General features: G+C 41.2%; 10 protein-coding genes across 16 annotated transcripts in view; 3 read left to right on the top strand and 7 right to left on the bottom strand.

Annotated features, from left to right (window-relative positions):
• The window catches only part of si:dkey-215k6.1 (transmembrane protein 132D), a 346,463-nt gene extending 307,512 nt beyond the window's left edge, over positions 1-38,951 (bottom strand). The window contains exon 1 of the mRNA XM_033972623.2: positions 38,849-38,951. Coding sequence (XP_033828514.2) covers positions 38,849-38,951 — 103 coding nt within the window. The remainder of the gene's footprint in view (positions 1-38,848) is intronic.
• The window catches only part of aacs (acetoacetyl-CoA synthetase), a 302,245-nt gene extending 189,786 nt beyond the window's left edge, over positions 1-112,459 (bottom strand). Inside the window, exons 1-18 of one of the 2 annotated variants that reach the window (XM_055224337.1) lie at positions 112,151-112,404; positions 111,521-111,624; positions 110,951-111,071; positions 109,846-109,959; positions 105,574-105,671; positions 105,042-105,156; positions 104,839-104,920; positions 104,607-104,760; positions 103,030-103,110; positions 102,033-102,157; positions 94,301-94,365; positions 93,044-93,166; positions 88,391-88,504; positions 86,769-86,894; positions 86,623-86,692; positions 86,490-86,548; positions 84,958-85,160; positions 84,418-84,559 (exon numbers count right to left, since the gene is read on the bottom strand). In XM_055224337.1, coding sequence (XP_055080312.1) covers positions 84,422-84,559; positions 84,958-85,160; positions 86,490-86,548; positions 86,623-86,692; positions 86,769-86,894; positions 88,391-88,504; positions 93,044-93,166; positions 94,301-94,365; positions 102,033-102,157; positions 103,030-103,110; positions 104,607-104,760; positions 104,839-104,920; positions 105,042-105,156; positions 105,574-105,671; positions 109,846-109,959; positions 110,951-111,071; positions 111,521-111,624; positions 112,151-112,289 — 2,031 coding nt within the window. In that variant the 5' untranslated portion in view covers positions 112,290-112,404 and the 3' untranslated portion in view covers positions 84,418-84,421. Of the gene's footprint in view, positions 1-83,083; positions 84,560-84,957; positions 85,161-86,489; positions 86,549-86,622; positions 86,693-86,768; positions 86,895-88,390; positions 88,505-93,043; positions 93,167-94,300; positions 94,366-102,032; positions 102,158-103,029; positions 103,111-104,606; positions 104,761-104,838; positions 104,921-105,041; positions 105,157-105,573; positions 105,672-109,845; positions 109,960-110,950; positions 111,072-111,520; positions 111,625-112,150 lie in introns of those variants that run through there. The other variant, XM_033973052.2, reaches the window with a different exon arrangement.
• Positions 112,460-117,471: 5,012 nt separating this feature from the next.
• On the top strand, positions 117,472-134,084 carry LOC117376468 (docking protein 2-like). Its single transcript, XM_033972963.2, has 10 exons — positions 117,472-117,775; positions 118,350-118,472; positions 119,518-119,685; positions 120,054-120,186; positions 125,453-125,628; positions 127,283-127,534; positions 127,795-127,890; positions 128,576-128,818; positions 129,890-130,100; positions 132,123-134,084. Exons 1-10 carry the CDS (start codon positions 117,716-117,718, stop codon positions 132,482-132,484), a joined length of 1,824 nt encoding a protein of 607 aa, XP_033828854.1. The 5' UTR covers positions 117,472-117,715; the 3' UTR covers positions 132,485-134,084.
• A 12,948-nt stretch (positions 134,085-147,032) lies between these two features.
• LOC117376213 (nucleus accumbens-associated protein 2-like) lies at positions 147,033-158,750 on the bottom strand. Its single transcript, XM_033972620.2, has 8 exons — positions 158,442-158,750; positions 157,252-157,603; positions 155,414-155,644; positions 154,707-154,879; positions 153,685-153,872; positions 152,439-152,721; positions 149,950-150,047; positions 147,033-149,187 (listed from the first exon to the last, which is right to left on the bottom strand). Exons 2-8 carry the CDS (start codon positions 157,453-157,455, stop codon positions 148,715-148,717), a joined length of 1,650 nt encoding a protein of 549 aa, XP_033828511.1. The 5' UTR covers positions 157,456-157,603; positions 158,442-158,750; the 3' UTR covers positions 147,033-148,714.
• Positions 158,751-171,810: 13,060 nt separating this feature from the next.
• qsox2 (quiescin Q6 sulfhydryl oxidase 2) lies at positions 171,811-189,170 on the bottom strand. The gene is made up of 11 exons (XM_055224336.1): positions 188,794-189,170; positions 184,887-184,987; positions 184,674-184,722; positions 184,402-184,507; positions 180,865-180,955; positions 179,828-179,973; positions 177,177-177,326; positions 176,338-176,467; positions 175,929-176,051; positions 174,553-174,895; positions 171,811-173,153 (listed from the first exon to the last, which is right to left on the bottom strand). The coding sequence occupies exons 1-11, from the start codon at positions 189,047-189,049 to the stop codon at positions 172,483-172,485; spliced, it is 2,166 nt and encodes a 721-aa protein (XP_055080311.1). The 5' UTR covers positions 189,050-189,170; the 3' UTR covers positions 171,811-172,482.
• Positions 189,171-189,616: 446 nt separating this feature from the next.
• cfap77 (cilia and flagella associated protein 77) lies at positions 189,617-197,489 on the top strand. The gene is made up of 7 exons (XM_033972618.2): positions 189,617-189,659; positions 190,976-191,060; positions 191,317-191,416; positions 193,339-193,555; positions 195,817-195,925; positions 196,151-196,246; positions 197,044-197,489. The coding sequence occupies exons 2-7, from the start codon at positions 190,995-190,997 to the stop codon at positions 197,161-197,163; spliced, it is 708 nt and encodes a 235-aa protein (XP_033828509.1). The 5' UTR covers positions 189,617-189,659; positions 190,976-190,994; the 3' UTR covers positions 197,164-197,489.
• Positions 197,490-198,214: 725 nt separating this feature from the next.
• On the bottom strand, positions 198,215-217,790 carry ddx31 (DEAD (Asp-Glu-Ala-Asp) box polypeptide 31). Of its 3 annotated transcripts, none has more exons than XM_055224335.1 (20): positions 217,544-217,758; positions 215,872-215,985; positions 214,225-214,308; positions 213,165-213,469; positions 211,548-211,623; positions 211,412-211,455; positions 211,272-211,342; positions 210,980-211,089; positions 210,454-210,495; positions 209,080-209,144; positions 208,422-208,541; positions 208,245-208,351; positions 205,647-205,873; positions 205,388-205,531; positions 204,762-204,821; positions 203,216-203,266; positions 202,239-202,463; positions 201,235-201,346; positions 199,967-200,210; positions 198,215-198,441 (listed from the first exon to the last, which is right to left on the bottom strand). In XM_055224335.1, exons 2-20 carry the CDS (start codon positions 215,983-215,985, stop codon positions 198,327-198,329), a joined length of 2,316 nt encoding a protein of 771 aa, XP_055080310.1. In that variant the 5' UTR covers positions 217,544-217,758; the 3' UTR covers positions 198,215-198,326. The 3 variants fall into 3 exon arrangements, with proteins under 3 accessions (XP_055080310.1, XP_055080309.1, XP_033828508.2); XM_055224334.1 differs by having other exon boundaries at positions 198,224-198,441; positions 217,752-217,790; XM_033972617.2 differs by lacking the exon at positions 214,225-214,308 and having other exon boundaries at positions 198,224-198,441; positions 217,752-217,790.
• Positions 217,791-221,712: 3,922 nt separating this feature from the next.
• Positions 221,713-252,508, bottom strand: LOC117375956 (hamartin-like). 4 transcript variants are annotated; one of them, XM_055224330.1, is made up of 20 exons: positions 252,432-252,508; positions 249,807-249,918; positions 243,170-243,273; positions 240,597-240,749; positions 239,991-240,135; positions 238,221-238,375; positions 237,878-237,951; positions 236,038-236,230; positions 235,474-235,714; positions 235,301-235,380; positions 235,011-235,223; positions 233,595-233,719; positions 232,300-232,337; positions 232,020-232,210; positions 228,820-229,002; positions 227,800-227,910; positions 227,594-227,716; positions 224,801-224,988; positions 222,731-222,883; positions 221,713-222,652 (listed from the first exon to the last, which is right to left on the bottom strand). In XM_055224330.1, the coding sequence occupies exons 1-20, from the start codon at positions 252,462-252,464 to the stop codon at positions 222,091-222,093; spliced, it is 3,177 nt and encodes a 1,058-aa protein (XP_055080305.1). In that variant the 5' UTR covers positions 252,465-252,508; the 3' UTR covers positions 221,713-222,090. The 4 variants fall into 4 exon arrangements, with proteins under 4 accessions (XP_055080305.1, XP_055080307.1, XP_055080306.1 ...); XM_055224332.1 differs by having other exon boundaries at positions 224,801-224,970; positions 252,432-252,499; XM_055224331.1 differs by having other exon boundaries at positions 235,011-235,220; positions 252,432-252,499.
• Positions 252,509-254,359: 1,851 nt separating this feature from the next.
• Positions 254,360-272,456, top strand: LOC117376209 (bile salt-activated lipase-like). Its single transcript, XM_055224339.1, has 12 exons — positions 254,360-254,440; positions 257,156-257,303; positions 257,732-257,851; positions 259,176-259,373; positions 263,781-263,911; positions 264,603-264,710; positions 266,499-266,622; positions 267,086-267,272; positions 268,357-268,560; positions 269,698-269,895; positions 270,667-270,774; positions 272,053-272,456. Exons 1-12 carry the CDS (start codon positions 254,381-254,383, stop codon positions 272,132-272,134), a joined length of 1,668 nt encoding a protein of 555 aa, XP_055080314.1. The 5' UTR covers positions 254,360-254,380; the 3' UTR covers positions 272,135-272,456.
• A 2,070-nt stretch (positions 272,457-274,526) lies between these two features.
• Positions 274,527-284,961, bottom strand: fgf5 (fibroblast growth factor 5). Its single transcript, XM_055224251.1, has 3 exons — positions 284,658-284,961; positions 280,414-280,517; positions 274,527-274,910 (listed from the first exon to the last, which is right to left on the bottom strand). The coding sequence occupies exons 1-3, from the start codon at positions 284,839-284,841 to the stop codon at positions 274,527-274,529; spliced, it is 672 nt and encodes a 223-aa protein (XP_055080226.1). The 5' UTR covers positions 284,842-284,961.
• Between the last annotated feature and the right edge of the window lie 3,397 nt (positions 284,962-288,358).

The following is a 288,358-nucleotide window of genomic DNA, read 5'->3' as shown; positions in this document are numbered from 1 at the left end:
TTTTATGTTTTTACTGCGTTTTTGAACATAAAAATGATGTTACACACATGTTCACACACACACAGTCACACACACAGACACACACACCTTCTCACACATTCACACACACAGTCACACACACATTCACACAGACACACACTCGAGGAGAGGGGGGGGGGGCAAAACTACCAGATGTTTGTCAGATGTGACACAGAACGTGTAAAAAAAAAAATCAACAATATCAATAAACGCATAAAAAGAATTAAAGAAAAAAAAAAAAAAAAAACAGGACTAAACCAGGACTAAACCAGGACTAAATCAGGACTAAATCGGGACTAAACCGGGACTAAATTCAGGAGTAAATCGGGACTAAACCGGGACTAAACCGGGACTAAACCGGGACTAAACCGGGACTAAACCAGGACTAAATCAGGAGTAAATTCAGGACTAAATCGTGACTAAACCGGGACTAAACCAGGACTAAATTCAGGACTAAATTCAGGACTAAATCGGGACTAAATCGGGACTAAATCAGGACTAAACCAGGATTAGACCAGGACTAAAAAATAAAATATAAATATGATGATAATATTAACCACAACAGCAATAACTACCACCCCCACCCCCAGTATCACCGCCATAACAGGTAAAAAAAATAATAATAATAAAAATAAACATTCAGAATCACAGTCTAAATCTGCATTGATGCTGTATAACTCTGAGTGGGCTCGCCCTCCTCAGATCTGATCTGTAACTTGGCCTGGTAGTGTGTGGATCACTTCAGATGACGCAAAAACCTCTTTATGGAGAGAATCCGCCATCAGAAAAGTTACACAGTGCATCTTTAAGAAGGAGTTTAGATCAGAGACAGAGACAAAGCTCCAACAGTTTGAAACATGGAGACGAACATCAAACACAACAAAAGAATAATGAAGTCAGAACAGCCAAAAGAGACAGGCCTGTGCAGCACGTGGAGAGACAAGAACGCACAACACACACGACACACACACGACACACACACGGCACACACACGACACACACACAACACACACAACACACACAACAAACAGAATAAACACAGAATAGACTTTAAAGCCTCTGTCTGTGAACAAGACTCTACAAGAACCAGCACCAAAGAAGATCTGCAACACCGACTGAGACACAAGAACCAGGGACCAGAGACCGGACTCCTGCTGGTCCAGAGGCAGGACTAAAACAGGACTAAACCGGGACTAAACCGGGACTAAACCAGGACTAAAAATGGACTAATCCAGGACTAAACCAGGACCAGGTTTTATAGAGCACCTTCTTTAATCGGTCACTCTCTCTGCAGCTCAGGTGAGATCAGCAAATACAGTTTTATTATTATTATTATTATTGTTAAACATTATCAGTGTTAATCTTTATTCAGTCAAATCTCTTATTAACATAGAATTCTATATTAATGTCTCTGTGTTCACTGTAGAAAACAAAATAAATACAAAAAGCTAAAATATTTGGACAGCCTCCTCCAGAAAACAGACGACAGACGACACGGGCGACTTTTATAGTGTACAGTTTGTAGTTATTTATGTGTGTGTCATTTATCTGTGTTTTTAAAATGTCTGTTGTGTCCTGCACTCTGCTCAACTTTGTTTTTAAAGTGCAGTAGAAATAAAGTTGGATTGGGTCAGCACAAACCAACGAATAAACATTAAAACTTCTTTGTGTATCGTCATTTTTGCGTGTTCGCTTTAAGTTTAGTCCTGCGTAATGGACGAGCTACAGCACAGCATCTGATTATTTATGTTTCGATTTGTTGTGTTGTGATTTTAAAGTCTTTCTTATTCTGTAAAACACTTTGAATCACTTTATATAATTTGTTTTATATCAAATAAACTCGTGTTGCTTCATTTCGACCAAAAATAACAACAACCAACAACATCCCAGTATTCTATCTAAGGACTAAGGAGACTTGAACCAATGAACCAAGACATAAAGCTGCATTATGTAACTTTTCTGATAGGAGCTTGACTACACGGAGATTTAATTGCTTTGTCTGGAATGTTGCACAGTACAGCTTTAAACATATGGATCTTATTATTAAATTCCAGGTGTTATTGCTCAAACTATTCCTGCTAAAAAAAACAAAACATTTAACATTCTGTATTAGACCTGATCGTCTCCAAGGAGATACACAAGTTTAATGCCATACTGTGGAAATTTTGAGGTGCTGTTGATTAGAAAAACGCGGCACAGCGCACACGGTTAAAATGAAATGATACTATTCCTTGTAGTCCAATTAAAACAAGGAGAAAACGGCGTCCGGAATATAAATATGACACTTTGTTTTGAGAGAATCACTATTTTGTTGACGTATAATTAAGTTTGTGTGTTTACGGAGAGAACGGACCACGACTGACCCACTTTATCGCCACGGTACGGGAGAGAAAACAAACAAACGCAACAGGTTTTATCCCGGGACGGCGCGGCGAGGTCTCCGGCGAAGTGAAAAGTGTGCGTCCGTGTGTCTGAACGACGGGCGCGGCCGACTCCGAGCTGCCATCTTTTAACCGCAATTAGAAAGCTTTGTGACGCGCTGTCGGGCTGCGGGGCACGAACGCACAAGCGAACGGGCCCAGGGGCGAAGACGAGCAGACAGGAGGGTCACGCACGGGGTCCAAACAGCACACACACACGAACGCACACACACACACACACGAAGGAACGCACACACACACGACAGGATGGTGCAAGACATCACCAATAACAAAAGATGCAGCTGTGTTTGCGTCGCGGTGGAGGAGTTCACTTGTTCTGTCAGCGGTTAAAAGCAGGAAGTGCGCGGGGATGGTTAGCATGTGATCAAAACAGAACAAATAAAACACAACCGCGACACAGATTCTTCTCCTGGACGCACAAACGAGGGGATTTACTCCAGCTCCTGAAGAACAAACACTCTGCGGTTTATGCGAGTTGGAGAAAAGTGGAAAGTGAAGCTCATTTTGTGTCGTTTTGTCCATTTTATGATGAATTTACACATCGTTTATTTGATGAAACGTTCCTCCAGTGCGCCGAGATGTTCTGGCGTAACGACGACAACAAAATGAGACGTTTGTTTCAGTCTGATGTTTATAAGTCGACTTCATTTCTGCGTAAAACCTGGAAGAAGCGGCAGGAGTGTGTTTAAATGAGTCTGTTGTGTTTGTATCACACGTCTGACACTGGCCTGTTGTGTTTTATTGTGTTGTGTTAATAGTGTCTTATAAAACAGTTCATTAAAACGCTTTTTGTATGAAAGACACAATCATAAAACAGATCATTCATTCATATTTGTAATCGTGAAGAGATTTCAGACCAGAGCAGAGTGTGTGAGTGCGTGGGTGTGTGTGTGTGTGTGTGTATGTCCGAGTGAGTTTGTGTGTCCCAGTTGTGTGTGTTTCATTTCATTTATTTATTTAATAGGACAATGTGCAATTACGTTAAGCACAAGGGCAGAGACGCTTTTACCAGGTTCTATCTTAACAGCTCATTTCCATCTGTAGTCCTCAGGGGGAGGGGCCAACATTAAAATTTACATATACACACACACACACACACACACACACCCCTACACACACACACACATACAAAGGATCCATCCAGTTCTTATACCCCATGAAAGGTACTATCTATAGAAGACTGATCTTATAAGGACTTAAAGTATATTTACTGTCATGATGCGTTTTCCGTCTCCTGTGTGCTTTCCCCCTCCCTCACCTGCCTGAACCTGGAGCTGGGCGGAGTTCCTGGCTCCTCCCGCGTGCACCTGCATCCCATCAGCGCAATCAACACCGCCTGCCGTGGATAAGAGGAGCCAGGACCAGACACTCGGGGCCAGATCGTCCGCGTGTCAAACGTGATATTCCTGCTCTGTTGTTGTTGTTGTTCTCTCTTGTTGCCTTTTTGATGCTGATTGGATTTTTGCTGCCCTCAGATTCCCGCTCCCTGGACCGTCCCAGCTCCTCTGTCTCTGGCTCTGCTCCTGACCCCGTGTTCCTGCTCCGGTATCGTCTGTTTTTTGTCTCCACCATCTTGTCTCGTCCTGCACCCCGGCTTGCTCCCTGCCTCCGTTGTCCCCGGCTCCGTCCCCGTTCCTGTCTCCCGCTCCGGTTCTGGTTACTTCCTGCTCTCCGCGACGCATTCCCGGACTCTGGCTCGCACCCGGCTCCTCGCCCCTCGCCGGTCTAATCCGTACTGGCCTGTTATTTCACAAACTGTAAATAAACACTGTAAACTTGCTTCGAGTTTGGTCCCACCTGCACCAGCGTTACGACATTTACATAGTGTTTGTACGAGGTCAAATACTTCATGAACAGACGCGTACAGTCACTACAAACATGTATCACAACACCTCTTGATGAATACTTGTATCATTTTTACCAAAGTAGCAGGTCCCAGTGTCAGTGTCCAGTCTTAAAAAACACGAGTCACATTTTTACACAGAAACAAGTTCAGCTCAATGTTTAAGACACACAGAATTCACAGGGTTTAAGAGTAAAGTGATGAAACTAAAAAGTAACGCTTTCAATATGTGAGTATAAAGTGTTATTATCAAAAAATACCACATACAGTAGAAAGTACATTCACACAGTAACAGAGGAGCTGATGAAAACGCACAAGATATTTATGTACTTCCTATAGTCTGCAGTACTGTGATAATACACTGAATAATATATATAAATATCTGGGGTTTTGTCTTGAGGGAAACGTGTCCTTTAAAATACATATCTCGGAATTATGAAACAGTTTAAAATCACGATTATATATATATTTTTATAGAAACAAATCTTGTATCTCGTTGAATTACTGAAAATAAACTGTTCAAGTGTCTTTGTTTCTTTTCTAGATTAAGGAAGTATAATCTATTTGCAGCTTCTACTTTTAAACCTTTAGACTCTTTCATTCTGCTCTTCGTTTTGTAAAAGGAGATGAGTTTAAACCGTGTAAAAATGTGTTTATAAAGGAAATACTTCACAGACTCAACTGAACATTGATACGGGAACTTTTAATACAAGATTTCACGATGGTCTACGTCTAAAAAAAAAAACACCTTTCAGTTTCATACTTCCCAAAAATGAAATATATTTTAACTCTATAGCGTCGTTTGCTCTCGCGGTTGTGGACTTTCCATTTCCATAACGCCACAACAAACCAAAAATAAGGACGTTTAGAGGTGTAAAATGAGGTAATTGTGTGAAAAAGGGCAAAAGTACAGGCCGACACTTCCTTTAACGTGATTTTAATGACTAAAAAAAGAAAAGTTAAAAGTCTAGACGAGCTATAATGGTCTAAAACTGGACTCGACGGTGCTGCAAATGCAATTTAATAAACAGGTGGTAAACGTTTATAGTCACACCTGCTGCTGTTTTTAATGTTTTGAATGGACTTACTGTATGTACTCCATCGATATTTGATTTGTTTTTTGTTTGTGTTTTTCCATATTTGACCAGAGCGCTCATTAAACGGAGGGTGAGTGCTCTCATTGGGGTTTCCCTGTGTAAATAAATGAAAAAACAATATTCTAAAGCTATATCATCCTCGTTTTGTCCTTAAATCCTGCACTTTTCGCTAGTTTTGTTTGAGTTTAGACGTCCGTTGACCCTTCGGACGATGTTATAATTGACCTACTCGCCTCTACGTTACGGTTTAGTCCGCGTTTAAACCCTCGCCACTTCGCCAGCGCGCCGTGATGCATAGCAATCATTAGCTACAGTTCTCCTCTGACAGCTGTCCCCTCGGTGAAGTCCCCTATGTCTCAAACCCCCCCCTCCTCCGCAATCCGGCACTACATGTTAATCAGAGCAGAGGTCAAAAGTACAAACTCACCGTCACCAGCCGTACAGAAACGTCTCCGCACAGCCAAATGAAATCAAACGCACGGTGAGTCAAACGGTGCGGCGGAGGCTCTTAGAAAATAGTCCCTCGTCTGGGAGCAATCTTCCACTACTGCTGCAAACTGCTGTGTGACAAACTCGGCCAATCTCTCACCTTGTTGGACTGGAGTGGCTCCGAACACTTGACTTGGAAATGTTGGACCGGCTAAAGGCTGGAGAGGGGATACAGGGACAATTTACCTCCGTTAGACTTGGGAATATTTAATCAAAGGACGTTACGGGAGGAGGAAGTGAACAGTTTGACCCACGAAACCAGTTCTTCAGTTTCTAATAAGACTTTGGCTAAATATTTACAACTGGAGACACAAGAGCTGGTGATTTTCTTTCACGTTTGCAAGTGGCTTTATAAAAATCCCTCAAACTCTTCTCAAATTTTCCTGTTTCTAACTCATGAACTTGGAAAACTGGCTGTGCAAAGAATAGAATTTTAATCAAATAGAGATTTAATCATTTCAAACGGTCAGTGATCAGCTCGGGTCACTTTAAATGACACGTCCACAGTCAAACCTATGGCACTAAAATGGTTGTGTTTGAAGAGGAGCTCATTTTTCTGTTAAATGCACTGATTAAAAAGGCTTTTCCATGTTTCTAAAAGTGGCTGTGTGCACAACGGCAGCTGGTTAGTGCATCTTTGTGTGTCCGCGTTAAAGCTAATGCTAATTTCAGAGCGTAATAAAGCCAGTGACTGAAATAATCTACACAATAATCTAACAATAAATGGGTCATCTTTACAGCAATTTGTTACATTTAACCAGTGTTGGTCCTTCTCTGCTGGACTAAACATGCGCAGAAAAGTGGATTTATTTTATTTTGTTTTCATAAATATGTAAACTAAAATATTCTCTATTCTCTGTTCTCTTTATGTCATATTATTTCCACTTCGTTGAGTGACTTCCTGTGTTGTTTATTGTGGTAGAGTTTTTATCCAATCATATTTGAGCTGATTGTGTTGTCGGGCAGATTTCATTTTCCTGGGGAGTAAACAGAGCAGGTCCTGTCCACAGTAAGACAAAGACACACAGACTCTGCAAAAACCTCACAGACGTCACATTACGATGGAAAGGGCCGACCGCACGACTGAGCGAAACTGGCCAGCTACTGTTGTGAACGGAGCCAATTAAGCTTGAATTTTATATATTTTTGTTTTTTAATAAGAAGAAATAATGAAATTTAAAAAATGTGATAAATAAAATGAAAAAAAAAGTTTAATTTTTCGGACCCTGCTCGATATTTACTCATCGCTTACATCCCACCAGGATTTATTTATTTATGTATTTATTTAGGTATTTATTTATTTATTTAGATATTTATTTAGGTATTTATTTATGTATTTATTTATTTATTTATATATTTATTTAGGTATTTATTTAGGTATTTATTTATTTATTTAGGTATTTATTTATTTATATGCTTGAGTCCAAATGCAGAAGAGAAAACACATTAAAAAAAACAACAAAAAAAAACAGTAATTATAAACCTGACAGAGTGAGCCGTGTTGTCATCTGTCAGTCACATACATTGATTTGTGCCAAAACCCCCAGGCCGTTAATCACAGTCTGAGATCTTGTCAGTTTCGTCGCTCTGTAGACGACTTCTTTATATCCGAGCGACGGGACAATTGCTCTTGATGCTGAGCGCGCGGCCGCAGAGGGAGGATGTATTCAGGAGTTTATGAACTGTCCATTAATATGTGATTACAACAGTTATGTCCTAAAAGAAGTGCACATCTGAGGTACTTTAAGTCATCCAGATTTTAATAAGCTCCGAGATAAATTTATAAAAACATTTGTGAACATCTGTTATGCTAGTAATGTTCCGCTAGCGACCGTTTTCACAACTACTATCAGGCCATGACCCGGAGTGTTTTTCTTTCTTTCTTTCAGTGCATTCATTAATTTAAAGCTCACGTTTATTTTGCACATTAAGTCAAAGAGAGTGAAAAAGTGAGGTTGAGTACAAAGTGGTTCTGCCAAACTGGAACAATCCGAAAAGCCGAGCTGCCAAGGAAACGACAGAAGGCTCCAAAGAAAAACTACTTGTCCTCACGTTCACCCTGGCTAATATCACTGGCAAACTCCGCCGGCGATCTCCAGATATTTTACTCCTCCGTTTAATCTCATTCCCTGTTCTTTCTCTTTCCGTCACGTTGCTGTTTTGCCTCCTGCTCCTGATCCCGAGCGCTTCGTTCACCTCCATCTTGAAAACATTACAGTAACAATGGAGGTCTCAGGGTCTGTGCTCGACTGAAGGCCACTGTGGTTTTATTCAGAGTTACACAGTTTTATGGATGTAATGTTAACAGAAATAGAGAGTATTTTAAATGAGAATTATTGTGCTTCCACTAGTGTTTGGGAACTAGCTTTACTTTGAACAGTTTCTCCAATAAACACCACAAAGACTCTCACTGTTTGAGATTTACTGAAGAGTAGATTGAACATTTATGCAGATTACACTCATACTTTTATATTCCTTTGAACAAATATTATGCAGAGCTACATAAAACACCAGATAGTAGCTTATTAAAATATAATATATGCACAACATTAGCTTAAAAGTAGCTACAACAATTGAAAACATGTGTAAAACTGCTGATTAGCATCGTGCTAACATGAATGGAAAATCCCATAGACATGCTAGCTCCATTAGCGTCTTCTATTTACGCGCAAATATTTACTGTAAATCAACTTAAAGTGCCTCAAATGAGTTTATAGAGCGAGCGAACATGTTCTAACGTTACAATACTCACAGACAGGTATTTGCATGAGGCCAAATGACAGTTTAAAGGGCTTAAATGCAGTGGGAAAATGACAGAACTGATGAAAGTCTGCAACAATATGGCAGCTACGGAAGCTCTGAAGAGACAAAACACTGAATAATAATGCACTGAATGTGTATAGTGCTTTCCAAGACGTCCGAAGAGTTTCCCAGCACAGTAATAAGCTAAACTGGTGTAGCCACAGCTGCCCTGAGGTGGGTTTGTGGAAGTGAGGCTGGAAATCTGCGCCATCGTCCCCTTAAACACCACGGATCACTCAATCACTCAAACAGCCCATTCATATTTGGCCAAGTGAGTGAAGTATCTTGCCAAAAGACATAAAACAGTATGCAAAGAAGTCATTTTGTCCCACTGCAGCACCCGGTGTCCCAGTCCCGTCCCAGCACTAACCAGATCTGACTCCGCTTCACTTCCAAGATCAAATCCAAACTGCTATTTTCAAGCTAAACGTCTGTATTCTTGTGTTTACATTTACACTTCTTCTTTCCAGAGCTTGAAACTAGTACATTTATCCTCCCTGGTTTTCTTTTAAGGACATTTCAAGCATCGATTTAATTAAAACTAACATAAATTAAAGGCCTTGGGGTCTCTCCGGGGGACATGTCTGGGGTGAGGGAAGTCTGGGTAGTCCCTGCGTGGAAAATGGATGGATAAATTTAATTAAACACTGAATTTAAAAGTGAAATTTTGCTTGCCTTTCCACGTACATTTGAGTAGAAATAAAGTCGTTTTGCTATATTCTAAGGTCAAATTATCTCGTATTAAACTAAAATTTGAGCACAAAACCCAGCCCTCATTAGGCATTGCCCAGTTTTCGACTTCACAGTCTCTCTGCGGGGAGATGGCACCCCCGCGGTCTGACAGGGCTCAGTCTGCTGCGAGCCTGTGTTTGGTGGAGGTGTGACTTCTGACAGTGTGGAGCTGTCCGCGGTGCTGCGAGGGTGGAGGGAGCTGTCCAAGGTGCTGATTGGCCGGATCCCCCGCTGCTGCTGCTGCGAGGGTTCGGCGCGCTGGTGTGCGGCCCGGTGCAATCCTCCACTTCATTTGCCTCTCATTGTTTCCATCTGTCGGCGTGGCTGTTAAACTGGGCGCCGTGGACCGCTGGATCCTGACGGCCCTCATTAATTTACACCACAATCAAGTCTGCCCGGCGTCTGAGGTCTCAGCTCATTGGCTCAGACGGCGCTGTGGGTCATGTGACTGAGGCGGGGGTTCATTTTACACTGGCTTGTTCTGTGTCTGATCCCTGTTGTTGTATTTTAGGTCATAATTATGGATATTCTTTCACCCATTTCATTATAAAACCTGTTTATTTACCCATTTTTTTTGCTTTGGATGTTTGATTTTTAAAGCGCCACTGCCTGGTTATGTTGGCAATGCACAAAATCAGCACTGAAAATCAAACGTTATCTAGTTCTGTCAATATACACGATAAAAAAATTATATTTAAACGTAAAATTAATGAGTTTGTGTCATTTTAGTTCATAATTGAATCTCAAATTTTATCATATGGCAGAAAAATAACCAAAAATGTCCCAGTATTATAAAGAAAAAGCCCCCACGACGGTAAATACTGACCCCAAAAACTATTATTCCAGTCATAAAATATTAAAAGATAAGCTGATGTTGTATTATTGTGGTCTACCTAATGATATCGAATGTAAATAATCAAAAAACAATCATTTATTTTGTACTCAAACAACATTTTAAACACAAAATAACAGTAGTTTCTTGATGTAGCGACACTGAGCCTTCGTCACTGAACAGTCGCATAAGTTCCGACCTGAACTCAGAATATTAAACTTGATTTAGGAATTTTTTTGACAATTTGTGATTTATTTTTCGACACAAAGACACAACAACAGGATGCAGTGGTCAGAGGTGGAACTGAACCGTCGTCTTTTGGGTTTGTGGGTGAAAGCTCAACCGCCTGAGCTCGTCTAACGATCTGGGGTTAATAAATAAATAAATGAATCCACCGCGGTCAGATCTGCTCAAATCAAGATCATTTTTCCTGTGGTTTAATAAAACAGCAGCTGAAGCAGGAAACACACGGATGGTTTAATGTAGGTTTACAAAAAAGACAGTCAACGTCTCACTGCCCTCACCTCTGGACGGCAGGAAACGCCTTTAAAAGCAGCGGCGCGTCGCCTTTACCCACGTGACCCCGCCCCTTAGGCATTGCCATGGCAACCACATCACTGGCCTAAAGTGAATTATGCACAATTTTGCGAATACACTGGGGTCTAAGTGTAAATGTTTATTAATTAAACTGAAGAGGGCGGTCCCTAAATTTGTGTAAAGGGAGCGGAAGTGACCGAAACCTTCAACAAACACCATTCACACACACATTTACACACACATTTACACACACTAGACCTGACCTATGACCAATGATGTTTACGTCCAGAGCAGGATTTGAACCTCCAACCTTCAACATCAACAAACGCTCTGAGCTACTAATTTTAGCATAAATCAGTTTATAGCCATCAACTGTTTTAACAACTCTACTTTTCCCCAACAGAACACACACACACACTGCAGTTTTCAGCGGAGGTAAAGTTAAATCTACATCATTTTGGAGCTTGTATCTCACGCCAGAGCAGTTTTCAAGTTGCCCGTTTGTCCCGTACTCATCACTGTAAACATTTTATCGTCATAACTTGTGTAGCTTAGAAGTTTAAAGGACTAATATCACGCTATTTTCTGATCTACTGTGTGTTATAATGTCATTTCCTCATCAAAAACAGACCTGGAGTTGTGTTTTGTTCCATTCACACACGTTTAATACACAGATTCTGCATTTTTAGGGTGAGTTCTTCTCTCAAACGCTCTGCTCCACCTTGTGACGTCATCGTGTGGTGATACAGGAAGTGCTCCGCTGTGTTTTTAAACTCCACACGCCTTCACTTTCAGCCCTGGAAACTGCCAATTTCTACTGAACGAAAGGTAAACGGTGGCTGTTCATTTGAAAACGACTCCATCATCGCAAACAAAACACAACTCCAGGTCTGTTTTGGAGGAGAAAACACGATTCTAACGCGGTTTAAACCTCACACGAGTCAATTTTGTGTAATATATTCCTACAATTATCGAGTGAATAATGCAGTTCTCCTGTCGCCATCACACTGCGCTCACACCTGACAGACACATTGTCATTCAACTGTAATTAAAAGCAACACTTACACTCGAGTGGTAGAGTCTGAGCAGCCGGGACACCTCTTTACTCTGCCTTTTCCCGTACATTTTTCTCATCGTTCTGTAAATAATGTGAAACGACTTAATTAAAACTTAACTAGATGAACTATGGAAACAAAACAACAAAGCAAAGAACCAAGAAAACTATAATCTATAAGAGAATTACTCAAGTGAAGGAGTGATTGAGGCTGAGGCTATTTATCTAAGTGATTGAGGCTATTTATCTACATTATAGTATTCTACTTCGAAGTTTTCCCCCTCATTTATAAACATGGATTAAATACTCAAACAAGCATTGCATTTCTAGTTATGCTGCGCACCACGTCTGCATGCCAAAGTGATATCGATGCCTCACTACAGCGAGCAGACAAATCGCATTGGACGTTTCAAAGTTTTGCCAGGCTCAATAGTTGGATTCACTTCTTTAAAAAATTGTATAGTAAAAGCAGAGCGGCATCACGGCGGATCGTCCCCCGCCGCACTAAGACGTCTGAAAAGGATCTTGTAAAGTTGTGTACGTGGGCAAAATAAACATACTTCCTTTAATGTTTTAAAATGAGAATGTTTGTTTCTGGTGTAAGCCTCAAAGAGACTGAAGCATAAAGTCAGAAGGTTTAATGAGTTCCACAGGTAAAGTGAACAATGAAGCAACAGACTCTCAGGAAAGGACAGAAGAGAGTCCTGAGACAGATTTTATAGTGTCTCTCAATATTTGTGTGTGTGTGTGTGTGAGGCGGGTCCTCTTCTGGTTTGCATGACGTTACACATTAAGAAACTTTAGACAAAGTTCTTCAAAGGTCTTCATCAACAACTCCTAATTCTTTCTTTATTTTATTTTATTATTTTTTTCTTAATTTGTATTTATTTTTTTATATAATTTTTATTTTTTTTTATTATTTTTTTTCTTAATTTTTGTATATTTTTCTTAATTTTTTTATATAATTTTTATTTTATTTTATTATTTTTTTCTTAATTTTTGTATATTTTTATTTATTTTTTATATATTTTTTCATTTTATTTTATTTTATTTTTTTTATTTACTTACTTTTATTTTATTTACTTATTATTTAATTTACTTACTTTTTATTTTATTTTATTATTTTTTATTGATTTATTTACCCATTTAATTTTTTTCTCATCTATATTCTCTACACCCTCTTTCTCACTTACGACTTACTGATACTATCCCCCTCTTCTTCTGCCGTCTCCACCTTACCCACTCTAAAACCACAGAAATGCACACACACACACACACACACACACACACAACACAGACTGGTCACACACAACTGTTACGTCGACAAACGATGTTACGTCTTGTTTATCTCGTACGTCGCTATTGTATCTGTGTGGGTCATGGTTGATGTCGGTGCCTCGATGAACCAGTACAGATCGACAGATATGGGCTTTTTCATGAACACAAGGAAAAAAACGATAGCGATTGTTTAGATTTCAGAGAAACAAACGGCCGATAAACTCTGCCGATAATTTGAGGTCAGTACGTTGGACCGATTTAGGTAATTCCCCCCAAACTTTACAATTTACATCCAGTATAAACCACAGTCTGTATAAAGAAGTGACTGAGTGAGTGCGACGTCACCGCGGCGTTCATGCTAGCAGTTATAGCGGCTAATCTGTTCTGCGAAACAAAAAACCCCAGGATCACGTAGAGCGGGTTAATACGAACGTTTAAGACCAAAATGACGAGTCTGACAGCAGCAGTTACAGAGAAAGGGAACAGGTTTTTTAATGTAAAGTGATTCGGAGCCAGAGTCGATGGAGCCAGGGCCCGTGATCACTTCCTATTTGAAACGTAGCGGCGGCGGCGGCGAGCAGGTTCGCTATGTCCATTTATATAAACAGTCTATGGCGCAGACTCATCCACAGCCCTGTTAATTATTTTATTTTTATTTTTTTTTATTTTTTTTATTTATATTTTATTTTATATTTTATTTTATTTATTTATTATTTTATTTTATTCTATTATTTTATTTTTTAATTTTTTAATTTTAATTTTAATTTTATTTTTTATTATTTTATTTTATTTACTTACTTTTAATTTTATTTATTTATTATTTTATTTTATTTACTTACTTTTTTATTTTATTTTTATTTTATTTTTATTTTATTTTTTATTTTTTTCTCATCTATATTCTCTATACCCTCCTTTCTCACTTTTCTGATACAAAAGATTTAAATATCAGCTGATACTCGATACCAACCAGAGCGGAGCCTGAAAACGACATTTTATTGATTATTTTATTTATTTACTGATTTACTACAGAATGTATCAGAGACTCGAGCAATGTACAGGATTTCTCTTCGTAGTAAAGTGTTATGTTGGTTCTTTCTGCAGCTGATTTGGACAAATTAAAGATATCGGTCTGTGCTGGAGATTTAAACGCTAAAAAGTCCAAATATCTGATGTATGGTCTTTTGGCGTCCATATTGCGGCGTGTTCTTGGTCATATCTCTGTCTCTGTTGGACAAACACTGGGCAGAGTCTCGTGTATTATCCTGCAGTTGGAGCACATTCACATCTCGGCCAAAATAATCTTGGACATATTTGTATTTGTGTTTCTACATAATAAAAAATCCCCAAATCCATTTCGACCAATAGAAATAAACATGGTCTCTCCCTTTACAAATGTGTTCAGAGCCGAAATGAAACGTGCAGCCGAATAAAAGATACTGTGGTTCAGAAACTTTGGAAAAACCTGCTATAGTATCACAGAGAAACCAAGTTATTTGACTATTTACACTGTTGTATATGTGTGAATATGTGTAGTTTTAATAAAGACAGTTTTATTAATCATATTTTAAAAGTAATTCCCTAAAACTAATGACAAATAACTGAAAAAAAACCCTCTCAAAATATCTTAAAATGTATCGTCTCTGTGTTGATGTTTTTGAAAACTGTGGTTTATATTAAATAATCCCCCAAAAACTGATCCATATGAGGCTGGACACACAACACTACACAACACAACACAACACAACACCACACAACACGACACAACACAACACCACACAACACAACACAACACCACACACTCTCCACCTGCAGCTGTGACTCAGATGTCGTTTCACTTTGTGACATCACATTTTTATCTTCACTGAAAAAGTTTCAGTTCACACAGTTCACTTCTCCTCCTCTTCCTCCCATCTCCCCCTGTCACCCCTTCACCCCGTCGTCTTCTTCTTCTTCTTCATCTTCCTCTCCAGCTCTCCTTCCTCTCCCTCTCTCTTTCCCCTTCTTCTCCTTCCCTCCCCATCTCTCTCCCACTTCTCTCCTTCCTCTCTCTAGTACTCTCTCCCTGTCTCTCCCTCCCCCTCTCTTCCTTTTTCTCCATCCCACTTCTCTCTATCCTTCCTCTCTCTTTCTTTCTCTCTTTGATGGACGGAGAGGGGAGTACCGAGGATGTGGCTTCTCTCTCTCTCCTCTCCCTACTTCTCTCTTCCCTCTCTCCCTCTCTCTCTCTCTTTAATGGACGGAGAGGGGAATACCGGGGGTGTGGCTTCTCTCTCCTCTCCCTCTCTCTCTTCCTCTCTTTCCCTCTCTCTTTGATGGATGGATAGGGGAGTATTGAGGATGTGGCTTCTCTCTCCTTCCTCTCTCTCCTCTCCCTCTTCCTGTTCTTCCTCTCTCTTTCCCTCTTTCTTTGATGGATGGAGAGGGGAATACCGAGGGTGTGGCTTCTCTCTCCTCTCTCGCTCTCCTCTCCCTCCTCCTCCTATCTTCCCTCTCTCTTTGATGGATGGAGAGGGGAGTACCGAGGGTGTGGTTTCTCTCTCTCTCTCCTCTCCCTCCTTCTCTCTTCCCTCTCTTTGCTGGATGGAGAGGGGAGTACCGGGGGTGTGGCTTCTCTCTCCTCTCCCTCTCTCTCTCCCTCTCTCTCTCTTTGATGGATGGAGAGGGGAGTACCGGGGGTGTGGCTTCTCTCTCCTCTCCCTCTCTCTCTTCCTCTCTTTCTTTCTCTCTTTGATGGATGGAGAGGGGAGTACCGGGGGCGTGGCTTCGATACGAGCAGCGACAGAAAGACAAGCAAACAGACGGAGGAGTGGACGGGGCCAGAGAGAAGTGAAGACAGATCTGCAGATGAATCAAACGAGGGGACGGGCGCCGGGGGGAGACGCTTGTTTGTTCCCTGAGTGCGGCTCCAGCCAAAACTCCTCACACTTGAGTTATTACCGCCATCGCGGAGCAACGGCCACATTGTACTATTTTATGTCATTTGCAAATTAGTCGTATACTTTAGTTTTATTGCAATAATAAATCCAGCTATTTAAAACAAACAAAAGTCAAGCCGCGATTAATGGCGCCGTGTGACGATAAAGCAGAACAATATGACGACGTGGAGTGACGGCGAGGTCAGCGGGTCAAAGTACTACACGGTATCCGGAAAATACTGCAGTTTGAGGCAGGTGCAAGGCCGCGTCTGCAGGAGCGCTGAAAAGGGAAGCAGTTTGTGAAGCTAAAAAGAAAAACTGCTCAACCGATCAAGCTTTTTCATTTCTGATTATTTATTATTTATTTTATTTTATTTTATTATTTTTATTTTATTTATTTTATTTATATTTTATTTTTTATTCTATTTATTTATTATTTTATTTTATTTACTTACTTTTTTATTTTATTTTATTTATTATTTATTATTTAATTTTATTTATTTTTTATTTATTATTTTATTTTATTCTATTATTTTATTTTTATTTTTTATTTATATTTTATTTTTTATTTATTTTATTTTATTTACTTACTTTTTATTTTATTTTTTATGTATTTATTATTTATTATTTTATTTTATTTACTTACTTTTTTATTTTATTTTTATTTTATTGTTCTTTATTTATTTTTATTTTTTCTCATCTATATTCTCTATACCCTCCTTTCTCACTTTTCTGATATAAAAGATTTAAATATCAGCTGATACTCGATACCAACCAGAGCGGAGCCTGAAAACGACATTTTATTTCCGTTAAACTAAAAGAAAATAAGACAAAACTGACCCAAATTTGTCACGTAGAACAACTTTGCGCAAATAAAAGTTGAAACATGATGAGATTTCCTGGACCGACTACGGTAAAAAGTCATATTTTATCAGTTTATACGTCCACCCAAGATATCGGCGGAATTGATATGTGCAAGTCGATATCCGAACCAGCTCATTTTTTTGACTGAAATAAGTACGACAAACATGGAGGAACATAAAAAGGCAGGAGTTTTGTGTTTGTATTCACGTGGGGGAAGTGTTTTGAGCTTTGGAGAATGAAAAAGACGAACGCAAGAATTATGTAAAAGATGGTAAAACAGTTACACAAAGCTAATTTTTGGATAATACAGAAGCAATAAAGTCTATAAAGAAGTGAACTAAGGGATTGTGACGTCACCCGCGGCGTTCAGCTTCAGTCAAGAGTCAAAGTTCATTATCTCGTGTGAAACAAAAGTCACTCTGCTTTGAAATGTTTGTAGCTTTGTCGTTCCGGTGTAAATACTCAGATACTTCGATGCTCGGACGATGGAGTGGGGTTCTACTGTAACAAAGAACAAACCTTTTTCTGTATTTCAAAACTCACCGAGATTCACTAATGTTTTACTTTTCATCTAGAATTGTCTTTTTTTTCCACAACAGTGACAAAAATCTAATCTGGAGTAAAGCTGAAGGTGCTGACTGTCACTCTTTGGAGAAAATAAGATCATTTATAATAAAATCCTATCAGAAAGTTCAGAGGTGGAACATAACGAAGTAAAAGTAGTAAAGTACTGTACATTTTAAGGGGAGGGGGATCTCAAAATCCACGCAAAATATTTGTACTTTTTACTGTTTAAGTACATTTTTAAACAGGAACTTTAATACTTTTACTTAAGTTGCTTTTTTCATGTGATGTGTACTACTTGTACTACTACTTCTTGTTCTACTTGCACTACTACTACTACTTCTTGTACTCCTACTCTACTTGTACTACTCTTTCTACTACTTGTACTACTCTTACTCTTACTTGTACTAGTCTTTCTACTACTTGTACTAGTCTTACTAGTATTACTTGTACTACTCTTACCTGTACTGCTCTTTCTACTACTTGTACTACTCTTACTTTTACTTGTACTACTCTGTCTACTACTTGTACTACTCTTTCTACTACTTTTACTACTCTTACTTGTACTACTCTGTCTACTACTTGTACTACTCTTACTTGTACTACTCTTTCTACTACTTGTACTACTCTTTCTACTACTTGTACTACTCTTTCTACTACTTGTACTACTCTTACTTGTACTACTCTTTCTACTACTTTTACTACTCTTACCTGTACTACTCTTTCTACTACTTTTACTACTCTTACTTGTACTACTCTGTCTACTACTTGTACTACTCTTTCTACTACTTGTACTACTCTTTCTACTACTTTTACTACTCTTACTTGTACTACTCTGTCTACTACTTGTACTACTCTTACTTGTACTACTCTTTCTACTACTTGTACTACTCTTTCTACTACTTTTACTACTCTTACTTGTACTACTCTGTCTACTACTTGTACTACTCTTACTTGTACTACTCTGTCTACTACTTGTACTACTCTTACTTGTACTACTCTGTCTACTACTTGTACTACTCTTACTTGTACTACTCTGTCTACTACTTGTACTACTCTTTCTACTACTTTTACTACTCTTACCTGTACTACTCTTTCTACTACTTTTACTACTCTTACTTGTACTACTCTTTCTACTACTTTTACTACTCTTACCTGTACTACTCTGTCTACTACTTGTACTACTCTGTCTACTACTTGTACTACTCTACTACTTGTACTACTCCTACTTTTTCCACAACAGCAACCAAAATTCCACCTGGGAGCAAATCTGTTAAAGGAAACCCCCCGTCCCGCTTAGCAACGCTGTCAATCAAACCTGTTGCTAAGGCTACGGGGATCGACCTGGAGGAAAGACGGCAGCAGCGGATTTGTCCGTTTTTAATGTTCACACCTCAATTTACAGACACAAAATATCACCAGGATCATGTGGAGCGGGTCAATACGAACATTTAAGACCAAAACAGCGAGTCTGATGGTGGCAGTTAGGGAGAAACTCGATGAAGCTAACGTGGCAGCTAGCAGGTTAGCTATGTCCATTTATATAAACAGTCTAAGATAGAAACTTTAAGCCCAAACGTGACGCAAATGAACTGGTCAAACGTGAATATCTGAGCGAGATTTTTAAAAGGAACTACATTTTGATGGTTATAAATCCATCCTCAAACTGCAGCGCTTATGGAGTCGTCCGAATTTACAGCTACTATCCGACAAAAGTGGTTTATGTCAGAGGCTGCTCCAAAACGTACCAAACAATCGTCAGTCGACTCAACAGTTGAACAGTTTAAGGACTCGGGTTATAAAAGCAAAGATCTCTCTGGTGCGCACACACCTCCACATGTGAAGCGTGTGATCCAGGCTTTAATTACCTCTCTAAGGAACATCAGATGGCAAACAGCGCTTAAACAGCCAGCTGGGAAACACAAAGAGGAGCTGAGGAGGGGACCAGGAAGAGAGAGGACTGAGGAACAAGGAGGAGGAGGAGGAAAAAAAAGAGCAGAAAGATGTGCCATCAAACAGAGATACAAAGGTTTACTGTGCTGGTCTGAAAACGACTGAAGAAATGCAAACAATATGACGGTAAAAAAGAAAGTTACATCTGTCAAATGGACTAAAAGTTGTAGGAGTGAAGATGCTTAACATATTCATACTGGGTCGCTCGATTGTTCTCTTTGTTTCGTTTGTTTGCTTTGGGTCTGGTTGGATCAGACCTGGACGCCTGAGGGAGACAAACGATATGATGTGGAGACAAGGGAAGTTGGATTTTTCCTTTTTCATTTAATGGAAGACAGACATTGTGACCAGTCGCACACAGCGGTGACAAGTGGAGATAAGACGACCCAAGACAACACAAAATAACACAAGACAACACAAAATAACACAAGACAACACAAAATAACACAAGACGAGCCAAAACAACATAAGACGACCCAAAACAACACAAGACAACACAAGACAACACAAGAGAAACTCAAAACAACACAAAACAACACAAGACAACTCAACACAACACAAGACGACCCAAGAGAAACTCAAAACAACACAAGACGACCCAAAACAACACAAGACAACTCAAGACAACACAAGGCAACACAAAATAACACAAGACAACCCAAAACAACATAAGAACCTAAAATAACCCAAAACAACTCAAGACAACCCAAGAGAAACTCAAAACAAGCCAAGACAAATCAAGACAAGTCAAAACAACTCAAAACAACCCAAAAACAACGCAAGACAACCCAAAACAACCCAGAATAACCCAAAACAACTCAAGAAAACCCCCAAAACTCAAGAAAACCCAAAACAACACAAGACATACTAAGACATAACATGGTTTATAGATGAAACAGCTATTTACAATTGTGCGTGACAAGTCTGTGTTGTGTTGTGTGTGTGGTTGTGTGTTGTGTTGTGAGATTTTTGAGGGGGGTAAATTAGGATCAGTAGAGGACGATGCTACTACTAGTCATTTGTAAGTGAGAAAAGAAGATATAGCGAGTGTAAATGGAGGAAAAAAATAAATAAATAAAAATAAATAAATACATACATACATAAATAATAATAATAATAATAACAATAATAATGTAAAAATATTAAGCAGGTGTTGTGACTGGGAGAGCCTAATTGTTTTTTTGTTTTTTGTATTTTTAATATTTTATAGATAAGGGTGAAAAAGTTCAGCCCAACAGAACAAATAAATAAAACCATTTGTAACATGTGCTTGAGTAAACACTGATCCTCCTCAGACACAGCGATGGCGCTCGGTGTGGTGGCGCGTGGCGTCTTGAAAGCGGAGACATATGCAAAGTGAGCGATAAGGGAAGTTGTACAAAGAGCGAGATCAGAGGAGGGAGCCGCGGGGCCGTGCGTGGACCCCTGCCGTCCCGCTCGCTCCGTGTGAGGGCAGGTTTACACTTATAACTGTGTGGGCTGAAGGAGAGTCCTGCTTCAAAGTCCACGGCGCTCTCTCTGGATCCTGCTCTGATGTGGCTCCAGCTCATCTGACCCCACAGAGAACAGGCCCCTACAGGGATCGACACTTTGGGCCAGTCCTGAGGTTATTATTCATGTCATTTTAAAAACAGACGGTGAAGCTTTGAAAAAATGATAAAAACTTTGATCCAAAAGGTGTTTAGTCTTAACATAAAGCAGGATTTTGTTCTGCACTGCTCGTTCTTTGAGGTGTTTTGGAATGAAAATAAATCTTGGATCAAACCTGACACCTTCTTGCTCAGACACGAGAGACAAATTATTAAAAAATATCTGAAGAATGATGAATATAATCTTATAGTTTAGGTCAAAAGTGCATAATAAAGAAGAAAAAAACATATATTTGAGGTGTTTTGGAATGAAAATTAATCTTGGATCAAACCTGACACCTTCTTGCTCAGACACGAGAGACAAATTATCGTAAAATATCCGAAGAATGATGAATATAATCTTATATTTTAGGTCAAAAGTGACACATAATGGACCAAGGACATACTGTATTTTCCAGAGTATAAGTCGCACCAGCCAAAAATGCATAATAAAGAAAAAAAAAACACATATTTGCAACTTATAGTCCAGAAAATACAGTAGTCAGTTGTATTTATTATAGACGGACGCACTCACCGATCCAGCGTTTTCAGTTCCGATACCGATTTCGATACTAAATATTTGAATATCAACCGATACCAACCGATACCAGAGCAGAGATTGAAAACAGCATTTTACTGCATTACCCAGAAGAACTTTGTATAAATAAAAGTTCAAACATTATGAGGCTTTTACCCTTATCAAAAAAATTAAAACAAACTCACAAGAAACGTCCATGTATTTCATAAAATATTTTCATTTTAACATAATATTTTTTAATTGAATGAAGCGTTTTAAGTGTCTAAGTTTACGTTGCTAGACTGAGGCATGACGCTGTATGATAAAGACAGAGAGGAGGCTGTGGACAAACGAAGAGGAGCGACACAGAGCGACACAGAGCGACACAGAGCGACACAGAGCGAGGAGGTGAAGTCCTTATCTTAAAATAACAGACCTCTTTATCTGCTGCCCTCCACACACACACACACAAACACACACACAGATACACACACCTGTTACACAACCACACACTTACTACTACAGCTGAATGACAGACAGGTGCCATTCATACACACACACACGCCGCACCCGCCCACCGCCCGGCTGCTGAGGAGATGAATACTATTAGCATCCAATAAAATGTCAAGGGGGCGTGGCCTCTGTTACTCGCGGCGACGGGCACGCTCACTCACGCACCGGGCGCACGGACACACGCGTGGGCTGAAATGTCAGAGGCCCGAGCCCGGTAATGTATCTGATGGAGAGGGGAGGCAAATGTCAGCTGTGCCTCAAAATGGAGCCGGGGCAGATGGGAGCGACGCACACACGTACACACACACGTATACACACACACACGTACACCCCCCCACACACACGCACGCACACACACATACAGGACAGGACTAAATGTATTGACAACCAGATGACATCGTGCAATAAATCTCTAAATACAAACTGTTATTACTAATACTTACAATAAACTAGTAACGAATAACGACTGTGACTACTACTACTACTTCAACTAGTACTGCAACTTCTGCTAGTACTGCGACTTCTACTAGTACTTACTGCCACTCATTGCAGACAAGACAATAAATAATCATACTGCTAAAATTCAGAGGCGGAACATAAAGTAAAAGTAGTAAAGTACTGTACATTTTAGGGGGGGGTCTCAAAATCGGTGTAAAATACTTTTTGTTTTTACTGTTTAAGTACATTTTTAAACGGGTACCTTAATACTTTTACTTAAGTTGCTTTTTTCATGTGATGTGTGCTATTTCTTGCACTACATGTACTACTACTACTACTACTACTACTATTTGTACTACTCTTACTCCTACTTTATACTGTTCTTACTTCGACTTGTACTACTTACTACTACTCCTACTTTTACTACTTAGTCCTACTCCTATTACTTGTACTACTCTTACTTGTACTACTCTTACTCCTACTTGCACTACTCTAATGTGTACTACTACTCCTACTCCTTCTAAAATTCCTACTACTACTTCTGCTTGTACTACTCTTACTTGCACTACTCTTACTTCTCTTATTACTCCTACTACTTCTACTTGTGTTTGTACTACACCGTGTGCATGTTAGTACGTCTAATAAACCCAAACAGACACAGTGAGTATTGTTGTTGTATTTCTACTTATACTTGTATTTCTACTTGTATTTCCTCTTGTATTTCTACTTGTATTTCCTCTTGTACTTGTCCTTGTATTTCCTCTTGTACTTGTACACTGTGTTAGTACGTCTAATAAACCCAAACAGACACAGTGAGTATTGTTGTTGCATAACCTCACTGGAAATATTCCCCAGTTTGAGCGTGTTATTGTGGTGTTATATTATTTATAAGGCAACAGGGAAAGAAAAACAAGTGGTTTGTGGTTTTAGCGCACAATGTTTTGGCTTCATTTTAATGATGACTATAAATTACAATCTTTCTGCGCGACATCAAACGCCTCACCAGTAAAAAGTACGCTTCCATTATTCTTGTCGACAGAGCTATGGCGCAGCAGTTGTTCGGGCGCCATGTGCTACAAAACTGGAAGTCCGACAACAGTTTCTCTCGTTATCCGTCAACGTCACTTTTTCCCCCCAAACCGCATTTACGCACAATTTGAAAATAAATGATGTTATTGATGGAGCTCGAATCCAAAAGAGGAGCGTGATAATAAATGAACTCCAAGAAGCAAAAAGGGGAAAAAAAAACAAAAAACCTCCATAGCCATCTGTCAACAAAGAGAGGAAAAACTTTTCTCCCATTCATCAGACGGACGGAAGGGTAGATCGGGCGGGAGAGAGGTTGTGTGATCGCGGGCCAAGGCTGTCTTCTGACCCCCTGCGTCGAAATAACAGCAGCCGCTACTGGCGAAGCTCGACCAAGGTCACCCCCGACGATGGCGACGGCGACGACTACGGGCCAGAGGAGGGCGGTGTGGTTAGATCGTGCACTTTGAGATAAGGAAGTCTCACGGAACTGGAACTACGCACATCTGTGGAAAAGAAGGAAGCTGCTGACCGGCACGACTCAACGGGACGGACGACGCCATAGTAAATAACCTCAGAGCGGCCGCGCTAATGATCCACATAGCTACGCACGCACAAAATGTTTAGTAACAGGCGTCGGTGCTTCGTTTTACCCTGAAAACTCATCCCAGATTTAGCCAAAGCTCGAAAACGGAATAATGTTTTGCGTGAGGTGAGTTATAGATGGACACCTGTAGCATTTTGCAGCAGGAACTCAAATCTTCACAGCGATTATGGTCACGGTTTTGCCTGTTGCTTCATGTTTATCCCCCGTCCACCTCCTTTTTTTTACTTCTTCTGTTTTTCCTGCAGCTGCCACTCATGACGCAATTCAAACAGCTGGATTTGAAGGGCGTTTACGTCACTTCCGGCCTGCCCCACGTTCCCATCATATCCCATCGTGCACCTCGTTGTAAGGTATTTTCTAGCAGTGCAGCACAACATTAAGGTAAAAAAACAAGGGCCACCAGGGGGCGCAGACCTATGGAATGTGTGGGAACTCATGAAGATGTTGTGCGGACTAGCGTGGATCTTACAGGGACGCCGTGCGGATCAGAAAGAAGGACCGTCCTCATACGCACACGCGCGCACACACACTGGAGAAACTATAAAAACTGGCACATTTCAGGACTCTCTTCTGTCCTTTCCTGAGAGTCCGTTGCTTCGTTGTTCACTTTACCCGTGTGGAACTCACTAAACCTTCTGACTTTATGTTTCAGTCTCTTAGTCCTCTTTGACGCTTACACCAGAAACGAACATTCTTACAGCGGGACGCATGTTCTACGGGAGAAAATGGACTCCACGGTCGCTTCTTTTAAGTGTAAGTACTTGTTTACCGCACCTACGACAGCGCGACATGAAACTGTTCTGAATAAAAAGCAGCGTCACGATTGCTAGACGACGTAATATAAGTGCACAGACAAAGACAAAGGTTGGGGAACACCCTTCGCCGGACGGGCCCTTCGGAAAGCGCAGCCGTTGAATTAGGACACGCCCATTATGTCGTTTAAGAGACCTGTTTCTGAGTGGATTCGCAGCCTGCTTTCTGATTGGAGAGCCGCTGCATTGGAAGAGATTTTCATTCATATTAATAAACACGTGTATTCCTAAGTTGTTTGTTGCCTCGTTTGTCATATTAAGAGTCAGCTGTTTGAAGGACACTCTGTTGAACTTAACTACGACTTCCTGTGTTCTTTGTGCTGCATTTGAGTCCAGTTTACCTGCGTGATACAAACTATAAATGTAAAACTAAGAGATGGGTTCATAGAGACTGGAAACGTGACTTTAAACTTTATCTCAGCCTTATTCGGAGTGTACTTTAGCCCGGAAGGGGTTCGGAGATTTGTAATGGGTGTCAGCTTTCAGCCTGTTGAAGACTTGTAGGTAGAAAGGTAAAACTTTCTTTCACAGCAGCAGCACAACAGCGAAAGGAATTCAAGAGTTCAACAGCAAAACCAGACATCTCCATGTTGAAAAATTGAAGTTTTTTTCCCTTTTTGTTAGGATTTTCTACAGATATTATCAATGACAATGAATTTTATCAAGAAGCGATGGAATGTTCATAGCAGTAAAGGACATTTGGCTTTTGAAAATATCGTAAGAGTAAACGACAAGCATCCAACGACTTTTTCTGTATCTTTTTTGCAAATAAATATGAACTTTTGCACGTTACATAAATAAATATTGATGTTTTTGTCCGTCTAAAGTGTTCATTTTGGCACTTTTGGGCACAGTTAAGGCCCTCTTATCCTCATCTACTTCTGTAATAAACTGGGTAACATGCCAAAAAAACTGAATATCACGATTTTCTAAGAGCCAGATCATGATGGCGAGTTTGAACGTAGCATCTTTACGTTGCTAGTTTCTGCTTAAATCCATCCATCAGAGCCCAGAAACTGACCAAACAGAAGCGTGAGTTGGGAAAAGTTCATTTGTTTATGACCCAAATAGCAGATGGTCACGGGGATGAGCTCATTTTACATTTTTATCACCATATCGCCCAACAAAAGCATGTTTCCCCGATGTTTATCTGCATTCTCATATCGAACAACCAAAAGACAGCGCACAAAGAGCCCCTGTCTGCAGAGGACCGCTAGGAGTGAGTTGGCCCGGGCCAGCGATCCATCAGGAACCCTGCAGGCGCTCAGAGGTCAAAGCCATCGACCCCCACAGACCGCTGCCAGGACGGGACTGTCCAGCCAAGAACCAATCACAACGCTCGCTCATGCTTCACCACACTATAGGTCACCCCGGTACAGGACACAAGCCTCCGCCTCGACTCCAAACTCCACATCCCACGATCGTACTACTATTCTGTGTGAGCATAAGGCAGTTTTCCGAGTAGTGAATTTTATTTTTGGCTTTGGGAAATTAGATCATTTGAAAAAGCGCTTTTGTAATAAACATATTTCAAATCCTCCAGTGTTGCCATGTGGAGGAGCTGCGATTTTGGCTTGTAAAAGTATGTGAGAGTGCCGCTTTCTCTGGGGATTCTCGAGTAAGAGGCTGGCGAACCACACGGACTGGCAACGCTCCCAATCCAACTTCCACTGACTTTAAATTTGAGTGGGTTATTAAGAAATATCTCCACTTGTATCTTACACACATACGATTTTCTACAGTTACGATATGGAGTCTGTGGTGCGCTGCCAAGATAACGGACAGCTTTTAAAATATTTTATTGGCAAATGTAGACATGGGGTTGGGGAGCCACCTGTTTAGATTTTTGGGAGTAATTAGTTTTATTTCTTTGATTTTTAAGTGGATATAGATGTAAACAGATGATTAGAATGCAGTTACTCAAGTCTCATCAAACTTTCGAGGCTCGAGTCAATAATGAATGTACTTTTTCCCCTTGAAGAAGAGTAAACACAATCAGGGAACACTTTCGACAGCTGACAGTTATTAAATAAAAGCTAAAACCGAGTGGACTCCTGTAGAAACCATCGTGGAATAAAGAGCACGTTCTATATTTGCTGCTGGTTTTACTCGTGCCGCCGTCTCTCGGGGTCCAACCCTCTGTTTCTTCCTCATTGCCTTTGGGTAAACATTTGTCAGTGTAACGTGAGTGTCTCAGGTAAAGATATGCAGATTAACTGGAAGTCGTTTGCATAACGAGCACTTATTTGCCAGTCTAATTACGATGGCGTGCCGGGGCCGTCTCAGAGGTGCCCTCAAGGTTCATTAGTGGGCTTCGTTAAGAGGTTTGTTAACGGCCAGATAATCGCTTCCTCAGCCCTTTACAAATACTGAAGCAGAGGGAAAAGCCCTGAAAAGACTGGCACAAAGATGCAGTCCTGCTTAGTTTGAAACACTCCCCTGTACACAGTTTGTACTTATACACACTTAGTTACTCATTCAATACTCAGGAGACGTGCGACGTACTGAAGGCATTTCCTTTACTGTTTGTTCCCACACACATACTAAGCAGTGGACCTACAGAAGACGGGCTTTGCTTAGCGCACAAGGTCACAATCTGTCGTACTCAATGACAGCCGAGAATATAGAGCCATTATAAATAACAAATCCATATATAAAATAAAGTGTATGCAGTTACTTACGCACAAAAGCAAGTCAACTATAAGCTGCAGTACATTCATAATACTCAAAAATCAATAGTGGAGCAGAATAAAGTAACAAAAGTAAAGTACAGACGCCTACAGTTTAATTTATACTCAAGTACAGTTTAAAATGAGTACGTTTTACTATTACTTCACTACATTTGAGAGCAGTATCTGTACTTTCTACTCCACTATATTTCTGAACACATCTAAAAAGCAAAGGTATTTTTATTACCTGCTGAAAACCTACTGAGCGTTTATTTTTAGAATAAAAAGATCGAGTCGATACTGAACAAAATTCAGCACAAACCTGTATCAGAATCACTACATTCGGAGCCTTGTAAGACGTCAAAACCTGCGTGAAACTACATTTTAAACAGGTACTTTAATACTTTTACCTAAGCGGATGTTTCAACGTGATGCTTTTACTCGCGTATTTCTTTTCTCCTGTATATTTACTTTGATTTACCTGCGTTTAACTTTGATAATGACAGTGACACGAACCCTCTAACAGTTTTGATTGGACCAGCAGACGTGTCAAACTGCTCAAACTGACAAAAAACCCCAGCGGTACGCCATTCTAAGGTACAAATGTTAATGCGTAAATAATTAAAAATGGTCCGATTAGGTAATAGAAAAGTATGAATTTTAATATGAGCCCTTCGTGACAGGCAGAGTGCTTTGTTTTGCACTTTCCGTTCACTCCTCACACTTGTTGGTGGTAAAAATGTAACCACATCTACCTCGGCCAATAGAGACACGCACGAGCCAATCCAACCCTCACTCACTACGTCCGTCCAAAGTGAAGTGGGTGACTCGCCCGAGGACATAACAAAAGCTGCACTGCAAGCTGTGAAGTTTTGAGGTGATTTTTTTTACTTCAGATCCTCCAGTTTCCATCAGTGACTTAAGAAATCCAAAGTGGAAAAATGGATTAGACTAATACAGTTTCAAAGAAGATTTCACTACTAAGAAAAAAGCGCAAAACTGGAAACTGTTTTTGATACGACAAAGATAATAAAAGACACTATTTTTAGACTGGAGAGTGAAGATGTTTGGCTGTTCGTGCATCTGGTCAATAGTGAAAGAAAAACACGAAATTTAAATCTGTCACTGGACAAATCGTTGCAGGAGTGAAGACGTTTTCGGACGTTTCTGGTCAGTTTACTGCTGGACACTGGCTTATATCTGTCTGAAGGGAAGAGCTAACTACGCTAACTGAAACTGTAAACAGCTTTTGTCTCCAGTTTCAGCCTTAACGACCCTATTCAACCTATAACTGTTCTCTTTGCTTTGCGTCTGAGGATAGAGTTGTACATCAGTATGTCTCAGGTCCACATTCCTGACAAAAATATCTTCTTTAACTCCTCCTCTCAAACCGTTTCTTTTCTCTGGCTCAGATCTGAACTTCACTCTCTTAGTTAGTGTCTTTGAGATGGACGCACAGCAGACTGGGGTCCTGAGCTGCTCTCACGCCAGGAACATCGGAACATTCTCTTCCATCTAAACAAAGAAAACAAGGGCTAGCCAGGATGCTAATAGGTGTGAAATCACTCATTAGGGGCTTGAAGGACTATGCTAAGTATGTCTCAGGCACAGTGCACACTTAGTATAGCTCAATAGACCTAGCAAACAAACTGTAAATAGCTCGGTGTGCTAGTTTCAGTGTCGTTAGCTCGTCGTTTCAGACAGATATAAGGCAGTGTCCAGCGGGAATCTGACCAAAAATGCAGAAGCAGCGAAACGTCTTCACTCTAAACCTTTTGTCCAGGGACAGACCTGAATTTTTCTTTTGCGTTGGATCACAGCTGAAGGACAGACACGTTACACAGCCTATTTTTCGAACAGATAATGTATTTTTCCACTCAAATATAAGCATCATTTCATTATTACCACAAAACCTGATTTTCCAGATAGCGCAAATTACTTGAAATGACTCTGATCTAGTTTAATATCACGTCGAATCTGGGTAATATTGGGTTTTTTTTACAACTCTACAGTGATTTACAGATACAGATTTGAGTAAGGATCCCCGAGCGCTACACGAAACACGAAAGTCTTCCACTGTCACAATAAAGGATGGATAGAACGTTGTTTTTTTATGCCGTTAAGCCATAATAACGACACTAAAAACAGATAAAACATGTGTAGTTTAAGCCATATGTGTTTAAACATGGGTCAGGACACGCGCTTTAATGAAAGGACAGAGGAAGGTTAAGCTTTTACTGATATGGGAGCTCAATTACCAGGGGGCCGTGTCTTATTTAGACTGTTTCTTCAGGATAGGCGCAGATTAGGCTCATTTTCTTGTATGGGCTCAATCAATTTGTGGAAATGAGCAAAGATACTAAACAATTCCTTCTGTTTCCCTGCGTGAAGTGTGTGCACTGATACACCCATTACATCCCTGCCGGGCCCCTGTGTTCTTTTAAACCACCCTGACTGTGCGATAATCCTGCCATCCCTGCTCTCCGGGCCCTCCCCCTTCCTTCCTGCCCCTCCCCTCTCGCCCCCTTTCTCCCCCTTTGGCCTTGGGGACCCGTGCCCAGATCGTACACAAGCGTCTCCTTTTGATGGGCAGAGCTGCAGCTGAGTTCAGCATGTTAAACACTATGGAGATGGAGACCGGAGCCGACGGCAGCTTTGTAAATAGTGAAAATCTCCACTGTAATGCTCGGCCCTACAGGCTAACAGCATCGCTCAATGAAATGTTAAATCTCTCGCTGTGCCTAATGCTAGCTTTACGGCTTTTTCCCTCCTACATCAGTAAATACTCATCCCTCCATTTCCTTTAGTTTCATGCGTTGGTTCTCTTTGCCTTTCTGTTTTTGCGCTCCTCCCTGCAGGTATTACAGGTCCAAAAAAATTCACACAACTTCCCTTCCATAAACCCAATTCTGTTTTCATCCCTCCATCTCGTTTCCCCCTCTCTTTTGTCCAGATCTCGCCCCGGTTTGGCCCTTTAATGTTTCCCCCTCGCTCCTCAGTCTTCTTAACTGTTTCCACTCTCTGGAGCTGGCTGCCTCTCTCAGACCGTGAATAATGCCATCAAATGTTTTGCCGCAGCCCCTCAGCACAGCGTTCAAAGCTCCGGCCTCTCCGAGCGCACAAACAACAGCTCCGTGGTGCGCAGTCAAATATCTGGAGACAGGCAGGTGTTTAAGAAAAGGATACAGAGGAAACCAAAGTGCGACCGTGCAAAAACACAACAAAGTCAACTGGAGAAGGATTCCAGATAACAGACATCAGCCAAGGCACTGATCCATTAACGCAAGTCTGGACTGAACTCGTAGACTGTTTATATAAATGGACACGGCTAACGCGCTAGCTGGTGCGTTCCAAATAGGAAGACTCTGGCTCCAATTCGTCATTTTGGTCTTAAATGTTCGTATTAACCCGCGCTACGTGATCCTGGGGTTTTTATTCTCGCTAGTTTGTCCGTAAATCGAGATATGAGCATTAAAAACAAACAAATCAGGAGCCTTAGCAACATGTTTGGGGTTACCGTCAACAGCCTCGCTCCTGATTGGCTCTTTGGTTGCTATGATACTCACGATCAGAATTCCAAATATGGGATTCGGCTCCAAATTGGTTACTATAACTGCTAGCGTCGATGAGCTTTGTTTGACTGAAGCTGAACCCCGCGAATTTCGATAAAGTTGTCCATCATAACATCTTAAAATTCAATCTCGGAGCATGGTTATTTCTGGGATAAATGCTGGGAACGTGCCGTAGTAGGTCGGAATCGGCTCGCTGATCGGTGCGCTCGTGCAAATCCTGCTCAGACCAGTGTTTCCTGTCGCTGCGTCCTCGGGCAAGACAACTTTATAAACAAGATTAATGAAAAAAAGAATGAGTGAAGCTAAATGTAACACCCAGGTTTTTATTTTTTTAAATGAAAGAACGTGGTCAATTCTGCACGATATCTCCTCCTTCGTCTGCAAATCATCATAAGATATTGAGAAACGGTGCGCAGGAAAAACCTTTATATAACAAAATTCTTTACAACTCACTAAAACTTTTCCACTCGTGTTCCTAAATCACATTGTGAACGTTACGCGATATCCACAGAGGCAGATTTACAGCCCTGTCCGTACACACAGACAAACCCAACGTGCAGATCCTCGCTATTGAAACTACACTCTCAATAATTCATAGTGATCCACAGAAGAGCGTGTTGTTTTGGTGCGACGACGGGAACAGCACGCACCCCTGGGCGACGAGACAGCGCCCAGGGAGCCTTTCACAAAACACATTTTTTACACTCAACAACACTTTTGCTTCACTCTCCATTTGGGGCTTTTTCTTCCGCCAAAGGATATTTCTTTGATTCGGGAAGTCCAGCGGGGTGACTTTGATCTCGGCGGGTACAAGCAGACAGAATAGGCCAAGAGTCAGTTACATACAGGACAATTGTTGCTGACAACTTCACAGAAATAAGGATTTGCTTTATTTTACTCTTTGTGTCTTATAAAACGAACTTCAGGTCTGATTTAAAAATGCGTCGTGAGAGGACAGAGAGTAATTGTAAGTGTAGTGTTGTATTTTAAATATTTTAAACACAAGAGAGTCCAGGTTCTTTCATTGGATTCAACTGAATAAATAAAGATAAACAAAAAGGTCCATCACAATCAGATAATATACTGCAAGTTAAAAGAATCTGCTGATGTTTAGAAAGTTATTTTAAGAGATTCTGCATTTAGACTGAACCATGACAAAAGATTGAATACTTATGTACTTATTTGACATGTTATTTATCCTTCAACCAAAAATCCTGATCTAAATCTTGAGTTTCACTATTTTGTTTACTCATATTTGTACCACAGACTGGATAAAGAAGTGATTTAAGTGAGTGTGACGTCACCCACGGCGTTCAGCTTCAGTCAAATCAGGAAGCTCATCGAGGCTAGAGCGGTTATCGTGGCTAATGTGGAGCTGCGAGTATCATAGCAACCAAAGAGCCAATCCGGAGAGAGATGCTGTTGAGGGTAACGCCCCTTTCTGCCCACAACGCTGGTTTAGCAGGGAGAGGATGCTTAGCAATGCTGTCAATCAAACCTGTTCCTAAAGCTAGCAGGAGCGACCTCGAGGAAAGATTCTGTGCCTGATTTGTCATGTCATGTTCATATCTTGAATCATGGACAAAATAGCAAAACAAAAACACTAGGATCATGTTTTAAGACCAAAATGAGACGTCTGACAGCAGCAGGTACAGAGAAGTTTGACAGTTTTCCAATGTAAAGTTAATTGTAGCTAGAGTCGATGGAGCAGGAAGTGCGTCCATGCTCACTTCCTGTTTGGAACGCAGCAGCTAGCAGGTTAGCTATGTCCATTTATTTATACAGTCTACAATTAGTTACACTTTTCCTTCGTATTTTTGTAAAAACAGTGATTCTTAACTAGAAACCACGCGTCCGTAACAGCGCCACGTTACAATTTCATACAATACAACTCATAAATGGACCCTCAAGTCTCTCCGCACTCACAAAATGACGCAAAGTTCCAAAGATTCCACGACTCTGCCCCAAAATTCAGCAAAGACGCCGTGTCCCCTGCCATTCCTTTCAATAATATCGTCCCATTAAATTTCTGGGAGAGATTTTATATTTCAAATCCATATGCAAGAGCTTAAAAGAGCAGATATTCTATCACTGTCAGACGTGCCCACGCTGTCATGCCCACATGGTTCAAGAAATGGCCCCCTGCTTCTCCGGCTCCCAAGGACAAGAGGAGGCGACGGCCTAATTGATTCCTGAGTGCGTGTAAAGGGAATGTCGCGCTCCACTAGCACGCCGCTCCTGCATGCTTACCAACGTTTCAGCTTTTTTTTTTGCGCTCGGTTCAGGTTAGAAATCAATTTGGCTTAGATGAAAGTTTTCAATTTCATTAGCTTGATCAAATGGAGCGCTGTTAACAAGGCGTCGGTAATAGAAAATCATTTAGGGGCCGGGCGGCTCACACGCTCTCCGAGGACTGGTTAAGAGGAGCTTAGAAAGGAGAGACACAGACGTGGACCGGAGAGGAGGGGAGGAGGCGTGGAGGAGGGAGTATAGAAGTGTGTGCACATGAAAAAAATGCAGGGATAGAGTGAGGAAGATGCGCACAAATGCATCGGAATTACATAAGCACGGCTGGTTTTTAATAACACTACCACAACCCCAAAACGATCAGGGCCGATGCACAGCACTTGTGTCAGCTCTTAACTCTAATGAAACGCCAAATTACCAGGCATCTGACGCTAAACTATGTGCGATATCTCAGAAATAAAGTGTATTTTAACCTTAAACCTGCAAAAAATGAGAGCAAAAACGAGACTATGGCTGCGTCCACGTCAAAACCAGGACTAAGCGGATCAAACTACGTCAACATTATTCAACTTTATGATTATACTGGACACAAAACAAGACCAAACCAAGCTCTGAATTAAAAAAAAGAAAAATATTCACTCTAAGATCCTTTTATTGTTAATATCACCCACTATTTCATTCACAAATTCCCTTCTGGCTCGTGCAGCGATGACTTACACCCAGAAACAAAGGAAAACCATTAGCTATGCCCACTTTTAAAATCATTCCACATTGACAATACCTAACAGTCAATCAAGATCGCAGTGAAAATTAGCATGTGCGCTGTTCTCCCATGATTCATCGCTGCGTCGCACACACTCAGACACACACAAAGGCTAATCAGCCAAGTGTAGCTAATGTGGGCGCAAATGTGTTGTGATTAGCTCAACCTTAGAGCCCCAGCCATGACTCCCAGACCTGAGTTTACACACATGCACACACACGACACACACAGACACACACAGGCACATACAAGACAGAAACACGCAAAACGAGAGGGGCTATTCACGCTAATCTGAGGAAAAACAACACGCTCATTAGCCAGGCTCTTAAACTTGTTGACAGGCCTTGAAGCCACGTGGTCCATGCTCCAAAAATTCAACAAGTTCAGAGGATAATTTTAGGATCTGTGACGAGAACGATGCCATTTCTTCATTATTAGCGGTGTCATTAGCCGTGGTGGTGCTGAATATTTGTACTAATGATGATCAGTGTATCGAGTTATCGTTGAATATGTGAAAACTGGACGTATCATTTTTGCAGCTCAATATTTATCGTGGACGTTTTCTTTGCAAAATTGCGTCGATTTTTGACATTTTTCTGCAAGACTATCAGATTTGAGTTGTAGAACGTAGAATAAATAACTTAAATTGCTGCTTATTAGTTTAATTTGATAGTTATTTGTTGCAGTTCAGGCCTTTTAATGATGCAGTATGTTTAAAAATCTGTTTATTGAGGTTATTCTGCTTTAAAAGTCGTTTCAATATCATCGTTTATCGCAGTACTTGAAATGTATTATCGTGGCAGTTACGTCGCTAAAAATGTAGAAAATTACACGTACTGCTGCCAAATTTATACTTAAGTAGAAGTATAAAGTACAATGACAAATACTGCTCAAGTGCTAGTTATTTTTTGTGCAATTTGAATAACATTTGGATCAGTTAAACTTGAGTTCAACTATTTAAAGATGGACTGAGGTGTTTTAAACTGCAGTTCACGTTAGAGATCGACCGATATATCGACTTAAATCTCCCGCACGGGTCGATATTTAGTTTTGGTCGATTTTTGGCCTAAAAAAAACGCACACAACACTTTATATTAAAGCTTTAACACGAAGAAGAAACTGTATAAAACGTGACTACGCAGCTCTCTTAGAAGTTTATGATAAAAAAAGGGGCTTGGGGGGAGTTTGTAGTGAATTTTAATTACATCATTTTAATCAACATATCAGCCCAAAAACGTCAGCAGAGTTTATCAGGCATTGGTTGCTCTGTATTTTAAATAATCTATAAAAAATAAAACACATCGGTGGATCTGTAGTCCGCGTTGTGGCCAATCAGAGCGCAGTATTCCTTGTTGTTATGTGCTTTTGTGACACACTGTACGCCTGACATTTTGGGAGAGTTTGTGGAGCGATGGCTGCATAAAGACGACTCAAACATGCAGGAACCACTCAAAACACAACGTCCAAAGTGGATAAAAATCAAACTTGTACCATATTCTTGCGTAAATAGAGCAGAGACTGAATGACCAACAGGTAAAACAGCAAATATTTCACAATTGTGGGTTTGATTCTGGACCAACGGGAAATATACGCTTCAGTAAACTCGACTTTTCCCATAAAAACTGTACATGTGCCGTCCGTAGTGTAGAAAGAATGTGTTCTCGTCCTGTGTCTTTGACCTTTCCTCAAGAATGCCACGCTTTGTGTTTCCCACCGTCGTCATGACAAAGCGACCGTGGCTCCGAGACGTGTGGAGCATGTCCCGCTTTCTGCATCATTTTCTCCTGTCAGACGGGAATTTCTGTCGCTTTATTTTTGTGTTTATTTGGAAAACGGTGTATAGTGAACGCAAAAAAACCAAAATTATGTTGTAGTACAGAACAGAGGCAGTGCAACGAGTGCGGATCGGTGAATAAAGATGAGCTTTGGAGGTAAACGACACACAAATATATCTACTGGAATGCGGTAATACAGCTTTAAATTCAACATATTACTTTGTTTTCTGCAGACGCACAAACGCAGGGGGGTTCTGGACCGCACATGCGCCACAAAGAGACCCCGATGCCTCCGCTAAAACACAAACACCGCTGCTCACTCTCCACCGTGAACCTGTCGACAACCTGAGTGACGAAACTTCACCCTGATGTAATTACTGTGAAACGGGATGCAGCAAAAAGTGCATTTAGAACCATTGAGTAAGCAAAGTGGAGGCATATTTCTCGCGCTCTGACACGTCGTCCTGGCTCGTCTGGTGTCGTTGCACAGCGTCTATAACACTGTATGTGCGGAGTACAGTGACACCGAGACCCAGTGCCATAAATAAGGCAGAGTAAATGCTAATGCCACGGGAAGCTGTCGGCTCAGAGACACTGATCCAGGAGAAGCTTGTTGACTTGTTTTTAACAGCCTGAGGTGGTCATTACCGCATAAGAGTCGAGGCTCCCTGATGTCCAATAAAACTAACACAGCCAAGTTCAATAGGACGCCATAGACGAGGAGGGGGCGGAGAGAGAGCCACGAGAGCCGCTTAGAGACGAGGAGGAGCAGAGAGTGAGACATGAGAGCCGCTTAGAGATGAGGAGAGACAGAGAGAGAGACATGAGAGCCGCTTAGAGATGAGGAGAGACAGAGAGAGAGACATGAGAGCCGCTTAGAGATGAGGAGGAGCGGAGAGAGAGCCACAGGAGCCGCTTAGAGATGAGGAGGGGGCGGAGAGAGAGACATGAGAGCCGCTTAGAGACGAGGAGGAGCGGAGAGAGAGCCACAGGAGCCGCTTAGAGATGAGGAGGGGGCGGAGAGAGAGCCACGAGAGCCGCTTAGAGATGAGGAGGAGCGGAGAGAGAGCCACGAGAGCCGCTTAGAGGCGAGGAGAGACAGAGAGAGACATGAGAGCCGCTTAGACACGAGGAGGAGCAGAGAGAGAGACATGAGAGCCGCTTAGAGATGAGGAGAGACAGAGAGAGAGACAAGAGAGCTGCTTAGACATGAGGAGGAGCAGAGAGAGAGACACGAGAGCCACTTAGAGATGAGGAGAGACAGAGAGAGAGCCAACAGAGCCGCTTAGAGATGAGGAGGGGGCGGAGAGAGCCACAGGAGAGCCGCTTAAAGATGAGGAGAGACAGAGAGAGAGACATGAGAGCCGCTTAGAGACGAGGAGGAGCGGAGAGAGAGCCATGAGAGCCGCTTAGAGACGAGGAGGAGCGGAGAGAGAGCCACAAGAGCCACTTAGAGATGAGGAGAGACAGAGAGAGAGACATGAGAGCCGTTTAGAGACGAGGAGGAGCAGAGAGAGAGCCACGAGAGCCGCTTAGAGACGAGGAGGAGCAGAGAGAGAGCCACGAGAGCCGCTTAGAGACGAGGAGAGACAGAGAGAGAGACATGAGAGCTGCTTAGAGATGAGGAGGAGCAGAGGGAGAGCCACGAGAGCCACTTAGAGACGAGGAGGAGCAGAGAGAGAGAGATGAGAGCTGCTTAGAGATGAGGAGGAGCAGAGAGAGAGCCACAAGAGCCGCTCACAGATGAAGAGGAGCAGAGAGAGGACCAAGAGAGCCGCTTACAGATGCTCTTTAGAGAGAGGAGGGACAGAGAGAGCCATGAGAGCCGCTCACAGACCCTGACCCGGCACAGGGCGGCTCTGCACAGTGACGCGGCTCAGGCTCAAACACACAGAGGTGAAGTTCTGGGCAAATGGAGTTTTGTCTGGTCTCTTTTGGCCACAGAAGCTTTGTGCTGGACACAGATGTGCCCCAGCACCTGCCCCTTCCTCCTGCCCCTTCCTCTCCCTCCTTCCTCTTCCTCCTGCCCCTTCCTCTCCCTCCTGCTCCTTCCTCCTGCCCCTTCCTCCTGCCCCATGTGCGCTCTGTCCGCTGTGAGGCGCATCCACGGCGCACAGAGCCGCGCGCGCTGCTCACTGAGCCGCGAGAGCGCGTGGACCAGAGCATTTGTGTGGAACAGTCAGTGACGCACACAGGGGCCACAAGTCTCCTGGGATGTTTCACTTCACTTTATTTGGAATTTTCTGAATCTGCTTGACCTGGATTCTCAAAGCGTTTCAAAAGTGACATTCAAAATGAAAAAAGGAACTGTTGAGTTTGGTTAAAAAGAAGCTTTGTGCTTTTGGAGGAGAGGAGTCAAGAGCCACAGAGCAGGAAGCAGCAGTGACGAGGGAAGAGTTTAGACAAAACACTCTTATATTTTACATGTCACATTCTGCAGATGGAGACACGGCTCCTCCTCTGCAAACTCAGGCTCTTAACAACATACTAACAGATGAAGGAGAGATGGAGAGATGGAGAGATGGAGAGATGCTGGAGCCAATCGGGCAGTGGGTTACTTCGCTCTTATGATTATACAAAAATAAAACAGCAACAATAACAAAGAAATCAAGAATCAGCGTGCGTAAAAGTTCAAACTAAATCCAGTATTTTCCTCCAGTAGAAAAAACAAACCTCTTTATCTGCTGAGGTCAAGTCCAGACACAGTGATAAATGAGTCCATATTATAAACTTTAGATTCTCACAGAAAGGACTAACTCACATCCACAGACTCCTCAAGCACGAAAATGATCCAAAGATATCACAAAGTTGAGTCAAAACCGCCGCTTTAAACTGGCAACAAGTTTATTCTTTGGGTCCTACCTTGAAGCAGCGCGAGTCCGAGCAGCAGCAGCGGCGCGCCCCGGGTCCAGAGGAGCGACCCCCGCGGCGCACGGTGCTGTCCCCGGGCCGGCTCCATGGCCATTCCCCCGCAGAGAGCTCTACTCCTCCTGAACTGTTCTGTGGACACACGGGCTTCTGGTGTTTGTCACAGCTCCAGCGCAGACACTATCGCCTCGGTGCCATCAGTAATCTCATTTTTATCTGCGTTTTACCTTCAAAATTTTAAAAAATAAAGGTGATTTCAGATCCCTGCTACAGTCAGACAGACCAGAGAAGTGTCCACGTTTCCCACACCGCGCGCTGCTGCGTCCTTCTCCCCGCTGTATTTATCCAAATGGGACGCTCTGGTCTCTGCTGGACTTTTGAACCCGACAAACTTGATGTAAAAGTGAAGCTGAAGAAACACAAGTCACAAACGCGCGTCAGGCGAAAGTCTCTGAATAAAATCCCAAATAGGTGGAGTAGTGTCTCCTTCTCCTCCGCGCGTCCTGGAGCCTGTGAGCCCAGAGTGAGTCCAGTGCGCGCGTTTGCCTTCCACTGGACAGAACTGTGCTTTTCTCTCCGCGGGATGGAGGGACAGAGCAGAGGAGAGAAAACACAGGAGGAAACAGGAGGTCTGACGCTTCCAGCAGCCGCCACCGAGGACGATGAAGAGGAGGAGGAGGAAGAGGAGGAGGAGAGGGGATGCACTGGGGCTGAGAGAGTCGGAATATAGGCGGGACTTAGGGATTTGGAATGACAATTAAGTAGCCAATAGGCGCACAGAGTTTGCGCCGCTTTTACCCTGAAGATGATTTTTATTTAAATGATTTTTATTCAAATTTCTGTGAACTTCTGGAGCCAGTTTGAGCAGTGAGACCCTGACATAAAAAGAGACACTAAATAGAAGCCACCAGAGTCTGTTTGTTCACATTTTTGGCATTTTTGGCACAGTTTTTTACGCGCGTTTGGAGAAGTGCGCGCGCGTCTCTGCTTCATTCTCCACAGAGACACGCGTGACACCTGTCCTGCTCTAATCCACACAAGTTCCTCACACAAACCCCTCATGCACTTTGCAGGAGGTGAGTGCGTTCTGGAGGAAGTGACTGTCCACAAACTGCGAGTCTGTGTCTGTGTTTTACTTTGTCAGACACATTTGTGAAAAGCTAAAAGACGTGACAATGTGACTTATTGACTTGCAAATAAGGCAGATTTCCGGAGAGGAGGACACGGAGACCCACTGAGCCTCTGCTGGTTGTCAGAGCGCGTGGCTCCGCTCCACACAAGGAGTTAGAGCACCCCCTGCTGGCGCCTGTGCGTAAAGGAGAAGAGGAGATACTGGAGCCTGCACCAAACAACCAGCACTTCACTGTTTTCTGCATCTGTGTTTTATTTCTACATCCCCTGATATGTATGAAAGTAATTACAGCCACATGTTTATCTCTGCTTATGATTTCACCACAAATATTTTACGTTTCATTCCCGTCCGAAGCCCAGTTGTCCATTTACTGTGTTTACTGTCTCCAAATCCATTTCTCTGCTCTGCTCTCATCTGTGCTGTGGAGCAGAACCACATCAGCGGGCGACAGTCTCATGTCTCTAGAGTCAGTGCTCACTACAACTCGCACTTGGGATATATATGTTTTTTTCTTTTCTTTATTTGAACCTCATTCCTCTGTAGCACTCATTCATCAAGCATCCACCGAAGTAATATCTGTGCAGGTAGATCCACAATAACAACGAAAGCGTGCAGGCTGGAGAGCGGTGGAAGAAAAGGACTGCAAATAATCTTAGTTTGGAAAGAGAAAGTCATAAGGAAAAGCTGTGCGTGTGACTCAAGTTTTAGTTTTATTCATATGTCCTACGCAAATAGTATGTAGCTGCTTTGAACCACTACAGCTGTGGCTAATGAAGGATTTACTGCTCAAAAATACAAAGTTTACAGATTCAGAGAAGGTCTTTCAGCAAAAGTGTTACGTCACAATCCCCTAAATGTCCTGAAAGTAGAGCTATACTGAACACACAAATGCTTTTTTAACATGATGCAGTATCTTTAACCTCTGTAATATTGACGTCCCACACACACACACACACACACCTGCAGCCACAGTGTGTGTCCTGTGATACATGTGACAGAGGAAACCACACACTGCAGTATAAGAGCAGCCCCATGTCAACGGCTCTGACGCTTTTGAGTCTTATGAGAGGAAAAGCAGGAGTCATAGCAAACATTTTCAAGCTCACATTGATTTTGACGCTCAGTTCTCAATATTTAGCAGTTGCACTAAAATGTGTTGATTATATTTGTAGCTAAGTGTCGTCTTCAGTGTGAGTGCGTCCTGCAGGTGAATGAGCCTCATGTGCGTCACTACAGGTGTGTCAGAGCGAGCCCGTGTGCTGTGGTCACTCTGCTGCTCGTCATCATTCTGCTGTCTCATGTTTTTGTTCAGACTGCTGTGACTCGTGACCTTTGACCTTCTCCTGTCTCTCCTACACTGGCCTCTCTTTGTTCAGAGCATCACTGTCCTGAACATCACCAGTGTCTGTGCAGACTGTGTGTGAATATTAAATGTGTTACATCTGCCCTGACACAAACAGGTTGAATCTGGAGTGATCCTTTTCACAGTAATGGAGTTTCAACTAATATTTGAAGTATTATCAGTTTATCCACAAGGGCAGAGAGAGCTGCACAGAGCACAGGACACTTGACCAGAGACAAGGAACTAGAGCTAATCTAATGTAACACATTAACAGGCTGATGTAGGTCCACAGTGTGAAAGGTTCAGCAGTGAATTACACCAGTTTGATTTCACACTTATTTGCACAAAGGGCACATTTGAGTGTGATTTTACCCTTGGGTTAAACTCCATCTTTGGAACAAATTGTGGCACTGACTTGTTAAAACAATACGACTATATTTGTAACTCAAAGTGATTCATTTGACTGGGGCAGTTCACCTTCATGTTATGATGAATCGAGCTGGGACAGAAGCAGCACAGAGTTATTCATGTTTGATGCTTATTAATAAATAAGTCACAGTCTCTGTGTGTTTCAGGTGTGGATCTGGAGGGAGATATAGTTATAAGAGATATAGTTATCTGGAATGAGACAGTACGGATGATGGAGCAGCTGAAGACGAGCTGCTTGTACCAATCTGTCAAAAGAACATTTAGTTGATACACGCAGGAGCACAGAGCCATATGTTAATAAACAGCGACTGACATGAGACACGTGGGTGTTCTGCGTTTGTTTAGGCGTCTGTATTACTGCTCTGCTGGATGAAGGGCTGTTAAATGAGATACAGGATTTAGAGATAACTTGCTCTACACTTTGCTCAGTGACTGGAGGAAGAGGACTAGACTTTTTAAAGTGCATTTCCACTGGACTCTTCCTCACTCGTCTTCTGTCTGCTGCGGCTCCAGGAGGAACGCTCTGCTCACTGAAGCAAATGGAATACATTAGATTCCAATTAAGGTTGTGGAGAACTGCTCAGGCGAGGAGTGTGTAGGTTTGAGCGCGAGTCTGATCTTGTAATTTCAGATAACTGACTGTCCACACTGTAAAGGACCACACATGTTATGACTGTATAAAAAATAAAGACACCTGACATGTATTTAGTGGGACTGCACTTACAAAAGTGTTTATTTTACATTTTACAAACCATCAGATTGTAATTCAAAATGTGAAAGCACCGTGTTTACCACAAATAGGGCTGTTTGAACACGTTTAGTCAAAGAAGCGTTTTACGTGCAAATTGAAATATGAAACCCAAATCAGTGTAAATATGTTGTTCTCTGTTCTTAAAGTGTTTATCTTCTTTGAAATTGCCTCCAAAAAAAACACAAAACACAGATCTCTAAACTCTATTTCTGCTTCAAACACAAACCTCACACATCTTAATATTCATCTTTGCTTTCGCCTCATTTGAACTGCTGCACAATGACCAGCTCCTACTCCTCTCTGCCTTCAGTTTGTGTCATAAAGCCGGATTTCAGACGGTGAATGAACTTTAAAAAACGTGCATTGTGTAATTTTTCTTGGGGAGAGTCCACTACCTGCCAGTCCAATGTTGCCTTCCTTGGACTGTTCCACTCTACGGCAATAAACCATCATCGTCCGTGGAGACAAACAGATGACCCTCTTCCATTTCGTGCTCGCCGTCGCCCTCTGGCTCAAGCTAAACTGTATAAAAGGCCATCGCGACAGTACGGCGCTTACGTGACCGCCGTCTGTCCGGTGTCACGCAAACGCACACGAGGAGATGCCCTGAGATCAATTACCGTCATGGGCGCTACACTCCTCCTCTCGCTACACATGCAATTTACCCACGCTCCGTAAATCAATGGAGACAAGTGGGGCCAATTTAGACCATTTGATGTCAATTTGGCCTTGACCCTCTCTCGCAATCCCTCTCCCCCCCCCCCTTTACCCGCACACACTCAGCTTAATGACTAGCACTAGACGTTATTACAGCCGGGCCCAGGAGCACCAGAAGCACCTTGAGTCCCGCTTATAAACACACACGTTTGGAAATTACAGAGGGAAAACACACTGACACGGAGCGACGCACATGTACGCACACAGTATGAAGTGGGCCATAACTCGCCGCGGCCCCACGCAACAACATTTCCATATTCGTTCTGTCAGAGGCCATTTTGTTTACAGGACACTTTGGATGAAATAGCAGCACGGGGGACTATCAGTTATGAAGCGGGTGAGCGGGAGAGAGAGAAAAAACAACCAGGAGACACGAGGAAACGCTGCGCAGATGGAGAACTGTGAACGTAAGGGTTGTACGGCAGAATTAGAGGAGCTTATAGAAGTCAAATATTTAATACTCGTCAGAATTTGTCTGCGTTTGAGCGCTGGAGCTGGGCGGAGATTCTGCACCTGTGAGGACAAAACGACAGACGCTCGGACACTCGGGGTTAGAATGTCTCGTCTTCTTCCAGTATTTCTACTAGTTGTTCCAGTTTATTCGTGCGTGTTTGTGCACCTCCGTCTCCGACCCAGCTCTCTACGACCGGTACGAACACCTCAGCCTCCGACCCTGTGACGTACGACGTACACGAGACGACACCGCTCCCAACCGTCTGCTCGGTCTAACTTCTTTCACATTCAAGTATCCGCAAATCAACTTTGTTCTGAGTCTGAATCTTTGGTCCTATTTTAAGTTTTCATGACAATACTGTGCCTAATGCCAGTTTTTAGGAGACTTCAAATCCAAAAATATGAGCTTTTAAATGTCATAAAGGTGTTCTCTCATCAGTTTGTCTTGGACCATGTTTTGTTTCATTTTCCATGTTGTAGTTTGCCTTTTTTCTCTAGTTAATGTGTTTTAATTTGACGTGTGTCCTGTGCACTTGTGTTTTTGAGTTGCACTTCCTGTCTGTTGCCCCGCCCTCCCGTGTTTCACCTGTGTCTCATTTCCTGGTGTGTTTTACCTTCATGTTTCCTCTTGTCCTGTGTCGGTGCATTGTCATTTGCCGTGTCTCAATTCGACGGTCGCACACTTCGTCGGGTGCAGTTCGAGGGCACTTACGTCACTTCCACTGCGTTTCCGTGGAGATCGGCCACGAACGAAGCGTGCATTCGAGCAGACTTCACGCGCTTCTGTATCCCATCATGCACTGTGCGTCACTTCTTCTACGAGAGAAACAAAGTACATTTTATTAAAGTTATGTAATAATCGCTACAATTGAGAAAAAATATCACCAATAACGTTAAAACTGTCTATTGATGTTCGAAGGGAAAGACTAATTCAGAACAGAAATAAACAGCTGCAACAACGACACCTCGATTCTTCTTCTATGAAATAATAAAGAATTAAAAGTAAAACTGTAATTATTTTGGAGTTCATTTTACACATTGTAAGTCAGCGGCCGTCACAGTTGCTAGGTGACGTAATGTAAGCGCACAGACAGCAGTTGACGTACGCTCCGTGGCGCTGACCCATCCCATTTTGTCCTGCTGTTCGTTCATTTTCTGTGATTTGGATTAATTTGTAGTTTGTTTGTTTGTTTTATTTTGTTTTTTTGTCAATGAAATGATTTTTTTATTTAGCAGTTTAGCGTTTTGTGTCTTATTTTGAACTTTCTTGTGACAGAGATATGACAGAGTAATACCTGGTTGAGTTTCATTCACGTGCTCAGAAAACATCTATTTTCACCTACCCCCTATCCCCACCCACATCCACACTTTTTTGAAATATATAAACTCCATATCTCCACATAAAAATTCGCTGCAGTGAAATGCCAGAGGGTGGGACCTTTTTCCGCAGTTATGAACAGGTCAGTTTAAAGTTTAATCAGTTAAATACATTTTCCAATGAACAAAATGAACAAAAAATGATTCATGCATGTTAGAAGTGAGCACAAAAACAGGAAAAAGCATTTGCCTTCTTTAACTTTCTGTTTATCATCTGATCTTTGACTTGCTCGTTGGCCGGTCGGGGGGGGGGGACAGCAGTGAGGTCGCTCGGTTTAAGTGAAACAAAATGCCATTAAACATGTGCCATTTGAACACTCTGTGCACTATGTCGATATGTGAGCCGCAGACACAACTACTGACCTTTTCCTCAGCCCCGTGTCACCGAGCGCCGCACACTTCACACTTCACACTGTACGCTGCCACAATCAGACCAACGTACAGCTTTTCCACTCCGCCGAGCCTCCCAGACTCATCGCATCATTTTAGACGTTTCCGCAGATTCAAGAGCTCCAGAGCGTCGTGGATGTAGAACCTCGAAAAGATGGGATTGTTTTGAGTCTGTCATCTGGTCTGAGCCTCTGACAAGATATAAAAAAAATCTACTGAAACGTTCAATAGTGAGACGGCACATACAGATATAAACGTGTGTTGTGTTTTCCATCCAGTCGTGTTGGTTTTAATCATTTCATCAGCCTAAAGTAAATGTTTTTCAGTTTCATTTCTACTCATCCTGCTCATTAATCTTGTTCGTTCTTAAGCAACAAAAACCCTGGATACACAGACCTGATCTAAAGCTGCACTATGGAACGTGGTGCTGCTTTGTCTGGAATGTTCCACAGCATTGCTTTAACTTAATTAACGTCATGGAGACAGTAGTCAGATCTGCGGTGAGGCGAGCCCGTTCACTGTAAGAATCCATCTACACTCATCCTATTTTCTGCTGGACCCTCTCCTCCTCCACGCCTGACCCTCCTCCACCCGCCTGGCCCTCCTCCTCTGAATTAAAGCATAATCTAAAAACATAATCTCTGCTCTTTAAAATAAAACCTGTGCCAGATAGTTTAAGTTTAAACCGACGTGCTCCATGACTGAACCTGTATTCACTTCACCTTCCAGACGTTGCCGTAGGCGCCTCATCATTGGCGTTGTGGGACCGCTGCAGAAGTGGGCGGGGGCAGAATAAGGTGAAAAGGCCACAGGTCCTGACGTATCCTCCTCTCTGTGCTCCGCTGAACAGAGTCTGAGCAGAGCGTCCCAGTGCGACACACGTCTGGACATTTGCGTCGTCGTAAAGTCCGTCTCCGTCGTCTCTACAGCAGATTAAACGCCGTCAGAGGATCATTACACAGTTTATTTATTGTCGTAACGCTGGTGCAGGTGGGACCAAAAAGTGCAGAACTCGGGGCAAGTTTAGCCAGAGTCCGGGAATGCGTTGCGGAGAGCCGGGACAGGAACAGGGAGTAACCAGAACCGGAGCGGGAGACAGGAACAGGGACGGAGCCGGGGGCAACGGAGGCAACGGAGGCAGGGAGCGGCAACCAGAGCGGGAAGGTCCAGGACAAGACAAGATGGTGGAGACAAGACGGACGATACCGGAGCAGGAACACGGGGTCAGGAGCAGAGCCAGAGGAGCTGGGACGGTCCAGGGAGCGGGAATCTGAGGGCAGCAAAAATCCAATCAGAATCAGCATCAAAAACGCAACAAGAAAGTACAACAACAACAGAGCAGGAATATCATGTTTGACACGAGGACGATCTGGCCCCGAGTGTCTGGTCCTGGCTCCTCTTATCCACAGCAGGTGAGGGGAGGGGGAAAGCACACAGGAGGCAGAAAACGCATGCATCATGACATTTATACAGCACAGAGTCATTCAAAGCGATTTAAAGAATAAGAAAGACGTTAAAATCACAACACAAACATGTCAAAACTACGTCCGTCTCTACAGCAGAACACGATCGCGTCGTCGTAAAGTCCATCTGTGCAGCAGTTTTACTACAACATGGAAATCTGAATCTGAGTATTAATAACAGGACTAAATTATAAAGCTGCAGTTCTCACTTTTCTCCTTCAGTTCATGTCGAGTCCACAGTTGGCGAGTCTTTTTTTGAGACTTAACTACATTTTTTTTCTGCTTAAACACTTCCAAGTCTTTTCGCTCAGCCGTTTGCATGAAAGAAATAACACGTTTGTGAAATTAAAAAGCCGTAAGGAACGTAATGTCATTAGTGGATAGAATTCAGCTGGTATGGTATGGTATGGTATGGTATGGTATGGTATGGTATGGTATGGTATGGTATGGTATGGTATGGTATGGTATGGTATGGTATGGTATGGTATGGTATGGTATGGTATGGTATGGTATGGTATGGTATGGTATGGTATGGTATGGTATGGTATGGTATGGTATGGTATGGTATGGTATGGTATGGTATGGTATGGTATGGTATGGTATGGTATGGTATGGTATAAAATAAAATAAAATAAAATAAAATAAAATAAAATAAAATAAAATAAAATAAAATAATAATAAATAATAAAAATAATAATAATAATAATAATAATAAATAAATAAATAAATAAATAAATAAATTTAGGTATATATAAATAACACGTTTGTGAAATTAAAAAGCCATAAGTGGATAGAATTCAGTCGTTTAGGTAACAGTTTGACGTTGGTCGCTAAGATAAGATGAGCTACGATAATTAGCATTAGCCAAACCTGACACACGTGACCTCATTATTCATTATTTTACATCGTTCAGTTAAAATCTTTGAGCAGAGACAGAAACATTAAAGCTGCACTGTCCTGGTGCAGCTTGTGTTTAATCCGTTTACTGAGAAAAGCTGTAACACTGAACATTTGCCCCATGATGCATCTGGATCCATGTTTTCTCTGAGCTGTGGAACATTTAGAGCAGGTTTGAGAACTTCAGAAGCTTCAAAGATCTGAATCGTACTATTTAACCCGTTTCTCAGTGTGAAGCCGCGCAGACGACCGAGGCGCTGAGATTTTAGGTCAAACACGTGAAGTTCCAGACGGACACGGACACGAGAAGAACTTTACTGTATTTTTACACTGGTTATGTCTGAGCTGGAGAATGAACAGAAAGTGGGACATGGGGAATCTGCGGGAAGATGTTTTCTCTCTTATAAACCGTTCAGAAAAAAGACGAGACACAAGGAAAGAACCAAAAAAGAAACCAAACCAAAAGAACCAAACAAAAAAACAGCTCAGTAAATATGAGTCTCCACAACCCAGAGCAGAGGCAAAAGTCTGGACTGATGTGCCAGTTTAGTCCCGGTTTAGTCCCGGTTTAGTCCCGGTTTAGTCCCGGTTCATATTCACTGAAGACTTAACAGAACCACATTTATCTTCACCCTAATGGCTCCATCTCTTTTTCATCTAAATAGATGACGTTTTTTACGTTTACCTCTGAGCTCCGCCCACAACGATGTGACAGACAGGACACAACATGAGAGAAAGAAAAAGAGGAGACACGAGGAAAACGAGGAGAGAGGGAGACAGGAGGAGAGGGGGAGACAGACAGACAGGACACAAAAAAAAAATAATCACAACATAAGAGAAAGAAAAAGAGGAGACATGAGGAAAACCAGGAGAGAGGGAGACAGGAGGAGAGAAGGGGAGACAGGAGGAGAGAGGGAGAGACGGGAGGAGAGAGGGAGAGACAGACAGACAGGACACAAAATAACAAATAATCACGACATGAGAGAAAGAAAAAGAGGAGACACGAGGAAAACAAGGAGAGAGAGGGAGACAGGAGGAGAGAGGGAGAGACAGGAGGAGAGAGGGAGAGACAGGAGGAGAGAGGGAGAGACAGGAGGAGAGAGGTGTGCTCCGATGCCACACGCACCACTGATGCCTTCACTTGTGTCTGTCTGTCTGTGTGTGTGTGTGTGTGTGTGTGTGTGTGCACGCACGCGTAATCAAAAATTTGCATCTAACAAACGACAGTGAGACCAAACAAGTGACAATGAAATAAATCATTACAACAAATAAATATGAATAACAAAGACTCAATGAGGTTTCCTGGATGAAGAGAAACTGAACCAAAGATTCGACACAAATCAGTGACAATGATCAGATATTATCTCCTGATAATGAGACTGGGTGAAATGAGAGCAGATGATTAACACAAACCTTTGGCTCAAAGTGTGACAGGTGCCACATTTAGGTACAAATGTTACACCTCTGATCCAACGAGCTTTTTTAATTTGCCTTATATCTTCTCCTTCAGTTTAGTGTAATTATTAACAATAAAACCTGAATTCTATTCAGAAAAAGCAGATAGAGAACACCACAGCCGCAGATGGCGCTCTAAAGAGAGTAAACAGAGAGGGTGAGAGCTGAGGTACGCTCATAGGACTAGGAGACAGTAAACATGGCTGTGTGCAGCACTGGATCTGTGCAGGGCACAGTGTTTGGACAGATGGTCGTCTGTGTGCTAATTACAGCCACAGAGCTCGACATTGTCAACACAGTCACAGAGAAACGCACTATTTGTTCAGCTTCAGCCACACTATAGGTGCACAGGACCATCACATCACCACACACGCAAAACGATGACCAAAAGCACGCCGCCATGACCGCAGGCAAACACGCCTCTGTGTGCTCCAAAATGCACCACTCTGCCACAAATAATGGACCACAATCAAACAGCAAACTGCTCTCATGATGGAAACCACAAATCCTCACACAGCACGTCCACAGATAAACTGGGGCTACACTGGGGCTAAACTGGGGCTAAACTGGGGCTAAACTGGGGCTAAACTGGGGCTAAACTGGGGCTAAACTGGGGCTAAACTGGGGCTAAACTGGGGCTACACTGGGGCTAAACTGGGGCTAAACTGGGGCTCAACTGGGGCTAAACTGGGATTAAACTGGGGCTAAACTGGGGCTAAACTGGGGCTAAACTGGGGCTAAACTGGGGCTAAACTGGGATTAAACTGGGATTAAACTGGGACTAGACCTGGACTGGACCAGAATCAGACCAGGGTCAAACAAAGTCTACATCAGGATAAACTGAACACACCTGGCGCTGCCTCTGAACAGAATATTTACTTTGTGCAGAGTGAATCCCACTGGTTAGAACTTTTACTCATCAACGCTGGAGGTCAGTGGTTCAATCCCAGGTCAGAGTACATGCTGCTGTTGTGTCCTTGGGCAAAACACTTCAGCCACATGACCTCAGACAGTGGGGTGTGGGTGAGCGGTGGTGACCATCTGTCCGCCCCAGGGCAGCCGTGACCAGCTGTGGAATGACTGAATAATAAAGTGCAGGACTTTGAGAGTTTGATTTTGCTGTGAACAAAACAAATCTCACGTTTGGACGACGCGCCGCTGCAGCCTGGATCAGACCAAACAGTCACTTTCATTTAACGATCATTAGTTTAATTTGTGTAATACTGAAAGCTTGAAGGAAATGAATAACCAGATTTAATCTCTTCATAACACTCCCACAGGTTTTGCACAACCACAGACTCTCACGCCGCCAAAAATGACATGAGCCATTTGCTTTGGCTGTGCCAGCGAGAGGAGCCAGAACGTTTGCATAAACAATACAAGGACCTGGCACTCGCACGGGAATTATTAATATAAACCTGTGAGCTGCATTTCTGACCAAACACACACAGATGGAGCTCTCAAAAGTCCTCAGCGCTTTTCTACATTTGTGAGGTTTTAAATGTGGCCTAAACACGTACCTGAAACATGCACCTGGAGCTCCTGAGACGAGAGTGAAGCCCCGCCCCCAAACACACACAGGTGTTTGCACTCAGGCTGACGAGGGGGCGGGGCCAGACTGCATATGTAAATGAGATGACAGTAATGGAGGAGGAAAGACACAGGTGCAGCTGTTTAGACTCGATTTATTCAGACATTTTAAACACAAAAAATAAAACAATATAGCATTTCTGATACTGGGAGTCACCATTTTTATTCATTTATCATTTCTTTATAACGAGGCCACATTACCCAACCGTACACCTGCACGAGTTAGCCGCACCGCTAACGTAAACACGCGTCCCTGTTTTCCTCTTATTAATATTTCCGCGTGTCCTTTTGTGAGCGATACCTGGACGCGCACAGCTCCACATTCCCACAGTGCTCCGCGGCTCAGTCACCTTGTAGCGCGCTCATTAGCAGAAAACATAACGCAGAGGCCTAACGAGCTTAACGAGGGCCTAACGACGTGTCGGTGTCTGTCGGCGAGTGGCGTGTGTCAGCTCCAGATGTTAGCCTGCCCCCTCCCCGGTTATAGACGCCGCCGCGGACTCGCTCGTTTGTGGAGGCGGAGGCGAAACGAAACGCGGGCGATTATGCAAAATATTTTTCACCATTTAAATTTTCACACAAACCGCCGACGCTCCTATGTTCGTTTATCGTACCTGGAAGGACATCAGGTGTAAAAATCAATACGTAAACACGGGATGACAGGTGGGATTATTGTAGAACATGAATTTACACACGTTAGCGAATAAAAAAAACTGTGAACTCTGATAATGAGATGGCTCCATACGTGGCGGTCCATATGTACGTGACTCATGCAGACGCACAGACGGACGCGTTTCATGATTGTTTCCAGAGGATTTTTTAGCTCGTGATTCGCCTCATTCAGCTTCACATCAATACTGAACCACAGACTGAAGTGTATCTGTTATTCATGTGATTATTTATGTGATTATACGTGTGATTTTAACTTTTCTACAGAGATATATTTGCAGGTACAGGCTAAATATGAAGCGGGTGGGTGTAGAATGTAATTGTCCTGAATGAATGGGTCAAACCGACTGAAATAATGGGGCAGTGCAATGTGTGGACAGGAATGTGCAATTTTTATTTTGACCGTTTTGTGACCCTAGAGGCTTTGGGGACAACGGATGGAAATGATTCTTTAGCGGTAACTCGGTGTGTTTACGTTCAGGCCGCGTCATGTTGTCGTCAAAGATACGTACTCAGAAAGAGGTAAAAGTTTGACAGAGTTTATTACAAACGGTGAAATGTAAATGTTGGATGATGGAGCAGGGTGTGGAGAGCTGGGTCAGAGGCGGAGGAGCAGGGTGTGGAGAGCTGGGTCGGAGGCGGAGGAGCAGGGTGTGGAGAGCTGGGTCAGAGGCGGAGGAGCAGGGTGTAGAGAGCTGGGTCAGAGGCGGAGGAGCAGGGTGTGGGTCCAAGAAACGGGATGTGATGATGTTTGGAGGATCCTCTGTTTTACTCCAGAGGTGGAGGTTTGATCACTCAGGGGCTGCAGGTGTGGAGTGGGCGGGGCCAGAGACTCCGCCCAGTCTCAGGTAAAGAAGAAGAGAGGAGGAAAGACAGAACAGGAACAGAGTGGGATCTTGAAGGATCTTTCTTTCTCTCTTTAAGAAAAAGAGATAATGAAAGAAAGAAAGAAAGAACGAGGAAGAAAGAAAACAAGAAAGAAAGAAGATAAGAAAACGAGAAAGAAAGAAAACGAAAAAGATTTTCTTTAGTTCTTTCTCTTTAAGAAAGAAAAAGAAAGAAAACGAGAAAGAGAGAAGGAAAGAAAGAAAGAAAATGAGAAAGAAAAAAAAAAGTCTTTAAGAAACAAAGAGAAAATTAAATCAGGGTGAAGGCCCAGCCGCTAAAGTGCTACAGCTGCCTGCTCCACCTCCTCCCTCTCTCCACCTCCTCTCTCCACCTCCTCCCTCTCTCCACCTCCACTTCCTCCCTCCACCCTCTCTCTCCACCTCCTCCCTCTCTCCTCCTCCACACACATGGAAACGGTTTGTGGAGACATTGACTTTCCTCAGTCTTTATTACTTTTTACCAAACCCCAAAACTGACCAAAATGAACCCATAATAAAGCCGCACTGTGTGACTTTTCTGGTCAGGGTCTTGCCTATCGCTTGGACTGGAATATCCCGCAGTACGGCTTTAAACTTGCCCATCTTGAACTCACTCAGTCACATGTTTTTATTGCTTATTAACACCTCGAAAACGCTTTTTTATATGAATGAGTTTGTCCGTTATTTGGACCATTACAGACGGAGACATTACAGACATCTCCATGGCGATTAGAAGAGTAAATCCACCACCAGAAAAGTTACATAATGCACGTTTAACTCACGCAGACCTGATTTTTGATCCAAATTCACAGCCAAACGCACAAACGGTGAGATTCTCACTGTACAACTGAAAGAAAAGACGTTTTTCATTTACATTCTATAAAATAATGTAATCTAAGCCCCCGTCCTGGATGAAAACCAGAAGAGCAACAGCTTGTCATGAATATTCAGCAGTGTGTGTGTGTGTGTGTGTGTGTGAGTGCTTCATATGTAAAGACAGCCTTACACAGCCTTATGTAATCCAACAAGAAACAGTCGACCTCAATGACGACACGCATCAGACAAAGTGTAATTATAACATACATTTGTCCTGCCACTGTACGCTCAATTCTAGAATAAAAAACACATTTGAACATGGAAATTAAACTGAAAAAGTGACCAAAACTGTCAGTAATACTTGTGTTGGCATGTGTGATTTTACTCTACTACACCAAATGTTCAGGCTGGATCAATGTTACTGCGTGGTACAAACATGAATAGTAGTAGTAGTCTGTTCTTTACAATCGCTCAGGAATAGTTTATAGAAAATGGTTTATTATAGATTTAATTCATGAACTGATTAATTTAGCGTAAACTTTGTGTTTGGTTCAACATCACGTGTACCAAAAATCATTCCATCTCAGCTTAAAAGTCAATAAATAGGTTAAAATGTCAACTATATTTTAAAAAAAGTGCAGAAGTAAGAGCTGAAAATGCGCAAAATTCATAATAAATTGCCGTTTTGACTGGGAAACGGTTAAACTGACATGGACACAAAGCAAATATCGTCGTTTTATTGTCATTTTGTAGCTTAAGAAAAACCAAAAAAACTTTGACTGGCAGAAATTAAACAATCAAATCTTTAAATCTAACTGAACGTAACTGTCGTTTTGAATAAAATAATTGTCATAGCAACCAAAGAGCCAATCAGGAGCGACGTTGTTGAAGTTAACGCCCCTTCCCGCCCACATCACTGTTTTTATCGTGAAATAAAAACCCCATGATCGTGTAGAGCGAGTTAATACGAACATTTAAGACCAAAACAATGTCCATGAAACGTTCTGCACCGACAAAGGCGCCAACGAAGGTTTGAACTTTGTGTTTAAACAAGAGAGAAATGTGAGAAAATGTTAATGCTTGTGTGAGAAAAGTGTATAAAGTGTGTGGTGAGGTTTTACAGCAAAAAACGGTGGAGTCTGGTGGAGTTTAGTAGAATCGGGTGGAGTCTATTGGAGTCTGGTGGAGTCTGGTGCGTAGAATGAATTGTTGCGTGTTTATTTTATTTTCAATTCCGGTTGGATTTTCACAGATTTTCTGCGTGGAGACCGTGTCAGCAGGGCGCAGCTTAGAGGGAACAGTGCTTACATGTATAAAACAGAAGTTTGTGACTGGAGCTTGGAGGAGGAGCTCATCAGTCTCTGTTTGGAGGCTTCAGGTAACATTTGTGTCACTAATTACACACGAGCAGGTTCAGAGCAGGCTGCTGACTCCGAACAAATTGTTTGATTAACGCGCTGATGGGACATGATTAGCTAAAGCGAGGTGCGATTATCATATGATTCACAGAGTTAGGGAACGGTCGAGTCGGTCAGTGATTCATTCAGACAACACTTAGTCCACTACACGAGCTCCTGGACGCGTCACGTTCATTGATCCTGTCAGTCTCTGCGTGCAGTTCCTCTCGACACAGACAGGGGGCGCCTCCAGCAGGCAGGAGCAGCACAGTTGAACAGGTTTACATGGCCAAAGATGCAGTGTTTTCGATACCAGGAGAACACAATGACGTCTAAGATGCATTTACCATGAAGTATTTGATAGACTTTCAGATTTAAAAAAAAGGTGAAAATGAAAAGTATTTCAATATAAAATCCCATTTGTGCCAAGTTTTACATCCTTAAGAGAGATTATTCTGGACATCGGTGTAATTAAAAAGCATTGATAACTTACATCTATATTAGACTCTCATTACTCCATTTTTGTGTGTGCAGTACTGCCTCTTGTGGCATGGAGGACTCTCTGCAGTATTTCTTTTTTTTAAATTCACAAGTCTATTCATGTTTTCGACCTCTTTAAGGTGTGAGTTTATTCTCATTTTAGATCATGTTCAGCCCTAAATTAGCCCTGAGATAGTGTCAGGTTCTGTTCTGCTGCATGAACAACAGACGCAGAGGCTCAGGGATCGTTCTGTAGATTTTAATTTTTGGTTACAGCAAAACAGTCCGGTTAAAGGCAGCGTCCAGCAACATTCAAACAGAGTCAAGTAGAGTCTTAAACGATGTCTGGAGCAGAGTCTGGTGGAGTGTGGTAGAGTTTGATGGAGTCTAGCGGAGTCTGGTACAGTCTGGTAGAGTCTGGTAGAGGCTCAGAGTTTTGAGTGATGTCCACAGAGTCTGACGGTGTGAGATTGTACCAGGGTTTTTATTCTACTAGAAGAATGTGGGTCAAACAAAGCAAAGTCAAACAAGGTGAGTGTTTCATAACACTCCCAGAGACGGTTTACACATCAACAGACGAGAGGGGCTACAGTTAATGAAACAGACCAAAATGACCAGACCAGAGCTTATCTTCCCTTAGTGTGATATATATGGTCCTGCTGCATGATGGGAAACAACATTTTGCATTTTTGTGTAACCCACTTCAGGGTATGTCCACATCTGGACCTCTAGGTTCGTAGGAGCTGAGATGTAGCAACAACAACAGACTCAGTAAATGTAATTAAATGTGAACTTTTAGTTATAAAAAACATTAAAGTGCACAATACAATTTCAAATACATTTACACATTTGGCCCAAAAACTATTTCCGAAATGTTTCTTTGCAACGTAGATCAATGTTCAAGTCAATAAGTCAGAGGACAGTCAGTCATGGAATGGGTCCGGAGTCAGGGAACGTGCCCGGAGTCAGGGAATGTGTCCGGAGTCAGGGAATGTGTCCGGAGTCAGGGAATGTGTCCGGAGTAGGCTCGTTGGTATTGGTCAGTGGGACTGACACAAATCCTACCACAGGATCCGTTGTTTGGGATGATAGGGCTCATGATTCGATTGGGAGGCTCGCCATCAAACGGATTTCACCAACGTCGGTATACACCGAGGTTGGAACATCACTTTTCCAGTGAAGTACAAAAACCTGACCTGTATTATTAAACAGGTTTTACAATCCAATTCTCAATGTGTCCAATTGCAAATAGGTTCATATCAAATTCACATAAAATATAAACATATAGTGTGGTACAACATAAATTCATCCTGTCAAATGGAAAAATAACTTAATATAGTTAACATGTAGGTAACAATTACTTTCCACTTAACTGTCTCATATTCAAATAAATGTCTCATATAGTTAAAATAAATCATTTTAACCAGAATAATTTCAATGGAATTTCACAATATAATCACATTTTACCAATGTGTTCACTTATTTATGGAAAACACATTAACTTGTACAGTATAATGCATATTTATATTTTCTATGTATCAACTCTTTTTAACACAAGGTTTTAGATAAATTAAATGAAATATAACAAAAAAATCACAGCTTTGCTGGTTATACGTATTTTAGATAACTTAATTAACTTAAAATGACAATTTTTATCTTCAATTCCTTTTAACAATATATTTTTTTTATAAAATGAACTTAAAATGTACAAAATACTCAATATAATGAGCTAGCGTGTTCATGGAGCTTCTTAATACAGACAAAGTGAACATGTGGTGCTAGCTTACCACGACAAACTCGAATGATTCACCGAATTTAAAGTAACTCAGCGATGGTTCTGCCACGTCCAACAGGAGCTTTAATCACATTAAAACAAACACTTTAACATTTGTCACTTTCAAAACACAAAACTTCGGGTTTCATACCTTTTCTCTATTTTTTCCAGGGAGAGGGAGAAGCGCGTGCTCTGCGCGTAAGGAGCACAGTCAAGCTCCCTGCGTGCGCTCATACCACTTCCGGTTTCGTCAAAATAAAACTTCCGACTTTCAAAATAAAACCACTTATATTGAAACGCAAAATAAAAGTAAAAATACTAATTTTAAAACTATTTAAATATAATTTGGCTCTAACCAGGCGGGTTACATTTGTAAGAAAGTAAGCGATGTAAGTGTAATGTAAGTAAGTGTGAAAAGTTTGAGAAGTAAACAAGCATCTACATCCTATCTGGATTTGGAAAGTCATGAAGTACTGTAGTAGTTTAGCAGAATGCAGTAACTTGTGGGGGTAAAGTAGTAATACTAGTAGCATATCAAAAGTAACGACAGTGATCATAGCAGAACCAACAGTTGTTTATTCAAGCTCCATATTGCAATGAATGAAATAATCAGGTCACAATATATATAACGTAACAACTAAAAAGTAATAATCAGGAGAATTTTAGAAGCGAAAATAGTTCATTTCTATTCAATCTGTAAAAGTAAACCATGTGTAAAGTGCATTTATCAGGATATTTATGTCATGATTTTAGCTATATCATGTAGAAAGTTGTTGTTTGTCCATGTTATCGTCATGAATAATGGTAAAATCACGGTGTTTTTTCTTATAATAACACAAAAATGAGATAGACAAACATTATAAAGGAACTAAAATTGGAGCAGAACTTGGAGCCAGAGCTGCTGCTGTCGTCCAAGTGACTGTTACCCACAAAAACAGCCCAAATTGCTGGCACTGGACTGAGACTGATCCGATCTTCTCCGGGCACACGAGATTCCTGTTCTGTCTAAAACCTGGCTTCCCGCTGCTTTAGCCCTCCTCCTCAGCGCGCTCACCCCAGGATCCTGCCTACTCCCCTCGGCTATTTCCAGGCCAATTAAAGCTGTTGCTCTGACCGCGTTTTGGACAGACCGGCAGAGTGGTTGGCCTTTAGGATAATCCAGGCTATAAGGATCAGTTCACAGCAGGTCAGGCAGGAGACGTGTGAGGTATACCACACACAAGACTGTACTCTCACCTTTTATTACAACGAATCTGCAATCGGCGCTCGTACGGGGATGGAAAAGTGAAATATATCATTATACGAGTGTGTTAAACGTTTTATTCAGTCTAAATTTGAACTCTACGTACGTTTGATGGATGCGTTTTCGAGTTTTTTTCTATTAATGTCGCTCTTGGCTCAGTATTTTAAAGCATTCACAAATAGAGGTGAAACCAGTCAGCTTTCAAATGATTATTTTAGATTTTTAGAATATGTTTTTAACCAAGTAAAGTAGAGGCGTTAAACTCATTTTCACTGAGGGCCAGATCCGCAAAATGGCCGCCATCGAGGGCCAGATGTGACTGTGCGGCAGCGTAAATGTCACTAAATGTAAACAAACGTCATGCAAAATAAATGTAACTCCTTTTTAGCTTTTTCTGTATTTATTATTTATTGAAGTTGTAGATATTACGTCTGTGTATCTGCGTATTCTCTGATAAACTGACATTTTTAAAAGTGTGTATCTGTCCGGGGCTCACAGCTCACAGACCTTCAAAAACAGACTTTTACAGACGTTTAATTATTGGACAGTTTGTTGTTTTCCTTGTATTTTAACTTTTTCATACTTAGCTCCGTGTTTGGAGTCAAAATGCCGACGTAGATTGTACCGACCCCGCCTCATAACGCAAAAAAACACACAGGCTTTTCTCCTTGAAGCACAAACTTGTATTTACCTTCACCTTTCCTGAAACATTTTGGAATCATTATTTGCAAATATTTCTCAGTTACTTGTCGGGAAAATCTCGTTAGTTTATTGTCAGTGCAGACATTAAAGCAGCAGAGACTTTAAAATGACAGTCATGCCTTTTGATTTACCTTCTCGCGGGCCACATAAAAAGACGTGGCGGGCCGCATTTGGTCCTCGGGCCTTGAGTTTGACACATGTGAAGTAAAGACTAAAACCGTAGACTGTATAAAAAAAGTGGACTAAGTGCGTTCAGCTTCAGTCAAATTAAGTTATAGCGGCGGATTTGGAGCCGAGATCTATATTTGGAATTCCGACTGCGAGTATCATAGCAACCAAAGAGCCAATCAGGAGCAGAGGTGTTGTACATAACGCCCCTTCGCTCTTCTTAGCAACGCTGTCAATCAAACGTGTCGCTAGGGCTAGTGTGGAGCGACCTTGGGGGGAAAGAACACGCCGGATTTGTCTGTTATTAATGTTCATACGTTAACAGCGAAATAAAAACCCCAGGATCACGTAGAGCGGGTTAATACGAACATTTAAGACCAAAATAACGAGCTTTACGGAGAGAGGGGCGATAGTTTTCTAATGTGACGTGAATCGGAGCGAAGATGGAGAGTCGACGGAGCCGGAAGCACGTCGGTAATTTGGAACGCGGAGGCTAGCAGGTTAGCGACATCTATGGTATGTTTTTTTTTGGACATTTTATTCAATATTGCGACGAGATAATTACAATTGTCGCCCTAAAATCCCTATAGTCGGCGCATACTTCCTGTTGTTTTATTGAGCAAAACGGTTAAATAAATAAATAAATCAGACGTGCGAGTACGTTATTTGATGGTGTCTGGAGTCTACGTTTTTTTTAGGCGTATTTTTATCTACTCGTGCTGCATTTTGGACGTGCGTATCTGAACCGAACTGTCATTTGGACCCCGCTCAAAACAACCATCGCCTTCGTCGCTGCTTATCTTCCGAAGCGAGTCCTGGCGCTTGTGTCGGAGGATTAGTCATAACAGCGGTGCCATCTCACACCGGCAAATCCATAATCGATACCAGGGCGGCCATTTGCGACACCTTTAATTAGTTTGTGTCAGCAGCGCAGTTATTAGCCCGCGCCAAAACATCCAGGGTCCATCTCGTTCTACTTTGTACGGAGGAGCTGATTAAGACAGGAAACGGTCTCGTGTGGGTGCGCTTTAGCCCTTTTTAATATCAGAGATGGAGACGCGATCGATACTTGAGCCCATCTGGAGAGCGAGGTGAGGAGTTTCCCACAGTGTCTTACGTAAAGGCAGGATAATTCAGACTTCTCCTAATCATTTTTACACCGGAATTATAAACTTAAGGACTGCGTTGTTCCAAAATCTATCACTGAATCCATTTATCTGTGTGTGAATGAAACAAACTCTGTACAATCTATGGGACGAACACAGTTTTTATTATTTTATTTTCACTGTGGCCTCGTTTTATCGTGGATCAGATGAGTTTATAAGTCGAAAAAATGCACTAGAACTGAAATGGAAATGGGGGGGAAAAGGCTTTTGGCTGTTTTTCTTCCTAAAAATAGAATATATTTCAGGGACTGGATGCACTGGTGCCACAAACGGACTTTAATGATGTGGTGATAAACATTTATACTCACACCTGCTCCTGTTTTGAATGTGTTAAATGAACCTGTGTAAGGCTGTGCAAAAATATCAAAATATCCACATATAGTATCGTTTTATTTAATGATACAGTATCGATATATCGCCAAGAGTGTTTTTTTTGTATATTTAACCAAATGGTTCTGTCTCAGCTCTACATTTGTGTGGTTTGTTTACAGGAAAGAGACTCGTTTATGCAGAATATTTGACATTTGATTTAGTTTTGATGATTAAAACAGGTTTATTTCACATTAACTTTGGTTTAACAAAGACTTTCAGTGTCACAGTTGTTTTAGTCGATATGTTTTGCTTCTTCAGAGCCGTTAAACTGCACGTGTCTCTGTGTAAATGTAAATGTGGAGCTCGTATAAACTGTGGAGGAATAAAACCGACACATGGAACAGTCTGATGTGCTTTTATATTTGGTAAAATGCACAAAATAAAATGCATGTTGTTAAGTTCATGCATCTTCAACAAATGGAAGCTGAAAAAAACAAACAAAAAAACCCATTAATATTTATTTTTTGTGAAATTGGGGTTGATTAAGCTTTTATTTTTCACTGAATTGATTTTAACTGTATCGTATTGTGTTGTATCGAACTGAGACACGCGTCATATCATGGCCGATGTATCGAGGTGAGTATCGTATCGAGGTGAGTATCGTATCGGCAACTTCTTAACGATGCCCAGCCCTAGACCCACGGAGCTCGATGTTTTGTTTGTATTTGTATTTGAACAGGAGAAAAAAAAAAAGGAGAGTCTGAGTGCTCTCCCTGGGCTCTCCTGTATAAATAAAAACAAAATAAATACATCAATAAATAAAAACAAAATAAATAAATAAATAAATAAATAAAAACAAAATAAATAAAAACAAAATAAATAAATAAAAACAAAATAAATAAATAAATAAAAACAAAATAAATAAATAAAAACAAAATAAATAAAAACAAAATAAATAAATAAATAAATAAAAACAAGATAAATAAATAAATAAATAAATAAAAACAAAATAAATAAATAAATAAAAACAAAATAAATAAATAAAAAAATATACATAGTTAATTATGGATAATACTTGGTGGTACAGTCCGTGTGGTATTGGTATAATTTCCTAATACATTTCAGGCCTATTTTTTCTGTAAGTTTTGTTTATAATAGAAATAAAAGAGCGATAAATGTAAAGATGTGGCTTTGTGTTTACACGATCATCACAAAAAGCACAACTAATTACATTATGTAGGAGAAAATACATTTTATTATCATTTAAAAGGGAAAATTAATTTAAGAACTTAACGGCGACTTTACTTTATTTGTGGACTTTGCCATGAATTTTAAAAAGGTAAATAACATCCGACTTCAACAGCGACAAATACTGAAAATCGTCTCTTTATATCAGTGTAGAGACAGTTCACAAAAACACGAACATTAACGTGAAGAGAAGTGCGACTGTGACAGAATTTGACAGAAGCCACAGTTTATTTTATTTTTTTTATTTTCTTTATTAAAACAGTAAAAACCCACATGGAAACTTACACCAGCCGATTTATGCAGAGTTTACTCATTTTTCTATGATATAATTCTGTTAAATTATCAAGATCTGGCATCAGTTTTACAACAACTTTAGATCTTAACAGCAGATCTGAAGTCAAAGTGTGTGTGCCGGACGTTTACATGTTTTTATTAAGAACGTACAAACCAAAACAGCCGCTTTAATTGCTTCTTTAAACGAGACGAGACGAGCCGCAGGTTAAAATGATGTGTACATTTTACTTTATTTATTTGAACGTGTTTTGCTCATCTCCGGCGTGTGCTTAACGTTCGCTGATTTTCCGTGGGTTTTTTCATCCGTGTTTGTTCAATGTAAACGAACAGTGTATGTCTGAATAAATAAGAGATTTGACGGTGAACACCAGGCAGGACTCTGCTGATAAGTATTCCACGCCTGACTTGGTAATATTTCTGCGATCTGTGTCATTTAGATGAAATCAGGCTGCTCACTGGTGGTCTCCACTTCAATTTCATGCAAATGTGCACATCCTGCTCTGCTCAGTGTGTGATCAGAGATAGATTCAGGCTGTCAGATGGAAAGGCAGGATGCACAGACAAAACTACACAAAGATTCACGCAGCTCGTGTCACATGTTGTGATCTCATCTTACATGACTAAATAACAGTTATATTGTTTCATTAAATCAACTCTGTATCCATAGATTTATATGGACTTCATCTCAGTGTTTTTCTTCTGTTTGGACATAAACACCAGTTAAATCGGCCTCTACATAAACCTAAACGTTCAGTCTTATATGTCACATTGTGATGGACTGAAGGGTTTGTTGATCTTAAGCCTGATTTATGTCAAATTAGAATTTTTATCAAAAATTTTGATTAGATAAGATTTTGTTTGTATCTGTCAACAGAATGAAGAAAGAAATGTAAATAAAATGATTTACTTTCATGTGAATGAGGCTGTTTGTGTGAATATCAGTTTAGTCTCTGCCTCAGAGTAAAGTCATGTTTATAAAATGTCTCAAGTATCTGGTTTAGGTCAGACTTTTTGTCTTAAATGTGTTCTTCTCCTGGAGTTCACCTGGACAGTGGTGCTTTTTACATTAGCGTCTGTGCACACACACACACACTGGAGGGCTCTGATCATCAGTGTGTAAAGTGAAACTGCACAGAGAGATTTAGACTAAAAGTATCAACAAAATGACACAAAGACCAGATGAGGTCCAGGTCCAGATGAGGTCCAGGTTTAAGTCCAGACTGTAAACGCTGCTAAGACTTTCACTAGAGCAGAAGGATCACAGGTCACTGATGTGTATGTGTGAGTGTTTGGGTGTGTGTGTGTGTATGTGTGTGTATGTAGGGGTGTGCGTGTGCGTGTATGTGTGCGTGTATGTGGGTGTGTGTGTGTGTGTGTGTGTGTATGTGTGTGCATGTGTGTATGTGTGCGTGTGTGTATGCACGTGCGTATGTGTGTATATGCGTGTGTCCGCGTGTGTGTCTGCAGGTGGAGGTGAGTTTCTTTTACAGAGTGAGATGATAAAAAGGTGAGAAACATCAGTTCATAGATCCTCCAACACACGGAGGAGTCCTCTACGGAGGAGGCTTCTCAGGAGGCTTCTTAGGAGCCTTCTTAGGAGGCTTCTTAGGAGGCTTCTTAGGAGCCTTCTTAGGAGGCTTCTTAGGAGCCTTCTTAGGAGCCTTCTTAGGAGCCTTCTTAGTAGGCTTCTGAGGAGGCTTCTCAGGAGGCTTCTTAGGAGTCTTCTTAGGAGTCTTCTTAGGAGTCTTCTTAGGAGGCTTCTTAGGAGGCTTCTCAGGAGGCTTGCGTGTTCTGGACGCCTCCTACTGGTCAATTTTCAAGACTTTTCCCAGTGGAAGCAAAACCCAGGACACAAGTTTTCCATGTGGCCTGGAAACATCGTTGGCTCCTTAGAAGTTCTTAATACCATCCTGTTCTGGGCTTGGTGGTGAAACGAGAAAACTGTGAAAAGAGTGTGTGACATCGTCTTATCTCACCTGTGGGTCCATCATAATCTGAGGGACATTTTTTTAACCTTATAATATTCAATTTTCAAGCTCACGTTCCTGTATTCTAGCAAAACAAATCACTATATATTCCCGTCTTTACTGTTGGCGAGATCAAATTAGTCAAAAATAGGGACATTTTTTGTATGAAACTGGGACAAATGGGAGCGTCTGGACACTTTACATCACGTACTCAAAATGTCAGTGTGATTTTAAGTGAGCACACAATTAGATAAATAAATAAAATAATAATCCACTTGAGTTATTCCTGTGTAATCCAGGAATTTTTGATAAAGCCTTTTCCACCAGTCTGCACTAATCCACCGGCCCTGATCCTGCAGCACAAGGTCTGTCAGACGTTTCCCTGTTTATTCTCTTTTTATTTTACACCGGCATCGCTCTATGAATCCCATCTCGTTCTCAAGGACACAGATCAATGCAGATGTGAGATAATTCAGTCAAAGCGTGGGAAAAGAGGTCTAATCGTTTCTGGCTGGAGAAGGTACCACACATGAGTAATTGTTATTGGGTTATTTATAACGGTGAGAAGTGAAGTGGATGTTAATTATGCAACGCGGCGTTCACATGCTCGTCTTAATTCAATAATGATTTACAGAAATGCACGACGAGAGCCAGTTTTTCTACGCAAACAACTCCCCGATAAAAGAGGATGAACAATAACAAGAAAGAGACAAGGAGACAATAAACCGCTACTGGAGTTCAATGATTTTTTTGTGTTTCCTCTTGAATGTTTTTCTGGTTTTCTCCCAGGCCGTCTCCAGCGGAAATCAGTCTGCGTCATCTGCCAATCACATTTATCTCAGTTTAGCCCCTTTCCATCTCGACCAGACTGGACTATTTTTAGATTACATCACTATAGAATGAGAAACAGGCAGCGCAGTTTCAGTTTTAGTCTTGAAATGTCACTAGTTTTTGTCTTAAACCGTCAACGTTTGGTGAGCGTAAGCATCTCGTAGACTGGTCTTTAGAGGCTGGATGTGGGACAGACGACAGCAGCACGGGCGTGGTCCACACTTTTTATTTCTTTTTCAATCATTTTCCAAAGTGCAAAGTCTCCTCCAGCAGCAGAACCCAGTGTGTCGCCTTTTAAACTGTCCCATAACTGGATAAAACTAGTGTTACTTTAAAAAAAAAGGGTGTTTAAAAATAACATTCGCTCTTTAAAACTCTTAAACCTCCATAAAACCAAATAAACCCATAAATAAAATCAACTTTATACATATTTATACACACATAAACCGTAAAAACAAACACCAAATACACGTAAAACCCATAAACTCATTAAAATGCAGCACATGCCTCACCTGCACACGCCTTGGTCCTGCCCTGGAACCTTTTTCAGGAGCTCGTTTCCCCGGGGACGTCTTTGTCACCTGGACACGAGGACACAGGAGGGACGTTAAACATTCTTAAAACACTAAAATCACTTAAAAACATCCTTAAACAAGCGTCGCACTATAATATCGCACAAATCCAATTTAATTATTCGCTGTTAACTTTAAATCTGTCGTCTTTTCGCTCCAGGACACAGCTTCAGTTAAAACGCCGCTGTGCCTCCAGATCTAAAACTGCGTAAAAGAACAGACGAGTTAAACGAACATTTTAAAACCCTTTGTGTGCAATTGTGTTATTTTTTAAAGTGTAAATAACGTCCAAAGTGCTGTGTGCTGTTAAAGTGTAAGTGCAGATTTAAGTGCTGTTACGTTTAGAATAAATTGCTCATTTGTTTCACTTTATTAGAACCAAAAGCTGTGGTGGTTCTAGTCTGGAGTTCCGTCACTTCTTCTCGTCTTCTTCTCGTCTTCTTCTTTCATAAACTCCATCCTTTCTGATATTATATTTAACATCTTCTCTTTGCCGTTGTGCTTTGGTCCTTGTTTGTAAAAATGCCTCGATTAAAATGGCTGATAAAAGTCCAGTAGGATTAAAGTTTTTTCATTACTCGTGGGAATCTCAGGAGTCGAGGTGCAACAGTTAATCGGAAAAAAAATATGATTAACTATTCAATTAATGGCACTGTTTTAATCGTTCTTTATGATCATCTGGTCACGTTTTAAAACAGAGACAGGGGCGTTAGGCAATAAGAAATAGACTTTTTTAAGAAGATTTCAGTCGACATGTTTTTACCTTTACTTAGAAAAAAAAATCTGTTTAAATACAAGAATAAACATTAGTTGCAGTTGTACTTTATTGTAAATTTTCATATCTGTTTGACCTTCACAGACAAATGTACCAGACAATGTAACAAAGTACAAGTAAAGTACAATTTTTAGGTATCTGTACTTTACTTCAGTACATTTTACAGTGGATACTTTTTACTTTTACATCACTACATTTGAGAGCAGTATTTGTACTTTCTACTCCAGTGCTTTTCATATGATTTGAGACAATATTTTGACCATGTTCCCGGTAAAATCCAGACTAAAGAACGAAAGGAAATACACAAAATCCATAAGAAAAAATCTGACATTGTTTTTTTCGTAATGACCGAAGATTCAGACTCGGGTAAAAGTTAGAACAAAGTTTATTTGCAGATACCTGAATGTGAACGAAGGTGGACAGAGCAGACAGTTGGAGCGGTGTCGAACGCAGTCGTCTTGGAGCAGGTCGTGAGTCGCAGGGTCGGAGGCTGAGGTGTTCGTGCCAGTTGAGGAGAGCTGGGTCGGAGACGGAGGCGCAGAGTCAGATCACGGCGGATACACGAAGAAATAAACCAGAGCGTGACACGAAGGACGACTAGCGGAAATACCGGAAGAAGACGAGACGATCTGGCCCCGTTTGCTGGATCCTCCCTTCAGTCCTCACAGGTGAAGGTGGAGCAGGTGTGCGAAGGTGGTGCCAGAGTCTCCGCCCAACTCCAGGCTCAAACTCAGAAGTGAGAGGGAAAAACAGGACAGACAAAAAAAACAAAAACAAATCCTGACAGGTTTGTGTTGCTACTGTCGACCAAAATATGTCTCATTTCTCCCAACGAGAGCACTCAGACTCTTCTTTTCATGGGCACTTTGTTCAAATACAGACAACAAACTAAACAACATCGCGTGAAATACTTCCTCTACCCCTGTATCTGTACTTTTACTTAAGTAACTAAACAGAGTACTTCATCCGCCGCTTCATTCTCTCCTCTTTCCTAACTCAGGAGCAGGTTATTCTTTATAAAGACCACTCCAAAATAGTCTTCCACTGAACACCAGCCGCTTTGAGGACAAATAAAAGAACTGCAAATGAACTGAACGATGTATTTTTCTAAGAAGTACTTCCACTCACAAAAAGAGCTCAGCGTGTGACGGGGAGCTGAGTGGCACACGTCTCCACAAAGCCGCCCGCCACCTACATCTGAAAAAAGTCAACAAAAAGAGCACGAGATTGGCAGATCAAATTGGAGCGATTCAAGCGGTCATAACACGTCGTCATTCAGTCTAATACGGGCTGCGTGGCTGTTTTTTCTGTGTCTTCTATACGCAGACTCGCTTCGCTTTACCTGTTTAAGAAATAAGACATTTTCTCTGCAATTTCAACATCCTTCTAGTTCTGAGCCGCCTCAATCTCTTGCTTTTGAGAGCGCGTGATAAAAGGAGAAGTGAGTTCATCAGACGGTCTTGTTTTTAAAAAAAGTCAAAGTAAAAGTTATCTGACTGTTGCTGCTTGACAGTCCCAACAGGTATTTAAAAAACTTCAGGTGAAATAGGAAACTCGGAGATTATCGCGGTCTGAAAAGCCGTGAAGTCGATTGGCGTCGGGCGACAAAAATAGCACAGAAAAATTAACCAATTCATTCAAGTTCAGTGTGAAGTTTGCGCAATACAATTCTCTCTCTTCACGTTGACTTCAAGTTTTTATTACTTTGTTAGAAACGCTCTCCAACAAGACGGTTAAATTTCTATCAAGACACTTCCAGCCTCTCAAACCTTCAGCCAGGAGTTAGACCCGTTGTGTCGTCAGGTTTTGTTCGTTCGCCCGCTCTTCATCCAGGGGCGGCGGCAGACATTTTAGTTTGGAGGCGTTAAGATGGTGCGCAGCTACCAAACAAGTGTAAAAGTAGTGATTTGTGAAACCAAACTTGGACTTCTCATGGTGGGGGAGCTGCCCGATGTCGCTGAAGCAGGAGGCAGACTCAGAAAAAGTCTCTGTTCTTGTCGTTTTTAGATCGAGGGACACACACAGTCTATCTGCTCTGAGTCTCTGAAACCTTTTACAAACAAGGAGCTCATGGTGGACTGAGTTTTTGCATTTGTGGACAATATATAAATGTAATATTGCTTAGTCTCTTATAATAATGTAAAACGTTCTGTTTTCCGTGCACTCTGGGTATTATAGACCACTGACTCAATCACATTGTTTGATTGTTCTTTAAATTTCTTATCTATAGAATGTTAACTCCCTCTGCTCAAGTAATAGAAAACATTGGTGCAAGCTCATCTTCTTCAGACTCTGAGAGATCGCGGGACTCGGCTAGACCCTGGTAAAACCCGACAGTAAAGGTTTACAGAACGATCCCTGTGCCTCTGCGTCTGTTCTTCATGCAACAGAACAAAAAAACGACAGATTCCACACTTTGCTTCTTCCAAACTGTCGCAAATCCATCCTGGTCCGGTCCTGCCTGCTCGGGACGCTCTGAGGGGCTATTCTGGCTAACTGTCCTAGCACTGACGCGGCCCACAGTCCGTGCTACTGCCTTGCTGTAGCGAGGAAATGAGTGGATCCTCGTTTCTAACCCTGTAACCCTGACCTCCAAAACCAGTACAGTGGTCCCTGGTTTATCGCGGGGGTCACGTTCTAAAAATAACCCGCAATAGGTTAAATCCGTAAGTATCAGCTTTATTTTTTACATTATTCTCTATGTTTTTGTCTGTTAAACCCCTCACCACACACTTTATACACTTTTCTCACACAGGGATTAACATTTTCTCACATTTCTCTCTCATTTAAACTCTCTCAAAGTTCAAACCTTCGTCGGCGTCTTTGTCGGTGCAGAACGTTTCATCGACATTGTGGGTTTTGTCGGGGAGAAAACAAATTGCAAACGTACAGCACTTCAGAGTCACACTGAGATCCAACGTTTATGTAAATTTGTCTGAACACATTCTGTACTGGACAGGAGACACGGCACGGAGGAGACTGATGGACAATGGTCTACAGTCCAACAGCCAATCAGGACGCACGACACAATGGTCTACAGTCCAACAGCCAATCAGGACGCACGACACAACGGTCTACAGTCCAACAGCCAATCAGGACGCACGACACAATGGTCTACAGTCCAACAGCCAATCACAACACAATGTACGTTCATACACTGTAAAAAAACGTAAAATTGCACTGGAAAAATCCGTGAAACAGCGAGGCCACGAAAGGTGAACTGTGATAGCGAGGAACAACTGCACATTACACTTTACTGTCCCTGTCGTCAGTAAAGGAGGCGGGGTTCTGACTCCACATATGACAACGTGAGCAGGACAGAGCGGAGGAATGTCCAGCCATGATTCTAGTCGGCAAGGCTAGTGAAAAGAGGCTTTTAGTCCACGAAATACTAAATGTTTGGGATCTGGACAGGGCTCTGGGGCTTTAAGTGAGGAACAAGATGCCAAATGTGAAGGAGTTAGAAAAGTATTTGATTAATTCGTGGATTAACAATAACAGAAGAGACAGATAGCAACAGGAAGCAAAACTTGCAAACAAGATACACTCACCGGGAAGTGACGTCCGCAGAAACAGAAGCTCCTCCCCCAGGTACACGTCATTTACTTCACACGTGCTGCAGGTGTAATTTTAGTGTTTAAGCCCAAAAGTGTTTAAAATAAAACTATAAACACTGAAACAAATCCACAAAGACACTGAAACAAAAAAAAAGGACTTAACCCAGTTCTCCGCTCCACATGGTCCGGCCCACAACCACACCCAAGGCTTTAAAAATGGCCGACTTAGGACACGCCCCCTCTGTGGACGTGTCAAACTGAATTGATTAAATCGAACTAAAATTTCGGACCAAAGAGACTCGAGGAAACAGAACAGTGTATTTGTAGAGATAAGATTGAATGAATGCAGTTGTCTTGGAGCAGGTCGTGGGTCGTGGGGTCAAAGGTCGCAGTGTAGAGTGTTCATATCGGACACGGAGAGCTGGGTCGGAGACGGAGATGCAGGGTAGTTCCAAGGAGTGGAATGGTGGGTGGAGGTGGTGCCAGAGTCTCCGCCCAGCTCCAGGCTCACAGAAGGGAGGGGGAAAAACAGCAACGAAAACACAAAAAAACAAAACAAATTCTGACATAAATATAATATCTTCAAAGTAACAGATGAACTAAAAGATGAAACAAAACAAACCCTGGGATATTTATGATTAGTTGAATATTGACAAACTATTGGAAATGAACAAATGTGTGAAAATAAAAACAAAATTATGGTGAAATTAAAGGGACAAAGCTGCATTTTGTGGCTCATTTTGAACATTTTTAGTCGAGATTGGATGCGTCGCTCTTGTCTGCGTCCCGTACAATAGACAAACATTGTGCAATTATGTTCTTAACACGTTTTCACTGTATATTTAGGCGGCAAACAGCAATATCGGAATATCAGCCACATTATATTTTTATTTAATTTACACATTCTCAACATTCTAAACCTGTAGAGCTGCCGTTGCCGTGGAGATGGTTTCTGTGGTGATGTCACATGGTGATGTCACTAAGCACCATTTGTGAAACTGGTTCAAAGTAGTTTGGTTTGACCAGTTTGGTCGGAGACGCAGCTCAGAACGAGACAGCGCTTCAGCAAACACTTTGAATCTCTCTCCTCCACTGAACTCACACAGCTTCAACATGGCCACGCCCACAACATGACACACCCAGACACACCCAGACACGCCCAGACACGCCCAGACACACCCAGAGACACACGCCCAGACACGCCCAGACACACCCAGACACACCCAGACACACATGCCCAGACACGCCCAGACACGCCCAGACACGCCCAGACACGCACAGACACGCACAGACACACCCAGACACACCCAGACATGCCCACCATCAGACAACTGCACAGACAGTCCATGGACTTCACAGAGTCCATGGGCGTCTTCACCGTCCGAGTTTTCAAGGTTTTTTCCGCAAATTTTCAAGGATTTTTCAGTAAAGTGTGGGAGAAGTGTCTTGCCAAAGGACACAACGACAGAACTCAGTCTGAGCCACTGTCCCCCCTTCACTGATTTTCCCAAAACTTTTCAACAATTTTTCCTGCAAATTTTCAGCAAATTTTCAGCAAATTTTCAGCAAATTTTCAGTAAAGTGTGGGCGAAGTGTCTTGCCAAAGGACACAACGACAGAACTCGGTCTGAGTCACTGTCCCCCCTTCACTGATTTTCCCAAAACTTTTCCCATGAATTTTCAACAATTTTTCCCACAAATTTTCAGCGATTTTTCAACGATTTTTGCCACGAATATTTCTGGCAAATTTTCAAGGATTTTTCAGTGAAGTGTGGGTGAAGTGTCTTGCCTAAGGACACAACGACAGAACTCGGTCTGAGTTGGACTCGATCCTCCGACCTTTGGGTTGGGGGTCCAAAGCTCTAAGCACTGAGTCACTGTCCCCCCTCACTGAATTTCCAACATTTTTCCACAAACTTTAAATCAATAAAGTTTAAAAAAAATAATAATCAGGGGCTAAATCTGATCTGATTTTGAAATAGACACTATAAATATATTTAGTGTGTTGATTTTTAAGAGGTAAAAAGTGCATGTTTTTATAAGATACTGCGAGTAGTGATGGAAAGAAAACTGAAAATATAAACCTGTATTAAAATGTATTTCGTAAAGTTTTCTAACACATAATCAGAGTACTGTGTTCTGAATACTTGGACACAGAGTATTAACCTCCTGAGACCCGAGCTCTTTCAGGACTTTATTTGCAAAAACTATGAAGAGTTTGAACACAGACATTTAGTGTAAAAAAAACAAAATGAGAAACAAGTAATTAAATTAAAAAAAAAATGAAAATAAATAAATAAATAAATAAAATAATAAATAATTTAAAAAAATTTGCCAACTTAGGACACGCCCCCTCTGTGGATGTGTCAAACTGAATTGATTAAATCTAACTAAAATGTCGGACCAAAGAGACTCGAGGAAACAGAACAGTGTATTTGTAGAGATAAGATTGAATGAATGCAGTCGTCTTGGAGCAGGTCGTGGGTCGTGGGGTCAAAGGTCGCAGTGTAGAGTGTTCATATCGGACACGGAGAGCTGGGTCGGAGACGGAGATGCAGGGTAGTTCCAAGGAGTGGAATGGTGGGTGGAGGTGGTGCCAGAGTCTCCGCCCAGCTCCAGGCTCACAGAAGGGAGGGGGAAAAACAGCAAAGAAAACACAAAAAAACAACAAATCCTGACATAAATATAATATCTTCAAAGTAACAGATGTGTGGTGTTTAAATTAAAGGCAGATGAACTAAAAGATGAAACAAAACAAACCCTGGGATATTTATGATTAGTTGAATATTGACAAACTATTGGAAATGAACAAATGTGTGAAGATAAAAACAAAATTATGGTGAAATTAAAGGGACAAAGCTGCATTTTGTGGCTCATTTTGAACATTTTTAGTCGAGATTGGATGCGTCGCTCTTGTCTGCGTCCCGTACAAAAGACAAACATTGTGCAATTATGTTCTTAACACATGTTTTCACTGTATATTTAGGCGGCAAACAGCAATATCGGAATATCAGCCACATTATATTTTTATTTAATTTACACATTCTCAACATTCTAAACCTGTAGAGCTGCCGTTGCCGTGGAGATGGTTTCTGTGGTGATGTCACATGGTGATGTCACTAAGCACCATTTGTGAAACTGGTTCAAAGCAGTTTGGTTTGACCAGTTTGGTCGGAGACGCAGCTCAGAACGAGACAGCGCTTCAGCAAACACTTTGAATCTCTCTCCTCCACTGAACTCACACAGCTTCAACATGGCCACGCCCACAACATGACACACCCAGACACACCCAGACACGCCCAGACACGCCCAGACACACCCAGAGACACACGCCCAGACACGCCCAGACACACCCAGACACACATGCCCAGACACGCCCAGACACACCCAGACACACACGCCCAGACACACCCAGACACACACGCCCAGACACGCCCAGACACACACGCCCAGACACACCCAGACACGCCCAGACACGCCCAGACACGCCCAGACACACACGCCCAGACACGCCCAGACACGCCCAGACACGCCCAGACATGCCCAGACACGCCCAGACACGCCCAGACACGCCCACCATCAGACAACTGCACAGACAGTCCATGGACGTCTTCACCGTCCGAGTTTTCAAGGTTTTTTCCTGCAAATTTTCAAGGATTTTTCAACGATTTTTGCCACGAATATTTCTGGCAAATTTTCAAGGATTTTTCAGTAAAGTGTGGGCGAAGTGTCTTGCCAAAGGACACAACGACAGAACTCAGTCTGAGCCACTGTCCCCCCTTCACTGATTTTCCCAAAACTTTTCCTGTGAATTTTCAACAATTTTTCCCGCAAATTTTCAGCAAATTTTCAGCGATTTTTCAACGATTTTTGCCACGAATATTTCTGGCAAATTTTCAAGGATTTTTCAGTAAAGTGTGGGCGAAGTGTCTTGCCAAAGGACACAACGACAGAACTCAGTCTGAGCCACTGTCCCCCCTTCACTGATTTTCCCAAAACTTTTCCTGTGAATTTTCAACAATTTTTCCCGCAAATTTTCAGCAAATTTTCAGCGATTTTTCAACGATTTTTGCCACGAATATTTCTGGCAAATTTTCAAGGATTTTTCAGTAAAGTGTGGGCGAAGTGTCTTGCCAAAGGACACAACGACAGAACTCGGTCTGAGTCACTGTCCCCCCTTCACTGATTTTCCCAAAACTTTTCCCGTGAAGTTTCAACAATTTTTCCCACAAATTTTCAGCGAATTTTCAGCTATTTTTCAACTATTTTTGCCACGAATATTTCTGGCAAATTTTCAAGGATTTTTCAGTAAAGTGTGGGCGAAGTGTCTTGCCAAAGGACACAACGACAGAACTCAGTCTGAGCCACTGTCCCCCCTTCACTGATTTTCCCAAAACTTTTCCTGTGAATTTTCAACAATTTTTCCCGCAAATTTTCAGCAAATTTTCAGCGATTTTTCAACGATTTTTGCCACGAATATTTCTGGCAAATTTTCAAGGATTTTTCAGTAAAGTGTGGGCGAAGTGTCTTGCCAAAGGACACAACGACAGAACTCAGTCTGAGCCACTGTCCCCCCTTCACTGATTTTCCCAAAACTTTTCCTGTGAATTTTCAACAATTTTTCCCGCAAATTTTCAGCAAATTTTCAGCGATTTTTCAACGATTTTTGCCACGAATATTTCTGGCAAATTTTCAAGGATTTTTCAGTAAAGTGTGGGCGAAGTGTCTTGCCAAAGGACACAACGACAGAACTCGGTCTGAGTCACTGTCCCCCCTTCACTGATTTTCCCAAAACTTTTCCCGTGAAGTTTCAACAATTTTTCCCACAAATTTTCAGCGAATTTTCAGCTATTTTTCAACTATTTTTGCCACGAATATTTCTGGCAAATTTTCAAGGATTTTTCAGTGAAGTGTGGGTGAAGTGTCTTGCCTAAGGACACAACGACAGAACTCGGTCTGAGTTGGACTCGATCCTCCGACCTTTGGGTTGGGGGTCCAAAGCTCTAAGCACTGAGTCACTGTCCCCCCTCACTGAATTTCCAACATTTTCCCACAAACTTTAAATCAATAAAGTTTAAAAAAAAAAATAATCAGGGGCTGAATCTGATCTGATTTTGAAATAGACACTATAAATATATTTAGTGTGTTGATTTTTAAGAAGTAAAAATGCATGTTTTTATAAGATACTGCGAGTAGTGATGGAAAGAAAACTGAAAATATAAACCTGTATTAAAATGTATTTCGTAAAGTTTTCTAATACATAATCAGAGTACTGTGTTCTGAATACTTGGACACAGAGTATTAACCTCCTGAGACCCGAGCTCTTTCAGGACTTTATTTGCAAAAACTATGAAGAGTTTGAACACAGACATTTAGTGTAAAAAAAACAAAATGAGAAACAAGTAATTAAATTTAAAAAAGAAAAAAATAAATAAATAAATAAAATAATAAATAAATAAAAAATTAATAAATAAAAATAATTAAAAAATAATACATAAATAAATAAATAAAATAATTAAAAAATGAAGAAAAAAATATTCTAAACTCTTAGAAATATTCAAAATTGAACATGTTCTTGTTGCTGTTCTTCTAAAAATTTGCACTGTGGCCTAAAAAACCCAAAATGTGTCGTCCACAGATGAGGACACCAGGTCTCAGGAGGATATGGTCTGAATACTTAAAATACTTCCAGGCAGAGTTTCATTTAAATTATAAAGATGCAGCAAGATTAAAAACAGCTTTATGTTTTTCAGTGTTTCATGTCACAAATTGGAGGGAAAATGACATGTGCTGTGTTTTATATTTTTCTCACTGATTTTGAGCAGTTTGAGCCTAAATGTTTGACCAAGTCCAGCCGTGTCATATTTAGAGTTTAGAAAAGTAACTGTAATCTGAAAAACTAAGAGTCTCTAGGCCTGTCACGGTCACCACAGACTGAACATTAATTATCATCTGTGCATTTTCTTTGCAATAACAGGGACATTTTTTTTTTTTTTCAGTCTTAATGTGACAAGGTTTGACCAGAATTTGAAGGTTGAATAAGTGATTTTTAGATCCAGTTATTGCTTCTTTCTGTTAAATCATTTGCGGTCTCTCGCTGGAGCAACTTTAATCATTTACGTGATATAATCATTAATCGCAATTATTTTATCCTTGATAATAGTGACACTGTTGAAGGTAACGCCCCGTCACGCCCGCTCCACTGGTTTAGCAGGGAGCGGCCGCTTAGCAACGCTGTCAATCAAACCTGTTGCTAAGGCTAGTGGGAGTGACCTCAGGGAAAGAAGGCGCCTGATTTGTCTGTTATTAATGTTCATATCTTGATTTACAGACACAATAGTGAAATAAAAACACCAGGATCATGTAGAGGGTTAATACGAACATTTAAGAGCAAAATGAGTCTGACAGCAGCAGAGACAGAGAGAGGACACAGTTTATAAAAAAAACAAAAAATAAACTCAAAATAAAAAATAATAATAATAATAATAAATCAAAATAAACTCAATATAACAAAAATAAATAAATAAAAAATCCTGAAAATAACAAAAAAATAAATAAAAAAGCAACTCAAAATAACCATAAAAAACTAAAAAACAAAAACTCAAAATAACTAAAAAAAAAAAAAAAAACTCAAAATAAAAAAAAAATAAAATAAATCAAAATAAACTCAATATAACAAAAAAAATCCTGAAAATAACAACAAAAAAACCCTCAAAATAACCTGAAAAAACTAACAAACAAAAACTCAAAATAACAAAAAAAAACCTCAAAATAAAAAATAAAATAAAATAAATCAAAATAAACTCAATATAACAAAAAAAATATCCTGAAAATAACAAAAAATAAATAAATAAATCAAAATAATCTTAAAAAAACAAACAAAAACTCAAAATAACTCAAAAAAATTAACTCAAAATAAAATAAATAAATAAATAAATAAATAAAAATATAACTTAAAAAAATACTCAAAATAACTCAAAAAAATGAACCCCAGGATCATGTAGAGGGTTAATACGAACATTTAAGACCAAAATGACGAGTCTGACAGCAGCAGAGACAGAGAGAGGACACAGTTTTTCAATAGAAAGTGAATTGGAGCCAGAGTCGATGGAGCAGGAAGTGCGCACATGATCACTTCCTGTTTGGAACGCAGCGGCTCGCAGGTTAGCTACGTCCAATTATATAAACAGCCTATGGTTCAAACAAAGCTTTAAGTCTTCACATTTTAATAATATTGAGATTCTGACTGTGAAAATCTCTATTTCGACATGTTTCTGTGAGCGTTTGCAGAGATAACTTGAGCACACCCACTGGGATTTATGCCTGGGAACACATTTGTGGAGATTTTACACAAGTTTGCAATGAACTTCGTGGGTAAACCAGCCTGTTAAATGTGTTTTCCCTGTAGACTGTTGTGGTTCTGGATCCAAAAAACCAAGAAAAAATCCCCAAAAGTGCCTGAATATGACCTCAACATGAAGATTTGTGTTTTTCATTTCATTTTGCATTCTCCAAAGTCGAGTGACTCCCACACTGGAGTTACACAAAGTCAGGAAGTACATTTTTCCATTAATCTCAGGCGAAGGCTCGGCTGGTGTCGTCGCGTCGCACACAGCCTCGCACTTGGAGATTGGTATTCAGCGTGTGCCCGTGTGTGCCATTTGAACTGCGGCTTATTGTCCTTTTTCCTCAGAATCTCACAAGAATCAATTACCCTTTAGGTTATCACAGTTATGTACCCTCCTCTGTTTTAATCAGCTGTACAAACTTTGGTTCCCGCCTCACACAGGAAGCTACAAATTTACCGCAATCACATTTAAATTCTTTCTATCTGTTACTCTGCGGCGTATTTGTTTGTCCATGTGCTAAAGCTAGTTACTACAGCGAAACCGTTACTGCAGATAATACTATAACAGCTCAAAAAATCGTATATACGCGACTTCAAACCGCTATGTACTACACAAAACTGCCTCTTCTAAGCTTCAAGTCATGTTAGAATTGTGTTATCTCCTCAAAAACAGAGCTGGAGTTGTGTTTTTGTTTCATTCACACATGTTTAAGTAAGTCCTTATTAGTCAAAAGTAGCTCAAAACGCTCTGTTCCACCTTGTGATGTCATGAAGTGGTATTTTTCCACGTTAAAACCTCCTTTTTACCTTTAGTTCAGTAGATATAAGTGGCAATTCCAGAAGCTGAAATGATCCAAATGATTCTAGAAATGAAGGTGTGTGGAGTTCAAAAACACAGCGGAGCACTTCCTGTATCGCCACACGATGACATCACAAGGTGGAACAGAGTGTTTTCAGTTTGAGAGAAGAACTCAGCCTAAATCTGTTTGTTTGTTTTTGTGTTAAACATGTGTGAATGAAACAAAAACACAACTCCAGGTCTGTGTGTGACGAGGAAACGACATAACGATCAGAAAATATCACAATATGTCGCCTTTTAACCACAATTATCACGATACTACTCAGAATTGTACAACGGTTTAAACGCTCTGACGCAGAATAACTAATATGTGGATGTCATTCTGTGTCAAATACCTTTTCACAGTAGGGATGGGACGATATTAAAATTTAGAATCACGATAATTATTAAACCAAGGCAGTATAATGTCCTCATATGTGACACCAGGTTCTAGGAAGTGATACGTTCAGATTAATTCATGGTTGTTGTAAAACCATGTGCCGCTATTAGCAACTGTGCAATCTGCTGTGCAAAATGCTGCTCAGCTAGTGCTAACCCTTTGCTATCGCTAGGTTAGCACTAGCTGAGCAGCATTTTGCACAGCAGATTGCACAGAAACAAACTACATTCAATAGTTTATTTCTCGTGGTGTGTTACTTATGGAGATTTTCGGCTCCAGTTTGTCAAACGATGCAGATGTTTGTGTCGTAAATGTTCGTGTAAGTTACTCGTGTTTTGCCGTCGGAGCCGTATCTTTTTTCCTCCAGACTCTGCAGATCGGTGGCTCATCTTGTTGGTCTTGTTTTTCAAATCCATAATAATTCCACACATCAGACTTCACCTTCTTGAGTGGAGGATATAAATGTGTGGCGTCATCCGGAGACAGATCCACTGTCCACGAGCCACGACGAGACTGAGGTGAAGAACCAGCCCCGATTCAGAATAAACACAGAAGCAACAAGTGTCACTGCTATAACAGAGCGCCCCCTTGTGGACAAACACCAGAACTAACATCTAAACATTATATTGAAACCAGAAACATGAGTCAGTCTGGTGCCGTAAAGGTGATTATAATCGTAAAAAATGCTACAAACAATTAATTGCAGACCTTTTTTATCACGACTAACAATATTATCGTATATCGTTCCATCTCTACTTCACAGTCCACACAACACTTTAGGTTAAAACGCATACGTCTGTGTACTGTAATAAAAGCTCCAGTGCGGCACCTTTAAACAAATCAGATACAATACAGACCTCTGAGTAAATATATTCACTCAAAACTACGCGGCTACCTCACAATTAGACGCTGTGACAGTTTCATAAAGTCACAATTGTCATTCCAGAGGACACAAACTGTTTACTCTCCAGTGGATCGGAAATGTGTGATACCAATTTGCACATCTGCTCAACACAATTTGGGCGGTTATACAAACACAAATCTCCACAGAGATCCTTTTTCCATTTAGCCGCTTCTCCTGTCGCACTCATCGCCACGACAACACCAAACAAACTCGAATTAAATTGCACCAAAGGCATATTAAGTTGTGTTACCTCGTGCTGTTGACTGAGCGAGGAGGAAAGGTGGGCAACAACGAGGGAGCGGATAAAACGGAAAGACAAAACTAAAATTACGCACGGTAATTAAATCACTGTAACATAAAACACTCTGCTTTTGTGTCCACGGCTTTCAGGTTGATTAAAATGGAGACTGTTGCCATAGCGAGTAACAATTTAAAGCTAAAATATTGCATCTGTTGAATGAGAAAAGTCCTAAAATTCAGTTCCACTTTTACATATTGGCGTTTTTACATTATTTGAATATATATACACTCACCTAAAGGATTATTAGGACCTGTTCAATTTCTTCTTAATACAATTATCTAATCAACCAATCACATGACAGTTGCTTCAGTGCATTTAGGGGTGTGGTCCTGGTCAAGACAATCTCCTAAACTCCAAACTGAATGTCAGAATGGGAAAGAAAGGTGATTTAAGCGATTTTGAGTGTCGACGGGCCGGTCTGAGTATTTCACAATCTGCTCAGTTACTGGGATTTTCACGCACAACCATTTCTAGGGTTTACAAAGAATGGTGTGAAAAGGGAAAAACATCCAGTATGCGGCAGTCCTGTGGGCGAGGAGGTCAGAGGAGAATGGGCCGAGTGATTCAAGCTGATAGAAGAGAAACATGCACAACCTTGAGGTGGATGGGCTACATCAGCAGAAGACCCCACCGGGTACCACTCATCTCCACTACAAATAGGAAAAAGAGGCTACAATTTGCACGAGCTCACCAAAATTGGACAGTTGAAGACTGGAAAAATGTCGCCTGGTCTGATGAGTCTGGATTTCTGTTGAGACATTCAAATGGTAGAGTCAGAATTTGGCGTAAACAGAATGAGAACATGGATCCATCATGCCTTGTTCTCACTGTGCAGGCTGGTGGTGGTGGTGTAATGGTGTGAAGGAGGAGGAAGGAGGAGGAAGAAAGAAGGAAGAAGAACTGAGGTGGCAGATGGTTCTACTGCTGCATTAATTTGTACAGATGGGAGTGCACACTTCTGATATGCTTGGTATTGCTTGTGGAGTTCCCCAGGGCTCCGTTTTGGGGCCAAAACTGTTTAATATATACATAAATGATATCTTTAATGTATCCCCGTCATTAAAACTTATCTTATTTGCAGATGATACTAACATATTTTACAGTAGTCCAAATTACAATGAACTCATTTGTACTGTAAACAAGGAACTTGATAAAATAAAAAAGTGGATGGATTGCAACAAATTATCGCTTAATTTAAAGAAGACAAAAGTTATGCTTTTTGGAAATTTAAAAATTAATACAGAGCTACCAATCCTGATTGATGATGTCCAAATTGAAAGTGTAAATGAGATAAAATTTTTGGGTGTTATAATAGACAATAAATTATCATGGAAAGCCCATATTAGACAAATAAAAAGCAAAATCTCAAAAAGCCTCGCAATAATAAATAAAGCAAAAAACTACCTTGATCAAAATGCCCTACGTACTTTATACTGTTCCTTAGTACTCCCATACCTCACTTATTGTGTTGAAGTGTGGGGGAATACTTACCAATCTACACTTAATCCACTAGTTGTATTACAGAAACGTGCTTTGCGAATCATCCATAAAGTCGGATACTTGGAGCACACACATGCTTTGTTCATATATTCAAAGCTCCTAAAAATTCCTGATCTTGTAAAATATGTTACATTAACTATACTATTTAAAGCTTCCATAAACGTGTTACCGAGTAAGCTGCAAGTTTTGTTTACAGCCAAAGAGAGAACATACAATCTTAGAGAATATGAGAAATTCAAATTGCCTAAAGTTAGAACTACTCGAAAAGGTTTCTGTGTATCGGTGTGTGGTGTTAAACTTTGGAACAGTCTGGATATACACATCAAGCAATGCCATAGTATCAGTACGTTCAAGCATCGATATAAAAATATGATCTGGTCGCAGTATCTAGAGGAAGAGTCTTAATATAATTTCAGTAATCTTGTAATGCTGGCTTGTATCTGCCATTTCTTTACCATTGTTGGTATTTGTTGTCCATTACCATTGTTGGTATTGTTGTCCATTACCATTGTTGGTATTGTTGTCCATTACCATTGTTGGTATTGTTGTCCATTACCATTGTTGTATTTTGCTGTCCATTACTATTGTCGTATTTATTGTCCATTACTATTGCTGTATTGCTGTTCATTACCATTGTTGGTATTTACAACTTTCCTTACCATTGTTGGCACCTTATCCAATATGATGTAACACTTAAGTTGCATGAGTTTAACTCATAGTCCCCAATGTAATCATGTAATACAATCATGAAAAGGAAGTAAAGTATGATAAAATTAAGAAATAATAGCAGAGGGGGTGGGATTAAATAAGTTTTCTTCTTCCCACTCCTTTTTGGGCAATCGGAGATACTCTTTTTTTTTTTTGGTGTGTGTTTTGCTGTCTGTTTTTGTTTATTTTTCCTTGTTTCTTGTATCATGTTGATTGACATCGATTGTGGCTGCCTAGGCTATGCAAGAGAAAAGATGTCTATTTGCCCAAGACAAATAATAAAAAAATAAAAAATAAAAAATAAAAAAAGTCATGTAGGTAGAAATCCCCACTTCCTGTTTACATTTGTGACAGTCGTGTAGCTCATTAAAACTTCCTTTTCGTCTCTTTCAAAGCCTTTTCTGTGTCTTCTTCATATTGTTGTTGTCAGATCACTGCTTTGTTTGGTTATTTCAGTTAAAAATAAAAGCAAATACAGCCACTTCTTCATCTTAATTGTTAACTAATCACTCTTTACTGACCCCGTGTGGTCGGAGTAGGTCCTACACCGACCAAAATCCAGCCCTAAACTTATCTGATGTGATTCTTTTTCGCCTAAATAAAAGCAGCACATGTTCTGCCTCCACACACAAGAGAATAACGAGTGTATCATCAGCGAGTGAAGATGAATTTACATTTTAAATTGATCACACAGGCAACAAATTACCACTAAACCCACAAACACAGAGCGCATCACAGTAAACACAGTCATTTAGTCAGCGCTAATGTGCTCGGTTTTATGCCTACTGGGTTAGATCTAGTTCTCCGTCTCCAGGGACCTCACTGTTTAGCATTCGTGTTCATCAAGCGCTGGTTATTTGAGTATAAAAGATATTTCAGCTTTTCTGCACTTCCATGATATTCACAGTCTGTGTTTTGACAAACTGGAAGCAAACCAGATCTCTATTTTTAAGTTGTTGTTTTGAAATTTGGCAGACGGACCGCACGCAGCATTTGCACGTCCAAAGGTTGCAGATTTATTTTAGAATTAGATGTCAGTCACAATGATTGGCTCTTGCTCACATATGCACAAGTTCAACACTGGAAAATGTTCTGAACAGCTTGGAGTTCAGTTATCAGGGCATAATAAAGCTAAGTATAAACTATAGACTGTATAAAAGAAATTATTTATGTACAGACTGTGGTATAAACGCAGAGTTCAGCTGTAAACACTTTAATTATAATAGTGATTAAACTGTTAAACTAAAGCCGAGCGATTTTTAACGAGAATTAATGACTTACTATTTGTATTCCACTAAACAATGATGCAAAAAGTAAATGACTAACCTCTGTTTATTATTCTAAATGTGGTGGACACTGGTCTGAACACAGATTATAACAGAAACTATCTCTCCACACAGAACTTTTAAATTATAAAATTATTTATTAGTAAAATCTGCAACTCAGATCTAATAGCGACAACAAAACACTGTACCATGTAACACATTAAAGTGCAAGTTCAATATTATGATCCCTTTCCAACTTATACCTCACGTCTTTGTCAGTTTAGAAGGGAATGTTTCGTATTACAGCATTTTCAAAAGAATCTGTGGAAAAAAAAATGTATTAAAAAAAAAAATTCTACCATTATGTCGTTTTCCTGTCAGGTATTTTAAGCTTTTCACTTCTTCTCAGTTTACTGTAAATAAAGTATTCAAATACTTTACAAAAACTACCTCGTGAAACGGTAAGTGAAGCTTTTACAAAAATAACTGTTAGTACATAACTTTTCAGTTAAAGATACAATTTTCAGTAAGTTACTGTGGTTAATTTAACCAAGCTGGAAGTTCCAACATCACAAAGCATCTGTGCATCGAGCGTTCACATACAGGCCACTATCTGCACTTGCATGTATAATATTAATGCCATTCACAGTTAAAAATATACAGAATATTTACTTTACACAGTGAAAAAGCAGCACATCACATAGAAAATGATATGGCAATATGAGACACGGATGAGAAGATCAGGATAGATATTCGCCCAGTTCTTGGTTTTCTGGAAGCTACAGTACGAGTGACACAGACCCAGAGAGGCCAGAGCAAAGCATGATGGGAAAGTCCTCTCTACTGTCCACAGCCCCTTTAACGAACTCGATCACAAGGAAAACTGAAGCAGCAACAGTCTTAATCCAGTTATTATAGTGTTTAGATTCACTCAAATCTGATTATTATCTGATTTTTGGACCTTCCACGTTATTTAAATTACATGAAAACTGCTAAATCTGATGTGAGAAATGTGAGGAACCACGATCACAGAGAAATCAGATTACTCACCGCAGATTTAGCCGTTTATGTCATTTAATAATCTTATCAAACATCTGATAATAATCACATTTTGAGCGCGCATGTCCCACTACCACCGACTTTAATTTGTTATAAATTACTGTCGTTGACCTGTACAAGAGGACGGTTATTTCGAGATGAGTCACAGCGATTCCCCTTATTTACATATCACACTTTTGGTTTTGCATCAAGATATATATATAGACATTTTTCTATATGATGAAATGATTGTTTTAATGGTTTTGGGACGATATATTCAACAGACTTATATTTTAAGAATGATGCAATTTTAACTCCCGACGAGCACGGCCCTGTCCAAACACTCTGGAGCCACGACAATTTTTTTTTTTTATCTGACGTAATCAATTTAAATATTTACTTAATCTAAAAACAGTGGACGATCTCTGAGCTTTAGAAGTTCTGCAGCTCAGGAATGTTCTTGTAAAGGTCCAGTGAATCCGGGTTGGAGAACGCTCCTCTTTGGGACACCTCTCGTCCCGCGATCACGTGTTTTACCGCTACCTCCACCTTCTTCCCGCTGATGGTGTACTGCAGAACACACAAGAGACAAGTAGTTGAAGTAGTTGAAGGATTCAGCACTTGAGTAATAACATCGAATGCGTAACGGTGGAGGATATTGAAAAAAATAGTCTCAATGTTAGTTTCAAACGTCCCTGGTTGCTCAAGTATCACCCAAAAAGTTGATAGACAGATATTACACGCAGCGAGTTTCTGTTCTTTTATATATTTTCATCAGGTTTTATTGCAGCTTTTGAAAGTTTTCCGGTATGTTTGATATTTACATTACTATTTTATCAAACTTTGCAGCACGTCATATGAGCTGCTGTTCTAATGATCCGGCGCATTCGGGTGGACGTATGGGCTTTGTGCGCTGGACCTGACCCGGCTCATTGTTATCGAGGCTTGTTCTCGTTCTCTTTACTTACAGGAATGTCTTTGGTCTCCAGCAGCAGGGCGGGGACGTGCCGCGCAGACAGAGCCTTCCTAATGGCTCCTCTGATCTTTGACACCAGGTCTGCGCTGAAGGGTTTCCCGGGTGCCATCTTTAAGAACAGAATCACTCTCTCCTCTCCGTCTGCGTTATACTGAGGCACGCACAGGCTGTCCGACACTTCCTCAAAGGCTTCCACTGCGCACAAAAAAAGGTGGATGTTAGAAATACTGGCGCTGACATGACGGGGAGATAAACAGGTGCACGTTTGTTCAAGTTATATAAAGATAAGATGAGCACAAAGCATGTTAGTGTCTAAGTTTGACCATATAAGACCAGAATCTACTAATAACATGGTCAGAGAATATTCCACACATCTATGGGGTTAGCGTGCGCTCAAGTTCAGTGGTCCCTCGTTTACTGCAGGGGTTACGTTCCAAAAAATAACCCGCAATAGGCAAAATCCGCAAAGTAGCTTTATTTTTTTTCAATTATTCTCTCTGTTTTTGTCTGTAAAACCCCTCACCACACACTTTATACACTTTTCTCACACAGGCGTTAACATTTTCTCACATTTCTCTCTTGTTTAAACTCTCTCAAAGTTCAAACCTTCGTAGATTTGACAAAATAAGCGCCGTATTATAGAATGAAACCAAATACTATACTGTTCTGTAAATAAAAATGAGCTTTTAGAAATACTGTAACAAATAATGATCAATCTACGAGGTTGGACACATAAGAAATTATTAATAATGACTTGTGTGTATTCCACAGTTCCTCTGACCCCGCCTCTTCGTCCTGGCGCTGCTGTAATGTCCCGTAATGTTCTTTTTCCTGCAGTCACTGATCCTCAAAGCTAAAGCCGACTCCATCCTTACCATGATCTTGTTGCGGACAGTTAAAACCCTTTTTTCATCCTTGTTCAAACTTATTGCTGCTGTCGTGCTTATGTTATTTTCCTTCTTTATGTGACAAACCGATGATTCATTTATTCCGTAATGGCGCCCCCTACAGCCTCGGAACTTCTACCTTCCCTCAGCGCGTCCAGAAGTCCGACTTTTTCTGCGATGGTTAGTATCTCCCTCGGTCTTTTGGGTGCGACCGCAGGCGCCTTTGTCGATGCAGAACGTTTCATCGACATTGTGGGTTTTGTCGAGGAGAAAACAAATCGCAAACGTACAGCACTTCAGAGTCACACTGAGATCCAACGTTTATGTAAATTTGTCTGAACACATTCTGTACTGGACAGGAGACACGGCACGGAGGAGACTGATGGACAATGGTCTACAGTCCAACAGCCAATCAGGACGCACGACACAATGGTCTACAGTCCAACAGCCAATCAGGACGCACGACACAATGGTCTACAGTCCAACAGCCAATCAGGACGCACGACACAATGGTCTACAGTAATAATACTAATACATGAGTTATTAAAGTTCATAAATGAGGCTTTTGTTGGTAGTACACACACACACACACACACACAGGACAAAGTAAAACACATCTATAATAATAAAATTTTACCAATATTGTAGATTTCTGAGCTGCCAAAACGGACGCCATTGGGGTTCAGTGTCCCATCGCTGAAAAGAGTAAGAGTAAGTACGTTTTTCATTGTAATAAATCACCAAAAAAAACACATCTATTTATAACTAACCTTCTTCCTAACATGACGACGCCTCCTGTCTTTGGGTTTATCTTACAGTAGTCGCCGTGGGCCCAAACTCCTGCGGGAAAGACCAATAAAATCAATCACTAATGTGTTTTTGTCTATGTAAAACAAAAGATATACGTCATGCTTACCTGTAAATGTAGAAAAATACGCTTTGTGGTATTTGCTCCCATTCTCATCATTCCAAAAGTGTGTTGGTTGACAAGGGACGGGCTTCAGACACACAAGCTCGCCGCTCTCTCCCCAGACGGGCTTACCTGTACACGCAATTCCACAGAACAACATGAGATATAACGTACAGATATATATTCTAATCGATAGAGACACACAGACTCCTACAGAGATGTATGGATGTTCAAATCATAGGCTAAAAAAACCAAAAACGCCCGGCCATCGAAGCTAATACGCCGGTTTCACACAGCGCGCTCCCCCATGTCCCCCCGGGAAAGCATTAAAGGCTTAGATAGGGACTAAAATAATCCAAACCTCTTTCTACAAAACTGTTTTTAAATTATTGCTCAATAGATTTGCTTTGAGGTGGTGGAGATCTGCCAATGCGGCCTGCAGCGGGGATCGGAGCGCGGGGAATATGGGACTACAATCAATGAGAAAAACATACAGCGCTTTGAAGGCTCCCAGCAAGAGGAGAAATGGCTCTTTTGTGTGGTTAATACAGAGTAAGTGCTGTTAGTTTGAGAGAGGAAAACTGATATCCCAAGTCTGTTAGTGAAAGAAAAAGCAGCGGAATTAGTCTTTTAATAAATAAATACTGTCGCAGACGAACTCCCAGCTTCAAACGGGTCAATCCGAGTGGGACAAAAACGACGGTTGATGCTGTTCAAGTGAGAATTAAAATCCAATCCAGATTTATTTATAAAGCACTTTAAAAACAACACAGTCGACCAAAGTGCTGCACACAGGTTAAAACACACACAAAAAAAAAACATGAGACACAATAAGATTAAAAACAGAACATGATAAATGTCAACTCTTTACACTTACGCTAAAAAAATGAGTTTTAAGAAGAGATTTAAAAACAGAAGTGAGTTGTCCAGTCTAACATTCAATAGAAGTGCCGTCCAGAGTCTTGGAGCAGCCAATGAAAAAGCCCGATCAGCCCCTAAGTTTCCTTTTTGGCTTAGGGGCCACGAGGAGAACCCGACCCGCAGACCTGAGAGAGCGGGACGGCGTGTGACGCACCGGCGAAACTGAACAGGTCGCCGATGGAGAGATTTGAGAATGGGAGTTATGTGATCAAATTTTCCGAGAACCAGTTAAAAAGTGCATTTTAAAGCTACCATCTGTACGTAGATTGGCTGACCTGACCCTGCTGTAATCCCACATAACACCACTAGAGGCTGTCGACGTTACTGCTGTCTGTTTACCAGTTTTGGTCTGACAGAAAAAAAACAAAGAGCACAGGTGAATCTGAACAAACGGCAGGTGACGGGAAGAACAGGTTTGACATCTGCCCCCTACTGGTATCAAAAAGTCTTATAAACTCAGAGGTGGCAGTTTTAAAATGACGGATAAAATGGTCGTTCATGTTATTAGTATCACTTCAACTGCAAATCCCAAACTTTTGGAGCTAATCTATTGCATAAAATTCACTTTGTAGTTAAAAAACCTGCGATACAAAGACTAAATTACACCTCTCACCTGTACTGTATTGTATGTACTCTCTATAATCATTGAAAAGTATTTAAAGTGACATCCCCAGACCCAAACGATCCTAGTTTTATGTGTATTTTACCATCGAAGCCCCAGGCCTCCACAGCCATGCCCAGGTTCCTGGTTTGGATCTCTCCGCGGTAAACGGGCACAGTCGGGTTCTGTCCCATGAAGCAGGACACGATGTCAGTCCCACCTGGAAACACACACACACACAAGGTTCATCAGCACAAGATCAGGCTTTGTTCATGCACCGTAATATTAAAAAGTGTATGTTTTTTTTCATTTTGGTTGTGTTTATTGCACTGAAAAACCTAGAAACAAATGCATCCTTCCTCTGAGCGCGTGTGCAGCTCCACAAACGTGATTCTTATTTTAAAAAGTTATAATCTATGACACCTGTGGATCATTGTGTTATAATTTGCACATTTTAAACTGCAATATTCATCTAAAATTACTTCATAAATGAAACAAACTCCCCGACTTCTGCGTTGGAAAACTATGGTGCCCAATGTGAGCTGACGTCGCTGTAAACGCTGTAATTTTTTTGTTTTTATTTGTACCAAAATGACTAGGCAACACTGCCAAATTGTGCGAATATCTACGAAGAAAATGTAAAAAAAAGTATGTCACAGTGGAAGCGAAAACGGGGATTGATCGGCGAAATGGCGTCTTGAAAATCACTCCAAATACAACTGTGGGCGAGTAAATGTTGAGGGAAAACAAGTAGAACATGGTCAAAAGCTCTGAAAAGTCCATTTTGCATAATAGATCTGCTTTAACCATCACACTTTTTTTGTAAATTGTAAATATAAAACAATAATAATCACAATAAGCATTCACCCCTTTACGCACATATCTTGTTGCGCACATCTCGTTTGTTCTTCGATATTATTTTAGTACTTTTGCTAAATCCCACAAAAGTACGCCAAAAGTGCGCAGACTCTGACGGCTCCACCTCCTCTGGCCTATATAGACTTCAGCTGCGACTCTTTTCTTAAACAGAACAATCCCTCTTTTCTTTTGCAGTGGCTTCCTTTTGTTTTTGCACCTTTCAATAAGGAACTATTTCTGACACACTCCCATTGTTGCCTTTTTACCTCCATGTTTTCCCTCCCTTTTATCAGACTTCACCCATCCATCTTCCTCTCTTCCCTCGCCACTGCTGCGTCCTTCCCTACACTTTCTTTTTAAGTCTCTCTCTCCGCTAGGTTCTTTGTTGAGCTTTAATTGGCTCCCAGGAGAAAGAGGAAAGTTTGTCTTGTGATTAAACACACAAAGTTATACGGCGAAGACAAGCAATTATACTATTATCACACTCTAATGACTGGGCACAAACTCTCACACACACATTTCGAGCGCCACTTCGACTCTCACGCCACGTCCTTCAACATCATCTTCAGTGTGTTTTGTGTAAACGTCTCTCCTGAAAGATCTGTTTGTCTTTGGCTATAAGGAGCAGAAATGACACTTTCACTTCAATGACTGCTGTGTGCATGAGCTCTGAATATAGAACAGACCCGAGACGGTGATAATGTGGATCCTGTGTGTCGTCACTGATGAAATAGAAAACTGAAGGTGTTTTATAAAACCAGCTCTGAAAAAGAAACACTGTGTAAAATGTGCCAAAAAAGCCTCTGTGCCAGGTCAGACTTACAAGAGATTTTTTTTTTCTGGATTTTCTGGTTAAATGGAGGATATAATAATGATCAGAATGAAATGTTTCAGAAGTGGGTTTGTATTTTCTCATTTCTCATTGTTGGGGGCACAGGGACAGGTGGGACATATGGGGAGTCAGATGGAGGTATATTAGGGTGGCTGAGGTCCAGCAGGGAAAGTGTTAAAATCCCAAAAGAGGAACAACGGGGGCCAACCTTCCCGCTGACGGCATCACACACACAGACTATGTCATTGTTTTGTTATCACTGTTCATATTCACTTCTGTGATAAACAAATGCACCAGAGCCACTTTAGTTATAAAAGAGGAGCTTCTGTGCTTTTCCACTGTAACAGCACATTTGGACAAGAGCACATCCTCACATATGTCAGTGGACCAGCAGCCCCTCACATATGCTGCACAGTGGGATGACCTCAGGGGTCAAGGTCAGGCCAGTCCGCAGCCCACCGGGACCTGCCCACTGTTGCCCTTGGCAACAAGATGGAGAATGACGGGCACAGATCTGCTGCTCTGAGGATCTCACACATGGACATGAAGGAGGCATTAGTGCATATGTTTTATCTGTTATAATCATTTTAATCTTCACTTAGTCATAAACCCTTGTTATGATAAGACAGAGCTACAAATTAAACTGCTGCTGCCTTGGGTGATATTTGAGGACACAGATCAGTAGAACCTGGTCTCTGTATCTACACTGAGCTCCACACACTGGTCTGGAACAGGAGCAGCATGTGTCCTCTTCACCTGTGAGCGGCTCACAGCCGCTGGGGAATCAAACTGTGTTCAAAAGGCACGTACACACGTCACATTCATGAAGTATGGGAGACTTCAACATACTGCATTAACATTACTGTTGCCATAACGACACAGGCAGGAGCACAGACACTGTTTGACCTACAATGTCAAATAATGAACAGAGTAAAACAGAGTCCGGACTGTGCACAGCTGCAGAATGTTCCACATGTGCAGTGGAGCCGTGACACACGACTGTGTCCTTCTCTTTAAAACACGGACCTGCTCATGACATGTGCGCCTCAAAGTGTGCTCCGTTCTACTGTGACATGAAGCCTGTCATTCATAGAGGGCTCTGTGTGTCTGTCTGAGCCCACTGTTTATGTGCATCTGTCTGTTACCCATCAGTCACTGCAGCGGCTAAATGCTAAACGCTTCAGTGCTCACAGAGAGGGACAAATAGATTTCTATTGGCCTGTCAACACAACAATAGCCTCAAAGGGCCAGTATGTGTCTGTAGGTGGTCATGTACTTTTCTATACACTTTGTATTTGTTTTCTGTGTGACTCAGTCGCTTCAAATGTTGCTGAAATTAACTGTCATTATTCATTATGTAACAGCAGTGATGTAACAGCGATCAATACAGGGCTGTGTCAAAAGTATCAAAGACTAATCAATAAAACTAGTATCAAAACTACATTTATTTAACAATATATTGATACAGGAAAAATGTAAAAAAATGGATCTTTTGTGAATTGTTTTAGGAAGATGTATAGTGGAACAAATCTAAAAGCACACAGTGAAAAAAATATTATTTTGTGTTGAAAATTGTACCAAAAATCTAAACTGAAAGTTTAAAATTTTAGTGTTGACTTTATTTTATATGAACCATCTCACACTCTGAGGACGTCAGGGACCGGCCTCCTGCTGGAGCCAGAGTCAGGACTAAAGCGGGACTGAACCAGGACTAAACCAGGACTAAACCAGGACTAAACCAGGACTAAACCAGGACTAAACCAGGACTAAACCAGGACCAAACCAGGACCGAACCAGGACTAAACCAGGACTGAACCAGGACTGAACCAGGACTAAAGCAGGACTAAACCAGGACTAAAGCGGGACTGAACCAGGACTAAAGCGGGACTGAACCAGGACTAAAGCGGGACTGAACCAGGACCAAACCAGGACTAAACCAGGACCAAACCAGGACCAAACCAGGACCAAAGCAGGACTAAAGCAGGACTAAAGCAGGACCAAACCAGGACTAAACCAGGACTAAACCAGGACTAAACCAGGACCAAACCAGGACTAAACCAGGACCAAACCAGGACTAAACCAGGACCAAACCAGGACTAAACCAGGACCAAAGCAGGACCAAAGCAGGACTAAAGCAGGACTAAACCAGGACTAAAGCAGGACTAAACCAGGACCAAACCAGGACCAAACCAGGACTAAAGCAGGACTAAAGCAGGACCAAACCAGGACTAAACCAGGACTAAACCAGGACTAAACCAGAACTAAACCAGGACTAAAGCAGGACTAAAGCAGGACTAAACTAGGACCAAACCAGGACTAAAGCAGGACTAAAGCAGGACTAAAGCAGGACTAAACTAGGACCAAACCAGGACTAAACCAGGACCAAACCAGGACCAAACCAGGACTAAACCAGGACCAAACCAGGACTAAACCAGGACTAAACCAGGACTAAACCAGGACTAAACCAGGACTAAAGCAGGACTAAACCAGGACTAAACCAGGACCAAACCAGGACTAAACCAGGACTAAACCAGGACTAAACCAGGACTAAAGCAGGACTAAACCAGGACCAAACCAGGACTAAACCAGGACTAAAGCAGGACTAAAGCAGGACTAAACCAGGACTAAACCAGGACTAAACCAGGACTAAACCAGGACTAAAGCAGGACCAAACCAGGACCAAACCAGGACTAAACCAGGACTAAACCAGGACTAAACCAGGACTAAACCAGGACTAAACCAGGACAATCAGTGTTTGAGTTTTGTTCAGTTTAAACCTGGATCATTCTTCCTGAAGATGTGACTCAGGCCTCGACTTTGACACAGTTTAAATCCAGACTCAAACTCTTCTGTTTATCTGTGGATGTGACTGAAAGAGTTTTATTCTGCACTTTTCTCCTTTAATGTCAATTTTATGTTGATTATTTATGTTTTGCTTTGTTGTTTTGTGATTTTAATGTCTTTCTTATTCTGTAAAACACTTTGAATTACCACGTGTACAAATTGTGCTGTACAAATAAACTCGCCTTGCCTTTCACTACATATAATACTTGTGAATTATTGAAATACCTGAGATCGAACCCAACAACACGTTGCGTTTGACACATTCAAACACGTAGTCGTAACTCTGGGGCTTGAGAGGAGAGCCGGTGGACAGGATGGTGTGGAGGGACTGGAGGCTGTGGGTCTCCACTGCGACAGAAACAGCGTGTAAAACATTCACATATTTATCAGTGTTTTGGGTTTGAGAGTCCAAAACATGACAGATAAATACAAAACAGTGACGTATCTTTGGACAAACTGTGATAATTCATGTCTTAAACGTGGGTTCTATCTAAGGCACGTTTGAAACCCCAATTTTAAAGATATAACGAATGTTTCTATGGATGTTACGGCGTCAGATTTTAGAGAGCGTCATTTGGAGCCTATTAACACTGATCCCATTAACAGTCGCTAACCCCCGAATGCCTCCAGGTGCCCAGTCCAAATGTCAGCCCAGGGAAAGGGCTCCTCCACTGGGACAGCCTGAGATGAAGCCCCCCTGCCCTCTTCTGCACACTGGGAGCGTACCACACACAGCGGCTTTAACAGGCATCCAAAAGGCCTGACAAATGCCAAATGTTTGGTTCAACAAAGGATATGAAGACATTACCACCAGGTTTACGAGCAAATTACAAAATTACCGTTGTGGAAATAATGACGAAAACTGTAGGACGTGTTTTTTGGGGTAAAACAGAAAAACAAATTTGGTAAAAAAAAAGTTTCCTGAGGCTTCTGGGTGTAATTGTTTGTAATAATCTTTTTTATGTTTAACGTCAAACAACTTGTAAAGGCTTTTTGCATTGGAAAAACACTTGAACGTTTTAGCGTATCCCTCCAAAAAGCTTTTCATCCGTTGTGTAATAAAAACAGAGAGTAACAGCACTCTCATAACACACATGAAGGTTGGCTGGAGGGCTAATAAGTGGCTACGCAGCTCTGATTATGCGCAGGGAGCAGGTCTTGTCTCCAGAGAGAGCTGACACTAAAAGCAATTAGCTGCTCCCATCCATGACTGGTGAGAATTATCCTTACGGCGCGTTTATCCAGACGACTCACTGTCAAACTCCACGGCACGGGCCAAACTGTTGAATCACGCTTTAAAAAAATGGTCTAAAAAGGACGAACGGAGTCAAACTTTTCATGCGTATTACAGTCATTACGGCGTCTATCATTTCATTCTCATTTTCTGTTCCATTTTGCGGCGAGAATCTGTGTTGTTATGCATGAGCTTGTTATCCGTGTGCGTTCATGCGTGTCTCTCCAAATGCACGTATGTGGACTTACTGGGTTTCAAGTCCCTCTCCTGCAGCACTGACAGCCACTTAGCCCCCGTCCCAAAAATAGTGATACTGGAAAGAAAAGGAAAAAAAGCAGAGAGAAAGATTTTAAGCATTATTTATATTTTAGACGTTCACCAGCAAGCGCCAACACATGTGGAGAAGATAAACTATAGCTGCGATGTTGTCAATTAAAAGGCATTTGTCGAGCTCCCTCCTACATCTTCAGTAATGACAAGACACAATTACCACAACTAAATTAGCAAACAATGTGAGTCATCCTCCGCGGTGGCTTTATTATCAGGCTGTGCATTACGGGGGCCTGTTTTTCAATTGTCAAGACATCTTTGCTCGAAGTGTCAGACAGATGGGTGGCTGGACCCGCGCGGTATTTCATCATTAAATCTAAAGATGAGTGGTGCAGAGAATAACCGCAGCTATGAGCGCTGGGTCTCACTGAATACTATTATGTAAAGTGGACCGTGGATAGTTCAGGGTTCATGTCGGGGAATATGTTAAACTAAGACGACGGGACTGGGACCGTTTTGCATGGCAGTTTGTGATAATTATCAGATCGGCGTTGGTTTTTAAGTCAACTAGCAAGAAAAATCGAGTTATATTGAGCGACGGTTGTAAATGTAAGTTTAGATTTTAGTTTTTTGGGTTTGGTTGAAGCGCGGTACTTTAAAAAAATCATCATTTGAGGTTTTGTTTTAGCTAATCTTACTCTTGTCATGTCTCGTTTTGGCTTAAACTGCACCAACTAGGAAAAAAGTTACGAGTTTGAGTACATTTTTGAGCGATATAGACTAAAAAGCAACCTCTGCGTGAGAGTTTTGCGGCGTTTAAATGTTATCAGTGCATTGCGATGAATACTGACAGCTAATAGCACGTTGCAGCCTCACAATCTCATCCATAAATGAAAAACAAAACTATTATTTACATTCTAATCATACACTTTCTTTAATAACACCCGCAGCGACGTGTTGAGATCAGATGAACCAGTCAGAGTATTTTATTTAACGTGCAACACAACACAATCTCCTCCCAAGGTCTCGTGAAGGATGTCAACAGCGCACTTATTACAGATAAAAGCTCCTGATACAAAAAAAAAAGTTGCTTTGGAAGCGACTGGCGAAACCCACACTGCATGTCGTCTTATTGTGGAACTTATCTGACAATAACAGAAGCCTCACAGAGCAATGTAATCTGGATATCTTTGAGAACGCTGCTCAGTGAAGTGATCTGCACCAGCAAACCGCCTCTGCATTAGAAGAATCAAAGTGGAGAGGGACGCAGACTTTGGAAATGGCCAGGGGATGCTGCCTCACGTACGGAGCTAGAGTTCACAGTGGTTCTTTTGTGGCCTTCTACCTATGCATGACGAGGCATAATTTCTACATTTTTATGCGCCGCCGAAAAACAGTCTTGTCCCAAATGTCTTCCACTGGGGCAGGCTGGTTTTTAGAAGAAACATAAGCAGAAACTTCCCCTAGAGGAGCAAAACTAGAGATATATCGAGCAGAGATTGGTATCGTTTTAGTATCGCTGTCGGCCTTAAGTCTCAAATATAGACCAATATGTTGTTTCGACTGGCCATCTGACGAAACTAAAGGAAACACATTTAGCTTGATTTCAACACAAAAAAGTGACTGCACAGCTCTCTTATGCGTTTAAGGGATAAAATGGGTTGTGGAGAAGTTTCTTTTGCAATTACAGACATGACATAACACGTAAAAATGTCATAAAGTTGCTCAAAACAAAAAATGGTACAGAATAATGACAAACGAGGGCGTTAACTTTACAACTCTTCACAATTCTGCAGTGCATGAACCTCAACCAGGACATTTAGAGACATGTTTTAGCACTGGGGATGGAACGATATACGATAATATTGTTAATCGTGATAAAAAAGGTCCGCAATTAATCATTTGTGTCATTTTTTAATCATCGTGATCATCGCACATGATTATAATCTGTTAAACACCTTTACAACACCAGACTGCCTCATGTTTCTGGTTTCAATACAATGTTTAGATGTTAGTTCTGGTGTTTGTCCACAAGGGGGCGCTCTGTTATAGCAGTGACACTTGTTGCTTCTGTGTTTATTCTGAATCGGGGCTGGTTCTTCACCTCAGTCTCGTCGTGGCTCGTGGGCAGTGGATCTGGCTCCGGATGACTCCACACATTTATATCCTCCACTCAAGAAGGTGAAGTCTGATGTGTGGAATTATTATGGATTTGTAAAACAAGACCAACAAGATGAGCCACCGATCTGCAGAGTCTGAAGGAAAAAAGATACGGCTCCGAGGACAAACACAAGCAACTTCCACGAGCGACTTACAGACGCACATTTACGAGACAAACATCTGCATCGTTTGACAAACTTGAGCCGAAAATCTCCATCGTAAGAAACACACCATGAGAAATAAACTATTGAATGTAGTTTGCCTTAGTTTAGATTTGTTTGTGTTAGTTTGTCGACTTTGCTATCGCTAGGTTAGCACTAGCTGAACAGCATTTTAGCACAGATGATTGCACAGTTTGCTGCAGCGGCGCATGGTTTTACAACAACCACGAATTAATTTGAACCTATAAACTCCGAGGACATTACACTGCCTTGGTTTAATACTTGATTAATTCGTGGTAATATTGTTTATCCTGATTATTTTGGTCACAATAATCGTGAGTCTACGTGTGAATATCGCCCCATCCCTGTTTAGCACATTTATAACTGCAAATTTAACCTGATTATTGTTATTTTGGAGAGTTATCACAAACATCCAGATATTCACTTTTGTCCATATCTCCCACTCGTTGTTGAAAATGTAAAGACTGTAAAGGTTCAGTCTTGTGGAAAACGACCAGCTAATAGACTTGTATCGATGAAGCTAATTGACTGAGCGCGCTTGGCGGAACGGTCCGGGCGGTTAAGTAACTTTGAGCTTTGATGCGCACCTTTCCTCCGCTGTACTCCTGGCCCTGACGTCTGACAACGCTCAACAAACACGCCACCGCTACACTTTTAAAATCTGAAAACAAAAGCTATTAAAAGCCTCGGTGAATGTGTCTGTCACTGTTTCTGCGTGTCCTTTTCTTACATCAATCAATCCCACAGCAGCACGTCGCTATAGTAACCGTGTCTATCAATCAAACGTGAAAGAGAAACTGTCTGGAGTGACACCGAACAACTGAACGGTCGACGTATAGATTAGCGAAGACAAAATAGATGTGAAGATGATGGGATTCCGCGGGGTCGTTAAGTACACAACGAACAAAACTCCAGCGGTGGATTTTGGACGGTTACACTTCAGGTCAGGCTCGGTTTTACAAAAGGTTTTGAATTCGTGTTTGGAAACGTATTTGAAAATGATACGCCATCATTTCAAGTGGAATCACAAGATACCACAACAAAAAGGGGCAGTTACCATGCGGCGGGCTCCCGTAAACATTATTTGCATTTAAGTTTCTTTGAGATAGCAATATCACAAAATGTCCAGGAAAGGAAATAGAAAAGTGTAATATATATTTGAGAGGGCTATTCAAAGAAATGAGAAAGTCAAAATATAAGTTTGGTTTTCAATCTTGTTTCGAGACATCAGAATTGTTAACAGTGTTTGTGGTTAATTCTTCAGTAAATCCATACACCGTACTGCTCAAGTCTTAACACAATTAATGATTAGTCCAGCCCCTTTTTCTTTGTAACCAATAACATGGCCCCAAAACAAAAGCTCAAAATGCATCATTCCACCACCTGATGCTTTTACACGGTGCCCTGGAGTTCATGAGTAAACATTGTCTTAAGCCTCATTATATCCACAATCATGCGCCCTCTGCTGGTAACAAGCTGAAATCTCGCTCAACCTCTCAACCCTCCCACCCACTTTCTGGGTTCCTGAATTAAAATTCCCATTCATTATTTTCATAGTCCAGGGGTCGGCGAGCTGTGGCTCCTGAGCCGCATGTGGCTCTTTCATCCTTACACTGCGGCTCTGCGTGGTTTGGGAAAATGAAGTATAAGTATTTAACTGAAGTGTATTTATTTGTGTTAGCTCTTTTTTAAAATTGTACTTTAAATTGGAAGGTTATTGTGATCTTGAAATATTAAAATACTATTATATTTTATTATTTTTCGTCACTCAAAATAAGAACCCGGTATATCCGCCAAAACGCTATGCATTTATCAAGAAATCTGCATTTGGAGTCCTGTCGATCTTCAGATATACATACGCATGTGAGCAGCTATTCTCCTCCATGAACTATGTTAAAAACAAACAGACGACAGACGAGTCCAGAGTAAAGATGAAAGTGACTTCATACAGTCCTGATGCAGACTCTGAGGAGCATCAGGAGCTCAAGTCTCTGTAGAACTTCATGGATTTCATAAGCAACACACTATAGCTGTTTATACAAAGCATAAAGTTTTTTTCCCATGGAAACCAGGTCCAAATGGCTCTTTGGGGGTTAAAGGTCACCGACCTCTGCCATAGACAGTAAAGGAAAAAAAATGTGTATGAAAACCCGCCAGGGCAACGTGGTAACGAATGAGCATATAACAAAAACATGATTTGAAATATATTTCTGAAACTTTACAAACAGCAAAGTTATAAAAACATATTTGAGAATGTCCAATCTATCAGATCTCGTGAGATCTCAGAGGTAAGACGGGGTCGGGCTGTGTTAGTCCTGAGATGGGAGAGTGCGGGGAATACGACGTGCCCTCGTGGGGAAACAGTGGCTCTAGTGCATTCTGTGTTTGTGCCCTCGCTTCAACACTCACCTCACTTTTGTCCGTCTACCCCAGGGCAGCTGTAACTAGAGTTGTACCTCACCTCCTTACATGACAAAGCAGTAAAACATGAAATACAATGCTGAGGTGTCCAGACAATTCTCCGAGTAGCGACTGGAGCTTAAATGAAACTGCATAAAATACTGTCTAAACAAAACGCAAGAAATAGTTAATTTATGTGCCGTCGTCCCAAAAGGGGCTCTCACAAACTCGAGGGCCGTCTGTGTCATCCTGAGGACCATTTATGAGCCCATCAATCATGTGCGACCCCCATCCAAGAACGGATTTGTTGGACGCTCGCTGCCATAGTAACGCTGGCTCTGTCCTGATTGGAGGCAGGTGGCCAGGTGTGGCGACTAATGGGCTGTTTAGGAGGCTGCCCGACACCGTGTGCCCGTGTCCGTGCCCGTACAGTACAAGTGTGGGACATGACCAAATAAGAGACACTCAAAGGCAATCGAACACAAGGACTGAGCAGTTATTGCATTAAACTCTGCTTTGTGCGCGTCGTGTTGCTGCAACTGAAAAGCCACTTGTTTACTAACCTCCCGCACTCCGATCTGCAATCAAAACAGACACTTTACCGGAGTGCAAAAGGAACAGAAAAACAGCGAAAACATATATTCAAAAGTAAAAATAAATACAGCCGCAAGTCTACACGTTTTCATTTAGACGTTCAAACTATACACATTACTTCTTAATATCTGCGTATTTTCAGTTTCACAGTAATCTGCTAAATATTCTACTTTTATTGTACAAGCACGTAACTTTTCTGACGTCGCAATATGCCGTTAATCTCCTCTATCTCTATGGAGACGAGTTACGCGTCAGATCTGTACATTCAGTAAAAGTGCATGTTTTTAACTGTATTTTGAGCCATAAAAACACCTAGAATTAAATAGAACTTAATGTCATACTGTGGAACATTCCAGGCAAAGGCGTGAAGACAAGCAGGTGACAAACCCTCCACCAGAAAAGTTACACAGTGCACCATTAAAGTTTATGAAACGTTTAAAACTAACTTTAATTCACACGAGTCCTGTCCTCTATAACTACTGAACCACGACAAAAACACAAGTGATCTTTTCCATCTCCGCTTTTTAATGCAACAATTACTACAATTAAACATTTCGAAAGTGTTTCAGTAAATTGCCATTCCATCAGTGAAAATGTCATCTTGTAATAATGTCTCTGACCTCCTAATCCTTTAAAAGTGTAAATGTCATCTGCTCCAGAAATGTAGAAATCGACAGCAAACTTAAACCCCACGAAATCCAACATTCAGCTCTCAACGTGAGTTTAAGTCTGGCAGAGGCCCTGACAGATTTAGCCCCAATTAAAATGTCCAGGCTCCGTTCACAAGACGAAGGAGGAGGAAGTTTCATGTCAGCCCTTCCCAGAGGGTTTTCCACAAAGCAATGGATTGTGGGAAATGTGTCTAAAGGGGCTACATCAGCACTTAATTGGTTCCAAAATGTACTCCCAGTTAAAGTCTCTTACTGCTACACTGGTATTTCTGAATCTGTTTCATGTGGCCACTTCATTTCCAGATACAGGTGTTTTAGTACAAAAAAAGTGTCCTATTTTAAGTGGAGATATAAAACACGGACTGACATCTACTTTACAAGATCAGTTACCAAGCAACCAATCATCATTTGTGGTCCTGCTCCTCGATGATGAATCTAAATTGGTTAGAAAAAAGCAGCTCATTAGTCGGGGTCTTTGCCGCAGTCAAACAGCCCGTCCTGGCACTTTAACGCTACATACACTTGACTTTCTATCTTATGTCACATTTTTCTAACCGTTTCCCATTTTACTTGGTGCCAGAGGGAATATGCCAGTGTTGAAGATGTGCCTGTGGTATCACTACCTTAAAGACCCTTCCTTCTGCTGACTGCCGTTTTCTCAAGTGTCAATTTTCAAGGTCCAAGTAAAGTGAGTGAACTTGGAAACTGGCGACACTTCGAGCGGCAGTGTTCCCACATTTAGGACTGCTTCAGTGATTTGATTAGATATATTTAACTATGATAGCGTCTTAAAACACAAATCAAATACTTAAGTTCCCTTTAAATAGCTGGAGGTCTGACCTTTTTTAAGTATACGGAGTTACCATCAATCGTAGTAACAATAAACCTGCAGAGAGCTGACCCAGCTCAGGGCAAAGCGCCTGTTCAGCGGAGTCCGGCATCGCTGCACTTTGTCACCGACGTCTAAGCTGGTCTTTTCTACTCGTCAATAACACAGAGAAGTTTCTTTACACACTTCAACAGATAAGGTCCTTTTGATCACAGATACGTGAAAATGAATCTTATATCTGCAAACACCGCAGAAAACAATCTGAAGTCTTCAATTCTAGTTTGTACAAAGTAAAAATCCATCAGAAAGTTTTGCGTTATGTTGCAGCATATGAAACAAAGGCCTGTTCCTCGGAGCATCGCCTCAATCTGCCCCTTTTTTGATTGCAACCTGCTCCTTCTGATTATTTAGTGATAGATATTTTATTATTGCTCATTTTCAGTCGTCTTCACCATATTCCACACAGAACAAACTCACTGAACACTCAAAAAGTGGAGGACAACACTGACAAAAACGAATATCTCTTTTTGTTTTTTTAGATTATTCCGATGACTATATTCAGATTATTTTATGACAATCCATCAGTTCAAAACGCCTGTAAACGCTGTGGCTGAGGTTCGAGTATCGCGCAGTCAAGAAACACCACTTTAAACGCTTTATATTTCAGATTCCACACCGTAAGTTTCATTTTAATTTTCATTACACCACAGTTTTTCCCGTCTTTAAAAACCCATTCTGATTATACTCCACATTCTAATCTACTCTGCTTCAAATTACATGCACATATGTTCGTTTTAAAAGTTTTTGTTTTTGTCTGGACCTTTTTCTCGTGTGTGTGTGCGTGTGTGTGTGTGTGTGTGTGTTGTGCGCTCACCCCAGCTGGTCAGTGAGGTCCCACAGAACATTGGGCGTGGGCATGAGAGGTGAACCGTCGTACAAAACCACCGAGGCTCCCACTGCCAGAGCCGACACCAGCCAGTTCCACATCATCCAACCCGTCTGGACACAACAAGCACAAGCGTCGCTTTATCTGCTCCCAGCACGCCGCACGAATGGCAGCAAAACGGGCGCCGCGCTGGTCTGTGAGTGTGAAAGCTGTTCGCGAAGTTGACACGGTTTTCGTTTAACTAATTCGACTGCACTGCGGAACGGCTGGGTCAAATGCAGAGGACAAACACGGATAATAAAGTTAAATTTACCGTAACACATTAGCGCAGGTCAACAGCCGACGGCGCGAAGTGAGAAATGTGCTCAGAACTTCTGATTTGGCGTCCGCCGTGTGTTTTTTTTGGAGGAACGTTCCGCAATATGTCAAGATATTACAGCGGTTTTTATTCATAATTAGTAATAACTTGCATTTTTAGTGTCAGCGGGCTCGCTTTTCCACAAATCTGACCTGTAAAACTTGATTAGGCGGAGTCAGCTGTTTGTCTCCACGCGCATAGACAGGTTTAATTTCATATTGTGGAACATTCCAAGTAAAAAAGGTAGAAATTACAGAAACAAAGTGTAAAAAAAAGTGAGCGAAATCTTAACCCACGCCACAAAAGTAACACTACGTCTTTAACCGTGTAATTAAAACAGTAACATTTTAATCAAGTAACTAACTTCCAAAATGATTTTCCTCAAAAGTGCTGTATTTTTTGGAACAATAATTAAAATATACACGGGCCTGACCTTCAGCGCACAATGCCGCTCATTAGACGAGCTGAGTGTGCCTATTGTGAGTGTGCGCGGACTTGTGATTAAAAGCCCCGCCGCGCCTCTCGTCTTCTCGTCTATTCCCGCTCCCCGCCGGTCAACGGGACCCCGCCCCCCGTCAAACGCTGGGACTCGGGGTGCGTCGGTGCGTTACAGAGTTTTGGACCCACCGTGGTGTAGTAGATGATGACGTCGCCGCTGGTCATGTTGCCATGGAGAACGTGCTCCTTCAAGTGCTGGATGAGAGTGCCCTGAAACGACAGAAACGTGAATGAAAGTCAGTTTATTATTCGTTTGTCATTTATTTAATCAGTTTTTTAAGCGTCAATTTAGCCAATGCCAACGCCATCTGCCCAAAGAAGAGGAGAATAAACACTCGTCAGGAGGAACGAGCGGATTTTAAACAGCACCTGATCTAAACTGCGCACGAGGAATCAGAGTCAGACTGGAGCGTTTATTAAAATCCTCCACTTTCTCATGTGTAAATCGTTTCAGATCAATCCTCTCTACTAAGGCTGTCTTGAAAAAAAGTCAAATGTGTGTAAAGTGAGTGTTTCTCCTCCAGTCTCCTGCTGTTTACAACTAGAAGTGTCATTATCACTGGCAACGGCCCCTGTTCAGTGTGTGGTGTGTTCAGTGTGTGTTCAGTGTGTGTGTGTGCAGGTGTGTGTGTGTGTGTGTGTAGTGTTGGCAGTGCGCGTTGCCACAGTCGCCCTTTGGTGCATGCCTCTTGGTGCTGACAGCGTGTTAACAGAGCCGTAACAAAGCAGAAAGCACAACAGCGCCGGGGCTAATTGGGAGAGCCAGAAAGACACCGACTGTCTCACTATGAAATGTTTTCTCAATACATTACTCTCCAATTATCGCCGGCTTCAAGGAGAGAGGACGGACCACAAAAGCACCGAGGACAACAGCACGGAGTAAAAACGTGTTTGGAAGGACATTGTGTGAGGAAAAAGGTGCTGCCAGAATAAACAGTATAGAATATAAATGTGAACAAGTGAAACAAAAAGAGCAAAAGGAATCAGAGGAGGCGGGTCAGTGCGGGCGCAACTCATCTGGGTGTTGAAACACATTTAGTCTAAAAACTTATTCAGGATGTTGAGTGTTTTAACCTTGGAAGAGTGGTATTTATCCACTTTTCCCATGTGACTTTGTCCGCGGTGGTGTAGATATGCTGCCATCTTGTGGTCAAAAACTCATCCTCGTGAATGAAGGTCTGTGAAATGGCTTATTTTAGGATTATTTATAAGGTTTTCACAATTTACTTGAGATGTTTTATGGCATCTTACAAATGTCCAGAGACACAATACCCAAATATACTTGTACAGATCTAAAACGGTACACGGTTTGCAACTTTTAAGCAAAATAATACAGAATATTTGTTTTCTCCTTTAATGTTAATTGTATGATGATTATTTATGTTTTGATTTTGTGTTTCTTATTCTGTAAAACACTTTGAATTACCTTGTGTATAAATTATGCTGTGCAAACTCTGCAAACTGCCTTGTCATTTGAGAGTAAATTACGGTAATTCAATACAATTTATGATTTGCGAATTGCATCCATTAAAACTGTGATCTCTGTTCTATTCAAATTAATCTCGCAGCTCAATTCTAGACTGTAATTTGTATCTGTATGTCAAACGTTAACTCAAATATAGTCATAAAAAAAACAACTAAATCACAAATGTCGTTATCAGATTGCACTTTTGTTGATATCGTGTGTTATTTCTGCCGTGTCTTACCCCGGCAGAGTGGACCATACATTTGGGAGCTCCCGTGGTGCCAGATGAATACATAATGAAGAGTGGGTGACTGAAGGGAAGTTGTTCAAACTCTAACTGTGGAAACTGGCCGGCTTCTCCGCGTCCAGTCGCCAAGAAGTCTTCTATAAATACACTGTAGAAAAGGAACAGCGTTTGTAGGAGAAAAGCTGCACCGCGTGTCATCTGATCTTTGAAAAGTTCAGTATTTTACCTGTTGGGAATTTTTGAGAGATCCGTTTCCTGCTTTGAGCGCGCGTAGGGGATAACCACAACTTTTTTCAAGTCAGGTAAACCTAAAAACACCAGAAGAGCACCAAATTTGACTTTACAAACTATATTCAAATCAAATATAAGCAACTCTAATATGTCAAACGTGTGAGCGTAACAACTGAGCCCACTGATCCACTCACTGACCTTTAACTACACTGGTCAGCTTTTCCATGTGGTCATGCGTTTTTCCGTTATAAACCACAGCCGCGACGGAAAAAATCAGCTTGGGTTGAATTTGTGAAAACCTATCGAGGACGCCCTGGAAAGAGAATCATCAATTTTAGCTCAATCATTTTGGAAGAAATTATTTGAAGCAATCACAGTTTTGAAATTATTGCAAAGTGAATTTACTCAGTGGGTTATTTTTGCACAATTCTAAGTATCTGACGCATTTTTTTAAGTAAATAGCAGGTGTATTTGTTAGTTCCAGTGTTGCTATGTCCTTGCTATGTCTGTTTCTAGCCACAAGAGGGCAGTAACAAATAAGAAACAGAGGCACTGGATCAGGACAAAGTGACTATTGAGGAGAAAACTGCCAAAAGGAAACTCACTACGACCACAAACACACATTTACACATTTACGTTATTCGACCCCTCCTCATTTTTCAAGACTTTTGGGGAGTAACTTCATCTCTAAATGTAAAAATGAGAGTAGCACAGAGTGAAACAAACATACATTGACCCCAAAGTCGACTGAGGTGGAGCTCCAAATGGCCCCGATGCTGGCGGCGGCTAACATGGCCTCGACCGCGTGCACGCCGTTGGGGAGGTAGCCTGAAAAGAGGAGCAGAGGAGTCAAAAATGAAACGTAATAGAACTAAAAATGGGCTATTATGACAAAAATGAGGACGATACGATAATAATTTCCAGATAGTTTTTTGACGATGCATGAAAAATGTGCTAAAAAGTGTCTGAATGTCACGTTTGAGGATCAAGTATTGTACAAAAAGTGAAGAAACCATAACCACAAAAGGGCAGAAACGTCACTTTATACTAGAGAGGCATCGATCCAGCTCTTTCTAACCCGATACCAATGTCAATACTTTGCTTTTGCTGCTGATACCAACCGATACCAGGACACAGACTGAAAATATCATGTATTTCCTTTAAACTCATGGTGTATGGTAAAAGAAAAATGTGTTTTGTAACTGTTATTCCTCATTTAAAGTAACTGTTGGCCCAAAACACCTTGTAATATTGTTCAAAGCTGTTCAACACTGTTCAGTCAATTGTTTTACACCAAAGTATAAATATAGATATCGACTGCACCGATCCATCAGCATTTTCAGTATCGGTACTTCACTACAATTTCAATACCACAGCGATGATAAAATACTCTTTTTGAGACAATAGAATGTGATTTACAACACACGAAAAGCCATTTATTCAATATTTTCAGGTGATCAGATAAGACAGGGTGGCCCAAAAAACTCATAACTATTTTGTTTCTAAATATTTTTCTTTTATTTTTCCAGAGCATTTAGACTCTTCTCACATTAATCTGAGCAAATCCAGCACCGAGGAACGAGCCTCATTGTCCAGTGGAACTTTGAGTCACATGGGTCAAATTTGACCCAATACCAGAGACGCCCCGAGTGTAAACGCCATTAAAGGAATAATAAGTGTTTTTCAAAGACAGGGGGCAGTATGTGATCTCCACAGACCTGACTAGTCTTGATTTCTTCCTGTGGGTCAATCTTAAAGAAAAGGTGTTTGTGAATAAACCTCAGACGACTTAATAAACGACTTAAAACGTGACATCGAGGATCAAATAAGAGACATAAGCCGGAAATGATTTAAATGTGACGTAAAGTGAGTTGGATCGGGCTGTTCAGGGAGAAAACTTTTTAAAAATAGGTCATTTTTACTTCCTCTAGTTTAAGTCGTGATAAGTTCAAGTGTAAATGAACAATTATAACCATTTATATTGACAAAAATCTCAGAAGGTTCAGTTTATCTACTGCTAAAATTTGGCGAGTTTAACTTAAGAATCATAGGAGCGACTGAAGATTTAAACGTGTCAGTGACTTTTGGGCCGCCCTGTACATCAAGATCATTCTAAAACTATTCAGGAATATCTAGTTTATTTAGTTTAACATTCGAGATCTGATTGACTCGTTGCATAAAACCTAAAACCGCACAGACGCTCCATCATCGACCACAAAATATTACAAAATAAAACCCGATATTATCCAACCGTGAATCCTATTTGCTCATATTTCTAACAAGCCTTTTCTAAACCTTTCAGGTCAATTTATTCAAACATCAATAACGGAAACGGAGCTCAAGGACACAGCCGGGCTCTTCACCGAGACGTGGACAGATACTGACATCAAGGAAAAAGGCAGCGGGAACTTGGCCAAGACTCACACAGAAGCTCCTGCGCTGTATTTAAACAAAAGGGCAGGTCTGTTGATAAAGTACATCTTATCTTGACTTAATAAAACCATAACTCAGACGGTTACTGCACGAATTCCATCCAAATGGTTCCGTCTGGTCAAAGGCGACGTCCAGGTGTAATGTCACTGCTGAGTAATCGTGACTAATCGTGACACGAGCTGTAACCAGGACGCAGAGAAGCACGTTTTTACACGACAGATCACTCCCCTGCTATGCTAGCTACTGTGCACTACATGAATAACCCTCCTCTTACATCAGCGCAGGAGCCACAGCGTCATGGATCCTGCTGTTACTACACTGCGCCGCCTGACTGCTCCCGTTATGAATCGCACAGACAGCAGCGTACGAGCCCGCGGGACGTGTACATTAAACAAACAGACAGGCAAAACCGTGCAGGGTGGGTTTGAAATAATAAATAATACACACGTCTTTGTAAACAGAGGCTAAGAGACGAGCCCGAGTTCATGAAAAGACAGAAAAAGAACATGGAAAGTGCAAAGTTTCATCAGGAATAATGGCAGATGGAAATAATAATGCTGTAATTTTGTTTTTTGACAGTAAATTAATGGGAGTGGGAAGAGATTTGAGAGATTAGAAGGAGTGGGTCAGATTATTTTTGTATAATAATAATACTAATAATAAAAAAATAAAACATAAAAATGAAATAACATAAAATAAAAAATAAATAAAAATAAAATACAAAACAAAACAAAATTAAATAAAACAAAATTAAATTAAATTAAAAATTAAAAAAAATAAAATAAAAATCAATTAAACAAAACAAAATACAATAAAAAATAAATATAATTAAATTAAAATTAAAATAATAATATATCCTTTAACTTGAACATTTTTATACCATTTGACCCCATGGAAATGTAACTGCTTTGCCAAAAATGCTCCACAGTATGGCATTTAATGTACCTGAAAGCCACCAGGCCAAGTGGCAGGTCAGATCTGTGAAGGGGCGACTCTGGTCATGGTGACAATCCTGGACCTCTTTTTTTAAGACATTTTTGAGTAATATAAACACCTGGAATTGAAGCAATGCAAGATGCCATACGGTGGAACATTCCAGGTAAAGTAATAACATCTCCATGGAGACAGGCAGGTGGTGTAGGCTCCACCAGAAAGTTACACAGTGCACTTTATGACCTAAATAAATAACGACACGCCTAATATTTCACTCTATGACAGTCTACTGTAATGAGACCCGGAAGCAGAAGGTAATAAAACCAAAAAGCAAAAGCAAAAGCAAATAAACAATAAAATAATACAAGAATTTTAACAATAAGGATGTAAAATCTTGTGGCATTTTAGTGACAAGACCATTTGGAAAGAGTAATTCATGTTTTAAACCCAATATATTTGAAAGTAGGAGCATGTTTTCAACTCACAACAAACTGAAACGACACGCCCATAAATTCAAGAAGCTTCCTATAAGGTAATAAATAATCATAATAAATTAAATTAAATGGTTCTACATCTCCAGTTCTAAATATAGAGCGGCAGATCAAAGTGGAGGGGGAGTTGGTGGCTCTTTGCTATAAAACCACGGCCGGCTTCATTAGCTAAGTGCTTATATATCGTGGAGATAGTGACAAGCCATTTCACTTTCAACAAGAGGACAAGGACATCACTGCCTGGAACGCTCCAACAAGATGACGCAGTGGTTCACGTAAAGAAAGCTAAAATACCAGGAGAGATGGAGTCCAATCTCTGCTTCTCTCTCTTCTTTCGCTCTCTATTCTACCCTGACCCTCCTGCATCTTTCTAATGAGATTCCCACAAAGCTTTAAGTCATTTAGCTAATGGATTTGACTGCCACAATATCCATCTTGGATCTGGCTAACACTCAAGTGTGTTTTCCAATGGTAATATTATGAAGAAAATAAAGTGTTTTACATTTTATGGTGCAGATTAAAATGGACAAACGTTGTATTTAGTGTCAAAAATGGGGCCAGGAACAAAGAGCTCCACCGATAATGAGCTGCTTTTAGTTTACTGTAGTTCTAACATATCTAAAGGTGTTTTCTTTGAATAGATGGAGCATTTTTAATTACGTTAAAAGCTCTAGAAGATCAATTATCATTATGTGAGAGTTTGTCAGTACTTATTTAAGACTGAGAAAGTATAAAATCTGGTATTTCTGTTGGATATTTGAGATTCTACTGTATAATATAAAGCAACATAATCTTCTCATAGTGAACAAAGAGCTGAACATTGTGCCGTTGGAAATGTGTCACTGAACACTACAAAGACTTTGCATTGTCTATGTGGCAACAAGACAAGGAGAAAACACACATTTTTGATTGCTGATTAGATGGATCAAACATAACTGCTAATCCTAAAATCCTACAAGTGTCGCCTCTCCGTGTTAAATCTGTGTGAGAAATGTACATCCAGCCCTTCCTCGCTGTTCAAATATGAGCTGGATTAAATGAAAAGCCACATTCAGCAGCTGAGCCTGGTGCCAAAACGTCTAACCCTGTGGTCGTTACACCCACAGAGTCAGAGCACAGACTCCTCACTGAACTATGAGACTCACCCACGACCCTGTCTCCAGTCTGGATGCCCATCTTCCTCATCGCTGCTGCAAACACGGCCACGTCACGTCTCAGCTCCCCAAATGTCACCTTCACTATTTCTTCATTTTTCTCAGCTGTGAAAACAAAGGACAAAATAGACTTCAGTAATATCCACAACATGTTTTAAATATTTCACACTTGGAGCTGTTGCGAAACATTCGCTCTTACAATTTGAAAAACATGAACAAAATGTAAATTAGAATTATAAGTTATATAACGTTATGACACTTTAAGCTGTTTTTTTTACTATTTAGGAGCCACAGGCCATTTCAGGATCTATGGACTTAAGGCATGAGACACAAAAGTGTTTTCATACTTTTCTCACACAAGAAAGAAAGAACAAAGTCACACAAGAAACTCACCTGGTAACTCAAAAATATTAAAGAATATTTTTAGAAACAGTAAATCAATTCATTAAACATTAATTGCATTTAGTGGCTTTGTGCAAGAGCAGTGAGTCAGGACAGAGGAAGCAGCTTCAGACACACGACAGTCTCTTATCTGACTGTGTGTGCGTGTGTGGGTGTGTGTGTGCGTGTGGGTGTGTGTGCGTGTGTGGGTGTGTATCATCCCTCAGTCGAACAAGTGGATCATATCTGACTAAGAAATAGGTTTACTGACATTGAGGAAGGCTGCAGCATATTGTGATCAATGGGCCTGCAGATAACAGCATTACAGTCCTAAACAGAAGTGTGTGTGCTCTCAAGCCCAGTCTCTCTGTCAACACACAGACACACACACAGACAGACACACACACACAGACACACACAGACAGACACACACACAGACACACACACACACACAGACACACACAGCAATAAACCATGGGCTTTTCATTACAGTGACAGTCTGGAGAGGTAGAGCAGGGGTCTAATATAATAAAAGTAACGTATCCCTGCAGTTTTGTTTTTACTCTGCTCCAGCCTCTCCTGCAATTTCATTACAATTTCTAGGGGAAATAGTTCAAATTATATATAACTCTCACATAAACAGTACCAAATACAGCCTTGAAAAATAACGTGTATTTGCATTTACAAAACCAATTTCACACATGCATTTCCTTACTCGTAGCGTAGAGAGCCACTTTATCTTGGTCTGCATGTTTGAGGAGATTTTCAGCGTAGTTTAGACGAGCTCCTCGGAACCATTCGGGAACATCTGAGATTTTCTTGGAGGTGTCCACCACCTGTGCACGACCAGAGAGGAGTAAACGTCAAAATGTCAAGTTAAAACGTTAGACTCATATTAGCAATTTTTCCAATATTGTGTGGAGAGACCAAAAATATTGTTAACGATTGACAGAACCTAGATGCAGCGTTACAGTTTCCATTAGCAACAAATAAATAAGGAACAATAAAATATCTTAGTTCTGTTTACAAAATGGTTACAAGAGGAAGATATATATTAGCATTTTAAATAGAGTTATACATGTTTCATAGAGCAGGTTTATGTGAAAGAAACACACAAGCTAATATTTGGAGTGAATAATGTAATTTCTTGTGTAAATGTGTATCCAACAATCTCTGCATGAACAGGTATAAGCGCGTTACAAAACATAAAGAATGTATATAGTCCTGTTTTACACACCACTCCCACACATGTGCTACGATGTGGAACAGAAGAGATTAATCTTACCTCATCATAGGGTTTGGAGCACACCACTCCACAGTAGCTCCACACTTGTGTCCAGAACTCGGGATAATTATCCACTGACCACTGATACAAATCATGATAGTTTCCTGCAGAGAGACCAGAGTGTCAAAGAGAGAAAACTATATTTAACATCACATTCATACCTGCATATCTGGACAGGACAGGAATAGTTAAACTTAGGATCTGATCAGATTTCACAATGTTTAACTTAAACAGAGGGTTGGAGTAATCTGGAAACTGGACAAGCTACAAGTTCTTGCCTCATCATCATCATCACCAGACTGAAAATGTGTGATTTGCAGCCTGTAATATCTGAAATTGTTACATAATCCATATAAACCATTCTCAAGATGAAGTATACCTGTTTTTTCTGCATTCTTATTAGGCTTTTTCAGTAGTTCATCATCCCAGTGTGACATATTTAAGCTAGCATGCTAACAGTGAGTATAGTCAGGCTGTTACACTTGTGTTGCAGAGGGAGGAGAGTCTATGTTGTTGTCACATGGCTTAACTAACTAGTTAATCAAGCTCCCTCCGGTTAAACCTCCTTGTCACAGCTCTGTCTAGCCTCGCTGCCTCCTCCACCTCCTCCAACTCCTCCTCCACACTCACCCAGATTAAGCCCGTAGCCCTTGTTGACCTGTATCCTGAATCTATCCATCTGTGTGTCCCTCTTCGCGTCCGGGTACCACAGCGCCTTACACTCCATATCCATGATCTTTTCGCTCTTTTGTTCCGTATCTTTCGACATTTTGCTGCACTTGACTTGTCCGCTAAACGTCCTCGAGCTAAAAAAAAATCACCCAGGACAAGTGTAAGGAGCTGCAGAGGAGCGGTGCGTGACAACTAGCAAAGCAGAGTGTCTCAAGGAAGCGTGGAGCAGCGAGGAAAACTGACAGGACACGCCCCGCCCTGCGTCACGACGTAGCGCGGGCAGTTTGCGTCAGGACGTAGCCGGGGATAGTTCGCGTGCCCTCGTAAATCTAAACTTTAGGCGAAATAAATCTAATTAAAGCTCAACATAAATTACATTCCTGGAATTTATGAACAGAAACCAGCTAAGAGAAACTAAATACTACTTTTTGCTGCCTGGAAAACAAATATATTTTAGATTTGAAGGATTAGACAAGTCCTAAACCTTGCAAAATATTGACTACGCGTTAAAAAACCCCCAAAATAAATCGTATTTTAAGTCATAAATGCGTATTTTTAGTGTGTAACGTGGCATGCTATTAGATTGAGGGACGTGTTTTCTTTATAGTATAAGTCAATGGTTGTCATTTTCATTTAGAACATAAAAAAGGGGTGGATAGAAAAGAAGATGTAAAAGATGCCCGTACCTATGAACGTCTCCCTGGCATGCACGCGCCACTCTTTACCACGGGTGTAGGGGCGCGTGCACGCCGGGACCTTGCCTGCCAAATGAAGAGCTCTGATTGGTTTGCACAGGACTGGTCTCACATCAGCAGACCCATGGCTCTATGCGAGGGGCGTGTGGGCTTCTCTAGACTGACATTTGGAGGAGACAATGAGCGTGGACTGAACCAATCACAGCAGAGGAGAGGAGGGATGTGTTAGAGGTGTGCCCAATCACAAAACAGGAAGAACTACCCACCTCAGGACATGCAAGTGGAGAGGGAAAATCATCCTACCCTTGATCCTTACATAAAATAGTTCATCTGGGACACAAACATACATTATACTCATAACCCACAGTAATGGTATTCTATGGCACGTTTATATGCCTGTGTTTGAGCCTCACATGGAAAAAGATATGTACAATGTGTTAAAATTAGGCCTACCTGAATACAGAATTTGAATCTTGATTGCATGGTGGCAGTGGCATTCTGTTTAGGTCCCAGGTTTACATTTTTAGACCTGATAGAGCACAAATTTAAGAACATATCTCTCCAGAGTCACTTCACACAATGACTGTATCCACTTCCACAAGTAGGCCACTATGCCATGTGACTGATCTGCATTGTGTATTTGTGCACAGTGCAGATCAGTCAGGTTCTTGCACATTACACCAGCTCAACCAGAATGTGTTCTATATAGAGCTGCTGTGCCTGTGTGAGCACCACTGACTGCATATAGAAAAGTGAGCGCTAGACTGTTCAAAAATATGAAAATGTGGGTTATGCATCCTTACAAAAAAGCAGCTGTTAATTTGCCAGTGCACCCCTGTTAAATATTATGTCATCATCATATGTAAGTAAGTATTTTATTCATTCAAAATCAGACATTTTTCAACTTGTATAAGGTTGTACATAACATTTCTATCATGACCGAAAGGGTTTAGGCTGAAGTAAGGCCTAACCCTAATTAATATTTAATAACACACAGGAATTCCAAGAAAAGCAGCATTAGTTACAACATATGACTCAATATGTAACAAAAGAAAAACTACAAACCACGACAGTTCACATGAATCATTCCTGAGTCCTGTAATTTTCAAAGGGTAATGTTTTATCCTCCTGAGACCTGGCGTCCTCATATGTGGACAACACATTTTGGGTTGTCTAGGCCACAATGCAAATTTTTAGAAGAAGAAAAACAGCAACAAGAACAGCAACAATGCAAATATATTATATATATTAATTTTTTTAACAGTTTAGAATGTTTAGAATATTTAATTTAATTTTTTTCCTGCTCCTGTCTGCAGCTCTTCACATGAGACACTTTGTTCCAAGAGGCACAATTGTTGTTTCTCATTTTGTTTTTACTCAGGACAAATGTTGCTGTTTTCAGGGTCTTAATAAATAGGTTTTGCAAATCATTATTCAAATGTTTTATCAAAATGAGTAAAATGTCCACATATGAGGACATTTGATTTACATAATTTTTTTCTCAGAATCTACATAATGTAAAAAGACAATTCTTTGTATTTAGACTCATCTGGTCCAATCGGCCCAAATAACAAAGAGAAATTAATAAAGTATCTCATGCAAGAGCTCGGGTCTCAGGAGGTTAAAATACTTATTAAATGCTTCTATTGTGTAGGAGGTTTTTTAATTTATCTTCAAGGTTGTTCCACACACTAACCCCTCGAACAGAAACACAATGATGTTTTTACTGGTTCTAGTCTTACTTTTTTTTACCTGTTCGTCTAAGATGATATTGACTCTCTCTGTTCAAATAACATCTGTAAACAAGGGGAGCTTATGATTAAATGCTTTATACATATATATATCATTACGGTTGTGCTCAAATCATTAAGATGTCAAGCATTAACAGATCCTTTTACGTGATGGAGATGTGGACCTGCTTTAAGACCTTCCTGGAGATGTCTGTAGGAGCAGACGGTTTGTTCTCAAAGTGGGATCCGGGAACCTGGAGGCCTCAGATGTAGAGGTCGTCCACGCAGCAAGAAAGAAATTTGGAGATTTAACTCAACGTTACATAAGATATTTGTTTATATTTCTTCATATCAGTATTAAGCCCACGGGGACGTATTGTTTTAACATATAAATCTAAGGGGAACACATTACACTTTCACATCAATAGAGGCTTCAATGGCCTAGACTTCACTTGCAGAAGCCTGACACTAGATGGCGTAACAGCTCTCTTAAAATACGCCATATCCAACAATGTATGGGTCACTTAGATAAAATAAAAAATGCGGGCGCTACGAGAAAAAAAGTCATAGTACTACGAGAATAAAGTCGTATTTTTATGAGAATAGTCTGCTGTGCGTGAATGAGTGACCAGTGCGTTGTGTGTTATGGAGAATTTGGAGCATTTTGTTCAGATAAACTTTCAACTGGGGTTTACCCAGGATGAAATACTGTGTCTTTTATCCCACCATCACCGCACTATCATCAGTATAAGTACTTTGAAGTGACACTGCAAGTATTTCAGTTTGTTTAGTCGGAGGAACCAAACAGATTTGGAGGAAATTGCTTTATCTGAACAAAATGCTCCAAATTCTTCATAACGCACTGGTCACTCATTCACGCACAGCAGACTATTCTCATAAAAATACGACTTTATTCTCGTAGTACTATGACTTTTTTCTCGTAGCGCCCGCATTTTTTTAATTTAAGTGACCCTTATGGGCTCGACACACGGGGAGCGACTAATGACAGTGTGCAGCGACACTCATCACAGAGGCTTTAAAATCGAACACGTGGGCCGTGTCCCAATTCGCCAAACTGGCCTTAGAATCACCATTCGAAGTGTGCATCGAAGGGCAGTTACGTAATTTCCGGTGCTACAAGGGCTGTCCCATTTCAACCCACCCTACTGAATGCGGCCGACAAACCCGCCCTTCCCTTTGCACCGTTTCCATGGAGATCGGACGTAACCGAAGCCTGCATCCGTGCACACTTCACGCACTTCTATATCCCATCATGCACCGCGGCTACGCAAAAAAGAGAAGAAAATGGAGTCCACTGCACAATATACGTTCAAATGTTCGTACTGGTTTACCTCATCAGTGCGACATGAAACTGTTAAATCTGAATAAAGATCTGTACAGTGTGTTTGATGATTAAAAAGGAGTTACATGGAATAAAGGAATGTGCAGTTATTGCTAGACAATAAGAAACATTATTATCATGAGAAATTATTACTGCAATAAGAATAATGTAAGAATGCTCGTTTCTATTGTGTCAAAGACCAAGAGACTGAAACGTAAAGTCAGAAGGTTTAATGATCCACACAGGTAATGTGAACAATGAAGCAACGGACTCTGAGGAAAGGACAGAACAGAGTCCTGAGACGTGCACAAAATCTTCATGAGTTCCGTACATTCCATAGGTCTGCGCCCCCTGGTGGCACGTGTCATTTACTTTCGTGTTAGTAAATCAAGATACTAGTTTGATGTAGCGCTGCACTGCTAGAAAATACCTTATAATAATCAGATGGAAAGAACTGGCACGGCACAGAAGGGAAACAGCGCCCTCTACTGTTATTAAAGTGGTGCAGCCACTGGACAAAATACCGAATGTTAAACTGCAATATCCCACTTTATGTACAACTAATCAGTGTCTCTGGTTTATTGACTATGAATGTAAAAATGATATTGTTTCCTCTGTCTCTGTTATTACGTTTTCACAAGGTTTATTTTGTTAAAGTTATGAAGTAGCTACAATTGAGTAAAAAAATCACCTTGAACGTTATATTTGCCTATTGATATTCAATCTAAACAGAAAGAAACGGCTGTGACGACGACATCTTGACTTTTTTTCTTTTAAATAAATAATAAAAAATAACGTACATATCGTACGCTCAAAGACAGCGGTGGAAGTGCGGTCCGTGGCCTGTCCCACTTCAGCAAGATGGCAGCTACACTGAGGCAAGATGGCGGAACCTTCAAACCACACTTTGAAGAGTACTTCGAAGGGACCCTTCAAAGGGTGCATTTGGCGAATTGGGACACGGCCACGGGCAGCGACAAACTGCAGCGACTAGCGGCAGCTTGTCACGTCTCGCTCTGTTCCAGAGCAGATCGAGCCTCCGACTCGTCTGATTGGCTGTTTATTTGGAGGGAATTTTGAGGTTAATAACGGTAGATGGGGAAAAGACGCTAAAATGAAATCTCGTAAAGTTTTGCTTCATTTGACTAAAATATTAAAATTGGTTCCACTCTACAAAACTAAAAAAAAGGCGATCCTGGGTCCACCCTATTCTGCAGCTAATTCTGTTTAATGTAAAAACCTTAAATAAATATATTTTTTTAATGTTGAATCAGTCTTTAATACATTTGGTTATTAGCCTCCATAAATTTATCTGAATTACCACTACTACTACTACTACTACTGCTATTACTTCTACTACTATTACTACTACTACTTTACTACTACTCTTTTCTCATTACCAACAGCATTGTCATAGTCATTTTTCTCATCGACATTTTGGTGACGTCAAAAACAGGAAACATGTTTAACAGCTCTGCGCCACAAACTCCGCACTTTTGCAACATCCTCAGAGAACAAGCTCAGACCAGGTCCAAGTATAGACCAAGTTTTAGGACTGCAAGAATCTGGACTAAACCATCTACAGAGAGAAAGAGGAGAGTATCATGGTGAATTTGAATTGGTTTAGATGAGTTTTGAACAGGACTATATGGATCTGAACTGGTTTTGAGGCGTCTAAACAGGGACCAGGCAGAACTCAACCAGGTTTCGACAGACCAAAGTTGAAATGTTGTGAGAAACAAGAAGAAAGTAGAAAATGGAGGACGACGTGAGTAAGAAAGGAGCTCTGTTTCTACAGCAACAGAGATTTGGAAAGGTACTACTGCTACTACTATTACATTTTACCACTACTACTACTACTACTACTACTACTACTACTACCACTGCTAAAAGTATTACTACTGCTGTTACTACTTATTATATGTTATTACTACTGGGCTCTTGTCCCAATCTCTTTAACTGACATGAGTTTTTTTTTTTTGTTAGCTATTTTCTTTTCAATTTGTACATTTTCATAAAAGTACTTTATATATACAAAGGTCTCAGTGCATCTTAGAGGCTCTGTACACAATTTGTCTGTGTATTTGAGCAAAATGTGTCTCTCCCAAGTACAGATGCCGCTGGCTGCATCTCATTATAAAGACTTTGATTGTCCACGTATCAGGAAGTGTGTGTTAGCATGCTAGTTGTTATCATTAGCATTACAAATTCCGCCTTGGTCTCTGAAAGTTATGAAAAGCCGTTATAAACTCATCAAGAGGCTCAGAACGAATAAGATAAGTTAGGAACGTATGCAAACCGTTTAAAATGAAAGTATTCTGTCACTTTAGATAATACAGTGTTTATTGAGTTTGATTTTGAATTGATTTTGTTGTTTATTTCTGTGGCAGAGATGGAGGAAAATGTGGTGTGTCCTGTTCAGAGAGAGTCACTGCTCCGTGTCCAGACTGGAGATCTACGACTGGAATGAACGCACCGACAAAAGTATACGCAGACACCAAGATAGCAAGAAGGTACTACTGCTACTATAACTACGATCAATACTACAATCAAAAGTATATGCAGGCACTAGGATAACAAAAAAGTACTGCTACTACTATTACTACTATTATTACCATGGACAAAAGCACATGCAGGTACCAAGATAATAAAAATGTACTACTGCTACCACTACTACTACTACTACTACTACTATCCAACACAGACAAATGTATACACAGGATAACAAAAAGGCACTACTACTACTACTACTACTACTTTTACAACCAACCACCACCAGTACTACTATTACTACTACTACCACTACTACTACTACTACCACCACTAGTACTACTACTACTACTACTACTACCATTACCACTCCGACTATAGTATTACTGCTACTGCTAATACTACTACTACCACTGTATTTGGTATATAAGTATACACAAAAGTGTGTGTGTTTATTAGGTAATCTGGCTGACCTGTGTGTGTATGGTTGCTCGGTGAAAACTTCCTGGTAATATACTGACCACTCTGTCCCTGAGCCACTGTACTTTGTGGTTGTGTGGTTACTAAGTGATCTGGCTGACCTGTGTGTGTGTGTGTGTGTGTGTGTGTTTGCTAGGTGATCCAACAGGGGTGTGTGTGTGTGGGGGTGGGGTGGGGGGGTGGGGGGGGGTGGGGGTGGTTGCTAGGTGACCCACCTGACCTGTGTGTGCGGTTGGTAGCTGACCTGGCCGACCTGCACCTGTGTGTGGTTGCTAGGTGACCCCTGTGTGTGGTTGTTAGGTGACCCCTGTGTGTGGTTGCTAGGTGACCCCTGTGTGTGGTTGCTAGGTGACCCCTGTGTGTGGTTGTTAGGTGACCCCTGTGTGTGGTTGTTAGGTGACCCCTGTGTGTGGTTGTTAGGTGACCCCTGTGTGTGGTTGTTAGGTGACCCCTGTGTGTGGTTGCTAGGTGACCCCTTTGTGTGGTTGTTAGGGGACCCCTGTGTGTGGTTGTTAGGTGACCCCTGTGTGTGGTTGCTAGGTGACCCCTGTGTGTGGTTGTTAGGTGACCCCTGTGTGTGGTTGCTAGGTGATCCGATTGTCCTCGTGTATCCGCGTGTCACCGGTGGACGTGGATAGCGCTCCCAAAGACACCAGTGCATTCCTGTTGGAGACCACAGAGAAGATCTTTGTGTTCGCTGCAGACAGACTGCAGGCGGATGAGTGGACCCAGAGACTGTGTGAGATCGCCTTCCCTGTGAGTACATTTAAAAACTCACAAGTGACGATATACTTTATAATAACTACAGTTTTATTGGCCTTAAAAATGTGTAAATACTTAATTCACAATGAACAAATATGTTATTAAGAATGGTTCAACTACTTAATTAATACCCTATAACCTCTTAATTAAGTAGAAGCTGCAAGAATAATTGAAATTGCAATTTGAATGAATTTACCGTTTCTTAATTTTGACAGCTGACTGGGTAATAATTTCTAGTTTTTAGTTAATTTCTTCTTATTATCATTATTAATCATTCAGTATAGCTGTATTTGTTAAACATGTCATGTGTTGACCAAACAAAACCCTTACAATGATCTCTGTCCTTGTGCTGTCGTGTTCAGATGAACTGGACCGGGCCAGGACTACAGAGGGGCAGCTCTCAGAGGAACACCAGGTCTGAACCAAACCTGAACCAGGTCCAAGGAGCCACGGCCGGCATGGAGGACAACTCTCTGTACAGCCAGAGGGAAACAGGTACTTTCAGTCGACAGACCACCATTATGCCCTTAGAAATGTCAACACAATATGCAAAAAACAGACCATGCACTGTTTATCTGGGGTTAGAACTTCTGGGGCAGGAATACAGGAGATCCAGGAGTGGTCAAAACAGGGGCTTTCTTAGTGACATAGACAGGAGCTCTGAGTAGAGCCACTGTTGAGGTTCTAAAAGTAAAATTCTCATGCATTTTTCATACTTGTGTATTTTTTTTTTTTTTTTTTTTTAAAATATCTGTAGGTTGTAGTGGGTGGGCTCTGTTGAACTCTGTTCTGCTTAATGGGAAGTTATGGGTCTGACTGTGACAGGCCTAAAAATGTGTTGTTTAAAAATACCACAGTCTGAGGTATGAATGATGGAAGGAAACAGTTATAACTGTGAAAATATAGCCTAAAGGGGATTAGTGTTAAAAGAGACAAGAAATACTTTTTAACACATTTTGAGAACATACTTTACACTAATAGTTTTAGCAACGTCCCCTTCCCCTGCCCTGGAAAGCCAGTGCCACCAATTCTACAGACTACAGTGTTCCTGTACTGTAGCTCTTATGGGGTTACAACAACAACAACGTTAAAAAATCCTCATGTTGACCATTCCTTGGACATCTCCAGGTCACTGAGGAAAACGACTCAGTGTCAGTGTGTCATCTCTCCTGAGCAGAAAGGTCTGAAATCAGAACATAGAGCATGAAAAACCTCCGTTGTAACTTGGGAAGGTCCAACTATGGCATTTATTTTCTATCACGTGTCTCTCAAATGTGGAAGATCTCTCAAAATATATATAACTTCTTTTACTTGAGATAAATAAGTTTGGTGCTTCGACTGGTGATTCTGCAGAAATCCACATTGTTTCTCAGTCCTCTGTGTTGTTTTTTCTTTTTTACTCTTACACCTCTATTTTTGAGTTTATTGCTGACGGAGCATGCATCTCTCTTTAGTAGCATTTGAATTAGCATGCTTATTTACAGGCTAACACAGCGTCTCTTCACTTTAATCATGAATCAATGCATTTATTTGTAATTATGTAGCATGGTGTTTTTTTAAACTAGGACCAAGCCAGGGCTATATTAGGACTTGAGCTTGAATGCAGAGGAACAGAATGAGTTCTGATGTGGTTAGCATTGCACACTTATTTTTAGAAACTACAGAAGAAGAAGTGAACGAACAGGAAGTGTGGTCTGTGTGACAGGAAGTTCACTGGCACATCCCAACTCTTCTCGTTTTAGATTGTTCCATCAAAACCTGCTCAAATTTAGCTAAACCACTTCTGTCTGCTCTTGTCTGATCCTGTCTTGTCCTAAATGGATTTTTTTTTAGATCTTTTAACCATGTTATAGTTGTTTCTCTTCTCATTTAGCCTCTGAAGTTGTGTTTAGAGTGATTTTTGCATGTTTGAACAATCTTTATACTCCTATTTTCAAAAAGCAATTGCTCCGATCTGCCCCCATTTACACACACTGCTCTGTACGCACTTTGTTCTCTGACTTTATTTTCTTAATTAGTCAAAATGTTGTCATGATACTAAAATTCCAATCTCGATTTCAATGTCAAGAAATAGACTCGGTACACACTACTGATAACGATACCACAATGATAATAAAAAAATACTCTTTATTTAGACTCTAGAATGTGATTTTCAATATTAAATCATAGTAATTCATTTTATATTATCCATAGACTATATATAAATGGACATGGCTAATACGCCTGCCGCCACATTCCAAATTGATTATATGTGGACTTCCAGCTCCATCGACTCTTCGCCTCGTGATTTTCGTCTTGGTATTAACCCGCTCTACTTGATCCTGGTATTTTTATTTGTGGTGTTTTATTTGTTTATGTCGCTATTGTGTCCGTAAATCAATCCCTAGGTCACTCCCTCTAGCGTTAGCAACAGGTTTAAGTGGAAGGGGCGTTACTTTCAACAACCTCGCTCTGGATTTGGTCTTTGGTTGCTATGATACTTGCAGATCGAATTCATAACATGGAACGTGGCTCCAAATTTGGCCCTATAACTGCTAGTCTCAATGAGCTTCATTTAACTAGAGCCGAACAGCGTGGGTGACCTCAGACTTACTTAATCCACCTCTTTATACAGTCTGTGTTATTCCCATGTGGCCTTATCTGTGTAATCCCTCAGTCCATGTAGGTTCCATAGTGGCCCATCAGCATATACCAGTCTATGTGGTCCCTTAGGCCTGTCCTGATAATTACTCTATCGACCTACTGTTTATCCATGCAGCTCATGTTATTGAATTATATTGTGCAAATATAATATTGTAGCATTCTGGTGTAAGGAAACTCGCCAAATTTGCTCTGGAATAGTATTTTCTGAACACAAAGGCTACTGTAGGCCATAACCCACACCAAAACTAGAGCAAAATAACAGCAGTCTCCAAAAACAGACCAGTAACTCACTAATATAACCTTTACATCAGCTTGTCGGCATAGCAACCAAATAACACATGCAGAAGCAGGAACATTCACAACAATACATCAACGGTTACAAGAACCAAAGGCATCAACTCTGAACTAAATACAAAATATCAATATATAAGTCAGTAGCAAAAATGTGTTTCAGTATTGTTGTTTATCCTCTGTTTAGTCCTTCAGCAAGTGTTGCATCACCATTTTGGTCGAAATACAAAAAAAACAAAAACAAACATACAAAGAAAACACTGCCCCTTGCTCGCTCCATTGGTGGGGAAGACGACATGGTCCGGCAGAGCGGCTTTTTGTTGTGATGAAGTTTATAGCAGTGTACTGTAAAGAAGCAGCTGGGAACCAACTCCTGATACCTCATTCTACCCCAGAAGTCAGCAAACCTGTTTTTTATTAAGTCATTTTAGATCAGTATTGCCATTGTACAATTAAGAGCATAATGATCCACAAGTGTCATAGATTATGACTATACAGCAGAGACAAGAACAGTATATCTTCTTTAAACATGCTTAAAACAACTGGAAGGATAATGCCCAGCAATTTTGTATTTGGAAACAAGACCCTGAACATGTGATCAAAGTTCTCCTTTTGTACTGAGATAGATATGACCAAAGATGAGACAGATACAGTGACTACTCAGTGGTCAAGTGGCCAGCCCTCACATGCAAAAGTTCCTAGTTTGATTCCCAGGTTTTTCTAGGTGGAGTTTACTTCTTATCCTTAAATGTGGGTGCAACTCCCTTCAATCAGTCTAAAACTTTTTAGATTTATCTGCGTCAGGGGCGTCAAACTCATTTTCACAAAGGGCCACATCAACAAAATGGTTGCTCTAAAAGGGCCAGATGTAACTAACTGTAACATAAATGTCACTAAATGTAACCGAATTTAATGTAAAATAAAGGCAACTACTTTTTAATCTTGTTAATTTCAATATTTATTACTTATTCTAATTACAAATATTGCAGATGGATTTGCATAGACATGAAAAAATGTCTGTTTAACTGTGTATCTAATGATAAACTGACATTTTAAGACAGTCATACCTTTTAATTTACTGTCGCGGGCCACATAAAATGACATAGCGGGCCGCATTTCGCCCACGGACCTTGAGTTTGACACATGTGATCTAAGTATTCCTGACCAGAAAGTAAACATGTGTACTCCCGCGGGCTATGGACTGAAATGAGTACAGAGTCACATCATAGATTCCTTATTGGGACACAAATTCAGCCCTCATTATTAGATCAGGAACCAGATCTAAAGTTAAGATACAGGTTCATTTAGGTTAAGGTTAAGGTTTAGGTTAAGATTAGGCAAATATTATGGTTAAAGCAACTGTATATAACAACTAGTACTGTTCATACCTGTACATAGAGAATGAGACTGAGAAAAACTGTAGCATCATAAACCATAAATGGCCAAGATTACTCAATTTTCTGATCTATTATATTATAATGTTGTTTCCTCATCACAAACGTACCTATAGTTGTGTTTAGTTTCATTCGCACATAACACTCAAACCCTGCATTTTTATTAGAATTCTTTTCTCAAACGGAAAACACTCACTGTCGCAATACAGGAAGTGCTCTACTGTGTAAACTCCATACACTTTGACTAAAATCATAATTGGATTCAGCCCTGTAATTGCCAGTTTGTGCTAAACAAAAGGGAAAGGGTAGCTGTTATTTTGAAACCACTTCATGTTGTCACAGTGTAGAACAGAGCGTTTTGAGCTTTGGAGATGTAGACAGACTAATAATAAAGGGTCAAACATGTGCAAATGAAACAAAACATAAGTCCAGTATGTTCTTGAGGAGGTAACAGAATTATAACCCGGTTTAAAGCTCATAACAGTCAATTTTGCATAATATAGGACCTTTAAAACTGTAAAAGAGCAGCCTACCTAGAGTCAGTCTGCAGGAAATGTATGGACAGTGTAAGTATGTCCTCACAAAGCATAGAAACCTAAAGTTGTGTACTAGTGTGTGCTACTATGTACTCGCTTTGTGTACTTTTGCACTTTGTAGTTTTACTGTTGGTGGAAACTTGTGGTTTAGTCCGCCAGGCCTCAGTCTTATCTTCACAGTAACTACTTCCTTCTACAACCAAACGATGTACTCTCTGAAATCAACTTATTTCTGTTACTTCAGGGCTTTCTGCAGCGCTGCACATTTATGTCGTTTAAAAATATATAAAGCAAGATTTATTTTTACCATTTCTACAAATATTTCGTTCAGTCCTGTTTCAGTCCTGATTTAGTCCTGCTTCCATAATTCAGTCCTTGTCCAGTTTTAGTTTAGTCCTGGTTTAATCCCGGTCTCAGTCCTGTTTCAGTCTCTGGTCTCTTGTCTCTTTGCAGCACCGGTTCAGTCCTGGGTCAACTATGGTTCAGTCCGGGTTCAGTCCGGGTTTAGTCCTATTTTAGTCCTGATTCATTCCTGGTTCAGTCCTGGTATAGTCCTGGTTTAGTCCTGGTTCAGTCCTGTTTCAGTCCTGATTCTGTCCTGGTTTAGTCTTTGTTCAGTCCTGATTCAGTCCCAGTTTAGTCCTGGTTCAGTCCTGATTCAGTCCTGGTTCAGCCCTGGTTTAGTCCTAGTTTAGTCCTGATTCAGTTCCGGTTCAGCCCTAGTTCAGTCCTGATCCAGCCCTGGTTCAGTCCTAGTTCAGCCCTGGTTCAGTCCTGGTTCAGTCCTGGTTTAGTCCTGGTTCAGTCCTGGTTCAGTCCTGGTTCAGTCCTGGTTCAGTCCTGGTTTAGTCCTGGTTCAGTCCTGGTTCAGTCCTGGTCTTTTGTGTCTTTTTGCAGTCCTGGTGCAGGACTTCCGTGTGCTGGTTCGTAGGACTGAAGCTTCTGAGCGGTGTAGGCTGAAGGGGGAGGCGGTGCTGAAGGCCGACGCTGACGCACTGATCCTGATCGACAGGTGTGGACAGGTGCTCTTCTCCTGGCCCTACAGGTACCTGCGACGCTTCGGCAGGGACAAGGTGAGGCACAGGGCTGTACTACTGTAACTACTACTACTACTACTACTACTACTACTACTACTATAACTGCTCTCACAACTATTACTACTACTACTACTACTACTACTACTATAACTGCTCTCACAACTATTACTACTACTACTACTACTACTACTACTACTATAACTGCTCTCACAACTATTACTACTGCTACTACTACTACTACTACTACTACTACTACTATAACTGCTCTCACAACTATTACTACTGCTACTACTACTACTACTACTACTATAACTGCTCTCACAACTATTACTACTACTACTACTACTACTACTACTATAACTGCTCTCACAACTATTACTACTGCTACTACTACTACTACTACTATAACTGCTCTCACAACTATTACTACTGCTACTACTACTACTACTACTACTACTGTAACTGCTCTCACAACTATTACTACTGCTACTACTACTACTACTACTACTACTACTACTATAACTGCTCTCACAACTATTACTACTACTACTACTACTACTACTACTATAACTGCTCTCACAACTATTACTACTACTACTACTACTACTACTACTACTACTATAACTGCTCTCACAACTATTACTACTGCTACTACTACTACTACTACTATAACTGCTCTCACAACTATTACTACTGCTACTACTACTACTACTACTACTACTACTACTACTATAACTGCTCTCACAACTATTACTACTGCTACTACTACTACTACTACTACTATAACTGCTCTCACAACTATTACTACTACTACTACTACTACTACTACTACTATAACTGCTCTCACAACTATTACTACTGCTACTACTACTACTACTACTATAACTGCTCTCACAACTATTACTACTGCTACTACTACTACTACTACTACTACTACTACTGTAACTGCTCTCACAACTATTACTACTGCTACTACTACTACTACTATAACTGCTCTCACAACTATTACTACTGCTACTACTACTATAACTACTATTACAACTATTACTACTGGTACTACTACTACGACTACTACTACTACTACCATAACTACTACTACACCTACTAATACATAGAAGACAATATAAAACCTCTTTGATAGACCCAGTGTGGCCCAAACATGTCCTGATATGTGATATTTGCTCTGTCCTTCATGACGTTAGCTGGTAAAAAACAAACAATTGTTATCAGTAAAATCTGTATTTGATTTGAACATCTTTACTTTATATCTGGGGATGTGATATTAATGAAATCTGACATAAAAAATCTTACACATCTCTTTCAAAAACCTGCCTTTGAATCTTTAACAAAATGCAATTTAACAAGACATCGATTTACAATGTTTTTATGTAGAACTAGTAATATATTATAAAAATACAAGCTACACTACCAGCCAAAAGTAAATTTAAAATATATATCTCCATGATTATTTGCATTGTAACGTCCCACTGAAGGCATCAAAATCATGAATGACACATATGGAGCATAGTAAAAAAACAGCATTTTCTTATGCAACATATATATACATATCTTGTGTCATATATTTGATGCCTTCTGTGTGTATATAAAGTGAATAAAGTAACAAACATAAATAAAAAAATACATTGGATGAGGTGTGTCTTTGACCGTACTGACTCACCCCTCTCCTCAGAGTTCCTTCTCATTTGAGGCCGGTCGGCGCTGTGACTCTGGGGAGGGCAGTTTTGAGTTCGACACCAAATTCGGAAATGCCCTGTTCGCCGCTGTTGAAACTGCCATCAACCGCCAGCGCATGTCCCTCCCCCATAGCCCGGCCTCAACGGGATTGGATGGTCCGCCACCCGTGTCCCGCCCACAGAGACAGACCTCCTTGGGATTGGACAGCCACCCGCCAATCTCCCGCTCTCTGCCGCCCCGCCCAGTGGTATGCATCCTCTGCTCCTTCTGACCCTCTCCTCAGCATCCTCTGCTCCTTCTGACCCTCTCCTCTTCATCCTCTGCTCCATCTCATAGTCCCCTTCCACTATTTTCATAAAACTTTTCTTTGGTCTTCCTCTGAGCCTCATGTTTCTGAATCTCAGCATCTTTCTTCCCATATATTTTCTCTCATTTGTACTATATTCACTCTATCTGTCCTAAACATCTCAATATTTACTATTCCTGTAAACCCCTTTCTCTCCACAGGATCCTGATCCCGTCTACAGTCTGGTGAATGATACAACTCTGCAGAGCACACACAAAGATAGAGAGAGCTCCTCCCCTTCACTGCGCCACCACCTGGTAGGAAGTAGATACATACACTCTATACAATAAAGGAACAAAAGTGAAATCCAGTAGCTTTGATATATATTCCTTGAAACACGAAAATATGAAAATTCACTTTTTTCGTTACAAAACTGTGTTTATGGTGTTTTAATAGCACTGTGTACTGTTCCTAGTCATTTTTGGCAAACTAGGTAAATGTGCAACTTGTTGGTGAAAAATGTTTAAGTTTGTGCTGCCTTCAGTGGCCTCTGCAATTTCAAGTTCTTGGTGACATCACCCAGGACTGCCCTGATCACAGCCAGGTGTTTCTGATTCAGCCAAAAACACCAGGCTACAGGGGCAGAAGTGTGGATAACTACTATTTAAATGCCATATATACAGTTTTGTAGCTAAAAATGTAGTGCTTAGTTCCCCTTAAGTACGAGCCTTTCCTTTTGTGTCTCATTTTAATACAATTTTGTTAACCAACCTTAGTTGCCTCTAGAACAACAATAAAACTATATCACTTTTAAATAATTCCACTACTGGTATAAATAAAAGATTAGGTCAACAAATTGTTTTATTTTGTGCAATTTGACTGTAAGATGTAAAATATATATATCCCTTTTGTCCATATGCTTAAGCGCAAACTGGATTTTTGATTAACTAACAATCATACATTTGAAGTTGAAAAGACAGTACATTTGCTTTTGTGCCTTAGTGCCGACTGGAGCCCCCGGTGGACAAAACGCTGACTGCAGTGAAGAGCCTGACTCTGGAGAACAGGGACCTGCCGGTGCACAGGAAGAACCAGGTCAAAATGATCAGCAGCTGCCCCCTGCCTGGAGACTCCACCCCCTCAGCACCAGGCCCCACCCTCGCTACTCCAGGCCCCGCCTCAACGTACTCTCAGGTCCCAGCGAAAGGCAAGAAGAGGAACAAGACGGAGGGCCCCAACGGATCAGTAAGTAATACTGAATAGGATTGAGACAGGCTATAAATGCAGACATATCGGAATACTGTTTTTGGTGATCACTATCGATATCATTCGTTGTTATATCAACATGAACATTTTTTGGTTTATTTCATAAGTAACATGGTTGTGTTCACGTGACATCACAACATTCTAGAAGCCCTATATTTTAACACTGAGCTGATGAACAGGTCAGAATTCTGTGGTGGATTTGTCAGACTGCAGATGTGTTGACCTGATATATGGTTAATATCTCTGTAATTACTGGGCTTATTTAACATGGCTCTCAGCAGATGGATATGTGTAGCTCTCTGAACAGAGTTCTACAAACCAATCTGGGATGGCTCTCGGTGAAAGTATCCAGAGCCAATGAGCAGAGTGTTCCAACAAATACATCATGCTGATTGGTTAAAGTGTCACAACAGAAAAATCAAACTTTAATTAAATCCTGTTGAGAAAAAAGCACATGCATCTAACCCGTCCACAAATGCACAAAGTGCCTCCCTCTGCATGTTTTTCACAAACTAAATAAAATAAAATAGCCTGAAGTATGTCTGTCTGCGTCGCCATGTTTGGTTTGGTTTGTCCTGTGCTTCTGCTCAAACCAGTGGTTCTCTGTGACTGGTCAGTCCACGCATCACTGGACCTATCACATGCAAACTATTCAGCCAGACCTGAACAAGATGGATTCTTTTTGTGAAGCCACAAAAATCCCAAGAATTCATATTGCTGACAAGGCAAGGGTCTATTTACATGAAACAAAAACTGGCACAAACTTCATCTTCTCTGTCAGGATAAATGAACATTCTATCTTCAACTAAAGATCTTCAGAAAGTGGTGCCATTGGTCAGTTGAAAGGACTATAAGCCATAAAATTAATATGACAAGTTTGTGGAGCCAACCCCCAAAAAAGTTAATATCCAATAGAGCTACATAGGCCCCGCCCTCCATCTGAACATTCACTTCTAGAACGTGAATGTAACCTTTTGGGTTGCTTATTTGGACAAAGATAACTTGTTAATGTGACAAACGTGACAATGAATTCATTTGATGTTTCTTCAGTTTGAAGCACGGCACAGTCTTGAGTCTGAGTACTCCCAGCCCTTTGACCTGGTGATCCCTGACCTCCGAGATCTGGGAGGGGCGGAGTCAGAGCGCCCTCTGGGGGCCGATCCTCTGTATGACAGCATCGATGAGTTTCAGATCAGGACCATCTTTCACAGCGACAGAACGGACCACATCTACGATGAACCGGAAGGCTGCCAGAGCAAGGGTACATCTGCACTCTACATGGAGTACTCTGTTTCAAACATCTTAGTCCTGGTATTTCACATTGTAACATAATGTATATACACTACCAGGCAAAAGGACACACTCACTTCTCATTCAGTATTTTCTTGATGTTTACTGTATTCTGCATTTCAGATACATAAAGAAAACATCAAATATGTGAAGCAAATATATGAAATTATGTAGTAAAGAAAAAAGGTTAAATAATTCACCTAAAAAAAAAAAAAATATATATATATAAAAATCCTCAAAGTATCCATGCTGATGCCATTTGCTTGGTCGACAGTGCCGCAAACCCTTGGTCTTCTTGCGATGAGCTTCATGATGAAGTCTCTTGAAGTGGTTTTTACTTCACAGCCGTGCTCTGTTAGGGTCAAAAAATGCCACATGTGCAAAGGTGATCAAAGCAAAAGGTGGTTATTTTTTCTAAAATTGCTACATTTTCATTCATAGTTTTGATGCCTTCAGCGAGAATCTACACTGTAAATAATCATGGAAATAAAGAAGAAATGCCAATGACAGAGTGTGCCAAACGTTTGACTGGTAATGTAGATATGACAAAAAAGTGTAATAATAAATCCTGATTTCTAAACTAATAAAAACACTTTCTTGTGCACTGAACAGCAACGTTCAAGTGATGCTAAAAAACAATATCTGCTATAGTCCTAAATGCAGAGGTAGTACTCAGTTACATTTATTCCGTTACATTCACTTGAGTATAACTTTTTAAAGAAATTGTACTTTTCAGAATACTTTTCTCGCAGAATACTTTAACTCCAACTTGAGTAATTTTTTTATTGAATTAACAGTACTCTTACTTGAGTAAAAGTTGTAGTTACTCTCCCCACTGTGATTCTACCTGAGCTTTATGTCGACAATATGAAATGATTTGTGTCTTGCACCGCTTCAGATATGATTTAGTTTGTCTCATTTTTGTGTCTATTCTTTGGAAATACCATATTTTATGCATTATTTAATATTTTGTCCTTTAACTTATATTAACTTTAAATGATAAATCAGATGTTACGTCCCAACAGATACTTTAGTTACTCTTATTTGAGTAGTAGTTTTCTCAAATACTTTTTAAACTCTTTCCTGGACCACTACATTGTACTTGAATAATATTATTTTGAAGTAACACTACTTGAGTACAATATTTGGCTACTCTACCACCTCTGCTTAAATAGCAAAGACAATGTCAGCACTGAAATGATCAGAATGATCACCAGGTCCAGTCCATCTTAAAGAGACAGTCTGTGTAGAGTGTTGTGTCCTTAGGCAAGACACTTCACCCACATTGTCCATGTATGAAAGTAGATTAGTGTAAGTAGTTAAAGGAAGGAAATAATAACACAGATTATCAGCCTCAGATGTGGCTACAATAGTATCCACTACTGCATAGGCCTATAGCATCAGTGAATAAAGCCGAGTAACGCTTCTGAGTATTTTGAAAAATGCTACATAAATTCTATGTATTATTATTAATATGATTATTATTATTATTACACATGTCAGGGGATGTTTTGAAGAGGAAATAACATATTATGGCTAAAACTAAAATAGTTTCATTACGGCCTCTTATCTTGTCCATATTCTGTTTTCTTATCTCTATTTTATTTCCTCTTCAAAAGTTGTGTTTTGTTTAATTTGCACATGTTTAATATGTGCATATTTCAACCCTGCAGTTACATAATTAGATTCAAACAAAGGGTAAAAGGAGCTGTTAACTTGAAAACTACCTCTTCATGACATCACCAGGTGAAACAGAGCATTTCATTTTTAGAGATATAGACTAACAATAAAGACATAAATAAAAATAAAACAATACACAAATCTAGGTATGTTTTTGTTTTTAGGACCTTTAACAAAACTATATGAGAAAAACAATATTACAATAAGTACAATATTAGTACGTTTTGTCATATCGCTCAAATTGAATAGATACATTATATATATTATTTGCTATTGTTTGGGTCATTCTAATAGGATTTTTTTGTGATTCCAGATCCGGCCAAAAAAGCATCCGTGGTGGCCGCAGCTTCTCTGTACGATGAGCCAGAGGAGATCCGAGTAGAAGCCTGGAGGATCATGGGAACTGAGCAAGACCCTAAAGGACACGAGTTTCCCTACAACCCCCGAGCTGACGACTATGCAGTACCCAAGCGGGTTCAGAGGGCGTTCCCTGATCTACAGGAGGGACTAGACCTGGATCCGGGGAAGAACCGGGGTTCAGCCCAGGATTCGGACCAGGAACAGGATCTAGACCAGAAGCAGGAGGAGAAGGGGCCCAAGGAGGAGCAGGGACCAGGGACAAATAAAAAATATTCTCCCTATAACAACCTTCCAGTGAAGACAGAAGAGCAGTAGTCAGTTTAAAGGACATTTTTCATGCTAAATTCACTTTTTTGAGTTTTTGACCATGATGTAACATTGTTCCCTCATCAAAAACACATCTGGAGTTGTATATTCCGCTTCATGCACACGGGTCTGTAATCCTCTGTAAAGAGTCCTTCGCCTCTGAGCCTCAGAAAATGTGCAGTTTGAAATTTCCCGGGATTGTTGTGTCACAGGTAGGGTTGTGATGAAAGAAAAATTGTGAACTTAATTTCGATACTAAGGAATCGACTCGATACTCATACGGTTTCCAATATAGTTCCATGGGCATGTACTAATCTATGTGGTCTTATACTTTGTGTGATACAGCTTAAGATCATTCTAAAGCTAATCAGGAAAGGTTCATTTCTGTCCTGTAAATGTGACTTTTAATATCAATACTTGCTCAAATGAGTCTCTAGTTGCTAGTTTTAGTATTGATTTGTACCTGATTTTTGATACTTTTGACAGCCCTTTGACAGTTTATAATCGCTATAGTAGGCTTTATTCAGATTACCTTCACACAAAAATACAATATTGTCAACTGTTATCGCAACGGTCATCATTTTTCATCATTCTGAAACCCATAGCTTATAAACAATCTAATAACATTGTCTCCTGTTCAAAATATGCCCGTTTTTTGCTCACACACATCTTTGTTGTCTAAAATGAGGTAACTGAAGGCATCTGATCCTTCAATCTGTCACTCACCTGAATTTGGCCAAAAGGAGAAGAGGTTGTCTGTGTTTGAGCAAAGAGCTGCATTAAAGTGCACGTGACAACTTTTATGTTTTTAAAATTATGACTCGGTTTGGTGGGACAGTATCTGTGCTAAATATTTATCATGGTATCATTTATCAGTGGCAGTGGCAGTTTGTGGAAAAAAAAAAAAGCTGAGAGGCAAAAAGTTGACAGTTGTGGAATTGCCTCCACCTGTGGCATATCTGCGGCCCACGTTGAATCAGTCAGTAAAATGATAAACTTCACTGAACGTCAACAACGATACTTTTTAACCTCATTTGAACTTGTTTCTCTCACTTTCCATGCACCTGTAGACGACTGTTCTGTGGATTAAATGTGTATGTATATGTATATATGTATCTTTCTAAATGTATGTATTTATCTATTAATCTATCTCTATCTATGTCTGTCTCTAGATTTTCCTCTATGACTATCAATCTCTCTCGATATATACCCCTCTCTATCTATGTATTTCACTATCGCTATCTCTCTTTCTCTCTATGTATGTATCTGTCTGTCTATCTATCTATCTCTCTCTGTCTTCCTCCCTCTCTCTTTCTCTCTCTATGAGTAAACAGAGGACTAAACAAGACTTAAAGGATTGATATTGTACTGTAAGTAATAGGAGTAGGAGAAAGACTTGAGAACAGCAAACTCTTTCCCTCATAAAGGCCAGAACATTTTAGCGACACAGTGCAACCTGCATTTTTCTTTATTCTTTCTGTTTATTTTGTCATGCATGAGGAGGCTGTATGGTATTTTTAAATATGACTAACTTAATGTAATAATAGCCTAGAGTCATCCTAAATTGCTATAAATAAAACAAATATTAAAAGGATGGAATTTTACTGTCCAAAGTGTGGATTTTTCTGTTTTGATTATTGTGAGAAGAAGCAACACGATTTAACAAATATACATGAATATTGACTTATAGCAAAACCTTTCATTTTCTTTAATTCTAATAGATTGCAACTCCTTTAGGTTGATGCCAACGTTATGAAATCAAACTTTCTTAAAGCAAAAGTAAGGTTCAAACCATCTTCATTATCCCTGTGGAGCAATTGTAAGGAGTAGCACTAACACAAAACAGGCATACACAACAAACAGTTACTACCATGTTATGTTTCCTCATCAAAAATATGCCTGAACTCATTTTATATGTCATCCCTGTCTGTTAATATAATATAACAATCTCTCCTGAGCCCTGTTCAGGTTAGCTGTAAGATTTGTCCAGTGCTCCGCCCAGAAGCCTACATGCTCCCACCCCACACACACAACAATTCTCCCTAAATATTTCACAAAGCTGTAGCAACTTCACTAATAAAGTGATGTGATGTGCAGTAGCTTCTTTACCGGAATACATGCTCTAAAACAGGAAAAACACACTCTTTGACACACACTGCTGCGTGTGGCCAGAGCGTTCACAGCTCAGCTCTTTAAAGTTATTGTGATATAAACAGACACATTCAAAAGCACTATACCTTTAGGCTTACTCATTACAGACTGAATTAAAAAATAATTTAATTTTGCCTCTAAAATGGTTGATTATTATTATGATTTAGTTCTCATGATTTCACTGTAATAATAATCACAATTATCAATTAAAGCCGCAAGCGGCGATGATGGCCCTCGCCCCCCGTGCAATCACCCCCCACTCGACCGCCCGGTGTCAGCCACCGCCCCCACACAGCATTCCCTCTGCCCGGGCCACCCCCTGGCCGCTATCCGTCTCCCTTCAGAAAAATTTCATAAAATTGGAATCGGAAAAATGTCCCATAACCCCTGACTCGATGGCGCCACCTAGAATTTGACCCTTATGGGAGAGGAGGCTGGTTAACTTTGGAATACACTCACAAAAATCAGAGCAGTGATGGAGCAGTGAGACGAGCATAAAAATGAACTGAAGTACTGCTCTGTGATGGACAGGAAGTCATATGTCCGACTTTCCTGTCCGTCATAGGGCAGTGCTTCAGTTCATTTTTATGCTTGTCCAACCATTCTCTATCACTGTTCCAATTTGTGTGCGTGTATTCAAAAATTTACCATTCTCCTCTCATAGGGGTGAAATTGTAGGTGGCGCCGTCAAGCCGCTGGGCATGGGACATTTTCACAAAGCCAAATTTATTACATTTTTCCCGGAGCCGGATGATCCTACACATTCAGGGGGTGAAAAATGCGATCGTTTGGGCGGAAAAAAACACAGGAGGAAAGGAAGAACAATGTTAACTTAAAGCCGAAAGCAGCGATGATGGCCCTCGCCCCCCACGCTTCTGTCCAGGGTCGGCCACCGCCCCCACGCAGCATTCCCCCCGCCTGGCCACCCCTCGGCCGCTATCCGCCCCCCTTCACAGATTATTTATCCTTTTTTTGGCCACACATATATAGAAACCGTGTGAAGATAAGACATACCTTTATTAGCCCCACAGTGGGGAAATTCAAGAAAGGTATTTGCTGCTCCATCCAGGAATCGAACCCCGGTCTCCCACATGACAGGCAGGGATACTCACTACTATACTAATGAAGAAAGACGGTCTGAAATGTGAAAAATGTATATTAATTATCCCTTCAAAAAAAAAAAAATTATTGAGTCTTAATTTCTGATAATTGTGTCTTTGAATAATATGACATGTCACTTAAACACTATGTATTCATAGTTGGGTGAACAAATAGAAATGCAGGTCATTGCTTCTTACTGTAAGTATTTATTTGGTATTTACAAAAAACACATCAAAAAGATAACTCGCATACAATATATATTAAAAAAATGTAAAAAACTAAAACCCTATTTAAAATGTTAATATGTCAAATATTTACAGTCCTCATTAAGTGGCATTTTTTTTCTTCATTTACGAAGGTCAGAGATGTTGGCAACTTCTGGCTGGGAGGAGGTGGGGGAAGGTGATGTCTCCGGCTAGCTTCTTCTGCTCTGGAAGTACAAATGTAAGCAGTCATTTCTGAACTTGTGTACATTTGTAATGTACATGTAGTATTTTATTACAGTACATAAACATAGTTATACATACCAGTTCCATCCCAGTCCCCTTCATAAAGGTCCAGTCTTTCTTGCTGCTCCTTTTCTTTTCTTTGGCCTCTTCCAATTCTTTATTTCTTGTAGACAATTGCTTGGACAAATACTGGATTTGCTGATGAGCAGCCTTTAGTTGCCGGGTGAGTGTCATTACTGCACTTGAATAACTACATTGGCAGCAAGTTCGTGCCGAGGATATTCTGGATCTTGTGCTTGGTACTGAAAAGACATGAAATGTAAATATTACTCACATTAATCATTTGAAGATTCATTTGCTACAACAATTTTGTTGTGGAAGAGTATTTCTTTTATGACTTTTGTGGTGTATTCTTCCTACTGAATGTAAATTCATTTACAGTCCAAGTGGCAGTGGAAAGAAGCATAACCTGACAAGGCCCAAACTACTTGTGTGTGGCTGAGACAATGAAGACAGTACAGGCAAAGTTTTAGTCACAAAGTAAAGGGTTTGATTACGTAAATGTGAAGACATTTGATGGATAGAAATGTGTAGTTTAGAACACATTTGAGTATTGAATTGGCCACTTTTAATCATTATTGCCTTGACATGTAAGAAAAAAATCTGATATATTCATTGTGAAATGAAAAGGTAATTGTACTATGCTGAATATGAGGTCTACAAAATATGTCAAATGTCTTAATTCCATTTGGCAACGTGACACTGACATCACCAAATAATGCTGAGAATTATCGGACTACAGTGGGTGGAAGTAATGGTTACTTGTGTTTAGCTATGTGGATGTTAGTAGTTGTATGTTTTCCTCACAACACAGGATTTACACTGTGTCATGTTATACACAGTACTTACAAAAGTTGAAGATGACTCCGGTGAAAACGTCCCTCCTCAGAGTCCACAGCAGGTAGTTTGGACGGGGAAGTCATCCTGTTGGCCATTCTATAAAAGGAACAAAATGTTACCATTGAATCGTGTTTCAATAGTGGAAAAACAAAACAAAACATTGATTATGTTAAATTACCTGTTAGGAATTTTCTGCATCAGATGTTGAGAACGTCACATTGAATACAGCAGAGTAATGAGCCAATTGGCCATTGGTTTTTCATACAACACTGTCAGAATCGAACGACGCTTGGCCAATACATCCATTATAATGTGATGGCCACACTGGCCACACAGGGAGGAGGTGTGAGGGGGTGGATAGAGGCTGGGCATTGCCCAAGTGGGGAGAATGTGATAAGGGGGTGGTTCTAAGCTCTCATCACAATTTTACAAGGCCATATCAGAGCAAAGTTGGCAACAACCAGCATGCAAACTGTACTTCTTGATCAGACAATAAAATGCTTTATAATTATATGCAGACCTTACACAGCTGACTTATTTTATTGTATACAAGAAATAAGTGAATTGTATACCTTTCACACATCAAAAGGTATACAATTTTTTATTTTAAACTGTCAATTGCTATGGCAATAATTTTTGACCAGTGACATAATGGCCCTTTAATACTGTATTTTCAATGGCTTGCAAAAGTATTCATCCCCCTGAAACTTTCCATCTTCCCATCAACTCTGACCAGCTTCTCTGTTCCAGCTGAAGAAAAGCACCCCCAGCATGATGCTGCCACCATGTCTGACTGTGGGGATGGTGTGTTCAGACTGATGTGCAGTGTTAGTTTTCCTCCACAGGCATTTTGCTTTTAGGCCAAATAAGTTTGATTTTGGTCTCATCAGACCAGAGCACCTTTTACCTGTTTGCTGTGTCGTCCAAATGACTTCTAGTGAACTGTAAACAAGACTTCTTATGGATCATTTTCAACAATGGCTTTCTTCTTGCCACTCTTCCATAAAGATCAGATTTGTGTAGTGCACGACTGATAGTTGTCCTCTGACAGATTCCTCCAGTTCTTCCAGAGTCACCATGGGCCTCCTGGCTGCATCTCTGGTGAGTGCTCTTCTTGTTCATTCTGTAAGTTTTTGGTGGACAGCCATGTCTAGGAAGGTTTGTAGTTGTTCCATACTCTTTCCATTTCTGTATGACTGAACAGTGATGAGATGTTCAACGCTTGGAAAATCTTTTTAGATCTGAGCCCCGCTTTAAACTTCACCACAACTTTTTCTCTGACCTGTTTGTTGTGCTCCTTTGACTTCTTTTTGTGGTTTGCTCCCCAACACTCTCTTAACAAACTTCTGTGGTCTTCACAGCACAGCTGCATTTATACTGAGACAAGATTACACACAGGTGAACTCTTTTCAGTCATTAGGTCGACATTCAATCTTTCCAAAATCATCAGGCAACTTCTAAAAGCAACTGGTTGCATTCAAGAAAAAGGGGGCTGACTACTTTAAGAATAGGTATTTAAATTAAGAATATGTATTTAAATTTATAAATTTATGGCTGTGATGTGACAATATGTGAAAAAGTGTCATGGCTTTGCGCATGCGCATACTGCGTGCGTTCCATGGGCACATTCTGTAGTATCTACTTTTGTCCAGCAGATGACGCCCTAGACCAGGTTCATTATATTATAATTTGAGAACAAAAACTCCAAATAACCTTGCTAACATGCTCACTGTTTTTGTAATCAAGAATAAATTACAATTGTCATTAGTAAAATTATATTTGCTTTGAAAACATCTACCTGTACGACGGAGTATAAGGGTCATAACATTATACAGGCGCTACGAGAATAAAGTCGTAGTATTTCGACATTAAACTCGTAATATTACGAGAAAAAAGTCGTATTTTTATGAGAATATAGTCTGCTGTGCGTGAATGAGTGACCAGTGCGTTATGAAGAATTTGGATCATTTTGTTCAGATAAAGCAATTTCCTCCAAATCTGTTTGGTTCCTCAGACTAAACAAACTGAAATACTTGCAGTGTCACTTCAAAGTACTTATACTGATGATAGTGTGGTGATGGTGATAAAAGACACAGTATTTCATCGCGTACACCCCAGTTGAAAGTTTATCTGAACAAAATGCTCCAAATTCTCCATAACACACAACGCACTGGTCACTCATTCACACACAGCAGACTATTCTCATAAAAATACGACTTTATTCTCCTAATATTACGACTTTTTTCTCGAAGCGCCCGCATATATATAATTTACTTTAAGTGACCCTTATACTCCATCGTATACCTGATATCTGGGATCTTGAGATTATGTTTTTGTTGTTGAATCCTTTTCATCTGCAAAATCATCTGGTGACAATTAATTTAAAAGACCCATATTACACTATTTTCTGATCGAAGTCATAATCCTGTTTCCTTATCACGAACATGCCTGGAGTTGTATTTTGTTTCATTCACATACAAACCCTGTTTAACACACAAACCCTGTATATTTAGGCTGAGTTCTTCTCACAAACAGAAAACGCTCTGTTCCACCTTGTGATGTCATCATGTGGTGATACAGGAAGTGCTCCACTGTGTTTTTAAACTCCATACACCTTCACTAAAATCATTTGGATAGTTTCAGGCTTGGCATTGCCCATCTCTACTGAACAAAATGTAAAAGGCAGCTATTAACTTGAAAACTACCTCTTCATGACATCACAAGGTGGAACAGAGCATTTTGAGCTTTGGAAATGTAGACAGAGTAATAATAGAGGGTCACGCAAACATATGTGAATGGAAAAAAAACAACTCCAAGTATGTTTTTTGATGAGGTAACTACATTATAACATGACTTGAGGCTCAAAAGAGTCAGTTTAGTGTAAGAAAAACCTTTGAACACAGCAGCATAAGTCAGATTTTACAGCTCAGTTAAAACCACAATTACAACCACCATTTTAAAAGTCATTCTAAAAAAACAACATCTTCTGGAAAAACTTTGATCATCTGCAGAAAGGAAATCTGATCTTCTACGAGAGTGACCTGAGCAAATGTAGGCTGGACGTTGTAGCGATTGCAGTCTACTCCGGAGTAGTGAGGAGTTTCTGGAAGCTCTTCATATCCATCAGACATTCTTTAGGACTGGACTGGACCTTCTGTGCTCACCAAACCCCTCTGAGAACTCTGAGCCTGAGGCAGACGTTTATTGGTTGCTGTGGAACAGGCCTTACAGAGTCCAAACAGACACCTGGACCTATTCCTGTGCTTCCTCCTGGGGCTGTCTCTGCCAACCAATCAGAGGCTGCTGTCTCAGACAGGAAGTAGACCACAGACCAGTCAAAAGACAGTGGAATACATCAAAGAGAAGCTCAATGGAGGTGTTTCTGCAGAGAGAAGCATCTGTTTTACTGCCTGTTTGAACTCAACGATCTCCATCTCCGCCTGTGACCTGACAGAGCAGAGCTGTGCTACTCTGGCCTCAGTCCTCAGCTCGTCCAGTCTCACAGACCTGGAGCTCAGTAACAACAATCTCCAGTGCTCCAGACTGAAAGTACAATGTTTGGTGCCCTTATTGTAGACTGGGTATGTGTGTGTTTAAGACTAAATGATATAATGTTAGTGTCACATCAATGTGTTTCTGCTCCATAGATTTGTGTGAAGAGTCTGTATCCAAACACAGCTCACAAGAGACTCCAGGTGTCTACAAAGACAGTGACACATGAGGAAGAGGAGGAGGTGAGGGAAGAGAAACAGTGTCCAGAACACGAGGACAGGTTCCTTTTCTGGCCGCAGGTCCTGAGCTTCTCTGGTCTGAGCGGGAGGTGTTACCGGGGAGGTGCAGTGAAGTGGCTGGGTGGAAGTAGTAGTGACTTACAGACCAAGACCTGACAGAGGGGAGAGGAGGTTTGGAGAGAGCCATCAGTCCTGGAGTCTGAGGATCAGACATGGGGAATACTGTGTTCATCACAACAAGAAACAAAGTGTACTGTCCCTTCCTTCATCCTGCTGCTTCAGCTGAGTGGGGGTGTACCTGGACTCTTAGGCTGGACCTTTGTCCTTCTTTCAGATCAGTGAGAAAACACTCATCCACCTCCTCACCTTCCACCACTCCTTCTCTGAGCCTCTGTTTCCTGGGTTTTTTATTGAATTTTTGCCTCACTCCTTTATAAGTCTGAGAATATAGTGACGTAACGGCAGGTGGATATGACCAAACAATGCACAACTCAGGGAAGGTTTACAGTGTTTATTTACAAGTAGTTAATGAGAGTTCAATAATGGGGGCAGATCTGGCGGGGAACAGGAGACGGGGTGCGGGCCAGGATCCAGGCGCAAAGGGGCTGACAGTGCGGGCAGCGGCGGGTAGAGGTAAGATCGGGCCTAAAAAATCCAGCCCGACCCGACCCAGGCCCGCGGGTATTAAAGCCCGACCCGGCCCGAGCCCGACCAATTAACTTGATTTGCCCGAGCCCGAAGCAAACCCGAAATTTCATATTTTATTTGTGAGGATAAATAAAAAAAATAAAGAACCAAACAAAGTTAAACATGCGTAAAAATAAGCCTACTAATAAAAAACCTTCGCCACTGAAAATGGTCTAAGGTCCTGACAGCAAAAGTCCACGTACTTGTCTGTGATGGCCTGCTCAGTGCGAAGAGGTGCGGTCTGTGGGACAAATGATAATATAGATGTTTGACGATCATCACTTTTGCCAGTACAGCTGTTTAAATGTCTGCTCAGCGTCGAGGTGCCAGTCTTTTTGCTCTCGTATGAAAGCAAAGCGCCACATTTACTACATTCAGCGAAGCCAACGCAAGTTTCTGTAGCATTTTCAACAATCAATTTGAAGCCACACCTCACTCTGGCCGGTGCGTGTTTGTCTTTTCAGTTCCCCTGTCTTTAGTTTATCCTTTACTTCTTGCTGCTCCATATCAGGGATACCAGGTCAAAATAGATGCGGACTTGTGGAGGGGAAGAGGGGGCGTTCACGTGTGCAGAGTATGCTCTGGCTCTGCGGCTCCTGTTTAGTAGTTAAATAGCAATTACCTTACAGCGCCTTCTCTGTTTTATCCAAATTATTTTTTTTATAACAAGTATTCCTAAGTTTAGTATCCACACATTGTTTTAGTATACATTTTTATAAACATATATTTATTTTTAAAAAGTCAGGTAGAGAGAAGCCCGAGCCCGACCCGACCCGAACGTAATGATTGACATTTTAGGCCCGACCCGGTCCGAAATTCGGGTCGGGTCGGGCTCAGGCTCGGGCTCGGGCTTAAGATCTTACCTCTAGCGCCGGGGTCCTGGAGCATGGGGCGCAGGGAAGGAGACAGGGCGACCAGAGCCAGGACAGGGAGCAGGGTGCGGAGCGGGGTCCAGAGACGTAGGGTGCGGGAAACAAGACGAGACGAAACTGTACCAGGACTGGGAAGCTGGGCTGGAGCGGAGCCGGGAGCGCAGGAGCCGGGAGCGCAGGAGCCGGGAGCGCAGGAGCCGGGAGCGCAGGAGCCGGGAGCGCAGGAGCCGGGAGCGCAGGAGCCGGGAGCCCAGGAGCCGGGATGGTCCAGAGAGCGGGATCTGAAGGGTGGCATAAAAATCCAATGAGCAGGATACAAACAGCAACATTGCAAAAAGGCAAAAACAAGCTAGAATATTCACGTGGACACGCAAACGATCTGGCACCGTGTGTCTGGTCCTGGCTCCTCTTATCTACGGCACGTTGTGGTGATTGCGCTGAGGGCTGCAGGTGCGCGTGGGAGGAGCCAGGAGCTCAGCCCAGCTCCGGCAGGTGAGGGAGGGAAGGAACAGGACAAGAGAGGAAACATGGAGCCGGAACAGTACGGATCGTGACATATAGAGCCTCCTCCTTACCTGTCTCTTATGTTAACCTGTCTCTTATGTATTGAAGGGTTATGAATAGTCCCTCAGAAGTTATTCTTTGACACTTATCACCAAACATGTATTACATAAAAGCAGCATGAAATGTATTTAAAAACTATGAGATGTACTCAGATTGGATGGACAGTTCAGTTTGGAGCATTTGTTCAAAAGGTGGACAGTTCTCAGTTACATTTATCCGAGTAACTTTCTTTTCTTTTCTAGCAGCATTCTTTTACTCTTACTTGAGTAATATTTGTATCAAAGTAAGAGTACTCTTACTTGAGTAAAAATTGTGGTTACTCTTCCTACTGTGAGTAACTCTGCAAATGACAAAACCTTTATGTTGACAATATGAAATGATTCTTTGTACATTTGTGTTTCTTGCAGCTCCGTCAGATATGATTTAGTTTGGCTCTTTTTGTGTCAGTCCTTTGAAAATACCAACTTTTTTGCATAATTTCACGTTCACTCCTTCAAACTACATGAACTTCAAATTATAAATCAGATGTCATGTCAGGAAAGTTACTCTTGTTTGAGTGTGAGTACTTTCCCCAAATACTTTTTAAAAACTTTACTTGAGTAATTTCTTGGACCACTGCTTTGTACTTCTACAAATATATAACTTTGAAGTAATGTTAATCTTACTTGAGTACAATTTGCACTCTTCATACATTTTATTGCACACAGTTGTCAAGGTTCTGAATATACATAATAAATAAACAGAGACAAGAGGCAGACTGATAAACATTTTATTGTTGAGGTCATAGCTGTTGACATGCAGCCTAGCCAATCACAGACAGGGGCGGGGTTTAGAGGTAGAAAGGGAGGATCTTATGCATATACGGGGGTGGGGCTAAGAGGTAGGAACAGAACGTGAGGTAGGGGCCTTCTCCACTATCATTAGAAAAAGTTTGTCCGGTCTGTTTGTAGATCTTGCATTATTTGAGAGGACATTCGAAAAAAGTTTGTGTGAACACCCTGTTTCAAACCAGTGCGTACTAATCTCGAAAAAAAACCTCATTTCAAGTCACAGATTTTTTGCATACTTAAAGGGCCCATATTATGCTATTGATCTATGTTATGATGTTGTTTCCTCATTACAACATACCTTGAATTGTGTTTGGTTTCATTCAAACATATTTAACACACAAACCCTGTAAATTGAGTTTTTCTCTCAGACAGAAAACTGAAAATTCTGTTCCACCTTGTGACGTCACGTGATCATACAGGAAGTGCTCCATACACCTTCGCTAAAAATCATTTGGATGATTTCAGCTGCGGAATTGCAATACTCTACTGATTTAAAGGTAAAAGGTTAACGCTTAATGACATCACAAGGTGGAATAGAGCATTTTTATCTTTGGAGTTGTAGAAAGATGAATAATAAAGTGCGACTCAAACATGTATGAATGAAACAAAACACAACTACAGGTTTGTTTTTGAGGCGGTAACAACAAGCTCACAAGAATCCATTCTGTGTAATATAGGACCTTTAAAATGGCTTCAGATCATCCAATGTTTGCAAAGATCTGATGCCATACATTTACAAATGCCCCTCACCTGGACATTAGGGAGCGCCGTGCTTTTCCCATTTTGATTCAAAGTTCAAATATATATTATGAGGTTCTGTAGTCTCAGCATGACTTTACATTCAAGACTATGGAAGAACAGACAGAAGGAGGCAAGGACGTCGCTGGAGAAACATCTGGGTAAGACACTGGCACAAAATGTAGAGTCTGTATACATTTATAATTAGTTCAGGCTTATTTGTAGAGTAAAAATGTTGCAAATGGATCAGTCAAAATAATAGGCAATGACTAAAAATAAAATTACAATTTGCTTATTAAAGGCCTGAACCTGATTTTAATGTGTTCTTGTCAAAATGAACACTCTTCACATCATGCATAGTATAAAAATAATTGAGACGTATATATTAAGTACAATTTTAGCCATGTTGTTACCTCATCAAAAACGTGAATGGAGTTGTGTTTGATGATTGAGTAAACCGTTATTAGTCCGTTTCACCTTGTGATGTCATGAAGCTGTAGTTTTCAAGGTAACAGCTACTTTTGACCTTTTTCTTCAGTAGAGATTAGCAATTCCAAGCCTGAAACCATCCACATGATTTAGTTAAGGTGTTTGGAGGTTTAAAAAAAACAAACAATGAAGCACTACCTGTATCACCACATGACATCACAAGGTGGAGTAGAGTGTTTTCTGTTTGAGAGAAGAACTCAGAATTCAGTACCTAAGTCTGCAGAGTTTGTGTGTTGTACATGTGTGAATGAATCAAAGTACAACTACAAGTATGTTTTTTGATGAGGACACGACATAGTTACATGGCATAATATGGCCCCTTTACTGTAGGTGGAGACTAGAAGCCACTGAATGACTCCACCTCAGACAGTTGTGTCTCTGTCGTGTATAATACCACAGTGGCACAAAGGTGAAAGAAAGTGGGCAGGGCTAATGGTTCAAACTGAAACATCTTGAACTTATGGTTCAAAATCAGGTACAGGCCTTTTAAAGAGGGGGTATTTTACTTGTATGGGGTATTAACTGCTTGCACATAACATATTTAGATCAGTATATTACCTTTTATTGTTTTGAAAATGCTATATTTGCCGAAAACATTGTATTAACATGTTTTATAAGTTTTGCTTTCATTTTTGACGTTCTGATGTGCATCACAATCATAAAACAATTAGTGTGCATCCCACTAATTAAACTAGTGCACAGCGCATCAGGTTTGTCAAGTTGTGTGTACAGTTTTGTGTCATGTTTTTGTAGTTGTTGTGTGCGAGCATGGGTGACATAGTCTTAAAGCTTAAACTGTAAGGAGGGCTTGAAGAGAGCCTGGGTGAGATCACTAGATCATTCAAACATGCAGGAACAATGTTACTTCATATATATATATATATATATATATATATATATATATATATATATATATATATATATTGCATAATACCCCCTCTTTAACCAAAATAAATAAATCATATTACAATAAAATTCTAAACATTCCATTGAACAGGCTACAAATAGACAGGCAGGTAGCTTGTGTTTTTTACAGGTAGCATTTTTAAGTACAGCGCCTTTTGTTGCCTTTACAATCTTTTGGTTAAAACAGTCTGTAATACATCAACCCCAAAGCCAGGGGGCGGTCTTACTACACTCACTCTCCATGGTGGTCCTTTTGAGAGAGACCTGATTCGAAGAGCAACCTCTCCCCAATGTATGCATCCTGTTTTTATTTACAAAAGTGGCATCTTACAACATGTTTATTCTTTAATATGTAACTCAGTAGTTCACTTTCTCCATAGCGGTGCACCCCCTACATTTCAATGTAAAGCAGAAATAAACCAATTTCCAGAGGTGAGGAGTACTCAGTTACATTTACTTGAGTAAATTTAAGAAATTATACTGTTCAGAGAACTTTTATAACAACATACTTTTACTCCTACTTGAGTAATTTCTTGTTTGAAGTAATAGTACTCTTACTTGAGTTAAAAGTAAAAGTCACAAAATGTTGACAGTATGATGTAATTTGAAGATTTGTGTTTCCTCCAGTGCTTCTTCAGATATGATTTAATTTGTCGCATTTTGTGTTGTATCTTTAGAAAATATTAGATTTGTGCCTTTGTGTGTTCAGATTATATTCACCTCCATTTATAAATCAGATGTTATTCTTTAAGTCAGTGGTTTTCCCAAATATTTTTTTTACTCTTTGTTGAGTCATTTCTAGGACCACTACTTTGTACTTTTACTTGAGTAATATTATGTTAAAGTAATGTTACTCTTACTTGTGTATGATTTTTTGATACTCTACCCACCTCTGGCTAATTTCTTGTTTCAGTGTGCCCCTTTCACATGTATCGTGTTTAGTCCCAGAGATGGCCCACAGGGGCAGAGGATGCTTATTCGTATCTTATACCAGCTTCAACATCACGCACATTTAAAAGTCCTATATTATGCTGATAATTTCATTCAAATGGCCTTCACTGTGTATCAAAACGATGCAAACAGTAGCCACCATTTTTTTCTCTCACCGGAAACTGGAAACATCACACTTAGGCAAAACTGATTTAGTACATACTGTGATTTAATCCACACACAAACCCCAAAAAATACTTTTGGGATTTGTAACTTGGATACTAGCCATGAGCTGCTGCTGCCAGATTTAATAATGGCTATTAAAAAGTATGCTTTCTTTGAGCAAAGTGTTGTTATATATGTTAAAGAGAGGGTATTACACTTCTATGGGGAACTAATGGACACTTAACATACTTAGATCACTATGTTACCTTTTATTGTTTTGAAAATTCACTAAAAACAACGTATTAATATGTTTTATAAGTTTCAGTTTCATTTTTGACGCTCTGAGTCTTCCGTCCCTTCACTGCCCCTTCAGAGCAAGAGTATAGGTGACAGGCATGTGGGCGGAGCCTTGTACTCGTCCTGCTAACCATATCTATAAGTATGTTTTTGATAAGAACAATATTGATAGATAACATGGTGGACAGCAAGAGTTGCATAATACCCCCTCTTAAATAATTATATATACACATAAAATAATCTATAAACTTACTATAAATGCCAATAAATGCTTTAAAATAGCTCTTTATCGTCAAATACACAGTTTAGCTAAAGTTACCTAGTGGATATCTGGTATGAAACCTGCAGTAGCTGTGTATTTTGCATACACAAAAATCATATGCATTCACTGGTTTTCCATATAGATACATCCTTTATATGAAAGACAAAAATGAATGCATCTACAAGTAGTAGTAATGAAAAATGCATAATATAGGACCTTTAAGTTTGATAAGCTCCTTTTCTGTAGTTTGACTTGTGTTTACAGCCTGGGGTTAGCATAGCAGATATTGGTTTTCAGAGAGGAGTGTTTAGAAGCACATTTACAGAGGGAAACTGTGAACAAAATGGAACCTGTGATGTCACTTCTTGTTCAGTAGTGCAGAGAAGTCTGGTACATTGCACTTAACATTTCACGAGTGACAAACACTAGTTCCATTTTTCACACAGCCCAGACATACACATTTGGAGAGAGTATCAATCGTCATTTGAGAGTTCACTAGTTCAGATATTGAGCCTAGACTATTTGACTAAATTTAAGTGGAACTAAACACTAAATTCACTATTTTTGCCACTAAACTGTGCATATGTTGTTCGAATAGCATTATGTACTATTCCTAGCATTTTTTGTGCAAACTAGTTAAATTTGTGTGCCTTCAGTGGCCACAGCAATTTCCAGTAGTTGGTAACATCACGTAGGCCTGTCTTGAATAAAGCCCAATGTTTCTGATTACAAATACGTGGGTGCAAAAGTGGAGATTGTAATGTGAATATCTGTTATACCAATTACACTGTTCCTTATAATTCCAGACCATGCACCTCCGACCCCCTCACTCTGCCCTCTCGACCTCCAGGTTCTGTCCGATTAGGAGGCTCTACTTGAAATGAGATTGGGGGCAGTTTAGGTTTTTAGTCCCACTTAAAGATTTTTCTGACTGATTTTCTGATTTCTAACTGAAATCAAAATGACACAGTTTAGTAGGTTAGTAATACATTCAAATCTAATCTAGTGAAAACGCAAGTTCAGATTCTGGTCATTGGAACTGATGTGGAATAGTCTTTCTTTGTATTGAGTTGTCACTTGTCGATGCACATAGTCTATGCCAGGTTCAGACTTGATTTGGACCTAAGTCCTAGGTTAGTCCGGTTTAAGACCTGGTTGAGTTGTGGTTTAGTCCTGGTCTGGGGGCTGGGGGGAGGGATGCGACGACGTGCACGATGCATCAGAGGACGACTCATGCTGTTCCAAAGATTGTCCGCCATCAGCGCCGGTAGCGCCTCCTATTACTCCCACCCCTTCCGCTGCATGCCCGGCCCCTGCTTCGGACCCGCCTGCTCGTGACGTAACGGTCGGCAGGTGTGACGCTAGCCCCGCCTCCTTCTCTTTCAGCAGATCTGGCAGAGGCAGGTAGGAGCGGAGATCCGCGTCGAAGGGGGAGGTCGTGGATTGGCTGAGGCTGGTCACACCCCCGGCACTAGCACCGCCCCTCCGCGTTTTGAGCCGGTTGGGGGGGGCAGTCGGGAGCAGGGACTGGATCTTGGGCAGCCATCGTTTGCGGACACGGCGAGCATTGGTGCACATGTCGGCCGCGATCACATTCATCTCGCTCTCCTTAAAGTTTGGAGCGAAGTTCTGACAGTACACTGTGAGTCAAGGACAATTAGACAGGGTTTAGTGCAGGTTTTAGGGTTGTCAAAAGTATTGAAAATCAGGTACTAATCAAAACCAAATCGAAACTAGATACTCATTTGAGTGTCACAAAATCACATTTACAGGACAGAAATGAAGCTTTCCTGAATAGCTTTGGAATGATCTTGAGCTGTATCAGAACTAGTATAAAACCATATAGACTAATATATGCCCATGGACCACTGTGATGGAAATTTAAGTACGCTCAGATGCTACACTGAGACAGACTGGGGGAGAGGCCAAAAGGCTGCCAGTCTGTGGCGAGGGCAAGCCTGGGCCCTGTCATGTCTGTAACAAAGAATAAACCTTTTTTCTGTATTTCAAAACTCACCAGGCTTCGCAAATGCATTACTTTTCATCTAGAATTGTAATTTTTTCCACAACACCACTATGGCGCCTACTGAGGTATTACACATATACACAAACTGCATAGTAATATAAAAGAAAGTACTACTATTCCTACTATTCAATGCTGAAAATTCTATTGTCTAAATAAAGTGTTTTTATTATCATTATGGTATCGGTATCAAGTAGCGAGTCTATTCCTTAATATCGAAATCGAGTTTGAACTTTGACTATCATGGCAACACAAGTAGGTTTAGTGCAAGTTTAGTCCAGCTTTAGTCCAGCTTTAGTCCAGCTTTAGTCCAGCTTTAGTCCAGCTTTAGTCCAGATTTAGTCCAGATTTAGTCCAGGTTAATCCTGTTTTGTCTTACATTTGACGGTGTTGAGGACCCTGTTGTCCAGAGGTTTTCTGGTGGGATCGTTGGTGGAGGAGCGGATCCCAGTCCCACAGCTGTTAGCTAGTGTGTTTCTGTGGACACAATTGATTTTTTGTTAGAAGTAGGCCAACAGCAAGATTCCTGCTTCGGTCCAGTTTTGGTTTCAACCTGTTCAGTCCTGCTTTCCACCTTCTGCGCATATTTCAGAGTAGTGATGTTTGGGTGCCTGATTGAATTTTTTTTTTTTTTTCAGTATTATCTGGGTTTATTTAAAGGGGACATATATTGTAAAATCAATATTTACCTACTAATGAAACTACTGCATATCGGATCAGGTTTGTGAAGTTGTAGTGTTTTGTATCTTGCTTTTGTATATTCATGAAACATTGCCGTGTGGAAGAATGAGTGACATGAGGCTTGTGGGCTGAGCTTTGGACAGAATTGTCCAGCTAACTGTAAGGAGGGTTTAAATAGTGAGAGATTATTCAAACATGCATGGATGACATCTAACACTTCTTCAGGCATGTTTTCGATGAGGGAACAACAATATTACATGGTAAAAAGCTCCATCCATTTTCTTCCAGGGCCAGGACCAGGTCGCGTGGGGGGCAGTAGTCCAAGCAGGGACTCCCAGACTTCCCTCACCCCGTACACATCCTCCAGCTCCTCCGGTGGGACCCCAAGGCGTTTCCAGGCCAGCTGAGAGACACAGTCCTTCCAGCATGTCCTGGGTCTTCCCTGGGGCCTCCTCCCTAGGGAGGTGTCCGGGAGGCATCCTGAGCAGATGCCCGAGCCACCTCAGCTGGTTCCTCTCGACGTGTAGAAACAGTGGCTCCTCCCGTGTGACCGAGCTCCTCACCCTGTCTCTAAGGGTGCGCCCAGCCACCCTATGGAGGAAACCCATTTCGGCCGCTTGTATCCGCAATCTTGTCCTTTCGGTCACTACCCAAAGCTCATGACTATAAGTGAGAGTAGGAACAAAGCTGTATTGACTGGTAAATCGCCTTTGCCTTCCGGCTCAGCTCCTTCTTCACAACGGACCGATACAGCGACCGCATCACTGCAGACGCTGCACCGATCCGCCTGTCAATCTCACGCTCCATCCTTCCCTCACTCGTGAACAAGACCCCGAGATACTTGAACTCCTCCACTTGGGGCAGAGACTCACCACCCACCCGGAGAGAGCAAACCACCTTTTTCCGGTCGAGAACCATGGCCTCGGATTTGGAGGAGCTGATTCTCATCCCAGCCGCTTCACACTCGGCTGCAAACCGCCCCAGTGCTGCAGGTCTTGGCTCAATGAAGCCATCAGGACAACATCATCTGCAAACAGCAGAGATGAAATCCTGTGGTTCCCAAACCAGGCCCCCTCCGGCCCCTGGCTGCGCCTAGAAATTCTGTCCATAAATATAATGAACAGAACCGGTGACAAAGGGCAGCCCTGGCAGAGTCCAACATGCACCGGGAACAGGTCTGACTTACTGCTGGCAATGCGAACACAGCTCCTGCTCCGGTCATACAGGGACCGGACAGCCCTTAGCAAAGAGCCCCGGACCCCATACTCCCAGAGCACCCCCCAAAGGACACCACGAGGGACACGGTCGAATGTCTTCTCCAGATCCACAAAACACATGTGGACTGGTTGGGCAAATTCCCATGAACCCTCGAGGACTCGATGGAGAGTTTAGCCAGCTCTATACTCTCCATCGGGTCCTCCATGTTTGGAGATTTGGTCATCGAGACCCCGCCTTTGAATGTCGCCCAGATCTCTTCGCACCGCTCCTCATGGCTCCTCCTGCAGGTGGTGGGTCCACGGGAGGACGGCCCCACATCGCTCCTTCGGGCTGTGGGGATAGGCCCTGCCACCAGGCAGTTGCTGCCGAGCACACACCCCAGGCCTGGCTCCAGAGTGGGGCACCGGTAATGCCAGTCCGGCTGACGTAACTGGCCTCGTTGTTAAGCTCATCATGGGGGGTTCTGAACCGATCTTGGTCTGACCCATCCCCCAGAACATGTTTGCCATGGGTGACCCTACCAGGAGCATGAAGCCCCCGACAACATAGCTCCCAGGATCATTCAGGTGCTCAAAACCCTCTACCACGTGAAGGTGGCGATTTGAGGAGGGGGTAGAAAACTCCAAAATATTGATTTAGAAAGCTCCAAAATGTCGATTTTGCACAATACCCCCTATTTAATACCAAATACCAGAAAGAAAGCACAATATGTCTTCTTTAACTTTGCCAGGTGATAAATAAGAGTTTAGTAAGTCTTTGTATAGCTTTAATCACCATAGCTTACTTGGTTCTGCTAATCCTAGTTTGTCGCTGTTTTAGTTGTTGTTTTGTCCTAGTTTTTCTGGTTTAGTCCTAGTTCTATTTTAATCCTTGTTTAGACCTAGTTCTTTCTGGTTTAGTCCTTGTTTAGTCCTAGTTCTATTTTAGACCTTGTTTAATCTACTACTCTACTATTTTTTTCTGGTTTACCTGTCGAAGAAGGTGGCCAAAAGCCTCCGGAGCAGGACCTTGTGTTTGACACCCGCACACAGGTGGCAGTTCATGAGCTGTCCTCGGGTCATGAGCACCCCGGACCCAGCCACCAGCTCCAGCTTCTCCCCGGGGTCCCCCTCCGCATACAGCGCCGGGTGGCACCGGTAGCCAATCTGGCTCACCAAACTCGCTGGAAGGGCCATGTTGTCTCGGCCAATCAGAACACACGCACGCCGCTCATTGGCCAATGGGAGGGGCAGCATGTCCAACTTCTCCGGGACTTCAAAGACAAAATCGTTCATGTGTTGAGATTAGCATCGAAAATTTGATATGAATCGATACTGAAGCTAGTATCAACACAAGACACTAATTTGAGCAAGTTTCAATACTAAAAAGTCACATTCACAGGACAGAAATTTACTAAAGTAATTCATTAATCATTTATTAGATTTATATAGCGCCTTTCATGACATCCAAAGCACTTTACAGGGCATTATGCATTCAGTCCATACTTGGTGGTGGTAAATTACTATTATAGCAACAGCTTCTCTGGGACAGACTGATGGAAGTGATGCTAACAATCGGCCCCTCCAACCATCACAAAAGCTCTCATGCACACACCACTTTCATACTAGGCAAAGTGTCTTGCCTAAGGACACAACTGCATTAGAATTTTTGAATGATCTTGAGCTGTATCAGAGCAAGTATAAGACCACATAAAGTACTACACCCCCATGGACCACTATGAAACCCACCTGGACGACTGAGGGATTACACAGATATAAATCACACGGGAATATTAAAGAAAGTACTAACGTTTAATGTGGAAAATAATGTCCTGTTGTCTAAATAGATTTTTTTTTTTTTAATTAAAATCATTAAGCAAAGTTTTTGTTAAGATTAACAACTTCTAGCATGCTAACGTCACACTTCCTGATTATCTGAGGATTAAACTAAATACAGAATACACATACACAGAATTTTGCTCAACTACACAGAAAAAATGGGAAAATATTTTATTATGTTAGGGATGTGTATTTTCAACACTCTTCAACACTCACTCTGCTGATTGGCTCTTTTGTTGCTATGATATTCTCAGAATTTCAAGTATAGAACTTGGCCCCAAATTAGCCCCTATAACTGCTTCATTTGGCTGGAGCTGAACACTACAGATGAAGTCCCTCAGTGGAGTTCTTTCTACAGTCTACGTGCTTTGTGGTATAAAGTGAGTGAGGTACAGTACCGTAGGGATAGAGGTGCTGGTACAGGCTGGTGCTGACCGCGCTGGTGTAAAAGTCATCGTCCAGTTCCTCCTCTGTGGCTTGAGGACTGGAGCCAGGACTACAGCGCCCTCCTGGTGGCATTAAAAATGACTGCATCTGAGCCACGCCTGCACTCAGGTAACAGAGAGCCCCGCCCCTCAGCTCGCCCCTGAGGACACAGAGAGAGAGGCCCATGTGATTCTAGACTGGATTAGATCCACCTTGTCTCTGATCCTTCTCAGAGGTGGGCAGTACTCAGTTACATTTACTGGGAAACCTTTCAAAGAAATTGTACTTTTCAGAGTACTTTTCTCGCAGCATACTTTTACTCCTACTATTTTTATTGTAGTAACAGTACTCTTACTTATTTTATTTTTCTAATAGTTGTGTCTGCTTTTTGAAAATACCAGATTTTGTGCATTATTTAATATTTTGTACTTCAAATTACATTAACTTCAAAATATAAATCAAATGTTACAGCCTTTAAGTCTTACTTGAGTAGTATTTTTCCCAAATACATTTACACTCGAGTAATTTCTTGGACTACTACTTTGTACTTCTACTTGATTGATTAATGTTACTCTTATGATATACTGCTGAAGAAAATATAGACAATAAATGATAATATTGAAACTAGTTTATGCCACTGACACAATAAAAATAATGCAGGATTATTCCCCAAAAAGCAACTCTAAATGTATAAAATGTATACTATGGTAAGAAATAGCGGAACGAAACACCAGTTATTTTTCCAACCTTTTCGCTCAAATATAATCTTAGAGTAAAAAATAAACAAAAACCTCCCCACTTGCACAAAGACAAAATACCCACGATAAATATTGACCCTCATCTAACATATATTGAACAAATGTAGGAAGTTGATATAGTAATTATCGTGACAGGCCTAACAAATACTCAGATGGCAGACCATGGACCACCAGAGGCAGCCCATACCACAGTTTGAGAAACACTGTTCTACACCTATTTGAGATGTGGGTCAGACCTAGGCTCTGGCTCCTCTTCAGTGGGTGGAGTATCGGCTCTCTCCTGTTTGATCCGGCTCACAGACAGCAGCAGTTCCTCCGAGCTCAGACAAGGTTGGTCTGGACTCTCCCTGTGGGGGGCGCTGTTCTGGGGCACAGGGGGCTCAAAACCTCCCAGCTCTTCTGCAGATGTCTGAAATAGAGTCAAAGTTCAAATGTCAGACTGATGATAGAAGCAACAGGCAACAGATGGAAGCAGGGCTGCCAATCTGTGTCATAGACCCTTTGACCCCCACCAACGCTCACACACACACCATATTCACACTAGGCAATGTGGGTAGAGTGCCTTGCCTAAGGACACAATGACAGCTTTTGCCACTGGCTCCCCACTGGGGCACCTAATGTTCCTAGCGGACTCCCATCCCAGTACTAACCAGGCCCAAAATCTGATGAGATCAGACTTTGTCTTTTTTATTTTACCAGTAAGCTGCAAATTTACCTCGTTTCCTCTAAAGTTATCAAAGAATTACTATTAAAACACCACATACACAGTTAAGAAGCAAAAAAGTGTTTCGTTCCACTTTGACTGTAATCATTGTTTACCTAGTCAACAAATTTAAAAATGCATCTGTGACTAATAAAGTACTGAATTAATGGTCATTTGCAGCTCTACTCCTCTAAACCTGTTCATTTCTCCTTTGAGCTTTTTGGCGTTCCAGACTGGTACCTGTGAGTCGCAGCAAAGCGGAGAGGAGGAAGAGGAGGCGCTCTTCATTAGCAGCTCCATCCCTCGCTCCACAATGTTCTGGATCTGCAGGTACCCCGCTGTGTACATGAGCACCAGCTGCTCCTGCGGCGCCACCACCAGGCGACCCGTGTAACAGAAGGACAGGATCTGCTCGAAACACGCTGGGGACACAGAGGAGGGCAGCTCCAGCACTGAGGGCGACTCTGAGGACTGACACCAAAGACAGGGTTAGACCAGGGTTTAGACCAGAGACCGGGTTTAGACCAGAGACCAGGGTTTAGACCAGAGACCAGGGTTTAGACCAGAGACCAGGGTTTAGACCAGAGACCGGGTTTAGACCAGAGACCGGGTTTAGATCCTGTCCTTTTAGACCAGAGACCGGGTTCAGATCAGAGACCGGTTTCAAACCAGAGACCGGGCTTAGACCAGAAACTGAGTTTAGACCAGAGACAGGGTTAGACCAGGGTTTAAACCAGGGGCGGGTTAAGACCAGAGACAGGGGCAGTGACCTGCAGTCAGGGGAGGCAGGTGAGGTCACCTGTCATCACAGAGAAAAAATAAATGAAATGGTTATATTTAACCAATGATTTGTACTATAAAGTGACCTTCTACACAATACGACTGGCAAGAAACTTCATTTCTGACTCTAACCATGTTTTGAACTGTGAATATGCAATGCTTCCATCTGGGCGACGGTTCAGTGTTCCACGATTTAATAAGGTTAGGCTGAAGCATTCTTTTGTTCATCAGTCAATCCTTAAAATAAACAAGGAGCTTAATCCATAGCTATCAAAGTGCTAGAAAGTGACTTGAATTAATGTTTGTTTAGTGTCTGTGTCGCATGTGTGATGTTAATGTGTAGCAACGGAGCCACTGTTTTTATGTGCAAGACAAATTTCAGATCTCTGATCTGACAATAAAGTATTATCTAATCTAATCTAATTCTATTTAACTTTGCAATTTAATTTAACTTTTTTATTACTCAAAATCCCTGAATTTTTATTTTTACAGTTCAATTACTAAGAAGAGACATGAGCAGAGGCACCAGCCGTTCATGCCTCACTATGGACTGACTGTGCTTTACGCTCAGCAGTGACAGCTACCACTTTGAGCGGCTGTGAAAAGGCACCATGTGATGCACGTAGTCACCTGGCCTCATGGTAGGGGGCGCTCGTGAGCCCAGGGATTCTTGCAACTCCTGGGACAGCAAAATAAGTGACAGGAAGCTACAAATTAGAGTGAACAAGTCAAGTTTAGCAATCCGTTCACTTTTTTCTTCTTGTCCGGCCCTACTTTTTAAAATGAGGAAGATTACATATTAAAGCTCAAGCAGTTTTCTAAACTGGACTTTCAGTCAAAGCAGGAGGTTATAATTAAAGACCCACACCAGAGACTAAAGGGTTTGCTCCAGACTACGGGACGAAAGACTCACACTTTTCAGAGTGGTACACACGAAAAGGCTGGATGTGTGGATGTGTTTATTTCATACTATTAAAGCTATTTCATACGGACTTTGGAACTTTTATTTTGAAATTATTTTTTATTCTGGCCCCAAATCACTTACTATGAGAGAAATTGGCCCAGGGTCAAATTTACTTGCCGACACCTGGTTTACATGTTTGTAAATCTGGTTCTGTGCTGGTCTAGTCTCGATCCAGTCTTGATCTTCATCACTTGGATGTAGTCCGGCTCAGAGCTGAACAGGTCTCTGAAGTACAGTCCTGGTGTAGTCCTGGTTCAGTTTTGGTTTAGTTCTGGTTCAGTCCTGGTTCATTCTTGGTCTGGTCCTAGTCTAGTTCTGGTCTAGTATCCCTCACCTGTATGTGGTCCGGCTCGGAGCTGAAAAGGTCTCTGAAGTATAGTGAGGAAGCTGCTAACACGGCTCGGTGGGCTTTGAAGATCTGCCCCTGCACCAGGATATGGACGTCACAGTACTGCCCTGAGGCCCGCTGCTCCTCCAGACTACCCAGCACTGAGCTGCCGAAATCGGGCACGTGCACCTGCAACAGCCCCTCCGCCATCCTGGAGACACGGGCGATCTGGGGGTGGACTCAAACTGGACTGGGTAGGATCGTGGATTAGGTGCTCAGACTTGGTTGGTCAGATGGTCTAGCTTTGGGATTTTTGTGTGAAGTTCTGCTGGAGGTCCATGTTTAATCCATTTATGATCTGAAAACCAGAGACAAAGCAGTTTTGTTAAAGTTTCTATCGGGTGTACTTTTACACCGGAATTATTGCGACATTGGATTGACATTTGAAACAATGAAAAACTTGTGATTTTATTTTAAAAAGTATAAAATAACCTGATTTACATAGATGTGACTCCTATGTCTAAATTGGCGCTAAATAGGTTTAAAAAAGGACTAAACTTGAACCTAACCCAAACTAAGTCAGGACTAATCAAGATATAAACCAAGTCTAAACTTGGACTAAGTCAAGACTACCCTGTGCTTAAACAAGTCTAAACTAGGACTAAATCACAATTAACCCATGTTTAAATCAGTATGAACACATGAATAAATCAGGACTAATGCATGTTTAAACCGGGACTAAATGAGGACTAACTTATGTTTAAACCAGTTCCAAAATAGTATTAAATTAGAACTAACCCATGTTTAAACCAGGATTAGTCCATCTCTAAACCAAGTATAAACTAGGACTAAATCAGAACTAATCCATGTTTAACCCAGTTATAAACTAGTACTAACTTAGGACCAACCCATGTTTAAACCAAGTCTAAATCAGTCCTAACTCTGAACTAACCCATGTTGAAACCAGTACTAAATTAAACCTAGTTTAGACTTGGTTTAAACTTGGGACTAACCCAAGTTTAAACCAAGTCTAAACTAGGTTTAAATCAGGACTAACCTATGTTTAAACCAAGTTTAAATTAGGTCTAAATCATGACTAGCGCGTGTTTAAACCAGTTTCAAACCAGGAATAAAGCAATTTTTCAGATCTAAATGCACGGAGAAAGATATAGAGTTAATGAAGCACCAGTCCTTACCTCAGAGTAGTCCTTCTAACCCATGTTTAAACCAGTTCTAAACCAGGACTAAATCAGAAATAACCCATTTTTAAACCAGTTCTAAACTAGGATTAAATTGAGGCTAATCCATGTTCAAACCAGTTCTAACCCAGGACTAACCCATATTATATTTAAACTAAGTCTAAACTTGGCCCATATCTAAACCAAGTCTAAACTAGGTTTGAAACACAACTAATACATGTTTAAACCAAGTTTAAACTAGGTCTAAACCTGTCAGGATTTGGGTTTTTTGTGTGTTCTGTGCTGTTTTCCCTCCTTCCCTTCTGTGTTTGAGCCTGAAGCTGGGCGGAGATTCTGGTTTCTCCCACTCACACCTGCAGCTCATTATCAATCAAACTGCACCTGTGATGATAAAAGGACTGAGGATCCGACACTCAGGGCCAGATCGTCTTGTCATCTTCTGTTTTTTCTTCATATCATGCTCTTGTTTATTTGCTCGTGTATCCACCGTGATCCCGCTCCCTGGAATCACTCTGCACTGACCCAGCTTTCCACGACCAGTACGACCACCCCAGCCTCTGACCCTGTGACCCATGTCCTGCTCCAAGACTACTTCATGACACCACTCCCAACCGTCTGCTCTACCTTGACCTTTACATTCATGTATCTGCCAATAAACAATAAACTGTTTCCCGAGTCTGTATCTTTGGTCCCTGTCAGTTTTTACGACAAAACCAGGACTAACCAGTGTTTAAAACGGTTCTAAACCAGGGATAAATCAGATCTTCACTATATGGTAATGGTACACCATGCTTATAATCAAGACTAAACCAGGACTAACTCATGTTTAAACCAGTTTTAAACTAGGACTAAAGAACAACTAACCCATGTTTAAAGCAAGTCTAAACTAAAACTAAATCAGGACTAATGCATGTTTAAACTAGTTCTTAACCAGGACTAAATTAGGGCTAACCCATGTTTAATCCAGTTGTAAACTAGGACTAAACCAGGACCCATGATTAAACAAAGTCAAAAGTTGGACTAACCCATGTTTAAACCAGTTCTATACCAGGATTAAATCAGGACCAACTCGTGTTTAAACCAGGACTAAACCAGGACTACTGAGGATTAGGTCCAAACCAGTCTTTACCTCAGAGTGGTCCTTCTGCTGTCCTGGTTATGGCCATAGGCCTTATGGTTGTAAATAAGGACTAAATCAGGACTAAACTGTTTAAACCAGGATTAAAGCCAATGTTCACTAGATGCATTGAGGAGGACATAGAGAGAGTTAATGGTGCACCATGTTTAGAATTAGGAATAAACCACTTCTTACTTCAGAGTAGTCCTCCTTTAGTTCTGATGCTGGTTTAACATCCAGGTCTTGAACCAAATCTTAATATGAACTAAATATGAACTAGATCTAAATTCAATCAGGACCAGGGCCGGACCAGCCTGTAAGTGGACTAAGCAGAGGGCCTTCAAGAGCCCATACATTTATATTTAAAATAATATAATATATCAAGTTTTATTGGAAACAGAGCTGGTGTGGGAGTTTGCCCAACCATTCCAGATGTGTTTTGTGGATCTGGAGAAGGCATTCAACCATGTCCCCTGTGGCGTCCTTTGGGGGAGAGGGTCCGGTTCGGAAACCACAGGATCTCATCTCTGCTGCAGATGATGTTGTCCTGATGGCTTCATTGAGCCAGGATCTGCAGCAGGCGCTGGGGTAGTTTGTAGCCGAGTGTGAAGCGGCTGGGATGAGAATCAGCTCCGAGGCCATGGTTCTCGACCGGAAAAAGGTGGTTTGCTCTCTCCGGGTGGGTGGTGAGTCTCTGCCCCAAGTGGAGGAGTTCAAGTATCTCAGGGTCTTGTTCACGAGTGAGGGAAGGATGAAACGTGAGATTGACAGGCGGATCGGTGCAGCGTCTGCAGTGATGCATTTGCTGTATCTGTTGTGGTAAAGAAGGAGCTGAGTCGAAAGGTGAAGCTCTCGATTTACCGTCAATCTACGTTCCTGCCCTCACCTATGGTCATGAGCTCTGGGTAATGACCGAAAGGACAAGATCGCGGATACAAGCGGCCAAAATGGGTTTCCTCCACAGAGTGGCTGGGCACTCCCTTAGGGATAGGGTGAGAGGCTTGATCAAACAGGAGGAGCTCATGGTAGAGCCGCTGCTCCTCCACATCGAGAAGAGCCAGTGAGTTGGCTCGGGTATCTGTTCCAGATGCCCCCTCCCTCAGGAAGTGTTCCAGACATGTCCCACCGGAAGGAGGCCGCGGGGAAGATCCAGGACACGATGGAGGGACTATGTCTCTTGGCTGGCCTGGGAACACAGGGTTCCACCGGAGGAGTGGGAGAACGTGTCTGGGGTGAGGGAAGTCTGGGAGTCCCTGCTTAGAATGCTGCCCCTGCGACCCGGTTCCAGATAAGTGGAAGAAGATGGATGGATGGATGGAGGGCTGGAGGGCTGGTGTGTTTACAGCAGCGGTCACATTTGTTTTATATCTATAGTAGCAAAATATCTGCTGTTTCTTACATTTGTTTTTGAGACGGGCAGAGGTGAGGGCAACTATGTGTTTACGGTGCAAGGACCCGACATAATATAAGTGTAAGCCGGCTGTCGCCAACTGGAACACATTAAAATCCACCAGAAACATTTAAAAAATATTGAACCCCTTCCATGTTTGTGTACTGTTCCTGTGGCTGTAGTAGTTGTGACACTTTAGATGTTTTCAGGCTGATGTTGGTCATTTAAACAAATAAACCTGGTCAAGGTGAGAGTTTAGTCACAATGTTGTCAAATGTGAATCACCAATAACTGAACCAGCAGAGACAGATTCAGCGAAGGGCCCCCTGAAAGTGAGGGCCAGCCCTGATCAGGATCAACCTGTTTAAACCAAGTCCGAACAAGGACTAAACCAGGACTAACCCATGTTTAAACCAGTTCTAAACTAGGACTAAACCAGGACTAACCCATGTTTAAACCAAGTCTAAACTAGGACTAAACCAGGACTAAACCATGTTTAAACCAAGTCTAAACTAGGACTAAACCAGGACTAACCCATGTTTAAACCAAGTCTAAACTAGGACTAAACCAGGACTAACCCATGTTTAAACCAAGTCTAAACTAGGACTAAACCAGGACTAATCCATGTTTAAACCAGTTCTAAACTAGGACTAAACCAGGACTAACCCATGTTTAAACCAGTTCTAAACTAGGACTAAACCAGGACTAATCCATGTTTAAACCAAGTCTAAACTAGGATTAAACCAGGACTAACCCATGTTTAAATCAAGTCTAAACTAGGACTAAACCATGTTTAAACCAGTTCTAAACTAGGACTAAACCAGGACTAACCCATGTTTAAACCAGTTCTAAATCAGGACTAAAGCAGCTGTTAATTATATGCACTGGGGTACTGTTCCGGTCTTGGTGTTGGCGAAACTAAACCAGGACTAAACTAGGACTAAACTAGGACTAAATCAGAACAAATCCATTTTTAAAGCAGTTCTAAATCAGGACTACCCCATGTTTAAACCTGGTCTTAATTGGAACAACCCCATGTTTAAACCAGTTTTAAACCAGGAGTAACCAATGTTTAAACCAGTTCTAAATGAGGACTAAACCAGGACTAACCCATGTTTAAACTAAGTCTAATCTAGGACTAAACCAGGACTAAAGCAGATGTTCATTAAATGCATTGAGGAAGATATAGAGTTAATGATGCACCATGCTTAGAATCAGGAATAAACCAGGACTAAACCAGGACTAAAACCAGGACTAAACTAGGACTAAGCCAGGTCCAAACCAGTCCTTACCTTAGAGTAGTCCTCCTCTAGTCCCGGTGCTGGCTGTAGTCCGGGTCTTGGTCCTGTTTTGGGTCCTGGCTGGGTTGGATATGATGGAGGAAGCAGACTGAGACAGGAGGAGACTGAGCGAGTTCATCTGAGGACAGGGCTAATGCGGCTAACTGTCTGCAGAGGACACAGCCAGCCAATCAGAGAACAGCGTGGAAGAGGCAGCCAATAGGAGGGCAGGAGCTACACCACAGCCAATCAGAGGCAAAGAAGGGAGGGAATAAGGAAGTAAAAACCTTGTTTGTTTATATTGAGGTTTAAAAGATGACCGAAGAGGACAAAACTAGGACTATAGCAGGATTAAACCAGGACTATGACAGGACTAAACAGGACTATAACAGGGCTAAACAGGACTATAACAGGGCTAAACAGGACTATAACAGGACTAAACAGGACTATAACAGGACTAAACAGGACTAAACAGGACTATAACAGGACTAAACAGGACTATAACAGGACTAAACAGGACTAAACAGGACTAAACAAGGACTATAACAGGGCTAAACCAGGACTATAACAGGGCTAAACCAGGACTAAACAGGACTATAACAGGACTAAACAGGACTATAACAGGACTAAACAGGACTATAACAGGACTAAACAGGACTATAACAGGACTAAACAGGACTATAACAGGACTAAACGGGACTATAACAGGGCTAAACAGGACTATAACAGGGCTAAACAGGACTAAACCAGGACTAAACCAGGACTATAACAGGGCTAAACCAGGACTATAACAGGACTAAACAGGACTATAACAGGACTAAACAGGACTATAACAGGACTAAACGGGACTATAACAGGACTAAACGGGACTATAACAGGGCTAAACAGGACTATAACAGGACTAAACAGGACTATAACAGGACTAAACGGGACTATAACAGGGCTAAACCAAGACTAAACCAGGACTATAACGGGGCTAAACTAGGACTATAACAGGAACTTAAAAAAGACTATAACAGGACTAAACAGGGCTATAATGGGGCTAAACCAGGACTATAGCAGGACTAAACCCGGACTATAACAGGACTAAAACAGGACTATACAGGACTATAACAGGACTAAACCAGGACTATAGCAGGACTAAACCCAGACTATAGCAGGACTAAACAGGACTATAATGGGGCTAAACCAGGACTATAACAGGACTAAACCAGGACTATAGCAGGACTAAACCCGGACTATAGCAGGACTAAACCCGGACTATAACAGGACTAAACCAGGACTATAACAGGACTAAACAGGACTAAACAGGACTAAACAGGACTAAACAGGACTAAACAAGACCCTTTTCTCTTCTTCCTCCTTCTCTTCTGCTGTCATCTCCTCTCCCCTCTCTTCTCCTCCTCTCTTCTGTTCCATCACTCCTCTGTTCCTCTCCTTCTTCTCCCCTCCCTCTGCTCCTGTCTCTCCTCTTCTGCCTCTCTTCTTCAAAGGAGACTCTTTTGCCTCTATCCTTTTTTCATTTCCTTCATCCCTTCTTCTTTCCTTCTCTCTTCTCTTCCCTTGCTCCTCCCCTCCTCTTTTCCTTTCCTCCATCCTTTCTTCTATCCTCTCTTCCTTTTCTCTTTCGTCTTCTACCCCTAGCTCTTCTCTCATGCTTTCCTCCCCACCTTCTCCTCTCATCCTCATCTCCTCCCCTCCATCCTATCCTTTCCTCCCTCTCTCCTCCCCTCCTCTCCTACCCCCATCCCTCTGTGTTGTATATGCAATAGTGAGAGGATTATCCTCCTCCTCCTCTCCTCCTCCTCCTCTCCTCCCTCCATCCTTCGGTGTTGTATATATGATAGTGAGAGGATTATCCTCCCCTCCTCCTCCCCTCCTCCTCCTCCTCTCTTCTCCTTCCTCCCTCTGTGTTGTATATGTGACAGTGAGTAGATTCTCCCCTCCTCCATCTCTCCTCCTCTCCTCTCCTCCTTCTCTCTGTGTTGTATATGTGACAGTGAGTGGATTCTCCCCTCCTCCATCTCTCCTCTCCTCCTCTCCTCTCCTCCTTCTCTCTGTGTTGTATATGTGACAGTGAGTGGATTCTCCCCTCCTCCATCTCTCCTCTCCTCCTCTCTTCTCCTCCTTCTCTCTGTGTTGTATATGTGACAGTGAGTGGATTGTAAAGCAGAGCTGCATTGCAGAGTCAGAGGGAGGCGTACATGCACACAGCTGCAGCAACCACACTCACTCATGTGGAGGAGAGGAAGGACTGAGAGAGAAACAAAGGAAGAAGGAAAGAAAGGAGGTGTGAGGAGAGAGAGGATAGGAGAGAGGACAGAGAGAGAAAGAAACAAAGAAAGAAGGAAAGAAAGGAGGTGTGAGGAGAGAGGACAGGAGAGAGGACTGAGAGAGAGAAAGAAACAAAGGAAGAAGGAAAGAAAGGAGGTGTGAGGAGAGAGAGGATAGGAGAGAGGACTGAGAGAGAGAAAGAAACAAAGGAAGAAGGAAAGAAAGGAGGTGTGAGGAGAGAGAGGATAGGAGAGAGGACTGAGAGAGAGAAAGAAACAAAGGAAGAAGGAAAGAAAGGAGGTGTGAGGGGAGAGAGGATAGGAGAGAGGGGTGATGGAGAGAGAAACAAAAGGAGAAAAAAAGAAAGAAAGAGATAAAAGAGAGAGATAAGAGAGAAAGAAGAGGGGTGTAAGGAAAGCTCAGAGGGGGAAAGAGAGGAGAGGAGACAGAGAGAGAGAAAGAAACAAAGGAAGAAGGAAAGAAAGGAGGTGTGAGGGGAGAGAGGATGGGAGAGAGGAGTGATGGAGAGAGAAACAAAAGAAGAAAAAAGAAAGAAAGAGATAAAAGAGAGAGATAAGAGAGATAAAAAAGAGAGAAAGAAGAGGGGTGTAAGGAAAGCCAAGGGAATTAGCGAGAGAGGGAGGGAGGGAGAGAGAGAGAGAGAAAGGACAGAGGTGTAAGAGAGCTAGAGGGGCAAGAGAGAAGAGAGATAGTTAAAGGAGAAGGGGAGAGAGAGAAAGGTATAATGTAGGGAAGAGAGTTAGAGGGGAAAGAGAAAGGGCAAAATAAGAGAAAGTTAAAGGAAAAAGGAGATAAAGAGACAAAGAAAGGGGAGAGAGAGAGCAGAAGAGAGATAGTTAAAGGGGAATAGAAGAAAGCGGAGAAGGGGAGAGAGTGATATAAAGAGAGGAGAAGTTAGGAGAGAGTTAGAGGGGAAAGAGAGAATAAGAGAGAAGAGAGGGTTAAAGGAGAAGGGGGGAGAGAGAGATAAAGAGAGAAAGAGAGAGAGTTAGAGGGGAAAGAGAGGAAAGAGAGTTAAAGGAGAATGGGGAGAGATAAAAAGAGAGAAGGAGAGAGTGAAAGAGTTGGGGGGTAAAGAGATGGGAGAAGAGAAGAAGAGAGATAGGTAAGGTAGAAGAGGAGTGAGAGAAAGCTATAATGTAGGACATAGAGAGAATTAGAGAGTTAGACGGGAAAGTTAAAGGGAGAGATGAGGAGAGAAGGGAGTTAAAGTAGAAGGGGAGAGAGATAGAAAATTAAAGCGTTAGAAGGTAAAGAGAGAGAGGGTCTGTGATAGAAACATTCACCCAGGGTCTTCTATGCTGGTCCGTACGGGGATCGAACCTTCAACCTGACTTTGTGAGCACCACACTATCCATCTGAGCTAACAGGCCAACCAGCCATAAAGATAGACGAGGGAAGGAGGAGAGAAGAGAGGGAGTTAAGGGAGAAGGGGAGAGAGGGGAAAGAGAGAGGAGGAGAGAAGAGAAACAGTTAAAGGAGAAGGGGAGTGAGAGAGTTAAAGGAGAAGGGGAGAGATGGGGAAGGAGGAGAGAAGAGAGACACTTAAAGGAGAAGGGGAGAGAGAGTTAAAGAAGTATGAACAGAGAATAAACGAAAGATACAGAGAGAAGGAGCTAAATAGAGAGGGGAGAGAGAGAAAAGCGCTGAGTCATGCAGGGTGAGTCCAGGACAGCAGACAGGAGGAGGCTGTAGCTCCACACTACACTCACACTTAGACACTAGACATCTGTATTATTCTCATCCCTCGCTCCTCTCTCTCTCTCTCCCCCTCCTCCTTCCTCCCCTTTTCTCTCCTCTATTGCATTTGTCCATCCCCTCTCCTTCCTCTCCTCCTTTCTCTCCCCCTTCTCCTTCCTCTCATTTTCTCTCCTCTATTGCTTTCCTCCATCCCCTCTCCTTCCTCTCCTCCTCTCTAGCCCCCTTCTCCTTCCTCTTCTTCTCTCTCCTCTATTTCTCCCACCTCTCTCCCTCCCTTCTCCTTTCCCTCTCCCCTCTTCCATCTCTCCTCTCCTTCTGTCATCCTTCTCTCTCTCTCTCTCTGTCCCTTCTAGTCCCCTCCTCTCTCCTTTTCCATCTCTCTTCCCCTCCTCTATTCTCTCTTCCTCTCATCCTTTTCTCCCTTTCTTCTCTTCTCCTCCCTCCCCCTTCTACTCTCTTCCTTCTATCTCTCTCTCCCTCCCTTCTCCCTTTCATGTCTCCTCTCCTCCTCTCACCTTTTCCTTTCTTCACCCCCCTCTTCTCATTCCTGTCCTCTCTCCTTTCCCTCTCCCCTCTTCCATCTCTCCTCTCCTTCTGTCATCCTTCTCTCTCTCTCTGTCCCTTCTAGTCCCCTCCTCTCTCCTTTTCCATCTCTTCCCCTCCTCTATTCTCTCTTCCTCTCATCCTTTTCTCCCTTTCTTCTTCTCTGCTCCTTTCCTCCCTCCCTTCTCCTTCTTCTACTCTCTTCCTTCTATCTCTCTCCCTCCCTTCTCCCTTTCATGTCTCCTCTCCTCTCCTCCTTTCCTCACTCTGCTCTTTTCTCTTTCTTCACCCCCCTCTTCTCATTCCTGTCCTCTCTTCTTTTCCTCCCTCCCTTCTCCTTCTTCTTCTACTCTTCCTTCTATCTCTCTCCCTCCCTTCTCCCTTTCATGTCTCCTCTCCTCCTCTCGCCCTTTCCTCGCTCTGCTCTTTTCTCTTTCTTCACCCCCCTCTTCTCATTCCTGTCCTCTCTTCTTTTCCTCCCTCCATTCTCCTTCTTCTTCTACTCTCTCTCTCCCTCCCTTCTCCCTTTCATGTCTCCTCTCCTCCTCTCACCCTTTCCTCGCTCTGCCCTTTTCTCTTTCTTCACCCCGCTCTTCTCATTCCTGTCCTCTCTTCTTTTCCTCCCTCCCTTCTCCTTCTTCTTCTACTCTCTTCCTTCTCTCTCTCCCTCCCTTCTCCCTTTCACGTCTCCTCTCCTCCTCTCGCCCTTTCCTCACTCTGCTCTTTTCTCTTTCTTCACCCCCCTCTTCTCATTCCTGTCCTCTCTTCTTTTCCTCCCTCCATTCCTCTTACTCTCTTCTCATATTTCTTATAGACTAGACATTTGAGTTTGGGGCAAAACTTTTATATAAACAAAAATGGACTTGTATGAGTGTAATCCATGTTAGAATTCTCTTCAAAAACAGACCTGGAGTTGTGTTTTGTTCGTTCACGCGTCTCCTTTTCTACATCCCCAAACCTCAAAATGCTCTGTTCCACCTTGTGATGTCATGTAATGGTAGTTTTTAAGTTCAGTTGACCTGCTTCACTCTTCTGTAACCTTAAAGACGGGGTTTCACACTTTTATGGAGTATTAACTGCGAGCACATAACATATTTAAACCAACATGTTACCTTTTTACCCCAGAGTGCTTTCACAACACAATAATTATGACTCAGGCACAGTGCACACTTTGTATAACTCATTAGACCCAGCTAACAAACTGTAAACAATAGGCGTGTTAGTTTCAGTGTAGTTAGCTGCTCCTTTCAAATAGATATAAGGCAGTGTCCACCAGTAATCTGACCAGAACTGAAGTGGCGTGAATGAGCAGCAAAACATCTTCACTACAAATTTTACATTTACTCTGGACCAGACCTGGATGACTGAGGGATTACACAGACAACCTGTTAAATGAAACTACTGCACATCACATGAGGTTTGTGAAGCTGCACTGTAGTGTTTTGTGTATTTATGGAGTATTGTCCTGTGAGCGCAGGGGGGACAGAGGCTTGTGGGCGGAGCATTAGACTAAATCTTACAGCTAACCATAAGGAGAGTTTCAGAAAGGGCCTGAGAGAGATGGATAAAGGAGAGGATCAGGACGAGACCAGGGAAGACCCAGCAGGAGTAATCCAGAGAGCGGGAGCCAGGGCCGGAGACGGGAAGCAAGCTGGAGACCAAGACGGGACAGGAGACAAGGCAGAAGGGTGGACTGTACCGGAGCTGGAGTGCAGAGGCAGGAACGAGCGAGAGCAGGAATCTGGAAGGTGGCAAAAGTCCAATGAGTAACAGGCAGACAGGCAACAAACTGCAACAACTAAGCTGGAGCATCACGTTGACACGCGGACGGTCTCGCCCCGAGTGTCTTCTGCCGAGCCCTCATATACTCGACAGCAGGTGGTGATGATTGCGCTGATGCTCTCCAGGTGCGCACGGGAGGAGCAGGACTCCGCCCAGCTCCGGATTCAGACAGGTAGGGGAGGGGCAGAGCACACAGGGAGACAGAAAATGCAGGAACATGACAGAACAATGTTATAACAGCACCACAAAGTCAGATTTATGTAATAACACCTCTTTAAGTTGCTTTTTAAAAATATTTTTGTTTGACCTTTTGTACAGTAGAGATTGTCAATTGAAAGTCTCCAATATCTGCTGAGGAGTGAAATGATCTAAATGATTCTCGTGAAGGTTTATGTAGTTGAAAAATGCAGTGGAGCACTTCCTGCATTAACACAGCCTAAATATACAGGGTTTTGTGTGTTAAACATGTGGGAATGAAAGAAAACAGAAGTCTAGGTATGTTTTTGATGTGGATACAACATTATAACATAGATCAGAAATAGTGCCCTTTAAACACAGGTGATTGGTGGTTCTAATCTCTCCATTTCTTTCACATCAGTGTTGCGGGATTGTTGGAGTCAAATATGACCATGTCTCTGTTTGGGCTAAAAAGATGCTCAGTATATCTCAAGGTTAAAGTGGCACTGAACATGTAAACTCCTCCCACAACCACATTTCAAATAGAGCTGCTAAACTGGGCAGTACCTGGAGGACTAGAGGAGAGTGGGGGTATAAAGAACAATGTAATCGGTCAAACTCTGCCCCTGCAGCCAGGTGTTTATCATCAGAAACACCTGGCTGTAATCTGGGCAGTCATGTGTGATGTCATGTAGTACTTGAAATTGCTGTGGCCACTGGAGACAGCACAGACTCTTTTTGGTTAGGGTTAGAAGTACCAAACCAGATATGAAGCTAGTGGAGCTGCACCCAGATTCTTCTCCAATTTTCAGTTAGACTAATGTTAAAACTGTTGATTTTAAGATGCTGCATATAAAATGTTGATTTGAATGTTTTTTGACACTATAGTGAGATATTTATTTATTTAGTAGCAGTGACCCAGCAGCTCATCAGGATGTCCCATGGCTCCTTTGTTCACTTTTTATATTGTTTTGTCTAATGACTCCGAATGAACATTTGGAACAAACATGGCTGGTTCTATAGTGTTTGTTTATGTTTGTTTATGACTTTCTATCGTTCTAGCCTTAGAGTCGTAGCACTTTTCTCTTGATAAGTGGCTCCACTAGTGGACATTGTCACAATTACAATTACAGAAATTATTCAAAAGTTTAAAACATAGTTTTTATTCAAAATCAACAGTGTCACTCATGTAAGGAGATGAGGAGATGAGGAGATGAGGAGATGAGGAGATGAGGAGATGAGGAGATGAGGAGATGAGGAGATGAGGAGATGAGGAGATGAGGAGATGAGGAGATGAGGAGATGAGGAGATGAGGAGATGAGGAGATGAGGAGATGAGGAGGACAGTTTCACAGCAGAACAGAGTCCAGTGAATCGACCAATTAGAACACATCTCAGCACTGTAGCCGGGCAGAACATTTGGCACAGTGACATGATCCACTCCACAATAAATAGTCTTCATTTAAAACACACAAAATGGCCGCCACAGAAATATTTACAGGTCCCCCGCACAATTATCCCTGAGATGACCCAGAGTCCAAGTATAGACAGTTCCATTCAGTCCCTCTCTAGAGGGAAAAATCCATCCAGGTTTGATAATACTATGATAAATATTTTAGCATCAAAACTGGCACCTGTTTTAGCACAAAAGAATGATAAATATACATACAGCTTATACTTCTGTTCAAAGAAATGGTCTCATTCAATTAAATTATTACTCAGTTGTATGATTCTAGATAAACTTTAACATGGCATAGGGATTAAAAGGTACTCTGTTATCAGTATGGTAAACCTACTATTGGAGAGTATGCCTTGCTTGGAATGTTCCACAGTATGGCATTACATTTAATCTATATTACATGTATTTGATTACAGTTACATACAAACATATGTTACTGTGGGGTCGCCTCTCCACAGATCTGACCTGTAACTTGGCCTGGTGGCATCAGCAGTTACTATACCGTGGCTAGGGCTGCCAAAAGTAATAAAAATCAGATATTACTCGATACTGAAACTAGTATGAAAACTAGACACTCATTTGAGCAGGTATCGAGTCAAACTCACAGGACAAAAATGAACGTTTCCTGAACAGATTTAGAATGACTTTGTATCAGAACAACTATAAGACCACACAGAGTATACGCCACATGGTAATATAAAAGAAAGTACTATGATTTTAAGACTTTTTTATCACTGTGGTATCGAAATCGGTATTGAGTATTAAGTCTATTCCTTAGCAGTCCTAGTAAAATCGAGTTTGAAATTTTTGTATTGTGTTGTTGAGAATTTGTATAGTCTAAATAACGAGTACAATCAATTTTACAGACCATTAGTCATGAATATTCAGCTAATCGTTGCAGCCCTATATAGAACATTCCAAAGCAAGGCATTTCCAAAGCATTTCCATGGAGCAGGTGGCATGACTGTTACATAGTGCATCTTTAAATCCTGGTATATTTGAATGGTACCAGTCCTCAGCCCTGGTTGGTGTTCTGGATTAGTCCTATGATACATGATTCCTTCAATATTCAATCCAACAGTAAACCCGGCTGTGATGCATTTGGCATTTGAACCAAATAAAAAACAGGCCAGAATCGGGACTGGATCTGTGTAAATGTGTGAAAGTGTAAACAGACAAAATTAAGGCTCTTAAAAACACTTTGGGACACCTTACTCTTGACCTTTCACATGATACAACTTCTTAAAACAAGGTATGGGAAAAAAGTCAAATCAACGTGCACTTTTCTTGTACTGATTTCAAGAATTTTAGGTGTGAATCCATAGCCCCATTTACATATGCAGCCTGACCTGGGAATTTACCTCCATTTTGTCAGAACAGGCTCATGTGCGAATGAAGCCAGACCTGGTAAAAGCCGCAGAAGTGTAATTACTGGGAGTTATTTTTTGGCTTTATCATAAGATTTAAGTCAAAGGTTGAATAAATCAATTTTATGACTCGATATAGATAAAAACTGAAAAACTGAAGTGTTTCATTCTACTGTTTATTTATTACAGCTTATATTTTTTAACACTAATGTATATTTAGAATAGTTTTTTTTGGTTTAAATCTGCTCTTGGGTTACTGTGTGAATAAATTACTTTAAATATAGTCGTCTATTTACTTCAGAAATATACCAAACTTCAAAATTTGTTATCGTGACAGGCAAATATGCGGCTGTTATGATTTCTATGATGTGAGAGAGAGCCAGGTAAACATGATACCAAAACTAAGGTGTAAAAGTGATTTAAAAGCCTGGACCTTTCATGTGAAAAGTTACGAAATTCCACGAAATTCCACGTTACAAGGGGCTGTACCTGATTTTTCCCATGTATTTGAGTAAAATGTCTCTCTCCCCAGTACAGATATATTGTATGAGCAGCTCTAAAGATCAAAATAAGTCGAGAGTGTATTGTCTGCATCCATTTATAAAACGTTTCCAAGAAGTGTGTTAGCATGCTAGATGTGATTAGCCTCAACACGGCATGACTGGTCTCTGAAACGTTGGAAAAAGTACTTATAAACTTTGCAGCGAATAATTTGGATGCTTGGAATGCATAAGGTAAGAGAGGAATAACTTTGGACCATTGCGAACTGTTTAAATTGAACAAGCTGTTTTTCACGCTTTGAAGACAGCAAAAATCAGGTACAGCACCTTTAAAATCCAAACTCATCCCTGAACCTGACGTCGGGCTCAGGGGGCAGTGGCATGGTTTAAATTTCCTTTTTTGTGTGTGTGTGTGTGTGTCTCGTAATTCACACGGCAAACTTCGGGGGGCGCGGCTTCCAACGTCTCGAACGCACCCTGAAGAAGAAGAAGAGCAGCATGAGGAAGACGCAGGAGCCGACGTACAGGAGCAGGCACAGGCTCATGTCCACACTGTTGAAGCCCAGGGCGAGGGTTCGATTCCCCTGCTCCCCGCTCGCACCCACCCTCTCCTCCGCGGATCTGGCGTGGTCCTCCTGCGCCCCAGCTTCATCTGCCTTACGATAACCGTCCAATTTGTCAGCTACATCCTTGCTAGCGTCCTTGTTTGCGCTATTGTTCTCGCCTACCTCCTTATCTCTTTTTTCTTTGTTTTCTTTCTCTTCCTCTCCTCCCTCTTCCTCTCCTTTCGTCTTGTCTTTTCTCTCCTCTCCTCCTCCCTCCTCCTCTCCTTTTTTCTTGTCTCCTCTCTCCTTTCCTCCTCCCTCCGCCTCCTCTTCTTTCTTCTTGTCACCTCTCTCCTTTTCATTCTCCATGGCTATGGCGGGCTCCAGGGCATACTTCCGGGACAGGTTGGTCTCTCCATAGTGGTGGAGCAGGAAGTTGAGTACCTCCTGGTGGTTGAAGCTGTGCAGGCCCCGGTTCTCCATGTGACAGGGCGCGCACAAAGACGGAGGAGGCCACGCCCCTTTAGGAAACAGGGGGTCGTCACTCAGGGAGCCTGTGGGAGAGAGACACGGGTCAATGAGGGCTTGGAAAGGGGAAATTATTAAGTTTACAGTCAAAAGAGCATAAGGGCACAGTATGTGACTTTCTGGAAGTAAAGAAAGATCCTCACATGAGCCTTATTTGGTTTCAATGGTAAAATCCAGTTGGTTTAAACCTAAAAGCACTCTCTGATCTGAATCGTCACAACCTAAACCTTAGCATGAGGCATGGCCGGTCCATATACTGAGAATGATAAAAACATGTATGTGACCCTGTATGCAGGTTAAGGTACGGGCAACCCAGGTTCAGTTGTGATTGTAATACCTTTTTTCACACTGTAAGAGTGCAGACTACATATAGCTCCTTTAAAACGTCTGAGGTGAGACATGTGGGTTAAACAATTTAAGCTAGTATACCATTAACTATCACATAAAGAGATCAAAGATTAAACCAAAACTCTAAATGTAAACCTCAACTATATAGTGTAAAATGTTTGCTTAACTGAGTACATCTGCCAGTCGTGCACCAAATACATGATGAGAGTGTGATGTTCCCATAGCGTTCAGCTTCATCCAAATGCAGCCCATTGAGATTAGCAGTTACATAATTTGGAGCAGAGTTCCACATTTGGATTTCTGAGCATGTGTTATAGCAACCAAAGAGCCAACCCAGAGCTAGGTGGTTGAAGCTACATGCCCTTCTTGCCCACAACGTGGTTTGGCAAAGGGTGGACACTTAGCAACGCTGTCAATCAAGCTTTTTACCAATGATAGCGAGAACAACTTCAGGAAAAGAGGGCACCTGATTGGTCTGTTATTAATGTCCATATGGAGGTTTACAGACAAAATAGTGAAATAAAAACAGGATCATGTAGAGCACATTAATATGAACATTTTAAGACCAAAATGATGAATCTCACAGTAGCAGTTACAGAGAGAGGGGTGATGGGTTTTCAATAGAAAGTGAATTTGAGCCAATAGAGCTGAATCACTCCCATGTGTGAATGAAAGAAAACAAATCCAGGCATGTTTTTGATGAAGAAACAACAGACCTGAATCAGGTCTAAAACTAGACTAACCTGGACTAACCCAGTTCCTGGTTCTATCATGTAGCTGCATTGACCGGTATTAAAGTCCGCGGTTATCATATTAGTTGTTCGCTTTACTGTGACAGCAAAACTCCGCTCTGGTCTCTGAAAGTTCTGAAAAGTTCCAATTACAATGTTCTGACTGTATAAAGTAAGTCAGAAATAACTAAATATAAATAACTTTGGTCCATGGCAAACAGTTTAAAATGAACTAGTTCTGTTCTTCATGTTATTAAGACCGTAAGAATCTGGTACAGTGCCATTATTGTTCTTCCCTGTAAATAAAGGTAAGGTCATATAAAACATTCTTGTAATAACACATTACCTGCCAGTCTGTAGTTCACCTCATTGTGTTGGTTCCAAAGCCACATCACCTCTTCCTCTGGGCTCTTAATCCCCACGGCACTGTCAGACGAGGCAGCTTTCTCAAAGTTCTTGCCGCACTCCTCGCAACCAAAAAAGGTCCTGATGTAACGGCGCATCACGTTCAGCACGGGTGCAGGTTCCGCCTCCAGGGCCGTGTGCCGCAGAGCCGACGGCGTGGCCTGTCTGCTTACGGACAACACGTGGAACAGGGTCCAGAGGGCACACGGGTAACCACGGAAACCCGGAGCACTGCCTTGACACCCCACCCAGCGCAGGTCAGCACCTAAGAACACACCTGAGATCTAAGAGAGAGATGAGAGTTATCAACAAGACAGGAGCAGAGAGGAGCAGAGTCATAGGAGTAGACAAGCGGAGCCAGAGGAGGGGAGCCAGAGGAGGAGAGCCAGAGGAGGGGAGCCAGAGGAGGGGAGCCAGAGGAGGGGAGCCAGAGGAGCGGAGCCAGAGGAGCGGAGTCATAGGAGCGGAGTCATAGGAGCGGAGTCATAGGAGTAGACAAGCAGAGCCAGAGGAGGGGAGCCAGAGGAGGGGAGCCAGAGGAGGGGAGCCAGAGGAGGGGAGCCAGAGGAGGGGAGCCAGAGGAGGGGAGCCAGAGGAGGGGAGCCAGAGGAGGGGAGCCAGAGGAGCGGAGCCAGAGGAGCGGAGTCATAGGAGCGGAGTCATAGGAGTAGACAAGCAGAGCCAGAGGAGGGGAGCCAGAGGAGGGGAGCCAGAGGAGCGGAGCCAGAGGAGCGGAGTCATAGGAGCGGAGTCATAGGAGTAGACAAGCAGAGCCAGAGGAGGGGAGCCAGAGGAGGGGAGCCAGAGGAGCGGAGCCAGAGGAGCGGAGCCAGAGGAGCGGAGCCAGAGGAGCGGAGCCAGAGGAGCGGAGCCAGAGGAGGGGAGCCAGAGGAGGGGAGCCAGAGGAGAGGAGCCAGAGGAGCGGAGTCATAGGAGTAGACAAGCAGAGCCAGAGGAGGGGAGCCAGAGGAGGGGAGCCAGAGGAGCGGAGCCAGAGGAGCGGAGCCAGAGGAGCGGAGCCAGAGGAGCGGAGCCAGAGGAGGGGAGCCAGAGGAGGGGAGCCAGAGGAGGGGAGCCAGAGGAGGGGAGCCAGAGGAGGGGAGCCAGAGGAGGGGAGCCAGAGGAGGGGAGCCAGAGGAGCGGAGCCAGAGGAGCGGAGCCAGAGGAGCGGAGCCAGAGGAGGGGAGCAAGAGGAGGGGAGCAAGAGGAGGGGAGCAAGAGGAGCAGCGTCAGAGGAGCAACCAGAGGAAACAAAGTAGAGTCAGAGGAGCAGACAGGCGCAGAGCCAAAGGGGCAGACACAGGCCATGTGTTTCACCTTCATCTTGTTGTCCACCAGGTCTAAAACGGCCTGATAGGGGATCTTCTGAAGAGGCAGACTCAGTAGCCAATCAGACAGTGTCTCCATGAGCTTCACCACTGCGCCCCCTCCTGGATAAAGCTGTACACACAAAACACAAAATAACACTGTAATATTAATGTTTACAGTGAGTCCTTAGCTCAGTGTAGTGTTGTCATGATACCAAAACTTTAAACTCGATTTTGATACTAAAGAAGAGACTTGATACTCAAAGCCAATACTGATACCGATACCACATTGATAATAAAAATGCTCTTTATTTAGACCATAAAAAGACCTTTCTTTTATATTACCAAATGAGTATCTAGTTTCGACACTAGTTTTAGTATCTGTATAAATGTAGTGTTTGAAGTTTGGGATCCATTACCTTGGCGAGCAGAGTGACCAGGTCTTTGAAGGTGTGTAGCTCCTCCCCCTCCAGAGAGTTGTGAGAGGCTAGCTCGACCCTGAACAGGTAGTGAAGAGCAGACTCCAGATCGGCCGCATACACCAGAGACCTGAGGACCACAACTGGGTCAGAATCAGGACTGAGACTGAATCGAAGCTTAAACCAAGACCGAACCAGAGTTATAGTGACAGGTCTGTCTGTACCGGTATGTCTGTATGCATGCATGTATTTATGTAAGTGTGTATCTCTGTATGTATGCCAAATGATTGTTAAAACTGACAAAAAGTGTGTTACAACCGCAAAAGATACATCTGAAATTGTTTCTGGAATTTTGAACAATGGCTCTCACGCATTTCACACAAAGTACCACCAAAGACAGCCAGGCCTATAACAGGACTATTCCAGGTCTGGGATTAAACAAATAGGGAACTCTGCTACAAATTCACCCCTATAAGTGCCCCCAATGAGCTTCATTTGGCAACACAGTTCACAAACTAGGAACTTATTTTGGTGATAAAGTGCAACATAAAACATAAAACACACGGAATAAATACAAATACAAATAAGGGCATGCACGAAGTTAAAAAAAGATATGCTTAAAAATCAAAACAAATACTTAAAAGGTAGAAAATATATACAACAGCAGCATCAGAACTAGCATCAGAAATATGTAGGATTTGTGTGTTAAACATGTGTGAATGAAATCAAACACAAACCCAGGCATGTTTGTGATGAGGAAATAACAGACCTGAGTCAGACTTAAAGCCAGACAAACCAGACTAACCCAGCACCTGGTTCTACTGTGTGGCTGCACTGACCGGTCAAAGTCCCTCCAGGGCTGGGTGTTCAGTGGTGGAGACAGCGCCCCCTTCAGTGGGTTCAGGACACTGCTGTTCGTATGGGTTTTCCTCTGGACTCCTGGTAAGGTTTTGAGGAGTGACGTGAAGAAGAACCGCAGTCTCTTTTCCCTGAGACAGTACAGGAAACATTTACTCCAGATGCTCTTCCTCAGGCTAAACACATACTGAAAAATCTAAACTGACTAGCACTCTTACTCAAAATATCCTATAATCTACCTATAATTTCTTGTCGAAAGTATTGAAAATCAAATACTAATCGATACTAAAACTAGTATTGGAACTAAATACTCATTTGAACAGGTATCAATACTAAAAAAAAGTCACATTCACAGAACAGAAATTAACTTTTTCTGAATAGATTTAGAATGATCTTGAGCTGTACCAGAATAAGTATAAGACCACACAGACTAGTATACACCCATGGACCACTATGGAACCCACCTGGATGACTGAAGTATTACACAGATATAAGGCCACATGGTAATATAAAAGAAAGTACTATGGTTTAATTTTGAAAACCGTATTGTCTAAATAAAGAGTGTTTTATTACCATCGTGGTATTGTAAGTGATATTGAGTAAGATCTGCTGGGCAACATCTGCTGGAGGTCCTCCGGTCCCGGTGCCTTAGAATGAGACTACACCCATAAACCATTATGGAACACAGACGCTAAGACACCTAGAGCTGACTCACTTTCCACCTGTAACTGACAAAACTGTCCAAGAGATCGTCACCAGTCTGAGTTCATCTCCATGCTGCCTCAATGTGTTACCCACTAATTTTCTAAAGTCTGTGCTCAACAGTTTGTTGTCACCACTCACTCACATAGTTAATATGCCACTTCAATCTGGAACATTCCCATGAGCTTTGAAAACTGTGGTTATCAAGCCTCTCCTAAAGAAGAGCAGTCTTGATGCCACAATATTGAACAATTATCAACCGATCTCAAATCTGCCGTTTTTAGGCAAAGTCCTCGAAAAAGTTGTTTACCAACAACTTATTAACTTCCTCCAAATTAACAACTACTTCGATGTTTTCCAGTCAGGTTTTAGACCCCACCACAGACTGAGACTGCTCTTATCAATGACCAATGACATCCCCCTGAACACTGATGCAGGCAAAGTCTCAGTCTTGATCCTGTTAGATCTGAGTGCTGCCTTTGACACTGTGGATCATGGGATTCTCTTACAGAGCTGGGGGACTGGGTGGGCATCTCTGGTATGGCACTAAATTGATTGAAGTCCTATCTCGAAAATAGGGAGTACTTTGTTGAAATTGGAAAATGTATATCAGATAAAATGTCCCTGACCTGTGGGGTGCCCGAGGGGTCAATCCTGGGACCCCTGCTGTTCAATCTCTACATGCTGCTGTTAGGCCAGTTAATACGCAGCAATAATGTGTCTTACCACAACTATGCAGATGACACTCAGAGCTATATCTCACTGGCAGCAGGTGAATATGGACCAGTGGATTCACTGTCACTGCATCAACAGATCAGTGTGTGGATGCAAAACAACTTTCTTCTGCTAAACTCAGACAAGACCAAAGTCATAGTCTTTGGGCCACAGAAACATAGAGAAAGTGTCAGCAGGCACCTCCAGTCTCTCTCTCTAAAACCTTCAAATCAGGCTAGAAATCTAGGGGTAATAATGGACTCAGATTTGAACTTTATCAGCCACATCAAATCAATAACATCTGCAGCTTTTTACCACCTAAAAACATTGCAAAAATCAAAGGTTTACTGTCAAAACCAGACTTAGGGAGACTTCTCCATGCATGTGTCTCCAGTAGGTTAGACTACTGCTGCTCACTGGCCTCTCCAAACGCACATAAGTCCTGTGCTCAGGTCTCTGCACTGGCTCCTGTAGCTCAAAGAATAGACTTTAAAGCAGCTCTGCTTGTGTATAAGTCTCTCCATGTCCTAGGTCCAAAGTAAATCTCCGACATGTTAGTGTCACATGAACCATCTCACACTCTGAGGACTTCAGGGACCGGCCTCCTGATGGTCCCAGAGTCAGGACTAAACATGGGGAATCAGCGTTTCAGTTTTTTGCAGCTAAAACGTTGAACAGTCTTCCTGAAGATGTGAGACAGGCCTCTACTCTGACAATGCTTAAAGCCAAGCTCTGTTCAGTTCTGTTAAGCTGTGCATACGACTGAAAGGTTTTTATTCTGCACTCTTCTGTTTTAATGGTAATTTTATGATGACTATTTGTGATTATCTATGTTTTGATTTGTGTGATTTTAATGTCTTTCTTATTCTGTAAAACACTTTGTATAGCACAATTTGTACACAAGGTATGCAAATAAACTTGCCTTGCCTTCAGGAAAAGTTAATTTCGGTCCTGTGAATGTGACTTTTTAGTATCAGTACCTGCTCAAATGAGTATCTAGTTTCGATATTAGTTTTAGTATTGATAACCATTTTATTTTCAATACTTTTGACAACCCTACTCTCTCCTACTTTAAAAAGGCAAGCTAAAACTGCCTCTCCTGTCCAGCTAACCACCTTCAGTGATCGTAGCTATAGGTAGCATCATTTAAACCGTCCCTCTCCACAGGGCGTTTTTGTACAGTTCTTGTATTGACTTTGTTGGCTTGATAACTCACGTGTGCAGACTGTAGTGGGTGCCATTAGGTTGCAGTAGATGGACTGCGGGCAGCTCGGTAATTCCCAGTGCGTCCACCAGAGGGCGGTCTGTGCTTAGGGCCCTGTGCACCAGGACCCCCGAGTACTGGAGAAGGTCCAGGATCACCTGAACAGCAACCAGGAACAAGTTCAGTCAGGTTAGGGAGACAGGGCAAAACCAGGCCCAATCTACAACTAAAGCAGGACTAAACCCAGAACTAAAGCAGGACTAAACCCAGAACTAAAGCAGGACTAAACCCAGAACTAAAGCAGGACTAAACCCAGAACTACAGCAGGACTAAACCCAGAACTACAGCAGGACTAAACCCAGAACTAAAGCAGGACTAAACCCAGAACTAAAGTAGGACTAAACCCAGAACTAAAGCAGGACTAAACCCAGAACTAAAGCAGGATTAACCCTGAACTAAGGCAGGACTGGACCAAGTCTAAAGCAGGTCTGAAACAGGACAAAAACACAACTGTAAACCAAAACAAAAGCAGTACTAAAACCAGAACTAAAGCAGGTATAGACAAGACCAAATCCAGAACTAAACTAGAAGTGGACCAGTTCTAAAGCAGGTCTAAAGCAGGACTAAACCCAGAACTAAAGCAGGTCTAGACCAAGACTAAACCCAGAACTAAAACAGGACTGTACCGGGTCTAAATCAGCAGTAACCCAGAAGTAAAGCAGGTCTAAAGCAGGACAAAAACGGGACTAAATCCAGAACTAAAGCAGGACTAAACCCAGAACTAGACCAGGACTAAACCCAGAACTAAAGGAGGACTAACCCAGAAATAAAGCAGAAGTGGACCAGGTTTAAAGCAGGAATAACCCAGAACGGAAGGACAAAATGTAGGCTAAACCTAGAACTAAATCTAGAACCAAGTAGGACTAAATCAGGACTAAACCCAGAACTAAAGCAGGACTAAATCACAGCTAGTAAGGACTAAAGCAGGACAAGACCAAGATGAAAGCAAGACAAGATCAATATTAGATCAAGACTAAAGTAGGACTCACTTCTCGGCCGGTGTAGGATTTGGGTTCTTCAATAATGAGGGCAATGTAGTGGTCGGACTTCTGTCCCAACAATGGCAGCAGCTCCACAGAACTAAAATAAAGGGGAGAATCAAAAAACATGTTATAATCCAAGAATGAAGTTCAGACTCTTCTAAACGTGCCTAGAGACTCCTCTTTACAATGAAGAAGATAAAAATCTATGAAATATTCTTATTAAAGGGCCCATATTACACTATTTTTTAACCTATGTTATTATATTTCCTCATCAAAAACATACCTGAAGTTGTGTTTTGTTTCATTCACACATGTTTAACACACAGGGGAGAAGTTCCTGTATTACCACATGACATATGATGAAAAGAGTGTTTGTGTTTTTAAACTCCATACAGCTTCAATAGAATTATTTGGATAATGTGAGCCCTGGAATTGCCAATAGATAAAAAGTAGTAGTTAACTTGAAAACTACAACTTCATGCCATCAGAAGGCATTTTGAGCTTTGCAGATGTAGACATGCTAATAGTAAAGGGTTACTCAAACGTGTGAATGAAACAAAAAACACAACTCTGGGTATTTTTTTGAGGAGGTACTAACAACATTATAACATGGCTAAAAGGCTTTTCCATTCTAGGAATCCTTGATTGATGACTAATGGCAACTTAATATGTGATACTGGTTTGCACACCTTTTGGTACTAAAGTTTAGACAGTTTAAACCCAGAAAAGACCCAGAAAAGACCCAGCACAGACCCAGTACAGACCCAGTACAGACCCAGTACAGACCCAGTACAGACCCAGTACAGACCCAGAACAGACCCAGAACAGACCCAGAACAGGCCCAGAACAGGCCCAGAACAGACCCAGAACAGACCCAGAACAGGCCCAGAACAGGCCCAGAACAGGCCCAGAACAGACCCAGAACAGACCCAGAACAGGCCCAGAACAGACCCAGAACAGGCCCAGCACTGACCCAGAACAGGCCCAGAACAGGCCCAGAACAGACCCAGAACAGGCCCAGAACAGACCCAGAACAGACCCAGAACAGGCCCAGAACAGGCCCAGAACAGGCCCAGAACAGGCCCAGAACAGGCCCAGAACAGACCCAGAACAGACCCAGAACAGACCCAGAACAGGCCCAGAACAGACCCAGAACAGGCCCAGAACAGGCCCAGAACAGGCCCAGAACAGACCCAGAACAGACCCAGGACAGGCCCAGAACAGGCCCAGAACAGACCCAGTACAGACCCAGAACAGGCCCAGTACAGACCCAGTACAGACCCAGTACAGACCCAGAACAGGCCCAGAACAGACCCAGTACAGGCCCAGTACAGACCCAGTACAGACCCAGTACAGACCCAGTACAGACCCAGTACACAGCTGAAATCAGATGTTTACATACACGATATAAAAAGACATATAAGCTTTTTTCCCCCCACTGTCTGACATAAAATCACACTAAACGTTTCCTGTTTTAGATCAATTAGGATTACCAAAGTTATTTCTATTTGCTAAATGCCAAAATAATGAGAGAAGGATTTTATTTTATTTTTTTCATTACTATGCATTTAAACTATTTGAGAAAACCCAGATGATGTTGTCATGTCTTTGGAAGCTTCTGATTTGTGGTTTATTAACATTTGAGTTAATTAGAGACACACCTGTGGGTGTGAAGGCACACCTGAAACACACTGTTCTTTGTGTAACATCATGGGAATGTCAAAGGAAATCAGCCAAGATATCAGGAAGAGAACTGTGGACTTGCACTTGTCTGGTTCATCCTTAGGTGGAATTTCCACATGCCTGATGGTGCCATGTTCACCTGTTCAAACTATAATATACAAGTATTAACACCATGGGAATGTTCAGCCATCATACCTCTCAACCCAAGAACAAAAGCAAAAGACCTTGTGAAGATGATGGTTGAAGCTGTGTCATTATCCACAGTGAAACGAGTACTGTACCGACATGGGTTGAAAGGCCACTCTGCAGGAAGAAGTCATTACTCCAAAGGAACTATAAATAAGCCAGACTACAGCTGCACACAGGGAGACATGTCCTTTGGTCTGACAAAACTAACATTGTGGCCATAATGAGCATAGATATGTGGGGTTGTTTTGCTGCAGGAGGGGCTGGTGCACTTCACAAAATAGATGGCATCATGAGGAAAGAACATTATGTGGAAATATTGAAGCAACATCTCAAGACATCAGCCAGGAAGTTAAATCTTGGGAGCAAATAGGCCTTCAAAATGGACAAGGACCCAAAGTATAATGCCAAACTGGTTACAAAGTGGCTTAAGGACAACAAAGTCAGTGTTTTGGAGTGACCATCACAAAGCTCTGATCTCAATCCTGTGGAAAATTTCTGGGCAGACCTGAAAAAGCATGTGTGAGCAAGGCGGCCTACAAACTAGGCCTACTATAAACCCAGTATAGGCCCTGTATAGACCCAGACTCCGGTCTAGAACCAGTAAAGACCCAGTTTAGAATAGGGATAGGACTATATTAAAATTTAGACTCACCTTATTTTGACCAAAATAACTGTGATTAATAATATTATCACGATAAAAATTAAACCAAGGTGTACAGTTTTTTTTTAAGTCACTAAAACATCAATTACCATACAATTTGCAGGTGTCTGAGCGATCACCTTTATTATTTTTTTGCTGCAAGTGAAATTAACAATGAATTGAGAACATCTCTGTAGACAAATGAGTCCAGACGGCATTGTTGTGTTTATAAATGTGTCAATGTATTATATAACTCTTGACTATAGAAAAAGGATACGATAAAGTATATGCTGGCATTGTAACCATCAGCTGTGCAAAATGCTATTTAGGTAGTCCTAACCTAAAGAGAGCAAAGCCAACACAAACACGTGCCATTATTCATACAACTCCAAACTAACACACACTACATTCAACAGCTCATTTCACATGTTATGTCACTTACGATGGATATTTTTGACTCAAGTTTGTCAAACAGTGCAGGATGGTTGTCTCGCAAATGTGCATGTAAGTTGCTCGTGTTTGCCCTCAGAGCCGTGACTTTTTTCAGCAGGCTCTGCAGATTGGTGGCTCATCGCTATATTGGTCTTGTGTTTCAAAGTCATAATAATTTCACACATCAGACTTCACCTTCTTGAATGGAGGATATAAATGTGTGGCGTCATTCAGATGCAGATCCAATGCCTGCCCATGGCTAGTGGGCAGGCTTTGAATAGGCACAGAAGCTAACAAGTTTCATTGCTATGATAGAGGGCCCCCTTGTGGACAAACACCATAACTAACATCTAAACACTGTAGTGAAACCGGAAACATGAGGCAGTCTGGTGCCATAATGGCGATTATAATCATGTGTGATGATCACAATTATTAAAAAATGCCACAAACGATGACCTTTTTGATCGCGATTAGTGATATTATTGTATATCGTCCCATCCCTGGTATAGAACTGGTATAGAACTGGTATAGAACCAGTATCGAACCAGTATCGAACCAGTTTAGACCCAGTATAGCCAGAGTTTTGACCTGACTGGTACCTGTAGGGCCGGAGCTCTGGGCACTGCTCCGGTCTCTCCTCTCTGGTGTGGTTCTGCAGGATGTTCACCATGAGCTGTCTCACTGACGGGATCTCTCTATCACCCCCTACGTGACGCACACAACAAAGACAGACTTCACCAATTAGGGGTGAATGATACATTTACTTTTGCAATCTAGCAGAGATACCTGTATTGAGTTGTATAATGCTCATCCTCTAAAAATTGCCAAACAAGCTTTTAGTGCCATCATTAGTCATATTCCCTTTTCTCACCTCTGTAGATGGTCCCTCGCTCTGCCTCTCCACTGTGGGCTTTGAAATACTGCAAATATAACAAAATAAGTCACTTATATGAAAGCAAAAATGTAATGGTGTTCCTGGACTACACTAGAACAATGTGTTGAGTTGTACAACAGCGACCTCGACAATAATTATAACATACATGTTTGCTAACCAATATTCCGTTGAGTTTTGGAGTACCTTTACCTTGAATGTGGGGTAGAACTTGATGCCATAGTCTCTGCAGAGGTCAAAATTTTCTTCCAGAGCACAGTCGAACACCGCTACACTGATGGCCCCCTGCCAGTCTGATAAAAACACACAGAAGGTAACACAATAGTTCTTTATTGTATTCAAACTCACTGCGTTTCTGCAAAAGGTTAAAAGGTCTTATATAACTCAAAATTGACTCTTGGGACAATATTACAATGCAATTACAATTTACAATATGTTGTAAAACTATACCTGCAGTTGTGTTTTATTTTATTCAGTCATGTTAGAGTAATTATGTATTATTAGGTTGCCTACATCTCCAAAGCTCAAAATGCTCTTTTCCACCTTGTGATGTCATGAAGAAGTCGTTTTCAAGTGAACAGCTACCTTTTACCTTTTATTCAATAGATACTGAGAATTCCATGTCTTAAATTAGCCAGATGATTCTAGTGTAGGTGCGAAAACACAATGGAGAACTTCCTGTATTACCACATGACATCACAAGGTGGAACAGACTCGTTATGAGATTTGTGTGTTAAAAATGTGTGAATGAAACAAAACCCATAGTATATTTTTGATGAGGAAACAACATTATAACAGATCAGAAAATAGTGTAATATGGACCCTTTAAAAATCATACATAAATTAACTTATTACATTATTATTATTATTATTATTATTATTATTATTATTATTATTATTATTACTACTACTATCTCTGTGACCCAGGCTCTAAAGGGCAACAACCAGTAAAAAAAAAGAATTGAAGAAATAAGAACATGAATAATTATTAGTTATATTGTTAGTCAAGAAGTTATTTCAGACTAAAATTAAAATTCTAAAGTAGTGCATGTAGTGCCATCACAGTAACAGGTGGAACGCTCTCATGAAATAGATGACAGGACAAACACTGATAAAACTAGACCAGATTTAGACTGTCTGACGAGGGCTGGCCTGAACACGTATAAATGTTCCACTGGACTATTTCCAATATACTCTCCTTTTTTAAAAGCATATGCTCTGGTTTAGTGCTGGCAGACAGCTTAGTTCTTGCTAATTTAGTTTACTTTAGATCTGGTTTGACGAGCTTTTAAAATTCTGGTTTAGCTCTAATTTTGCCTTTGGCTAGTGGCTACATGTTCCAGGTCAGTTATTTATGGGTATTCTCAGGTACTATCACCATAATACTAAAACTAGTATTGAAACTAGATGCATTTGAACTGGTATCGATACTAAAAAAGTAACATTCACAGGACAGAAATGAATCTTTCCTGAACAGACTAGTGTACGCACATGGACCACTATGGAACATACCTGGACGACTGAGGGATTACACAGATATAAGGTCACATGGTCATTTAAAATAAAGTACTACAATTTAATGTTAAAAATCACATTTTATTGTCTAAATAAAGATAGTTTTTTTAAATTATTATGGTGGTATCAGAATCGGTATTGAGTATAGACTCTATTCCTTAGTATTGAAATCAAGTTTGAAATTTTAATATTGTGACAACACTAATAGGTCAATAATATTTAATACTGTTAAAATTAAGCTTTTTGTGGTTGTAAATTGATATTTCATGGCAAGGTACAATGTAATCAATAGGAAAATAAATACTACAGGTTAATGCACAAGTGTTTAACCAAATCATTTATTTTAGTGACTAGAACCAAGAACTGCATTTTAACAATATTTATTTTCGCTGTGCCCATCTGTACTAAATAATATTGGCCTATAGCATGTTGTAGAGTTGTCAAAAGTATCGAAAATCAGACACTAATTGATACAATGACTAGTATCAAAACTAGATACTCATAAGTATCTATACTAAAAACACATTAGTTAAACATGACAGTCAGTCTTATACTATCTTTATCAAAACTAGAGCAAGACCAAATAGTAATTATTATTTTGTGTTGAAAATTATAGTCTATTGTCTAAAAAGGGCCTCATTAATATCACTGTGATATAGAATTGAGTATCGAGTCAATTCCTTAAAACAGAAATTGAGTTTGAAATTTTAGTATCGTGACAACACTAGAATGTTGTGATCTCATCTAAAACCCAGCAATAGTCGTGTTGTCCTTTTTTAGACCTTATTTAGTCCAAGTTTCATCCTAATCCTGATGAACCGTCTAGACTCTTTGTTGTTGCTCTTTTGTAGTTTTGCATTAATATTCATTTCAAGAGAATAGACCCAGGGACCATCTGCCAGAGGACTCTCTCCACCACCTGCTGCAGGGCACCCTCTATCCATCCATCCACCCCGACTCCCAAGAAGAGTGAACTAGTGACCTCAGCAGCTCCTCTGACCTGCCCTGGACTGAACCAGCAGCCATGAAGTACTCAATATTGTTACTCAAGTAAAAATACACATGGGTAACTTATGTAAAAGTATTACCTCGTATGTCTTTAATAAGGTACTTCAAGAGTAAAAAGAAACAGTATTTCACACAGATCTTCAGAACTGTTATTAAAGTATTAAACTCAGAACTTTACTCAGGATGTCAGAAAGAATGTGATAAAAATAATACCTCAAAAATTATATGAAAAGTACTTTTCAGTCCTGTTCAAAATTGTATTGATGTAGAAAGTACAGATACCTGCTCTCAAATGTAGTGAAAAAAAGTTAAAAAATTATCTTCTGTCAAGTTTGCTGGGGTAAATTAAAACTTACAGTACAGTACGTTTATTTTTGTACTTTATTACTTTCCAACACCTAAACTAAAAGAGACAAAACAGCTCCATGTTTTTTAATAATTCTTTTCCTGACAAAAATTAGACAAACTAAATACAAATTACTTTAAAACTAAAACTATATTTAAAAATGGGTAGCGTTAAATACATTTTAATTCGCTTAGTGCTCACGTGACTTTGGCTCTTGTTGCCTGGAGACAGTTAGCATTTAGCGCAAAGTGGCTAACAGATGCTAAGGCCTTTGTTTTGAAACTTTACTCACATTTTATGACCTTTTATAACATGACCTGCTGATGGACAATAAAGCCGATATGAGTAAAACCATGTTCTTGATCACATAAATTGTTCACAGCGACATACCATTGCAAAATCGACATAAACATTAACAGCTGTTAAGAAAGTAGGAAATATCAAACATTACTCTAATAAAACATTGTAACCTCTTTAACTTCTGGTTAAATAGAAAAAGACGAATTACAGAAGAATCCCACAGATTGCAAATGCACTTATCTCTATGTCGTTTTTATTTTTAGTTTGAATTTACCTTATAAAAAAAACGAAAATTCGCCAAATTGTCATTGAAATCCGCTACGCCCAGGAAAGAGCTTCTCGAAAATTGGTGATGCAGTTGGATTTACATGATGAGGTTAAAGTTTGATTTTTCTAAATTAAGTTCATATATTTTATCAAGTGCACAGTTGGCGGGATTCTGTCGTGCAGAATCATCTTACTAAGAAACCGAGATTATAGATTATGTTACAATGCTTCTGTAACTTTGTTTGGTGAACCTAGGGGCGTGCATTGTCATTTGGATCTAGAAAATGATTAGAATAACATTCGCATGGATATAAACTTTAATTTTATTGTTTTGTTTTTTGCCACAGAATAAAAATTGGTACTGGATGTATACGTAATGTTTGTGTATGCTTGTGTTTATACTAACAGCTGTTACCAGAAATGTATGCGAAAGAGACTAGGCTGTAATAAATCAACAGCTTCTGCTTACTCATTTAGAGCATTACAGTCACTTTTCCTGTTATAATATAGCACGAGAAACCAGTGTAGTCAAATAAAAGTCAAATTAATCAATGAATCAACACTACACTAGTTTTGGTACATGTTAGTACCATATGGGATGTTTGGTCTAATTTTGATCAGATTTTTTGCATTGCCAAGTGTGAGATAACGATATAGCCTTACCTCTCACGTCTCGGGCCAGTGCTTTCCATGTACTGGAGTACTGGATGCAGTGTCCGCACCAAGACGAGTAGAACTGGACCAACCAAGCGCTGGATGAGTCGGTCAGCGTGGCCCGGAGAGTGTCCCTGGTCAGGATCACCAGCGGGTCCTGCTCCGTGTACAGGCGGGCGGCAGCGCACTCACAGCATGGCAGGAGGATAAGCAGCACCGCTGAAAACAGCCACAACCACCGCGGCATCACTAGCACAGCTGCCATCCGCGGACAAGTAAACACGGCGGCTTTTGGGCAGTGAGCTCAGGAGCTCCGATACAGTCCGGTAGCAGCGACGTGGTTAGGCAGAGATCACAGTAAAGACAGAGCGCTCACTCCGTTGGAGACTGAAAGTGGCAATGTCGACATATTTATGTTTCAGGAGCTGTCAAGAACTCATAAAATATTACCAACTATAATTTACGATGATAAAAGTTGGATTTCCTTGAATAAAAGTAAATCTCTTTGGTTTCAGATTTGATGATTTCCACTAGGTCTATTCCTACCTCGATCTTCGAAACCTACGGAGATGACGTTCAAGATGACGTAATCATCTTCGTGTTTTCCCGCCGTTTTCCGACTCCGTCAGCAATCAAATCGCTTTAATAATGAAATAAATCAATCTTAATTTCAAAATATAGTGTGTTAACTGATGCAAATAGAATAGAGACAAATCAAATAAATAAAAAGTATAAAATAAATGAAAAATACAAATAAAAAAATACAGCGTTTGCACACGGTAACGACGTAGTGTGTACGTGAAGAAATGCGTCTGGTTTCCACAGCAACAGCGGAGCGAAAACAGCCGAGGAAAGTCTTCTGTTTTGGAGAAAAGGTGAATATAAAAACGTTAAATGTTTCTCTACAGTTATAAATACTGAAAACTCCACAATTTTTAGTATGACATTAGTAGTAGTAACGTAGTATCCGTATATTTTATTTATATATTATATTCATTTATTTTAAATGAAGCACTGTTTCGTTTTAATGGAAAAGTAGATCTGGGTGTTGGGCAATTAAAAATGGCAGCCACTAGCCCGGTGGGCCAGTACTTGAAAATGCTTAATGTCAAGCCCTGTGTTGTTTAAATCCATTTTGTATATTTTTTCTTCAATCTAAAAAACATTTTGACAGTGTTTACTAATGCGTGTATTGTGTGACTATGGTAACTGCTGAACATTCCTCCATACATGCAGCCCCTCCATGTATAGAGGAATGTTTGTCACCTCAAAGTATCAATTTAACATCATCCCTTGGACCAGCAGAATGAGTTAAGTCTTGGATATGGACATGGATGTAAGACACAACTCTATGGACCATGGATGAAAAGAAAAGTTTTTTTCTCCTCAATCTCACATCAGTTCTGTAAACCTTTAAACTCCTGCTTTGCAGTAATAACAAAATAAGTCTCCTAAACAGATACTCCATAATACATACATATTAGTGGGGAAATAATACTGCAGATTTGTACTCCAGCAAAAGTACAGTTACATGGGTAAAAATTAGATATGGATGAGGAAGGTTGGGAAAGTTTTAAATGTAAGTTTTAAATAACTAATAATTACAACTACATGGTTAGAATTATACTCAATTACAAGTATATGGTTTAATAATCTACTCAAAAACGTCTATTACCCAAAAAAATGTAATTACAGTAATGTGAATATTTGTGATGAGTAAGTTTCCACCCCGATAAATATACACACAAAGTGGCAATGTAGTTGTTGCATTCTTGCATCAACCTAAATCTATAAATGTATCTCTATCTCTCTCTTTCTCTCATATATATATATATATATATATATACATATATATATATATATATATATATATATATATATATATATATATATATATATATATATATATATATATATATATATATATATATATATATATATATATATATATATATATATATATATATATATATATATATATATATATATATATATATATATATATATATATATATAGTTGTGATATTGATTATTGTCTCAGTACAATATTGATATTTTTGCCATATATTGTGCCGCCCATTTGAGAAGAGTCAGCAGAGGTTGGGAGGATAATAAAGTGTAATGTAGGTAAATCTGTTGCAGTGGATTCATATGGTTGGCTAAGCAATAATGTCACCTGGTCTGCCTGCAGTTCCCATCAACCCATTGTCATGGCGTCATCTCCGCGGGTGGGCGTGTTTCGAGACTCCATGCTGATCCGTCCTAACATCATCAAGGTGAGACTCCACCCATAAAATCACAAACTACAGATAAGTAGAATCACAAACATGTAAATATATACTCTCCAACTTCTTTGACTTCTCATCTCCTTATGCCCCCTCCTTGCCTCTTTGTGTCCCTACTTGTATCCTTGCCTCCTTCTGTCCCCCCTCGTGTCCTTGCTTCCTTGTGCTCCTTCTTGTGTTCTCATTTGCTTGTGTTCTCTCCTCCTTGACTCCTTGTCTCCTTGTCTCCTTGTTACCTGGGTGACAGGCTCCTTTGGGAAAGCCCATATACCGAGGCTTCTCCATCCCAGGACCAGCCTTCACCTTTGGAGTGAGCAACAGCGAGGACCAGGAACGAGTGGCCCATGGTAAGACCTGGATCAGACCAGGACTAAATAATCACAAAGTCTAACCAGTCTAAAGCAAGACTAAACAGAATAAACCAGGACTGTATTTTAACCAGGTCTAAAACAGTTCTCAAGTAGAACTGAAACTGGTCAAAGCCAAGACTAAACAGTTCACTATCTGCTATCCGCTATCTTGGTTTTAACTTCATTGTTATATTTAAACCTGAATGTGCATATGACAGATGTTGATGCTTTTCTAATTAAGACTTGTTTTGGTGGGATAGAACCTGTGCTAAATATTTATTAGTTTATTTATTAGGACCCCAATTAGCTGTACTTGAAGCCCACTCTTCCTGGGGCTCTTTTTAAAAACACTTCACAATTTGAACTTCATAAAAGACATGTCTTCAAAACTATATAAATAGTACAAAAATTGAATTTATTTACATCATTAAAATGTAAAAATGTTGCAGTGCATATGCAGTGGACAATTCATCCTTCAATGTGATTACATAAAAAATATGTCATCATTTAATTTTCAATTCATCATTTCACCTCAAATCCAAGTAAAATTAATAGGCATTTCATATTTGTAATTAGATAAAGAAGAGAGCAAGAGATGAGAGCACAGAGAATTTCATTTGTACCTATTAAAATATCACATCTAAGCACTTATCGAATACACTTTACCCAGAAGCATTTTGGCTTGTTTCTTAAAAGCTCAACCTTGTTTGATCAGTTAAGTGACAGTTTGTGGAGTAAAGTTAAAAAGGAAAAGTACAAAAATACAGGAAGTTATAAAACAGAATACCTCTCAATCTAGGTCATCAAAATTCCACACAAAATGCAGGGACAATTTATGCAAATGGAACACATTTTTCTGACAGTTTAATTATTATTCAATTATTATCTAGTTATTATTTATTTATTATTTTATTCAAAACTTTCCTGTGGGCCAGATTTTTTTGAGGGCCATGAACTGCACAATGGCCCACTAATTTGAGCACAATTTTGGGTCACACAAAATATCCCCAACTCCCCAACAGGTTTGTTTCAGTAATAACAATATAACAACTTCTGTATTAGGTGTTTGTGAAAAAGAAATACAATCAAAACCCTAATATTGAATTTAGATTTGATTACAATAATAATTATATTCTGAATTGAATTGTAAAACAGAATAAAACAAGGACTAAACAATGACCAAACCAGGACTAAACTAATATTAACCCAGAGTAAAACCAGGTCTAAACCAGGACTAACTAAACAATTATTTCAATATTTTTGAAGGTGTGCTGTGGGCCAGTTTAGATGGTTTGGAGGGCTTAATATGGCCCATAGGCCGCAAGTTGAATAGGTCTGGTTTAAACCTTCATTTAACAAAATAAATGTTTTGTTGTTCATTTTTATTAGTCTAAGTATAATTATTGTGTAATTTAGACAAAAAGTTTTGCCCACTGTTCATAGTATGGTTGCTAGGTAACAGCAACCATACTATGAACCTTGGAATTACCGCTACGTTTGTCACATGTGCTGCCCGTGTCCAACCAGGAAGTAAAATTATAAACTTCATTAATATGGTTGTCAAAAGTATCAAAAATCAAATACTAATCGAAAACTAGTATTGAAACTAGGACAGAAATGAACCTTTCCTGAATAGATTTAGAATGATCTTAAACTGTAACAGAACCAGTATAAGACACATGGACTAGGCCCATGGACCACAATGGAACCCACCAGGACCACTGAGGGATTACACAGATATAAGGCCACATGGGAATATACAAGAAAGTACTTTGATTTAGTGCTGAAAAATCACATTCTATTGTCTAAAGAGAGAGTGTCTTTTATTATTGTGGTATTGGTATTGAGTATCGAGTCTGTTCCGAGAATTATTTAGTATCGTCACATATATGCTCGATTATAACCACCGTCTCCTTCAGTACACTCTGCTTCTTCGCTGCCCCCGGTGGATTTTGTCGCTCTAAACCGAAACGCAATCAAGTCTGGTCTCATCACGGCCAAAGAACTGAGGCAATACCGAGCCCTGAGACCGCCCCGGGTCCAACCTAACACAGGACAGCAGGACAGGAGGCAGCCAATCACAGGGCAGGGGAAACAGGGCTTGGTGCCAGACATCACTTATGGGATCATAAGCAGGTGAGGATTCAGAAAAGAGACACAAGATGATGAGAAACTAATACTGCAAACAAAACCCTAAACACAAAACCACAGTATGTAACTTTCTGGCCAAAAAAATTATGTGTGTGACAAGTACTGTGAACGGGCTTGTATTTTTTAAAGACAATTTTTCATTACTTTATATGGGATGAAAGGCCACTGCCAGGAAAGAAAAAAAAACATTGAGAAGACCTTAATTTTTGGTCTGACGAAACAAAAATTGAACTGTTTGGCCATTATGAGCATTTTTATGTTTGGAAGAAAAGGGAGAAAGCTTGGAAGCCTGAGAACACCATCCCAACTGGGAAATATGGGGGTGGCAGCATCATGTTGTGGACTTGTTTTGCTGCAAATGGATGACATCATAAGGAAAGAACATTATGTGGAAATACTGATATCAGCCAGGAAGTTAAAGCTTGGGCTCAAATGAACAATGACCTAAAGTATACTGTCAAACTTGGTACAAAGTGGCTTAAGGATAACAAAGTCAATGTTTTAGAGTGGCCATCACAAAGCCCTGAGCTCAACCCTATTGGAAATGTATGGGTAGACCTGAAAAGGCACGAGCAAGGCAGCCTAGAAACTTAGCTCAATTACACCAGTTCTGTCTGGAATAATGGGCCAAAATTCCTGCCAACTATTGTGAGAAGCTTGTGGAAGGAAATCCAAACCATTTGACACAAGTCATACAGTTTAAAGGCACTGATATCTGAACATCTGAGTTTGAAGAAAGTCATAAAAAATTGTCTAAAAAACCTTCTCTTATTATTCTGGCATTTTGCACATAAATACATCATTTTAGTAATCTTAATTGACCTGGTGCATGTGTCTTTTTATACAGTGTTTCAACTGTAAGACCCCATGCATTTTGTGTATATAAAAATGCCATTCTATTACTAAAAAGGGAGTGTGTTTTATCATCATTGTGGTATTGTAATCGGTATCGAGTATTGAGTGAATTTCTTAGTATCATGACAACATTAGTCCACATTGAATACTCTATTTTATCTGAGCTTCTTTGCATGCTCCATGGAGAATGTTTCAAAGTTTGATTTGAACTATTTCCATGGAAATATGACATGGCACAGAAAGTTACATACTGTATTTTTAAAGTCACGTTAAAATGATCAAACATTATATATATATATAATACATATATATATATATATATATATATATATAATACATATATATATATATATATATATATATATATAATACATATATATATATATATAAATATACATATATATATATATATATAATACATATATATATATATATATATATATAATACATATATATACATATATATATATAATACATATATATATAATACATATATATATATATATATAATACATATATATATAATACATACATATATACACATATATATATAATACATACATATATACACATATATATATAATACATACATATATACACATATATATATAATACATACATATATACATGTATGTATATATACATATATACATATAATTTAAAGTGGGGGTATTTTACTTCTCTGGGGTATTAACTATGTACTAACACATCACATATTTAGATTACTATGTGACCTTTTATTGTTTTGAAAATGGTATTATTTGCTCAAAACAATATAAAAATATGTTTTATAAGTTTCATTTGTGTTTTTGATGTTCTGAGTCTTACTTTTGTGTGTTCATGGAGAGTTGCTGTGTGGGAGCATGGGTGATATATATATATATATATATATATATATATATATATCTCTATATCCATGGCTTATGGACAGAGCATTGGACAAAATCTTACAGTTAAAAGTCAGGAGGGCTCGAACTGGGCCAGGGAGAAATCACTAAAATAATCAAACATGCATGTTTTTGATGAGGAAACAACATTATGACGTGGTAGAAAGCTCCCAAAAATAGATTTTGCAGAATAACCCTTATTTAAAGGAACTGCATGTTTAAAACTAAAAGGTACTGCAATCACAACTGAACCTGCGTTGCTAGTACTTAACCTGCAGATACAGGACACAAACAAGTTTTTCTTCATTGTCAGTTCATGGACAGGCCTCATGTGAAAGCTCAGAACCTCCAGAATTCATTCTCTGAGCTGCAGAGGCTGCACTAGCACTGAGTCATGATTGACTGCAGGTGCTGGGGTTTATGTAGTGACCATTCAGATCAGAGAGGGGCATTTTAGGTTTAAACCAACTGGATTTGATTTGCTGGTGGTTGTTTTGGTTTCAGACAGGACACCCCACTGAACCTGCTCCTGGCTCATGAGTACGGCCAGCGCTGGATCATAGAACAACTCGAGAGGAAGAAGACCGAGAACCGCAGACAGAGCACCACATTGGTCTGAACCAGGACTGAACTAGGACTGAACCAGCAATAATCCCAGGCTGAACCAGGACTGAACAAGAGATGAACTAGGACTAAACCAAAGCAGCAACACACAGGACGGAACTAGGACTGAACCAGGACAAAAACAAGCCTAAACCAGGACTGAACCAGGACTGAACCTTGACTAAACTAAGATTAAACCTGAACTAAACGAGGACTCCGATCCAATGTATTTCAGGTCATTGCTGATACCAGGAGCAGTCTGCTGCGGAAGACCCAGATCCTCCCTCAGAACCAGACCCAGACCTTACCCAAGACCAGCCGATACAGCCAGGTACTCCCCAAATGTACCGCCCACCCCTCACATGTACCGCCCACCCCTCACATGTACCGCCCACCCCTCACATGTACCGCCCACCCCTCACATGTACCGCCCACCCCTCACATGTACCGCCCACCCCTCACATGTACCGCCCACCCCTCACATGTACCGCCCACCCCTCACATGTACCGCCCACTCCTCACATGTACCGCCCACCCCTCACATGTACCGCCCACTCCTCACATGTACCGCCCCCACATGTACCATCCAGCGCCCACAAGTACCACCCACATCGCCTCTCATACGTTTAGTTTAATTTTGCCGTCGCTTTCCCACATTGATGACTACTGTTATGATACTAAAGTTTCAAATTCTATTTTGATATTAAGGAATAGACTAAAGATCATTCTAAAGCTATTCAAGAAAGGTTGATTTCTGTCCTGTAGCTTTTTTTAGAAGAAATACCTGCTCAAATGAGTATCTAGTTTCAATACTAGTTTTAGTATCAATTGGCATCTAATTTTTGATAACCAACTGATGACATAAGTATACGTATTCTGTTTTAGAACTCACCGCTACTTCCTGTATTTTTGTACTTCCACAAACTGCCTCTTAACTGAGGTAAAACTATGATGAATATTGCACACATTTGCTATCCCACCAAACCAATTTAGAATTAGAAAAACAGCTCAGCTTTGTGAGGAGCTTATAGCCGATTCTGACGCCTCGAGACAAAATCATGAGAAGTGCGTTGATGTGGACTAGCATGTGTCTAAACCAGATGTAACCCTGGGCTCACTCTTCTGCAGGTTGGTCCAGCCCTGGAGACTTTCAGACACCCCAAGTCTAGGACCCAAGCTATGAAGGCCCAGGAGAGAGAGGCCCCCTCCAGGAGAGCATGGGGTCAGGGGGTCTACAACCTGGACTGAATCTGGACTAAATAGGGATCAAGAATAAAGTGCTGTGCAGAGAACTGTGTGTGGACCAAATGTTTAGCTCTAAATTACTAGTGAAGGTGCATGGAGTTTGAAAACACTTTCTGTATTACCAATTGACATCACAAGGTGGAACAGTGCTTTTTTCTGTCTGAGAAAAGAACTCTATGCAGTCTAAATATACAGGATGTGTGAGTTAAACATGTGTGAATTAAGCTAAATTATAACATAGCTTAGAAAATACTGCAATATGGGCCCTTTAACCATCATCCAGTCCAAAAACATCTGAATTTGGGATCCACAGCAGCAAATTTTAACATAAGAAAAAGATAGCAAAATGACAATCTGGTCCTACTAAATGTGAAGAAATTGTTTTTAAATCAATCTGATGTGATTATGCAATGAATATATTAATTATTTATTTCAAAAATTTTGAAAAAGGTGTTAAGACAAAAGTGATTTTTTTTCCCACATATGGCATAAGAAAAAAATAACAGTAATGAGGATTCATAATCCAGCAAATATGACATATGAAGACGTATGTTACCTAGAAAAAATAAAGTTAACAAGCGCCAAAACTTGTCTACACAACAGTTATTAGACACCTCCAAATCGATGTTTAAACAGTCTGAAAAATGCCTTTGTTGTGTGTAAATTGTCTCTGTATTTTGGATGGAACTGATGACAATTGACATAGGTAGAGTTTTTTTTTTGTATTTGTAATTTTTAGTATTTTATTACTGGCCTTAAATACTACATTGTAAGGCTACTAGTAAGTTACTTGATGGTATTTTTTGTCTTACACATAACTGCTAATACAAATACGGTACATTAAAGTATTTTAAAGTAAAAAGTATTTTTTGTTTTCTACGATATTATAATGTAATTTCCTCATCAAAATCATGCTTGAAGAGGTTTTAGATGTTATCCCTGCATGTTTGAGATTATAAAACATGTACAGTGTTTTGTTTTTTTTAAACAAAAATAAAACTTAACATCCCTTCTGTAAGCTGGAATTTGTAAATAAACAACAAATACCAGAAGATCACACACAGACAATATTTATTTTAAAAATCAATTTACAATATTTTTCAGACTCTTCATCACAGCATTCACTAGTCCATAAAGTCCTGTACTAAAACAGAACTAGCCCAGGTCTAAACCAGGTCAGGACTGACCTGAGACTTGGGCCGGTTCTTCTTGGTCTTGGGCTGAAGTCCTGAGTCGAACTCTGAGCGGAGCAGGTCTGAGTACCTGAGAGAGCTACTCCACCTGAATACAACAAACAAACACAGTTAGAAGATCACATTTAATCTAGCTTTAGTTGGAATCATTTATTAGAATATTTCCAATTTTACTCAGAAATCAGTCAATAGCATGTGCAATTTGAGGACATGTTGCACGTAATTTACCAAACCACTAGGAATGCACACATTATCTCTGTTGCAAAACTGATCTGTAAATGAGAGCGTTCAGTACAAAAGTGTGTACCTCTGCTCCTGTGGGTTGTTGAACTGTTGAAGTTTTACTTACCACATTATCAGATAACATTTGGATTAAGGAGCATCTGAAGGAGTCGTGAAAACCAGCGTTATCCTTTTCACTTTGGACTTAAATACACGAAAGCACATGCCTGTGGCATCGGAGCAGTGCAGAGATAAGCATGCACATCGAGTCTCAATCCGAATTTCTGCAGAGTTCTGCAACTCCGCAGTTTCCCCTTTAGGACATGGAACAGTCTCTGTTTTAAAACATGTGAAAGCAGTTTGATGGATAAAAAAAGTTTGTTTTATTACTGCTGCTTTGAAAATATGTCATTAGGTTATCTATTCCTTGTTGGTTGTTTTTAATTTAAATCACTATAGGTGCACAAAATGCAGCAGCTATCCTTTGTAAAATGTTTCCACCAGTTTCTCCACCTCATTATATCATCACACAGCTTTATCTCTCATAGTTCATTTGCATTTTTGCCTCATATTTTGTGCACGTTGGTGAAAATACCCCGTTTTGCATATTCATTCCGTCATAGAAACAAAACCGAGAAATAGCGTCAGGTTTTTCTATAACTTTAGCGTGTTTAGCAGATGAGCAAATGCTTGATAAATGAGACCCTGGTCTTTTCTGTATGCTTTGCTTTTTTCAAACTATATGAGAAAACAATATAGCAATTGTTCGTCCACTTCTTGCACATGGGCCTATATGGGCCCCGTTCAAAGAGTAAAATCAAACCTGGGAGTTGGACCATCAAGAGCATCAAGATACACTGAATTGTATTAAGATATACTGTGTCACATTAAGATACAGGAGAGTTACATTCCTCATTACTTATGATAAATTATATTCTGCATTAATTACTAATTTGTATTTATTATAATTTATTAATTGGGGATGATTGATAACTGTTAGCAGCCAAAATGTTCATGTAGTAGATACAGCAAACAAGATAATATTGAAATAGTTGTTCTGAAGAGATGCAAATTAGAATTTTAAATGGAATTGTGTATATTCATGACACTGATGGAAAGAGTCGATTAGAATCAAGTGCATTTTTTAAACCTCGGACTCTGACTGCTCGGACTTGGACATGGTGCTCTGGATTCTTTCAGATGTGAGAGCATTCCGTTTGCACTTCAAACCCTACTTAACTGAATGTTGCCACTGTTCCTGAGTTTCACCCAACATAGTCGAGATGAACATGTCTCTGTCACCAAATGGCAGCCACATTTCATCATTCTGCCCCAGCACGTGTTGCCACAATACTAAAATAACAACTCCTACTCGTCGTCTCTGCACCCACCTCTTCTTTGTTCCTGCCGCCTCCTTATTCTTCTTCCATGGCTGTGGTTTTCCTGGCCTCTTGTCCTGCCACTTCTCTTGTCTCTTTCCAGCCTTGGCGCTCCTAGTTGCTTCTCCCAGCCCTCGTGGAGCATCCCTCAGGCCAAAGCTCTTGGCAGTGTGTCCCAGATGGAGATGGCGGATGTGGAAGATTTGTTTGAGGTGAGAGGGGTATGAGGTGTAGGCCCGGAGGAAAGACTGCAGAGCTGAGCAGGGACCAGAAATTTGGATAAATAAAAACACGTCCAAAGTAGGAAGTCAAATGGAAAATACGGGCCATAACACCATTATAACACCAACACTATTATAGCAACAAATGTTTACATCAAAATACTCTACACATTTCCATAGCCACGCTCTTATCCTGATTTTGAGCCAGGATCTTAATCACAATATTCTAATCCACAAGTTAGCAACTCCAGAATGTTTTAAGGTTGACAGAAAAAAAGGAGCACCTGTATTAAAAGGACCTATATTACACAACTGATTCATTTGAGCTTTTACTCATGTTCTTATATATATAAATAATGTTGTTAGGCAAGGCAAGGCAAGTTTATTTGTATAGCACAATTCGTACACAAGGTAATTCAAAGTGCACCTCATGTGTTACCTCATCAAAAACATATCCAGAGTTGTATTTTGTTTCATTCACACATTTGGATATAGAAACATGCCTAATAACACAGGAGCACTCAAAGCATTCTGTTCATTGTATTTATGGACTGCAGTTCTAGGTGCAGATGGGTGGAGAGTCCCTACGTCAAGTGGAGGGGTATCCCAGGTTCTTGTTCACGAGTGAGGAAAGGATGGAGCATGACATTAACAGGCAGATTTTCTTTACCACAACCGGACTGACTTCACTGTTGTGATAAAGAAGGAGCTGAGTTGAACGGCAACGCTCTCAATTTACCCATGTTACCTTCCTGCATCAGTTAGAGAGAGGAACTAGATATGCAGGATTTGTGTATTAAACATGTGTGAATGGAACAAAACACAACTCCAGGTATGTTTTTGATGAGGATACAATATTATGAAAGAGCCAAAATTAGCGCAATAAAGACCCTTTACCCAAACTAGCAATATTGGTTTGGAATCAACCTTAAACCAGTTTGCTGTGATGCTGGAATACTACCCACTGTACCCCAACAGTAGTAGTCATAGTATTGGTGGTGGTGGTAGTAGTAGTACTAGTAGTAGTGGTAGTAGTAGTAGTAGTAGTAGTAGTAGTACCTCTCTTGGCGGCACTGAGTCTCTCTGGGTCAGAGTGGACAAAGTTTTCAAACTCCGTCTGTAGAACAGTGGCTCTCTCCTTGATCTCCTGCTCACGAGCCTTGTCTGAACTCTGGGAGAGAAAAACACAGCTCAGAGCCAAGTACTGTAGTCATAGTAATGGTAGTAGTAATAGCAGCAGTCCTTCAATTAATATTGGCAGTGAGGTGTAGGGGTAATTAATAGTAAAAATAATAGTAGTAATGATAGCAATAATCGCTCTCACCTGGCTCTAGCCGTACTAGTACTCATGGTACTACTACTAGTACTAGCAGCTCTGTGAGTGGGAGCAGTTCTCAGTAGTACATGTAATAGTAGTAGTAGTAGTAGTAGTAGTAGTAGTAGTAGTACTAGCAGCTCTTTGAGTGGGAGCAGTTCTCCGTAGTACATGTAATAGTAGTAGTAGTAGTAGTAGTAGTAGCAGCACCTCGCTGTGGTAGTGGCCTCTGCCCTTTTCTGTCATCCTTCAGCAGCACTGACAGCAGCTCTGTGAGTGGGAGCAGTTCTCAGTAGTACATGTAGTAGTAGTAGTAGTAGTAGTAGTAGTACTAGCAGCTCTGTGAGTGGGAGCAGTTCTCAGTAGTACATGTAGTAGTAGTAGTAGTAGTACTAGCAGCTCTGTGAGTGGGAGCGGTTCTCAGTAGTACATGTAATAGTAGTAGTAGTAGTAGTAGTAGTAGTAGTAGTAGTAGCTCTGTGAGTGGGAGCGGTTCTCAGTAGTACATGTAGTAGTAGTAGTAGTAGTAATAGTAGTAGTAGTAGTAGTAGTAGTACTAGCAGCTCTGTGAGTGGGAGCGGTTCTCAGTAGTACATGTAGTAGTAGTAGTAGTAGTAATAGTAGTAGTAGTAGTAGTAGCAGCTCTGTGAGTGGGAGCGGTGAGCTGTGAGCAGTTTGGGGTCTAGGCGGTGCTGGTTGTTGTAGTGGTTCGGTGTAGTACATGTAATAGTTGTTGTAGTAGTAGTACCTGGCTATGGTAGTGTCCTCTCCCCCTGTATCTGTCATCCTTCAGCAGCACTGACAGCAGCTCTGTGAGTGGGAGCGGTTCGGGGTCTAGGCGATGCTGGTTGAGTACTGAGATAAAGCTGGACTCGTGAGGTCCCAGCAGCAGCAGACTGTGCCCACTGTGCCCCGCCCGCGCTGTCCGCCCAGCTCTGTGCACGTATTCTGCCACCGACACTGGGGCTGTGAACTGGGCCAAAGACAATGAGGATTATTATTATTATTATTATTATTATTATTATTATTATTATTATTACACTTTGAAGGGAGGAGCCAACTACACTGAAACTAACACATTTGTTTACAGCTCTGTTTGGCCAGTTCAAGAGACCTAGCTAACAGACAGATATAAGGCAGTGTTCACCAGCAATCTGACCAGAACTGAACAAGCCACCTCACTCGAAAGCATACCAAAAAATACAATTCTGTCAAATGTACAAAAGTTTTAATTTGTTTTTGAGGGGGTAAGAGATTTAAGGATGTGTCTAGATATTAGGGGTGCACTATGTAACTTCTCTGGCTGAGGGACAGTGTGATCGAAATGTGGACACCTGTGAGACCAAACTCCGCCCCTGCAGCCAGGTGTCTGTAATTAGAAACTACTGGTTGTTATCAGTCAATTGCACACACTTTGTGTGCAAATTTATAGTTTGCACTAAAACTACCAAAAATGACTGGGAACAGTGGACAATACTATTGAAAACACCACCAAAATAGTTGATTTAGTATTTAGTTCCACTTTAGCGAACTCCATGAAGTCAAGTGTGTGGTGCCAACAGGGCAAGATAACGTCAGATCTGTGAAGAGGTGACCTCGCTCACAGTAAGAATCGACTTTATTGAAATAAATGAAATTTGGATGCTTTTGACTTTACACTGTGGAACATTCAAGGCAAAGCAGTAAAATCATAGAAACAAGAGAGTTGCAAAAATAAAAATGAACCTGGATGATCCATGAGACTTGAGGCAGATCCAGCCCTCGAGCTGCAACGTCCTGAAACACACAAAGAGTTAGACCATGGCACTGAGCCAAACAGTTTAAATTTACACAATTGTGTGCAAAACAATTAAATTGTGCGAACAGGGGACTAAGAGACATTCAGGTGCTCCTAATAATTTAGCATTATCACTAAATCTTTGCAGCTATAATTGCTAATAAAATGTCCATCATGCATATAACCCTGCCTGGGATCCAGAATACACACTTCCTCAATACTATACAAAGATGTGAGTCTAGTCACCGGTCAATCTTCCCGTTTTTAAATGGGCATGATTGACGGGTGGATTAGCCAATCGGGACAAGCATGGTCTGCACGTATAGAAAAAAATAATAAGGAAAGGGAAACATTGTGGATTTCTACAGAATCAATGCACTAAGCACTAAACTCTGAGGTAAGATCAACTTTCATTTTATTTAAATGAGGGTGAACAATGAGGTCCTTTGTTTCACGTCACTGAAAAAAAGAAATTTGATTGCATGATCACGTTTGACCAGGCCTGAGACTTATGGGGCATGGGGACCATCCCTTCATATATGATTTTGGCAGAAAATGCTACATTGATACAAACCACGTTATTCAGTGATTTAGTCTCCACAGCACAAATAAACATATTTAATGTGGAAAACTACCGAAGCGTCAAAGGAAGGGCGACAGTGACAGATTAAGTTTTATGCTCTGCTCCAGAATATAAAAGCCAAAATACGACATTTCCATGAAAACAAGCAGGAGGCCGTCATCCTCCAGGCCAAATAAGAGTCAGGTTTGTCGAGATGTAAGCATGCTCACAGCAAGGATGAATGCTTTTTTTAAGTTTCTGTGCAATAAAAACAACCAAATGAAAAAAAAAATGCTTCCAGTCCATTTTTGGTCTTAAAAGTTACATACTATGGCTTTAAGGTAGCCACATCAATAAAACATATGCTAGTCTGTGGTGAAGGGACCACAGTTTGTCATAACTGCTGATCTAAAACGAGTGAGTACACGTCCAAACGAATGTATAATATTTTCCAGGCTATTTCTTACCTTGTGCAGTTGAATGCCTCTTCTAGTCTATGCATGCCAATAGGCCTGTAGGACTGCAAGATTAATTGCAACTGAATCTAAATTGCAATTGGAAAATCATAATTGGCTGCAAATGTTCTGAAATGTGACTCTTGTACTAGTTTTTCAGTTCATAGTTCAGTCTTTTTGTCAATTCTTCAGAACACAGGAACACAATCCTATTATTAAAATATAATCATAAACACAATGGTTGTCTGAAGAAGCCAATTCGTACTCGGACTGTGCTATTGCATGCAGCAGGTATCTGATTTCCATTAGGCGCAGAGGTGCCCATGTAAATGTAGTGAGTGTTATTGGGATCTGGGAAATTCAAACCACGGCACCTCAACCGTAGTGCCTGGGTTTACATTTTGACAAATCAGTTTAAATCTAGGCTAGATTATTCAGTTTTCCTGACATGCATGTAAATGTAGATTGTATAGTCACCGTGCACAGCAGAACTCCAGAGCGGGCTTCCGAGAATTGTCCGAACACCTCCATGCGCTCCTGCAATAAATATACACACAATGTACAGTGTGAACTGGAATACAGAACAATACTAGTAATGCATATGGTAATAAGTCATATAAATAATAATGGTTGGAACTGTAGGCATTGAAGACGAAGCTTATTGCACCAGAGCCTTGTACTATGAAGCTCAATTAGAGGGCGGTAACATCGAGGGTTAACTCTGGTGTAGCAGTACTACAAAGTTGGATCTTTTTTTTATCAGGGTACAATTCTTTGGCCGATTAGAGATACTAGATATTAGAGAGTCCAGTTGCTGTGAGTTGAGTGAGCGGCAGGAGAGCGAGAGAAAAGAGAGATGAGGAAATGAATATATATTATAAAATAAACTCAGCTTTGCTGCACATACACTGGACATTTAAAAATAATGCAATCAAAGACTCTGTCATCTGTAAATTAAAAACTTTAGGTAAATCGTCACATTTTTTATATAGTGTTTTTCCACCTTCAAGACATTCAAACCACTTTTAATGATTACTATTCTTAGAAAATAATTAGTAATTTATGTGACAAACTGAACTGCATGTAACAGAACAAGTTCATACCTCCTGCTTCATGTTACCATGGAGACGCAGAAAAGTCAGTGCCTGATTGGTGGAGGGTTTGTTCAGGACGAAGGACAGGAGCCGATGGAGGAACTCGACCACCTCACAACTGGACACAAACACCACCATCTTGTTCTGATTAACCTGAAGCAAAAGAAGTTTATTTTCGTTTTTTCAATGCTATACACCAAGTACTACCTCTAAGTAAGTAAAGATATAATGCACAGATTTATTTATTTCTATATCTTTGCCATCACACCTGACACTTGTCCAGGATGAGCGCAGCAAGGCAGACGAGGCGGACTTTACTGGGGACAATCACAACAAACTGTTTCAGGCCCTCGGGGACAGTGAAGCTCTCTGATTGGACAGCTGTGCTGGGGGAGCTCTCTGATTGGACCGAAGCAGCAGAAAGGGCAGCCTCGCAGTCAGACACCTGGATCGTGACTGGATCGTTCAAACAGACGTCGACCAATCGCATCACTCCTACAAAAGAGGCACAAAAGGTTATATCACTGAGAGGTGGTGCTCAGTAACATTTACTTGAGTAACTTTTTAAAGATATTGTACTTTTCAGAGTGCTGTTCTAGCATACTTTTATTCCTACTTGAGTCATATTTGTATTGAAGTAACAATACCAGTTTTGGTTACTCTTCAAGTGACAAAATGTTTATGTTGACAATATGAAATTATTTGCACATTTATGTTTCTTTCAGCATTCCTTCAGATATGTCTCATTTTTGTGGTTTAAACTTTGGAAATATCAGATTTGTTTCATTATTTAAAAAGGTGTACTACATACATTTTCTGGTGGAAGGGGTTCACCGACTGTCTCCAGAATATTTCACAGTTTTTAAGGTATTTTTTTGCTATTACGTGTGATTGATTAAATACAAGACAGATTCCCTTGAATGTCCAACGTATGACATTAACAAAGTAAAAACAAGCAGGGGGCAGACCACTTTCCAGAAAAAAATTTCACCTTCATATGGTTTTTCCTTCCTACAATGAAATCTAACCTACCTGAATATGACCATCAAAACAAACATGACCACCAGCTAACAGCAAAGAGAAGGCCATATACTAAAGAACACATGAACTAAAACGGACTTTTTTGACCTTATAACCTTATTATAACATTGTTTTCTTGTCAAAAACCTACCTGGAGTTGTATTTTGCTTTATTCACACTTGTTTGATGAATCCTTGCTTAGAAAGCCCGCTTTTAAGTCTCATAAAAAACAAGTAATTTTGAAATCCCCAGTTTTGTGACTTGCTTGTCACAATAACATCGACTTATCATTTATTATATCAAAGCTGGAACAATATATTTTGGGGCTCAAAATCGTTTGTGAACAATTTCTTTGTGGGGTATTTTTGTTTTAATACAATAACATTTGAGCACTAAAAAGGTTAAATAAGTGACTTGGCTTATGGCTAATTATTGGTTAAATTTGTTATGTATTTGTTGCAGCTCATGCCTCTTAATGATACTATTTAAAAATTGACACAAAAAATGTACAAGTTTACAAGGATTATAGTGCATTATTGTTATTGTATCAGTGGCACAAAGTAGTTTTAATATTATTGTTTATTGCAGTATAGCACTACATCACGCTTCAAAATGTGCTATCGTGACAGGCCTAGACATAACGTTAAGGGTCCAGGTCTCCAGGGCTGTTTTTAAGTCCATATTCAGGATGGATTTTAAGTCCATCAAATTGCATTCATTGCAATTGCATGTGTCTGTTAACATGCTGGACAAAGTTGCTAACTTTAGTTATTAGGTGCTTATTGAATAATACACTGCCTACCCAAAAAAAAAAGTTGCCACCAAAAAAAAAGATTGCACACGCCAATATTTCGTTGTTCCGCCTTTAGCTTTGATCACACGTTCGCTGTGGCATTGTTTTGATAATCTTCTGCAATGTCACAAGATTTATTTCCATCCAGTGTTGCATAAATTTTTCACCAAGATGTTGCACTGATGATGGTCGAGTCTGACGCTGCACAAAGCTTCTCCAGCACATCCCAAAGATTCTCAATGGGGTTAAGGTCTGGACTCTGTGTGAAAATGACGTCTCATGCTCCTGAACCACTCTGTCACAATTTGAGCCCGATGAATCCTGGCATTGTCATCTTGGATTATGCCCGTGCCATCAGGGAAGAAAAAATCCATTGATGGAATAACCTGGTCATTCAGTATATTCAGGTGTCTGCTGATCTCATTCTTTGAGCACAGACTGTTGCTGAACATAGAGTAATTATTCGATAGGAGGCACGTACCTATTAGCTTAGTTAAATCCAGGCAGTGTAATTTCCTTACTGCCAGTAGACAGCGTCCCACTTCCGGTACTGGAACACACCTCTAGGGACAAGGTGTCCATCGTGTTTCCATGTTTGCCATAGTTGTGGTTGGCTGCTCTTGTGGCTGACTGGCTAGTTTTAAAACTTAAAAAAAAAATTTTATCTTAAATTTTGTACTTAATATTTTGAAAAGTGCAGTTTGTGCTGTACAAATGACAGAAGTCAAGTTGTTTTTCCTGTATCCATGGATGCAACAGGCTTTCTACACCAACAGAAATATCTGTCTCTGACACTGGATCTAATGACGCTAACTGTTGGACTGCACAGACTTTTGAGCTTTTTGTATCATTATTATATTTTACTGCTCAATAAGCTTAAATTGTCCCTCAAGGACAAATAAAGTGATATCAATTGATTGATAGTGAGAAGAAGTCAGTATTTAAAGTTGTAAAATTTGAGCAAAAAGGCACTCAGGAGCATGCTTAAAGGCCAATAACAGTACAAACAGTGCATATCTGCAAAACAAATCTCCTGCTGGTAGACAGCAGTACCTTGGAATATGGTGGCTGACAGGAGGACATTCTGTCTTTTGGATCCAGACGAGTTTAAAGAGTTCATGATCACCGTGAGGTCCTTCTCGAAGCCCAGGTCCAACATCCTGCACCACATGAACAATAAACATCAAAACCCAATGAAAGTAACATGCAAATGTACTGCGTGCACTTCACCTGTCTGCCTCGTCCAGCACCAGCCAGCAGAGGGAGCTGAAGGCCAGGCTCAGGGTGTTCTTGATGTGATCCACCAAACGGCCTGGAGTCGCTACCAGGATGTTCACGCCTTTGCGCAGCCTGGAAATTTACACACATGGAAAGAATTTAATGTCATTTTGCTGATAAAGATGAGATATTTTACTTCTGTGGGTATTAACTGCTAACACATAAAACATAACATTTTCAAAACAATAAAAAGGTAATATTGTAATTTAAATATGCTATAAATATATATGTAAGTTTCAATTTCATTTTTGAGTCTGCCCTCTCTTTGCTCTCTGCACTGAGTCACTCCCCCTTCAGAGCACTGTCACATCACAATTAGCATCTCATTAATGAAATTACTGCATATCGCATCAGGTCGTGGTATATTTGTTTCGCATCATGCTTTTGTACATTTATGGAACTGCTAACTGTAAAGAGGGTTTGAATAAGGCTTGGGAGAGATCACTAGATTACTGAAACATGCAGGGATGACATCTAAAACCTCTTCAGGCATGGTTTTGATAAGGGAACAAAGTAACAATGTAGAAAGCTTAAAACAATAACAACAATTGTACATAATACCCCCTCTAAAAGAAAAAAAAACACAACAAAAAACAGAAATGATCCAGACCTGGCCTTCTCCGCCTTCCTCTTCTCTCCCCCCATCAGCACTCCAGGCACAATCCACATGAATGGCTGAACACAAATGTACAGTTATTGATTAGGAATGGAACAAGTTCTCAGACCACGAGATCTTGCAAGACCAAACTACCATGAGACTACACACGCGGGAAAACCGATCTCACGAGATTTGATCCTCCGTCTTTACATTTGGCGTGGGCATGAGAGGGTTACGCCTCGCTCAAGCTCTGGAAAGTTATGCATCTTTGTGTGGAGGACACTTTGAGCTAAAGCTGCTCAAAGACTTGGAGTCAACATATTCAGCTAGAGAACACTTTAAAAAGGTCCTATATTACGTGAAATTTACTCTTGTGAGCTTTAACCCATGTTATACCTCAACAAAAATATACCTGGAGTTGTGTTTTGTTTCATTCACAGATGTTTGAGGACTATATCCCCAAAGCTCAAAATGCTCTGTTCCACCTTTTGATGTCATGTAGTGGTAAAATAAATTAACAGCTTCCTTTTACCTTTTGTTAAGTAGAGACTGGCAATTCCACTGGCAATGATTCTAGTGAAGGTGTATCAAGTTTAAAATCACAGCGGAGCAAAAACGTGTGAGTGACATAAATCCACAACTCCATGTTTTGATGAGGAAACAACATTATATAAGTAGACCACAAAAAAGCTAAATATGGGCCTTTTAAAGAAGGGCTATTGTGCTTGTATCTGCTATATAGTTATAATCGATGTAACTTGGACATTTTTAATCGCAATATTAATCATAAAATGACTTTATATAAGAAATAAAACATCACAACAAAAAAATGAAATTGTCAGCAGCTCCTAGCGGACTTTTTTTTTTAAATTTATAACAAAATTACTATGCCTACAAGTATCACCGAAAATAAAATAGAAGAACAAAGTTAGTACAGACCAGTGGTGGTGAAAACGGGGGTTGATCTGCAATATCGCATTTTGAAAATAAGTTATTAAAGATTGCTCAAACATGCATGAATCACACCTAATCCAATTTGGTCTGATTAAATGGTGAAGGGAAACAATTATAATATGTTTAACCACTCTGAAAAGAAGATTGCAGAATGGGTCTGGCCAGTTTTAACTTTGTAGTACTGCTGCAAAAAAATTGTGCAATATCGTGCAAAAATATAATCAAATATATGTGTGTCTGATTCAGTTAATCGACACATAAAAATACATCTGCAATACATCATATAAAAAATAAACAAATTAAAAATCATGTGACTAATATTGTATTGCATTGTATTGATCCAATTGTTGTACGCGGCGCATCATGTCATAGTTCTGTCCGTTATTAACACATACCGTTAATGAAACCACTTTATGCTTTTTCCATTCTCACCTTTAGAAGCTTCTGCAAAGTGTGGAAGGTCTGAAGAGCCAACTGCAAACAGGCCAAAGGTTTAGCATAAAAGTTATGGTTAAAAGGTGCACTACATTTTCAGACCATTTGTTTGTGGAGATGTTATTGATATGAGCTAGAATGTTCCACAGTATAATGTTAAATGTCTCCACCTCCATGGGGCCAAGCAGGACAAGTTTTAGGTCAAATTTGGGCAAAGGAGTTTTGAGCAAAAAAAAAAAAGCCAACTATAATGAAATAACTGCAAGACAAATGAGTTTAATGGTATATTGTGGAACATTCAGGGCACAGCAATAACAAGCAGAACACCAGAAACCAACCGGAAAGGTTACATAATGCATTTTTAAGGCACACTTCAATGTGTTTTTAATTTGTCCTTTGCATCTGACCAATCCATCTCTTTTTTATCTATAGATGAATGTATAAATAATCTGAGGCAAGGTTTGAAAACAGATTAAATCTGGTCAGTATTTGTATGTTTGGGTAGTTTAGAAGTAGTAGTTACCTCTCTGGTGGGGACCAAGATGAGAGCCAAAGGGCCCTGGGACCGGTGGACTTTGGACTGACGAGACTGAAGACTCTGTACCAGGGGGACGGCATATGACAGGGTCTTTCCTGCACCACACAGAGCATACACATTTACAGTGTCATGGGGAGCACAAGAATTTATACTAAAGCTCAGCCTCCCAGATGAAACAGTAGTCAGTCGTCCCTGGGTCAGTCCCTGGTTTAGATCTGTGGATTAGTCCCCGGTTTAGATCCTTGGGTTTAGTTCTTGGTTTAGCTCAGGTACTAACCTGATCCTGTCTGGGACCTGACCACAGCATCTCGCCCCGACATCAGCAACGGGATAGTCCTCTGCTGCACACTGAGGGACAGGAAATGAGATGAAAAAAGAACAAGAAATGGACAAAAACAAACAAATCCTGGTTCAGACCTGGTCATAGTGGACACATTCAGGACTTTATTCAGCGTTGCTACCTGTAATAATCACGGGAGAAGTATGTTACAATTAGCCAATCAGAGCAGATGAGTGTTTAAATGAGCTGATCAGAGCGAAAACGGCGTGTTACCAGATGGGGATGAAGGTCCAGATCCTCAAAAGATGAACTACTGAAGACTTCCTCCTTCAACTGAGACACAGACGATCTGAGAAGACAAGGACAGGAGACGCAGAGAGAGGAACCAAGGAGAGAGAAGACAAGGGGAAAGGATGCAAGGAGAAATGAGACCATGAGAGAGGAGAGGAGAAGAGAGAGGAGAAGACAAGGGTGGAGAGAGCAAAAACAGCAACCAAGGAGAGAGGAAACAAGGAGAGGGCAACCAAGGAGAGAAGAAACAAGGAGAGGGCAACCACGGAGAGGGCAACCACGGAGAGGGCAACCACGGAGAGGGCAACCACGGAGAGGGCAACCACGGAGAGGGCAACCACGGAGAGGGCAACCACGGAGAGGGCAACCAAGGAGAGGGCAACCAAGGAGAGGGCAACCAAGGAGAGAGGAAACAAGGAGAGGGCAACCAAGGAGAGAAGAAACAAGGAGAGGGCAACCACGGAGAGGGCAACCACGGAGAGGGCAACCACGGAGAGGGCAACCACGGAGAGGGCAACCACGGAGAGGGCAACCACGGAGAGGGCAAACAAGGAGAGAGGAAACAAGGAGAGAGGAAACAAGGAGAGGGGCAACAAGGAGAGGGGCAACAAGGAGAGAGGAAACAAGGAGAGAGGAAACAAGGAGAGAGGAAACAAGGAGAGGGCAACCAAGGAGAGAAGAAACAAGGAGAGGGCAACCACGGAGAGGGCAACCACGGAGAGGGCAACCACGGAGAGGGCAACCACGGAGAGGGCAACCACGGAGAGGGCAACCAAGGAGAGGGCAACCAAGGAGAGGGCAACCAAGGAGAGGGCAACCAAGGAGAGGGCAACCAAGGAGAGAGGAAACAAGAAGAGAGGAAACAAGGAGAGGGCAACCAAGGAGTGGGCAACCACGGAGAGGGCAACCAAGGAGAGAGGAAACAAGGAGAGAGGAAACAAGGAGAGAGGAAACAAGGAGAGAGGAAACAAGGAGAGAGGAAACAAGGAGAGAGGAAACAAGGAGAGAGGAAACAAGGAGAGGGCAACCAAGGAGAGGGCAACCAAGGAGAGAAGAAACCAGAAGAGAGCAACCAAGGAGAGAAGAAACAAGAAGAGAGCAACCAAGGAGAGGGCAACCACGGAGAGGGCAACCAAGGAGAGAGGAAACAAGGAGAGAGGAAACCAAGGAGAGAGGAAACAAGGAGAGAGGAAACAAGGAGAGGGCAACCAAGGAGAGAGGAAACAAGGAGAGAGGAAACCAAGGAGAGAGGAAACAAGGAGAGAGCAACCAAGGAGAGGGCAACCAAGGAGAGGGCAACCAAGGAGAGAGGAAACCAAGGAGAGAGGAAACCAAGGAGAGAGGAAACCAAGGAGAGAGGAAACCAAGGAGAGAGGAAACCAGGAGAGAGGAAACAAGGAGAGGGCAACCAAGGAGAGAGGAAACAAGAAGAGAGGAAACAAGAAGAGAGCAACCAAGGAGAGGGCAACCAAGGAGAGGGCAACCGAGGAGAGAGGAAACAAGAAGAGAGCAACCAAGGAGAGAGGAGGCAAGAGATTTTTGTATTTTATGAAAAAGTATTTATTTCAGTTTAAAATTTTGCCTGAAAGTGTATCTGACCTTTGTATGACGGGGATCTCGGGGTTGTGCTTGAACAGGGAGGATGTCTTGAAGGATCCTTTGGTTGTCTCGTTGTCTCCTTCCTTCTCGTCTCCTGTGTCATCTCCTCTGCCTTTGCCTGTGTCCTCGTCTGCTACAACTCCCTCCTTTTTGTCCTTCACCAATCTGTCCTTCAGCTTTTTCTTTCTGATTTTAACCGGTTTATCCTCGCTTCCCATGTCCTCACTTCCTGCATCCTTGTCTCCTCCTTCCTTCTTCCTCCGCTTCTGTGGTTTTGTAGAGGTGCTGTCATCAGGGGGCGGGGCCTAAACCATCAGAAGACATATTACAAATCTTACAAGACCAAGGTGGGCAGTTTGTAACCCATACCATCCCTGGGGCAAGACACATCACTCACAATGACATGAGTGAGTGACTAGTAGAGTTATCTAGATCGCATTTTAAACACACCCTGAAGAATCATCATCAGAAAACTAAAGTAAAAGAAGACTAAATAGACTGGTACATACCCCTGGACCACTATGGAACCTACATGGACGACTGAGGGATGGCACAGCTATAAGGCCACATGGTAATATAAAAGAAAGTACTACCATTTAAAACAATTGTGGTACTGGTATTGAATCTATCCCTTAATATCAAAATAGAGTTTTAAGTAGTGTTGTCACGTTAATAAAATTTCAAAGTGCATCCAGAAGAACTGAAAAACTCTGAAATATGATCTGTCATAGTATTTTAGACAGATGTATGATCAAAGAATCACCTCTCAGAACATGTTTGTACACATCCGAACGACAGGGTTAGCAGCTTTAATGCAGAATAAGACAGGAGATTTAGTTCTTTGTGGAGGAAATTATGGCGCTTTAAAAAATTGCTCATTTCAATCGCAAATTAAATTACAATTTGAATGGCTGCTATTAATCTTGTAGCCCTCGTCGTAACTTGCCACGAATGAGTGAAAGCAGTGAAAAAAATAACATAATAAACAAAAATCAAATCTGACAGTCCAAAAAGCACTATATCACACCATAATACGCAGAGAAAACAGGTGACCTCTGACCTTTGCTGGAGGAAGTTCAGGGATGACTTCTGGTGTGATTACATGGAGCGATGCTGATTGTCGTTGGAGACGCCGTTGCCTTTTCTAAACAAACCAGAAAAAATAAATAAATACAAAAACAAATAATTCAACAAGAAAATTCGTTTAACGTTTAAAGAGGGGGTATTATGCAAGATCGATCCAATTCTTCATAAATATACAAAAGAATGTTACAAACTTGTACACAGCAAGTTGACAAACCTGATGCGATGTGCAGTAATTTCATTAGTGGAACGCACGCTGACTGTGTTATGATAGTGCTCTGAAGGGGGAGTGACTTAGTAACTTAGTAACTTTTTTGGCTGAGGTGCACATATATACAGAGCTTTCAGATCAGCTCAGGTACGTCGGGGAGTTGTACATGTTGATTTGATGATGGACTATAAACCAGCCTTTATGTGCCAACAGAAGCACATGATAGTGAGCAAGTAATCTGTACAGTATACAACTAAAGGCTCATTTGGATATAAAAAAGAGCTATTTCACTGAGGAGTGAAGCTGTGACAACTAAGCTAAAAATATCAGCTTTCAGTGCAGCTGGTACAAGCTTTAAGGTGGCACCATTTCAAAAATAACATCGAATTGTGTTTTGTTCATTGTATTGAGATTTTTATTATAGAGATTTATCATTTCAAATCACTAATCCATTCACAGTGCATAATTTAACCTGGAAGCAAGAACATTTGAGAGGAAAATGCATTCCTAAACAAAAAATCCAATCTTAAATAACATAATAAATTAATAATTGCTCAAATGAAGTAGTACTTGTCTTCATTTAAGTACATTTTAGTTTAAATCTTAAAATAAGATTTGCCAATAGAAGAAGCACAAAATGTTTTGTTTTACTTAAAATAAAATAAAAAATAAAAAAGCATTTTCTCATCTGAAATGAGACAAATGCTACTTCACTTGAAATAAGACAAAAAAACTCCTTGTTCTATTGGCAAATATTAAGGTAAGATGTAAAAAAGCTGTGAAAATGCACTCAAATCGAGACAAATTTCCAGTGTGTTTCTTTACATTTTGAAGTGTGTGTGTTTGTAAATATATATTTGTTTTGACCCATACCACTTGTTTTGACTGTATTTTATATACAAATATACATTATATATTGTGTTTTGATATTATATATAAATGTACAGTAATAGAGCAGCTGCAGATACAGATTCCTCTCAGTGTGAGTTTTCAGTTGAGCCTCACTGATGTCTGTGGTTGAAACTTTCAAAAGTTATTGCATTTCTTCCAAACGTTCTCCAAATGTCTTCATTTGGATAGATTTGGAGAGGCCTGGACTTGATAAAATGAGTGTAAAACTCTCGTTTTTACAGGTATTGACCTCAAATTTGAAATGTGGGTGGTCAACAAGATTTTCATTTGAGATATAGTGTATTTTTGTCCCCAGCTCCTACTGCAGCTTTCTACACCTTCATTTTAACAAAAAAATGTTGGCGATGATGAGAAAAATAATTTTTTATGTGTGATCCAAAGTGTATAAATGCTCAGCAGACAAACTTTGTGGTTTGACAACTGTCAGTTTAAATTGCAGTTTGATTGTGATTAATTGTACAGACCTTATAAGCAGTTTGGTTTACACTGAAAATTACTGACCAGAGTCCACTTGTCCTGGGTAGATCCTGGTCTCTTCCTCTGAATCCTGCTCCAGTCCTGGCTTGAGATCGGTTCAGTGGAGATGTTCAGACAAAGATTATCCTCTGGTGACATCTGTAAACAACATACACCATTTACTAGAATTTATTTACTCATTTATTGTTTCTCATTCTGTCTCTGCTGCCTTTTACATTAAATGCATATGACAGGTTAGAATACTCATTTCACAAAACAGTTAACGTGATTACATTTAAAGAGGGGGTATTTTACTTCTATGAGGTATTAACTGCTAACACATAACATATTTAGATCACCAGGTTACCTTTGAAAATGCTATATTCACAGAAAACAACATGTTAACAAGTTTAACAAGTTTTATTTTTGTTTTTGATGCTCTGAGTCTTTCAGAGCACGACCACGACACAATCAGCATGGATCCCACTAATGAAACGACGGCACATCCCATCAGGCTTGTGAAGTTGCTGTGTACAGTTTTGTATCAACCTTTTGTATATATTTATGGAGAAATGTCTTGTGGGAGCATGAGTGGCACAGGCTTGGGGGCTGAACACTGGACAGATCTGAATAGGGCCTGGGAGAGATTGATAAAATACTCAAACATGCCTGGATGACATCTAAAACCCCTTCAGTCATGTTTTCAATGAGGGCACATCTCAAATTTTGTCATATGCACTTACAGAGTTATATAGTAGTTGTTTTGCAGAGGAAATAACCAAATTGGGCATTTTCAGAATATCATAATTTCATCATATTTCATAATCCAGTAAATCTGTATAATGTCTTTTACAAGTTTTAATATCATATAGGGCTGTGCAAAATAAATAAATAAATACATAAAACATGTCAATTAATCAAATTTGAAGTTCAAATCTATTTGTTTGGAATTTTTTTTATGTTCCCCACCATCTTCCATTGGAAATTGCATTGAAAATGCAAGAAAAACAGTTCAGTTCAGTCACAGGGACCAAAATCAGCACAGGGCCATTCAGCGCTGACCGCTCTGAAATCAGTGGCATAAAATTAAATGTTGGGGCTGCATGTTTAATGCAATACTTTATTTTATCTCATTCATTAAAATACTTCCCCCAACGGCCAACTGGTTAAATATGACCACAATCTCTTCAGTTTAGACCATTTTCTGTAGTTTTCAGAACATTTTTTAGTGGAGAGGAAAAATAAATAAATAAATAATCAAATGAAAATAATCTTTTTTTTTGAGAATTTTCAGGCAAAATCCCCCAGGGCCTAATATCATGCATACTTTGTGGGGCAGAAACAGTGAGACAAAAGTTGGACATATTAGAGAAAAACATCACCAAGCCAAGGTGTCAAAAAGTAGTAAAAGTAGTAATTAGACAGTAGTTGCAGTTGTAATACTTCATCATGCGTAGTCAATGATTATTTGCCGTGGTAGTACTAGTAGTTGGTTCTTTCATTTTGTATGGTTGTAGTAGTACTAGTAGTAGTACTTCACCCTGTATACTCTCCTTTTGGACTAGCCTTTCGTTGTAATAACAGTAGTAAAATAAAAATACCAAATGTAAGAGTTTAGAGTAGTAGTCTCCTTAATAATATTTAGAAAGCAGTAGCAGTTTTAATAAGCTTCTACTCGTAGTCTGTGTAATAATAATAAATTGCTAAACGTCTTTACCTTGACACAGGCTCCACGCGCACAGCCCGGTGCTCACGTGCGCAGGTTTACGTTGGCTCACGCGCCTCTGGTGAAGTGTCCTCGCGCTGACAGTTGCTACAGTTCACAGCAGCGGAGCACATACATTATAATACATTATAATAACGCAACAGTCACATAAAACCTTGTTCAATCGTGCACAAACTACTCCGAGGACTGCGGAACTCACGTGGAGATATTTCCGCATACGTCATATAGATCCCACCCCCCTCACGCGCAGCTGACCAATCAAGAGCCCGTGATGCTATTGGAAAAATAATAACGCTCTTGATGAATAATAATCTATTTGCGAAGACTGGTGCCTTGTGAAAACAAAAATATGTATTATTTGCTACAACAGACATGGACAGGACAGAGTCCAGACCTGAACTGACCACAGACGAGCAGCGTCCCAAGAAAGTCTCTCTCTACGACGGAGTATAAGAGTCAGTTAACCCTCTGATGCATGAATTATGAAAGCCTTGGTCAAGATTTTTTTCTGAAGTGTTTTTATTCTTCTCAGGACATGAAACCACATTGTGAACTGTCTGTAAAAATGAATTAACTTGTGTTCTATTGTAAATATACAAACACACGTTTCTTTTTATGCTCTGAAAAACAGGAATCAGGAATCTGGAAAAGTGGCAAAATCCAAAATGAGAGCAAGCAGACGGGTAACAGGGATGCAAAAACAGAGCTGGAACATTCACGTTTTACACGTGGACGGTCTGGCTCCGAGTGTAGTCTGCCGAGTCTTATACCCACAGCAGGTGAGGGTGATTGCGCTGATGAGCTCCAGGTGTGAGCAGAGGGAGTCAGAGACTCCGCCCAGCTCCAGACAGACAGGTGAGGAGTGTAGAGAGTACAGGAGGGTAGCAACAAACAGACATCATGACAATGCACCATGAAATACTGTGTCTTTTATCCCACCATCACCGCAGTATCATCAGTATAAGTACTTTGAAGTGACACTGCAAGTATTTCAGTTTGTTTAGTCGGAGGAACCAAACAGATTTGGAGGAAATTGCTTTATCTGAACAAAATGCTCCAAATTCTTCATAACGCACTGGTCACTCATTCATGCACAGCAGACTATATTCTCATAAAAATACGACTTTATTCTCGTAGTACTATGACTTTATTCTCGTAGTATTACGTCTTTAATGTCGAAATACTACGACTTTATTCTCACAGCGCCTGCATAATTTATTTTATTTAACTGACCCTTATATCTCTCAGCATTTATACCAGAATTACAAAGCTACATACATATTGAAGGGTATATCCAGTAATAAAGTTTCTTCTGCATCACACATATATATCAAAACACTGAATGCATATATTAGTTTGAATAAAGCTTCTTAGGTGCACTGCAGGTATATATCAAAACAGTGAATTCATATATTGGTTTGAACACTGTTTTAATGCTTTAGCACTGAAATCATACATTTCATTATAATAGTTCTCTTTAAAAGCAGCAGGGGCAGTTTTTACAGGTAAAACATAGAGTTTTCTGTAATATTGGGACAGACCCTTCACACATGCCAATGTTCAGTCACAGATCAAATGCATTTACACAAACATATGACAAGAATACTTTCTTCACAACATGAATACAGATACATTTCCATTACACTTTCTCCTTTTGATTATTTATTAATCAAACTTCATCACAAACAGAACATGCAGAGAAAGGTTAACTGTTGTTAAGTGTTGATCCAAACACAGTTTGTGTAGATCATATGTGTCAAACTCAAGGCCCAAGGTATGACTCTCTTAAATTTATCAAGAGATACACAGTTACACAGCCATATTTTTTACATCTATAGAAACAAAAGAAAAAAATTTGCAATATTTGTAACTTGAGTAACTAATTAATTCAGGAACAGTTAATTAACAAGTTGAAAGTAGTTGGATGTATTTTACATTACATCTTGCCCTTTGAGGCTCTTGGTGTAAATGAAGTCAGTTCCTTTAGTTTGTTGATTAAGATGGAGACAAATTCAACAGTTCACTTTTGAGGAGCATTGTTGTTTAGTTCAGTTTGTCCATATCCAATATGATCTTTAGTCACAAGATGAGCTGTTCAGTTAAACTGTTTCCGTCACCTGTTCCTCTCTCTCTGACCACACATGGCTGTAGTCTCTGCACACAGCTCGCCATCTCTCTGGCCACAGCTCGTCTCTAGAGTCGAGCTTCTGGCCTTGTGCTGATCTTCAAGGCTGAGGTTGGGGACACAAGGCACAGTTTGAGTTCTTTTGAGTCACATAAAAAGACGTGAATGGCTGAACTTTTCTGAAGTTTTCCTCCAGTGACAGTTGTGAAACAGAAGTTTCATTTTGTGAATGACAAAACTGTTATTTCAAATGAACTTGTAAAGAAAAAGAAGAGAAATTATGCAGCATTCGCATCTCCTGTTAAAAAAACTAAGATAAATTTAAGAAAAAAAATAAAGGAATCTACCAGCTTTGAAAAGGCCTTCATTTAGTTTTTAAGATGGCTCATTAAAACTTTGGGAATTGCTAGAATTGTGTTTCTTCTTTCCAATTACAATTGGAGTGTTTTGGTTCCAGCTGGACTTCTCAAATGTCATTAAACTCATTACAGTGATGAGGCAAAACACAAAACTCTGTACACACACATATATATACATGCATTCGCTGTGGCTTTGTTTTAATAAAGCTTCTGTAATGTCACAACATTTTTTCCATGCAGTGCTGCATTCTACAAACTTGAACTTGATCTGCAAATGATGGATGTGCATTAGCCTACCCCTGCTCATGAGAGTGGATCTCTCTTTCAGTGTGGTTTTCTTTGAGATTTCTTTTTTCCCCACAGGGTTTTTTGAGTTTTTCCTTGCCAAGAAGGAGGGTCTAAGGATTTTCCAGCTAGTTACAACTAGATGTGAATTTCACCCAGTGACTGTTAGATAATTAATCATAATGACTCTTAAACTTTACTCTGGAGAATAAATTCAAGTAGGTTCCAATGTTAGATATTATGCAAAGTGTAGCACAACTAAACTCATGTTCACCTTTAGTCCGTTTGCTTTTTCCTATACATTATGCATCTCAGACCTAATCTGTGGCGTATGTGATGTTCCCTCATAATAGCTCTGCTGGATTATCAGATAGTTATTATGTTAAAACACATGGATCAGGGGCGGGGCTAGTGACTGGAGCCCAGCAGGGGCATCACAGGGAAGGGGAAGGGCTTTTTTTTGCATTTCAATAGTGGCTTTCAGGTGCTTTCCTTTTGATGGCTTGGCTCCCCAGTTGGATTTCAGTTCTCCTTTAAGTTTTAACATAGAACTTTCTGTGAGATGGGGACAGAGTGAGTGTGTGAAAGTGTCTACAGTGTAATACAATATAAGGATCACACTGCAGAGAACATTCTGAACAGTGTGACAGCAGCAGGTAGGACAAATCTCTCCACAGTGCACACATCCAGCAGGGGGCAGTAACACTCATTGTCCAGCTTAGACATCTGCTCTTCTGTCCCAATTCCCAGATGTGGTCCAAGACTGACATGGACTTCTGGAGGACATTGTCGAACTTCTTCTCCCCTGATTCTACAAATGTTTTTTCACAAATGATGAAAACATGTAAATCACCAGACATGTGCTAGAGCGGAGTTCTTTTTATTTTCACAGTTTAACACGGGACAGTGAAAGTTAGAAACTTCAGTGAGAAACAACAAGATACAGTGAGCAGCAGCATTGTAAACACCCAAAATGAACTGGAGTTTTGCTAAAAATAAACAGACAAAAATTCCAACAAATTCCCAACAAATAACACTTCTGATTGGTGCGTTATTTTTGTAAGATTTTTTTTTTTTTTTTTTTAAATAGTTATTGGCTCTGTTCTCTTTTAGTTTTTTTTTTTTTTTTTTTTTTAATTCTAGGTGGGTAACTCCATCTACTGAAGAAAACTGTCACCTGTATTATTTGGGCTAAAATGATCCCTGATTATATTTCCGTACTGAAAGAGACATCTTGTGCAAATTGTTTTGCTATTTTAACTATGCTATAACACCGTCCCATTGTAACTAGACCTGGACTAAAACGTATTTCCAGAGATGGTGGGCATTTGTGCACTAAGACGGAAAACAATCTGTCAGTACGCCATGTGTTAAAATGACTGATTCTTCAGACAAAAACATTCCATGTTAACCCAAGGATAACAGAGTTTAAGCATCATGAGGTTGTGCGGACATTTTTAATACCTGGTTCATTCAAAGGTTTTGGTTTGAGACAAAAAAGACGTTTAAGGCACTTTCCATGTAACTTAGCAGCTGGTTTTGTCAGTCCTGGTTTAAATCTGGTTTAAACCTGGTTAATTCCTAGTGTTGTCAATGAGAACTGAGTCCAGTTTTAGTCCTAGATTTCCTACCTTTTCCTAATCTGTATTGGAGATGGCGTTAGACCTGATATAGTCTTAGATCAGTCCAGTTTTTGTCCTGTTTGTCAATATTTTTGTTCACTCTTTGGATTCCCTGATCGAGACCAACCCAGATCCCAGTCAGTCTGGTCAAGACTCGTTGTAGTCCATGAGACTAAGCTCCAGTCTCCGCTGTCGAACTGCCAGCGTGAGGTCACTGTGGGCGGGTCCTGGTCTGCTGTTTCGACCAATTGCAGCCCAGTTCTGAGGTTGGTTTGGTGGACTTGCAGCCAATAGCATTTCTTCCTGTACTTCCTCTGCTTCCTCCTCTAGCCCCGCCTCCTCTGAACTGTGATTGGCTGCTTGCTCTGATTGTCGACTAGGATGGGCTTGTTGCTCTTTTTGTGGGGCATTGGTTGGCTTCTCTTCTTGTCCTGCCCCCACTGGATTGTCATTGGCTGTTCCCTCAGATACCACACTGTGATTGGCTTCTTTTGACTCAAATGTGACATGACTCTCTACTTCCTCCTCTAGGCTGTGATTGGTTGTTTCTTTTGTTTCTGGGCTCTGATTGGCTGGACCAAACAGTCGCCGTGCTTCCCGTTCGAGGAAGGAGCCCACAGTTAGTGGAGACTCGATGGGAGGAGAGTACAGAGGCTGCAGCTTGGCGTTAGCACTGTTAGCGATGTTGACAGAAGCCGAGGGCTGGGGCCTGAAGAGAACACACATGATGATGTTGAAATGATAATCTCAAAATAATTTGTGCTTTCTAGACTATGAGCATACAGACCTGCTGTAGCCCCAGTCCTGCTTATGATCCTGGTCTTGGCCCTGTTTCGACTGGATTTGGATCTGGCTGTAGAGATGAAGGAGCTCAGTCTGGAGGCTCTGGGTGATGGACCTGAGCGCAACACACCGGGACTCAGATGCCGACAGCTGGGACCTGAGCAGAAAAGGGATTAAAACCAGGATTAAACCAGGATTAAACCAGGAATAAACCAGGACTAAACCAGGACTAAACCAGGACTAAACCAGGACTAAACCAGGACTGTCCAGAAATAATCAAGGGTTAAAACTGGACTAAACTGGGACTAAACCGGGACTAAACCAGGCCAACCCAGAACTAAACCAGGACTGAATCAGGACTAAATTGTGAATAAAACCAGGAATAAACTGAGGCAGACAGCTCGGACCTGAGGAGAAAAGGGATTAAACCAGCACTAAAACCAGAACTAAATCAGGACAAAACCGAGGAACTAAATAGGACTAAACCAGGACTAAAACAGGACTAAACCAAGACTCAGAAGCCTAAGGAGAAAAGGGATTAAACAAGGTTTTAAACCAGGATTTAAACCAGAACTAAACCACAACTCAAAGACAGACCGTTGGGAACTGAGGAGAAAAAGGGTTACACCAGGACTAAACCAGAGGGTATGAATTGACCAACCCAAAGTATAAACTGGCCTAGGTCAAAATACACCCGGCTCTAATCATACCTAGGCCCAGTTAACTCCGGGTAAAGTCCAGGCAGGGGGTGTACTTCGGCCTGGCATGAAAATATTTCCAGATGCACTATTGCCTGGACATGTTATGCTACGGCAATAGGTTGTCGTTATGTTCACCTCAAAAAATGTATCATAGAAAAGTTACAAATCACCAAAAAAAACAGCCAAAAAAATTGAAAAATTCTCTGATAAATGTTGATCAATGCAGAAAAAGGGACCTGTCTCAGTGGGGATCTATCAACTTTCAAGTCTTCCTTTTTCCCTGTATTTTCTGGAGTAAACCCGGGTTAGACCCGGGTTAGACCCGGGTTAGACCCGGGTTAGACCCGGGTTAGACCCGGGTCTGACCTGGGTCTAACCCGGGTCTAACCCGGGTCTAACCCACGTCTAACCCGGGTCTAACCCGGGTCTAACCCGGGTCTAACCCGGGTCTAACCCAGGTCTAACCCAGGTCTAACCCACGTCTAACCCACGTCTAACCCACGTCTAACCCGGGTCTAACCCGGGTCTAACCCGGGTCTAACCCACGTCTAACTCACGTCTAACCCACGTCTAACCCACGTCTAACCCACGTCTAACCCAGGTCTAACCCAGGTCTAACTCAGGTCTAACCCAGGTCTAACTCAGGTCTAACCCACGTCTAACCCAGGTCTAACCCAGGTTTAACCAAGGTCTAACCCAGGTCTAACCCAGGTCTAACCCAGGTTTAACCAAGGTCTAACCCAGGTCTAACCCGGGTCTAACCCGGGTCTAACCCGGGTCTAACCCGGGTCTAACCCACGTCTAACCCACGTCTAACCCACGTCTAACCCACGTCTAACCCACGTCTAACTCACGTCTAACCCAGGTCTAACCCACGTCTAACCCACGTCTAACCCACGTCTAACCCAGGTTTAACCAAGGTCTAACCCAGGTCTAACCCAGGTCTAACCCGGGTCTAACCCGGGTCTAACCCGGGTCTAACCCGGGTCTAACCCGGGTCTAACCCGGGTCTAACCCGGGTCTAACCCACGTCTAACTCACGTCTAACTCACGTCTAACCCAGGTCTAACCCACGTCTAACCCACGTCTAACCCACGTCTAACCCACGTCTAACCCAGGTCTAACCCACGTCTAACCCAGGTCTAACCCAGGTCTAACAAAGGTCTAACCCACGTCTAACCCAGGTCTAACCCAGGTCTAACCCAGGTCTAACACAGGTCTAACACAGGTCTAACCCAGGTCTAACCCAGGTCTAACCCAGGTCTAACCCACGTCTAACCCAGGTCTAACCCAGGTCTAACCCAGGTCTAACTCAGGTCTAACCCAGGTCTAACCCACGTCTAACCCAGTACTAAAGCTTCCCCTTCCCTGACCTGCTAAGAGCCTTGCAGTCCTCCAGGAGCCTCTTCTGGTCCAGGATCAGCTGGTCTTTGAGGGCCAGTTGGTTCTCCAGTTCCTCTGCTCTGTGACTGGCTACATCCAGGGCTTGTTTTATCTCTACCTCACTCTCCTTCAGCTGCTGGACTTCATTATCCACAATTCCCTGCAGCAGCAGTACCTCCTGTCAATTAGTCACATGAGTGCTGTTTCAATAAACAGTGAGAGATGTTGAACATTTTTATTACTATGATTATTATAATTCAAGGTATATCCATTATCCTACTGTATTTATCCAACCACACCTGCAGATTAACAACAGGCATGCGTCCTTCCCCATCCCAGTTAAACACTACATGACAAATACTGTAGCCAGTTTCAGTCCTGTTCAAAGCTCGGTATAAGCTTAAGCAGAGGTTTTTAGGGTTGTAGTCCCCTTAGATGTTTAGTCGATTGATGGTGTTTTGTATTAACTTTGTCAACTTATCATTTTACTTAGATTTATATGGGACAACAGCAGAAAGGAGAAGCAAGTAAATTATGAAGATTTGGTATTTTTTGGTATTTATATATAAAAAGGCAGATTAAACTCATGATTCACAAGTTTAATCTGTGGTATAAATATGTTGTTTCCTACTACTTCTTTTCTGCATTAAGAGTTGTTTATGCTAGTGCAGGTGTAGTCTTGTGAGTGCAGTTTGGGTCAGATATAAAGAGAAACGTAACACTTTTGAGAGTTTTTACCACACCCTCTTTTTCGTTGATTACCTGATCAGCAGGACATGCCTTTAGTCAACCAAGAATTTCTTTCGTCGACTAAAGGTTTTATTCCACCAGTCCTCACAAATTCTACTTGAATCAATAACAGATATTGGCTTAAAACAAGTGGAAAACTAACAGCAAGCACAGTAACAGTTATTGTACTTAAACAATAATTGATTTCTTTGGAAAATATTCAATATCCAGTGTATTTTTAAAACAGCACTACATGAGACATCTCCATGGGGATCAGCAGGCCAGGCCAAGTAAAGTGTTATATCTGTGAAAAGACAAGCTCGCTGTATGTAAAGATGCATGTGCTTTAGAGCAATAAAACATCCATTATCATTTTTTTGGCTGAAAATGCATGGAGTGGTGTTTTTGAGTAGCATACCGTAAATTTCGGACTACAGAGCGCACCTGAATATAAGCCGCACCAGCTAAATTTGAAGAGAAAATCAATTTTGTACATATATAAGCCGCACCTGAATAAAAGCCGCAGGTTTTCATATTGTAACATGAGATATTTACACAGAAAGACGGTGCACCGACACGCTTTTTTTTAAACTGTGCCTGAAAATTGGCACCAACACGACATCAACACGGGATGAACACATCTGCAGGTTTAGAAAATAAAGCTGCACCAACACGGAAAATTTGCTTTTATTTCCTCTGAAAACTTTTGTTGTCTTTTTACATTGACCAAGTTGGATTCATTGATGTCGAGCTTACGTGCAGTGGCTCTATTTCAGGGGTCGGCAACTCGCGGCTCCGGAGCCGCATGCGCCTCTTTCCGCCTCATACTGCGGCTCTGCGTGGCTTGGGAACTAACACAGACACAGCTCACAGTCCTGCGTAAAGAGCCCTGATTTTCAGACGTTGTGCGCACAGGGGTCAGGAGCAACTTTCGCCCGTCCCTAATGACACACTAATAAGCTCGTCCGTAGATGTATCATGAAAATCCTGCTGGAAATCACCACAGAAATCTATTTGATGTAGTAGCAAGTATATTATCTGCTCTTGTCTCCGCGGTGACGTTTCACGTATAACACATCAGACACGACGCATTAAAGTAGAGCCACAAGCGAGTGAAAATGAGCCAAAACAATAGTCTTTGGAGATCTTTTTAACAAAGGGGAAAAGGACAACTGAGGAGCCAGAAGAGGAGACTACGACCTCCAAGAAAAAGAAAGATTAATTTAACAGACAATGCCTACTTAAAATCTGGGTTTGTCGCTGCAGGTGACTCACGCACAGAGTCCGCTCTGCGTAACATACGGGAAAAGCAAATAAGGCAATGAAACCTTCAAAACTGCTTTGGCACATGGAGAATAAGCACCTGGGATTAAACGATACGCTACGAGTTTTTTTGTTGTTGTTTTTTTAAAGAAACTGCGGAGTAGAGTAGACATAATCACATAATCAGCGGGATGCATGATGCAGCGGTTTGGTGAGTTGTATTTTTTTAATGCACTTAAGTTGTTTTTGCCATATTTATCTGCCACGTGTAGAAGGCTTGTCCGTGAAAGTAAAACCTACATTATTCCGTTACATTATTGTTATTATACAGTGTTATCTTCATTTTAGATGTCAAAAAGTATTTGCGGCTCCCAGTGTTTTATTTTATGTGGAAAGTGGGTCCAAATGGCTCTTTGCGTGTTAAAGGCCGACCCCTGCTCTGTTTCCTTTCTGTTTCTTTATCTTAAAAACTGCATCATATCCATTTCATGATGCGCAAAATGATCGTTCAAAATCAAAACTAGTGAATTCTTCAGAGCAGAATCTTTCCCCACGTCTGTCTCACTTTTACGTTTACAGCTAGAGAGCGCCCCCCAGGGTCCGTTATCCAGTAAAATTCCATATATAAGCCGCACTGCTGTAAAAGCCGCAGGGTTCAAAGCGTGGAAAAAAAGTAGCGGCTTATAATCCGAAATTTACGGTAATCATTTTCCTCCATTATGGTATAATGGTTTACATGATGATAGCGGTATGTGTCAGGCGTGTCATACATGTGGTCGGGGGTGTTGTACCGTGTCAGAGCTGTTCCCAGTGGCACTTAGAGCCTGGCTCAGGGTTCGATTGGACTCTCGCAGCAGGAGCAACTGTTGGTTCATGAGAAACAGGTGCTGCTGGAGCTCCTCCCCACTGCTCACCTGCAGAGGTACAGACACGCAGGTCAAGTCACAGCACTAACATCTCATGTAACAGTAGTAATAACATTATGAGGAGCTCTGACTTTGATTGACAGCTGTGACAGCTGGTGCTGGGCATTATAGGCCTTGTGATTGGCTCTCTGAAGCTCTGCCTCCTGCTCCTTCAGCCGTGTCTGACACTGCAGCAGCTCGCTCTGGAAACAGGGCAAAACACTGATTTGGAAGGAAGAACAATGGTACTATTAGTATTTATAATGTGTAGAGCTGTGTGATGCATTTTTATAACTTTAACTCTCTTTAAACATTATTATTATTTCACATTTTCTAAGTTAATAAATATTGCAAATCTTACCTTCTAAACCACTTTTATTTACAATGATTACCGGTAATTTAGAGCCCCCTCTGCTGTCAGCAATGGGAATTAACATTTAGAAACTAAACAACTGAAGTCCTTATCTTTCATGAATACTGTGCTAATAGAGCCATGTGTTTGCTGTGAACACAATTTGATCACAGAATGTATCCAGTGGTTTATGGGCTTAAACTAACTAAATGATCAATATTCAGAAAACAGTACTTTGGATGAATGGATTATTGAAACAAACGTGAATAATCAAAAACATACTTGAAGTTGTATTTTTCTTCAAAGGACAACAGTATAACATGGTTAAAAGCTCAAAAAGTACATTTTGCATAATATGTGTTCTTTTAAGGAGCTAGGAGGATCCTGAATAGAAGTAAGTGATAGGTTTAGAATAGGTCACTGGAAGTCCCACAGCTGTTTGCAGCATGTGCAGTTTGAACATGGTGAAAGTACACTGCCATTGTCTATATACCTTCCATTAGCTTGAGAAAGACACACTGGCTCCATACAAATACCTCTACATAGTGAACTCAGAGTGGGATAAATCCTAGTGTCTCAAACCAGTATCATCAAATGTAAAATGGCTTCTGGATGAGCCGAAACGTCTAGAGCACAAAAACAGTGTCCAGATGACCACCATTGAAACCTCTACACTTGCTTCTGCTGTTCAAAGTTGCTCAAATACACATAACAGCACTTTGAGACGCACTCAGACATCTTCTAGAGATGTGTGCATTACCTGGAGGCGGGCTTTGTCCTGTAGCGCCCCTTGCTGGCTGGAGCTCAGATCCTGTATGTGAGCCTGCAGTTGGGAGGTGGTTGTCTCGGAGTGACGCTTCAGCTCAGAGAAACGCCTCTGCTCTACCTCCAGACTGTCTTTGAGAAAACGCAATTCTGCCTCCAGCACACCCAGCTGTGCCCTCTACAGGACAGTCAAGTCAGGGAAAGGAGCGTCATAATAAAAACAACTTTTCACTTGAGTCCACAGTGAATCCTTTGCCCCATCTGACCCTCTTCTCTGCAAGATCTGCTCTTACCATAGATAACCTCCTTTTTTCTAGGAAGCTGTACACACAGTCTCATACTCAGGAGCTAGTTTGAATTAAGAAGATGTACATTTTTGTATTAAACCTATATGGTTTTATATTTGATGGAAGTGGATGACTTTATTTAACTAAAACTTTCTCATTTCAAGAAACATTATCTTTCATTTGGGATCAAAAAGGAAACCTTGAAAGATGGATTCTTGCGATATTTGTGAGTTTACAAACTCACGAGAAAACATCTTGACATACTGTCATATGCTCTAAGGTTCAAATTCACCCAGGGTGGACCAATCATGAAGCAGCAATGAGGTTTGTGTGGAAGTAAAATCTGTCAACTGAACAAAACGTTGTAAGAGTGAAGACGTTTCGCTGCTCATCCAAGCCACTTCTTCAGCTCTGGTCAGATTGCTGGTGGCCACTGCCTTATATCTGTATAAAGGGAGTAGCTTACTACACCGAAACTATAAACAGCTCTCCAGTTTCAGCTTTAACGACCCTATTCAACCTTTAATGGCACCAATGGTTTGCTTTAATGTTCTCTTTGTTTTGGTTTGCTTTGGGTCTGAGGATGCAATTATAGATCGGGGAGAGATTATGTCTCAGGTCCCCCATTCCTGTTAGCATTCTGGCTCATTTTGGTGAAATTGCCTTTGCTCTGACCTCTCCAAATTAAAATGATCACCATTATTGAACCCTCAGTAATAAATACACAAGTTTGGGGTCTTTGTAAAGGTAACACCCTATAGTTTTACCCACAGGTGTCAGAATCACTGTAAGTTTTTCTGCTGTCTGCTTTATACACTTTGGAACACACATACAAAATTATTTTTCTCATCCTTGTCTAAATGTTTTTGTTAAAATGAAGGTGTAGAAAGCTGCAGTAGGAGCTGGGGACAAAAATACACTATATCTCAACTGAAAATCTTATTGACCACCCACATTTCAAATTTGAGGTCAATACCTGTAAAAACGAGAGTTTTACACTCATTTTATCATTAGTAAGTCCAGGCCTCTCCAAATCTATCCAAATGAAGACATTTGGAGAAAGTTTGGAAAAAATGCAATAACTTTTGAATGTTTCAACCACAGACATCAGTGAGGCTCAACTGAAAACTCACACTGAGAGGAATCTGTATCTGCAGCTGCTCTATTACTGTACATTTATATATCATATCAAAACACAATATATAATGTATATTTGTATATAAAATACAGTCAAAACAAGTGGTATGGGTCAAAATAAATATATATTTACAAACTACAAACTGTTTAAAACGCAAAACTGCTGCAAAACAGTGCGTAAAATTAGGCAATTATGAGCGCGTAATTTTACGTGCGGATCTTTGCATCAAGTCTCCTCCTTTTACACGCACAGCAAACTCCGTCTGTTTACGGCACATGTGTAAAACTCAAGGCCCGGGGGCCAAATGCGGCCCACCATGTCATTTTATGTGGCTCGTGACAAGGTAAATTTAAATGTATGACTGTCTTAAAATGTCAGTTTATCAGGAGTTACGCAGTTACACAGACATATTTTTTATATCTTTGCAAATTTGAGACGAACCATTTTACTGATGTGGCCCTCAGTGAAATTGAGTTTGACACCCCTGTCATAAAAGAATGTACCAACACCGAGAGCTCCTCTGGACCCCAGTCCGCCATACATCTCAAAGCCACTAACCACTCCTTTGAAGATAGTGAGCTACAGATCTTAGCTAGAGAAAAGAAATGATTTGAGAGGGGAGTTAAAGAAGCTATTTTTGTTAGGAAAGACATTCCTTAAACAGGAATGGGGGCCTGAGACATAATGTCTCCCTATCATGATCCCAGTCTGTTCTGCATTTTATGCTCTGTTTTCCCCCCTCCCTTCTGTATCTGAGCCTGGAGCTGGGCGGCGATTTGGGCTCCTCCTGTGCACACCTGCACTTAATCAGCGATCAAGCTGCACCTGGAGAGGACAAGGGGAGCAAGGACCTGACACTCAGCACAAGGTCGTCCGATATCCATTGTGGTACTCTGCTTCGCTCAGTTTCATGTTTTTGCTCTTTGTGACTCATTCTAAGTTGTGTATTTTTGCTCTCCACGACCGGTACGATTCTCACCTCTTCTGACCCAGCGCACCCCTACCGCCGCTGCGCACCTCGTCTCTGACTCCGCTGCTCACACTCCACTCCTGGACGATGGCAAACAGCCCGCTCTCAAATCCCTCATTGATCTACCTTCATTTGCAGTTTAAAACTGTCAATAAACATTGTTAAACTTTTCCCCGAGTTCTGTCTCTTTGATTCCCCTGTCAGTCGTTACGACACTCCCCCATCTATAATTGTATCCTCAGACCCAAGAGAACAACAAAACGAGCCATTAGTGCCATTAAAGGTTGAATAGGGCTGTTAGGGCTGAAACTGGAGACAAGAGCTGTTTACAGTTTCAGTGTAGTTAGATCCTCCCTTCAGACAGATATAAGGCAGTGTCCACCAGCAATTTGACCAGCACTGAAGAAGCGGCTTGGATAAACAGCGAAACGTCTTCACTCTTACAATGTTTTGTCCAGTTGACAGATTTAACTTGGGCTTTTGTTATCAGCATATACAGACCATTTTGTTTGTGAAGAATATGCAGGAAGGAAGAGCTTTGTGTAGGGAAAGATCTGTATGCTTTTCTCAGAACTGGATGCAACAAAAGATTGATTTTGCAACTTGTTTCACTGTGATGTTTCGACCAATCATATTCAAATATTTGTCATGACATTCCCTGCTTTCTGGATCACATTCAGCGAGAGCCTTTCAAGATTGATAAATGTGTAGAATTTAATTCAGAGTGCTGCACATATCAGTCTGCCATGAGCCAGGTTAGTCAAAATGGCACTTTGTCTTAAAATGAGACTGGCACTCACCATAGCATTAAGCTGCTCCTCCAGGGCTGTGGTCTGAATGACTCTCCTCAGTAGTCTGCGGTTCCTTATGGCGTGTTGCTGTCTCTTAAACCTCTCAAACTGGAGCTGATTCTGAACCAGCAGCAGCTCAATGCTCAGCTCCTCCACTGAAACTGCAGGAGGCACTATGGATGGAGTTAGAGGGGTGGGTCCTGCAGAAGAGCCACGGTTGGTCTAAGTAAACATAATTAGCTTGGTTCTTTATTTACGTGTCCCTCGTGTTTCAGCTTGTGGAGTTTACCTGTTGAGCTGCGGTCCATACACTTGTTCATTGCCGACCTGAAACACACACTAGAAAGATGAACTAGAAAACTGATGGTTCAACCCCAGCCCTTGTGTCCTTAGGCAAGACACCTCCACCCACTTTGCCCCTCTGAATGTGGTGTGTGAGTGATTCCTGGTGGTCATAGATTGACAGCCACCCTTTTGTCATGCATAAAATTGCAATGTGACTTTTGGGTCTAATACGTGTATGTTCAGTCTATGAAACCTGAAACGATATATTTTGGTGCTCAATATTTATCATGTGTACTATTTCTTTGCAATAATGGGGAGTTTTTTTGAAAATTGTATGTAATAATGTAAGATTTGAGGTGTAGAATAAATAAATTTTACGTCAAGTTATTAGTTCATTCTGCTATTTACTTGCAACTCAGGCCTTTTAGTGATAGAGGATATTTTAATATTGGTTTGCTTGGAGTATCCTGCTTTATAGTTAGGCCTATCACGATAGTTACTATCGACTTATTGTTCAGTATGTGTTTGATGAAACAATAATTTTTTGGGGTCAATATTTATTGTGGGTACTTTGTCTTAGTACTAAGTTTTGTTATTTGTTTTATGTTCAATAATTAGATTTGAGCTGTGGAGGGTTGAGTACATAAATTCTATAACTCATTATAGACAAAAAAAATACTTAAGTATCTCAATCTGCTATTTATTGTGGCTCATGTTTTTATCAACCATATTACACATTAAGAATATTTTTTGGGGGATAATGTTGCTTTAGAGTTATCATGTCAATGGCGTAAATGGAGCTCAACAGTGACAGCCCACCCCCCGGTTAAGAAAGTTAATTTCCCATTCCTTTTTCTCAGAGACTTTCTCAGGGCTTGCTCAGGGTTAATCAGCTACATGGTAAATAATGACCATAAGACCTATAATTTTATGTAAAATCTGCTTCTGAACCTTTATAAACTGCAAAGTTATTAAAATATTTCGCTAAATATTTAGTTTTAAACATATTTTTTTTAAACAACCATGTTATGGTATGGATATTAGTTAGCACATAGCCTCTACAATGCCTCTGAACTCTTAAATATTTACATTTTTCAAAAAGTCTGAATGAAAAATGTACTTCCAGAACTGGAATGGATGAAGTGGCCGGGACTGTTCCATTACTTTCCGTATTATCATTTTATCACCAATATTTTCTTATTGTATTTTCTTATCAATATATGATATTTCAATATTTGTTATTGTGGCAGGCCTAGATTATAAAGCATTATTAATTGAACAGGCCTTGCCTAGACTGACCTAAGCAGCTGTTGGTGGGCGTGGTCTCCCTGCAGGATTAGCAGGTCTTGGACTGGTTTCAGTTGGTCCAACAGTTCCAGAGGAGACACCGGACTGTGGTCCAGCTCAGCTCTCTTTAGTGCCTCCTGTAGGGCACAAACAACACCAGGTTCAATTTGATCTTTATCCTGGTTCAGTCCTGACTCAGTACAGGCTTAGATCACGTTCATCCCTGGTTTAGACTTAAAGGGCCTATATGGCACTATTTTTTTATCTTTGTTATAATGCTGTTTCCTCACCACAAACATACCTGGAGTTGTGTCTTGTTTCATTCACATTTAAAACACAAATCCTGCACATTTCTTCATTTTTCTTGCTGTGTTCTTCTCTGAAATTGAAAACACTCTGCTCCTCCTTGTGATATCATCAACACTTTAACTAGAATAATTTTGAATCTCTCAGCCCTGGATTTGCCAGAGATTGAGGTTACAGCTATTGTTTTAGCCTCATTGAAACTGCTTCACTCCTCTGTGCACCATTATGGTGCGTTCACACTGGGGCGTCAGAGGCGTCGAGTTCACATGCAAAGTCTCTAGAGGACGCGTGTCTTGGTCGTTCTGCGTTTTTACGGAGCGTCTTCAAGTGTCAGAGCAGCGCGACTCTGACGTTTACGCGGTGCGTCTTGAGCGTTCAGGCGTCGGATGCTTTGTTGGCATTCGATGCACAGCGTCAACCAATCAGAGATTTAGCTCCAGTGACAAAGCGACGTCATTATCTGGAACAAGTAGAAAGACATCAGCCACAAACAGCGGCAACTTAATTATACTGAGCACACCAGGTAACTTAAAGGCTAGTCACGGACCCAGACACGTCGCAGAGCCAATAGCCTCGTTGGAGGGTTTTATGTAATAAATTCACTAAAGCCACTCTTTCAACCTGGGCTGCATCGTTGACAAAGACACAGGGAAAACAAAACATGCAAAGGCACTCGCAGAGCGCAACGGACGCTCTGGCATCCAGAGTGTCCAAGACGTGCGTCAGAGGCGTCTTCCCTCAAATGAAAAGACGTCCAACGCGTTCTTGATACCCCGGTGTGAACGCACCATTAGAGACTTTTTATTGACAATCTCAACTGAACAAAAGGTTAAAAAAAAAAAAAATCAAAAATAAAAGCAACAACTTAAGGTATTCTAAAGTAATAAAGAGTAAAACAGTTCAAAACTACCACTAAATTACATCATAAGGTGAAACAGAGCATTTTGAGCTTTGGAGATGCAGACTGCCTAGTAATACAGGATTACTCCAAAATGTGTGAATGAAACAAAACACCTGTTATATTTGATGAGGTAAAAGCATTATAACATGGCTAAATGCTCACATGAGTCACTTTTGCATATTATAGGAGTTTTAAATGAATGAATGAAATACTTAAATTACCTTTGTTTTTTTGGCAACAAATAGTGGTGCAGCTCGAGGCAAAGCCAGATCAAACAGCGCCTCATATGACGGGTCAGGAACAGAATGAGCAGGGCCTTGAGCTAAGCGGCTGTGGTCAGCATATGTTGGGGGGCGAGTCTTCACGAATGATTCTGACTGGATATTGATGACATCACTCTGTCCATCCTGTACTGTGACTAGCTGCTTGTGCTGCTGCTGGGACAAAGATTCATTCATGTAATACAATGGTTTGCAAAATCTGTACACAGTAGAAGTGGGAATAATTTCACCTGGAGGTGGTCGCAGGAGACGGGTGAGAGCTCAGGGGATGGAGCTATAGGTACGGAAGCCTGGAAGGGTGATGTCACAACTGCGCAGAGTCAGAGTTGAATGAATGGAACTACATAAACATTGATCCCCAAGTATGAGTGAACATAAAGAGAAACATGGATTATGTGATGACCTGGAGTTGAGGGGGCTGGGCCTGTAGTGGAAGGGGCGTGGCCTGGGGTAGAAGGGGCGGCACGTGGAGTTGAAGGGGCGGAACCTGGAGTTGGGGGTGTAGTTGTAAGGGCTTGTCCTGGAATCGAGGGGGCAGGGCTGGTTGTGGAAGGTGCGGGGCTCGGTGTGGAGGGGGCGTGTCTTTCAGGTGGAGGTGTGGACAGGCCACAGTGGGATGAGGGACTCCAGTCCAGATCTACAGCCTGGTAGAGCACAAATACAGGCACAGGGTGCATATTTGTGTGGTGCAAATGGACAAGCTAGCTGGCCATGGTCTCAGTGTTTGTTTTACTGCTAACAATTCTCTTACTCAGACAGTTAATAAGTATGGTTTTATCAGGATATTTATATTGCAGTAGAGACAATGGAATAAGTAAACATTAGAAATGGTTAACATTTATAAAGTACTTTTCGACCTTCAAGGCACTAAAAGTAGTTTACAGTACAGTACGTCTTTTATGTAAATGAGAGTCGCAAACACACATGAGCAACTGTGCCAAGGTGTAATCACAGTACAACATGTTACCTGCGGAGAAGTGTGTGGGCCGGGGCTGCTCTCCTCCTCAGTGACAGGCAGAGGCAGAGAGGACAAAGAGGGGAGAGAGGGGAGGGAAGATGAGGAGGAGAAGTACTGCAGGTCTTCACTGGATGCTTCTAGAGGGTCCAGAGACAAACGTGAACATTCCATCACAATGTCGTGGACCTCAAAACAACGCCATCTGGAGAAAACAAAGACGTCAATTTCTACATAGAGCATTCAAGCCCCAGGGCTTAAATGTGGCCGCCTATTTAAGTGAATGGTCCAGCTCAGTGGCCCATGTGGTGGAATTAGCCTCAGCAGCTAGGTCAGGGGTCGGCAACCTACGGCTCTTTCATCCTTGTATTGTGGCTCTGCATGGCTTGGGAAAGTAAATTTTAAGTATTTAATTGAAGAGTATTTTATTTGTGTTAGTTCTTTTTTTATTGTAATTGGAAGATTATTGTGATGATCATTGTGATCTTGAAATATTAAAATAAAATAATATTTTCTTATTTTTCGTTGCTCAAAATAAGCGTCATACTCGCAGAACATTGTTAAAAATAACACTGCTCACGCCTCACAGACGACAGTTTACGTCACAGCACAGCCCTGTTTTTCAGACGCTGTGCACAGAGGTTCAGGAGCAGGAGGATCTTCACCTATGTAACTTTCGTATGTCCCTCATGATGCGCTAATAAGCTTGTCCGTAGATATATAATGAAAATCCTGATAGGAAATCGCCACAGAAATCTATTTGATGTAGTGGCAAGTATATCAGAGACATTGCCCAAAAGTAGAGCCACAAGCGAGTGAAAATGAGCCAAAACAAAAGTCTTTGTAGAGCTTTTTAACAAAGGGGAAAAGGCCAACTGAGGAGCAAGAAGAGGAGCCCACGACCTCCAAGAAAAAGAAAGATAAATTTAATAGACAACACCAGGAGTCCTACTTAAAATATGGTTTTGTCGCTACAGGTGACTCTTATGTGCAGAGTCCGCTCTGCGTAATATGCGGGGGAAAAGCAAATGAGGCAATGAAACCTTCAAAACTACTTTGGCACATGGAGACTAAGCACCTGGGATTAAAAGATAAGATTTAGAGTTTTTTGAAAGAAATCGCGGAGCAGAATGGACATAAGAATCACACTGTGGTTGTCATTCTCTCCCATCACTCCTCGATGGGACCACCTCATCGCAAAGACACAAGTGCGGGGCTCTCACTGATGCAGCGATATGGTGAGTTGTACTTTTTATGCACTTAACTTATTTATACCATATTTATTTTGCGTAGAAGGCCAGTCCGTGAAAAGGTTGGGGATCCCTGTCATAAGCACACTCTAGTTGTTGACACAAAGCGTACAGGTAAAAAAACAAACCAAAATAAAACAATATATACAGTGTTATCTTCATTTTAGATGTCAAAAAATATTTGTGGCTCCGAGTGTTTTTTTTCCCATGGAAATTGGTTCCAAATGGCTCATTTGGTGTTAAAGGTTGGCGACCCCTGGGCTACAGGTACAGGGCTGTGCTGCCCAACAACCATGCATAGTAGTGCTATTCTTCCACACGAGAGAGTGCAAAGAGCATACTCAACAAGAGAGAGGGGAGCTAGAACAGAGCTAGAGCAGAGCTAGAGCAGAGCTAGAACAGAGCTAGAACAGAGCTAGAACAGAGCTAGAACAGAGCTAGAACAGAGCTAGAACAGAGCTAGAACAGAGCTAGAGCAATTGAAGCAGATCGAACCGAAGCAGAGCGAGCTGAAGTTATCATTAAAAAGCAGTCAGTCACTGGTTGGATTTCAGGGCAAAGAGTGCAGGTAGACTGAACAGGTCAGAAAAGGAGAGCTTTACCTGGTAGGGTCTAGTTCTTGGTCCTGAGTTCCTGTTACCAGTTCTGGGTGGACTCTGACGTGATCCAACATAGGCTAAAATAAATAAAACAATTTTGTATCTAACTGCACATTTCACATTATTTGGCTGATCCATGAGCTACTCCAAAAAAGGCTTTGATCAAATTGACCAGTTTTCTTAATAAAATTATCCACACTACAAAATTTTTATTTAGCTTGTTTATAACATTTGACATAGTAGATAGTAGTAATAGAATAGTAGTAACATAGTTTATTTTGGTCTTATATAAATGTTGTCTCTTTCTGCTTTATTGTTTACACCAGAACCAAAGGGTTTTGCTGACCTTGACCACTCGGTGGAAGGTGTCAGTATTCTCCTTCATGCTGTAGTGCAGACGCAGGTAGGAAAGGAAGTTTACAGGGAACATGCCATAGAGCCTGTGGAAGAGTGAGTACAGTGCTCCCTGCAGGTGGAGCAGCTGCAACACAGGCACCTGAGCTGCAAAACATAACAAGACCAATAACATTCTATAGGTTCACATGTAGGGATGGGACGATATATGCTAATCGTGATCAAAAAGGACCGCAATTAATCGTTTGTTGGGTTGTCTAGGCCACAATACAATTTTTTTTAATTAGCTAAATGAATGGCAGACACATTTTCACAGATTTTTTGTCTCTTTGATGCGAAAAATTAAGCAAACGTACAGGCCTGACACCCGTATGCGTATTGTTGGAGCAATGGACTAAACCAATGTGCAACAACAAGGAGGGGTGGATTGATTTTTTTTTTTCATACTTATCTAATGACAGTCAAGTGTGTGGATACTGTAGACATTCTAATATATAAATAGGTTTTACCATAATTCGCAAATTTTTATACATCATTAATGCAAGAGGAGAGGGGAACACTGGCAGCAAAGGGGGGGGTCTGGACCCCCCTGCCCCCCCGTGATTTCCGCCTATAATGATATCATTAATCATGATTATTTCAGTCACAATAATTGTGAGTCTAAATTTAAATATTGTCCCATCCCTATTCACATGCCATCACGACATTATAGAGTGAGCTGGACGACTCCTCCCCCAGCCATTGTTCAGGCTCACGTGTGATCTCTAGTCTTCATCTGTCAGGCCAAAGCTGGAACACTATCAAACAGCAGCCAATGTAGTTGTAGAGGTGATAATACAACAGGGTCAGGTGGGCCAATCTAATTACAGATGGTAGCTTTAAACCATGAGATTAATATAGAAGGTTTGTGGACAAATTATGTTACGGAAGCAAGAATTCCAATTCGTAATTAAATCAAAATGTCCCAAGAAGAATACACATTTAAAAAAATGTGTAATACCATCACCATTGGCTGGATTATTATTAAAAAAATAAATTAAATACATTGAAAAAAATGATATAATCCTGCTTACAAGGGAAAAGGGATAAAAATATCACTGGAGACTGAAAACATTTCTACTGAATCAGTGACTGAACACTAAACTCTTAATTTAATTTAGTGAAATGTGATTTCATTCTAAATAATGGGTGACCAATGAACTGACATGCATCACTTAAATAAATTAACCTAATTGCATGAGGACTTTTGGTTCTGGCTCGCGACACAAGGTAATGGTGACCAGATTGATATCCATTTGTATCAAAAATATAGATATCATTCTGGACTTGCCAGGCAAATAGTCCTTTATATCGGCAGGGCATACCACAAACCCCCTGCCCAGTCAATCATGCGATGCTAATCTCCTATTGTCAAAATGCACGTCTTTACCAAATCTGTTCCGCTAATGCATAAGAACCTACTGTATTCCTAGAAATCCCGTAAATATTTTCTCTTTACACCCATTTGATTGTTTAAACAATAATAAATACCTGCAAATTGAAATATAACTAAGATAAAACACAATTAGTAATAATATATAGGTCTATATTTTTCTCCCTCATCTACACAAGTACAGTACCTGATTGTGCACATGCATGTCCACGACCAAACCTCCTCTGCCAAACCAGAAAACCTACGGGAAACACTGCTGTCCATAGATCTCGGCCCTACGCAGAGTTCTGATTTCACATGGAGTATAACAGTGCCGTGCTGTTATTTTACCTGGGTTCCTGAGGCTCCATGAGGCTAGTCGCCCAAACACGTCGAAGAAGTCATAGACTAGCTGCTTCCCGCATTGTGGGATCATAGGTAATAGAGTCACCAGCACCAGGACTCCAGTGGAGAGGACTACAGCATCACCATCAGTCTGAATGAAATGTATCAAAGTTATTGCTGTGAGATTTTCTTTTATCTGAAAACTAAACAGGTGTTCACTCTGTTCTTTGTCCTTGTAGTGATACCATAGCATATTGAGTCAGTTAGACTAGGTAATTTTCAGAATTCTGTCTTGCTTAGACTGTACTTCTTTAGTCAGCAGTCAGGATTTGCAAGGAAATATTTTGTGGTTGACAACCAATGCAACAACTCTACATGGGAACTACGACATAAGATGTACATAGAGTCATATGCCTGGTCATTTACCCGTGCTAGTTTATAAAGAGCTTTGATCAGACCATTTACAAAAACTCAACATGTAAGTCACAGGTTTGGAGCTGAATAAATGTTATGTAGACAAAAAAACAAAAAACAAAGAACAAATCTGAACTGTCACCAGGACAATGCAGTCTCTAGTCGGGTAGAGGTTGTGTGCTGGCTATGTAGACAGACCTTGAGGCACCGCAGCAGGGAGGCCAGCAGGGGGCAGCGTGTAACCAGGTGTACCCACGAAGGTTGCTTCCTGATCAGGTGACCCAGCAGTGTTACAGCAGCCAATCGTGTTGCAGATTTATTCAGAGCATCATTTAGCTTTTCCAGCAGCACCTTCAGAAACAAGGCAGGTGTGAACTGTAGTTAGCTGTGGATGGTTGATTGATGGCATGAAAGAATTTAAGGAAGACATATTGTGCTTTTGCCTGCTATATAGTTATAATCTAATGTCATCCGTGGATGATAATGTTATATTTTGGACATTTTAAATTGCAATATTGAGCTAAAACAACATAATAAAAGAAACATGTCTGCTGACTTTCACGTCATCACATGTGCCTCATGCTGTCAGCCCCTGCTATGGATAGCTTTACATTTTATTTATTTATTCCTTTTTTTTTTTTTTTTTAATCTGTGCAAAAATGGCAATGCGATGCTATCTAATTCTATGCATATCACTGATTAGTACAGAGCAGAGCAGTGGGTGTGTACCAGTGGAGGAGAAAACTGAGGTAAAGTGGATATAAAAAGTCTACACACCCCTGCTCAAATGCCAGTTTTTTTTCATGTAAAATAACGACAGCAAGACAAATAACTTCACAACTTTTTCCACCTTTAATGTGACCTATAACCTGTACAATACAATTGAAAAACAAACTGAAAACTTTAAAGGGGAAAAATATAGAATCAAAAACTTAAAATAACCTGGTAGCATAAATATGCACACTCTTAAACTAATACTTTGATGCAGCACCTTTGGCTTTTATTACATGACTCAATCTTTTTGGGTAGGAGCCTATCAGCATGGCACATTTTGATGTGGCAATATTTGCCTACTCTTCTTTGCAAAACCGCTTCAAATCTGACAGATTGCGAGGGCATCTCCTGTGCACAGCCGTTTTCTGATTACCCCACAGGTGTTCAATGGGATTCAGGTCTGGACTCTGGCTGGGCCATTCTAAAACCTCAATCTTATTCCAGTGAAGCCTTTCTTTTGTTGATTCAGATGTGTGCTTTGGATCATTGTCATGCTGAAAGATGAAGTTCCTCTTCATCTTCAGCTTTCTAACAGAAGGCCGAAGGTCTTGTGCCAACACTGACTGGTATTTGGAAATGTTCATAATTCCCTCCTGGGTCTTCCCCAGGGCCTCCTCCCGGTGGGACATGCCCAAAACACCTCCCTAGGGAGGCGTCCAGGAGGCATCCTGAGCAGATGCCCGAGCCATCTCAGCTGCTTCCCTTTCATGAGGCTTTGGACGGTTTGCCAGAATTTCTTTGAGGCCGTCTGATAGTCCTCTTCCATGGCCTCCCTGAACTCCTCCCAACCCCGAGTTTTTGCCTCTGCGACTGCACGAGCTGTGGCACGCTTGGCCCGCCGGTACTCATCAGCTGCCTCAGGAGTCCCATGAGCCAACAAGGCTCGATAGGACTCCTCTTTCAGCCTAACGGCATCCCTTACTTCTGGTGTCCACCACCGGGTTCAGGGATTGCCGCTGCGACAAGCACCACAGATCTTACGACCACAGCTATGAGCAGCCGCATTGACAATAGAGGTGGAGAACATGGCCCACTCAGAGTCCATATCCCCAGCCTTCCTCGGGATCAGGGAGAAGGTGCCACGTGCACTGATGGACACCCTTGTGCTCGAACATGTTGTTCGTTATGGACAAACTGTCACTAGAACAGACGTCCGATAACAAAACACCACTCGGGTTCAGATCGGGGAGGCCATTCCTCACGATCACGCCCCTCCAAGTGTCACTGTCGTTACCCACATGGGCATTGAAGTCTCCCAGGAGAACAATGGAGTCCCTGGTTGGTGCACTGTCTAGTACCCCCCCCCCCAGGGACTCCAAGAAGGCCGGGTACTCTGCACTGCTGTTTGGCCCGTAGGCCGACACAACAGTGAGAGACCTGGACGATGTGGCTACAAAAATGTCAGGAAAAGCCTACTAGAAAAGCTGACCTTTATTTGGGGCTGGTCAGAGGCACTTTAATTGGTGACAGGTGTGTGCTGACTCCAGTTTAACATGAGTTTCAAAGATTTAATCGGTTAAATCTGACCACAGCCACATCCCCACTTATAAAAGGGTGTGCACACTTATGCAACAACATTCTCTCAGTTGTTTATTTTTACTTCACCTCCCTGAAAGATTTCTGTTTGTTTTTCAATTGCATTGTACAGGTTATAGGTCACATAAAAAGTGAAAAAAGTAGTGAAATTATTCTATCTTAATGTAATGTTTTAACATGACAACAACCTGGCATTTGAAAGGAGGTGTGTAGACTTTTTATATCCACTGTAGATCACAGCAATGACAGCAGTTTTTAAAAGTCACTAAAACATCAGTTACCATAAAATTTGCAGGTGTCTGAGCGATCACCTTCATTGTTCAAGTGAAATTATGTACAAGAATTTGCAGAAAAATTCTCTCTCTCCTCTCTTCATATAATCTGGACCCCTCCATTGCCCCCCTCAATGAAAATTCTCTCAAACCGCCACTGGCTGAGGGACATAGGACAGGAGAGTTTACCTTGTGTAGTTGCTCCCTGGCATTAGACAGCAGAGAAACAGCCTGAGAAGAAAATGTCTCCAGGTAAAAGTCCACCAGGGATGTCAGGACGGTGCCTCCTCTGTCTAAAAGAGGAAGCACATGTTAAACACAGCATGTTTTCAGTTTTAACACGCTAGTAACTGAATCCTAACCTTATTAAATAACAGGATTAAAATGATCATTAAGTTAAATCGGTGTGAATATAAAGGTCAACAGTCAACAGTCCCACTACTAAAAGTGCTTTACCTATCCAGCCAGAACCACACACTTTGACCAAAAAAAAAAAAAAAAGGATGAGTGGGTCTAGAGCCATTTCTATACTTCTTGATTCCAGAGGGCATGATTGATAGGCGGATTGACCAATCAGAGACACAAGCTCTGTTCAGGTAAAAACAAACTTACATGTAAAAAAGAAAAAAAGACATCACAGAGAACTGAGAAACAGTGTGGATTTTTGCAAAAACAACAATCAAAGCACCTAATTTATCTCAAAACACAATTAGTAATAATATATAGGTCTATATTTTTCTCCCTCATCTACACAAGTACAGTACCTGATTGTGCACATGCATGTCCACGACCAAACCTCCTCTGCCAAACCAGAAAACCTACGGGAAACACTGCTGTCCATAGATCTCGGCCCTACGCAGAGTTCTGATTTCACATGGAGTATAACAGTGGTAACAAGGTTCTTCCGCATTAGAAAGCCATGTAAAACAAATTAGCGGCTGTAGTTGGACCGTCCCAAGTTAAGATGGAGGTTTGACTCATCTGCATTTAGGGTGATGTAGGAAACCAGAGCATCATATTGAAGAACACGCAAACACACATAAGTATTTTTTATTGTTATTTTTTTTTATTATCCTGTTAAGAATAACCAGACAATATAGGGCAATCCATCAAAAATGTGCTAAAAAGTGCCCATAAATGTTGTGGTAGAAGTAAAATCAACCACAATATGTCACAAATATCACCCTGTTTTAGGTCAAAGTACAGAAAATCAGATACTAACGGATACTAAAAATTATATAAAACCAGAGCACGTATCTATACTAAAAAAAAAAAAAAAAATCACAGGACAGACATGACCTTTCCTGAATAGGTTTAGAATGATCTTGAGTTTTATCAGAAGAAGTATAAGACTAAGACTAGTACACACCTACACACGTGGACAAAATTGTTGGTACCCGTCAGTTAATGAAAGCGCCAGATGCAGCAAAGCAGCATGGATCTTAAATTTCTGAATAATATGTGCAATTGTAGTCACAGGAACATTAAGCTAAGCAGATGGTCTTATAGCCTTTACCTTTAACATGCTTGTCTATAATTTTCTTTCTAATCTCCTGAGACAACTGTTTCCTTTGCTTCCTCTGCTCCATGGTGAGTGTGGTACACACCATGTCACCAAACAGCACAGTGACGACCTGTAGCCCTGTACAGACACCCACTGACTGATTACAAAATTGTAGAAACATGTGATGCTAATTAGTGGACACACCTTGGATTAACATGTTCCTTTAGTCACATTATTTTCAGTCTTTTCTAGTACTACCATATTTGCCCAGGCCTATTTCATGAGTTTATTTTTTTTTAAGTAATTCTGTTGAAGCGTGGTTGAAAAGCAATGTCTGGCTTTCACTGGTTAAAGGGTACCAAGGGGACCAACAATTTTGTCCACGTGTGTATGGACCGCTATGGAACCTGCCAGGACCACTGAGGGATTACACAGATATACCATATAAATAAAGAGTGTTTTTTTATTATCATTGTGGTATCGTTTGGTAAGTCTATTCCTTAGTAACAAAATCAAGTTTGAAATGTTAGTAATTCTAATTTGGCACATTTCCAAAACAACAACTATGTAACTATTTCTCAATAAATCTATCACGGGCACAGTGCAAGAATCTCTTGACCTTGATACAATGAGGTGAGTAGATAAACTCTTTGATCCCTGTTTGTGTGACCTGAGAGCATCTGTCTATGTTTCTGTCGTTGTGTTGTCTGAGTGGTAAGGAGGTCAATCCAGGACATAATCAAACTAAAGGACAGACCTCATGTTTTGAAATGACCTGTTCTCACGGTGTCAACAGTCCTCTCTCTGTCCCTAACACCACCACAGAGCACCTGGAGAGCTCTGAACCACTAGCATTAATGTTGTCACGATGCTAAAATTTCAAACTCGATTTCGATACTAAAGAATAGATTTGATACTGACTACAATCCCATACCAGGATGATAGTAGAAAACACTTTTTCTTTAGATGATAGAAAGTGATTTTCAACATTAAATCATAGTATTTTTCTGACTATACATCACTCCGGAGTATAAGAATGCGTAATAATGAAGAAAAAAACATGTAAGTCGCACTGGTCTATTCATCGCTTTTTTGAGGGAAATTTATTTTACAATATCTGAGACCAAGAACAGACATCTTCAACGGCAAGTTATAATAACAATAAAATAGACAAAACAGGCTGAACAGCAGTGCAGCACGCTACTATAACATAAACAATGTACTGTCTGGTATGTTTATGAAAGATATTAACAGTTAATCAGATACGTTACACTAACGTAACATGTGGCGACTTGTCCACAAGCACGAGAGACACGAGAGTTTGTTTTACTGATGTTTACTTACTTCTTTATCACAGTTCACAACGTAGAACACATAAAAAATAACTTAAGCTCTGACTCATATTACAAATACACATCAAACTGCATATGAACGCATGGAAAATATACATACCACTATGACCTGCTAGTAAACAAACCAGTGAACCGAAAACTTTATAGTTTACTTTTCAATTGTTTCTTAAATAGTACTCTGTCGGGTCAGATTTCACATTTGCGTAAAAAGCTGAACTGGAAAACAGGAAGTAGTTTTCGTGACCTTAAACTAAACTCATGATAAACTAAATATTTACAATATTGTTCCAATTTGATGGGAAACAATTAGTTTACGCTTAGTAGGTACAATATCTGAACCCGTAAGATGATGGACAGTCAGTGTGTCCAGGGTGTTCTGAGATAAAACAACAAATGCTGCCAAGAGAATTAACAGCAGTGCAGGTCACAACACAAGTCACAACTGCCCCTGCACCAACAAATGGCTCACATTCACGTTGTAGACATTGGTAACATCTGTGCCAAGTGCCAAAAGCACAGTATAAAAGAGTTGAAGAAACAGTGTCTCCAGTGCAAAACTTTCACAGTCGCAGTCAAAGTGTTGTGCTTAATAATGTCCACAGTCAGTCTGCAGCATCCATGCGTAAAGTTGAAACCAAAGACAAAAACTCCTCCTCGGTCCTGGTAAAAGTGTAATTCCCAAGTAAATGTGGTGTAGTACATCCATGTGGAGAGCATTTGCATAAAGATGCAGCCAGATGAGTCCACGTAAAGTATGCCATAATCATCCTTCTTCACTCAGGAAACCACCGAGTGAAATCTTAGTTATCAAAACAAAAGCATGTGCTCCACAGCGCTGCCTTTGTTATTTATCGCCATAAGAAGAAAACAAAAGTGAAAAGTGCGTCCACGTGAGCTCCAGCTGGCAAACAGTAGTATAATAATAGCCTCATCATAATAACATTAGTTATTCAGTTATTGAGGACAGTTCTAAATTCTATCGATTCCCCCCCAAATGAAAACTTATCATCTTTATGGTCTTATAAATGAAGGGGAAATTAAATATGAAATTACAGGTATTACAAACACAACAGCACCATCTGGTGGTCAAACAAGTGAACTATAAGATGTATAAACAACCGTTACATAACACATATATAAACAAGTACATGAAGCATAAACAGTGAACTAAATATGCGTCTTGTATGTTAACATAAGATATTAGCAATTAATCAGATAACTAAAGCATAGAAAACGAGCTAACAAGTTTATTCTTGATCTCACTCCAAATCAGAAGTGACACCGAGTTTTCAAGGGATTTAGTGAACAACTCCCCCTGCTCCGGAAGTAGATTAAGCACTGCTCCAGACGCTGTCAATGTGACAATAACAAAGATGTGTAATTATATATTTTAGTCGCATCCCCGGCCAAAATATGAAAAAAAAAGTGCAACTTATAGTCCAGAACATACGGTACTTGTTGTTTTATATTCCTATGTGGCCTTATATCTGTGTAATACCTCAGTTGTCCAGGTAGGTTCCATAGTGGTCCATGGGCGTATTATACTCCATGCGATCTTACACATTTTGCTCAAGATGATTTTAAAGTTATTCAGGAAAGGTTCATTTCTGTCCTGTGAATGTGACTTTTTTAGTATTGATACCAGTTCAAATTAGTATCTAGTTTCAATAGCAGCCTTAGTATCTGATTTTCACTACATTTGACAACACTAGATCCAGGACAGGGATAACTTTGTCATTACAGATTACCGTAAATTTCTGACTATAAGGCGCTACTTTTTCCCCCTGCTTTGAACCCTGCGGCCTATACAACGGTGCAGTTAAGTTATAGATTTTTACTGGGTAACCGTCACCGGGGGGCACTCTCTAGGAGTAAATGCAAAAGTGAAACAGACGTGAGGAAAGATTACATGCTGAAGAATACACTAGTTTTGATGCTGAGCTATCATTTTTCCCATCATGCACACACCCTCATCATGGAAACCACACGAAGAAATGCATATGATGCAGCTTTTAAGGTAAAGGCAATCAATCTGGTCATCAAAGAATGAAATGGAGCCACTGCATGTAAGCCTGGTATCAATGAATTGATGGTGTGACGTTGGAGGCGGCAGCGGGAAGAACTAATAGTGCGTTCACACAGGGGCGTCAGGAGCTTTGAGTTTACATGCAAAGTTTATGGTGGAAGCGTGTCTTGGCCACCCTGCATTTTTGCAGCACGTTTTCAAGCATCAGAGCAGTGCAAATCTGGCTTTGACACGACACATCTTGAGCATTGATGCATCGGATGCTCTGGCATCTGACACTTTGGACGTGTGAACAGAGTTGAAAAAGCTTTTTTGCCATTTGACGAGCAGCGTCAGCCAATCAGAGACTACGCTCTAGTGATGTAGTAAAATCATTATGCAGAAAAAGTAGAAAGACATCAGCCACAAACTACAGGCAACTTAATTATTCTGGGTACACCGGCTTAAAGGCTAGTGATGGACCCAAACACGCCGCCACTGAGCCAATCACCTCTGTTGATGGGTTTTATGTAATAAATACACTAAAGCCACTCTCTCAACCTGGTCTGTACCGTTCACAAAGAAACTGGGAAAACAAAACATCCAAAGGCACTCGCACACCACAATGGACGCCCTGGATGCGCGTCAAGTACTTTTCTACGACGTACGTCCATGGCATCCATCAGAGCCGTTTGTCCTCAAATGCAAAGGCATCCAACTCATTTTTGACGCCCTGCCACTATCAGTCAATGTAAAAAGACGACAAAATCTTTCAGAGGAAATAAAAGCCGATGGTCCATGTTGGTGCTGTTTTATTTTCTAAACATTGCAGGTATGTTCATCCCATGTTAACAGCGTGTTGGTGCCATACTGGCGATTTTCAGGCGCAGGCTGAAAAAACACGTGTCTTAAATAAAACTCAAAAAAACGTCCGTGCACCATCTTTCTATGTAAATATCTCATGTTACATCATATTTGTAACATGCTTTATGTATGACCTAAATATGTACAAAATGTATTTTCTTTTAAAATGTAGCTGGTGCAGGCTATATTTTATTTATTTATTTATTCAATGTTTAACCAGGTAGGTCAATTGAGAACAACTTCTCATTTACAACAACGACCTGGATAGGCAGCTTCAGTGAAACACATAAAACACAAACACAATTCACAAATCAAAGAATAAAACATTAAAAAGGGAGGGTAGAATAGTGGTTAAAAACATGTGCAGTGATCTTTTAAAATTAATCAGATTGAGCTTTTAAAAACAGAGAGCGAAACAAAAGAACCAATATTCAAGTGGGCTCAATAATCCCAATGTACGGTAGACACAATAAATTGGAAGATGATTTGAAGCCTTTAAAACCCCAATTTGTAATTCCATTAATTGTCCCTACTACATTAAAGTTCTAAATGCAAGAAAATACTAGTAACTTACAAGGTTATCATACTTGCAGGAACATAGTTCAATATTCAAATGAATTGTTTACATAATTTTAATTACTTTTAAATGTAAAAAAAATAAAATTGTGGCTAACAAGTTAGTGCATTTTCGTAAACCAGCTTTGTCTGCCTAGCAAGTCCAGACTAATATAGTCAACTGCAACCAGAGCTCGAAGTAACAACTTCACACCCATGCTCACTTCCTATTTGTAATGTGGCGGCCAGCGCGAAATCTATGATTTCTCTCAGTCCCTTGCAATATTTTTTTCCTTGCTTTTTTCCTCGTAAGCAGCCATATTTGTTTTGATACTCATCTGCACTTGGGAAGACTCACTGGTGACTAGACTCACATTTTCATAAAGTATTGAAGAAGTGTGTATTCTGCATCCCAGGCAATTTATTTGTGAAAATGTTAAGACAAATTAATTATTTTATTTATTATTCAAGTGTCTTCAATATGCAGCATGTTGGAAACTGTGGTTTATTCATTAAATGTTAGCAGGATTTGTGTTTGTGTGAGACCTGAGTTGAGCTGTAGTGACAGGGAGTTCTTGACAAGCTCCGCCTCCTTCAGATCGGTCCCCTCCAGCAGGGACAGATCCAGGACTACAGGCTCCCGGGACATGGCTAATACCTGGAACAAACACACATTAGGAACACATATCAAAGCCCGCACTATACGCAGACCAGGAATTAGACAGGTCTGGGACTACAGACTCCTAGAACATGGGTAACACCTGGAACAAACACACAGGATTGAATTGTACGCAGACAACACAACACAATGACAACACAGAAATATGACTATGCCATAATAGTATTGTGCAAGCCCAATAAAGTGCTTGTGCAAATAAAATTACATGACTAATTTGCACCTGCCCAAAATGAATGAATAAAAACAATTCAAGAGATTGTATTTTACTTCTATAGGATATTACTTGCTAACACATATCATGTTACCTATTACAGTTTTGAAAATGCTGTATTCACCAATAGCAACATATTAATATGCTTAATAAGTTTCACTTTTGTTTTTGACAGTATGATTCCCCCCTCCCATTGCTCCCCATGTTAAGTCACTCCTCCTTCAGAGCACTATCACAACACAACCAGCGTGCATCCTGCTAATGAAGCTACTGCACATTGCATCAGGTTTGTCAAGTTACAGTGTGCAGTTTTGTATCACGCTTTTGTATATCTATGGAGGGTTGTTGTGTGGGAGTGGCAAAGAATCTTACCGTAAGGAAAGCCTGGGAGAGATCACTAAAGATCACTACTAATAATAACTGCACTACTGTACAAAACAAATGGCGTTCTATATAAAGTGTGTTTCTAACTTAGATTTGAAAAGTGCTTATATCTGAGTGGATGGTTCCTCAGGTAAGTAATTCCATAGAACGTTCCAGCTTTTACAGTTTTGAAACCAATTTCCATACTATACGTGAAATATCTGCCGATGCTCGATATCAATCGATACCAGTGAAGAGACTGAAAATAGCATTTATTTCCTTTAAACAACAAAATAAGACAAAACTGAGCCAAATGTGTTAGTAGCTGTTATTTATCTCTCATGTAACCTCAGAACAACTTTGTGTTAATAAAAATTCAAATATTACTTTCTGCACAAAATTAAGAAGTACCTGCAAACACAGCTCAGGGATGAGCTCTTTGGAAACTTCCCTTTTGGATAAGAGGAGCGTGGAGGGGGTTAAAACGGAATATTAATTCAGCTATTTGATAATTGTTATGTCTTAATTCTATTTTTTTGTATATTTAATAAAGACAAAAAATGATTCTGTGCAATGCTCAACTCACAAGCCTACTTCATCCATGCTCCCACATGACAATTCTCTATAAATATACAAAAGTTGGATACAAAACTGTACACACATCAACTTGACATACCTGATGCGATGTGCAGTAGTGTCATTAGTGGGATATGTGCTGATGTGTCGTCACAGGACTCTGAACGGGGAGTGATTTTGCGTGAGGAAAAGAGAGAGAGGAAACTCAAACTTATTTAAAACATTAACATGTTGTTTTCTGCAATAAAAGGAAACAGGATGATCTAAATGTTATGTGCTAGCAATTAATATGCCATTGAAGTAAAATACCTCCTCTTTAACAGAAACTTCTATATAACAACTCAAATAATAATTAATTGAGGTACTGACAAAGAACTAATATTTTCAACTAAAAAAATTGGTCAACTAAAGACATGTCCTGCCAATCGATTAGTGGACTAAAAAGGGGCGTGGCAAAATCTCTCAAAACTACGTATCTCTATGTACCTGACCCACCTGCACCCACAGGACTACACCTGCAAAGGAGTTCATGCAAAAACAACTATTTATGCAGAAAAAAAGTACTAGGAAATAGTGTATTTATATAAAGACTTGTCATGAGTTTAATCTGCCTTTATACATATTAAAAAAAGCCAAATCAGCTAATTCATTCACTAACTTCTCCTTTTTAATGTTGTCCCATATAAATAATTATCTAAATAAAATGATCATATAAATTTTGGTCGACTAAGACACCACGAACCAAATAATCAACTAAAAACTAAAGGCCTAGTGCTTTAGTCTAAGAATTGCAATTTTTGTAATGTTTTGTCAGCGTTGAAATGAAAGCGGGATTAAGTCGAATAAAAAATTAAAAATCTCAGTGACATGGCGATATGTTATTTTACATAGAGGTTTTATTGAACGTCACATGCCGTTAGTAAACTATAACTTCTAAACGATAATTAGAAACCTCCAATTGTGTTTTGATTCAGTCCATCATAATAAAGTTTGATTTTAGGGATTTTGAAGTCATAAAGAGTAAAGACGCTTGACAGAATAGGACCGCGCGTGCGCAGTCAGCCGTGTTTACTTCAGCACAAACTTTATGTGACGTCACCGCAGGAGGAGGGAGCGCGAGCGGGGGCCACGCGCCTCACGCAGCTGTGAACTTTTAACGAGGCTAATGGTAAAATGCTAACGGCTAAAACAGGAGCCACACGCAGCGTACGTGAGCTGACAGTCCGAGAGCACCCGCACACCGCCGCGGGGGCTCCTCCGGTCACCGCGTACAGAGCCGGTTTAGAGTAAGACCACAGAAAAGACGGAGAAAAAGGCGGTTAAAGACGGACAGTTGTTTTACCTGCGGGCCATGCGTCAGGACGCACGCAGACATCAGCAGCAGCAGGCCACGCCCACCACGTAATCTGAGCCTCGACCCGTCCCTCCACACACGCACGCGCACACACTTTTCAATTACCGAGGCTGGGGCAACCAGCGTATGGAAAATTTGTCTTTTAGTAAAATTACAAAATACTAAAAGTAAAAGTTACGTGGCCAGTGATGTGCTCAGTTACAAGTATAAGTACTGCTGCCAAAATTGTACTTGAGTAAAAGCAAAAACTGCGCATGAATAATAGTACTTAGAGTAGACCTGCTACTTACAAGTCACTAGTTGCCCTGGTTAGTTTGTCAATGACTCATATTCATATCTCCCACTACAAGATGCTGGATCTAGTTGTTTGTGTGAAAGTGGATGAGATGTAGTGAGTTGGACCATAGGGGAATAGTGTTGGCTTGTCAGTCGTCATCTTAGGTCGGGTGTGTGTTTGTGCATAAAGCTGCTTCAGATCACTTTAACCATCTGTGTTCAAAACATAGATTCAGTAAATTATTTGACTTATGATTTTGTTTCACCTTTTACATACAATTTCTATGTTAAAGTGTAGGGAACCAGTGCAGATGCAAGGGATGTAACTATGACTTTGTGTCTCTGTATGGTTGTAACTTAAAAAAGAAAAACATAAATGCCTGATATAAATTGAATCTATACTTCAACAACAGTAAACATATATGTAGATCTTTTTTTTTTAAAGTAAACGCCTATACAAAAAAAAAAAGAGTAAAATTTGTGACTAATTTGTCCTCCCATTGATTTAATATAGAGCTCTTCACCAGTGAGACAAAACAATATTAAAATGAATTGTTTACGTTTAGAAAAGAGAGTTAAATCATTTTTGGGATGTTTTATTTCATTATTTGGGCTGTACAGAAGTTTGGCCTGCAGTGAGAATCTTTAAAAGTCAAGTGTAAAACCGCCAAAGTTAAGGCCCAATCCAGCCCACAAATCGCCTAAGTCATTTTTTTCTGTTATAAAATATGACTGTATGTTTTTAGCTATACACACTTCGATAACTTTAATGGAGCTTATTACCATGACATCAAACAAATACTCAACCATTGAAAGGGCCCATATTACGCTATTTTCTCATCACAAACAAACCTGGAGTTGTGTTCTGTTTCATTCACACATGTTTAACACACAAACCCTGCATATTTAGAATGAGTTTTTCTCTAAAACTGAAAACACTCTGTTCCACCTTGTGATGTCATGTGGTAATACAGGAAGTGCTCCATTGTGTTTTTAAACTCCATACATCTAGAATCATTTGCATAATTTCAGCCCTGAAACTGTCAAACTTTGAAGCTACAGGTATTATTTTTGATTATTATTTTTGCCTCCTCGTGGTAACATTGCTTCTCTGTGCACCAGAAGATAATGTAGACTTAATGTGACAATCTCAACTGTAAGGCAACAACTTATGGTTATTCTAGTGTTTTGTAGAGTAAAGCTATTTGACAGCTGTTAACTTTAAAACTACCACTTGCTGTCATCACAAGGTGGAACAGAGCATTTTATAATACAGAATTACTGAAACAAGTGTGAATGAAACAAAACACAATTTCGGGCATGTTTTTAATGAGGTAACAACATTCCAACATGACTAAAAGCTTACATTAGTCATTTTTGACTCCAGAATTAGCTCACTGAGCTGCAGAGGCTGCACTGATTCATGGTTGGCTGCAGGTGCTGGGGTTTGACCATTCAGATCAGAGAGTCCAGTCACCGTCATGTTTCTGTTTCTGTAACTACCAGTGACCTATATCATACCTACTATGTTTGATTACTGCTGGGTCAGGGCAGATAAGGGGTTCTCTACTGCCTCCTGCAGTGTTCCCTGTGCATGTGCCCAGATAAGAGCAGATATATATCCAGCAGCTGTGATGTTTTTCTTTCATATTGAGAGAAAGATGGAGGCTCTGGCTGCAATCCTCGTTCTCCTCTCAGTGGACCTGTTGTCAGCTGCAAAGGTAAAACATACTCCAAAATTGTACTTAAGTAAAAAAAAAAGTATATCTACTGGCGGTTTGTAGGATGTGATGATGTCATACTCTCAGATGGGGGCAAGAGCCAGTTTTCCCACTGTTGAAATATCCAAAAATAAATTCACAAATGTTGAACCTGATCATTTTTATGAGTGACTAGATCCAAGAACTCAGTGTTACAACAAAAATCTAACTTTATTTTGATACTACAGTATAGACTCAATATCAATACCGATCCCAATATCACAATGATAATAAAAAAAACAAAAACTCTTTCTTTAGACAATATAATGTGATTTTCAACATTAAATCATAGTACTTTCTTTTATTTTACCATGTGGCCTTATATCTGTGTAATCAGTGCTCCAGGTTTCATAGTGGTCCATGGGCGTGTACTAGTCTGTGTGGTCTTATACTTCTGATACAGCTCAAGATCATTCTAAAGCTGTTCAGCTTCATGTTCATGTCTGTCCTGTGAATGTGGCTTTTTTGATATTGATACCAGCTTAAAAATATATATTGTTTAATATATTTTCGATACTAGTTTTAGTATGGATTAATATACTATTTTTGACAGTATAGCTAGGAGTTACCTTTTAGTTTTAGGTGTTTCTATCTTTTCTGTTAATAGCCCAGCAGAATGTCATTTCGGGGAGAGAGATGTAAAATAGAATGTCATGTAGTTGGTCTATTTGCTTCATATTCTTCAAAACAAGTTCTGTGTTTCGTTTGTGTTATATCTCTGCATTTTTGTGTTTAATCGTGCATTCACTTCAAACTAAACCTAACACTTTCACAGGCTTGTTCTAGCACATTTCTGACAGGCATAATAATATCAAATTATTCCCCTCCCCGAACCGCCACCTTAACGTGGTGGAGGGGTTTGAGCACCCGAATGATCCTGGGAGCTCTGTTGTCGGGGGCTTCATGCCCCTGGTAGGGTCACCCATGGCAAACAGGTCCTGGGAGACGGGTCTGATTAAGAGCGGTTCAGAAGCCCTACATGAGGAGAGAGACAGCAAGGCCAGTTACGTCGCCCGGACTGGCGTTACCGGGGCCCCACCCTGGAGCCAGGCCTGGGGTGGGTGCTCGACAGCGAGCGCCCGGTGGCCGGGCCTTTCCAAACGGGGCCCGGTCGGGCCCAGCCCGAAGGAACGACGTGGGGCCGTCCTCCCGTGGACCCACCACCTGCGGGAGGAGCCATGAGGGGCGGGTGCAGAGAGATCCGGGCGGCAGTCGAAGGCGGGGACCTCGATGACTGGATCTCCGGACATGGAGACTAGCTCTGGGGACATGGAATATCACCTCCCTGGGGGGGAAGGAGCCTGAGCTTGTGCGAGAGGTTGAGCGTTACCGGCTAGATATAGTCGGCCTCACCTCCACGCACAGCTTGGGCTCTGGAACCCAACATCTTGGACTTGGACTCTCCATTTCTCTGGCGTTGCCCGCGGGGAGCGGTGGCGAGCTGGTGTGGGCTCATTGCCCCACAGCTCAGCCACTGCGTGTTGGAGTTCACTCCGGTGAACGAGAGGGTCGCGTCCCTTCGGGTCGGGGACAGGTCTCTCACTGTTGTGTCGGCCTACGGGCCAAACAGCAGTGCAGAGTACCCGGCCTTCTTGGAGTCCCTGGGAGGGGTACTAGACAGTGCACCAACTGGGGACTCCGTTGTTCTCCTGGGGGACTTCAACGCCCATGTGGGTAATGACAGTGACACTTGGAGGGGCGTGATTGGGAGGAACGGCCTCCCCGATCTGAACCCGAGCAGTGTTTTGTTATGGGACTTCTGTGCTAGTCACAGTTTGTCCATAACAAACACCATGTTCGAGCACAAGGGTGTCCATCGGTGCACATGGCACCAGGACACTCTAGGTCGGAGGTCGATGATCGACTTTGTTGTCGTGTCATCTGACCTCCGACCGCGTGTCTTGGACACTCGGGTGAAGAGAGGGGCTGAGTTCAAGTATCTCGGGGTCTTGTTCACGAGTGAGGGAAGGATGGAGCGGGAGATTGACAGGCGGATCGGTGCAGCGTCTGCAGTGATGCGGTCGCTGTATCGGTCCGTTGTGAAGAAGGAGCTGAGCCAGAAGGCGAAGCTCTCGATTTACCTCAATCTACGTTCCTGCCCTCACCTATGGTCATGAGCTTTGGGTAATGACCGAAAGGACAAGGTCGCGGATACAAGCGGCTGAAATGGGTTTCCTCCGCAGAGTGGCCGGCCGCACCCTTAGGGATAGGGTGAGGAGCTCGGTCACACGGGAGGAGCTCGGAGTAGAGCCGCTGCTCCTACACGTTGAGAGGAACCAGCTGAAGTGGCTCGGGCATCTGCTCAGGATGCCTCCTGGACGCCTCCCTAGGGAGGTGTTCTGGGCATGTCCCACCGGGAGGAGGCCCTGGGGAAGACCCAGGACACGCTGGGGGGACTATGTCACTCTGGCCTGGGAACGCCTTGGGGTCCCACCGGAGGAGCTGGAGGACGTGTCCGGGGTGAGGGAAGTCTGGGAGTCTCTGCTTAGACTGCTACCCCCACGACCCGGCCCCGAATAAGCGGAAGAAAATGGATGGATGGATGGTATTGGAATTGGTATTGAGTATTGAGCCCATTCCTTGTATCAAAATCGAGTTTGAAATGTTAGTATCATGACAACATTACTCTCTACTCTTTAGATGTTCACCTGTCCTCCCTGTGCATCTGTATTTCAGCTGGGCGTGGTGCAGACAGAAGGGGGCGCTGTAGAGGGCCTCAGCCGCAGCACTGGACTCTTCAGCAGTGTGGACATCTTTAAAGGAATCCCCTTCGCTGATATCCCAAAAAGATGGGAGAAACCCACACCACACCCTGGATGGAGCGGTACTAGGGCTGGTTTAGGCTTTGTTTAAATCGGTTGTAGTTCTGGTTTAATTTTTGTTTAGATCTGGTAGGCCTAAAGTTCTGGTTTAGTCCTGGTTCCTCATTCAAACCTGGTTTAATCCTGGTGTAGACCTGGTTTACATATTGTCCACAGTATTTTTGTTGGACCTTTATTATATCCCTATCTGATTTAAACCTTTTTAGACCTGGTTTAGTCCAGAATTACCCCAGGTTAATTTAGATTAATTAGTAAAGTGCCTGGCTACTTTAACCCCGGTCCAAATGTAGTCCAGTCCTGGTTTACTCCTGATTTAGTCCTGTTTAGTGCTGGTTTAATCTTGGTTTAGTCCTGGTTCAGTCTTGTTTGTCTAGTTCAGTCTGGTTCAGTCTGGTTGGAGTCCTCCTTTAGTCCTGTCTGTGCTGTACAGGTGTGCTGCAGGCTACAAAGTACAGAGAGCGCTGTCTTCAGGTGAATCTGCTCCAGACCAAAACCCAGGGCTCCGAGGATTGTCTCTATCTCAACATCTTTGTGCCGCAGGGACTCAAGCGTAAGACCACTCACCAGCTCTGGTTTAGTCCTGGTTTTGTCATTCTTTAGGCCTCCTCTGGTTTAGACCTGGTTTAGACTAAATCTAATCGTAGCCCACAAAACCTTTGCCCTTTTCTTCCGAGACTCCTTCCATCTCCTTGTTTTCAAGTATGGTTTTAGCTTCTGATTTCCATTGGATCATGCAGGTGACATGCCACCTCCAGAAAGTTACCTTTAAAGCAGAGGCTTAATGCAGGATGTTATGAAGGTGCTAAAATAACCTCTCAAATCAAATGAAACTTTACACCACTGATGATTATACACACTATGTTTACACGCAAACTAGAAACTCAAGAAACTATTCTCAACAATACTTAAAGTGCATATGACAGGTTGGACTACTCATTTCACTGAAACATAGTTCACAAAATTGTATTTAACGTTTTATTAAAAATCTTTCTTAGTCTTTTTCTTGTTTTGAACATTTTGATAAAGTTTTACTTCTTGATTGGACATAGACTGCAGATACATAGAGGTAATTCCATAACTGTTACCTCAACAACTAGTGATGGAAAGTGTACTGCAAACTAAGTAAAGTTACTTGGCTGATAACATACTCACTTACAGGTATAAGGTATGTTTTCCAAAACTGTAGTCAAATTTAAAAAAAGTACACATGAAAAATACTGCTCAGAATACTAGTTACTAGTTCCTTTTCAACAAATTTTCAGCTGCATTATAGATGAGTGTTTTATGTAAACTGAACAGTTTAAAGCTGAATTTACTCATTTCAAACCACAATCTGCATTTTCACTGAGCTGTCGAGTCAGAGCAGGCGATGCAGGGCTGTTATGTTTGTCAGGTAAGAAACGAGCAGAGACAGAGGTGAGACAGCTGTGGATTGGTACTTGTACTCTACTCAGTACTCATATGATTTTAAATGGAACTAAATGCAATTACAGTACATGGCTAAAATTAAACCACAAATTAGAGTGAGTATTTGTAATAAGTTACTTTACACCCCTTTACACAAGGACCAAACATATCTAAATTGTACAACATTATTAATAAGCAAATTAAAAATAGAACTACGCCTTTAGTTTGTTCAGTTCAATGTATAAGACATTTCAGAAAAATGCCGTCCTTGCGTGTACTTTTGTATATTTTTGTACTTTCCTTTTCAACTTTTTTCCCCACAAACTGCCAGTTGTTATGTTTTAGGTATTATCCCACCAAACCAAGTCTTAATTATAAAAACATGAAAATGTCATATGCACTTTAAACAAGTTGGTACAGTAGCGTTTCAGTCCTGGTTCTGACCTGGTTCCCCTGTTCCGTTGCAGTCTCCATGAACCTGCCTGTGATGGTGTACCTTTTTGGGGGTGCCTTCCTGCTGGGGGCCTCTAATGACGTGGAGGTCCTAGGCCAGTCACTGTATGACGGAGTGGAGCTGGCGGACAGAGGAAACGTTATTGTTGTCACGGTCAACTACAGAGTGGGAACGCTTGGATTCCTCAGCAGCGGGGACCAGCGTTTGCCAGGTAGGACCCAGATCGTGTTCAAAAGTGTTTTTTTTCCCTGGTATAAAATGTGTTTAGTTTAGGTTTAAAGAAGGCGTATTACACTGCTAACACATAACATATTACATCAATGTGTTAGCTTTTATTATTTTGGACATGCTATTTTCACATATTAATACAAAACAACATATTACACGTTTAACAGGTTTCGCTCCGAGTTCCTCCTTCTTTTTCTCTCTGTGCTAACTCACTCCCCCCTCAGAGCGCTATCGCATTACAATTAGCGTGCATCTTGTTGATTAAACTATTGCACATCACATTAGATTTATGAGGTGATGAGGTTATGAGATGATTCCAATAAGCCCAGGATTACTAAATTACTTAGACAGGCCTGGGTGAAATTTTTCTTCACATGTTTTTGAGGAGGGCAACATTATTATAACGCTGTAGAAAGCTCTAAAAGGTTTTGCATAATACCAAAAATACTGGGAGAGAAAAAATGGTAAACTCTAGTAGCATAAGATTTGAAAGAAGAGACATGAGGCTGGAGTTCTAACACATGGAGAAGTTTATTTACCATCAGCACAGGACCCAGTACCAGGAGACATGACCCACGACACATTTTGTTGCCCTTCTAGTCTAGTGGTCGAGAAGTCTGGCTATGCGTCCGTTGTAGGGAGTATTATATCTCTGAAGAGGCCAAGATAACAAAGACGTTGGCAGTGTGGGGTTTGCACAGAATATAAATGGTTTCTCTATTATCTGGAATGGGCCAGTATGGATTTGTTCATTATTCAGGTAAGGTGGACACGACAGCAGTATGAGCCAGACAGAGATTTAAATCAAAATTCAGCTACTGATTTATCTCAACTTTACTTGTGGGTGCACTTTCAGTCTCATTCTTAGTTCAGTTCTAGTTTAGTTCTGCTTGAGTTCATGTTTAGTCCTGTTTCAGACCTGGACAAGTCCCTGGTTCAGTCGTGGTTCATTTCAAATTAGGGATGGGCCGATATTTACCAATACAGATGTTTAACTTTTAACATCCATAGCAAGACTCACAAGTTTATCTTAAGTTGAAGTAAAGATCACAAATTAACTTTTCTATTTTTAAAAATTAATAAACAAATTATGATGTTATGTTTGTGTTTACATACAGCCATATAACATTCTTCTATTTCCATTTTGGAGCATAAGTCTGTTAAGGCGCACAGAGAATGATTGCTATTGACTATTAGCATCGAATACTGTTATCAGTTGATACCGATATTTCAAAGAACGCAAGTTACGATTTTAACTGCTACGGTTTTATTGCATCCATATGAATCACCAGAGGGCGCAAAGGGAGTTCAGTGCTTTATGCTCCACTCTTGCGGTGGTAGGGAGTAGCCTTGGTTCAGTCCTAATTCAGTCTTGGTTCAGTTTTTGTAGCCGGCTGCTGGTTTCTCATGATGCTCTGCTCTGTGTTATCTTGGGGTTAGATAAAGCTGGAGGTGAGCGCAGCTGTGGAGGATATTTTTACGGAAAACAAACATGAGACAACACAACCAAAACAACCAAAACAGTCACCGTTTCTCAGTGCAGCTCAGTTATTGCATATCTCCAAACTGTTATTTTGGAGATATGCAAAATGAGAATGATAAGTTGAGTATTGTCTGTAATAAAAAACTATTGTTAAAATTAGGCAGCAAAACACGATACGATCAATCTCTGTCCCCTGGATGTGAGTTAATATGTTTTAATTAAATATAGCTTTTACAAATGGCAATTGCAATATTGATTTATTTTTAATTACAACGACATGATGGCCAAGTTGTTGATGTTTTCATTTTGCCTTTTGAGTCTCAAGATTATTGTCCAATCAGAAAGCAGAATGAGCCTCACATGAGTCTCTCATTTGAGTTACCATGTTCAATGCTGACATCCAATGAGTTTAAACTTTTCTCTGCTCTGAATGGTCACTATCTAAACCCCAGCACCTGCAGCCAATCATGAATCAGTGCTAATGCAGCCTCTGCAGCTCAGTCAGTGAATTCTGGAGGTTTTGAGCTTTCACATGAGTCCTGTCCATAAACTGAGAATGAGAAGTAACACGGGTTCAGTTGTGATTATTGTACCAATTGATAGCATAATAACGGCCAATAATGTAACAACAGCCCATAATACAATCATTTTAGTCAGGTTTAAATGTAATAAGCTGATAATGTAATAACAGGTCAATAATGTAATCTTGAGCCAATAATGTTATTATATTATAGTACTGGCACAATCTTATTATTCACTATAGTTATTACCATAGACTGTATAAAGGTTAAGGTACACTTTATTGTCCACGCAGGGGAATTTGTCCTCTGCATTTGAACCATCCTTTAATGCCACTGGGGCATCTCCTCAGAGGCAGTGAGCAACACAGAGCAGTGCTCAGGGACCCATCTCCACATCTTGGTCTGGTCTTGGTCAGGACTACCTTTGCAGGAGGATTTTACCTATGGTGCAGAGTAAAAGGAAAATTCAAATCTGTCAGCTGGACAAAAAGTTGTAGGAGTGAAGATGTTTCGCTGCTCATTCAAGCCGCTTGTTCAGTTCTTGTCAGATCAGGTCTGCCTTTTATCTGAAGGGAGGACCTAGATACACTGAAACTAATGCACCTTTTTGTTTACAGTTTCTGTTTGTAGGTTAAGTCTGTGGAGCTACACTAAGTGTGAACTATACCTGAGTCATACTTAGCATAATCATTCAGGCCCCAAATGGGTGCTCCCCATTAGCATATTGGCTAACCCTATTGTTTTCTTGTCTTGATTTGGGTCTGAGGATGGAGTTATAAATAGGAGATAAATGATGTCTAAGGGCCTCATTCCTGTTCAAAGAACGATTGTCTTTCCTAACAAAAATTGCTTCTTTAGCTCCGCTCTCAAACCATTTCTTTTCTCTGGCTAAGGTCTGTACCTCGCTGTCTTCAAAGGAGTGCTTAGTTGCTTTGAGATGGAGATTTACGGCGGACTGGAGTCCCGAGGAGCTCTTGCAAGTGAAAAGATATGAAGCAGTGCCCACCAGTAACCTGACTAGAACTGAAGAAGTGGCTTTGGATGAGCAGCCAAATGTATTCGCTCCTACAACTTTTTGTCCAGTTAACAGATTAGAATTTTTAGCTTAGTATGGATCATACCTGGACAACTGAGGGTTTTGGTTTGATACTTGTTATTCACCTACTAGGAATGCAATAATAACCAAATCTCTTAGTACAATATTTTCTCGATATGCATCTCACTGTATATTTATATTTATTTACAATATTTTGTGGATGCTAACAAAATTGTGAACATCCTACTTTTTCCCAAGATATTATTTTGAGACTTTTTACAATACAATATCATGACATTTCATTTGTTGTTACATTAAACATTAAATTTGTCTATATCCATGGTGACAAGCAGATAACCCTAACAGCCCAAGTTAAAGGTCAAGGGTCTTCTTTAGAAAGGCATGCATGTGTACAAAAATGTTAATAAGACGACTTAAAGTGGGCGTATAACATTTATATCACCATGTCACCTTTTATTGGTTTGAAAATGCTAAATTCACCAAAGACATCTCAAGACCATTACAGGCACATTTCAGCACCAATATTCCCTAAACATTCATTTTTGGCAATACACCACAATTCAATCATCAAACTCGATGTCAAAGCAAATATCGAATAGTGAAAAATTGTCGTAACGGGTGAGTGTAGCGGACCAAAGGATGCAGACTCGGGGAATATTTACAGGATTTATTGTAATAATAGGACAAGTACAAACAGCGGGTGACCCGGAGGTGAGCAGGCGAGCAGGTGAGCAGGAACATAGGAAACACAGGGACCGGGGACATGAAGGGACCACAGGACGACAGGCAGACCAGACGGGCGTAAAACAGAGCGGGCAGGAGACATCCAGGACCGGAGCACGACAAGAACACAGGGACGACGGGAACGCAGGCAGGAAAAAAGTGACACGACAATGATCTCGCGCTGAGTCTCTTCTCCCAGCTCCTTTTATGCACAGCAGGTGTGTTGATTGCGCTGATGGGCTGCAGGTGCGCGCAGGAGGAGCCAGGAGCCCAGCCCAGATCTGGCAGGTGAGGGAGGGAAAGAGCAGGACAGGAGTAAAACCAGGAGCGGACAGTGCGGATCATGACAAAAATACAACAAAATACATTAATAACATTGGTTTCAGCTTTTTGTGTGGTCACCTGTATGATAACCCTCAACAATACAACAACAGATTCAATGAGTAAAATGTCAAATTTAATCACCCACTACTGAGCTCCATTAGATTAACATCATCAATACTTTCCATACACATCAAAACGAGAGGTATTCACTGTAATACTTCTGTTTTCCATACGGTGGTAGAGCATCTGGTTTAAATCCCCTCTCTCTGCTGTGTGTCTAAGGGAACTATGGCCTGTGGGACCAGCATGCTGCCATCTCCTGGGTCAAAAGAAACATCGAGAAGTTTGGAGGAAACCCAGACAACATGACCATTTTTGGACAGTCAGCCGGAGCTGCCAGTGTCAGTTACCAGGTCAGAGCACACCAGGGCATCGTCATAAGAACAGTTTAGTTTGAACTGGTTTAATTGGGGTTTAGTTCATATTTAGAATGGGCTAAACTTACAGAGGATCTATGGGTTTCTGAGTGATGAAAAATTGCCATAGCCAGGATCCAGAATATACAATTTAATACTTAATCTCCCCAAATTCAGAGGGGCTTGATTGACATGTGAATTTGCCAATCAGAGACACGCGTCGTCCGCCCATAACTAAATATCACAAGGGACTAGAAAACTTTGTGAATTTCTGCAGAATCAATGATGAAAGCACTAAATCAGATTTTAACAGAGAATCTGATGAGAGAGAAATGCCATTTAGTTCAAAATGACTGGTGACCGATGAGCAATGAAATAAACAAATCTGGAGTGGTGATCAGACTGAAGTCCCTCTGTATAAAAAATATAGAGCAATGTCAGTCTGGACTTGCCAGGAAACCTCAAAATGACATTATGAATTGTTAATGTAGAGGTAGAGTAGACCAGTCTGGAGCATCCAGAGGAAACCTACATAGACACAGGGAGCCTACCCCCCTACTACCACTACTACCCCTCTGTCAGTGAATATCATGCCATTAACTTGTGTTTTGTGATTAGTTAATTAAATAAAAAAAAATATAACCAACATATTTGTTTAATCATCATCTTCTCATCTCTCTGTGTGCAGATGCTGTCCCCATACAGCAGGGGGCTCTTCCGCAGAGCCATCTCTCAGTGTGGGGTAGCCCTGAGCCCCTGGGCCCACCAGAGGGAGCCCTTCAAACTCCTCAAGAAGGTCAGTGTGGACTGATCACAGGCAGCTCCATAGACCTTTGCTCCGCTTGAGTGCAGCCAACATGAAGACTTTTTTTTTTAAATTACCTTTTATTTAACACTTTTGAAATCTTTATTCTTTATGGATACAGCCGACAAGTCTTATTTGGGTAGTTCATGAAAAAGTGCCATCTTTAAAAACTGCTACACAAAAACTGGTTGGCAATGAGATATGAGGAAGCCCCTGGCTGTGGCTAGAAATTCTGTCCATAAATATAATGAACAGAACCGGTGACAAAGGGCAGCCCTGGCAGAGTCCAATCACCAAATCTATCAGTACGATATTTTCATAGTATGCATCTCATGATACAATATTTTGTGGCTGCTAACAAAATTGTGAATTTGCTACTTTTTCCTTTTCTGTCAAAATCCAAAGAATTAAATTTTAAAAGGGCTCAATTATAGTTATTTCTTCATGTAGTCTGCACTGAAATCAAGCAAAGGGTCATGGTCTATGTACTTATGTTTGTTTTGTAGCTGTAGCTGCACCACAATGAATTCAAGCAAATAGACTTGATGGATCGTGATGGCCCACGGTATTATTGTGATACTTTTTTACAAAACAATATCACAATAAACTAGTATATACTACCTGATTGTGTCCATGGGGATGTCTCACAGTATGACATTAAACATTGTCTATATCCATGATGATGAGCAGATGATAAATAACATTTCTACATTAAAGACGTCATTTTACGAGAATAAAGTCATAATATTAGGAGGATAAAGTCGTAATTTTATGAGAATATAGTCTGCTGTGCATGAATGAGTGACTAGTGTGTTATGAAGAATGTGGAGCATTTTGTTCAGCTGGGGTTTATGCACGGTGCTGTGTCTGTGTTAAGAGTTTGTTTCGGTCGGAGGAACCATACGGATTTGGAAGAAACTGCTACTTTTGTGGAAGAGGAACTATTCTCATAAAATTGCGACTTTTTCAGGCTTCAACTTGACATCTTTAATGTCGAAATGCTACGACTTTATTCTCGTAGCACCCGCATAATTTATTTTATATAACTGACCCTTATCTCCATCGTAATGTCCTGCAAATCCATTTGTGGACTAATAGTGGTGTGGCAAGAGCTCTCAAAACTATTTCATATGTCTATGTATCTGACCCAAACTGCACTCATAAGACTACACCTGAAAACATGAAAACATGACAAAGTACTTGGATACAATGTGTTTATATACAGACAGTAGGGCTGTGGACCTTTAGTCGATCCACGGTGTCTTAGACCAAAACTTATAAGTAATAATTTTATTTCAGTTATGAGGATTTATATGAGACAACTGCAGAAATGTGAAGTGAGTGAGCTGAAGATTTGGTATTTTGATTCATGATTCACAAGCTGAATCTGTCTTTATAGAAATACATTGTTTCCTAGTATTTTTTTCTGTATAAATAGTCGTTTTTGCAGGAACTCCCCCTGCAGGTGTCGTCTTGTGAGTGCAGTTTGGGTCAGATACATAGAGATACTGTAGTTTTGAGAGCTTTTGCCACGCCCCATTTTTAGTCAACTAACTGATGGGCAGAAAAATGTCTTTAAACAGCTATAGCCCTAGATGTCAGATTAAACTTGTGAATCTTAAATTTAATCTGCCTTTTAACATATAAATACCAAAAATACCAAATCTTCAGTTTACTCGCTCACTAATGTCTCCTCTCTGCTGCTGTCACTTATAAATCCCTATCATCTAAATAAAATGATTAGTAGACTATAATACACATTGTGGTATTTCCATTCAGATTGCCAGTAAAGTGGGCTGCTGGAGGACAGATGTGGACCTCATGATCAGCTGCCTGAAGATGACTGACCCAGTAGGAGTCACCATGGCGGGCAAGATCGATGTGCTGCTGCTGCTCGGGAGAGGTACTACTACTGTTACTACTTGTACTAGTCCTACTACAAATACTTTTAGTACTAGTCAGAGGTAGGCAGTACTCAGTTGTATTTACTCATTTACTTGAGTAATTTACACCATATTTCAGTATGAGAAGTAGATTTGAAAGTGTAACAGTACTCTTACTTGAGTCAAAGTTGTGGTGACAAAAGCTTTATGTCGACAAGCATCATCCACATCAACTCATTTGTTGTTTACCTCTATTAACATGACTTTAATCAATCATAAAAGCACATATTTTATCAATTTATACAACTATACTGTAAGTTACCTTCTTGAGGCAGTAACTAAGCTAGGAGCTGAAGGTTTTCAAACCAGGTGCATAAAGTTTGCCTTTCTCCCGCCATGTCCATGTAAACATATTTGAGCTGTCTGTCTGTTTGTCTGTCTGTCTCACAGCTCCCTGACCAGTGTGTTGTTGTTTTACTGCAGGTGTGGTGATGGACCTTCTGGAGCTGGCCCCAGTGGTGGATGGAGACTTCATTCCGGATGAGCCCAGCAGACTGTTCTCCAACACGGGACAGTTCGACTACATGGCCGGGGTCAACAGCATGGATGGGCATATTTTTGCTGGAGTGGACGTGCCTTCGATCAACAAACGTAACGCCAATATTACGCAGTGAGTCATGGGAGAACCTACAGGAGTGGGCAGGTGGAGGCAGGAGCAGGCAGGAGCAGAGAGAAACAGAGCCAGAGGAGCAGATCCAGAGAGTACAGAGAAGTGAGAGTAAATTTATGGGTAGATACATGAGGCCTAAAGGTGTAGATGTAGTGGAAAGAGCAGAGGATGGAGAGGAGAGGGTCAGATTAAACAGAGAAGCAGAGGAGAAGGTCAGATGGAGCAGAGGATTCACTGTGAACTTTCTCTGTCTCCTCTCTCCCCGTCTCTCTCTTTCTCCTCTTTCTCTCTCCTTCCCCTTTTTCTGTCCATCTCTCTCTCTCTTTCCCTTTCTTTATTTCTATCCCTCCTCTCTCCTTCCTCTCTCTTTCCTCTCTGTTTTTCTTTCGACCCCTTTCTCTCCTCTTTCTCTCTCCATCTCTCTTTCCTCCTTTTTCTCTCTTTCTCTCTCCCACTCCCCTCTCTATCCTCACCCCCCTCTCTTTCTCTCCTCATGTCTCTGCTCTCTCCCCTCCCTGCCTCTCTCTCCTTTCTCCCCTCCCTCTCTCTTTCTCTCACCCCATCTCTCCCCTATCTCCCCTCGCTCTCCTCTCCCCTCTCTTTCTCTCTCCCCTCCCTGCCTCTCTCTCCTTTCTCCCCTCCCTCTCTCTTTCTCTCACCCCATCTCTCCCCTATCTCCCCTCGCTCTCCCCTCCCCTCTCTTTCTCTCTCCCCTCCCTGCCTCTCTCTCCTTTCTCCCCTCCCTCTCTCTTTCTCTCTCCCCTATCTCCCCTCGCTCTCCCCTCCCTGCCTCGCTCTCCTTTCTCCCCTCCCTCTCTCTTTCTCTCTCCCCTATCTCCCCTCGCTCTCCTCTCCCCTCTCTTTCTCTCTCCCCTCCCTGCCTCTCTCTCCTTTCTCCCCTCCCTCTCTCTTTCTCTCACCCCATCTCTCCCCTATCTCCCCTCGCTCTCCCCTCCCCTCTCTTTCTCTCTCCCCTCCCTGCCTCTCTCTCCTTTCTCCCCTCCCCTCTCTTTCTCTCTCCCCTTTCTCTCCTCCCTCCCCTCTATCCCTCTCCCCCTCCTCTCTCCCCCTCTCTCTGTGTCAGGGAGCAGGTGCGTGGGGTCCTGGCCGGTCTGACCAAAGAGCGGACTGGACCGATTGTGGATCGGGCGCTGGATCTGTACTCGTCCACATGGGGCTCTCCTCCAGACCAGGCTTTGATGAAGAAGACAGTGGCTGACATTGAGACGGACTTCCTGTTTCTAGTGCCCACGCAGACCGCCCTCAAACTCCACGCCAAGCACAGCAGGTCTGGAGGACGAGCTGTTGAGTGATGTCACCACTTTGGCTCATTTGTTCATTTGAGAAGAAGTTCTATATTATACACACTATGGGGTCGTCACGTGTGATGTCACTGGGTCCATCAGCCGATTGAAAACAATGAACATGTTTACATTTTTTTGAAGCAACAACTCATCTCACATTCAAAAAGAGATTGCAGTTATTTCATGCTACCAGGGTTATACGTGTACAAGGTTAAAAAGCTAAACTAGGCTAAACTAAGATAGCGTTAGCAGAGACTGGTAATCCTATGTCATGATAGATTATTTCTACACTATTTACATATTTTGTACAATTTGTGGTTAAGCATGTGTTTTTGAAAGGTAATTGTCTCTTGTTTGACAAACAAAGCTAGATATTAGTTGTGAAGTTGTCGGTCGGACCCGAAAGTGACATCATCACTTCACAATCCCATTCAGGCTTTAGAACTTAATGATGTACTGGTATGGAAAATAGGTCAAAGTAAATCACCAAAAATGTTTTTAATTGTCTTTTAAACATGCTTTTTGTCACCATAGCATAAGTATTTCACATTTTCAAACTTAAAATAATGTCTGCATTTGGAAAATATACTTCATAAACTACACCTCATTTTCGAATGAGATATTTAGGCCTTGGAGCTCCCTCTGCTATGAGCAGTGGGAATGAACATTAAGAAAGTAAACAAATTAAGCGCATTTCCTCCGTGAAAGCTATGCTAACAGAAAGCTATGCTAACAGACCCATGTGTTTGTTCTTAACACAATTTGACCACAGAATGAGGTCAGTGATGGTTTATGGGCTTAAAAGCTCTGAAGTTCAGATTTTTGTGATGCAACAATTTAGAAACAGATAATTTCTGAGTGCTCAGAGAAGACGACTTTGAATTAAGTGTTTAATGAAACAATAGTGAATGAAAAAAATAGGTAACTGCCCAACAAAATAGGTAACTGCATAACTACTTAATTAAGAGGTTAGGAGTTAGGGTATTATGAAACTATATTAATTCTAGCCAAACAGAACTAAAAAGAGACAAAAAGGCCAAACTTTTGTCCAAAACTAACTGTAAAATAGTAAAGTCCTATTTTTATTAGTTCTGTTCTCCTTATGTCCCTGTGTGGTTCAGCGGTGCACGGACTTACTCGTACCTGTTCAACATGAAGACGCGTATCCCAGGATTCCCGGCATGGGTGGAGGCGGAGCATGCTGAGGACCTGCAGTACCTGTTTGGAAAACCCTTCTCCTTTGCTCTGGCCTACTTCCCCAGACACCGTGATCTGTCCAACTACATGATAAAGTACTGGACCAACTTCGCACGCACTGGGTCAGTACTCAACCAGGACTAGACCAGGACTGGACCAGGAATAAACCAGGACTAGATCAGGACTAAACTAGGACTAAACTAGGACTGGACCAGGACTAGACCAGGACTAAACCAGGACTAAACCAGGGCTAAACCAGGGCTAAACCAGGGCTAAACCAGGGCTAAACCAGGGCTAAACCAGGGCTAAACCAGGGCTGAATAAGTACTGGGCCAGGACTAGACTAGAACTGGACAAGGACAAAATCTCAAACAGGACTAAACCAGGACTAAACTAGGACTAAAACCGTATTAAACCAGGACTAAACAAGAACTAGATATAATATTGCGACTTGTCCGAGGACATGATCCAAAAGTGGAGCTTTGCACGCAGAAGGTCAGAACTAAATCAGGACTAAACCAGGACTAAATAAGGACTGGACCAGGGCTAAACCAGGACTAAACCAGGACTAGATATGACACCCTGACCTGTCCGAATAGATGATCGAATACTGGAGCAACTCTGCACGCTCAAGGTCAGGACTAAGCTAGAACTAGACCAGAACTAGGACTGAACCAGGACTGAACTAGGACTGGATAAGGACATAACTATAACTAAACCAAGACTGAACTGTGACTGAACCAAGACTAAACCAGGACTTGACCAGGACTCAGTCAGGACTAGACTAGGACTAGATCTGACCCCGCAATCTGTCAGATTGACTGAACCAGTACTCACCCACGGCTAAATCAGGACCAAACCAGATCTAAACCAGGACTTTCTTTGATCCGCAGTGATCCAAACCAAGGGGAGAGCCGGGTTCCAGTCCCATGGCCCACATTCACCAGGACATACCAGCCGTACCTCACCATCAACCACCAGATGTCCAAGTCCTCTGTCAGGTTAGCCTGCACACTACAGTCACAATATGTTTCTTTCCCTGTAATTGGAACATACCCTCAGGTCCCCCTTCTTAAACAGAGGGACTATCACCCCGGTCTGCCAATCCAGAGGTACTGTCCCCGACCGCCATGGGATGTTGCAGAGACGTGTCAGCTAAGACACCCCCACAACATCCAGAGATTCAAGATCTCATCCACCCCTGGAGCCACTGAGGACCATGCCAACCACTCCAATGACTTCAGCCAGGGTGACGGATGAGTCCTCCTCTGAGTCCTCAGTTTCTACTTCCTCCTCGGAAGATGTGATGGTGGGACTGAGAAGATCCCACCGCAGCTCTCCACCCACACTGTAAACACTGTTGTTGAAGCACTGCTTTCCCCTCCTGAAGCATCAGACAGTTTGACAGAATTTATTTGAGGCCTCCTTCATGGCCTCCCCCGAACTCCTCCCAACCCTGAGATTTTACCTCTGCAACCACATGAGCTGTGGCACACTTGGCCAGTCGGTACCCATCAGGTGCCTCAGAGTCCCACAAGTCAACAAGGCTCAATAGGACTCCTTCAGCCTGACGGCAACCCATACTTGCGGTGTCCACCACCGGATTTGGGGGTTGCTGCAACAAACATCAATCGTTTCTAACATGGAGGTGAGGCCAACTATGTCTAGTTGGTAATGCTCAAACTCCTACATAAGCTCAGGCTCCTTCCTTCCCAGCGAGGTGACATTCCATGTCCACAAAGCCAGTTTCCATGTCCAGAGATCCAGTCGTCAAGGCAACTGCCCCTGCGACTGCTGCCCAGATCCCTCTGCAGATCCCCCTGCAGGTGGTGAGTCCACCAAAGGACAGCCTCATGTCCCTCCTTCAGGCTGTGCCTGGCCGAGCCCAATGGGGTGAAGAGCACCCATCCCAGGTCTGACTCCAGGGTGGGACCCCGGTGACGCCAATTCGGGCGACGTAACTGGCCTTGATATTTCGCTCATCATAAGGGGCTTCTGAACCAGTCTTAGTCTGACCCCCACGACCTGTTTGCTATGGGTGACCCTACCTGCATGTAGCCCGGAACAACAGAGCTGCCAGGATCATTTGGGCTCTCAAACCCCTCTACCACATTAAGGTGGCAGTTCAAGAAGGGGTATAGCTGTATATTCTATAGATAATGTCTACAGTAGTTAACCTTGGATCATTTGAAATGAAAAAAAATGTTATTTTTATTGTAAATATTTGAAAACAACAAGTGAAAGTTATTTAATATTGACCACTCTGTACTGTCCCATAGGTATGACCTCAGAGCAGACTACGTATCCTTCTGGACCTCCACCTACAGCAACCAGACCATCGCAGAACTAAACGAAAACTAAACTAGAGCTTAAGCAGGACTTAACCAGGACTAAAGCAGGACTACACCCAGACTAAATCAGGAATAAACCAGGGCTGAACCTGGACTAAACCAGAACTAAAGCAGGACTACACCAGGACTAAACCAGGACCTGGGGACTACAGCAGAACTGAACCATAAGTAAACCAGAGATGAACCAAGATTTAAGATTACCAAGATTAAAGCAGGGCTAAACCAGATATGACCCTGGACTAAAGCAGGACTAAACCTGAATTATCCCAGTACCAAAACCAGGACTTCAAACAATCCTATAAATTACACCAATAAAAGAACAAACAACTGTACATTTCTTGTATATTATTTTTACAATATTAGCCACCAAGTGAATGAGTTTGTATTTCAATATTTATTTGTATTCAGTACAAAAATACATTCTATCATTGAATATCACACAGTCACTATGTTTACATGCACAGGAAAGTGCACTAAATAAACTTGTCCCAGTCTAAAGCAGGTTAAAGTAGGTGCCAATGGGGCTATGAGGCGTTCAGGGCATCCAGTAATTTAGCATTAGCACTAGTTATATAACTTATAACTCATATTTTTAACCTGACTTTTGGCAGACAAAGATAAGCAACATCTAAATTACGCTGAGCATTTTATTTTCAGAAATGCTACAGACTGAGTTACTCACAAGTTATTTGCTCTGAGCCGCACTAATAAACTTTGATATTCACTTTAATGCAACGGCCCAAAACAAAATGTGATCGGGGTGAAAGACGTAGTTTGTCATTGCTGCTGATCTAAAATGAGAGAGTACATGTCCAAACACATGTCTAATATTTTCCTGGCTGTTTCTTGCCCCCTGCAGTTGAATGCCTCTCTTAATCTGTGCCTAATGTAAATCAGACAGCACAGTTACACGGAGCAGGTACCTGAGTACTTATTGTCTTCTCGACATGTGGGATCTTTGAGACTGAATTCACAGCATCTGAATTGTAGTTCCTGGGTTTACATGCATTTTCATAAATCGGTTTAAATTGGACTAAGCCAGTTATCTGGTTTTCCTGACGTGCATGTAAATATTGTCTGAGTTTCACACCATTATCATTTACTGCATGCTGCATTAATTAAGTTTATTTTAAACAAATATTTTTCAAATTCCACAAAACGTCTATAAAATGTTGTATATTCACAGACCTTCTTTTGATCTGGATCCCCTTGCAATACCTTTGCTGTCCATTAGAGGGCCAAATATCTCACTTCAGAGGCCACAAAAGGGAAGAGAATTTTACCCCCACCCCCTCTCTATTTCTCATTCACCCCCACACTCTCTCCCCTTAGATCTCCACCCTTTCCCTCTGTCAGTAAAATGTTGATTGCACGTTCAGTGGTTGATCCTCGTGTAGGCCTGCAGCTGTTGTAGGCTTCAGTATCACAGATCAGAGGGTCAAATAGACAGTCAGTCGCCAATTCCTGAAAGAAAAAAGACAATTCAATTAGCAGAGTCAAAGTACTTAATTGCATGTAGCCTGTGCTTGTGCTGTTTTAAAAAAAGCTACTACAACCACAACTGACCTTGGGTTGCCAGAGCCTTAACCTGCAGATAGAGGACACGTACAAGTTTTTCTCATTCTCAATAGACAGGCCATGCATCATGTGAACAGTGCAAGCTGCACCAGCACTGATTCATGATCGGCTGCAGGTGCTGGGGTTTAGGTAGTGACTATTCAGATCAGAGAGAGTCCTTTTAGTTTTAGACCAACTGGATTTCAGTTTAAAACTGGTACTCAAAAGAGATACTCATGTGAGGCTTATTCTGCTTTCTGATTGGAGAATTGTTTTCTGTTGGAAAATCTTGTTTTATTGGGAATATTCCAAACTTATCCAACTCCATGGAGACAAGCAAGTGACACCACCAGCCATGTATTATTTTTTAGCAGTAAATCAAAGTTTAATGCCATACTGTGGAACATTTGAGAAGAAGCAAAAACATCTCCACAGAGACACCAAAAAGTTACACGAGTCTTTAAAGCAATACGATATTTCAGAACATTCTCCATAGAGATAGATATGTTTTATTCCATGATAATATCCAAAGGAACAGCATTTCCATGGAAACAAGCAAGAGGAGGCCCTTCTCCAGACCAAGTTTGTGGAGATGCAAGCCCGCTCACAATAAGGATGCATGATTTTCTGTTTTTCAATCCAATAAAAACATCCATAATGGAAAAAAGTTACTAGTTACTAGTTAGATGCTTTAAGATGTACTCACATCTGAAGACATCTCCCAACTCAAACTCTCCTCTTGTCAAAATCTCCCTTAAGTTCCTCCATGATCCAGGAATGATCTCAATACTTTCTGTAAGCCATTGTCACTCCAACATCACCCCAAAAAGTCTTTCTAAAACTTCCTATCCAAAGCGATACTTTGGCCAATATTTCACCGTCCGTTTGGCCAGTACATTCACGCTCGCTTCGGGTTCCTTCAGCAAACCCTTTGATAAGACTTTGGTCCTTGCGGCTCTCCTGCTCCCCTCTCCCTCGTCCTCCTGCTCCTGGGCAATGGTGAAGCCCATAGTCCCATGCCCGCCCAAGCCTCCGCGGGGCAGGAAGTGGGTGGACGCATGTTGGGAGCGGACCCGTGGACTGGAGCCCATCTTGGCCTTGCCGCGCTTGTTGAGGGCTACGTACCACTGGCGCCCTGACCGAGGGGTCACGTGGGCCACAGACGCATACGTGTTGTAGCTGTTCTCCTGGAAACGCTCGCGAAACTGACAATCCTCCGAGAAGTGCTCCTGCAAACAAAGGAGAGGGAGGCGCTCTAAGTGGGATGAAACAAAATGTATTTATTTATTTGCTAGTATTCTGCATATATGCTGTGTTAATGGAATCGTATACTGTTCCTAGTCCTTATTGGCAATTTTAGAGCAAACTAGGTAAACTTGTGTTGTTTTTTTTAAACTGACTGCGTGCTGTCTTTATTGACCACTGCAATTTCAGGTACTATGTGACATCATGCAGGACTGCCCCAATTACTGCCAGGTGTTTCTAATTACAAACACTGATTACAAACATTACATTTGTGAGCTTTAAGCCATGTTATTATGTTCTTACCTCCTCAAAAACATACCAGGAGTTGTGTTTGGTTTCACATTATTAGTTGTTGTTATTAGTTTCACATTCAGCTTTTAGTTTTAGTTCATTAGAGACTGGAAATTCCAGGGCTGAAATTATCCAAATGATTCTAGTGAAGGTGTGTGGAGTTTAAAAACACAGTGGGGCACTTCCTGTATCACCATATGACCTCATAAGGTGGAGCAGAGTGTTTTCTGTTTGAGAGAAGAAGAGCTCAGCCTAAATATACAGGGTTTGTGTGTTAAACATGTGTGAATGAAACAAACATAATTCCAGGTATGTTTTTTGATGAGAAAACAACATAACACAATAATGACACAATATAGGCCCTTTAAGGCAGTGGTCCCCAACCACCGGGCCGCGGACCGGTACCGGTCCGTGGATCAATTGGTACCGGGCCGCGGGCCGTCCAAGAAATAATTAATTATTTCTGTTGGATTTATTATCTGAGTCTGAACAATCGTTTATTTTGAAAAATCTTTTATTTTGAAAAATGACCGGATTCTCTCGGTTACATTTCCGTCACTTGAGCGCCGACAACTTAACCACTTATCGTTCCGACGGCCCGCCCGCGTTACACGTTACAACTTTACAGCAATGTACGTGTATTTCTGCGTCACCCACACAAACAATCTACACATCAAATGAAAGCTACGGCATTCATCTTTCTGAATATGTAAACCATTTACACCTCGAATCACCACAGTGCTGACAGGAAAGACGTTTTTACAGAGAAGTCAGAAATGTGGATTTGGACTGCACTTACCATTGAGGCTCTGGTTCTGTCAAACATCAACATATTCACACAAACACAGTCTCATTCGTTCTGTAAAGGTCCAGAGAATATAATCCAGTCAAGAAATTATGTCCACAATGGAAGTTAGAGCCTCCATGTCCAATCTGCTGCAGGAAAGTGAAATCTGTTCCGTCACTTCTCCGCGTAAAAACACGAGACTGGATATAAAGATCCGCGCGTAAAATTACGCGCGCGTATTGCGTAATTTTATGCAGCAGTTTTGCGTTTTAAACATGACGAAACGGACAAAACAAAGGAAGTACGCGACCGAGGACACTGTGGAAGTTTGTACAAGTTAAACTAGAGACATCTGGACCCGGAGCGGTTCGTGGAGCCGAGTGAAGATCATGATGGACTGAGGAGCAGAGGACCTGATGTGCTGATGGACTGGATGCTGTTCCTGATCGGTAAGTGTGGTTTATTCTGCTATTGACTTAATTGTGGGTCAAATGTGTATCATGTGTAATCATTAGCATTAGCATTAGCATTAGCCCCCCCAGAGCAGAAGGGCAGGTTACATACAGTTCCTTTAAAGGGCCCATAGTCCCTTGTCTCTTGCCCCAGACAAATGTATTGCATAAACAGTTTGTGAGGTCAAAATAAGTAAGCTGCGCGCTGTCTGCACTCATAAACTCATGGTGAATAACTTGGATGATCGGAATGCATAAGGTAAGTGTGAAATAACTTTGGACCACTGCAAACCATTAGAACTAGTTTTCACTCCCCCTTCAAAGCACTACGACAACCCAATAAGCATCATCCCCCTATTGAAACTACAACACAAGCTTTAGTGTACTGTTTTGTATCATGCTTATATATATTTATGGAAAATGGCTGTGCAGGAAAGAAAGAAAGCTCCACACTACCCCCTCTTTAAGATAAAATGATATTGTGTACAATATTTAACTCTTCATAAGATTCTCTTTGACATATTCCTGTTACTTGAAATGACACAAATCAAACATAAGTCCCTGGTGTATTTCTTATATACTGAGAACAGTGGATTCCTGGATAGAGTAGTTAAAATGATCAGACTTGTAAAATACGTGTGCAGCTGTTGGACATGTAGAGCTGCATTTGTCACACTGTGTTAGGGACTTTCCCATAATCCTCAGGGGCCAACTCAGGAGCCTATATTTTAATGTAAGCCAAAATGTATGACTTTGTATAATACAGTTACATAATGTTAAATACACTTTTACCATAGATGTTCACTAACAAATGACCTGATCTGTGCATTCCACACTATAGTTTGAATATAATACTTTTGCAGGTTTAAAAACTCGACTACAATCACAACTGTGAGTGTGTTGTGTCTGTGTGTTGCCAGAGCCTTAACCCAAAGATCTCCAGAGAAGTAAAAACATCTCCATGGAGAAAACCAGGTCCAGAAAACACATGCAATGCGTCCAGGCCTATAGAAAACAATTTAATTTTATATTTATGTGTCTGTTCTAATCAGTCTAAGAACAATAGTGAAGGTCATTTGGGGCAACAGTAGCTCAGTTGGTAGAGTGTTAGTCAAGTGATCCAAAGGTGGTTTGAATTCCACTCGTGACATAAACATCATCATTCCAGCTCCCACAGATGAATACTGTTGTTGTGTCCTTGGGCAAGACACTTAACCCACCTTGCCATTGGTGTCTGCGTACACTGGTGTGTGTATATATATCATGTCATCAGAAGGAGTTTAGTCAAAGTGAGTGGACAGATATTACGCAACATTGACTTTTTTGCTTCATTCACAATTTTTTCATGAATTAATCCAAAGTCATCTTCTCTATTTACATATTGGTCATTTCAGTGCGTCACAGGTAAAACTCCAGACTTCTCCTGAGCAGTTAAGCACATAAACCATCACCAGACTCATTCTACAGTCAAACTGTGTTCACAGCAAACGCATGGCTCTATTAGCATAGCTTTCACAGAGGATAAGGACTTCATTTGTTTACCTTCTAAATGTTAATTCCTGTTGCTGACAGCAGAGGGAGCTCCAGCGCCCAAATGCCTCATTGGAAATGGAGCTGAATTTATACAGGATAGGATTTACCAAATGCAGTCATTATTTTAAATTAGAAATGTGAAACACTCATCCCCATGTGACCAAAAACATGTTTAAAAAACAATTAAAACCATAAGAGCTCATCATATGTGTTCTTTAAAAACACAGAGGAGCACTTCCAGGATTACTACCTGATGATGTCATAAAGTGAGACCAATCGTTTGAGCAAGTTATTTTTAGAAGGTTGAGGATAACATTTAGCCTTCCTCACAAAGCACATCAAACTTTCCTCATGGTTAAGTCCACTATCAGTCGCTGTACACACTTATAATCGGCTTGTGCCACTGTGCTAAGAGGCTAACACACAGCTAGCATCCCCTGAAACAGAATCTGTTTTTCAATGAGCCAAACACCACTACCACCAATCCCACGTCCACACAGATGGGTGACGAGTCTCGCCTAAAGACACAACAACATACCTGAGCCACCGTGACATGATAAAACCAGGACTAAAGCAGGTCTAAACAGGGCTAGCTGCTAAAGTTGTGCCAAACTGGTCCGGTCCCTGGTCCCTGGGTCCCGCTCTGGACTGATCTGAGATTTCCGGGTTTTGGAGATTATACTGGGCACAATGGGACAAGTGCACTCATGTTTTAATAGTTCATTTGTGAAAAAAGAAAAAAAACTGAAACAGCGTGGCATTTGGAGCGGAAGAGATAAAGAGACTCACAGCTCAGTGGTGAGTACTCAGTTTTTGAATCCTGACCTAGATTTAAAACTTTTAATGATGATATTTGCTCATATCTAACTCTTTTTATATGGTATTGTTACATCTGTGTATTTTTGCTTTTGTTAAAATATGATTTATTTTAAATAGCCTTCTTCCTGGTCTGTTTCTGGTCCATCAAACTAATGGTACATTCAGACCACAGCGTCAAAACCTCCTCAAACGTCTCTGGGTGGATCGCGTTTTAGGGCAGACGCTTGAAACACATTGATTGCAAATGCAGCGCGATTTCACCAGATTTTCAGATATTCTTGTATTTGATGCCTGGGACTGAGCTGAACCAGCCTAGATTTTGTCTGAGTGCAGTATTAAATATACAAAAACGTGTGATAGTGCTCTAAAGGGGGTGAGACTTAACGCAGGACCATGAAACTTATAAAATATGTTAATACATTGTTCTCATTTTCAAAACAATAATGAAATAACATGGTGATCTAAATATGTAAAGCAGTTAATACCCCAAGTCTTCCAGTGGGGAACTCCTGACCATGATCCCGAATCCAAATGTGGAGATGGATTTCCACGGACCACACTTCGGTCGCCCACTGCTTCTCACAGGTTTTAACCCACTACTATTGAAACATGGGTCAAATGCAAATGACAAATGTCCCTACAATAAAGTCAACCTTACAAATATATACCACCACGTCTGAGCGGGACATCAGTGCATTCTGCGGTCTGAAGACTACCTTGAGTGTCTGTGTAGTGTCAGGCTTTATGAATGAGGACGGCGTGTGCTGGATACCCCACATACACCCCCCCCCGTTTCTCTCTCTCTCTCTCTACATGAGCACTCAACCCCCACCCCCACCCCCTGTGCCCCCCCTGTGCCCCTCCTGTGGGTCTCCTGAGCTTTTAAATCCTCCAAATATGATGTGCATGCGACTGAAGTGGACATTGGATCTGCGCTTTTAACATAACCCCGACTGTGTTATCAGAGGCCAGTATGACGGAATGTCAATGTAAATACATGTCGCAGTCCAGACCTGGTTTAGATCTGGTGTAGTCCTGGTTTATGGCTCAGACCTGGTTCGGACATTGTGAAATCCTGGTTCAGAGGCTCAGAAGCAAATTTCTTAAAACATTAAAATTAGTTCATTTTTTTCAGTATTGTGGGCATATTAATTATTCACCATGATGTTTATAAGCTAACCACAACTAGCATGACAATTGCACTCCCTGATTGTATAGTTATAGTCACTGATTTAGACCTTTAATCCTTATTTCATCACAGTTTAGTCGGGGTTTAACAGGACAACAAAGATACAGGACATTATTGAACTAGAGAAAAGGTGACAGATGCGACGGCGAATATGGCAAGAAATGGAGTCCCGTCTTGATGCTTTGTGCCACTAATGGTGCCCATATAGAGGTGCATTAAAGATGTTTTTTTTTTATTGTAAAGACACTTTTTGGACACCCTGTATTTTAGTCCTTAGTTACGATCACAATAAGAAGTGAAATATGTTTTATAGCCATCCTCTATTATTCAAGCACAAGTAGAGGTTAGCGTAATTAGTTCAGTCCTGATTTAGTCCTGGTTCAGTCTTGGTTTTGTCCCTCTTACATATCTCGTACCATAGCGTGCAGTCGTCCTCGGTGGTTCATGCAGAGGTAGCGGTTGGAGTGGACTCCTCTGATGCCGATGACGCCCTGGGACACAGAGAACAGCTCCAGCAGACCTGCACACAGAGAGAGGGCAGAGGGAGACAGGATGGATCAGGACTGCCCAAATGCCCAATCGATGCCCAATTTGAGTTTGCCACAATTATCAAATCACAAAGGCTTCAATAGGGTCGCAACATAATGTCAGATGGAGGACAGGGGCCTATGTGACTATGATTAACTGCTTTTGACAGAAATATCTAAAGCTTATGTTTAACCTTGTTGTATTTGTTTGGGATTGGCTCCACAAACTTTTATGGACAGGATTTCTTGGCACAGTCAGGGGCTGGAGGGGGTCTGGTTTGGGGACCACAGGATCTCATCTCTGATGTTGTCCTGATGGCTCCATTCAACACGGATCTGCACATAAACTGGGGAGGATTGAGCCGAGTGTGAAGCGGCAAGGATTAAGATCAGCACCTCCAAGGCTATGGTTCTCCACCACTGCTCTACTCCTCTGTGCCCCACCGGAAGGAGCCCCCAAGGAAGTATATGAACAGGCCATGCCTCATCTGAACCTCCAGAATTCACTCACTGAGCTGCAGAGGCTGCACTAGCACTGATTCATGATTGGCTGCAGGTGCTGGGGTTTAGATAGTGACCATTCAGAAAAGGGAGAGAGGCATTTTAGTGGATTTCAACAAACGCACTTTTTTTCTTCAGCTTTTTATTGATATGTTGACTTTTATAGTGTACAGTTTGTAGTTATTTATGTGTGTGTTTGTCATTTATCTGTGTTTTTAAAATGTCTGTTGTGTCCTGCACTCTGGTGAACTCTGTTGTTTTTAAAGTGCATTAGAAATAAAGTTGGATTGGATTAGATTGAACTGAATTTCAACATTGAAACTTCCGACCCAAATGAGAGACTCATGTGAGGGTCATAACATAAAAAACTTGTTTCTGTAATTAAGAATAATCAGCATTACAATATAAATGTTATCAGTAAGAGCTATGTTTAATTTGAACAGGTTTACCTCATATCTGGGGACATAGTTAAGAATTTAAAGCAGACCACTGTGCAAAATTTACTTTTCAAGCTTTTAACCATGTTATAATTGTTTTTCTTCTCATTTACCCTCAAAGGTGCATTTAGAGTGATTCATGCATGTTTGAGTAATCTTTATGCTCCTGTATTCAAGACATTGTTGGTCTGATCTACCTCTCTTCTCACTGCCACAGATATACGCCCAAGCTCTGCACGTCATTCTCCAATTTTATTTTCTTAACCATACAGATGATACTCATAGGATCCGGCAGCGCTGTGTAGTCATTTTTACAAAAACAATCTCAGCAGACCCGTTTCTTTTTAGCAGCTTTAGCTCAATATTGTGATAAAATTTCCAAAGTATAACATAATGATCCACAGGTGTAATAGATTAGAACTATATAGCAGACACAAGCAAAAATATGTCTTCTTTCTTGCAGTTCCTTTAACTCTTTGCAAGCATTACAATCAAAAAACAAATCGTATGCACAGTTGGGAGTGTTGTGCGCGTGTTCCATTGTAAGCAGGTTGCGTGCTGACAGGAGCACTGATCGGGAGCGCACCTGTCTTAGCCTAAAATAGTCCTCCGGATTCTATACCTGCCAAGAGTGACCTCAGCCCCCAACAAGCCCCGTCATCGCCCCTGTGCCTTTGAGCAAAGCATGTCAGCACCGCCGAGCTAATCCCACACAGCTTGACTTTAGCCAGAATCACCACCAAGAGAATTCAGATGGCTACAGTTACACATGACATAACTGAACGCAATGTTGACAGTGAATATACTAATTAAAGTACTTACAGGACTGGAGTGACTTCTTAATAAAATGACAGTAGTTTTCAGACCCCAGGCTTTTACTGAAATAATAATAATGCATTTGATATATAGTGTGTTTTTCAAGACACTCAAAGCATTTTACAGTCCATTATTCATTCACTCCACACTCGGCGGTGGTAAGCTACATCGGCCCCTCTGACCACCAACACCACATCCATACTTGGCGATGTGAGTGAAGTGTCTGGTCAAAGGACTAGGGCTGCACAATTAATCAAACTCGCCATTATGACAAAAGCTGTGATTTTTGAAGTACTATAATTTCCTCCACAAACAACTAAATCTCCTGTCTTATTCTGCACAAACACTGTAGTTTAGCTCTGTACAAACATGTTCTGAAATGTGTCTGTGTGTCAGATGCCCTCCCTGTGTCTCCGTGGGGTCTTATCCTGCACAAAAGCGTCTAACTCTGTAGTTTAGATCTGTACAAACATGTTCCGAAATGTGATTCTTGTCTTTTTGTCACTTCTTCTAGACATATTTACAATGTGACCTTGGAACAGAATCTTATCATTTAAACATAAATCTAATTCCAATGCTTGTCAGAAAAAGTGCAATTCAATATTTTTCCCGAAATCGTGCAGCTCTACAAAGGACAAACATTTTTGCCACTGGTGCCCCACTGCGACACTTGATATTTCCAGTGTTCTCCTATCCAAGTATAACCAAGGAGATCTGAAGAGATAAGACTTTGACAAATAGTTATCCACATTATTGCCTTACTAAGAAAGATTAAGGGTTTGTCAATTTGTATTTCAGCACCCGCTCCTTAACCTCCTGAGACCTGGTGTCCTCATCTGTGGACAACACATTTTGGATTGTTTAGGCCACAGTGCAAATTTTTAGAAGAACAGCAACAAGAACATGTTCAATTTGGAATATTTTTAAGAGTTTAGAATATTTATTTTTTTGTTTATTTATATATATTTTTTTTATTTAATTATTTTATTTTTATTTGTTTTTATTATTATTTTTTATTGTATTTTTATTTTTTTTATTACTTTTTTAAAATTATTTTATTTGATTAAAGCTCGGGTCTCAGGAGGATATGATACGATTTAGTTTTTCTGATTTTTGTGTCTGCCCTTTAAATATAGCACATTTTTTGCAGTATTTCTTGTTTTTTTTAAGTATAAATCAGATATTACAGTTACTCCTAATGTATACTTTTTTGAACTGGTACTGTTTAGGTTACTTCTACTTGAAAAAATATTATTCTGAAGTAACAGTACTGTGCCATGGAAAGACATGTCCTCTGCTTTTAACCCCTCTCCTTTAATGCTGCTGGATTACACCCTGTTGCTCTTTTTCTACTGCACGTTTTAAACCGATGGGAAAAACTGTGGTACTTGAACTATACCCTCCCACACACAAGGATAATATTACGCTATTTTCTGATCTATATTATAATGTTTCATCATTAAAAACATACCTGGAGTTGTATGTTGTTTTGTTTCGTCCACACATATTTAGGCTGTGTTCTTCTTTCAAACAGAAAACACTCTATTCCACCTTGTGATGTCATGTGGTAATAGGGGAAGTTTTTTTACACCTTCACTTGAACCATTTGCATGATTTCTGCCTCTACTGAACAAAAGGTTAAAGGTAAAAGGTAACTGTTAACTTTAAAACTACTGCTTCTTGACACTTGAACATTGTGGTGGAGCATTTTGAGCTTTGGAGATGTAACAGACTAATAATAAAGAATTACTCAAATGTGTGAATGAAACAAAACACAACTCTGGGTGTGTTTTTGATGCACTTCATTGCCTCCAAAGAGGGCTCATCTGTTCTGGGAATCGGACCACAGACTCGTGTTACATCGAAATCCGTGTCTTACCGAAATTGGCCCCTCCAAAGAAACGATTCCAGCTCATTCATTTAATCTAAATAACTAGGGAGATTATCCGAGTGCATGTATCCACTCCAAACATAATGATCTGAATGTTTTAAGGAGCCTTTTTTACAGTGGCCTGCAGCTGTGGGGTTTGGTGTCCCCTCCAATAAACACGTGGTTGGTGTTTTATAAATGACTGGAGATTAGGTGGAGATCAGGGTCAGTATTCGGACTGTTTTACAAAAGAGGGAGATGGCTAAAGTCTACTTAATTATGATGGTCTTAAATGATTACAAAAGGATTCGTAATGTGAGAGTGGCAGCTTTAGGCATCATCATTGTGCAAATACTGTCCAGCGATGATTATGAGATTATCGCAGTCCAATGTCCTGTTTTATTTTGCAGTGTTTGCCACTTCACACTTTTTAGTCTGGTTATTAAACCTGGGCTCACTGAGTCACCTCTCCAGACTCTACGCCATAATAAAGAACAGTCGAAACTTACTCAGGTGGTTGGGCTTGTGGGTGCCGTTGACGCGTCCGTCCTCGTGGATCTGCAGGTGGAAGCCGATGCCCACGCGACAGTAGAGCCTGCACGTCCTGCGCCCCTCCACGGCCGCTCGCCCCACTCCCACGGACGCGGCGTAAACGCACTGAGCCACGGTCACGACGTAAAGCGCCACGTTCATGCTTCCCCTGGTGACGCTCTTCCGCCGGCTCGTCCTCGCGGCATGGTTCTCGAGCTCCGTGGCACGCGGGTTTATTTGTATCTGCGTTATTTTATCGCGGTGAACAGCACGCGCTGCGCCACGGTCTGGACTCGCGGACAGGGCGCGTGGATGTGCCACTGGACGCACGGCGCGCCTCGGTTTTACGCACGACACAATATCTCCTCCAGCAGATGCCTCCGCACTGCCACTGTCTATCCCTGTCACTGCCCCTGTCAGCGGAGAGATGGGACCGTCCCGAAGCCTGTAGAGAGTGGGAGAGGGGGATACGACCCCGCCTCTTGTTCTTCCAAGTGCCTCGTGTAATGTAAACACATCTCTAAACCTTTGAATTTGTTTGATTTATCCCACAATTTTAAAACACAAAACATGTGAAATATACAGTTATGATCTGTTGTGCTGCTTGATTTGCTCCTCAAAAACATTCCTGAGCTTGTATTTCCATGTTTAGTTCACCAGATTCATTCAGAACACTTCAAACTCCCTTCACAAAGACTTAGCAGCTGCTGTTTTGAGCCTCATTTACACAGCTTCACTCCTCAGGGCTCAACGTTTGACACTTGTGGTCTCCCCTGTGTGTATCCTCTCTCTCTCTCTCTCTCTCTCTCTTTCTCTCTTTCTCTCTCTCTTTCTCTCTCTCTCTCTCTCCCTCTCCTTCTCTCTCTCAGGGCAGATCACTGAGGGCTTTCTCCACCTGCACTCACACCAGGCGTTTGATGCCCCAGTGCAGATCGAGCAGTGGACATTGAACCTCTGCTCCACAAGCTCAGGATCTGTTGGAGCTCTCTGTGGGAGCTCACACTGGAGGAGAACACTGTCCACTTGTCTGCTTATGCTGAAGTACAGAGTTCATCACAGACTCATCAGACATATAGACACTGGGGCAGCAGCTGGACCTGTAAAGTGAATGGCAGAAATGCAAGGGCCTCCTGTTTGGTGCAGCGCACAGAGTCTATACTCCCAGCTGGACTCTCCTGGAGTACAGAGGGGATGAAGTGTCTCAGAACATACCTGGGGAGCGAGCTTTTTAAAGCGAGGAATGAGGCAAGTCTTGCCTAAAAAGAGTGACCGACTGTAACCCAAGCTGTCTAAAAGTTCTACAGATGAACAATGGCTGGCTAACTGGCTAACTCACCGTGCTGCAGCCTTCTGGGCTGGTAGACATTCAGAAATGCCTTGTGGACTTATTTGGGGGGGATTCCACTGAGAACTCCTGTGTTATACCTCCACACAGCTGTAGAAGGTCAAGAGGTCGTGGACATTGCTATCCAAGTGGTGGCACTCCACTGGTGACCATACAGCACCTCCTGTGCAGGCAGAGCCCACTGTGGACAGGGACAGCATCTGTCCTGAGAGGGCGAGCTTGTATGTCCAGGTGGACATACAAACAGTGGACATTAGTGGAGCTTTCCATCAGTCAGTGCTGAAATTCTAGAGGTCAGTACTGGAGGACTTTGAAGGAGTGTGAGCGGTGGGAGATGATTTGTGTGAAGTGAGAGATGGAAGCATGTTCCTGAATATTTCTTGATTATGTTTTTTAGATGTATTTTCATTAGGGTAGAATGATCATGCAAGAAATGCCTTGGGAAGTCAAGGTCTTTCTCTCTGTCATCTCTCCCTTTCTTTCCCTCATCTCTCTCTGTCTCTCCCTCATCTCTCGCTCTCTTTCTCTCCCACATCTCACTCTCTTTCTCTCCCTCATCTCTCTCTTTCTCTTGTCTCTTTCTATTTTGTTCCCCCATCTGTCTCTCTCTCTCTCTTTAAAGATGCACTATGTAATATTTTGGTGGAGCGTGCAGTACCTTTTTCATTTCTGTCATTACAGAAGTTTTAATTCTCCAAAATCCCTTCAAACATTCTCACTGTGAGTCACCTCTCACCTCTCACCTCTATCTGACCTCAGCTTGTGTCACCTGTGTCATTGTAAAACATTTGAATCAAAGCAATAACATCTGTGTGGACACAATCAGGTGACATACACTCCAGCAGAAAAGTTACACACTGTAGCTTTATGTCAGGCTTTGTAGGTGAACTAGATCTCAGCCTGGGATAGACCCGGTACATGGGAGATCAGCACAAACACAGTCAGTATGTCGGGCCGAAGTCGACTGAAAAAATTCTTGGATGATTATCGACATGTCTGGCCAATTGATAAGTCGACTAAAAAAAGGGCGGTGGCAAAACTCGCACGTATGTCTAAGTATATTGTGGGAAAAGGGAAATTTTCATAAGTTCAATTTGGACACCCCCTCACTACGTTTTATTTTACTGTATTATAATTAGAATGTGATGTATTTTATTTATTTTCATTTATCCTCTTCACTTGCAGGAGCTGGGTTCTTTTTTGTAGCTAAAATGGACAAAACAACATTAAGACCATGTATTGACTGCAGGGGCCTCAACAATATAACTGTCAAAAACAAGTGCCCATTACCGCTCATTGACTCTGCCTTCACGCCTCTCCAGGGAGCCAGTTTTTACAAAATTGGACCTTACAAATGCGCAAAACCCTTTGGTGAGTTCTGCAACTGGTCTGCCCCTTTTCCAAACCTCCCTAGATTATCAGCCCTTCTCCAATCTACAGTTAAAACTAAGGCAGCAGCTGAAAAGCATCACTCCCCTGCTCCTCAGTATCAACCAGGTTAGTTAGTTTGGACATCTTCAAGAAATATTTCTCTCAAGCCTGATTCCCGGAAGCTATTTCCTCATATTTTGGGTCCCTTAAAGTCCTTCTACTGTTTGCCTCCAATTGCCCTCTTCCCTTCGCATTCAGCCCACTTTTCATGTGTCCCTTTATATTAACCAGCTCTACATAATCGTGGTATTTTTATTTCGCTATTTTGTCCGCAAATCAAAATACGAACATTAATAACAGACAAATTAGGCGCCTCCTTTCTCCGAAGTTGCTCCTGCTAGCATTAGCAACAGGTTTGATTGACAGCCGATCCCTGCTAAAGGTGTGGGTAGGACAGGACCTTCAACAGCCTCACTCCGGATTGGCTCTTTGGTTGCTATGATACTTGTGGCCGGAATCCCAGATGTGGAACTTAGCTCCAAATTTGCTTATAACTTCTAGCCTCGATAAGCTTCATTTGACGGGAGCGATGCTTTGATCTGACCCAAACTGCACTCATAATCTACACCTGCAGGGGGAATTCATGCAAAACAACAATTTATAAAGAATAAAGTACTAGGAAAGGATGTATTTATATAATGACAGATTCAACATGTAAATCATGAGTCGAATGTCTCTTTTGAATGATTCCTTAGCACAAATGCAACAGGATCTCAGGATTATTTTTTTTGATTAACCTTCAACCAACACAAGAATCAGCAGAAGCAGAGCAGACAACATCAGAGAGAGATTTGTGCACGATACATTGATTTGGCATCATCATAACAGTTCATTATTAGGACTTGAAGGGCCCCAGTCATTAAACACTTCTGAACCTTGACCCTTTCTCTCTGTGATTACTTT

This window comes from Periophthalmus magnuspinnatus, chromosome 9 (genome assembly GCF_009829125.3).
Source record: "Periophthalmus magnuspinnatus isolate fPerMag1 chromosome 9, fPerMag1.2.pri, whole genome shotgun sequence".
In the NCBI taxonomy this organism is placed as follows: Eukaryota; Metazoa; Chordata; class Actinopteri; order Gobiiformes; family Gobiidae; genus Periophthalmus; species Periophthalmus magnuspinnatus.
This window is presented reverse-complemented; position numbering and strand designations above follow the sequence as displayed.

What these genes read in the sequence shown, in the direction of transcription:
- cfap77 (XM_033972618.2), top strand. Translation starts at nt 190,995, where the DNA reads ATGGCGTCATCTCCGCGGGTGGGCGTGTTTCGAGACTCCATGCTGATC. An exon ending in CCAGGAACGAGTGGCCCATG is followed by an intron (nt 191,417 to 193,338) that starts GTAAGACCTGGA and finishes CGTCTCCTTCAG; the next exon opens with TACACTCTGCTTCTTCGCTG. An exon ending in AGACCAGCCGATACAGCCAG is followed by an intron (nt 196,247 to 197,043) that starts GTACTCCCCAAA and finishes ACTCTTCTGCAG; the next exon opens with GTTGGTCCAGCCCTGGAGAC.
- qsox2 (XM_055224336.1), bottom strand. Translation starts at nt 189,049, where the DNA reads ATGGCAGCTGTGCTAGTGATGCCGCGGTGGTTGTGGCTGTTTTCAGCG. An exon ending in AATCCTACACCGGCCGAGAA is followed by an intron (nt 179,974 to 180,864) that starts GTGAGTCCTACT and finishes GTTGCTGTTCAG; the next exon opens with GTGATCCTGGACCTTCTCCA. An exon ending in TGGTGGACAACAAGATGAAG is followed by an intron (nt 174,896 to 175,928) that starts GTGAAACACATG and finishes TCTCTCTCTTAG; the next exon opens with ATCTCAGGTGTGTTCTTAGG.
- ddx31 (XM_055224334.1), bottom strand. An exon ending in CTGAACTTCCTCCAGCAAAG is followed by an intron (nt 213,470 to 214,224) that starts GTCAGAGGTCAC and finishes CTGATGGTTTAG; the next exon opens with GCCCCGCCCCCTGATGACAG. An exon ending in AGGAAGGCGGAGAAGGCCAG is followed by an intron (nt 208,542 to 209,079) that starts GTCTGGATCATT and finishes GTAAATTTCCAG; the next exon opens with GCTGCGCAAAGGCGTGAACA.
- LOC117375956 (XM_055224330.1), bottom strand. Translation starts at nt 252,464, where the DNA reads ATGTCTGCGTGCGTCCTGACGCATGGCCCGCAG. An exon ending in CCAGGGAGCAACTACACAAG is followed by an intron (nt 240,750 to 243,169) that starts GTAAACTCTCCT and finishes TTGTTTCTGAAG; the next exon opens with GTGCTGCTGGAAAAGCTAAA. An exon ending in TATGGACCGCAGCTCAACAG is followed by an intron (nt 232,211 to 232,299) that starts GTAAACTCCACA and finishes GCTCTTCTGCAG; the next exon opens with GACCCACCCCTCTAACTCCA.
- LOC117376209 (XM_055224339.1), top strand. Translation starts at nt 254,381, where the DNA reads ATGGAGGCTCTGGCTGCAATCCTCGTTCTCCTCTCAGTGGACCTGTTG. An exon ending in CTGCCAGTGTCAGTTACCAG is followed by an intron (nt 263,912 to 264,602) that starts GTCAGAGCACAC and finishes CTCTGTGTGCAG; the next exon opens with ATGCTGTCCCCATACAGCAG. An exon ending in ACCAACTTCGCACGCACTGG is followed by an intron (nt 269,896 to 270,666) that starts GTCAGTACTCAA and finishes TTTGATCCGCAG; the next exon opens with TGATCCAAACCAAGGGGAGA.
- LOC117376213 (XM_033972620.2), bottom strand. Translation starts at nt 157,455, where the DNA reads ATGGCGGAGGGGCTGTTGCAGGTGCACGTGCCCGATTTCGGCAGCTCA. An exon ending in CCGAGCCGGACCACATACAG is followed by an intron (nt 155,645 to 157,251) that starts GTGAGGGATACT and finishes CTTTGGTGTCAG; the next exon opens with TCCTCAGAGTCGCCCTCAGT. An exon ending in TTGGCCACCTTCTTCGACAG is followed by an intron (nt 150,048 to 152,438) that starts GTAAACCAGAAA and finishes TTGTGTCCACAG; the next exon opens with AAACACACTAGCTAACAGCT.
- fgf5 (XM_055224251.1), bottom strand. Translation starts at nt 284,841, where the DNA reads ATGAACGTGGCGCTTTACGTCGTGACCGTGGCTCAGTGCGTTTACGCC. An exon ending in CCACAAGCCCAACCACCTGA is followed by an intron (nt 280,518 to 284,657) that starts GTAAGTTTCGAC and finishes CTCTGTGTGCAG; the next exon opens with GTCTGCTGGAGCTGTTCTCT. An exon ending in GAGGACGACTGCACGCTATG is followed by an intron (nt 274,911 to 280,413) that starts GTACGAGATATG and finishes CTTTGTTTGCAG; the next exon opens with GAGCACTTCTCGGAGGATTG.
- LOC117376468 (XM_033972963.2), top strand. Translation starts at nt 117,716, where the DNA reads ATGGAGGACGACGTGAGTAAGAAAGGAGCTCTGTTTCTACAGCAACAG. An exon ending in AGCAACAGAGATTTGGAAAG is followed by an intron (nt 117,776 to 118,349) that starts GTACTACTGCTA and finishes TTTCTGTGGCAG; the next exon opens with AGATGGAGGAAAATGTGGTG. An exon ending in GACACCAAGATAGCAAGAAG is followed by an intron (nt 118,473 to 119,517) that starts GTACTACTGCTA and finishes TGTGGTTGCTAG; the next exon opens with GTGATCCGATTGTCCTCGTG.